The sequence below is a fragment of the Carcharhinus amblyrhynchos genome, chromosome 2, assembly GCF_965287045.1.
Source record: "Carcharhinus amblyrhynchos chromosome 2, sCarAmb.v2.hapA, whole genome shotgun sequence".
Lineage (NCBI taxonomy): Eukaryota > Metazoa > Chordata > Chondrichthyes > Carcharhiniformes > Carcharhinidae > Carcharhinus > Carcharhinus amblyrhynchos.
The window spans coordinates 69,480,301-69,768,658 of NC_137325.1; the positions used below are offsets into that span (position 1 = coordinate 69,480,301).

A 288,358-nucleotide genomic window follows, 5' to 3' on the forward strand; every position below is an offset into this window, starting at 1 on the left:
GCAACCAACCCATCCACCCCAATTACTCCCCTTCCAACCAGATCAGATTACCCCCTAACCACCCATCTAACCACCTCCTAACCACCCAATCAGACCTGCGTACTCATCAACTACTTTATTATCCCCAACCACACCCAAATAGCAGAGAAAATGCTGACTCTATAGTTTACCATAGGGAATGCATGGGGGAGCTTAAGACCAGATTGAAACCTAGTTTGTGAGGAATTTAAATAAGGTTTGCCTAGCTGAAGTTGAGGGGAAGTCCCTGGGGATCACTCACTGTGGAAGCTTGCATTGGGAAAGGAGAAAAAAAAGAAGTAAAATCCTTGGAAGCTATTAAAGATATTGGATTGGTTCCAGTGAACCAAATGAATGTTTATTAAGAGACCACGACTGGTTTTAAATAAAAATTGAAAAAGACAAATTCTGTTCACTTGTTTGAATAATAAGTTGTCTACATGAAGAAACTTTTAATTAATCAATAGTGTTAAGAACCCTGCTGTGTTAGCTGCGAGAGTGTCTTAAAACCCTGAAGGATACATAGTGGTGTATATTTGTTTGGAATAATGTGGGTAAATAATAATGAGCTTTTCGTAAAGCAAAAGAAAAACATGACAAGAAAGACTAATATACAGTATGGCACTTAAATATATTTATTACTACTAAACACACTTCTTTCCAAACTTACCTCTTGTTCCCAAGATATACCGACATTCCATGAACTGATCTAGAAACCCCTTTTCCTAAACAACATCCACTTTGTTAACACTATAAGTCAAATCCAGCTCGTATTTACCACACAATTCAGCTTAGATGACCAAATCTTTGGAAATTTCTTTTGCAGGTTCAGTTAAGGTACGAAGCTGTGTCTTTTAGAGAAGAATATCTGGGATCTCTCGTTGTTTTAAACATTAGCTGGAAACAAGCTTCCACGGCTCTGATAATAAATGGACCTTGTCTCTCTGAAGATTTTGGCCTGTCTTGCTGTTGGATGGAAAACTAGTCTCTTTCTCCAGTGAAGGCGCCAGCTGTTGTACTGTTCAGTTCCTTTGATATGCCACCCTGTAGATTCAGCTATATTTCTCTCAAATTCCTTGCCTTTAGAAGTTATCTATCTTGTATAGCCTTACTGATCTCTGGTAAACAACGTTTCTGAGTTGGCAATTTGCATCTCAATTTCTCTCAGTGCCTGTTAATCTTGTTCTGGTCAAATCACTTCTCTGCATTCCTCAATATGCCTGTTAATCTTGTCACTTGTTTTAATCTCAAATTCACTGTTAACCTCGCTAACTTCCAAATTCCTAACAATAGGAATGGTGTGTAATAACTGGGATGGGGGTTTATCGAGCTCCACTACTTTTCAGACTGCACCATTAGCTTAAAAGTTCAATTCTTTTTTTTATTTTATTTATTAATGTCATGAATAAGCTTACATAACACTGCAATGAAGTTACTGTGAAAATCCCCTAATTCACCCACCAAAATGGCCACTTATTTACTTCATAGCTGTTAAACTTAGAATAACAAAGAATTTAACCAGGCTTCTTTCAAGAAACTTGGAATTATTGATGTATTATAAACCAAAAACTAGTACATAAACAATTGTACACTAAAAGTATCTCACCGTTGACCTGTTCTTTTACCCAAATTATTTGTATGGCTAGTCCAATTCAGCTTCTGGTCAATGGAATCTCCCAGGATGTTGATAATGAGGAATTCAGCAAAGGTAATGTCAAGAGGAGAAAGTCGGATTTTCTGTCAGTTGAAGATGGTCTTTACCTGCCACTTGTGTGGTAAGAAATTTGTTTGTCAAATATCAGCCCAAGCTTTAAAGTTGCCAAGCTGTATAAGGGCACGGACTACTTCAGACCGTTTAGTCAGTTTTAAGTGGAGCTTTTTTTTCCCCAACTGATTGATACAAATATGTATGTTTATAAATTCAACTTAAAATACATTGTTCATAATAACTCTCATATTTAAGATGTTGCTACATATTGTGTGATACAGCACAGAGTCAGGATGAGGTTGAGTTGTGGTACTCAGCAGTGCACTGTTACTTTGGAAGTTGTCTTCCAATGGCTTATATGCTTCTTTTATTATTATAGGCTATTCATATTACTCTCAGCCAATATCCATCGAGAAAAACAAGGAGCAAAAGTCATAATAAATAAGATTTCACAGCCCAAATGAGTAATTGCCCAGCAAATCTGTCTAAGAATTGGAAATTCAGTTCCTTGTATTGGTTCCTGAAAATTACACTTTTGTGAAATGCTGTACTTTCTTAATAATATAACTAGAGTTGGACTCTATAGCTGTTTATGCTGGTATTTATTATAATAATGTTTATTTAAAGATTTTGACTCTTCTACGATGCTGGAATGGCAGAATTATATTACATGGGAAAATACAGCCTTTCATCCCCAGGCCATGTTTTGGCAGCCATGATAGGCCCAACTGCTAACTGTAAAATATTGCCATTGGCCTTACTAGGCTCATTAAGAGCCTTAATTGGCTACCCACAACTTGTGGACAGTTAGCCATCACCACTAATCCCTGCAAACCTCCCCCTGCCACCCCCCACCAACTATCCACTTTTAAAATCATTCAGAAGTGGGAAGATACCTACAAACTGGTTAGCTACTCTCCACAGCCAATTTCCCACCCTTCCCTCTCTGCTCCCTCCTTCAATGCAAATCAAAAATTCTTGTTCAGTCCAGAAGTAACAAAGGCATGGATGAGGGATTCAGCAGTGCAGGAGCTGAGGCAGAGATGAAGCCAAGCAACGTTACAGCAGTGGAAATAGGCAGTATTTGTGACAGTGCAAATATGTGATCGAAAGTTCATTTCGGCCTCAAATATGACCCCAATTTTGTGGACAAACTGCCTTAGTTTCAGACTGCTTCCATAATGAAGGATGGATTCAGAAGCTAGGGATCAAAGTTTGAAGCAGGGAGCAAAAACAATGGCATCAGTCTTCCCAACATTTAATTATGTTCTAAAATACTGCCCAGTTGTACTGGAACATGGAAGACTATATGTTTGTGATTATGCAAATAATTTAAGCAGAAACATGAACCATAACTTCACTTCAGAAAACCAGTGCAATTTGCATCCAGATTAACAATTGCACCTAAAGTGAAAGCTCTACACCCATTTGTTTAAACATTAATTACAATCACTTTTACTTTTGTCAGCATTGTTGTATCAACTTGCTCATCTGTATTTCTTTTTAATTAATACAAATGGCAGTATTTTGTATTTAGGGAAACTTCAGACGGAGAAGGAGTTTGAAAGCAGTTCCTGATTTTTTAGGATAAATGTAATTATTCTAACTTAGGTAGTTGGTGAAATGAAATAATATGAATATATTGGAACACTGAGTAAAAAGAACTCAGTTGCTTTTTCACAAATTTGAGCAGACTGATTATACGATCAATAATGAAGAAACAGTGACACAGTGGTTAGCACTGCTGCCTCACAGTGCCAGGGACTCAGGTTCTGTCTGCTTGACTGTCTGTGTGGAGTTTGCTTGTTCTCCCTGTGTCTGCGTGGGTTTCCTCTGAGTGCTCCAGTTTCCTCCCACAGTCCAAAGATGTGTACATTAGGTGGATTAGCCACGCTAAAAGCAGTGGGTTACAGGGATGGAACGAGGTGGGGCTGAAGGGTTGGAGGGTGGAGGGTGTTCAGTTAGATAAGATGGTCTTTCGAAGAGTCGGTGCAGACTTGATGGGCTGAATGGCCTCCTTCTGCACTGTAGGAATTTCTATGAAATTAAACAATGATGGTCATTTAGGAGACTTGGATCTGTAATATATATTGTCAGTGGCATTACACTACTCTGTAGTATGCAAAAGTATAAAGACAAGGGGTGATTAGATTAGATATTGCAACGCCAATAGACGTCAGAGTTGTACACAAAAATATATGCAAAAACCTTGATTGTTCTTTATTTAGTCAGGTCTCTCCTAGTACGTGTGCTAGTCACTCAGGGATGAATATAGAATTATATTAAATGTACTTATTGTATACGTTTGTAGTTATTTTGAACTGTGGTTATGATCAGTCCTTGAACACACCTGTATCTAGTTATCCATCATTTTACTGGAAGAACCCAAGAATTTACCAGCCCTAACGTGAAGCCAAGAAAAATATTGCACAGTAAGATGATATTTAACTATTTATAATCCATTTGGAAGAGATAAATCAATTTCAAGACTGACTGACTGAAATAGTATTGCGTTTGTTACAGAGTTTAAAAATGTCAGCTAACATTAACAAAATCTGATCCAGAAAATTTGGGTTGCACGGTGGAACAGTGACTAGCACTGTTGCCTCACAGCGCCAGGGCCCTGGGTTCAATTTCAGCCTCGGGTGACTGTGTGGAGTTTGCATGTTCTCCCTGTGTCTGCATGGGTTCTACTATTTCCTTGCACAATTCAAAGATATGCAGGTTAGGTTGATTGGCCATGCTAAATTGACCCTTCGTGTCAGAGGGACTAGCAGGGTAAATACACGGGGTTACAGGGATAAGGCCAGGGTGGGATTGTGTCAATGCAGGCTCGATGGGCCAAATGGCCTGTTCTGCATTGTAGTGATTCTGTGGTTAGCATGAGATTTACTAGATTTCAATCTCTTAGTGAGTTCAGCATGCAATCATTCCCCCTCCTGGAATGTTCTCACCCTCCAGCGGGAAGTCACAAGGGTGCAAATTACTACTGGTCTCCACAAGCAGAGACCAGGCGCAATGGCCACACCAGGATGCTTGGAGGCCGTTGAAGTCCACAGGTGGTCAAGGGCATGGCTGGGTGTTGTCCATCAGATAGTGCCTGGCAGTGCCCTCCAGGCACACTAGCAGTGCCCACTGGACACACAGTGGGGGTGGGGCCTGAGTGGGAATCGGGCCTGAATAGGAGCTACAGAAGAGGTGGTAAGTAATGGAGGCTATGAGGGGGGAGCTATGTCTTGGGACTATTTGGGGCTATGCAAGGGAGCTACATTGTGGGAGCTATGTGGGGGGAGGGATCATGCAGGAAGTTCATGCGAGGGTAGGGGTATTGCAAGGGTGGAGCAAGAAGGGGATGCAATAGGGGGCATGTTGGTTGTCCTGACAGAGGAAACACGTTGGGGGTTGGACAGGGGTCCCACTGGGAGGTGGGGGAACATGCTTCTGGTAAGGGAGGGGGATCCCAAACTCCTTGGGGGGATAGAGGGCTCTCCCAATGCATTGTGAGATTAGGGCACCCTTACTAAAGGGTATCTGAGCATTCTTCAGCAGACTTCAGCAAGTGATCAAGAAGGCGAATGGGATGCTGGCCTTTATAGCGAGGGGGATAGAATATAAAAGGAGGGAGGTCTTGCTGCAACTGTACAGGGCACTGGTGAGGCCGCAACTGGAGTACTGTGTACAGTTTTGGTTGCCGCACTTGCGCAAGGATATTTTGGCCTTGGAGGGAGTGCAGAGGAGGTTCACTAGGCTGATACCGGAGATGAGGGGGTTGGACTATGAAGAGAGACTAAATAGATGAGGTCTGTACTCGTTAGAGTTTAGAAGGATGAGGGGGGATCTTATAGAGATGTATAAGATAATGAAGGGGATGGATAGGGTAGAGGTAGAGAGATTCTTCCTGCTTAGAAAGGATAGCAGGACTAGAGGGCACAGCCTCAAGATAAGGGGGGGGGGGCCAGTTTAGATCAGAGTTGAGGAGGAACTTCCTCACTCAAAGGGTGGTGAATCTCTGGAATTCCCTGCCCGTTGACGTGGTGGAGGCTACCTCGCTAAATATATTTAAGTCAGGGGTAGATAGGTTTCTGATATACAGGGGAATTAAGGGTTATGGGGAGAAAGTGGGAAAGTGGAACTGTACCACTTCAGATCAGCCATGATCTTACTGAATGGCGGGGCAGGCTCGAAGGGCTAGATGGCCTACTACCGCTCCTATTTCTTATGTTCTTATGTTCTTGTGACTCACTGGCATATTTAGGACTGCCTCCTCTGTACCAATGCACAACTAACGACTCCCCCAAAAAGTGACTTGAGTGTGGGATGATTGCAGTTTTCTCACCAACCCAGCACTTAAATTTTGCCCTTGAATTTTCTTAATCCCTCCCAAAAAATAATAGAAACAAGGTAGAGATTTCCTCTATGCACAGTGTGTAATAAGTTCTTAGCTAAATCTTCTTTCAATGTTTCTGATACCTTAAGTACAGATAAGTTCCAATCATTTTAAATGGCAGGTATTTTAATTTTAACATTCATAAATGATTGCTTCCAGCCAACCCAATCTTATTTGATAAACTGCACAGTTTGCAAACTAAATTTTAATTTATTGTAAAATAAAATAATTATATAATTTAATTATATGCGAAGAAGGCTTCTTTGCCATGCAACTTCTCAACATGGCCTCTGAAGAAAAACAGAAGAGTGAATAGTTAGTGGTCTAGAGATTTCCAGATAGAAGTCTATGTTTATGTTTACATTATATAGGAGGCTACTTACCTTGCAACATTTTCCACATTCTTTGAATAAGTTTCCTTTAAATACCATATTAATCAGTCAATCTACAAGGACAATGTGAGATTTTTATCTCACTCCATGTGATTTCCCTTTCAGTCAATCCCACACATCCTGCCTCCACTGAGTTAGGCCACAGATAGTTAATAGAAAGTCAAGTAGAGAGCCCAAGAACAAAGATCCAACTGTTTCCTCAGCTAGATGCAATTTGTAAAACAACAGATTAGCAAAGTTTAAAATGTTAACAAACACATTTGGTGCTTTTAAACAAGTAAGTACTGCAAGTATGGAAGTTCCAATTATAAAATTATAATTGTAGAAGTTATATTATCAAAATTCCAATTTAGGCATGCAACTAACCATTTTCAAGAGAGGAAGGATATTGAGAAAGTTTATTGGGTGTAATTTGATTTATAGATAAGATCAAATATATGTGACTTTAAGCTCTTAATGTTCCATATTCAATTCTGCTGAAATAGCAAGTTTTAGAAAAAGGGGGAACTGGGGCCTATCTATCTGAGATTTTCAGCAAAGTCAAACATTTCAGCATCATTATTTTACAGGTAAAACCAAATACTGGTTTTTATGTTAAGATCATTTATGTGTGTGTCTCTTAATATCTCAGACACATTCACGTGCTGTGATTTATTTTCATATCTACATAATGACCATTGACCATATTCCGTTTGAGGGGAAAAGGTAAACAAAATAATCTCTTGAGCCATATGGAATTTATATATTAGTTTAGATCACATTTTGAGATCTTCAAAACCAGGTAAACCACCTAGCAATTAAGATATTACAGTTCACACAGCTTTCTTGCTGAAACTAAAGAGTTCAAAATGTCACTTATCTTGTGCCAGGAAGTTCATATTACATGACATCATAAGAAAATAACAGCATAGGAATATGAAAAGACCATTAATCCTATTTAAATGTTCCAGGTTCTGAAGACTCTATTGGACCATTTTTCAGAAAAAGCAGTGAGTTATCTACACCAATATTCCTCCCTCAATGAATATTACTGAAACAATGATTGTGAACTGATGATTTAGTCATTTGATATTTGTGTAATCTAGCTTTGCGCTAGGAGAAGTAGTGCTGGTATTGACTGTATGGGTGGGATTTGGGGAGAAGGAGACCAATGATCGGGGGAAATGGGAGGTGTGCCAACATTGACTGTGGGGGTGAGGTTTGAGGGGAGAAGCAATCCAATGTTTGGGAAAAGGGGGGGAATACTGGCAATGGCTGTTAGGACGGGGGAGTGGGGGTCCGATATTCAGGGGAAGTAGAGAGCGGTAATGACACTAACTGTGTGGCGGGGTGGGTGGGGGTTGTTTAGGAGGAAGCAATCCGACGTTCAGAGTTGTGGGGGAGGCAATGGCTGTTTGGAAAGGGGGCTGGGGGAAGGAATCTGATGATTGGGAGGAAGCGGGACTGTCAACACTGATTGTTGGGGAGGGTGGTGCATGGATGGTGAATGCCAGCTCTGATCAGCGTGGTGGAGGGGGGGAGGGGGCGGGGGCAGGTGTGTGTAGATTGGAGTCTCTGAGAACTTCATAGTAGAGTGAGAGGAAGGTTACTATTTGGTCTGATTGTTAAACATGGTGCCACAATCTCAGTGCAATCTTTGCTGCCCTGTTTAGGCCTTATCCCTCTGCATGATGGCATGAAACACGCCCATCTAGGTTTTTGTGAGAGCGTGGTAAGATCTGGAGAAAAATATGCCATTTTTCGCACCATGACATATTTTGGTAAGGTTTCGTACTCTGTTTCTCTCTCTACAGAAGCTGTTAGACCTGCTGAGTTTATTCCACATTTTCCATTTTTATTAAAGAGAATACACTTCTATGCTGTGCCAGAATGGAAAGATCTGAGAAACCACAGAATTTGGGCCTCAGACCTTGTTAATGTGAAGCCAGCGTGGCGGGAGAAGCCTTCCAGTGAAGACTTTGGGAAAATAAGGCCACTGTTAATGCTGCAGTGGGAGTGGCCTTCTCATAAATGGAAGATTGAAGGGGGACGAAATGGAGGCTCCAGAGAAATTTGTGACAAAGGACCAAGAATGGTATTGTTAGCAGTGGCTTCATTGGTCTTGGGGTAAGGGTACTGGGGGCTTTGAATGGGACAGTTGAACAGAACCTGGGGTTGGTGTTTAGGCTTTGCCCGAGTGATTACAGGATTTGGCTGGGAGATTGGGTTGTGGTATTGGAGGTGGGGCTAGATGATTACAAGCCAGGCAGGAGGTTAATTCTCTCACACTCATTTGTCTCTTTGCCAATTCTGCATTGGAATATAGAAAGGATTAATTGCCAAATTAGCTTTTAAAAATTCTCCCTAAATTTGAGGTGTGTACTTGACTGAAAGCTGATATGACAGTCAGGCTGAGAGGGAGGGATAAAAGGAGATGGCTGGGGAAGAAGGTTATTCCCAAAGCAATAGCCAGAATACAGAAAAGTGAAAGATCTGATATTTGCATTAAAAATAATGGTCAGGGTAATGGCACTCCCCGTTATAAAATAATAAATTGGACAGCAGCCATTAGTGTAATTTTAACTATAAAAATCTGGAAGCTGCTGTCATTAACGGCATATTCCTCTGCAGGGTCTGATTTAATAATCCTCACCGATAGATGATTTCACCAATGAAATCAAAGCCATGGCATGAAATTACTGTATTTACTCAATAATTCTCCATTAAACATGCCAGGAAAAGTTAAAGCATTCAGGAGTAAGCATTCAGGGTGGCATGGTAGCACTGCTGCTTCACAACTCCAGGGACCTGGGTTCAATTCCCAGCTCGGGTCACTGTCTGAGTGGAGTTTGCACATTCTCCTCATGTCTGCATTGGTTTCTTCCGGGTGCTCTGGTTTCCTCCCACAGTCTGAAGATGTGTGGGTTAGGTTGATTGGCTATGCTAAAATTTCCCTTAGTGTCCTGAGATGCATAGGTTAGAGGAATTAGTGGGTAAATATGTAGGGATATGGGGGGTAGTGCCTGGGTGGGATTGTGGTTGGCGCAGACTCGATGGGCTGAAAGGCCTCTTTCTGTACTGTAGAGATTCTAAGTCTAAGTCAAGAAATTTCTCGTCAATGTGATAACTGATAATTACTGCCAAATAACCCATTTGGAAATAAATATTTAATTTCATAAGAATGAAGTCCCATTTCTTCAGAAGTTAATCAGTGTTGGAGATTTAAAAAAATGTTTTCATTTTTCTGTCCATCTCTTTCATCTCTCTTTATCCTATCTTTCTTTCCCAATTCACTTTCTGCCCATGATTTATTTCAAAATACTTCTGGTTTTAAACTTCCTGGATATTGCTTTTCAGGTGGATCCAGGTGAGAGTGCTCTTGCCACCAACTGAATGAAGTCCTGTGTTGTGTTCTTGGGAACGGATCCCCATATTGAGGTCAATCAGGCACTTACGTGACCAACAGTGGACCTTCACTGGGATGAAGCAGCCCAAGACAGAAATCTTGTTCCCTCAGAGCAGCCGGACAATCGTAGGTTGACATCCCCACTGGAGTCAGCAACATCAGGGGAGTGATGATAGCTGCCAGCAATGAGCCCACTAGAGGCCCAGGATCAGCAGAAGACCCAAATCACAGATGAGTGCAGGCAGTATGGGGTTGTGAGCAAGTTGCCATTGACTACAGGGCGGGCATGAGGAAATAGTGAGGGGACTTGCTCTCAATGGGCACTGCTATTTCCATGTTGGGTCCCTTGATCGGACACTAAATCCCTGACAATGAGTGATGCCCTTGGGAGCTGGATTTGCTTTTCAGGCTTTCCTTCTGGTGACTCTTCCACTTGTTGCTGGTTAAATATCTGCTGACTCATAGAAGCTTATTGCACTGAAGGAGGTCTTTCCAACCTGTGATGGATTTTTGAAACAGCTGTCTAATTTAGTCACATAGCCCGCCACTTTTTCTCCCTGCAGGTTAGACCTTTTCAAGTTCATTGGAAGCTGAAGACTCACCAATTGGGGCAGCACGGTGGCAAGCACTGCTGCCTTAAGCCAAGGACCCGGGTTTGATTCCCTGCTTGGGGGTCACTGTCTGTGTGGGTTTCCTCTCACAGTCCAAAGATGTGCACGTTAGGTTGATTGGCCATAATAAATTGCCCCTTAGTATCAAGGAGACTAGCTAGGGTAAATGTATTGGGTTATGGGGATAGGGATAGGGTCCAGGTGGAATTGTGTTCAGTGCAGACTTGATGGACTGAATGACATCCTTTTGCACTGTAGGATTCTATGAATTTCAAGTGGTGCTTTCCAGGTCTCTAACGATATTTATGTGAAGGAATTTCTCTTCACTTTTTCAATTTTTTTTGCAAATTATTTTAAATGTATGACCTCTGATCACAGTAGAACAGTAGTTAGCACTGCTGCTTCACAGCACCAGGGACCCATGTTCAATTCCTGGCTTGGGTCACTGTCTGTGTGCAGTTTGCCCATTCTCCCCATGTCTGCATGGGTTTTCGCCCACATTCTGAAAGATGTGCTGATTAGATGCATTGACCCGAACAGAGGCTGGAGTGTGGTGACTAGGGGAATTTCACAGTAACTTCATTGCAGTGTTAATGTAACCTTACTTGTGACTAATAAATAAACTTTTACTTTACCAATCCATTTGCCTTAGGAAACTGTTTCTCTCTTCATACTTGTTCTGTCAAAATCTGTTATAATTTTGTATAACTTTATTATGTCACCTCTGAACCTTCTCTACCCTAAGGAGGACAATCCCAGCTTCTCAGATTTTTCCGCATAACTGAATTCCCTCTCCAAGGCCTTATATGGTGCCCAGAATTATAAATAAATTAGCTGCAATTTAATTTTGTCCCATCACTTTCCAGACTCCATTCAATTAAATCAAGAGTAAGGAAGGTCAAGAATGGCCTTTCCATCCACAGTCAACTTGAGGCTCTTTACTGGCCAGTTAACAGTTTCACCTTTCCACATCACTGCTGGTAAATATTGTATGGGAGGGGAGATTGGGGTGCTACACACCACTTGGGGAGGCTGACCACTAAAAACTGGAGGCCTCCCTGTGGTGTGGTCAGAGCCCTTCTGAAAAGGAGCTTTTGACCCTCAGGCAGAAAGGCCTCCCTGCCAAAAGATCCTCTCTTACTCTCACTAATGCCCTTGTAGGGTCTGTCCAAGTGACTCCAGTGAGTCCAACCCACTTATCCAAATGACTTCTCTTAATTTTGGGGCTTCCTCTAGTATTAATAATGGCCACCATTCCTGATGGCATTGCTAGGACTGAAGGTCTGCTGGCTTTCTGGTTGACCAGCAACTTCTGCAAGTGGGTTCTTTGCCTTTAAACACACGGAAGCACTGACCTAGGCAGTTAACTGCCTAATTGACATGCAATCCTGTCAAGGCTTCCAAAAATGGCAGTATTGAATTTTTCAGCAGGTGGGTGAAGCCACCTCTTTCTAAATTTCATGTTCCTATTTACCAAGTATCTCTATGCTTTCTTAACTGTCTCTGAATATAGCAGGATAAATTGTTACAATTTATGAATTTGTACCCCAGGTCTCTGTTTTTAAACCACCCTCTCTCAAAGTATGTCATTTCCAGAATTATTTTTCTTCTTCTTCCTGGGAAGATTCCACCTCTGAAAATCACCCTCAGCTTTGTTTACCTCTTATGTAGCAAGAAACATAAGGCTGACTTTCCGATTCAGGAGTTCCTGCATTGTGACCATCTAAGGGACCAGTATTTGGTCAGTGGAGGTGTATTTGGAATTGTGACTTCAAGTCCCAAAGATTTTTTTAAAATAATGACATTTTAAACTTGATTTGGCAGGATAGGGTAGGGATGTGGTTTGCTTTGACCCTCTGCCCAGAGTAGCATATCACCACTAGATCCTCCCACCTTGTTACTACAGCACTCTGCTCTTAGATCCTCATGGACATTCCACCCACTAGTACCCTCATTTTGCCAGATCATCTGCCATATCTACATCATCCCAACATCAAGCACATTTTCACTTCCCTCCTTCTCTGCAGCATCTGTCCCCTCTCTTCATTTTTTCAGTCCCATATCAACCAGCTCTTCCCTCAATTCTAAGAAACCACAGCAAATGCAAAACCTCTCCATTCATCTTTTCCCACAATGTTGTTTTGGGCCCCAGACATATTGGGCGGGATTTTCCAGCCACACACACCCCAAAACCGAACATTGCCACCCAAGGTCAATGGACATTTCCATTGTCTGGCCTTCACCTGCTCAGACTCTAGTGGAGTGGTAGAATACAGGCGTGTATGTTAAAGGTGATTTCAGTTAGGTCCTGAAAATATGTTAACATCCATTAGTTTTCTAATAATCGGATCAAAGGCCATTCAATTGCACTTCAATCAAAGAAATAATAACATTTTTTCAACCCCTTTAAACAAGTCGAACCCCATTAAAGGATCTCGCCTACCTTATGATTAGAGGTCCACTAGCTTGAACTATTCATTGCCTTTCCTTAAACATGTTGTTTAGTTTCTGTTTTGCATAAAGTAATACTCAATCCAATTCACATTCAGTGAACTTTTATTACAATATTGAAGTTTTGCAAACTTCACTGAAGGTCAGTGAGTTTGTTATAAACCATATTTTAAGAGAAACATGTACAGTGTGTGTGGACATAGCAATGTGTGAGCAAAACAATTGGAAAGTCAAAAAATGTACAAGAAACATTTACAGTAATACTGTTTAAAGTCTTAACATAAAAGACGGCAAAGAGCAGAATGTGTACTTCCAAATATTTGTGATGCTAGTGCAGTCACCACTACCCTTGCATATACCATCTTATTGTATATTACTAAGGCTCAGCTGCTGAGAAACTATAGGCCAAAATACTAATGAGTAGTTATGTTAATATGTACAACAAAAGCAAATTCTGATAAGTCAGTACACTGGTAGTACTGAATATTTGGCACTTAGTAATATGGTAGTTTGTATTTGGCTTAGTAGTTTATGATACAGCTGTAGTTCACAAACAATACTTCTGTACAATAATGCTGTCCCTTTAAACCTTTAATACAGTGTTTGTAGACCTAGCTACTGTTCATCACATTCACATACCTTATAAAAGAGTTATTCAGGATTTACAATGAAAACCAATTCTGCACTTAAACTCCAAAATGCACTTAATGCTTCTGGGGGGACCAAGTTTTCAGATTTACAAAGCAAGAAAGAAGGTACTCAATTTTCTTTTCTTTACAATCAAAGTTATGAGTCACAGTTGATAGTGTTGAAGGATATTTGTTCCTTTTACATGTGGTCAGATAGATTTACATAAGGCAATGCAAGTGACACTTAAAGTTAATCTTCAGCTCTCTGCTATCAGGTTAAACTAAATCGATCTCTTCAAAGTGTTCATGGAGTCCAGCTCTTCTAAATGGAGAATGTCTTGAGCATCTTGTAAACTGATTTTTTTTAAAATCTGGGTTTTGATCCTTTCTCCCCCCCCACAGCCACATCACTTGTAAGTGTTGTGACAACGTTAAGGTGCCAGAAAGATTATGAAGAGGTGTGATCGTAATTAATTCCAAGGAAGTAACTGCAAAAACAGTCTTATTTATGACTAAGGCACTCGGAAGGCTGATTAAGCTGCTTGATGTGATGAAATGTAATCTAGAACTGTGAAGAAAATCTGCTCTAATTTCAATGGAGTCACCTGGTCATCATTTTTTTTATTAAGAAATTTGACATTAGCTATAAGGAATATAATGGAAAGCAAGAGAGGTCTGTGATTTATGGTCATCTGGAGAATTTAAGAAAATGAAACCCCTGTCTCTCTAACCTGATTGCGTTACCTTGAGGAAAGGACTTAATTAGGGGATGACAGTGATGGAGAATAATGCTTTAAGAAATGTCTCAATTTCCAGAAAGCTTTCGATGAAATGCTATTTTGATCACTATTGGAGTTGGCTTCTGTGTGGCAGTTGTCTTTCCGAGTGTTCCCCAACTGGCTAGCAGAGATGTCCTGCCGTTGGGGAACCCACTTTAGAGGGGGAGGACGGTTGCATACAACAGGAAATCAGATTGACAGTGATGGGACCAGAAGATCCTGCCTCTGTCACAAAATGTGCTACAGGATTGCATGGAAAACCATGGCTATTAAGGGAGTCTTGGAAACTCCTGTGCTAGCCAAACAATTCCACAGCAATCCCATTCAGTACACCAACCATAAGTCAACTGAGATGGAGGATCTCATATCTAACTTTAATTTCACCAAAAAAATGCTACAGATTCCAGATAATACCCATTGTTCCCTTTGGACTTCCAAATATCCCCATTAGAATCACACGATGCCTCCACAGATGCAGTTTGTTTCCTTTAGCTATGTAACGCCACTGCCTTCATGATGTGGGACAGAAACAAAGCCAACTGCTGCAGTGTGTACTTCCAAAGGTGGAGTAGGGACTGTGAAATTTCAGAAACAATAGGGAATGATTTTTACATTGAATCAAGGCTGGGGAAACAAAGGTACTAAAAGCAGCACCACTGGCCTGCATTCTCTATCCTATCCAGGACCATTTTTGTAGAAGTGACATGTGACAAGTAGCTAATCTAAGTCATTAAGAGCCTATTAAGATCCGTTAACAGAGGCCGAGTATGATTCTGCAGAAAGGAGGGGCCAGTTTAACTGCTCAGAGACAGCCTCCTGGCAGCAGACATGGGGAGTCATATATGTGCGCGCATCCAACGGGGTGGGATGGTGCAGCCCCCTCTGCCTGCCTGGGTACAACAGCAGCCACAGGCCACTCACCACCCCACCCCACTCCACAAAGGAGCTCCCTTCCGCTATAATGGCAAAAGCCATTTATCATATTAAAAAGTCGGAACGAGGGAGCCTGTATTTTGAAGTGCCCTCTTTCTCATTGACCTTTCACTGCTTCTTGCTAGTTTTGAAACTGCAAGTTCTCCGACTGGCCCTCCAGCTTCAAATGCTGCCATCCTTTATCGGACAATCTGCCTGCCCTCTGGTCATTGATTAGTTGCCAGATGGTAATCACAACGACTGACTGTTTCCCACATCATGTGGGCTTCTGATCCCACATTTCAGCTTGATGGTGGGGTTCAGAGCCCTCAGGTAAAACCCAGCCCATGAACTTCCCAGTTAGCATTTAGTTGATACTTTACTGAAACAGTCTGGAAACCAAAGTATAAGACGTTTCCTGGACTATCATTATATATGCCTCAAAAGCCATCTTTACACTAAGGATTAATGGTCAGCTATTATATATCATTTGTCACTGCAATCTTTCATCTAGAGTTTTGTGATCTCTGCAGCACTCTTAGGATGATTTGTAGTCATCAACTTCATTAGTGATTTTAAACTATTCACAACTTTTCAGATGATACAAAACTGTGCACAAACATGCAGAGGTGTTGGAATATAGATCAAATCAGAGTTTGATCATTTAGTGTGTGGCAGATCTCTTCCAATGTGATAATCACATTGCAGCTTTGTGCATTTGAATTTGGAAACTCATTAAGCATATCTACGCCACTCAGGGGTACTCAGTAATGTTACAGAGCATAATTGTAAAGCATTAAAGATGCACAAGTACTGTAATGGGCTCATACAATAGACTGTTGAGGACAACACAACATAATATTAAGGAAGATAGGCGATATGTTGGTAAGTCACTATTCCACAGCTTCTGGAATAGGTTACTAAAATAGAGGGCAATGAGCATGTATTCCGTGCAGTTTTTTTAAAAAGGGAACTGGAAGACTTGTGTCCGATTCTCCATTTTAAAGCATGCTTTTGCAAACCTGACTCTAATTTGGTGTACAATATGAAGTGCTCTTTTTTGCTTGAGGAATTACAAATGCTTCTAGCTTGAAGTGCACACATGTTGGGTCTCCTGTTAAGTGACAAGCAAACTAAATTTATATAACAACACCCAGCTCAAATTCTCCATTTAAAAACAGGTAGTGATAGCTGAACTGGGTGAATATTTCAAAATTCCACAATATTAGCCTGGCATATTGTGTTTTGGTTTTTGTATATACAACCAGCAAAGTTTAAAAATGTAATAAATTCATTTTAAAATAAAATTATTTTCACAAGGACAATTAAGTGTAAATTTGAACACGTACAAAATCAGTAACAATTATTGATATTAAAAGGTACATTTTGCACCAGTATTGATGTTTTATAAGTCTACAAAACCTGTCTGATAAAGTAAATGTATTGAAAGTACTTTTACTTTGATAAACTATAGGCATTAGCTTTTAATAATTAAAGCAACCTTTTATTGTAGTCATTTATTTTCTCTGCTCACTGAATCAATAAGAGGTTTAAGTATCTTTTTTCTCCTAAAGAGTGCAATATACAATGGGTAGGTACACTAACTGAGGCTATGTACTTATAGCATACATATGCTATGTTGAAGAAAGTACTGCAAATAAAATATAAATTTTCTTATTGAGACAAAATAATTCTCAATACTGTCTTCTTGCTACATGCTGCAAACGTGCCAACATGTGTAAGAACGGTCACCGTCTGTAAAACAGCCAGTTACACAAACAAGGTAGCTGCGTAGAACATTCCTTTTTCTAAAAAAAATACTCTTGATATATCATGGTTCATGGGAACAGGCACAGGTTTTCAGAGAACAAAAATTAAAAATGATTGAAAACGAGACATCCCTGCATAACACAGCCGCTGGGAGATCATTTCTGTTTTAAATTCTCTATCAGAATATTTTGTGGAAACAATGATAGCAATGGTTTACTTGACAATTGTTAAGACATGCCATCCGAGAAAAACAGGTACCTATTACTGAAGTCAGTGCAACTTAAAGCAGGAGGAGAGGGGTTGCTGCACAGATGCTTCTAAAGATACCCACTATAATCAGTGGTTGTTCCCTGATATTAAACATTTCCTGAAGGCATGAACAATTTATCATACGCTTGTAACCTTTTTAGTGGTACAATATTTTATTCTTAACTAAAATGCACATTCAATAGAAAAGTTACATATATTTACTATAAAAGGAGGATATAAAATGGGGTCTAACAGACACCTGCTTTAGTGAGTAAAGGACCTTCACAATTAATAATTCTAATTGATTGACATTGTTAACAACAGTCTTTCTGGCAACTGGAATTAACTGCTTATTCCAATGTTTCCTATTGTGTAATCTACTTATCCAGCATCCATGGGATACCTTTTTGTTACTAAAAATAACATCTGTTGAAGACCGGGAAGAGAAGTCACTACAGTACACAGGGTGCTTCAACATTCCAATATCAGATGTGAGCTGGTGGGACACCATTTCGAGAAAGTCCATAAATGGTGTTAAACGTTAAGCTCAAAGTATTCTGAGTCTGAATTACTACCACCAAGGCAGGGAGCTTGAACAAATATTTAGATTTGTATCAGTTTGTGATAAAAATGCTTAAATATAACCAAATGTCTCCGTATTTACCGCCAGCTGCTCCACAGAAGGAAAATTTTCTTCTTGTTTCTGTACTATACAGCAGCCTGTAACTGTATTACTACTGCTTTAAAGTGCCATAATATTTATATTTATGATAAGAACATGAAAAGGGAAAATGAGTGTCAAGGTCATTTCCATTTGGTAAAATCATATCTGGTCAAAAATACGAACAAAATCTTTTTGCTTTTAATATACTAATATTAATTAATGGGATAACTGTTTACAGATATTGTAAAAAAAGATTTATTTTAAATTAATACTTTGTGCTGAGTTCTATTGCCCCCAAATCTAAGAAACATTTTTGAAAGAGCTCATTTGCTGTGAAGGAAGAACTTCATATTTCACACAAAAATTCTAACAAAACACATATGCACTCTTAATGCAAGAAGTCAGACTCTAACCCCATTCATAAAACAGCATTGTCATCTAAAGACTGCAGAGCCCCATAATAGAGTCCAACAGTGTAATCAGCTTCCTGCTGCTCCTTAGCATTTTTCAGTTTAGAAGCACTGTGTCCCTTCACATTGTACATACAAATGTCTTTCCTTTCAGCAAGCAACACAAAAACACTTTCACACTTTTCACAGGACAGCAATCTCTGCGCCCGTCTATATAAAGCCACTGGATGGCTGATCCGAGTAGGATCCAGGCTCTCTTGGATGATCGTGCAGAACCTGTGGGCCCAAATGGGTGTAATTCACGTTATTGAACATGTTTGGATAGACTTCATTACTGTTTCCATCATTAAACCCACTTTGGATCTGCTGAGGCAAAGAGAAACATGTTTTCAGTTAAAAAACAAATACGTTGCCAACGTTAAACTGATATTTACTGGATATTGGTAAACAAGCCAATGTTCAATAATTGCACACTTGTTTCAAATGTTTAAGTTGTATTTAAAGCTGAAATTAATTACGCGCTACTTTTTTCTGGAAACAGAATTAATAAAGTATATTAAGCGTGTTGTATAGAACAAACAGCAGCCGACAATGAAGTTGAAGCCAATTTAATCCCAGTTCTTGATTTATAAACGACTTCCATTTGCCTTTGATAGATGGCTTATACCTTTCCAAATCCGGATGTGATATCAACTCTCAAAATAAAACGGTTACATTTAAAATTGCATCTATTTCCCAGTATGACTTTAATAGAAATAACTGTGATAGTAATGTTAGTTATTTCCAATCATTTATTAGTAATTTCTAACATACAAAACATTTAATGGCATTCTGGATTTTGTAATTGTCCACTATTCTGTAAAAACCATAAATGAATGGTCATTATTTTATTTACATTCTTTTACGTAACTATTTAATTTTATAGCTGACCATTTTTAAAAAAAATTAGGGATAACAAAATATTGACATGAAAATGTGCCCCAGTTGCAAATAGTATGCACGCCTTAGTTAGGGAGGAAGCCTGGGATTTAGCTGCACTGAAGGGCAGTCCTGTGTTTGGCAGTACTGGGGTCAGAGTTCTGTGGTCTGGCACCACAGTGAAGAGGGAATCTGTGGTTTGGCAGATCTAAGGAAGGAATTCTAGGTTTGGCTCCCTGGTGGATTCCTGGGGTTTGCCAGTAGTGTAGGCAAGGTAAGACACTGGTCCGACAGTATGGGGAATGGGTAGTTAATGACAGTCCAAGGTCTTACAGTACTAATTTGTGAATTTCTTAAGGATCACTGCAAACAATGAATTCAATATGTTAAGGTTGTTCTTTGGATGTGTGCCATTATCTCATAGCTGTCAGTAATTAACACATTTAATGATACTAAAGTACTGCCTGCGTCAGAAATTTTAAGAAGTAAATTAATGATGAACTCTATATAGGATGAGAAGAACTATTGGAAATCGAAATGGATAGTGTGATGAGACGATTAACTCACACCTGTCAAAGTGATGCAGGCAGCTTGCAAACTTCATACTCCTGCCTATGATAGTGATCGTGGCAGGCAGATCAGCGGTAAACACACTGCTGAGTAGCATCTTTCCTCAGTAGAAACCCATCTTTGCATAAGGCTAGCACTATGTAAAGCTAACCTGTACTACTAAAAGACAAGGCTACAGCAGGGCTGGAAGTGGTGACAGAGGAGTGGAAGACCTGGAAAAACCTACGTACAAAAATGGCCCAACATGCCAAAGAGCAAGCCCCAAGGTTCTCTAAAGTTGCGCTGAGTGTCTTAGAGCAGGGTGAGAGAAACCTTCTCTTTCCTCAAGGGGCTGAGAAATCTTAAAAAAAACTGTCAGCAATCAAGCCCAGAGGATCTGGATGCAGTCCAACAAAAGTTTAATGGCTTAGAGAAGAATGCCTCTTCTGGTCAGATTTGGCACCACTGCTGGGTAGCCCAGAGGTGGCATCCGCACATAGTGAGTCACTGAGCCCAAGTGGGCTGCAACCAGACTGGGGAAAGTATACTTTGGGTGCCGGTTTCCAAGTAGATGAGGTTGCACATGAGTTTTGCTTAGCGGGATTCAACAGCTTGGGTGTGGGAAAACGCTGATGGTCAGGTACACAGAAATGCTTAATGCACTGGGGGACCTGTCAGCTTGATGACACCATCAAGGAAACTGGAGGAATCCAATTTCAATTTGCACATGACTTTACACAGAGTTTGAGACTATCCTTTCCAGTGTGCAACTGATAACCAACACTATGAATGCAGATGTGGGCTCAACCATCAGGCAGCATTAAATGACCAATGTCTCAGCTTCCATTGGAGCCCAAGCGAAAGATAGCCAACAACATAGTAGATGCTACAACAGAAGCACAGACTGAGGTTGCAAAATCTCCACTCGTCATCCATCACCATTATCATGGCTGGAGATCCCAATCTCAGGGACTTGAAGGTAATAGTCCTCTTAATTTATTTTGTTGTGTGTAACCTGTACAGTCCCTTTAAAATGGTTGTGTAGCTGGACATGCATACATTTTAAAATGAATATGGGCGGTGTGTAGCCTGTTTTGTTCCCTCTGCTGCTGAGGGGAGACATCGTGGCCCCCACACAGCCCAGCAATCTGTCCTGCGGAAGATTACAAGGGCTACTGATGCGCTGCCTCAGGAGTGCGCACTGGCTCCATGCAGCCCAAATCTGCTGTCCTTTCTTATGATGAGGGATTTTGCACTCCCACTATTGCCACTCTGCCAGTGTTCTTGCTGCTGCCCAGACTTCAGTCATGCATGGCAAGGTGGTTTGCCCATATAAAAACTGTTCAATCTGTGCCCGAACCTTTAAGGCCCAGAGCTGGATGCGTTGCAAAAGCACGTGCAGTCTCCTCCACTCAACAGCCTTTGATCACCTTCTGCATAAATCACCTTCCCCACATGTAGCACCACTCCTGGCAGACTTTATCAGTTGTAACCAAATTCTCAAAACATCCAGCTCTTCCTCAAATTCAAATGCAGAAAGTATGTAGCAACTAAACTGCAAGTTGTAGATCATCCACGTAAATAGTGCTAATAGTAGAGGGGTAGAGCAGAAAGGGTCCTTAGTGTTGCTGAATGGATGTTCAGCTGTGAGATTCTAAGATGGGTATTAACTTGAGTAGTGAGATTCAAAGTGACAACACTGGCATCAAATGAGCATTAGACACTGACTGATTTCACAACCTGCCTGCTCCGAATACTTCTGCATGTAACGTAGCACTAACATTCCCATGCTTGGCATCAGTTGCTGTGAAAGGAATCTGTGTGGTACTCATGCCAAAACTACCAGCACAAAACAGCAGTCTTTTGTAATGACTTTTCCTTCACTATTTGTTTCCCTCTTCCTCAGATTAACATGTTTTAGGTGTCATCTATGATTCAATGGTTGCACTCTCACCTCTTGAGGCAGAAGGCCACGGGTCTTGTTCCATTCCACAGATTGGAGTACAAAATATAGGTTAGCACAGAGGGAGTGCTGCACTGTCAGTAGTGATGTCTTTCAAATGAACTAAGGCCCTATCTGACTTCTTTAGTAAATATAAAAAGATTCCATGGCAGTATTCAAAGAGGAGTTGGAGCAGCCTCCTGAATATAAATGCAACTTCTTTTTTCTTTGAATTTTTAGGTGATAGTAGAAGCATGACTAGCAGGAAGTATATGTGCTGAGCTTTTAATGTACATGCACTATCAAAGATTTTCTTTGATTACATCGGAGGTTACATCTGCAAATTATTTCAATGGTAATAAAGCACTTAAGGACATCAGGAGTTTATGAAAAATGTCATATAAGCACAACTCTTTCCTTTTCATGGTATGAAACACAAAAAGGCTCAAAAATCTAAATATTGACTATCATTAAACCTTTGTCACAATGTGCAGTAATTAGCACTAAAGTTAATAGATGTTAGATCTTCAAGAATTTAACAGTAGTATGATCTTCCTTGACACATAAGCCAAATGCCTAGACTAAAAATCCAAAGAATGAAGAGTTCAAAAATCATTTAATAATTTGAACTCATTTGAAAGAAAATCTAGAAACAGAAAGGCTGGTATATTGATGGAGGAAAAGTGACCATGTAAACTACAGGATTGCTGCAAAAACCCACCAGGTTATGAATTTTTTTTAGGGAATGTCCTTAGCCAGATTGGCCTCTGACTCCAGTTTCATGCCAAAATAGTTGACCATTAACTGCCCTTTTAAGTAATCTGGCACTTACTACAGTCCATTAGGGATGGAAAATTAACATTAACCTTGCCAAAGACATCCACATTCCGAGAATAAATTAAAAGAGTGTATTTACCTTGGATAAAAATGGCTGTTGACCTGACCTTGCAGGATTGAGTTGCACAGTATCCATACTGGATAAATCATTTTCTGCTAAACATGGGATCATTGACATGGCACCAGTATAACATGTCTGTGGTACAATTGGGTCAATTAATGGGTTTACTGCATTATAATCCTGAATTTCTGAATGTTGTTCCACACAATCCAGATAGTCTTCCAAGCCACTAACTGGGGTATAGTTTGGTGTATGAAAGCTGCCTGCCAACATATTTGTTTGAATGAAGTTAGAATGCTCAGTTGGGATAGTAGCTGCCTGCTGGTACAATACAAAGTCTTGCTGACAAGCAGAAGGGGTAGCATTAAGTTCAGATTTACACTGGAGCCCTGATGCCGTGCTGTCTAAACTAGAGAAACCAAACTGCTGCTCCTGACCATTGGTTAATGGTTTATTGCCAGAGTTCCAGTTTGCGAGCATTCCATTGACTTTCATGTGCTTCATTTTATGGCATAGCTGCAACTGATGTTCTTGCTGCTGCTGTTGTGGCAGAGGTTGTTGCTGTTGTTGTTGGAACTGTTGTGTCAAAAGTTGTTGCTGTTGTGTTGGAGTTTGTTGCTGTTGCATCAGAGGTTGTTGCTGCTGATGGTACTGTTGCGTCAGGGATTGCTGCTGCTGTTGGAACTGTTGTGTCAAAAGTTGTTGCTGTTGTTGGTACTGTTGTGTCGGAATTTGTAGCTGTTGTTGATACTGTTGCGTCAAAAGTTGTTGCTGTTGTTGGTACTGTTGTGTCAGAGGTTGTTGCTGTTGTGTCAGAGGTTGCTGTTGGAACTGTTGCGTTAAAGGTTGTTGCTGTTGTTGGTACTGTTGTCTCGGAGGCTGTTGCTGTTGTTGGTACTGTTGTCTCGGAGGCTGTTGCTGTTGTTGGTACTGTTGTCTCGGAGGTTGTTGCTGTTGTGTGGGAGCCTGTTGCTGCTGTTGGTACTGTAGCACTTGAGATTGTTGCTGCTGATAAGGTTGTGCTGGAGGTTGCTGCTGCTGTTGGAAGTGTTGCATTGTAGGTTGCTGCATCACGCAACTTGAGCTAGAATTGAGTGGTTTTTGTTGCATACAATTTGAATACATGCAGTCTGGCCTCTTCCTCAGTGATTCCTGAACATAGGTTAGAATTTCCTCATTCAGTGAAATATTGCTTAGATCTCCAGTCTCATCCCAATGTACCTTAAGGAATGTCTCATCCTGGCATATGAGATCAAAGTCGTCCAGCCCAATATCAAGGCTTTTCATAGTGTTATAAAGCTCAATACCAATGTTATTTGCCAAGGCGTCTACATTTTCTTCAGATGCAGGGAAAGGCTTTTGCTGCTGAGTACAGTTGGCATGGTCCATCTTCCCTATATTGCCATCTTCGCTGAACAGAATGTCTTCCCAATTACTGGGAAACAGGTCATTTAATTCCGTTTCTTCACTCTTGTTAAAAATGGCCCTTTCAAAGCTGAAATTCTGAGGTTGTGAAGGTGCAGAGACATAAACTGATTTATCCTGTCTTAACATTGCACCAAGGAGGGAATTTGGATCGAATGATTCTTGCTCCCTTGATGATTCTGCTACAACCTTTGAAACATTTCCTTTGATTTTATGAACTGTGGGATCCATTAATCCAAGCAATGCACAAGTTCCTTCATAAAGCAGTGCCTCCCCAGTTGCAAAATTAAAAGGCAATTGCAAGGTTCGTTTTTGCAAATTCTCTTCCCCTTCCTCTTCCCTGAATAAGAAGAAAAATCCACCTTTGTTATAAACATCAATGGTGCATCCATAAACACAAAACATCTTTGGTTTGATATAATGAGGCTTACAAAATGTGATAAGTTATCTAAATATCAAAAATATTAGATTGCCAACTAGGTTATAGGATTCCTCAATTAAGAAATGTACTTGAAATTATAAATGTAAATAAAAACTTTCATCATCTAAATAGAGCTGAAGAGGGAAATGACAGAAAAGCAATTATGGAAAAGACAATGACAGGATGCTTGTCATGAGTTTCTTACATTTGGTAATTTGATTAAATGTATATTTTACCCAAATGGTCTGATAAAATACTGTCCTTATCTAAAGCATTAAAGCTTATTGTTTTTATTTTTGTGAATTCAGTTGTTTGAGTACTTAAAAGAAGCACTGGAATATTAGGAAAACTGGGAATTGAGTACAAGCATGTAGACCAAAAACTGTCTATTTGGTATCAAAGGAATGGAGCAGCATGAAAAGTAGTTTCCAAAAGACAATAATAGAATCATACAGCGCAGAAGAGGCCCTCCGGCCCATTGAGTCTGCAGAGAAACACCTGAACTCTCACCTTACTTCAGCAAGGCGTTTGATAAGGTCCCCCATGCAAGACTTCTTGAGAAGGTGAGAGGGCATGGGATCCAGGGGGCTTTGACCTTGTGGATCCAGAACTGGCTTGCCTGCAGAAGACAGAGAGTGGTTGTGGATGGGTCTTTTTCTGCATGGAGGTCGGTCACCAGTGGGGTGCCCCAGGGATCTGTTCTAGGACCCTTGCTGTTTGTCATTTTCATAAATGGCCTGGATGACGAAGTGGAGGGATGGGTTAGCAAGTTTGCAGATGATACGAAAGTTGGTGGTGTTGTGGATGGTCTGGGGGGATGTCAGAAGTTGCAGCGGGACATAGATAGGATGCAAGACTGGGCGGAGAAGTGGCAGATGGACTTCAACGCAGATAAATGTGTAGTGGTCCATTTTGGCAGGACCAATGGGATGAAGGAATACAATATCAAGGGTAGGAATCTTAGCTGTGTTGAAGAGCAGAGGGATCTTGGGGTCCGGGTCCATAGGACTCTTAAATCGGCCTTGCTGGTGGAGGATGTGGTCATGAAGGTGTATGGTGTACTGGCCTTCATTAATTGAGGGATTGAGTTTAGGAGTCGGGAGGTAATGCTGCAACTTTATAGGACCCTTGTCAGACCCCACGGAGTACTGTGTGCAGTTCTGGTCACCTCACTATAGGAAGGATGTGCAAGCTATTGAAAGGGTGCAGAGGAGATTTACAAGGATATTGCCTGGATTGGGAGGCATGCCTTATGAAGATAGGTTGAGGAAGCTGGGACTCTTCTCCCTGGAGAGACAAGGTTGAGAGGCGACCTGATAGAGGTTTATAAGATGTTGAGAGGAATAGATAGGGTGGATTCTCAGAGGCTATTTCCCCGGACACAGATTTAAGATGCAGGGAAGCAAGTACAGAGGAGATGTTAGGGGTAAGTTTTTCACTCAAAGGGTGGTGAGTGAATGGAATCGGCTGCCATCGGTGGTGGTGGAGGCGAACTCGCTGGGGTCTTTTAATAGACTTCTGGATGAGTATATGGGATCTAATGGGATTGGGGGTTATAGATAGGTCTATGGCTTAGTAGGTATAGAAGTGATCGGTGCAACTAGTGGGCCGAAGGGCCTGTTTGTGCTGTAGTGTTCTATGTTCTAATCCCATCTATCAGCACTTGGCCCATAGCCTTGAATGTCATGATGTGCCAAATGCTCATCCAGGTACTTTTTAAAGGACGTGGAAGTACCCGCCTTTATTGCTCTCCCAAGCAGCATATTCCAGATCATCATCACCCTCTAGTAAAAAGGCTTTTCCTCACATCCCCCCCTAAAACTCCTGTCTCTTGCCCTGAACTTATGTCCCCTCGTGACTGACGCTTCAACTAAGGGAAATAGCTGATCCCTACAACTCTGCCACTCAATCTTGTACACCTCAACAAATCAAGCCTACCCAATCTCTCTTCATAACTTAAATGTCCAATCTCAGGCAGCATCCTGGTGAATCACATCTGCACCCCCTCTAGTATGATCACATCCTTCCAATAATGTGCTGACCAGAAGTGCACACAGTACTCCAGCTGTGGCCTCACCAAAGCTCTGTACAAATCCAACATGACCTCCCTGCTTTTGTAATCTATGCCTTGATTGATAAAGGCAAGCGTCCCATACGCCTTTTTCACAACCCTACTAACATGGTCCATAGATCTCGGAAGACAGAAGGACAACACACCAAGGTCCCTTTGTTCCACAGTACTTCCTAGTGTCATGTCGTTCATTGAATACAATGGTTTTCAGGAACAGCCTGATCAGCAGAGACATGAACCAGCTCAAAAACAGAAATCTTCCTGGTAGAATACTGCAGTACTCAAAACTCAGGAGATAGTTATGTGCATTGCCATAATTAAATGAAGTATGCAACAAAGTTTCAGCATAAGAATTATGGGGAAAACCACCAGTATATCAGGAAATCTTCAGTAGCAAACTTCACTCTCTTTTCCTTTCAAAGAATTAAAGTAATCCAATCAGAGCTCAGGCATTAACTGCTGAGCTCAGATGACGCAGCTTCAGGTGATAAAGAAGCTGTTCAGCAGTTGCCTACAGGGCTTACAGGAATATCAATAGTTTAAGTGGCATCTGGGCTGAAGCTGTAACTGACGGATTTGTTCTGGTGGGTGCTGTAACAAAGTCAGTAATGTTCACAAGCTCTCACTGGCTGACAACAGGTTTCTCAGAAGGGCTATTTGCTCTGGCACGGAGAGCAAAATATTTAATGGGAGAAATTGGTCAATCTGTAGCAAAGATGAATCAGACAGGCAGGTGCTTCATTGTACATAGTATAAGGCTGCACCATGGCACAGTGGTTAGCACCGCTGCCTCACAGCGCCAGGGACCTGGGTTCAATTCTGGCCTCAGGTCACTGTCTGTGTGGAGTGTGCACACTCTCCCCATATCTGCGTGGGATTCCTCCAGTTTATTTTCACAGTCCAAAAGATGTGTGGGTTGGTAAATGCTAAATTGACCCTTAGTGTCAGGGAGATTAGCACAGTAAATACATGGGTTTCAGGGATAGGGCCTGGGTGGGATTGTTGTCAGTACAGGCTCGATGGGCCAAATGGCCGCCTTCTGCACTGTAGGGATTCTACTCCATTCTAAAGAGAAAGGCCAATGTTTACTGCTTTTGTGATTACCAGCCAAATAGTTATCCATCCATGAACATTAATTAACCAAAATCCTGGTGGTGAAGACAAGCAGAAATGCTTGGTGAAAGATCTTTTGATTTTTCAGCCAGAGCCCAATTTTGAAACAGATTTACATCCGATGTGTGAGGATACAAAAGCTCCGAACGTCTCCTGATGCCTTCTTCCTGGTCATGGACACGGGTGCAGAACAATCAGGAATTCCTTCTCTATTATATGCCATCTGTCAAGACGAATCTCCGCAGCTGATGTTTTTAAAAGTGCTCCAGCAGTTAACCAGGTATCAACTATATCTGTAAAAGTGCAACCAACCTGGGAGGAATTCAGGAGGGTCTGGGCCTGAATCTACTCTGTACTGATGAGATGAAAGTCGTGTTTCTTTTTTAGACTGCAAATGTCATACATGAACCAAGTCTGGATAGCTTTACTCAATTTCTCATGGGCATCGCCAGAAAATAAAACTGTCCTAAAGAGGTAATCTTACTCAGCTTTAAAAAAAGAGAAAATCAAATGTTTGGGATACATGGTACTGTTATTAAAGATATAGATTTTAGATGATTTTCTTATTGGATGACAGAAGTTTCTATTGCACATGGAAGGTAAATGATAATGATCAACATCAGATCAGACTAAAATTAAACACAGGTTGTAAGTGCATTTGGATGTGTTTCCCACCACTGGAAGAAGATCAGAAAGCTACAGTGGCAGTTTATTAATTTGCTTAAGTCATCAAAAGCTGAACATTCTGTGAGTGTCAATGTGAATATCTGTCATTACTTACGTGAGGGGCCTTTGGGTGGCTATAATGTAATCTGGCTTCCCATTCTTGTATCCCAATCGTGCATTTGCTTGCACCCAGGTCCATCCATTTTCTTTGGTCAAAAGCCTGAAAACAGTCATTCCACTTTCTCCTGTCTTCATCACTAGAATGTAGAAAACAGGGGTGGGGGGAGGAGGGGGTGGTGGAAACATGTTATTGAATGATTAGCCTTACCCACCTCTCTGCAGAAATTTGAGGTGGTGAGTCAACCACAAAGAAAATTGTAACAGGCCTGGCCCTATTTTACCAACAGGTTGTGCTTGTTTTTGGGCGTGAAAACTTGGTAAAGTCGGGCGTGAGGCGAGTGGCACAATCCATCACTGCCTTCGCACCCGTTCCCCCCAAAATGGCATTGACTGGCAGCATGCCTGAAACAGACGTGATGTGAAATTAAATGAATTTGCATGCATTTAAATTGACTCAAAAGGCTGCATGCCCAACCTTACCGGCACTTCCCCCTTTACCAATGTGTTTGCGTGTCCTGAGGAAGTAAGTTCAGAGCTTCCAGCAGCTCTTGAACTCAGTTGTGTGTGCGTGCGTGCGTGCTGGGGGGGGATGGTGGCAGGGGTGGTGTGTGGACAGATGGAGGGAGGCATACCAGATCATTCTCTGGTGGGGGTGTGGATGGGAAGGTAGGAAGGCAGGAGTGGGGAGGCAGGCCAGGTGGATCTCTGGTGGGGGGAGGGATGGAGGAAGAGGAGAGCCAGATCATTCTCTGGGGGGACTGGGGGAGGGGGGTGGCGGCAGCAGGAGGGAAGTGGGCCAGATGGATCTCTGGTGGGGGAGCGGGTAGAGGAGGAGGAAGGCCAGATCATTTTCTAGTGCTGGTGGTGGTGGTGGGGGTGGGGAGGGGTGGTGAGGAGGGTCAGATGGATCTCTGGAAGAGGGGGGGGGCCTGCTGCCACACTGCATGCAATCAGTGGGGGTGAAGTGGGGCACAGGGTCTGGGTAGTAGGGCAGTGGGTGGATAAGGGGGACATTATTTTTTTTGGGGTTGGGGGGCAATGTCTGGTGCAGCAGGGGGGTGTTTTTCAATTTTCTTGTTTACTGTGCACGCACAGTTGAAAGCTCCGATCGGAGCTGCAGTGTTTCGGACACGATAAACCCTGCCCATAGGCTTCTGCATTGTGATTCAGAATCACTGCTTTTTTTCAGGCAGAGTGCACATGGGAGCGCCTGACAAAATGTTACAAGTCAGATCTGGATCGCTCAAAGATTTAGCACTTAGAATCAAAATGGTAATATTGGGCCTACCATTCAATACAAAGTGAAAAAGCAGAACAAATTTTTCCATCCAGTAAGTTAACAATATGACTTCCTATAATAACAGACAATAAAGGATCACAGAGTGACTCTGTGTTCCTTTATTGTCCGTCACATTGAGTTACTTAAAAACTACTGCATATTTAAATATGATAGCTAAAGCTATAGTTCACCTCAAATAAGAGGAATATGTTTACTTCCACAGTCAATTTAAATTAATTGAAACTTGTAAAGAAAATCATTCACTTCATCTGCAGCCATTTTAGAAAAGTATTTCACATTTTAGATGGCAATGACCTCGGCTGGTGCTACTTAAATGGTACTAAATAGGCTCCCATCCATTGGCTCTGTCTACACTTCCCGCTGCCTCTGAAAAGCGGCCAGCATAATTAAGGACCCCATGCACCCCGGACATTCTCTCTGCCATCTTCTTCCGCCGAGAAAAAGATATAAAAGTCTAATTTCACATACCAACCGACTCAAGAACAGCTTCTTCTCTGCTGCCATCGGACTTTTGAATGGAACTACCTCGCACTAAATTGATCATTCTCTACACCCTAGCCATGAGTGTAACGCTACATTCTGCACTCTCTCCTTTCCTTTTCTACAAATGGTATGCTTTTTTAGTACAACATGCAAGAAACAATACTTTTCACTGTATACTAATACACGTGACAATAATAAATCAAATAAAACAAGTATAGGGCATTCTAAATTATTACTAGCCACTGGCAAATCTGTTTCTCAGATGGTGAATATCTGGCACAAACAGGATGTACAAAAGACAGCTGAAAAGTAGTGAAATTATCACATTATCATTAAGATGGTTAATTTGCATAATCTAATATTAATTTCAACATTGGCCAAATAAAGCATTTTCTACACATTGATTATTGCTCTCTTAATATGCCTTGCTCAGGTTTGACTCTTTTCAAGTACCTAATGTGATTTTGTACTTGGTGGAATCTATTAACCCCTAAATTGAAAAATGTTCATAAAAGAACGAATTTCTGAACTTCTGGAGCCTGAGTGCTTTTAAAATTCTGCAGTGTTGGATATTGTGACAAAGCCTCATCTTACAATAGTGATTGAGAAAATAATCTCCATAGTTCAATATTTCTTACAGGGGAACATAATATGGAGGCAAGGGGAAATAGTTGCAGCATTGTCACAGGTAGCAGTAACCAACCACAATTCCATATTGAGTGTATAACTGATATTTTGGCAGAGTTGACAGGAATAAAATTTACCAAATGTCACCTATGAGCAGTAAAAGCTTACTATGTAAAGATTATCAAACTCCAGTTTGTGTTGAATGGACAAAGTGATGCTCCTCTCCAGATGAAATTCCAACAGGACCAGGCAAAATTCTAACAGGACTAAACAAGCTAGATGCAAGAAAGATGTTCCTAATTGTATTGGGAGGAGGTCTGGAACAAGGAGTCAGAACCTAAGGACAATGGGGAAAAAAATTTTAAGACTGAGATGAGAAATTTCTTCACTGAGAGAATGGTGGGCCCGTGAAATTTGTTACCACAGAAAGCAGTTAAAGCCAAAAACATTGTAGGCTTTCAAGGGGAAGTTAGATACAGCTTTGGGAGCGAATATAGGTGGAAAGTAGGATCAGGTTGTTGAGTTGGATGATCATAATCAACAGTGGAGCAGGCTCAGAGGGCCTATTTTCTGTTTCTATGAAAACAAAAAAGTGCATTGGCGTGAAATTGAAAGCTGTACTTACTTCGGACATGATTTTCTGCACAATACATCATGTCAGCTGCATGAATAAATTGATAGCCACTTCCTCGCATACATAATTCAGCCTCAGTGTAACCTAGGACTATCTTCCCTCTGCAGGAAAACAAAGCAGTGATTTTTCTATGCACATGTATTAGCCAGGTTTGCAAGTACATAATCCTATAAACATTTTAATTGAAGTAATATTAAATATAAAAGAATTTTTCCTTCAGAATCAGAAACAGATAAGCTTGTCATTCAAATAGATCATAACTTTGTAAAATGCCAACAGGTGTTATATAATATGATACTTAGATTACAGATATTCCACCATATATTTTTTTAAATGAGTTTCTCTTCTAAAACCTGTGTCCACTTGCAAATCTTCAGATTAATGAACTGTAATTTATTATGTCCCTAATGCAATTGTAAGCTGTTATAAATAGTCTGCAAATTAACTATTTGTTGTTTATTTTAGCAAGAAGGCAGTTGCTAGCTCTAAGTACAGGAAAATGGCAACAAAAGCAATTTTTATTGCTCTTTTAATATAGAAAAGTTCCCCAAGGCACCTTAGAGGGAAACATAATAGATGCTGAGTACAGTAGAAAATTAGAATTAGTTAAATAAAACTTATTGAACAAGCTTTTCAGAGAAGTGAAAAGATTTAAATGGGATAGATGTTTCAATAGCATAAGCTCAAAATGACTGTAGCTTGCAGCACTAATAATGTGAAGGAGTAAAGAATGCCACAAGGGTGGGGGCGGGGGAAGAGAGAGAGCAAGAAGAAGATGATGATATAAGGGGCATATAAGGCTGCTTCAGGAAATGCCAAGAGGAGATTTGAAATTGAGAATGAAGAGTTTAACTTCAACATGCTGGGAGAAAAGTAACCAATACAGGTAAACAAGAATGCATTGCAAGATAGGACAACAGTGGCTATAGTGGATAGGGAGGGGATAGAGGGTCAACACCAAAGGCAAAGGTTTATTGCAGGTTCCACAAAAATGAAGGTTTTAATTTTTCTGATGCTTAGTTATGAAATTTAATGTAATTTGAGATCTAATGCCAGGCAGCCAACTTGAAAGCACAGGGATGATACAGCAGTCAAAGCAGTGAGTACTGTAAGGTTGTCAACATACATTAGGAAGTTGACTCCATGCCCATGGAGGTTATCATAAGGATAAGCATTTCACAGGAACACATAGAAAAGGATGGAACAGGTAGACATGAAACCAGTAACAGAGCCATGGGAGCTTAAAGAAGGGCCAACGAGTTAACTGAATCAAAGGCAGTGCAGCAGTTTGGGAGAGACATACAAACATGGCTAGAGACACACAGCACTAGTAACTTTGACCAGCATATTCTCAGCGCTGAGGGGAGGCTGGAAGTTTGATTGGAAAGTCCTGAACAGATGGAAATTAGTGCTGACACCTCCAAAGGCTACAAAGAGCAAGAAGGAAGGTGAGTTTAAAAAACAGGACACAGATTTGATGAAATGGCCAATTTGGATTTTAAAAGTCTGAAGGGAGTGAGAGGAAGGGCAGAGAATTAAAAGTTCCATAGTTCTGAGATCCTGAAGTGAGAATAACTGTGAAATGCAAGATAATTCCATGGATTCAGAAAACAGAATAAAGGAAGGAATAACATATCCAGGAGAACAAGAGTGTGAGAAAGAAGAAAAATTAAACAGAAAAAGTGAGTGGCAAAAAGAGGGATGAAGGATATAGGATAAAAAGAAAGAATTTAAATCATATCAGTTTATTATTCCTCAAAAATGGTTCAAAAACATTTCACGTAATTAAATGTTTTAAAGTACAGTGATGTGGGGATAGGAAATACAACAGCTCTTTGGTGCACAGCAGGACTCTGTAAACAATGAAATGAATGATCGGTTATTCTGTCTTTGATGGCACTCCAGGAGTTTGAACATGCACATTAGTGGGTGAATTTAACTAACATGCACAATGTAACATCAGGAATTTAGCAAATCCTTTGCAAGTGTACTCATTTGTGCTACATTCAGTAGTTGCCTGCTCCAAAAGGCTCTCTGAGCAATCAAATACTGGCTGCTTTTAACTTGATATTTATCTATATATTCTCCTTTGGCCACTATTATTTATTTTGAAAAGTTATTTTAAACTACCACCTCCAATCCTTTTATTATTATGAAAGTAGATTCTATCTACTAAGCCCAGGCTATTCCTAAATGAATAACTGTCTCTAAACCTTTCTTCTTAACAAATAAATCAATATTAAAATGGCATCCATCTTTCTTTCTGAAACCTTTTTGGAACATTAAAATCAATTGTTATTTAAGGACCAAAACTGGACAAACAGGGTTGAATCTGTATTCTTATGAACAGAGGTGAATGTCTAGAATTATAGGTATGCAGTCAGTGACCTTACAGCTGTTACAGGCAGCAAATCACTTGTGATTTCTCAGCATTATTACCTGGCTGCATATTAGGAAATTGTGACTGCGCAGCCATGATTTTTTTTTGTTTCACATCTGGTCTATACTATTTTTGGTCCTTGTTGTGCCAACTGTGGCACAGTTGGTAGCACTGCTGTTGATTTTAATCATCAAAAGCTTGTGGGTTCAAATCCAACTTCATGGATTGAGCACAGAAATCTAGGCTGATATTCTACAGCGGTGCTGAGAACATTACTGTAAATGAGAATGAAGCAGGGATTTGCAGAACCCAAGAAATGTGCATTTAGTTTTGCACTTTCTCATAAAAGCCTGACTGTAAAGCAGCAAGGTGAATTACTTAATGATTCAATTTGTGTTACTTCTAGATGGACTAATAACTAATGGTAAGCTGGACCTCTATTGCAAACTAGCAATTTTTGGCTTTCCCTTTAACTACCTCACATTAAACAACCATTAAAGGTGCACAATGACTACACAAGGCATTTGTCGCTGTTAGTTACAGTGAACAAGTGTGAACTCGCCTAGTTCTGTAAGCACTTTACACATTGAATAATATCTGCCATTTATTTAATTTGCCCAAGAAGGTTTCTAAATTTCAATAATCACTAATAGCGTTTTCTAATATAGTTTTATATCAAATAAAACTTTCCTAATTTTTAAGTAAATAATATCACTCACTTAGCATCGCAGCCCATTGGTGTGAAGTCTAGTTTGTGCTTCGTTCTGAAAATGAAATTTTTGGTTCGGATCTCCAAGATGGACGGAGGTTGCAGTGGCGTTGCGATTGCAAACAAAGCCAACTGTGGAGGGATACATGAGCCATCTTTTCCCTTCATGTTCTGCTCATAAAGAAACTTGAGTCTGCCTTGGAAATTCATGGCCTTGAAAGAACACATGTAGAAATTGGTTATTACAATTTTAATATGTTTCAGGTAATTATGGCTATAACTGATGAAAGTGTATGAGAAACTGAAGAGCCCAAAGTACAGGACCAGAACATGTGTTAGTATTCAAGATGTAAAATGTTAGTGCGTAGGGCAAAACACTATAAATTATGAATTAGTAAAATTGTTTTAATATGTAATTTTAACTGGAAAATTAATTTCTTTAAATTATGCCATTACTTATGGTGGTGGGATCAGAGAACCCTCCAAAATTGGCAAGCACCTAAATGAATCTCAATTAGTGAAATATTTTATAGATTTCAAAGTATTCATATTTTTTAATCCTACAACAGCTGCAAACACTTTTAAACAGAAACATTTCAACACTGCACATGAGAAGATAGAACTACACAAAGATCTGCACATCTTGTTCCAATAAAATGCTAATCACAAGTTAATAGAATAAAATTATTTTTTTTAAAGTATGACACCAATGTTAATGCATCTATGAAAAGAGCTCCACCTGTGTACTTAAAGTACATGCAGTGATTCCCACACAGATAGTGCATTACAATAGTTGAATTATTATTCAAGTCATAATGTGGGTGAGATGCAGGAATTATATTTTTAAAGTTTATTGAAGGTGAATAATTTAAATATGTAGGGGTCTGTTTGGAGCCAGATCCTCCTGGCTCCTGCAATTAACTGACACTCGGGTGCAGCAGGAACCTGGCGTGAATCACTGCTGGTCTTCACAAATGGAGGCCAATTGTGATAGCCACACCAGGAGCTCAAAAGCCATTGAAGCCTCTGGTGGATAAGAGCATGACTGGGCAGTGCCCTATTACTGTCTCGATGCTGGACAAAATGGATTGTGGGTGGGGTGTGGTCAACCTCAGGCTGTGTGGTATGGGGGAGGAGCGGGGGGACTCGAACATTTAGAGATTGTGGGGTAAGATTGCCCCTTTGGGATCACGTGTTTGAGGTGTTCCCAATGTCTGCGAGAGGAGTCTTGCTGGCATCTTTAGGTCCCTAAAATAAAAGTGTGGTTGAATTGTGAACAATTGCTCCAAACCACACAGCAGGAATCTCACCAGTCTTTTCACTGGGGATAACCCTTTTTTGGAAGAATTGCGATCTTTGTTTTTTCTTCTTGCCTCAGTGCATTTCCTTTGGCCCTGGAAAATTTTTCTCTCTTCTATCTTCCACTCAATCACAGAGTTTCCTTTTAACCTTGTCCCATCCAGCCCTTGTTCAAAATCTATTACATTTTTAGCTTTTTCCCAGTTATTATTTCCCATCTGATCAAAGGTCATGACCTTTATGAATCTGAAATGATAGCTCTGTTTCTCTCCACAAATGTTGCCTGACCTGCTGAGTATTTCAGGTTACCAGCATCTGCATTATTCTGCTTTTCAAGTTATAAAACCCCACAATTTTATTCTGAGAACTGTTATTTTACTAACTAGCAATTTCTACAGAATTAGCCAATCTGCTCAAAACATTATCAGCTCTTATTTTCCTTCATACAGGTCACAAGGTACATAGATTTTTAAAAAAATGTTTATAACACGAACAATGCTTCTTTAAAAAAACACTAATCATAGAATCCCTACTGTGCAGAAGGAGGTTATTTGATCCATTGAGCCTGCACTGACAACAATTCCAACCAGGCCCTATCCACTTAACGCCACCTATTTACCCCACTAGTCCCCTTGACACTAAGGGGCAATTTACCATGGCCAATCCACCTGCACATCTTTGGAGTGTGGGAGGAAACCAGAGCATCCAGAGGAAACCCACGCAGACATGGGGATAACACAGACATGTGCACATGGACAATGACCCAAGGCCAGAATTGAACCCAGGTCCATGGCGCTGTGAGGCAGCAATGCTAACCACTGTGCCACCTTTCATTTGATGCTGGTAGTATCTGCTACAAGCTTTTCTCCACAGAGGATGTACTTCTGTCTGAGGTAGGAGTCAGGAATTTGACCTGTGCCATCACAGCTACACTGACAGAACAGATGTGCACCATTCTTTTCACCTGCTCGTGTAATTAGAATAATTATAGTATCCGAAGATAACGGTTATCTAAATTCTCCCCCAGTGTACCTGAACAGGCACCAGAGTGTGGTGACTAGGGGATTTTCACAGTAACTTCATTGCAGTGTTAATGTAAGCCTAATTGTGACACTAATAAATAAAGTTTAAACTTTGGATTTTAAGAAGGGACTTAAAATGAGGAGAAAGATAGCAAGGATACGGTATATACACATCAGTCTTCATAAAACAAGATTTCTGACAAATTGTGGTTATAATAGAAAATAGAACTCTATTAATACATACGGATGTTAATAACAAATGTTATACAGAAATCTAAATTTAAATATGCAGGTTTGAAGACAAGCATTCAATATCCTTCATGTCATACTTCAGCTTTGACTCACTGGTAGCACACTTTAGGTCACAGGTTCAAATCCCAGTCTGGAGATTTGAGCTCATTATCTAGGCTAACACTTAAGTGTGAAGTAGTGGTCACACTGTAATGTTGGAGCCATCATGTGTCAGATTTAAACTGAGGCCCACTCTGCAGGACATGAAAGATTCAAAGTAGAAAAAGAACGTTTTCTCGACGTCTCCCTCAACCAATATTTAAAACAGATTTTCTGCTCATTTTTTTTTGCTGTTCTGGGAGCTTTGAGTGCTGTGGAATGTCCTAAGGTGCGGAGGTGCTGGCATTGGACTGGGGTAAACACAATAAGAAGTCTCACAACACCAGGTTAAAAGTCCAACCAGTTTATTTGAAAGTAAACCCACAAGCTTTCGGGGTTTGCCCCTTCGTCAGGTGAGTGGAGAGTAGTGGATCCAGAACTCTCTACTCACCTGACAAAGGGGAAAACCCTGAAAGCTTGTGGGTTTACTATCAAATAAACTGGTTGGACTTTAACCTGGTGTTGTGAGACTTCTTAGAATGTCCTACAGTCAGAGAAGGTGGTATACCAATGTACATTATTATTCCTCTGATACATGAGAAGAAGTTAGGATCTCAGAGAACTAGATGGCTATATGGATCGACAATTGGCCAAAAAGTGGGTGGTAGTAAATAAAAACATGCTGCCTTGGGGAAAAAGTACTTCACAATGATTCCTGCCGTTCATTAAATTGTAACTGGGTCGTAAACGGGTAACAGATATAAAAGATTACCTTCAGAAGATTTGTACTAATTCGATATATAGTTTGATGTAGCAGTAGGATAATGCATGGATACAGATAGAATCAAATCTATTTCATTCAATAGTGTGCTTTTTAACAATAGACTGTGTGTTTTGGCAAAGCCCAACAGCACAGAGTTATTAGGTACTACCCTACGGGGGCATTGGCTAGGCCACTCAAATAACTAATTAAAACAAAATAATTAAAATTAAATGAGATGCATTTTGGAAAAGAAAAAGCTATGTCATGCCCATTGGTCAAAGTAGCCTCCCAATGGGCTGTAAATACATCAAGTCATTTGGTCCTAAAGCCCCAGAAGATGGCAGTCCCCAAATTACGTGATGCCTCACTGGAGCACCTGCATCAAAATGCAGTCAAGGCTCACTGTGATGTCCTCTATGCCCACTCAGTTTGCAGGAGATTCAGCAAGGTGACCAATTTGATTTGGAATGCAGCGGCAGTGGTGGTCAATGCCAGTACGGTACAGAAGAGGTCTAGTGCAAGAAGAAGATGAATGATCTTATCCATACCACTAGGATAAGTCAATCATCTCTTCACTCTCAACTCAGATACTCAAGTTGATCACACATTCACATCTATCTCACACATTGCCATCTCAAAGGACATCACCATTCCCTCTCCTGCACATTTCCAATCTCCACCTGTACTCATCTCCTCTGGAGCTTGCGCCCTCATCTTGTCCATGGCTCCCCTCACCACCTACACATGCCAGCCATCCTTACCATAATATCTTGCTCACACTCTCTCCATGTGTCCGTGATCTTACCTGCTGTTCACGCCACGCTCCCACTGCAGCGAGGTCGGAGAATTTGGCAGCCAGCCAAGTCTCCGCTCACTGCGGCGGGATCGGAAAATCCCGCCAGTGTGAACGGTGATAAGATTCCAGCCACAATGTCTATTATCACTTTGTCAGAAAACTATGGGCCATTATACCTTTCAAAAGATTTGATATTCTTTTAAAATCTTCATTCAGAAATTAATAAACAAAAGGTTGAAGTCATCTTTTCTCATTAATTTGGCAAGGGAGTCCTCTGTAATGCAATATTCAATCACTGGAATTCAAAATGCTTTACATTGTGAACTTGCATTAATCCTTTCATATGATCAACTGACAAGAGCCATGCTTACTTGGAACATGGCTGTCCAGGAATTATCTGAGTACTTAATAACATCGTAGCACAACATAACCTAAAGCAAGTGATTTGTAACTTAGAGGATTGGGATTATATCAGACACAGGATTAAGTGTCAATGGTTTAAACATGTTTCATTATTAAACAGTTTCATGTGAACATTGAACAGTGAGGAGTGAGGAAAATGTAAAAGGTCAAAAATAACTTTACCAGAAATCCAGAGGAATTATCGAGGAGACATCTTAACCTGCATACAAAGTTCCTTTCCAAAAATGGTGAATTTTCTGGAGGAAGCTGCTCAGGACTGTAATGGGTGATTGGTAATGTAAGGCCAGCTTCAGCTAAATGGAAAAAAACATCAAAGAGATTTAGAATATGAAGGCTAAAGAAAAACAATTCTGGGCAGAATTTTACACTCCCTCCGAAGTGGGTTCTGAGGTGGAAGTAAAACGGAATGGACGGATTTCCCCCTGGGAATTCACCCATCCAAACACGGATGCAATTTCACACTTGAGTAGGCAGGCAGGACCTAGGGCAGGAAATCTGCCCATTCAGACCCTTAAATGGCCATTTAATGGATGTGGGACTTCCGGAATCCATTCAGCCACTGGCCTACCCCCGACGCCACAATGTTTCCTGCCCACCATCCCAGGCATCTCCTACCATCTCGCCCCAGGGCTTAGCTTTTCAAAGCTCCCAGGATTTAGACCCAGATGGAACACTGCAGTATCGGTACTGCTTCTGGCCACTGCAGTGCTGTGACTAGCCTGGCTGAAGAGCTGTTGGCCCATCTGATTAGCTGATAGCTCTCATGATAGGGACTACACTCCAGAGAAAGGAGGAAATCCTGCCAATTGCCAGGCAAATCTTAAATGAGTGCTAAATGGCTGTGGGAGTGAGAGCGCTGGCGGCTACACGTTAGGCACTGACTCCTGGGTGGCGACCACTGATCGGCATGCTTGGCATCAGGGATCCAGATTCAATTCCGGCTTCAGGTCACTGTCTGTGGGGAGTTTGCACATTCTCCCCATGTCTGCATGGGTTTCCTCCAGGTACTCAGGTTTCCTCCCACAGTCCAAAGATGTGGGGATTAGGTGGATTAGCCGTGCTGAATTGCCCCTTAGTGTTAGGAGGATTATAAAGGTAAACATATGGGGTTTCAGGAATAGGGTCTGGGTGGGATTGTTGTCGGTGCAGACTCAATGGCCGAATGACTTCCTTCTGTAGTGTAGGGATTCAATGATCACTTGTCATCCTTATAATCTTACCCATTGTGTATTTCACATGGGTTAGAAGTATTCTAAGGAATGTTTTTCACATGTAAATAATATCAGTGCATAATATTGCCCCGTGTTATATTATCATATCCAAATTCCCAGAGATAATATGGCAATCCAACAAGTGCAGACATCATCCATCAGCACTAAAGGACAAAGAAGTAACACCATAAAAAACTTTCTCTCTCCACAGCATGAAAAAACAGGACATGCGGGAATGGCAAGTGGGATGCAGATAATGAGAGCAATAATTATATTCCTAACTTGATCATCTCCAAGTAATTGTAATTCTTATTATTCTACTATCTTAGTTCCGCCCTTCACAGAGTAGCTAATGAATTGATTGAAGATTATGGGCATTACTTTCAAGAAAGCAGAGATTAATGGTTAAAAATAGAATTTCTCTGCAAATAAGTTAAGAGCATGGAACAGAATTAATGCCAGATGTTGAGCTTAATGACAACAGAGCAAAAAAATGCACCAATAGTACTCTGACATAACATGAAGTTATTGCACAGAAAGTTTTCAGAAAACTGGAAATTAAATTTATTACTTGCCACTGTTTGAAGAACCAAATACAAACTGAGTCAAAATAAAGCATGCTAAACAGTGCCATGTCATTTTTGGTGTTTACTTGAACAGCTAGGTAGTGCTTAAGTTTAAAATCCCATCTGAAAATCAGCTCCTCTGACAATTCAGTACTGAACTGAAGTGTTAGGTTAAATTATGTCCCTAAGTCTTTAGGAGCAAAAGTACTAACAACTGAGCCATGACAGTTGGGGAATTAAACACGATACGACTATGTGCAATTTAATAAAAGCACAATGACAAAATACCACAAAAAGTATTTAATTGTAATGTTGTAACGATGATGTGACTTATGAATTATATCAATCAGTAATTTCACTGGCAGGCCAAATATATCCTGAACTGTTTAAAAAGGATTTTTTAAAATCAAGAAAAGATGCTGGCTTAAGATGGCTATGACAAGTCACCTGACCTCTGGTATTGCAAGTTGACCAGCTTTTGGAAAGTTCATTGTGAATCACAATTTGGACATGCTCAGACACCCTCATGGAATTTCACACCTGAGGGTATCAAGAACCTCTTCAAAAGCATTTACTGAAAACGTCCCAGACCTAACATTTACATTTCTATAAAAAGTCTGCCGGAACAATAGTTACATGAAACATATTTTCCTTTCTCATCAAGATGGGTGATGATTCATTCAGGGGTTAATGGCTGGGACACTATAGAACCTAATCATCACTGTACATGAAAGAAAAGCAATTGTCTGTTCAGACATTAGATAAACAAATCCCTTCTGAAATCATTATGGATGGGGGGGGGGGGGGAGGGGGGGGGAGGGAGAGAGAGAGAGGGAGAGAGGGTGAGAGAGATAGGTCATGTGACTCAAGAAATCATTTTGAAATCTCTTTACCACAGCATACAAGCTGCGGAAGACAGAAGTGGTTAAGAGTTTGGAAAAACTGCCAAAGACACAGTAACTAGTTTACTTCTTTGAGTCAAAGCCCTCTCTCTTTTTGAATAAGCAAGTTGCCCAGTTCAAGAAGTCTACCCAACCAGAAATCTGCCACCAAACTGAGATCTCATAAGTGTAACATCTTCTACATTTGATTGCACCCAAGAAACCAGATAACCTAAATCAACCGTAACATTCAAACTCTACGCCTCAAGGACAATCAAAGGACACTTAACTGTACATTCTTATACCTTTAAGATGGATTCTAACTCCCCTTATTTCTGGTGTGTGCGTGTGTGCTTGATGTGACATTTTATCATTTTTATTAGACTTAGTGGTTAATAAATTTGCTCTTTGACTCAAAACCTTGTTTGATTGGCATCTTATTGCCAACAGCTTAAATAGTTAAATACATTCTGATTTAGAAAATGTACATCTTCTTAAAAAACTTAAGCCTGACTAACTGACAAGGTTAAATAGAGGGGAGCCAGTTCATCCTTCCTCACCCAGTCATAACAACATTATATTTCTTCATGAAAATTGATAAACAGCAAAGCCTTAAGAGTGTATAAAATCATACTGCGTAGAAATAGGAATTACAGATTTATACACCAAACCTAAAGTTCTCTCAATATATGATAAACCCATATATTCTAAGCATGGTTGCAAAGCAATTACATAATGTATGGTAGTTACTCTGATGTTTCTTTCTATGACATTGTACAAAGGGCCTAATGTTGAGGGAACATTGATGTTAAAAAAAAGACAGATAATTAACATAATGGAGAAAGAGGAAACCTTAATTTCTTGGCCTCATGAACATAATAAAGAATGCCCTGAAAAAAAAATCAGGATATCCTTGGTAAACATTTGTGAACTGACCCAAGCCTTGAATTCAAATGAGGCTGTGTAGAAGAGAATGCAGCATTGAGGTTACAGAGCAGAGGATTTCTCTTCCCTCTAATTTCATAAAAAATAAAAAATATATTCAGTTTTACAAATTATTTTGAAGTGCCCAACTTTGCTCATCAAAACAGATGCAAGCAAAAGCTAAAATTTTGAAGATGCTGGAAATTAAAAAAAAACAGAAATTGTTGAAAGGACACAGTAAGTGAATCAGCCTTTGTGGAAAGAACAGACATCATATTGTTTTGGGTACAAATTCTACTTTGCATTAGAGGAGGCAAACAGAGGCTACATTTAATACAGTTTGAAAAGAGATGGGAGAATATATCAAATGCTTAAAAAAGAAATCATGAGTAGAATGATGCAACAGATCCTGCTCTATTTGTCTATGGATATATTACATATACAGACTAAAAGGAATCAGATAGCTCTACATATTCTATACATGTCTACTGTTTTGTGTCTCTCATCCTCCCCATCCCTTTTGAGCTGTATCATTAAAAAGGGCTGGGGAGAGGGTCAATCTTTCATTTCTCATACTGCCAAACTTAATAAATGCTTCCAATGTTTTCAGTTTTCTTGTTGCTAAGTAAAAACTGCTGTACTGACTGCATATTTGACTGTCACTGGCATTTCTGCTGCTCAAGGCATGTACAGCTATACTAAAGTGCTTGCACTTTTTCCACATGGTAAATTGATCTATCTTTAGGTACAGGACAGTACTTAATTTTTTGTTTCAAATGCCATCCCCAGTGTAAAATGACATTCTGACAAAAAGGCTGGGTCCACAGCTATTAGAGAAACAGAAGGTGAGCTCTTCAGATTAACGTACTTTCTTGAAACAGTTTACTTTTGTAAAAATGGGGCTCATCATTAATACACTAACATCTGAATCTTATTTGTGCCAGCACACATAACTGGCTGTGTTCAGCGTACTGTGAAGTGGTTGTGCTCAAGTAATCTACTTGGCTCAACTACTGGATCAGCTTACAGTTTCTAAAGTAGTGATGCATGATTTGAAGCTTACGATCTGTGCTTAATTTAGCCAGCAGCTGTTATGAAAAGACACATTTATACAAGCAAGTTTACTCTGGAGTGTGGACAAAATTCAAAGGGATTCCAAAATAAAAGTCTACAAACTTGAGCCCAAAATAATATTAAGTGACCTCTCTGAAAATAAATTAAACTGTCATTGAAAATCAGAAGACGGTGCATTAAATATTTTATTTTAAAGCTAATATTTCAGTTTATGTAGCTCAGCTTACCTTGAATGACTCTAAAGCCATTTAGACTTTTCATCCTTTTGTAGGTGCCAAACAGAAGGCATCATAGCAGTGTACCACAATTACCTTTATACAAGTTATCAACTTATAAATATTAACTGTTCGCGATTCTCCTTTATGGAGCCCTTACTGACTGCTAATTACTGACAGCAACAATGATTGGGTGTGAATTCCAACACTGGCAAGGTGAAAAATGGTCAAAAGAAAGGAAACTTGGTGGAATGTATAAGCAGTACCCACTTTAACACTATCCATTTGTGCTCTGAAAAAGAAATTCTTTTGGTCAAAACAGTTCCTCCTTCCAACAGTAACCTGCAACTTTTCAGACTTAAAATTTTGATGAGGATTGGGAAGAGGATTACAAGATATATTTATCATTATGTAGGCAGAATGGTTTCATAACTTAGGAAGCATGGCCCTAATTAAGGCCAGCTGATCTTCATTTTGTAGCCAACGCTATCCTTAGTGCCAAAGAATGTCAAAGTATTGACAGTCTACCCGCTTACAAAACTGCTGCAAGACTCGGGGAAAGGTTGTTTTGTAGCCAGGGCAGGGCAGGACAGGACAGCAGCTCTTAAAGGCTATTGATAAGTAGAATATTGCTAACAGTGTAGGGTCACTTGCTGGTATTTTTGTAACAGAATATTAGAGCATCAGCATAGGATGTTTGGCCACTGCGCCTGCATCAATATTTTTCGCCAAGAGTGACCTCCGTGAATGGTACGGTCCTGCTTGCTCCTCCCCATACACTTTAAATGTTTTCTTCTTCAAGAAACTTATTATTTTGAACAAAATCATAGGGGCATAAAAATGCTACCCTAATAGTTACCTGTGTTTTAAAGCAAGTTTTAAATTATAAAGCTTATTTCTTAGTGTCACGAGTAGGCTTCCATTAACACTGCAATGAAGTTACTGTGAAAATCTCTTAGCCGCCACACTCTAGTGCCTGCTCGGGTACACCAAGGGAAAATTCAGCACAGCCAATGCACCTAACCAGCACGTCTTTCAGACTTGTGGAAGGAAATCAGAACACCCAGAGGAAAGCCATGCAGACAAGGGGAGAATGTGCAGACTCCACACAGATAGTGACCCAAGCTGGGAATCAAATCCAGGTCCCTGGCGCTGAGAGGCAGCAGTGCTAACCACCATGCTGTCTGCATTTGAGTATTTGAGGGTAGAGTGATGAAGTTAACAGTCACTTTCAGACAGCACCTGTAATATGTGATATCTTGGAAACTCCCATGAAATCTCTTCTGACTTATTTTATTTCACATTCTGACTCTTCGCCTTGTGTTCAGTTTACATGCGATGTGCCTGCTGGCTATATTCAAGGACACTGACCACAAATGCAGTTAGCAAGTGAAAACTGACAAAGAATTTGCTTCAGAAGTTAGCTTCAAAGTATCACTACATTAAAGGTCTTATTTCTTAGAATGCATATAGGAAAAGGGTCACGAATAATGTCAAGCAAAAGTGGGCTTTACCACGAAATCTGGAGTAAGAAAAATTCTGATGGAAAGCAAACTGAATTTAACTGGGTATTTGTAGGTACATTGGAGGCTGAAGCAATTACTAACAACAAAGCATTAGCAATGCAAATGTCAACTGTAACTAACAGCTTATGTTGTTGTTATACAATGTCAATTTGGATAAATAGTCATTTTAGAAAATGAGCAGTTGGTTGAAGTGTACACCATGCAGGGATATTGGTTGAAGTTAATGGATTAAGGGAGGAACCTGGTTGGTAATTGATAATTCCTTTAAGGTACAAAGGCATTGTGAAATGGCCATGAGCAAAGCAGAAATAGAAAAACTAAATAAGCTTTCAAGGAGCAAAGACCATCAAAAATAGGACTGAGGTTTTAAGAATGAAGTGATTGGATAGATACTGGTTGGATATGTTACTTGAGCAGGATAGGAATTGTAGAACTCGAGATATGAATATAAACACTGAGGCAAAGAAAAAGATTAGCTTTGTTGGAGTATTTATTTTCACAGTCACAATCCTCTGGGAAAAAAAATGACCAAAACATGTAGTGATTCTGGAGTGCGTTTGGGTTGGCTAGTTTTTGTTTAAGTGAATCTGAAGAGGGCATCTCCAAGTACAGTAGGTAGATTACTAGTTAGTTGTGATTACAAGCATTTATAGGCCATTGCTATCTCTTGAAGCCTTGGCTAATATTTCTGAGTATTTATGCCGATCTACTACAGGTTTGTCATGTCTATCTTGGGAAAATGCATCATGAGGGGATTGGCCAGCACTGTATCTTGCACTATGTTAAGTTGGGATGCAATTGATCAGCCTGCTTTACCACCACCTCTCTTTCTTCTAGGTCCCCACTTCAAACTCTGTTCCTTTCTCTGGTAATGGTTTACTACTAAACCTTGGTGCCAACTTTGAGCTTCCAACCACATATCCAAGCCATTGCCAACACTGCCTATTTTTACTTCTGTAACTTTGCTCTTGCCTCAGTCATCTGCACCCAAAATCCTCATCCATGCCTTTCTTACCGCTAGACTTGACTATTTCAATATACTTTTGGCTAGCCTCCAACATTCTAATAATTTAAACTCAATTTCATGCAAAACTTTGCAGCCCCTACCTTTATTTGCACCATGTCCACTTCACTTATTACCAATGTACACTGACCTGCATTGGCTCCCAGTCAAGCAACATCTCAATGTTAAAACTCGCATCCTTCATTTCAAATCTTTCCATTGCCTCACCTCTTCCCAATCTCTTTAATGTCTTTAGCTTCACAAACCTCTAAATTCTCTGTTATCATCTAACTCTGCTCTCTTGTGCGTCTCTGATTTTTAATTGCTCCAATACTGGCGGCCATTTTTTAACTGCTTGGGCCCTCGGCTCTGGAATTCCCTTCCTAAATCTCTGTGCCTCCCTAATTTATCCCTCTTCCTTTAAGATGCTTCTTAAAACTTATCTCTTTGACCAAGCTTTTAGCCAATTTGCCCTAATTTTGCCTTTTAGTTTGTTTCATCATGTTTCTGCAAAGTGCCTATTGTTGTACTTGTGTATAAACAATAACTATATACAAGAGATTATTAAAAAAATGACAACAAAATAAATTAGCTCACTAGTTACAGGAATATAAATGAAGGAATTTTGTTTTATTAATCTGGAATATGCAATCAGCAGCTAAGCATCCATAGAATCATATAATCTTCAGTACAGGAGGCCATTGGCCCATCGAGCACGAACTGACAACAGTCTCACCCAGGATCCATCCCCGTAACTCTATATATTTACCGTCCCAATCCCCCTGACACTAAGGGGCAATCAACCTAACCGACAAATTTTTTGCCCCGTGGGAGGAAACCCATGCAGACACGGGGGGAAATGTGCAAACTCCACATAGACAGTCACCTGAGGCTGGAACTGAACCAAGCTCCTTGACGCTGTGAGGCAGCAGTGCTAGCCACTCTGCCACCGTGCCACCCCCATGTTCACTACAGACCTAGAAAAAAGTGGTATTGAAAGATCTAGCAGATCTGTGGCAGGAAATTTACATCTCACTACATCAGCTTGAATCTGACACAATTCAAAGGGATCTCCACAGATGACACCAAATCGCAAGCATCCAGTCACGCTCAAGCATTCTCACAAGACAGCAAACAAGGAAGTAAACTGCACCTATTATATATTTTAATATCATTTTTACAGAGAATAGGATTAAGACAGTAGCTGAACAAGCATAAAGAAACTTGAAAGAAAATGGATTTAGTTTAAAAATATGGATGTTTATCACAATGTCACAAAGGTGACATGCCACAAATTATTAGGCTTGTACGGCCAGAGAGATTTTACAGCAGTAAAGATGAACTTAGAATGCTGTTAAAAATATAGTTGGACTTCATTCATCAAAATGCAACTGTTGCAACGGTTTTTACCATGAGGCTAATATGATTCAGATTGGCGGTTGGTGACTAGTGGAGTGCTTCAAGGGTTGGTGCTGGGGCCTCAGCTATTTACCATTTATATAGATGATCTGGAGGAGGGAACCGAGTGTATGGTGTCGAAATTTGCTGATGACACCAAGATTGGTGGAACGGCAAATTCCGCGGAGGGTGTGGAGAGTCTGCAGAAGGATCTAGATAGGCTGGGCGAATGGGCCAGGAACTGGCAAATGGCATTTAATGTTGGCAAGTGCGAGATGGTCCACTTTGGTAGGAATAATGGTAGGAAGGACTATTACTTACGTGGTGAAAAACTGCAGCAGGCGACGGTGCAGAGGGACCTCGGGGTCCTTGTGCATGAGTCGCAAAAACCCAGCCTGCAGGTGCAGCAGGTGGTCAGGAAGGCAAATGGGATGCTGGCCTTCATAGTGAGGGGGATTGAATATAAAAGTAGGGAGGTCTTGCTGCAGCTGTATAGGGCATTGGTGAGGCCGCAGCTGGAGTACTGTGTGCAGTTTTGGTCGCCACACTTATGCAAGGATATTTTGGCCTTGGAGGGAGTGCAGAGGAGGTTTACTAGGCTGATACCAGAGTTGAGGGGGTTGAGCTATGAGGAGAGGCTGAATAAACTAGGCTTGTACTCGTTAGAGTTTAGAAGAATGAGGGGAGATCTCATTGAGACGTATAAGATGATGAATGGGATGGATAGGATAGAGGTGGAGAGACTCTTCCTGCTCAGAAAGGACAGTAGGACTAGGGGGCACAGCCTCAAGATAAAGGGGGGGGGGGGTGCGGTTTAGAACGGAGTTGAGGAGGAACTTCTTCACTCAAAATTCTCTGCCCGTTGAAGTGGTGGAGGCTGCCTCGCTAAATATTTTTAAGACGCGGGTTGATGGGTTTTTGATAAGCGAGGGGATTAAGGGTTATGGGGAGAGGGCGGGAATGTGGAACTGAGCCACGACAGATCAGCCATGATCTTATTGAATGGCGGGGCAGGCTCGAAGGGCTACTCCTGCTCCTATTTCTTATGTTCTTATGATTAAAGGACAAGTTCCCATCAGTTCAGTTCTTCAGACTGATAGACTGCAATCAATCAAAACCTCAGCAGCATACCCCATGGAAAAGTACTGACAGCAACTTTTGGATTTCTATAATTAACTGTGTGTGCTCTAGATGTTGAAAATTAAATAAGAGGCAAATTGAGTTTCACGATTGTGTTGGCGGCACAGTAACACAGTGGTTAGCACTGCTGCTTCACAGCTCCAGGGACCTGGGTTCGATTCTCGGCTTGGGTCTCTGTCTGTGTGGAGTTTGCACATTCTCCTCATGCCTGTGTGGGTTTCCTCTGAGTGCTCGGGTGTCCCCCCACAGTCCAAAGATGCATGGGTTAGGTTGATCGGCCACACTAAAATTGACCCTTAGGTGTCCTGAGATGCATAGGTTAGAGGGATTAGTGGGTAAAATATGTAGGGATATGAGGGTAGGATTACAGTCGGTGCAGACTCAATGGGCTAAATGGCCTCTTACTGCACTGTAGGGTTTCTATGATTACTACAGCAAAATCTGTACCATTATCTTGATTAATCATGAAGAATTTTACAGAACCTTCAGTCAGGAGCATAGTTTGGATACCACCCACAATAGAGCAAATTAAATACCATCACTGGAGAGAAATCACTTGTTGGACAAAAAGGTCAAATCCAACTTTAAATCATGAAAACACCCTGCAGTAGAACAATTAACCCTGCCAACAACTGTGACTTTTAGTTACCTTAGCTTTCCATCCTTTTCAACAGTAGCTTAACAATAAACTGGGATCTTTTTGTGAGATGTTTCAAGTGTTAAGTTGCAAGAGTTAAATTTCAATTAAGTGGAAGTGAAAAACTGGCAGCATCGTGTAAGCTGCCAACAGTAGAAGATAAGCTGCTAGTTAGCTGGATTAGAAGGATTGATGCACAATTACTGCCCCTTGAGTACAACTGCACATTGACATCAATCAAAAAGAAAACCTTGCATGCTGTGTAATGGGTGGCAGTCCAATATTGCCAGATTCCTCGGCTCCCAGCCCAAGTAGAAACACGAGGGACTGAGAAAATTGGGTAGGAGTACCTGCATCTGATTCTCTGTGGTGGAATAACTGTCATGAATTTAATGGGGTGACGGGAAGGGCCTGGCACAAGAATCTCGTCTACTGACAGCAGGATATCAAGTAGGCTCATTAATGAGCCATTTAAAGCCGATTATTACTGAATCCACCAGCATTTACTAGTTGCTCAGGATTCTAACAGGATTTGCAGGGTCTCCTGTGCCTCCCAAGGCCACCCAGAAAATCCTGTTGGGTTTGCTAGTGGCCCATGAGTGTCCCTCATAGACAGATACTTAATGTCAGATCGCACAATCGAGCGTGGTGTGTGTGTTGTATGGGAGATATGCGTCTGTGTGTGTGTGTGTTGTATGGGAGATATGCGTCTGTGTGTGTGTGTGTGTTGTATGGGAGATATGCGTCTGTGTGTGTGTGTGTTGTATGGGAGATATGCGTCTGTGTGTGTGTGTGTTGTATGGGAGATATGCGTCTGTGTGTGTGTGTTGTATGGGAGATATGCGTCTGTGTGTGTGTGTTGTATGGGAGATATGCGTCTGTGTGTGTGTGTTGTATGGGAGATATGCGTCTGTGTGTGTGTGTGTGTGTGTGGGACATGCGTCTGTGTGTGTGTGTGTGTGTGGGACATGCGTCTGTGTGTGTGTGTGTGTGGGACATGCGTCTGTGTGTGTGTGTGTGTGTGGGACATGCGTCTGTGTGTGTGTGTGTGTGTGGGACATGCGTCTGTGTGTGTGTGTGTGTGTGGGACATGCGTCTGTGTGTGTGTGTGTGTGTGGGACATGCGTCTGTGTGTGTGTGTGTGTGTGTCATGCGTCTGTGTGTGTGTGTGTGTGGGATATGCGTCTGTGTGTGTGTGTGGGATATGCGTCTGTGTGTGTGTGTGGGATATGCGTCTGTGTGTGTGTGTGGGATATGCGTCTGTGTGTGTGTGTGGGATATGCGTCTGTGTGTGTGTGGGATATGCGTCTGTGTGTGTGTGTGGGATATGCGTCTGTGTGTGTGTGTGGGATATGCGTCTGTGTGTGTGTGTGTGTGTGTGGGACATGCGTCTGTGTGTGTGTGTGTGTGTGGGACATGCGTCTGTGTGTGTGTGTGTGTGTGTCATGCGTCTGTGTGTGTGTGTGTGTGGGATATGCGTCTGTGTGTGTGTGTGGGATATGCGTCTGTGTGTGTGTGTGGGATATGCGTCTGTGTGTGTGTGTGGGATATGCGTCTGTGTGTGTGTGTGGGATATGCGTCTGTGTGTGTGTGGGATATGCGTCTGTGTGTGTGTGTGGGATATGCGTCTGTGTGTGTGTGTGGGATATGCGTCTGTGTGTGTGTGTGTGGGATATGCGTCTGTGTGTGTGTGTGGGATATGCGTCTGTGTGTGTGTGTGTGGGATATGCTTCTGTGTGTGTGTGGGATATGCGTCTGTGTGTGTGTGTGTGTGTGTGTGGGATATGCGTCTGTGTGTGTGTGTGAGTGTGTGGGATATGCGTCTGTGTGTGTGTGTGTGTGTGTGTGTGTGTGTGTGAGTGTGTGGGATATGCGTCTGTGTGTGTGTGTGTGGGATATGCGTCTGTGTGTGTGTGTGTGTGTGTGTGTGGGATATGCGTCTGTGTGTGTGTGTGTGTGTGTGTGTGTGTGTGGTGGGGGATGTCTCTTGTGGGGTGTGTGTGCACATGCGCAGCAGGGTGTGTGTGCGTGCGTGCGTGGTGAAGCGTGTTTGGTGTGTTCATCATTGCAGTGTGTCCCATGCCTTGTATTTGAGCCCACGTTCCTCCCCCACACTGCTCCATTCACCTATGATCAGTGATGATCCCTTGTGGATACCTTAACAGTATTATTGACAACAGCTACCACACCTCATGATGCTGCCAGCAATGGAGAGCTGCCAGTCTCAAGGATTTCTGCTCTATCGAGAGATTGATTGCATTACAAGCCCAAAGCTAGCCAGGTAAGTGGCTGATACCATTTAAATAGTGTCGGGCCTCACAGACTGAAGGGTCATTGGGGTTTCACTGGCTCTCCAACTGGTGGCATACCTTGTTGCACAAACTAAATTCTGTCCTTAGCAACAGAAAATTTACCTGGTGGATGTGATAGAAGCCAAGAATTCCACACCGTCATTACGGTATTCTAAATTATAGGCTATAAGGCTAGAGCAGATTTCTTTTTAAACTAATGGTTCGTGGGTCATAAGCATTGTTGGCAAGGCCAGCATTTGTTGTTCATCTCTAATTGTCTCTTAAAAGATGGTGGGAGCTGTCTGGCAGAGAGTGGGGGTCAATGGGTGCTATTCGGATTGGCGGATGGTGACTAGTGGGGTGCCCCAGGGGTCGGTGCTGGGGCCTCAGCTATTTACCATTTATATAGATGATCTGGAGGAGGGAACCGAGTGCAGGGTGTCGAAATTTGCTGATGACACCAAGATTGGGGGAACGGCAAATTGTGCGGAGGGTGTGGAGAGTCTGCAGAAGGATCTAGATAGGCTGGGCGAATGGGCCAGGAAATGGCAAATGGAATTTAATGTTGGCAAGTGTGAGGTGGTCCACTTTGGTAGGAAGAATGGTAGGAAGGACTATTACTTACGTGGCGAAAAACTGCAGCAGGCGACGGTGCAGAGGGACCTCGGGGTCCTTGTGCATGAATCGCAAAAACCCAGCTTGCAGGTGCAGCAGGTGGTCAGGAAGGCGAATGGGATGCTGGCCTTCATAGCGAGGGGGATTGAATATAAAAGTAGGGAGGTCTTGCTGCAGCTGTATAGGGCATTGGTGAGGCCGCAGCTGGAGTACTGTGTGCAGTTTTGGGCGCCGCACCTGCGCAAGGATATTTTGGCCCTGGAGGGAGTGCAGAGGAGGTTTACTAGGCTGATACCGGAGTTGAGGGGATTGAGCTATGAGGAGAGGCTGAATAAACTAGGCTTGTACTCGTTAGAGTTTAGAAGAATGAGGGGAGATCTCATTGAGACGTATAAGATGATGAATGGGATGGATAGGATAGAGGTGGAGAGACTCTTCCCGCTCAAAAAAGACAGTAGGACTAGGGGGCACAGCCTCAAGATAAAGGGGAGGCGGTTTAGAACAGAGTTGAGGAGGAACTTCTTCACTCAAAGGGTGGTGAATCTCTGGAATTCTCTGCCCGTTGAAGTGGTGGAGGCTGCCTCGCTAAATATTTTTAAGAAGCGGGTTGATGGGTTTTTGATAAGAGAAGGGATTAAGGGTTATGGGGAGAGGGCGGGAAAGTGGAACTGAGCCACGACAGATCAGCCATGATCTTATTGAATGGCGGGGCAGGCTCGAAGGGCTAGATGGCCTACTCCTGCTCCTATTTCTTATGTTCTTATGTTCTTGAATTGCTGCAGTCCATCTGGTATAGGGATGTCCACAATGTTGTGAAATGGGAGTTTCAAGATTTTGATCCAGCAACAATGAAGGAACTGCAGTTCACAGTTCCAAGTCAAGATGGTGTATAGCTTAGAGGGAAACTCACAGGTGGTGCTGTTCCCATCCATCTCTTGCTCTTGTCCTTCTAGGTAGTAGAAGCCAGCAGTTTTAAGTGTGGTGTCAAAGGAGTTTTGGTGAGCTCTTATGCATTTGGTCATATTTTAATATTTGAAATGGTGGATAGATCGACAATCAAGCAGGTTGCTTTGAACTGGATGATGTCCAACTTCCTGAATATTGTTGGAGTTGCAGTTATCCAGGCAAGTGGAGAATATTCCATCATACTCCTGACTTGTGTCTGGTAAATGGATGACAGGCTTTAGGGGTGTTAAGTGGCCATGGAGTCATAACACAACATTTATTTAGCTGGTCTAGTTAATGCTTCTGGTCAATGATAATCACCACAAATTGGTAGTGGAAAATTCAACGATGGTGGTGTTTTTCAATGGCAAAGCAAGATGGTTAAATGCTCTCTTCTCAGAGAAAGTCATTGCTTGGCACTTGTATGGCGCAAATGTTACTTGCCACTTATCAGCCCAAGTAAATGCGTCTTGCAGTGTGACAACTGACTTCCAACAATCACAACCAACTTCCTTTGTGAAAGGTAGGACTCCAAACAATAAAATGTTTCCGCCCCACCCCCAACCAATTCCCAGTGACTTCAATAGTGCTAGGGTTCCTTGATGTCACACTTGGTCAAATGCTGCCTTGATGTCAAGGGCAGTCACTCTCATTTCAAGGTTTGGGTTATGAAACCACCCCTCCCAAAATCATACATGTTATTTCCTTGCTGGTAACAGAGATATTAATTCCGTACTGGTAACAATACAAGATAAATATTCCTAGAACAAATGGAACAATCCAGTGAAGAGACATCAAATGTAATTAAAAGTTGTCAACTGACTTGGAAACTGTGGGTCACACTCATCTCACATTTTTCATCTTATTCGCAAATTACTTGCCAGTGTTATTGTTTTATATCGTTGATTTATCAAAGTGTAACCAAATGAGAAGAGTTCCTCCATTGCCTAGAATGGCAGCTTGTTCATTCAATTCATATAATCTTTAAATAAATTTGCAGAACTACCTGATTCAGGATCTGATGTTGGATTCAAAGCCCAATGAAGTTGTCGGCGAAATTCAGCTCTATCTTCGGTGTGGATCAGTTCAAAAACACTCTGATGAATGATATCAGACTAAGGACAGAAAATAAATATATTAAGTTTTAAACACAGCTTTATAATGTATATCATGCATGTTAAGCTAAACTATGCTGTTCCAACTTCACATTTTTGTTCAAAGTTATTTCAATCAAGTGAACAAAAGCATTCAATTTGGGCAAAATGAAAGTTAGTCCATGGTGGCACAGTGGTTGGCACTGCTGCCTCACAGCGCCAGGGACCCAGGTTCAATTCTGGACTCAAGTGACTGTCTGTGTGGAGTTTGCAAACTCTCCCCGTGTCTGCGTGGGTTTCCTCCTGGTGTTCCGGTTTCTCCCCACACTCCAAAGATGTGTGGGTTAGGTTGGTTGGCCGTGCAAAATTGACCCTTAGTGTCAGGGGGATTAGTAGGGTAAATATTTGGGGTTACGAGATAGGCCTGGATGGGACTGTCGTCGCCAGATCTGATGGGTCAAACGACCTTCTGCACTGTAGGGATTCTATAATTCTTTTAGTAGCAGCAAAATAGAACGATGTTCACATAAAAAGATAAATAGATATACTGTCATACTTCTTCAAAAGAAAAACAACTAAAATACGGAACGAGAGAACAATTTTTCTGTGTGATGCACATTTAGATAATGTACATATCCCTTAACAAGCTAATTACACACATGGACAAAATATCAGTTTTACAGTTAGTGAATAATTTCTGAAAAATGACTATCAGAATACGTTACACACATACGCAAAGCAGAAGCATTTTTAAATGTCCTCCATTATAACCATCTATCAGCTGCAGCAATTTAGTTGCTAAACCTTTCATTCACTATTTATGGTCAAGGAAAGGAAAGGAAAAATATTGTTTATTTGCTGTGAAGTACACATCAGGAACCCTATCTCCATTTTAACTCACCTGCTGCCATGTAACTAACACAGCACATTAACCCTGCATCATAGTATGTAAAGAAATAATAATTAATTTTAGGAGAATGACACAGCTTAAGTTACTATGTTGTCTCAATAGTAAAAGATTAATGATTTCAACTATTATACTTCGCAAGCAGCAGGTATAGATACTGGGAAGCAATTTTGAGAAAAATAAACAATTATGTGGTTGTCATTCAACGTTTTTTTTGGTAAACCACTAAGTTTCTGCACATCCGGTATACCAACCAATTCAACCAGAACTGGTTATAAACTATAAACCATTGACCAATTTTGCAACTTCAAATTACGTTAAGCTTGGATCAAGGCCCACTCATGCAAGTGAAAAGACTGAGCATTATACCAATGCTTAAATTACAGTAAACACAAGCAGATTTCTTTTGGCACTGCTCATGCTAGTTCAAAGAATATGCTATTATATAATGACAAGAATCTTCTACACACAAAGGGTGGGATTTTCCAGCCACGCTCGCCCCAAAGCCAGAAAATTCCATCCGAGGCCAAAGGGCTTTGGCATGGTCCGTGTTCCACCTGCTACGATTCTGGTGGTGAACAGGATGGGAAAATTCCACACAACGTGTATCAATCATATCCAAATTAAGTATTATCCACACAGCTTATTCCATTTAATGTTTTATGACTCCTGATGACAAAAGGGGAGGGCTTTTCAATTAATGAGGTGTCTTAGTTTGCCACTGAAAAAATCTCCATAAAACCCAACCACACTCCAATGGGTTGTCCGACAGTTACTTAACACTCGGAGGGATGTTAATGGGCTTGAGATGGTCTTCCATCCCCGTGTAGAGAGGAAGATCTGCCTCTTAGAGCTGACTAGCTAGCCATCTCAATCCCAGTAATGCTACTGGAACAGTGACCACTGCAGGACCTTCATCCAAACTCTAAAGAACATTACCCAAGAGCCAGGTGACAGGTGGTTGGATATAGGGACTGGGATGGGCAGGGGGTGGGGGGGGCTGTTTCAAGCTGGGCTGCGCACACTGTGGGATGGAAAGCCTGTGGAAGGAGAGGGTCCTATTGGAAAATGGGGCAAGCGAAGGAGGGACCCCTGCACTTCCACGCTAGAGGCCCAAACAGGCATACCTGCTGGACTTCAGACCTATCGCCAACCTCCCCCCCCCTCCACTGGCAGGGAAAAATTGCAGCTGTGCAGGAAGTGGCCATGAATTGCCTGGTTAATAGCCTCAACTGGTAACTATGCTGGCAGGTTGTCTGAGAACTCATCCGCCGTCCACTCAATCGCAGTCAGGTCAGAGACGGTCAGGTGAGTGCCTTTCATGGCATTTAACAGACCTGTCCGCAGCAGATCACAAAATTTTGCCCCAAGTTTTTCATTGTGATGTTCATGTCTTTATTTGTGCCTATTATTTTAGTTCTTACCCTTTTAATCAGAAAATGGAAGACTGACGAAGCCACACACATTTTTGTTATAATAAATAAAGCCAGGATAATTTCTGTAAAGAACACTAAAGGACTCAGCTGAAAGCAACTGGATCTATAGGGCATAAAGACTTTTGTTTTATCTTAAACATTCTTAAAAAACCCCCAGGATTTTATAGCTTCGCTTGAGTGAGACGGGAAATTCCCACCCAAGGTCAAAGTACATTTCTGTTGTCTGGCCCTCACCTGCTCCAATTCCATGGTGGACAGACGTAGAATTCTGGCGGAATTATCTGAGTAAGTTGGAAGTAAAAAAGCTAGAAACCAGCAACACTAGAAACAGAAAAAACATTTGAAAACTACAAAAACAAAATGGAAAGTAATTGAACAATGTTGAAAGAGTGAAGTGGAGGGATTTGGGGGGGGAATAGGGAAGGTGGTTGAGTCAAAGGAATCAAGCCTTGAATAAAGTCTAATCTCATTCTGCTCATTAAAGTGTAGATAATTTGAATTTCACATCATTCCGATAATCATAGTCTGTACTGTCAAACAATTGTATTCGTTGATGAGCAGCACGGATGTTTACTTAGTAAGATTAGAATTGACAGTATTTGAGAAGTAGTCTTTTCGATTAGGTAAAACAGTAAAATAGTGGCTGTGACAAATGCTCAAAGTGCTAAGTCAAATCAGTGTGCAGTTTGGATAGTATAAATGTAACCATTAGCAAGGGGAAACATTTAATCAACCTCATTGTTTTTCTTGAGTGCAGCTCTCTGATTAAATTAATTAACCTTATTCTCATGCAAAATATGCTGGCACATTTTGTAATTATACACTGCAAATTGGATTCTTTTGTTTGTTCAGAAAAAGGTTTAAAGCATTAGCTTACTGACTGAATTATTATAAGCAAATAGACTGTTCATGCTTCACTGGTTACATACAGCAGGGCTGCAGTGGCTTGTTTAACATCATTCTTTTTATGAACTTTTGTTGGCTGGAATTTCATATTTAATTATGACTAGCCGACAGGAAAGGATATTTTGCCTGTTACTTATTTCACAACCAAATTAGTTCCACTTCTGTTTTTTTTTGAATAGTTACCATTTTTGCTAGTTTTGAAATGAGAAAATATCTTTATCCTTGTACAAAGAAAATCCTTAAAACTGTTCTGAAACATTTGAACTATTGAAGCCCGATGATGCTGCATTTCTAGACTGCCAGATTCTATCCCGCTATAGATCTGATAATTAAAATCAGCAATACTGAGCTTCATAGTGAGCAATACTTCATCTCAAATCGCTTTAGCAACTATTTCTTGTTTTATGGCATATTTAACATAGAAAGTCCAGGGGAGGCGATGGCGTGGTGGTATTATCGCTAGACTCTTGATCTAGAAACTCAGTTAATGCTCTGGGGACCTGGGTTTGAATCCCGCCACAGGTGATGGTGGAATTTGAATTCTTTTAGGAATCTACTGATGACCATCAAACCATTGTTGATGGTCAGATAAATCCATCTGGTGCACTAATGTACTGTAGGGAAAGAAATCTTCTGCCCTTGCCGGGTCTGACTTGCATGTGACTCCAGAGCTGCAGCAATGTGGTTGACTCTCAACTGTCCCCTGAACAAGGGCAACTAGGGATGGGCAATAAAGGCTGGCCAGCCAGCAACACTCATGTCACACGAATGAATAAAAAGCCCAAAGCACTTCCTAAAAATAGTAATCAAAAGAGAAAATGCTGGAAAATCTTAGCAGGTCTGGCAACATCTGTGAGGAGAGAAAAGAGCTCATATTTTGAGTCCAGATGACCCTTTGTCAAAGTTAAGAGGCATAAAAAGTGGGAGATATTTATACTGCAGGATGAGGGATAAATGTCTCCCACTTTCTATGCCTTTTAGCTTTGTCAAAGGGTCATCTGGACTCGAAACGTCGACTCTTCTCTCCTTACAGATGTTGCCAGACCTGCTGAGATTTCTCAGCATTTTGTCTTTTGGTTTCAGATTCTAGCATCCACAGTAATTTGCTTTTATCATAAAAACAGCAATCATTTTCCATGAGTAGTTAATGTTTTAGTCACTATATCTAATAAGATATAGCTTGTTTTCACAGGGTTAATGTGAAAGGTTCCTTGCTTTCTCCCTCATCATATCAGCCATAATCTATGCTGCTCCCCCCTAGCTACTGATGGTCCAATTAGTAGAATCACGTTTCCACTATTTACTCTGTGTCTTTGGTTGAAATGCTGCATCAATTGTGTTAGCATAATGGGTGGTGCACACTGGCAGTCTGCTTGTCATCTCTTGTCATGTCAGCTCTCACCACTGGCTAGCAGTACAACTATCGCTAAAAGACAGCAGGGTGCCTAAGCCTCTCCCTCCAGTACATTGCCTGTTTATCAACAAACCCAATGTAGTGCCTTTTCATGGCGACATACATTAACTAGATACCTCACAGATCCAGGCTAAATTACAGGGAACTTGGAAGAGGCCTGGACCCCAGATGCTGGCCAACCAGAACCTGTTTATGCCCTGGTGCTCACAAACCAGACCCCCAGCCAAGGGCAAATAGCTCCACTGTTGCGTGGCTGTCTCAGGAAAAAAGGTAAAGAGAGTAAATCCTGATAAAAAAATTCTAACAAGCAGCTTTCTGGAAACTCTAGCACCAGAGCTGGTTGCAAACAGTAATGGTTTGATCCTTCCTTAAGTAATACCAACAATGCATTAGAGAGTGGGGTGTAGGTTCTGATTTATGTGCAAATTGGGTTCTCCATTCTATTTGCCCAGGCCTGCGCCTTAGGGAAGAGACTCTCAGCTTCGTAGTTTATGTACTTTCCAAAAACCTGAAATAATTTTGAAATGCTCTATTAGTTCCCCTTTTGCCATTTCTGTTCCAAAGAAAGTGAATCTTAATTATAACTTATCATAATGTCAATCCAGTGAATCTAGTCTGTACTCTTTCCATAAATGCAATATGTTGCATACACTGAAGTTCCCAGAACTGGGCACGCTGTTCCACCTGTGGCCTAATAAATATCTTATATAAACCTCACTTTGTTTGGTAGCACAGAACTTGAATACTGCTGAAAAGAGAGACATGTTGCCAAATTCTTTCACTCTGCTCTCATTAGAACAAATTCAAGAATGGCAAATTTCAAAGAATCACAACAATTTATATTACAGAAGAAAAGGGTGCCGACAGGTTGGCAATACAACTTTGATTGGATTTGGCAGTGCCATGAAGAAGATAAAATGACCTATGGTCACCTCAAGCATATTCTATCAGTTATTTGTAATAGGCAGAGTACAGCTCTTAATCAAACAGCCCATGTTCACAAAACCCAGTGTCTACTGTTTGGTGTGATTGCTGAACAATCCTGAGTGTGCTAATAGCTACAATGAATTTAAGATAATCAGCTGCAGTCATGGCTAATTTGAGCTTGCTAAAAGTGACATACATTCATTCAAAGACACATTTTCAGCAAACTAAACGAATAATGTTTAAGCCTTGTGTCCTTTTTCAAATTACACAGGCACTTGGGGAGCCTATAATTCCCCATTGCTTTCTCCATGACAATGCCTCAGCCAATCAGTCAACTTACCACCAATCAGCACCCTTTCCCCTGTAATATAAATTGTGATTGTTTGAAATGTGGCATTCTTGTGTTTGAGCTGATAAGTGCACATTATAAAACCATGGCATCGTGTCTCTCCTTTCAGCAATAAGCATCTCTTCCTTGTATTTATATCAAAGGTCACAATGTACAAAATCCAGAATTCCATTGGGTTTTTGTTTGTTATTCTATTCTATATTTATACCAACTTTAAAGATCTATATATTGAACTATTTCACTTTTAAGAATCTTACCATTTAGGTTATACTGCCTTTCAGAGGTGGAAGACAGTTTCAAGCTGAACGAAAAGCCTGACACAAATGTGAGGGAAGTAGAAATTCAAAACAAGAGAGATTCATGAAGAACTGAGAAGATGCTAGGAAACTAATAAGATGCAAAAAAAAGTAAAATGAAAAAATCTAGGAAAGAAAAGGAAGTTGGCAAAGAGAATAGTAAAGTGGAATACAAGCCTATTAGAGAATTGCAGATAAAACAATAAAGGAGAATAAAAATAATTGAGTACTTTGTATCCACTCTTACAACGAAGGAAGAATATAATGATTCAAGAGAAGCTATAATATGTTAATGGGTGGATTTAGTAAACAATAAAACGGTAATGGAGAAAATAATGCAACTTAACAAGACACATTTCCAGGACTTACCAATATATCTACAAGGATGGAGAATGTCAAGCATAGTTGAAGAAATAGTATATATTTTAGCCAGGGTTTTACAAAGCTCCCTGGATTTCACACTTTAGATTGAAAAATTCTAAATGACAATCCATTAATTCAGAAGACAGAGAGAAACCAAGTAACTCTCAACCTGAGTTTAACATCAATTTTATGGAACAACCAGAAACAGTGTGCAGGAATTTTCTTGCAGGTCTCTGGACCTTGCTGCCAATCTGAAATGTGGGCCAGAAGCCTGCAGCCTAGTGGGTAAACAGCCACTCACTGTAATTTTCACCAAGGCCAACATATTGCCAAAACTCAGCCAGCCTTAGTTAACAGGTCTTAATAGGGCGTAACTTACTTCAATGGACTACTTGCCATGTAGAGGTGGATCCATACTGGAAAATTTGACTTGGGGCACCATGGATCTGTGCCACCAGCATATAGACTGGCCATGCAATTTTTGAACACTTGCTCACCTCCATTCCCTTTTCCACTATGGGTAAAAAAAAAATCAGGACCGATGATACTGATTAATTAATATCTGTCCAACTTCTCAAGGAGAGTCAAAAGGGACTTGTGAAGAGCATGTCACAGCTGATAAATCTAGTTATTTTGTGGGCGCCCACTAGCAGCACGAGTAGGGAATGTCTCTGGATATTACATATTTGAATTTCCTGGAGACATCTGGTGACATTCCAAACACGAGGTTAGCAGTAATGACAGCACATGGAATTGGAGACTAGGAACTGTGGTGTAGCAAAGAGATTTAGCTGTCCATACAACTAGAAAAAAGAATCAAAAAAGCTCAGGGAATATTGGCTTTTATTTAAAAAGGATTGTAATTCAAAATTGAGGAAGTGATGCTTCAGTTGTACAGAGCTTTTCCAATCCAATATAAGTACGACATTCAGTTTTGGGCACTGAACTCCAGAAATGATAGACAAATTTACTGGAGTTCTATGAGGATGTGTCTAGGGCGGTGGATAGAGGAGAGCCGGTGGATGTGGTCTTTCTGGATTTTCAGAAGGCGTTTGATAAGGTACCTCACAAGAGGTTACTGCAGAAGGTCAGAGGACATGGAGTTGGGGGTAGGGTGTTAGCGTGGATAGAGGATTGGTTGTCAAATAGGAGGCAGAGAGTGGGGGTCAATGGGTGCTATTCGGATTGGCGGTTGGTGACTAGTGGGGTGCCCCAGGGGTCGGTGCTGGGGCCTCAGCTATTTACCATTTATATAGATGATCTGGAGGAGGGAACCGAGTGTAGGGTGTCGAAATTTGCTGATGACACCAAGATTGGGGGAAAGGCAAATTGTGCGGAGGGTGTGGAGAGTCTGCAGAAGGATCTAGATAGGCTGGGCGAATGGGCCAGGAAATGGCAAATGGAATTTAATGTTGGCAAGTGTGAGGTGGTCCACTTTGGTAGGAAGAATGGTAGGAAGGACTATTACTTACGTGGCGAAAAACTGCAGCAGGCGACGGTGCAGAGGGACCTCGGGGTCCTTGTGCATGAGTCGCAAAAACCCAGCCTGCAGGTGCAGCAGGTGGTCAGGAAGGCGAATGGGATGCTGGCCTTCATAGCGAGGGGGATTGAATATAAAAGTAGGGAGGTCTTGCTGCAGCTGTATAGGGCATTGGTGAGGCCGCAGCTGGAGTACTGTGTGCAGTTTTGGGCGCCGCACCTGCGCAAGGATATTTTGGCCTTGGAGGGAGTGCAGAGGAGGTTTACTAGGCTGATACCGGAGTTGAGGGGGTTGAGCTATGAGGAGAGGCTGAATAAACTAGGCTTGTACTCGTTAGAGTTTAGAAGAATGAGGGGAGATCTCATTGAGACGTATAAGATGATGAATGGGATGGATAGGATAGAGGTGGAAAGACTCTTCCCGCTCAAAAAAGACAGTAGGACTAGGGGGCACAGCCTCAAGATAAAGGGGGGGCAGTTCAGAACGGAGTTGAGGAGGAACTTCTTCACTCAAAGGGTGGTGAATCTCTGGAATTCTCTGCCCGTTGAAGTGGTGGAGGCTGCCTCGCTAAATATTTTTAAGAAGCGGGTTGATGGGTTTTTGATAAGAGAGGGGATTAAGGGTTATGGGGAGAGGGCGGGAAAGTGGAACTGAGCCACGACAGATCAGCCATGATCTTATTGAATGGCGGGGCAGGCTCGAAGGGCCAGATGGCCTACTCCTGCTCCTATTTCTTATGTTCTTATGTTCTTATGTTCTAAAAGATGTATAATCTAGAGTCACCAGAGCTTAATGGGTTAAATTACAAGGACTTGCCGCATAAACTTGGCAAATATTTCTTTGAATTTAAAAGGTCGAGGTATGATCCAATTGAGACATTTAGAATGATAACAGGATTTGATACGGCAGTTACAGAGAAAAAACTTCCTCCAGTGGGGGAATGGAGCCATGAATTAAGATTTGAAGTAGCCCATTTAAGAGTGAAATCAGGAAACACTTTATCCAAATAAAGGCAATGGAAATCTAGAACGTGCGACACAAAATCTGAGGTTGCCTGGTCAATGGTTGAGGGGTTAATAGATTTTCGTTAGATAAAGTATGATGGCAAATAGATCAAAAGGCAAGGAAATGGAACTTAATGAAAATGCATTAACTCATGGGTATATTGAGCTGAAATAAAAAAATGCTTTATATAGTGCTTTTTAAAACACTTTACAGCCAATGAAATACTTTTATGTAGTAACTGTTGTAATGTAGGAAACGCAGTAGCTAACTTACACCCAACAAACTGTACCAGCAGCAGAGATAATGACCGGATAGTCTGATTCTTATGATTTTGATTCAGGGATACGTACTGGCCAGGTCATCCACTGGAGTAACTCCCCTGCTCTTCTTTGAAATAGTGCCATGGGATCTTTTACAATCACCCAAGCAAGCAGAGCATCCGATTCCAATTCTCACCTGCACCAAGTAGTTGTGGTCTCAGTTTAACGTCTCACTTGAAAGACAGTGCATTTGTCAGTGCAATGCTCCCTCAGTACTTGCACTGGAGTGTCGGCTTTGATTTTTGTGCTCAGACCTTGGAGAGGGTATTTAAACCCCGAACCTTGTTATTTAGAGGCAGCTAACTGAGCAATGACTGCAGCTGAGGTATGGATCACCCATAACATAATTGGGTGTTAACAAAAACCAAAAGGCCTAATTCTGTGCTTCACATACCACATTCCTTTTACTACCACAACTTCATTTTCAAATATCTCTAATGTGACACATCACCAAACCGCTTCTGAAATCCATACATGTGTTTATAAAACATCCATTACACACCCTTGCATGGTTGGGTTTCTTCAAAAAGTTAAAGCCTGACCTTCACTTCACTAATGTGAACTTCCCCTAATAAACCAATGGTCTTAAAAGAAGTGGCTGCTGAAAAAGTAAAAGAATTGGTTTTAATTTTCCAAAGTTCACTAGATTCTGGAAAGGTTCTATCAGATTGGAAAATAGCAAATGTAACTCCTCTTATTCAAGAGAGGAGACAGAAAACAGGACACCAAAGACCAGTTAGCTTAACATTTGTCATTGGAAAAATGCTGGAATCTATTATTGAGGAGATTATAGTAGGGCACAGAGAAAATCTCAACGTAATCAGGCAGAGTCAATATAGTTTCGTGTAAGCGAAATAGTATTTGATTAATTTAGAGTTTTTTTGACAAAGTAACTAGCAACATGAATAAAGAGGAATCTGTAGATGTACTTAGATTTCCAAAAGGAATCTGTCAAGGTGCCACATCAAAGATTACTGCACAAATAAGAGCTGATAGTGTAGGGAACAACATATTAATAAGGACAGAAGATTGCTAACAGGAAAGAACTGCAGAACAGTCAGAGGCACAATCTAGCTCTGAGAGTCTGGATACAGTGTCCCAAGAAGTATGATGAGCTTACACAATTGATCAAGGCCAGTGAGTGCACCTTCACATGCTCTATCCATCCAAATGAATCACAAGCCTCACATATTGTTCTAATCATTCCATTTCCTCATTGAGGTACTAACACTCTCTAAGTACACATTGTGCACATAGCATCACCTCATTCATTTAGCACTGCTTCAAACTTCATACTCATTTCACAGTGATAAACACAATACATTGCACCACAATTACTGAAATACTTCCCTCTCTCTTGCAGGATGACAGATAACCAGAGGCAGCAGCTCCTAACAGATGGGGGACAGGGAGGGATGCATGCCTGTACACTCATGGAGGAATCATTGCTGATTATTTGAGCAGCCACAGCCAGTGGTGCAACTCAAACCAGACAATGGTGGTTAGTTCCTACATAATCCCATTCCCCATTCCACATTTCATAGAAACTAGAAGGAGTAGGCCATCTGGCCCTTTGAACCTGCTCCGCCATTCATTTTGATAATCAATTCAATATCCTGATCCCCCTTCCTCCCATATCCCTTGATCCCTTTAGCCCCTAGAGCCTTATCTAATTTCTTCTTGAAATCAGAATGTGTTTTGGCCTCAACTGCTTTCTGTGGTAGTGAAGTCCACACATTCACCACCTTCTGGGTGAAGAAATTTCATCTGATTTAAGTTCTAAAAGGTTTACCCCTTATCCTCAAACTGTGACTTCTAGTTCTGGACTCCATCATTGGGAACATTCTTTCTGACTCAACCCTGTCTAACCCTATTAGAATTTTCCCCTCGTATCGCTCTCTTTTCTAATATAAAATTTGCAGCTAGCATAAGCACACATTGCTTGTTTTCCATCCTTCCTTCACCCCAACACTACCCAAGAACTACCACCTGGCTAGGCATTGCTGCAGGAGCCTGAAACCCAAGAGAAACATGACAGAGTCCAAGAAGACGCATTGTCCTTTGCTCTCGCCCTCCCAGTCACCGGTTCATACTGGAACAGTGCTTACTTTAGAAGGTAGCATATTGGAGGGATCTGCTTGTGGTGAATTACCAAATATGAGTGGCCTTCAGCTAGGGCAGGAGGCAAGGGGTAGCATAGGTGCAGCTCCTCAGAGGGTGAGACTGTATGTAAGTTCTGTTGTGGAGGACTCCAATGAGAAATTCAATGGAGAAGCTTAGAGAAAAGAAAATGATAGGCTTACATACAAAAATTCTTGGCATACTGAATGGCCTGCCAGGAAATTGAACATCATGCATCATAGAAGACTTTGCACAAAGCTTGAAGCTCATTCTTTCCAGCCAAGAAGTCTTGATGGATTCCATAAGGACATTTGGAGACAAAACCATGATGCAGCATCACATGGCTGCAGCTTTAACTTCCATTGCAGCACAAGCAGAAGTCACTCAACGTTTGACACTTTCAGTAGAAGCTCAGACTGACGTTCTGAGATTTCTGCTTGTTGCCATGCAAGCCCAGTTTGGGCTGTGCAGCCTCTGATAATTTCCATCATGGATGCCAATACCAGTTCTCAAAAGGATCTGCTGGCACTCTCAACACTCTTGCAATCTGACTTCCAGTGGATCACTAAGACCGATGAGATGCTTCCCTGACGGAGCAGCAGAGATTCCATGGATGACAACATTTCTGCTCCCAACATTACCACTCCACCAGTGTTCCTGCCATTACCTCCCAGTAGGCCAGCCCAGACTACTGGTAAAGTGATGCAGTACCACAGATCAACTTTTTAGGCTACAACTCGCTAAAGGTTTTCCTGCATGCCCATCTGACGTCACACCTACTTTTAGCAGCCATGTTATAGCCACTGGGGTAGCATGACATTGGAAAATAGGACAGGCAAAGGCATCTGCAAAACAGGCACTAATGAACATGCAGAAGGGTGAATTAAGTGACCTTTATTAAGGAATATTGGCTGCTTTGTAAAATACAGAAAGCCCGGTTAGAAAGGGGATATGCCAGTTGCACCTCCTTTCCTCCAATTTCTCTTCCTGCTCCTGAACTGTTTGCTGAACCCGCATAATGGCTAGGCTGTACAAGATGCAGCAGATCATCACGAATTCAGACATTACACTGACAAGACCTGCAGGGCTTCTTCAGAACAATTGCTTCAGCATCTTAACAGTCTGTTCTATAATGTTTTGTGTGGCTGCATAGCTCTCAATGGATGCTGCTGCACATCTTTGATTGCGAAATAGAGCTATGTTAAATGAATAGCCATTAATGCCCAGTAGCCACCTTTTGGTTTGAAGTAGGTTTTCAAATACTGAGGGAACAGCAGAATGGCACAGAATGCAAACATTATGACTGCTGCCAGGGTAATGGGCATCCACCAGCACAATATGCCATTCATGGTGGCATAGCAACTGCAGATTCAGTGTATGTTAACCTCTTCAGTTGCATTATAGATTGGCGTTTAGATGTGGCATCTGCACAGTCAGCTGTGTGCAGTCACCCTGTACACATGGAGAAGCCCATCGTCCTGGCAAAGCCACGTGCAAGCTCTGCCTATTATGGTGATTAGAGAGAACACAAAGACATGAAGAACACCTGTCAACTCTGATGCAGCAACTGATGGCAAATTGGGAGTTGTGACAAGGGTAGTTTGCTCTTAGAGGAAGTGGGGGGATGGAAAACGGAGAATGGCTTTCAGCATGAAGCTTTATCCATCTAGAATATTGCTCAAGCCTGTAAAGATCCCAATGCAAAGAAACTTATGGCCACGGCCACTTACACAGTCGCAGGCAGTGCTGTCCTTGTTGTGCCCTCAGGTTGCAGCTCTGCTTATAAGAGACGAGAGCACCTTTTTTGCAAAGTGTAGATTGTGAACACACTGTTTGGGGCTCAGGTGGACAGAAGGCAAATAATCCAGCAATATTCCAGGTGGATGAGACTCTCCCCTTCCTCTGTGAGCAGCTTGCCCACTTCTTTGCTCCCCTCTGCTCCATCTCCCTCTCGCGCTGCAGCTCAAGATGGATGGAACTTCAGCATCCATGGCAAGAATCAAATGGCCTAACTAGAACACCAAGTTAGAACCAAAAGTCTTTCCTACAAACAGCGCTACTTCCTGTCAACTTCACCAACATTTACAAAGTCTGAAAAAAAAACCAAGTATTCCTACAAACTTCAATGGAACCAGTAGAAATCATGCTGCAATTAAACTTCAAGCTGTTGACAAAATCTTCATGTACCATTGGTAAGTTTGTTCAGCATTGCCTATTTAAGAGAGGGTTTTTACTTGGGGGTGAGGTTTGAAAATGTCAAAGCCAGGATCAAATTGCTATTATGTGGTGACTGACATCATGAATTGCTACGCTTCATACTTAAAGCACATGCTCCTTGTGCCCACGCCAACTGCTTTATCAAGATGGTGCTCAATGTGTCCCACATTATATGGATGCCATCTTCGTACCAACATGGTACCCATAAGGCCAAAAATACAGAAGCTACAAAGCCCAATTTTGAAGTCATCTTTTAAAATGAAATGTCTTTTTAATTTCTATTTACGGAATGAACGGACAGCAGCCTTTTTTTTAGGACCCAGTGGTTTGCTGATATAAATGTTACCTTAGTTTCAAGAAATAAGCATCATTACTAGTTTATTTACAGTGTCCAAAAACCATATTTTTAAATTAAATTACTAGCCAATCTATGCTTTACATCAGTAATTGCTTATTGCATTTGGAAGTAATTTATACATTGGCCTGGGTTTAGCAGTAGTAATGACAGCAAAACTGTCAGGATTGAAACTAACAGTAAAATCTGGAATCCTCACATGCACAGTAAGACATGGTATTCCAATAGCTGTTGTCAGTAGTTTTATGTTTCTCCAAAAGTGCTCTGTTGAGGTACCCCTAAATTAGTAATCATTGAACAGATAAGAACTTGCCCTTCTACACTCTTATACTTTTAGTATCTGTAAAACCCCTTTAGTTCTTCCTTGGTGAATAAAGTGGTAGAACTGAGATTTTTAATTACATACAAAGCTCACAATTACTGCTAGCCATTCTTACAGGCACTGAAAAGGAAATTTACATTTGTTAAATGTCAAGCTTCTCCTTCATAAGAAATTCCACAATGTATATTTTAGCTTCCACCTTAATCCTATGTGCATGTCTCAATCACCTTTCTTGCTTTCTGTAAAATTTAAAAGTCTAGGGATGTAATCGTTTTTAAAAAGAATTTCTGGTTTGCTGCCTTTGAGAATACCTTAACGCAATTGATCGTTTACCTTACATCATGGTTGTAGGACACTTGGAAATCCATTTGACTTGACAGCAGTTACAAATTGGCATCAGAAAAGGGACAATCAATTCCAAACAGATTGCAAGACCTTTGTGGGCAGCTTTGTTTGCATCAGAAGTGAGTGCTATCACATCACAATTGATCAGCATACCTGGGCCTAGGCCTACCCAGGCAATTTATATAAATGTGAAACAATCTTGGGTATTTCTAGATTAATCAAGATTTTTCCTTGAGAATTTTAATTGTGTTTTGAATTAAAGTTTCTCTCCAAAGATGACAAATATGGAAAAAGAATATTTCGGTTTAAGCACTATGAGGTGAAGTACCACTTTTCTTCTATGACACTACCTGGGCTTTCAAAAATGAATAAGTGATTACAGGCGCACACTTCATTTATGGTCCCCTAAATATTACCTAGTTGCTATTTAAAAAGCTAAGAGCAGCCATGGGTTAGATTTTCCTAATGCGTTGAAATGCTTTATTCTTACTCTATTTCAAGGTATACATTACAGTATGGCTTAGGAATGCTGGCAGGCCTCCTTTTTGAATCCCTTTTTAGGTCCAGGTGGCAATTTTGTGCAGCTGTGGGCACAGTAGATTTTGAACCATTTACAAGTTTTCAGAGGGCACCCCAACTTGATGAGCTCTAGACATCCCTCAGGTGCAACAGCTGGGCCCACCTTACCCAATGGACTACCCGCTGCCCATACACTCATGCACTCTTATTGGCTCACAAATCCACTGCTTCTAATTGGACAGAGCTCCAAGTGGGGGCCTCTTAACTGGTTGCTGTGAAGAACATTGGCCTGGAAACAGGACAGTAAGGAAAATGTGTAATTCATTTTAAAAAATCTGTGCAATTTATGATTTTTTAAAGAACCCTTGAAAAGGTCTTTGAAAAGTTTGCATCAATCATTAAGGGATCTACTGTAATTTTCTTGGGTAATAAGAAATAGTGGTTCATGTGACCTGGTGACCCTTGAACTGAAAGTAGTATCCATGAGTCATAGAGGCATACAGCATGGAAACAGGCCCTTTGGCCAAACTTGTCCATGACACCCTTTTTTAAAAAAAAACCCTAAGCTAGTCCCAATTGCCCACATTTGGCCCATATCCCCCTATACCCATCTTTCCCATGTAACTCTCTAAACACTTTTTAAAAAACAAATTGTATCCACCTCCACAACTACCTCTGGCAGCTTGTTCCAAATACTCAATACCTTCTGAGAAAAGACTGCTCCTTTTGTATCTCTCCCCTTCAACCTATGTCCTCTAGTTTTACAGTCCCCTGTCTTGGGAAAAATGTTGACTTTCTAGCTGATCTATGCATCTCTTTATTTATCTATAAGATCACCTCTCAGCTCCTATGCTCCAGAGATAAAAGTCCCAGTCTATTCAGTCTTTCCTTATAACTCAAACTATCAATTCCCAGTAACATCCTAGTAAATTTCTTCTGCACTCTTTCTAGTTTAATAATATCCTTCATAATAGGGTAACCAGAACTGTACACAGTTTCCACAGGAAGAAAGTTACGACTGGAGCTGTGTGGCCAGATACAAAGAAGAGCTACAAGCAGGAGATGAAAGCGATCAGCATACAAATGCAGACACAAAGAGAAAGCAGACAGAGACAAGAACACAGAAGTAGCGTGAGAAGAAATCAACAAAGCTTTACAAAAAGATTGGTTTCTATTTAGCAGCAAGATGAAAAAATAGAGTCCAGGAGCTCTTGGGCATAACTATGTACAGCAGGGCTAGAAGGTACCGAATTTTAAAAAGTGGTGCGAATAACTCAGGCATGTGAACGAGTGGAGAGTTTGTTTAAAGGTTCAGATTGTCAACTGGGTTTTGTGAATTGAAAATTCTGGAAAACAATCACATCAAAACAAACATGACCCAAGTGAAAGAGAGTTGGCAGACGTGTGCCTTGTTGGTGCTAACCAGATTAAGAGGCCATGGATGGAATACATCAGCTGATGAGTGTGAGGCGTGGGCCAAAGCAATTGATTTGGAAAGACTGAGATTTCACACAGTGCCATAATTTTGCAGGAAGTGATGCTGTCCTTGTGGTTACGTAGGACACATCTTTGTTGTAGAACATATATAAAGTTAAATTAATCTTTTACTTGAAGTATCATGTTTAATTTGTGTTGGTTCCAATTTCACTTGAAAGTAAAAGTTACAAAAAGTGAAATTGTGTTGATAGTTTCTTCATTTGGGGATTGTTTGGGTAACTTTAATTCTTTTGGTTTACAGTTCCCACACAGGAATCATAACTGTCACCTTCTTGAAAATCTTCTCCAGTGACCTCACATGGCTAATTCCACGTTCTCCACATCAGGATCAGGACCCCAAAACTAAAATTCAACTCCAAGGGCCCGATTTTATCACTGCGTCACACCTGAAAACATGTTAAAATCAGGTGTGAGGCTATTAATGTGATCCGCGCTTACGTCCGCACAGATGGCCCCTTTACTGAGACCCGGGAATGGCCACGATCTGATTTGTGACCGAAACTGGCTCAACGGCGATTTAAATGCATTTGCATGCATTTAAATTGAATTAATGAACTGCCCTCCCAACTTTATCAGCATTTTCCCCCTTCACCACCATGTTCGCCAACCCAGAATCGTGCTGAAATGGATATGCTGAATAATTCTGAATCAGGCACTCCGGCTTCTGAAAAGGCGAGTTCAGAGCTTCCAACGGCTCTGTGATTCAGATTGGTGGGGGGAGGCGGGTCAGATTATTTTCTGGTTGGGGTGGTGGGGTAGGGGAGGAGGAAGGCCCAATCGTTGTGTGGTTGTGGAGGTGGGGAGGAAAAGGGGGGGGTGGAAGGGGAGGTGGGGGGCGGGGAGTGAGGCCAGATCAGGTCATTCTCTGGGTGGTGGGGGGAGGGAGGCGGGAAGAGTGAGGCCATGTGCAGTTCAGAGCTCCAATTGTTTCACAGCCCCACCCACTCTGCGATTCAGATTCACGATATGTTTTTCAGGCTAAGTGCGTACGGGGGCACCTGAGACTAGATTTCCAAGTCGGACCTGAATTGCTGGAGCTGTTATGCCCCCTGGTAACAGCTACATCCACCCGAGGAATGTAATAGGCATGCGCGTACCAAAAGATACATAACAGTATCTTAGGCTGAACTGGTGTTTAATTGAAAGATAAAATACATAGCATACTGTGATAGAGAGATACCATAGTAAAAATTAGCAGCAAAATTATGTGTAAGTAAGAATTATCTACAGGCCAGTAGATATTACTAGCTAACTAATAATAATGTTTTTTGATGTATTTTGTAAGTTAAATCAAGAAAGATGACCACTTGATTCTTTTGTGTACTTGTAGATTGAGATTCAATTGTAGGCCTGTTGTTCTACATACAGAAAATGGTCTAAGGAAGCACTTGAAGAGCAAAGTACATTGTCTTTGTGTATGCTAATAATGACTAAAAACATAATACACATTTTGGGTTAATTATTGTATGCGCTCAGCTAACTTTAGCCAAGGACTCAGGTCACCTAAACATCCACCCACTGGGACGGCTGGCATCTGTCTCACTTTGGGATGCCATACTGGAGGTAGGCAACTTTCAAATAACTTTGAATGTACAGATGAATGTACAAATTCAGCTCATTGTGAAATTACTAAGTGGCTGCTTTCGATCAACATCCAGAAACAAGTAGTTTTTTTTTGCATGAGTCCAGTTGATCCACAATGTAAAGCCCTCAACATGAAATGTCAATTGACTGTATTAGAAATGCAATGAAATAAATTTACAATAGAAATGTAAAAATGATGGATATATGACATTAAAATGGGAACTGAACTTTTTTTTAAACAAACCCTGCTAGAATTATCTCCCAAAATTTAACTACACATCATCTAAATAACTGTACACGGTCTTAACTCCCACCATACAATACCATGAGGAAGTGACCAGTAAAACTGAAAAACAAAAATAAAAGAGAGCCAAAATGCCCAAAACCCAAACAGGGTTTAAGAGTTGGTTTGTTATTAAACCTACATTCCATTTCTGCCAACCACTAAAAACAAACTCAAAAATATGTTTTCATACAGTGAGCTGTGTGAACTGTTTCTCCAGGCATTTTGCAATAAAATATAGTTTAGCAACACCAGAGATGATTTGCAGGGCTCTTTCAGTGTTTGAGTGAAAGAGTAAATAAATAGTAGTTTTGAGTCTTTGCCTAGTATAACTGCTGAAAAATAAACTTAATTATTTTGCCAGGCAGCAAATTACATCTCTGCGTCAGTTAATGGTGAAGGAAATACCAAAGCAATCAGATTCTTCAGGTCCAACTTGAATTTCACACGCAAGCCGTCACATGCAAACATGGAATATTAACATGGAAGTCCAAAACTCTGAGGAATAAGCTGCTCATTTTTCAGATGCGTACACATATAGAGCAACAAAGAGAGAAATCAAACTTACCTGGTGAAACCCTAGATAATCCTGGATGGTGGAAGACGCATAAAAAACTAAACCCTCAGCTGTAACCACCAGCACAAATCCACTGAGAGCCTGGAGAGTAAAAAAAATACAAAATGGATCAGTGATGGGACAAAAACTTTTGTATAAAATGGCATATTGTATTCATTCAAAACTGAAATATGCACCTTATGAAGTAGTAGAAGAAAGAAGCTTATAACAAGAAATTTCAAACTATTTTTAATGTCTTATAATGCATATAATATGGCTGGATGCCATGTAGAGTGTGGTCAAAAACAATTTTATAAAGGGGGTTCAGAACAGCTAGTAGCCAAATATACCACTTTACATGGCACTATTTCAAACTAATCTGGAAGATTTTGAAAATTTCTTGGAGTGCAGGCATTGCTGCCAAGGTCAGCATTGTCCTGGAGCAAGTAATGGTGAGATGCTTTCCTGAAGCGTTGGAGTTCATGTGGTGTAGGCACACCCCCTGTGCTGCTGAAGAAGGACTTCCAAGATTTTGATCCAGCCGTTTATATACTGCGGCTACAAGAGCAGGTCAAAGGCCGGGAACTCCGCAATAACTCAACTGCCGACTCCCAAAGCCTGTGCACCATTTAGAAAGCACAAGTCAGGAGTGTGATGGAATATTTTTCTGGATGCATGCAACTTCTTTCATGGGGATGTGGATGTTGCTGGCAAAGCCCAACCCTAATTGTCCTTGAGTGGCTTGTTAGGCCATTTCAAAGCACAGTTAACAGCTGTGGGTCTGGAATTGCATGCAGATTGGGTAAGGACGGCAGATTTCCCTCCATAAGGCACATTCATGAATTAGATGGGTTTTTACAACAATCAATTTCATGGTGACTATGACTGAAACAAGCCTTTCATTCCAGGTTTTATTAATTAAATGTATGTGGTATGTAAATACTAAAAAAAATTCAAATGAATAACAAACTCACTTATGTAGATTTTGCAAAAAAAAAGTACGAGAAAAACAGTGAATATTAATAATTTGAAATGAAGTGAAAATATTGGAAATGTATAGTACTTGAGACCCCATAGAGAAGTGACTGCACTGTGAACAGTGAAAATTGTATAGGTCATCCAAATCTATATATTTGTATAGGATTACCAAGTAATCTCTTAATGAGATACACATGCACTTACTTTAAGTTACTATACTACATTTGTTATTCAATGCAGTCATCTCTACATTTGGCAGACCAAAAATAGATTCTGTCACCACTTTGTCAACTACCTTCAAACTATCCATAAACATGACTGTGAACCTCCTATAGTTTGCTACTTCATGTTCCTCTTACACGTCCATTATGATCATTGTCTTTGGCCTACTTACAAATTCCAAAACAAGCAGAATGCAAACGCTGGGAACTAGTGAGATAAGCCTGTTACTTTATAAATCATAATGCGACTGCATTTAGAAACATATGCAGAGTTCTGGGCTGTTACAGAAAAAAAACCATATTGCAGCTATTGAAGAAATACACAGGAGGACAATTGGAATTATTGAAGTGAAGGAGGGATTGGATTATGAATTATGTAAATTGGGCTTGTTCTTGCTAGAGGAAACTAGTTGAAAATTCACATGATTGCTTTTTTCAGGATTTGAAAATGAGCCATAGAGTATGACCAGCTGTTTCACCTAGTCCAGAAGAGGAGAATCAGAAGAAACCGCCTGCATTGAAGGGGAGCAAATTCAAGTTAAGCCACACAAAACAAAACTCAATGAGAAAGTGATCGGTGGAATAGGCTCCATAGGGAGATGGTAGAAGAAAATTATACCATTCACTCAAATGCAAATTAAATAGATTTCTGTCAGCAAATAATATTTTGGAATGCAGTATAGGAGTAATTTGAGATACGGCATATGGTAATGTAGCATGCTTGTGAAGAAAGGAAATTCATAGTTTATAAAGTTTGCCACCACTTGGTTTTTCCTTGCCTATAACTTAGAATTGCTGTGGAAGAATTGATCGCGACTAATTGCAACTCCATCACTGTTGCAGCATGCAATAACAATAATGATAGAAGGCAAAACAAATTAGCTTGGAGTATTAACTTCGCATTGAATGAAATTTCAGGGAAAAGGACAAATTCCAGGCAGAGCTACTTATTCCTAGCATTCAATTTAAACAGCATCACAACAACACTGAGGATTTCACGCCATATAAAGGGCCAGATTAGTAGTCCAGTACACTATATTTTGTTAAGAATGGAAAGATAAAATGAAGAGGAAAGGAAGAGGGAAGAAAGCCAGAGAATGTAGGAAATGAAGATAAAAAGGAAAGGGCTGGGTGAAGACAAGAGGTAGGGAGTGCACAGTAAGAGGAAATGGTGTTGAAGGGAAAGGGAAGAAAGGGCAAGATCCTGGCAGCCTTTGTAAACAGTTAATTTACTCAATGCAGTAAAAGGTTGCACATAGTCAGACAGTTATTCCTTTTGTGGGTTGCCAAGGCTTGATAATAACCATTCTAAATATAAAATGTAAACTATTAGAAACAGAGCTCATAATTAGTAAGTAAAGTGATGTAATTATCATTTAATGAAATACAGGATATCAGAGATAGCTGGAACTAATTTGTACAGAGCTGCAATTTAATCCTGTCATTCTGACGCCACTGTAAATCACAATAGCAAAGGTCGAAATTGCTTATCAATATCAGCACTGTGCAAAGAGAGACATGCACTACATTGCCACTGATTTGTTTCTGTATGCTACAGGGTTGAACTTCTTAACAAGTTCTTTTTTTAAAAAACTGTTACAATTCCGCAGGATGTGTTGAGCCTGTTGATCCTGTAGATGTGCAATAAGGTTAATTGGTTCAATTTAAAAAGCATTGTGGATTTCTCACTATATAAAGCGCAGATAAGCAGTTCAGTACGCAGAATGCTTTACTAAGAAGTGGGGGGGGGGAGATGAAATTGAAAATGAAGGAAATAAAGTAAAAGGATAGGAATGGGGAAGGAGAGAGATAGGAGAGAGTGGGAGCAAATGATGGAGTAAAGAGAGAGAAAGGCCTAAGAGGGCAAGATCCCCTGAGGGCTTGCAGCCCATGTGAAATTACACACAACAAATTAGTGCCAATCTTTTTGCAAGGAGAGAGAATTGGTGAGAAAAACAGACCATTTGATTTCATTCCCAAACACAACTTCCTGCTGTTTAACTAGACTCTTCCTGCTGTTTAACCAGACCTGGCAAAAACTATAACAAGGTCAGGAAATTCCACCAGCAGCTTGGGACAGGGAGTTTCCAGAGCTGAGCAAAAAAAAATCAGGTAGAAGCCAGAGCTTGGGCCAGCTGCAAAAATGCCTGAGGCAACGAAGTAGCATCAACCTGTAGATGCCAGATCGAGAACTGCTGAGCTATGTCACCCTGTTCAATTCATTAAGTTTTTAAATGCTACATGCCTATACCTACACTTCAATCTGAAATAGGTTAATTAACGGTCAATTCTGAATGGCCAGCAGATAATGGACACCAAAGATTTCAGAATTTAGTCTGCTCCAGGTAATATAAATCATTTATTACCTCTATACAGATTCTATAATCAATCTTGAAAATATAGGAAATAACAGTAAAATACATTTAAACAGATGGTAAAATATATTTAAACAGCATCCAGTAGCATAGCTGAAACTTGCTTACTCTCAGAACGTGATGTGGAGATGCTGGCGTTGGACTGGGGTAAGTACATTAAGGAGTCTCACAACACCAGGTTAAAGTCCAACAGGGTTATTTGGTAGCACAAACCACAAGCTTTCAGAGTGCTGCTCTTTCATCAGGTGAGTGGGAGTTCTGTTCACATGTGCCCTGTTTGCGAACAGAACTCCCATTCACCTGATGAAGGAGCAGTGCTCCGAAAGCTTGTGGCTTGTGCTACCAAATAAACTTGTTGGACTTTAACCTGGTGTTGAGACTTCTTACAGTACTCTCAGAGTTGTATACCAACAGTCTTTTCACCAAAATGGTTTACCATGAAAGCTACTTCTATGGTGACACATTTGATGAAAAAACAAATTAGTTGGCTGCAGTTGAAAAATCCCTTGTAGCAAGTTGGTCTCCATCTTTGAAGATAGCTAATGCCACATTCTGCATCTTTACAATCACCTGTGGAGAATTTTCTGACCCAACGCACTCAGATGCAGATCATGTTGGGGCTGTGCAGAGTCAGAGAATTGCAGGGAAAGGGACTAGCATGTTTGCCACAGGTGAGAATGCTTTTTGGAATTCTCCCAGGCCTCGCGCCCAGACATAATCTGATTCCCGCTCTCAGTAGTATATTGCTATGCATGGTATTTTCTCACCGCGCTCGCCCCAAAACCAGAAAATCCCACCCGAGGTCACTGTATCTTTGCATGGTCTGCCCCCCAGCTCGCTACAATTCCTGTGGTGGGATGGGAAAATTCCCCCTTTGTCTGTTTCAAGCCAGATTTTCCTTGCTCCCAGAATTTTCCAACTCTCAGGTGCAGCAGGAACCAGGCACGAGGTGGCATGATAACCACAGCAAAGGGCTCAGAGGCCATTCAAGCCCCCAGGTGGTTGGGGACATGTTGGGCACTGCGCACATGGCACAGCCCCCTGGCACACTGACCAGGAAGCACTTCCAAGGAGTTAGGGCACTAAGGGGGGGGGGGGGGGGTGTGTCCATGAAGGGGGACCCATTGTGAAGGCCCCAATGCCCTGATGCCAATGATCTGTGTTGTGTGGGGAAGAGGTATGGGGGGTCCTGATGTCCATGCTGGGAGTCTTCAATTTCACTTTGAGATCTGGGCACCCATTAAAAATGGCACCCAATCCCTGTAAAGCTGGTTTTGCTGGCACGTTTAGGATCCACTACTGTCCCAAACCAGTGCAAAGCTCACTCCCCTCCCAAAAAGTGAAAAGGTGTGGGAAGATTATGATTCAATTTTGTTACAGGAACACCAGCGCAAATCATATTGATTTTGTCACCCAAAATGACAGTAACTTTTTTAGATAAATTCTGTCCCTTAACTAAGCAGTATGATCAAATCCAGTTAATTTGTACTGCAAATTATTTTGAAGGTAAGAAAGAGCATTTGAGGTTAAAAGAGCAGGATTATTAGTAAATATAGATAACAGTTACATGATCCAAAATAGTTTGCCATTTAAGCATCTAAATGTCAGAATTAATTCTTGAAAAGTTGCAAATCTTCTTAAATATTTTACATAAAAAGATCTTCCAAAATAAAGTGACAGCCAAATATACAATCAGTGTCAAAATTATTAATGCACAGTAATATATCCCGCAGTATATTTTGGCCGAAGAGGAGAAAAATGCAAATAAATAAATTTGATCCTGTCACTGCTTCAAGTAGGATAAAGAACCATTTTTGAAGCCAACTTGAAAAAAAAGATCCAGAGTGAAGTTTAACACTGTATAGCATCAGAAGTGAATTTTGACAATATTGAATATAATTCATCCGCTGTAAATCATCAATTGTTCAAACTAAATCCATTAGTTCAGTTTGCTCAATAATTCTTCCAAGTCTGCTCTCATGACATCAATCTCTCATGTACAGATGGCCATCTTCTATTTGTTTATTTTTCAGTGAGGTATGTTTAGTGTTGATTTCTGCAAACTGCATTTTGCTTGCTGTCCATAGTGGGGATACAGAATTCCCTGCTTTTTGACACTATTAAAACAAGTAGATTAGTTTAAAATAGAGACCACAGTGTGCCTTATATATACTAAAAGTATCACAAAGTGCCTCACTTATATTATACAAAGATATTATCTGAATGGGCACATATATAGTCATTTCGAACAAGTCTTACAGATTTAAACTGTATTTTTGTATTTTCTTGAGAGCTTTGACCAACAAGCAATTAACCTAGTAGCAAAACAGGAAATAAGTTTAATTAGACAGGCCACATTCTTTTGGAACAATGAAGCATTGAGCTTATACCCTATTATCCGGGGCAGGCCAGGCAGCTACAAGCAACCAAGGTTATTGAAATGAATAAAAGGATTCAGCTTCTGGCTGTAGTGAATAGCTGCAATTCAGCCTTCACTGATAAAGAGACGGAAAGCAGGCCAGAGATGATGATTCATGAGTCCCTTCTCAAATTCCTAATTCTGCTAGAAGGTAGGATGCTTTTGGCTAAAGTAATAAAGTATATGAATGTAATTGGGCCATTCAGCTTGGATGACAGGTGGAGCGGGAGGATTAAATCTTGAGAAACGTATATCTGTTGCATTCATGTGATGTAACGTCAGAAAGAAGTTGGAATCCTCTCTCTCTCCCAAAGGGTTGGTCAAATAAAGAACGTTTCTTTACAACATACTGTCTTTTGTAAGCCTTTTGTATTCACTCAGATCAGCTGAATACAAGACACCTCAGTGGGATGCCCTGAGAAAATTCCCTTACACCGTCCAACTGACCTTTGTAATTTTTGTTGATGACTCTTACTGGCCCCATCAATTAACCTGTGTAAACTTTTTGGAAGCTAATGGCGGACAAATATTTTCAGATTTTTTGAATAGGTCATTATAAGATATGCAAGTGTTATGCAGCTTGGACTATCCCGGCTGATTATACATACCATATGTTGTCTTGTATTTTGACATTTACAACAACTGGTGTCCGGCACATATAATACATACATTTGAAATACTCCACCACCAGTCAAGATATAATTAAATCAGACACAATGACTATTTTGGTCATAGAAAGCATTATGTTTAGTTGTGGGCCAAAACTGTCATGTCCTAGGACTTGTATGGACTGTTCAGTTGTCAGTCTTAAATTAAGTCCACTCATTACAACATACAATAAGTTAATATACATACAAACCTATACAATAATGTTAAACTTTTGAATCAGCAATGACAACACAATCGTCTCATTTATTGAGAGCACTATTTAACGAACATGAGTTAAGTTACTATTTGCAACCCAGGTCCTGGACTGTGTTTAAATATCTGAAGTCATGAAATCTTGCAACAAATATTTTCAATTTTATCAACATTATTAACTTCTTACTCAAATGCTCTGAAATCTTAACTGAGTTGTTGCCCAATGTTTGTCAACTCGATGCCAGTGAGCAAATTGGGAACAGTGTTACTAGTACCTTCACACTGAGGAGTAACTGTTTAGATGGGAAAGACATAAGATTTTGGAGATTGAGCACAGGTTATGAACTTTCATCAGTGTGTGTGGTTAAAATAATGTATTTGTGGCAACAGATGATGAGTTGCCCCTCAGATCAAACTGACAGAAGAGGTGGCAAAAAGAAAGTAAAATGCACCCTGTGGATGCTCAAATACAGGTGTTCTATTTACATAAATATGTTAAATGTGCAAACAAGATGCATTTACAAGACAGATTTTTAAGCTGGTTGTCCACAGTAGTAATCAGAAATACAAGTATATATGAATAGCTAGTTAAGTGATTACATGACTAAACCACAGTTAGGAATTCTGATGTTTGAATAGATCAAGGTGCCTTGGTTATCATCAAGTTTCCTTCTCACCACTCTCTGGTACTGCTCAATGGTCAAACATTGTATAAATCAAGTATTTATGCATTACGGGTGTCAATTTAGTACCTTTTCCAAAGTTAGATATGTGTGAGAAAACAAGGAATCGCTAATAACACATGAGCTTTAAAGAATGTCTCAGCAAAACACACTGCATACAGTTTCTGTTCTCAACGTGGGAATTCAGCAATTCATATACAGTCAGGAAGTAATTTTCATAGTAGTTAGGTGAAAGTGGATGATTGTTTCAGTATTAACCAGTGGCGCATTAACCTTCAGAATCAAATAACCTTCTGGGTTCTCATACTTTCATGTTTCATGAGAAGTATCAGCAAAGGTAATCAGAACCAATGCCCTGGCACCAGTTCACCTGGTTGGGGTAGTGGGGGAGGGGAGTAGGGGGGTGATGATTGGAGTGTGAAGAAAAATACACCAAAATCACAAAAGATGCATGTTATTTGTATCTACACACATATGCAAACTCAAGGGAACTCTATGGAAGAACACCCCATTTCTAGGTTACAAAGATCTTTTGGAAGGGGTAAAAGAAACATTTTTGGTGGTCAAAATAATGCTACCTCATATAGTCATTATATAATTAAATGCAAATAAATATTTCTATTGAAATTGACCTCATTGAAATTTTGGGACATCCACACAGGAAATGCAAAGAACTGTTAAGAAATTACAATTAACGGAAAATGCTTGAACACATCAATAAAACACACTGACTCAATTCCAGGTAAACATGATGGTGGCAGAGCACAATATTAACAAAGTCTAGGATTTGACTCAATTCATCACAAAGGACGAGACACACAGGTGGAAGCAACTCAGTACCTGAATGATTCAAGCCATTTTGATTATGGGCTGGCTTGTGTACCCTGAAAATGAAACATGGAAAGGTTGGGGAAAGTAAAAGATAAATGCCTACATAATAACATTTTTGTGCAGGAAGTTAAAATAGTTCTTCTAAAGCTATTTTCCCTTAATTATTTTCTCAAATTAGAACTTTTGATGCTGTTAATTCCACTGGACTGAATTTGTAATTAAAAACCTAAATTTGTATCAATTGACAAACACAATGAAGCAGATCGCAGTATCACTCAGGATTTATATTTAGATTCCACTAATACTAATTTGTTCCAAGATTTGAGCAGAGAAAGTTGGAAATTTTAATGCTTTTTGAACTCTCACGCACTTTAGATGTAAAATGCAACTTAGCATAATGTGGATTGAAAACACAAAACAAAAACAGCAGTAGTAATGTAGCTTCAAAGCCTCAACACTTATAAATAAGTCACAATCAAACAATGTTTGGACAAGATTTCCCCTGCACGGCAACTCGTTCTCGATAAGTCACGCAAGGGCCATTTATCTGCACTTTGAATCAATAGAGTTCATGGTGATTGCTGTGATAGCAAACAGAACATTAAAAACTTGGCAGACAAGTGAATGGGCTTGGATTAAATTCCATGGCTCCCAGACTATGAGCTTCTGCTCATGGTTATTCATAAAAAGCAATAAAGGAATATAAACTATTCTTACTAACAAAATTTAATTTGATAGAAGTAATCAACATTAATTGCTTTCCATTGTCCAAGATCATAATAAATCCATGCAGACACAGGGAGAATATGCAAAGTCCACACAGGCAGTGACCCAAGCCAGGAATTGAACCTGGGTCCCTGGCGCTGAGAGACAGCAGTGTTAACCACTGTGTCCACTGTTTAGTCAAAGATGTGAGTTTTAAGAAGTTTCTTAAACTGCTCTTTTAAGAAACTTCTTAAAACTCACATCTTTGACTAAACAGTGGACACAGTGGTTAACACTGCTGTCTCACAGCGCCAGGGACCCAGGTTCAATTCCCGGCTTGGATCATTGTCTGCGTGGATTTCCTCCGGGTGCTGCAGTTTCATCCCACAGTCCAAACCAGTGTGGACTGACCATGCTAAATTGCCCCTTAGTGTCTCGGGGGCACTAGCTAGAATAAACACATAGGATTATGGGAATAGGACCTAGATGGATTGTGGTTGGTGCAGACTTGATGGGCCAAATGGCCGCCCTCTGCACTGTGGGATTCTAATGATTTTACTCCTAACCCTCTCCTCCTTTGCCTTGATAATTGCCCCTACTTAGGAATTTAGGAAAGGAACTCCAGGGAACAGATCCATGGTGACTGAAGACAGGTCTCTAACTCTGTACAAATTTTCCAATGGAACCGGTGGATAGTTCTTACAGCACTGTTGTTGAAGAATAGAGGATAAATAGGTAACTACAGATCAATTGGTCCAACATCAGTTGTAGGTTTTTTAAAAACGTTATGGGTGGAATTTTAAATGCCAAGAGGGCAGTTTTGGATGGAGGTTGGGGGCAGGGGGTGAAGGGGTGCCCTGAAAAGTAGTGTTGGGTTAGAAACCAAACATAAACCCACCTTCTTATTGGTTTAACCCAGGTGGGTTTGCAGATGAGCAGGAAATGCCTGTAGAACTGTCAGGTAAGTTATTTAAATCTTCAAATAACTTGCAATCTAATTTGGAATTCAATAGTCAGGGTCAACCAGGCAACAGCATAGTACAGTAAAACTGGCAGGCTGAGAAGCCTTCAAAATATGGAAAAGAGCTGCAGTCCTGCCTAGATGGGACACTTGAGTTCACAGCACTTCTGAAAAGTTAGCATTCATTGCTGATCAACTTTATGAAGTCATTCAATATTTGCACTTCACTCACTTTGATTTGCATTTCCCTGATGTCCATCATCATTGCGGCATAGGAGAAGCTTATACAACTTTACCTTGGAGCTCTGATGAACATAAGAACATAAGAAATAGGAGCAGGAGTAGGCCATCTGGCCCTTTGAGCCTGCCCCGCCATTCAATAAGATCATGGCTGATCTGTCGTGGCTCAGTTCCACATTCCCACCCTCTCCCCATAACCCTTAATCCCCTCTCTTATCAAAAACCCATCAACCCGCTTCTTAAAAATATTTAGCGAGGCAGCCTCCACCACTTCAACGGGCAGAGAATTCCAGAGATTCACCACCCTTTGAGTGAAGAAGTTCTTCCTCAACTCCGTTCTAAACCGCCCCCCCCTTTATCTTGAGGCTGTGCCCCCTAGTCCTACTGTCCTTTCTGAGCAGGAAGAGTCTCTCCACCTCTATCCTATCCATCCCATTCATCATCTTATACGTCTCAATGAGATCTCCCCTCATTCTTCTAAACTCTAACGAGTACAAGCCTAGTTTATTCAGCCTCTCCTCATAGCTCAACCCCCTCAACTCCGGCATCAGCCTAGTAAACCTCCTCTGAACTCCCTCCAAGGCCAAAATATCCTTGCGTAAGTACGGCGCCCAAAACAGCACACAGTACTCCAGCTGCGGCCTCACCAATGCCCTATATAGCCGCAGCAAGACCTCCCTACTTTTATATTCAATCCCCCTCGCTATGAAGGCCAGCATCCCATTAGTCTTCCTGACCACCTGCTGCACCTGCAAGCTGGGTTTTTGCGACTCATGCACAAGGACCCCGAGGTCCCTCTGCACCGTCGCCTGCTGCAGTTTTTCTCCAAGTAATAATCCTTCCTACCATTATTCCTACCAAAGTGGACCACCTCGCACTTGCCAACATTAAATTCCATTTGCCAGTTCCTGGCCCATTTGCCCAGCCTATCTAGATCCTTCTGCAGACTCTCCACACCCTCCGCACAATTTGCCGTTCCACCAATCTTGGTGTCATCAGCAAATTTCAACACCATACACTCGGTTCCCTCCTCCAGATCATCTATATAAATGGTAAATAGCTGAGGCCCCAGCACCGACCCAAGAGGCACTCCACTAGTCACCAACTGCCAATCCGAATAGCACCCATTGACCCCCACTCTCTGCCTCCTATTTGACAACCAATCCTCTATCCACGCTAACACCCTACCCCCAACTCCATGTCCCCTGACCTTCTGCAATAACCTCTTGTGAGGTACCTTGTCAAACGCCTTCTGAAAATCTAGTAAGACCACATCCACCGGCTCTCCTCTATCCACCACCCTAGACACATCCTCATAGAACTCCAGTAAATTTGTCAGACACGACTTCCCCTTAACGAAACCGTGCTGCGTCTGCTCTATCAAGCAATTCCCCTCAAGATGCCTCGCTATTTCCTCCTTGATGACGGATTCTAACATATTACCTACAACAGACGTTAAACTAACCGGCCTATAATTCCCCGCCTTTTGCCTGGCACCCTTCTTAAACAACGGCGTAACATTAGCCGCTTTCCAATCTTCTGGCACTTCCCCGGAATCCAGCGACGTCTGGAAAATAACTACCAAGGCATCCACTATCACCTCCGCCATTTCTTTCAGAACCCTCGGATGCATTCCATCCGGTCCTGGGGACTTGTCCACAATCAGCCCCTCCAGTCTGTCGAGCACCACCTCTCTAGTAACAGTAATGTCATCGAGACCCTCCAGTCCTACCACCTTTCCATCTCTAACACCTGGCAAATTATTCACGTCCTCCTCCGTGAATACCGAAACAAAAAAGTTATTCAAGACCTCAGCCATTTCCCCATCCCCTACCACTAAGTCCCCCTTCTCATCCTCTAAGGGTCCAACGTTCACCCTAGCCAGCCTCTTCCTTTTTATATACTTATAAAAACTCTTGCTATCCTTTCTTATATTAAGCGCTAGCCCAGCTTCATAGTTTATCCTACCCTTCTTTATCAACTTCTTTGTCAATCTTTGTTGACATTTAAACCTCTCCCAATCCTCTTCTCGCCCACTACTCTTAGCTACTCTAAACGCCTCCGCTTTTAATTTAACACTTTCCTTCACCTCCTTCGTTATCCACGGCTTATTACCTCTCCTCCTACGGTCCTTTTTGACCATCGGAATAAATTTCTGCTGAGCACCAAGAAAGACCGCCTTAAAAATCCTCCACTGCTCCTCAGCAGACCTACCTTCCAACGCGCTCCCCCAGTCCACATTCGCCAATTCCTCTCTCATCCTACCGTACTCCCCTCTGTTCAAACAAAGGACACGTGGCCGGGAACCCACTTTGTCGTCCTCCATCTGCACCAGAAACTCCACCATACAATGATCACTCTCCCCAAGAGGATCCTTCACCGCAACGTCCCTGATTCTACCCGCCTCATTACATAACACCAGATCCAAGATAGCTCGCTCCCTCGTCGGCTCCAACACACTGTTCAGGAAACTATCCCGACAGCATTCCAAGAACTCCTCCTCGAGCCCACCGCGTCCAACATGGGTCGACCAATCAATGTGCAGATTGAAATCCCCCATAACTATGGCCGTCCCATTCCTGCACGCCGCACTTATTTGCACGTTAACAGCCTGCCCCACCTCCAGATCATTATTCGGGGGCCTATAGACGACACCCACCAGTGTCTTCCTCCCTTTGCTGTTCCTAATCTCCACCCACAACGATTCCACTTTCTGCTCTTTGGCTCCAATATCATCCCTTGCTACCACCCTGATGCTATCCTTAATCAGCAGAGCTACGCCCCCCTCTTTTCCCTCCCACCTATCCTTCCTAAACACTTGATACCCCTGGACATTCAGCTCCCAGTCCCTGTCACCTTGCAGCCACGTCTCTGTAATGGCCACCAGATCATATCCATTTGTGCCGATCTGCGCCACCGGCTCATCCACTTTATTCCGAATGCTTCGTGCATTCAGATAAAGTGCCTTCATCCCAGCCTTCACCTGGACCCTATTCATACTCATGCCCCCTACTCCCTTTATTATTGGGACATCCTCGGCCTCCACCCTTACCTGTACCCTCTCCTTAACTTTAGGCCTCGTAATGTCACCTACCATCGCACCCTCCCCCCCCTAATTAGTTTAAAGCCCTATCTACAGTCCTCTTTACACGATTTGCCAGGACTCTGGTCCCAGTACGGTTCAGACCCACCCCATCTCGAACGAACAGGTCCCACCTACCCCAATACTGATGCCAATGCCCCATAAATTCAAACCCATTCCTCCCACACCAATCCCTGAGCCACCCATTCACTTCCTTAATCCTGTCAACCCTACGCCCGTCTGCACTCGGTTCAGGCAGTAGCCCAGAGATAACCACCTTGTCGGTTCTACTTTTTAATTCCATTCCCAGCTTCTCATACTCCCTCCCCAGATCCTCAGTTCGCATTTTGCCTACGTCGCTGGCACCCACATGTACCACAATGACCGGATTCTCACCCTCCCACTCCAGGTTCCTCTGCAGCCCAGCTGTGACATCCCGGACCCGAGCACCAGGCAGACAACACACCCTTCTGTGGACTTTGTCAAGAGGAACAGTACTAGCAGCAACAGTGACTGTCATCTCCTCATACACATATCACAACACAGTACAGAGAGAATGGACACAGAAATCCAGCACAAAGGAGGCAAGACTCCCAACACAAAATCTCAGGGCAGAGGATCAGCGAGCATGAGCACCAGTGACTCACAAGGCTTAGACTTTTGTGGCAGATCGCTGCCAACACCTGCAACCTATTCAAACAGGACATCCTTCCCAATAGAGCAGGTGAGCATGCATTTGTCAGTTGCCTATCACTATCACTGAAGGGCAAACCCGATCCATCTCCCTCAGATCTCTGGTTCTCAACCTCTCCCTGGGGATCTGGTTTCTCTTCTGCAAGGAGTGAAAGCAACGAGTGAGGAGTGAGAGAGAGGTGGCTATTCAAAGGTGGAAATAAGGTATCTGGAGAGGACTGCTGCCTCACAGCATCAGGGACCCAAGTTTGATTCCTCACTTGGGTCACTGTGTGGAGTCTGCACGTTCTCCCTGTGTTTGCATGGGTTTTCCTCCAGTTTTCTCCCACAGTCCAAAAGATGTGCTGGTTAGGTGCATTGACCATGCTAAATTCTCCCTCAGATATGATTTGATTTGATACATTATTTGTCACATGTATTAGTATAGACTGAAAAGTATTGTTTCTTGCACACTATACAGACAAAGCATACCATTCATAAAGAAGGAAACAAGGCTGTGTAGAGTGTAGTGTTACAATCACAGCTAGGGTGTAGAGAAAGATCAACTTAATGCAAGGTAAGTCCATCCAAAAGTCTGACAGCAGCAGGGAAGGAGCTGTTCTTGAGTCGGTTGGTACGTGACTTCAGACTCTTGTATCTAAAAAGGTGGAAGAGAGTATGTCTGGAAAGCGTGAGGTCCTTTATTATGCTGGCTGCTTTGCCAAGGCAGCAGGAAATGTAGACAGGGTCAATGTATGGGAGGCTGGTTTGTGTGATGGATCGGGCTATATTCACAACCTTTTGTAGTTTCTTGCGGTCTTGGGCAGAGCAGGAGCCATACCAAGCTGTGATACAGCCAGAAAGAATGCTTTCTATGGTGCATCTGTAAAAGTTTGGCGAGGGTCGTAGCTCACATGTCATATTTCCTTCGTCTTCTGAGAAAGTGGAGGCGTTGGTGGGCTTTCTTAACTGTAGTGTTGGCATGAGGGACCAGTACAGGTTGTTGGTGATTTGGACAACTAAAATCTTGAAGTTTTCGACCATTTCTACTTCATCCCCAGGGGCATGTTCTCCTTTACGGTCCTGAAGTCAATGATAATTTTGTTTACATTATTGAGGAGAGATTATTGTCATTGCACCAGTTCACCAGATTCTCCATCTCATTCTTGTACTCTGCTCCTCGTTTTTTGAGATCCGACCCACTACGGTGGTATTGTCAGCAAACTTGAAAATCGAGGTGGAGGGGAATTTGGCCACACAGTCATAGGTGTACAAGGAGTATACTGGAGGGCTGAGAACACAGCCTTCTGGGGCACCGGTGTTGAGGATGATTGTGGAGGAGGTGTTGTTGCTTATCTTCACTGATTATGGTCTGTGGGTTGGGAAGTTCAGGATCTAGTTACATAAGGAGGAGCCAAGGCCTAGGCCACAGAGTTTGGAGATGTGTGTACCCAAACAACCAGACTGTGGCATCTAGGGGAGTTTCACAGTAACTTCATTGCAGTTTTAATGCAAGCCTACTTGTGACATTAATTACTAAACTTAATGTACGTACTCTACTTAGTTAAGTTTATCATGAAAGTACAATGCATGTAGAATGTGTCTCCAGCTACTGAGCTCAAGATTTCTGAGCTTGAGGAGCTGCTGGAGACACTGTGGAGCATGAGGAGTTTGAGAATTTCCTAGATCATGCATTTCAGGAAGCGGCCACCCCATTGGATAGTTGGGTGGCCATCAGGAAGTGTAGGAACTGGTAGGAAGTCCAGGAGTCTTCAGCGTGTGAACCTCTCTCAAAAGGGATACTCAGTGTTGGAAAGCTGCTGGATATGGCAATAATCTGGACTGCAGTGTTTCAGAGTACGGCACTAGTGGCCAATGGCCAAGGAAGTGTACAGTTGGGAACAGCAAGATTTAGAAATGTTGTAGCAGATTCCATCAGGTGACAAATAGGCATTTCTGTAACCATCATCATGAGCCCTGCATGTGGATTGCTCATGGAGAAGGTGCAGAATATTCTGCAGGAGGAGTGAGCCAGAAGCACATTGGTAAGGACTACAGAGGAGGTCAGGCATTGAGGTCCTGATGGTTAAATTTTCAGGAGCTCAAGAGGAAGTTCAAAAATAGGACTTCGAAAGGTAGCAATCTCTGGATTGCTCCAAGTGCCACATGCTAGCTCACAATTTATTTATTTTGTGTCACAAGTAGGCTTACATTAACACTGCAATGAAGTCACTGTGAAAATCCCCTAGTCAGCATACTCCAGCACCTGTTTGGGTACACTGAGGGAGAATTTAGCATGGCTAATGCACCTCACCAGCACGTCTTCTGGATTATGGGAAGAAACTGGAGTACCCAGAGGAAACCCATGCAGACTCTGCATAGACAGTAACTCAAGCCAGGAATCGAACCCAGATCCCTGCCGCTGTGAGGCAGCAGTTTCAAACACTGTTCTAGCATGCTATGCTGGTCAATGCATAGCTTCAAGCATGGTACAGGAGACAGGGCTTCAGGTTCTTGAAGAATGAGGACTAGTTCTGGGATAGAAAAAAAATCTACTCAAAAAGGGTGGGTTGCACCTGAAAGGACTGGGACCAATGTCACAGGTTCATTAGTTGGGTTGGGAAGCATTTTTTTTAAAGCCTAGATGGACACCAGCATATAGGAGAAATAAAGCTTGAATACTTGGCAGTGCTACAGAGTGGAAGAGTTATATATTAGATGTAAGTGAGAAATGCTAAGTTTTTAGGTGGGTTCAGAATACAGGAGGAAGAAATTCTAAATGTGGGCTACCGTGCACTTATGTGAATGCACTGAGTGTGACAAATAAGATTGGCGAGTTGCAGCCCAGGTTGCCAATATGATGCTGTGGCAATAACAGAGGTCTGGCTCAAAGACGGGCAAGACTGGATATTAAATATTCTTGGATAACAGGTGTTCAGAAAAGATAAGAAAGTAAGGAAAGAAGGTGGGGTGGCAAAATTGCTTAAGAAGAATAATGCAGCACTGGAGAAAAAAGATGCTCCAGAAGACAGAATTTATTTGAGTAGACTAAAGAAGCAAAAGAAGTGCAATCACATTACCCAGTGTTGCCTATCAACTTGTGGGAAGGATAGAGAGGAATAAATTTGCAAAGAAATTACAGAGAGGTGTAAAAATTATACAATAATTACGATGGGATACTTTCATTATCCAATGATAGATTGAGATAGCAGTAGCGTGAAGGGCAAAGCGGACAAGAGTTCCTAGTGCGTGTTCAGGAAAAATTTCGAAGCAGTAAATTTCCAGTCCAATGAAAAAAGTTGGTATTGCTAGAACTAGTTCTTGGGAATGAGGTGGGCCAAGTAGATCCAGTGTCAGTCGGGAAATATTTAAAGGAGACAATGTTCAATGTATAATAAGGTTGCTTATGAAAAAGGACAAAGAACAACCCAGAGTACAAATAATTAACTGAGAGAAAGTCAGTTTCAATTGGATAGATCCGGCCCGATTTACGTCGACACGAAGGTAAGTGAGCGTGGAAATTCCATAGGCATTGGCAATAATTTTCCAGTATTCCTTAGACTCAGGGCTGGTGCCAAAGAACTGGAGAATTGCAAATGTTGCAGCCTTGTTCAAAAATGGTGTTCAGTGAAGTCCAGGAGCTACAGGCCTCAGAATTTAACTTCAGTGATGGAGAAGCTTCCAGAAACAATAATTCAGGACTAAATGAATAATCAATTAGGCAAATGTGGGTTAATTAAGGGAAACCAGCATGGATTTATGAAGAGCAAACGATATTTAACCAACTAGTTGAAGCTTTTTGATTAGGTAACAGAGAGAGTTGATGAGGGTAATGCTCCTGATGTGGTATACATGGACTTCCAAAACACATTTGATAAAATGCTACACAACAGACTTGTGGGTAAAGTTATAACACATGGAATAAACAGGACAGAAACAACATGGATACAGAATTGGGTGAGTGACAGGAAAAGTTTTTCAGGCTGCAAGAATGTTTCTTGTTTCATTCTTAGGGGATGGTGTTGGGGCTCTTATTCTTCCTGATAAGCTTGATTAAGCAGACCTTGGTGTACAGGACACATTTTTCAGTAATATGATACTTGGAAGCATTGTGAATTGTGTTGAGGATAAAGGACAGAGGCAAGTTGATGGAATGAGTAGACAAGTGGCAGATGAAATTTACTGCAGAGAAGTGTGAAAAGGTTCAGTTTGGTGTGAAAAACAATAAAAGCAATATAAAATAAAGGGTACAACTCTGTTGTTCGTCCATCGTCATCGATGAGGACCTCAATACCATTAGTCATTTTGAGGCTGGTTGCAGTGCGTCCGATGACGACTGATCAGGCCAATTTGGGCACGGAATGTCCTGGCACATATTGGACAGACTCGTGTAGACACTGTAGTTGTTGTGCTGGTGGCTCTGGACTTGTGCAGCTCGCGCTCAAGTTGTGTTTCAGCAATACACCTTGTTTCGTGAGCTTAGCAGCCTTTGTGGATGAGGCAGCACCAGGTAGGGCAGTTCTGTGTCAGCGTTTCCCAGCTGGTCGTGTCAATGTCAAGCGACTTCAGGGAGGCTTTGAGTGTGTCTTTGAAGCGTTTCTTCAGCCCTCCATGCGAACGTCTTCCAGCAGAGAGTTCCTCAAAAGGAAGCTGCTTGGGTACGCTCTCGTCTGACATACGGATGACGTGACCTGCCCACTGGGTCTGCGCTCTCATCAGCAGTGTGTGGACTAATGGTAGACTTGCTCTAGAGAGAACTTCAGCGTCTGGTACTTTGTCTTGCCATCAGGTGCATAATATTCTGCAAAGACAAGTCATGCGGAAATGATTGAGCTGTTTTGTATGCCTTCAATACACAGTCCACGTTTCACAGGCATACAGGAGGGTAGTGAGTACCGCTGCGCTGTAGACCTTCAGTTTTGTTGCTGGGCTGATTCCTCGAAGTTCCCATACAGTGGAGCGCAGTCTACCAAAAGCAGAACTTGCCTTTGCTATTCTGCAGTTAACTTCTGCATCAATAGTCGCTGCTTGGGAGAGGGTGCTGCTAAGATAAGTGAACTGGTCCACTGCCTGTAGTTTCTGCCCTTTGATTGTGATTATGGGTTCTGTGTACGGTGCATGAGGAGCAGGCTGATGCGTGACTTCAGTCTTTTTAATGTTGGTGAGTCCAAAGTTGTCACAAGCCGTGGAAAATTTGTCCATACTGACGTGCATCTCTGGCTCTGAGCCAGCATCCAGGTCGCAGTCTTTGACAAAGAGGGACTTCTCAGAACAGTCTTTCACTTTGGTAATAGCTTGAAGTGTCCTCAGGTTGAAGAGCTTCCCATCCACTCTGTACTGGAGGCTGATTCCAGCAACACTGTCCTGGAAGGCATCACTCAGCATGGCAGTATACATCATGCTGAACAGTGTGGGTACGAGCACACAGCCCTGTTTGGCGCCATTGGTGACTGGGAATGCCTCAGAGGATTCTCCGCCATCCAGTACTCTAGCCATCACGGAACTGGCATGCCATCTGAATGAATTTGGGAAGGCAGCCGAACTTTGACATGATCCTCCACAGGCCTTGTCGGCTTACAGTGTCGAAGGCTTCGTGAGGTCAACAAAGGTTGTGTAGAGCTCACGATTCTGTTCCTGACTTCTCCTGAAGTAGGTGCGCAGCAAAAATTATGTCAGTTGTCCCACGACCTTTGCGGAAGCCACACTGTGACTCTGGAAGCAGGCCCAGCTCCAGGTGAGTGACCAGACGATTTAGCAGGACTCTTGCAAGGGTTTTTCCTGTGATGGAGAGCAGCGAGATTCCTTGGTGGTTGTCACATACTTGCCGATTTCCCTTCCTTTTGTTGAGGTGTACGATGGAAGCATCTTTAAGTTCCTGAGGAATGGATCCTTGCTTGCAAAAGGATTGGAACAACTCGGTGAGCTTCTCGATAAGTGCAGGACCAACAAGTGCAGAAAAGCAATAGAAGCAATATAAAATAAAGGGTACAACTCTAATAAGAGATTGACAAACAGAAAGATCTAGGTGCATTCACGTATAAATCATTGATGGTGGGATGACACGTGAGCAGTTAATAAAGCATACAGTATCCTAAACTTTATCAACAGGCGTTTAAAACATCAGAGCAAGGAAGTTATATTAAACTTGTACAGGACACTAGTTTAGCCTCAAGTTCTGTCCAGTTTACTTTGGGAATATGCGAAGGCATTAGCATACAGAAAAGATTGACAAGATGGTCCCAGGAATAACAAACTTCAGTAACAGATAGAAAATAGAACCAAATTCTCCAATCTTCGAAGAGAAGGTTAAGAGGAGATTTGATAGAGGCATTTAAAAATCACAAAGTGTCTGTATAGAGTATGTAGGGAAATAATGTTGCCCTTGGTGGAAGAATCAAGAACCAGCCGACATAGATTTAAAATAATCAAAGTAATTGAGGCAAAACATTTCCACGCAACAAAATGATTCAGACCTGGAATGGACATCTTGAGTGTGTGGTGGAGGCAGGGTCAAAGTATTCAAAAGGAATTGGAATGTTATCTGAAAAGGAAGATGTGCAGAGCTACATAGTAGTCTACATAAATGACTTGGAAGAGGGTGTAGGTGGTGTGATCAGCAAGTTTGCTGATGACACCAAGATGGCAGGGTTGGCGGGTACGGAACTGGATTGTCAGGTGATACAACAGGATATAGATAGGTTGGTGCAGTGGGCAGATAGGTGGCAGATGGCATTTAATCCTGACAAATGCGAGGTGATGCATTTTGGAAGGAATAATGCAGAGAGGTAGGCCGATTAGGAGTATAGACATACAGAGGGACCTGGGAGTGCAGGTTCACAAATCCATGAAGGTTGCGTCACAAGTGGAGAAGGTTGTTAGGAAGGCTTATGGGATGTTAGCCTTTATAGGAAGGGGCATAGAGTATAAAAGCTGCCGTCTAATGCTTCAGTTGTACAGAACGTTGGTTAGACCGCATTTGGAGTACTGCGTCCAGTTCTGGTCACCTTACTACCGGAAGGACGTGGAGTCTCTGGAAAGGGTGCAGAGGAGGTTTACCAGGATGTTGCCTGGCATGGGGGGACTGGGTTACGAGGAGAGGTTGAAGAAACTGGGACTTTTCTCCTTGGAAAGACGGAGATTGAGAGGGGACATGATAGAAGTATATAAGATACTGAAGGGAATAGATAGAGTTAATAGTGAGAGACTGCTCCCTAGACTGGGTACGAACACGAGAGGTCATCATTTAAGGGTGAGGGGGGAGAGGTATAATTTGGAGGTGAGAAGAAGGTTCTTTACGCAGAGAGTTGTGGGGGTCTGGAACGCGCTACCGAGTAGGGTGGTGGAGGCAGGAACGTTGGACTCGTTTAAGATGCAGTTAGATAGGCACATGAGTGAAACGAGAATGGAGGGATATGGTAGGGGCTATTAAATAGGGTTAAACCTCGGGAGACACCGGAAAGGCAGGCTGTAAGATTAATATTTTTGTCTTTATTCCACAGGTGGAGGTCCACCTCGTGTCAAACGAGGGGCATGCACACGGTGGGTCGTGCGTGGGCTGCTCTTGGAGGTTCCAGGAGTGGCCTAGTACTTCATGTCGGTGTGTGTGCTTGATCCTGGACCGGTAGACGGGCGCCGCAACAGCTCGGTGACTAGCACTGCTGGCTGTGCAGATACATGGATTTGGGCCTGTGTCTGTGGGAGTTTGCGCATTCTCCCTGTGGTTGCGTGGGTTTCCTCCGGGCGCTCCGGTTTCCTCCCACACCCCAAAGATGTGCTCTTAGGCTAATCGGTTTTTACCAAATTGACACTATTTCTTCCCTGAATCTGACTGAGTAGGGTTCCATTCGTAGACATGCAGGGTAGAATAGGTGTAGGGTGATGTGGCGGCACGGGCTCGTTGGGCCGAAGGGCCTGTTTCCCGTGCTGGGTTGTTCTTTGTTTTATAGTGAGGCACCAGGGGAGCTGCACTAGGTAAATCACGCCTGGGTACAGGGGATGCAATGCTGTGCTGTAACAATTCGGTGATTCTAATATGGATGATCAAAGAGATGACAAAGAGTTCAAATATTTAATTCATTGAAAAAAGTGAAAATATTCTGCCACCCCCTAATTCAGGATTTGACATGAACACCAATTTAACTATGCCAAGAACATAGCAATGAATTTAGAAAACTTAAAACGATCCAGTGCTTTCCAAGCCATGCTCATCCTGATAACCCAGGTGCAGAAAACACGCACTCTTTGTCAAATGTATCCAACATTCATCCTCTTATCAAACTGTACAACATTATATACATTTTTGATTAAATTGGCAAACCTTTCACACAGCAAGCCAATAGAATTTTGCAAGATACTTGCTCAACTGATTCATATCCAACTCCACTCTTCCTGTGCAAGGTTTTTTTCTTTCTTTCATGAATGCTAATCATTATGACTGGGTTAAGGGAGGTCAATTGACTCCCCACTTTGTTCCATTTCTGGGCTGGTTGTAACAGATTTTGAATTTAAAAAGGTGACATTGCCAACATTATACAGGCACCAAACTGTGTGTGGCTTGGTAGAAGAAATGGGCCAGCCAGGTTCCTCGAGTCAATAAGTAGAGATGTTAAAACTCACTTTGGTAAAAGAAAATGCATAAATTAACAAAAAGGTTTTAAAATGTACAAATCTGTCTAACTGCCAACAAATGCAAAAACACACATGCAATTCATGACTCCCCCCCACCCCACCAACCACCACCACTGCCACTATCCCCTGCCTTCAAAGCATGCAAAAAAAAAATACGGCAAGAGTATTAGATCTTAAAACTCGGCCAAGTAACAAGTAAAGTCAGGAAAAAAAAATCATGGGTTGTCCAGATGCTTGGTGATAACAAGTATCACCTCCCACAGTAACTGTTGGTACTTTGATTTCTCACTGGAGCAATCAGTTTGTGGTCATGGCTAATTGATTCCCTTTTCTTTTGGAAATGGTGGTATTGATTCAAAATCTTCCTTTAAGCACTCTCAGTTTGCTGCAATGAGGTCTTTTAGTGGGTTTTCAGATCACAGAACAACTTAGCTTTGATGAGAGGTTTTCGAGAAAGAGAGATGGAGTAAATCTGCTTCTCCTGATGCAGCCTCTGATTGAGGAATCTCTCTTTTACACCCAAGAGTTAAGTCTCATGACCCCTCTATGGTTGCAATCTGGAATTTTAGCATTGTTTCTCCAAAGACTCCGGATGGAATCTTCCAGTCTCTAGACCAAGTCCACTGCCCAGCAGGATTGTTGGAGTGATTCCTGCTGGCAGTGGTATGGCTCAACACATGCAATCTTCCACTTGTGAGAGCATTAATTATGCGTTCACGAGGAGCTTGCCGAATCTCTTGGCAGGAAATAGCACACCCCACTGATACCTATTGGATTGGTATGTGCTGGTACCACATTTCAAGGGCTCCTGGACAGCCATTCGTTCACTGAAAGCCAAATGCACTGGATAACCCATCCAGATGAATCCTCCCTGGAAAACTTGTTTTTGACAAGTGTAGTATAAGCCCTCCAAGCTCATTGGCTTCCACGCCTCACTGCACAAAGATGTTTGTGTCCATATTTGGAGCCGATTGTCCTTCCCTTTGTGATTTCCCATTTTCTGCATGCATGACGCTGAACTAGCTCAGTAAGCAACTTGGACTTGACTGCAAGGGGGGGTTAGAGTGTATGATTAATAGGTGTGTGTTCATCTTGACTGAGTTCTCACGATCTTTATTTTGACCTTAGCAAGGCTTTAAGCAGTTCTTGGATAAAGGCACTTGGATACAGGACTCAACTTGATGTGGAACTCATGATATATGGCAGTCTCATGGGCTATGATGCTCTCAATGTGATAAAATATAAAACTCTCTAAGACATTAACAGGGTCCATGCAGGAAATAATTGTCCACTGGTTGTTGTCCAAATGGGACAGCTCACGGTTTCACCCTAATGCAAAGGTCATCTAGGACAGAGACTCAACAGTTTTCTCATGCCTGCAGAGCCCTGAGAGGTTGCACTTCAGCCCATCATTGCCCTGGTGAATCAGTCAACTAGTGAGTGAGGAATACTAAAACAAATCTCAAAACCTTACTAAATGACCTAGGTGTTAATGTTACTGCTTCCTGTGTGAATGGCAATGGGGGATAGTAGCATGAGGATGTTCTGAATTACAAGCCAGCGATGGGATATGTGGTGCTCTCATGAAATTGCTCACTTTTGAGCCATCCATCTGGTTAAACCTGAAAGAGCAATGTGTGTGATTTGGGCTGCCTTTTTGAGCAATTGTCAGAATGACATGATTGCATTCCAATGTAATTTGGATTTCTAGCTACTGATAAGCTGCCATGCACACTGATTTGGGTGAGCGGATATGGAGTGAAAGTATCATATCATGTGCAGTTGCTGATAAATGAGAGAGTAGGCAGTGCTGTTTAGGTTCCACAGTGGCCATATGTTGCCACGGCTACTAGGTTAACTGTGGATTAAGCTCTTCCAAAGATAATCTCATCATTAGGGCAGGCATTGAGTATTGATATTTTTATAATCATTATAAGAACATGCACTTTTGAGAGAATTTCTCACTGAGATAGAAGATAATGGAATGATCCAAGCAACAAAAGCAGAAGAAACTAACTATTGTTAAAATGTGTTTGCGCTTTACCCCTCTTGGAATCTTCTGGTTATCAAGTTGTCACAGGCATGATTGCCACACTGTTCCCATGCAATGGCTTCCTCATGTGGCTCAGCTATATCCTGGCGCTTGTCAGATGCGTCTCCTTCAACATTCTCCTTATCCAAGGAGACTTTACATTGTTCCACTTCTCTCTCTGGCAACACATTCCCCCCTTTGCAGTGCTATGTTGTGCAGGGCACAGAAAACAACACTGACTCTGGACATACTCTGTGGCAAGTACTGGGGAGCCTCGCCTGGCCAATCCAAACATCAGAATAGCATCTTAAGGAGCCCAATGATCTGCTCCTTCAAGGACTGGTAATGGAATGTGCAGAATTGTGTCTCTCTTCACAACACCACATGGACAGCATACAGGTATCAACATCCAGCCCTGTAAGCATCAAGGTCCTTCAAAAGACCTGTGGCATCTGTGAGCGTGTCAAGGAGCAAGAGCCATGAGAGCTCCCTGGATACCCATAACTATCATGCAGGATCTGCTTTCTGTGATCACAAATTAGCTTTACGATTGATTAATCTCACAGGCTGCTGCCAGAGAGCTCTCAAGGCCGTGTGTGCGCAGCTGATAGTGCCATGTACTTACGGAACACCACCTATCACTGCAAATCCAATAGCTCCGGCTGACTGATTTCCGGCATCCATGTGGAACTGGAAACATTGATGAACTTTATTGAAGAGGGCAATTGTCACCTTGCTTAAGCACTTGTCTGCTGCCTGCCTATTGGGAGATTTTGTGATGATCCCCTCTGGGGCCATGGAAGGACTCAATAACAAAACAATTCAGTTCGGTGGTTACCTTCAAGGCTATGAGCATGGAATGTGCTCCAAGTCCTTGAGGCATCGGTTGATCATGGAAAACATGGCAAACGTGAACTATCACAACACTGGACAAGCACAGCCACCTTCGGCATAATTTTTCATCTCCATGTACATGAGCAGCATCTTCTATAGGTCACCCGTCTTCATAGAATTTGCCCCTCTTTGGGGAGTATCTCAGATTGCTTTGAGTCCTAGCCCCTCTTTCTGCTCAGGACAATACTTCTGGACCTGTGCCAATCGGGGATGAACCCTTCCTCTCCTTATTAAATTAGATCTATAAGCTTGGCTGTTGAGTGCAGCCTGCATTTTCCACTCTTCTTTGTATCCATTAACAAATAGATTTGAGAATTCAGTTGGGCTTTTCCATGACTGGTTTCTCTCCTTCTCCAAACCAGGAAGCCAATGTAAATCCCTTGACCATTGCATGCCCAGGCTAGCCTATAGGTGAAGCACATCCTGGATACTCTGTTTCACACATGACTACGTGTTCATAAAGATCTTGATTGGGGTGAATACAACCATGTGAGAGAACCCTGCATGAGCAACTGTCAGCCCTCCTCCATGAGCTTCGACACGCCATATGGATAGCATAACCTTGCAATAATGTCTTGACTTTAGACATTGTGCTTTGCAAGCAATGACCATTAAACTGAGAACACTGAGGCCCTGACATGCACATAATGCTTTTGTTCAGTACCTGTGGACTTTGAACAACTTATCCTCTATATTTCTTTTCACATGCCTCTGTCAGGAACAGGTGGCCAACAACTCAAACATAGCACCAAAACTTAATAGGTTCTCACGTGAATGTGCATCATTAGTCAATGAACAACAAATACTCTTTGATACCTATCCAATACTGCTTTTTGCAAGCTTCTCTTTTCAACTGTGTCATTCTTTATCTTTATTGAGTAATGAAAATGGTGCTGCTAATATTTGTGAGCACGACCAATGCGTTCCAACTTCCATTCACAGTCACTAGCTTCTAATTCTACTCACTCTGTAACAATCCCACCTTCCCATTACCCTTGGCCCCATTATTGTCATGTGGATCTTCCTATTCTCCCCTCATTTCCTTCAATGTGGGTGACCTCATGCCCTTTATTGACCTGGCTCTTGGGGCCACCTGTGTACTTATTTTCAGAGATTCCTCCTCAACAACACGAGACCATCCAATATCCTCACTCCTAATTTTATAATTATCGACTTGCCAAATCCAAATGCCTCCCTTGAACACGATTGTGCCCTCTGCATCCTAGTACCATGTCCCAAACCCCAGTATCAAATGCTTTAGTTGACTGCCCATGTCCTTCGCACAATTCTGTGCATGAGCGTCACTGTCAAAAGAGGCCTCCCACCTGTCCAAGACCAGATCAACACAGATGTGCCCATGCAGAGCTCTCCAACGTGCCCTAGATCATGTGGCCTTCTTCCCTAGACAGTTTGTTAAACTTACTCCCTGGATAATCTTTCACCCTTCCCGTGGTCCTCCCACATTTCACCCCCCACCTTCACCACAACCCACCCTTCCCCTCTGGTCCTTGCCCAGCACCCATCCTTCCCTAGTCCTGCCTCCATCTCACCTTTCCCCACTGGTCATGCCTCCCATGCCCAGCCTTAGCATAGCTTGTGTTGCAGGCATCCGATATATGTTTGTGATGCTGTAAAAGAAAGGCAAAAGCACTGCTTACTGAGCTCAAAAGTTGTGGTTAAGTGAAGCTCGCCAGGTGCATATCACTTGTATAAAGTCGTGAAATGGACCATTCTACTTAGCTACTGGCTGAGAATTTAATTTGGAGGGGGAATGTAATTCCGATGAATTGGCAGTTTAATAAGCATTCATGGCGTGTCAATGAATTCAAATGGGGTCCCCAACATTGCTCAGCAGGAAGCCCTTAAAAATTGGGAAAACAAAATTCCAAACTAATTTCCCTCGGTCAGGAAACTGAGTGTTTCAATTCATATTAAACTCCCCTTACCACTGCTGGCAGGAGCAGAAAATTCCTCAATCCTTTACATCTCCATAGAGGAGCCGGTCCTTACTTTGGAAACATAGTAGCTGTTGCTGGCCAGTGTCCTTATCTTAAAGCCATTATTCTCTGAAAGTTCAATACATATATTTGTCCAGCCGAAGACATTATTAGTGATATAAAACACATCTTCATACCAATATGCTAATTTCATATTTCAGTCACTTCATTCTGATGGCTTACGAGAACACTCAGGTCCACGTATAATATTTTTGCTCCCCCACCAGCTGATAAACATAATTTAAGGCTAACCATTTATGGAAAAATGCAAGTCATTTCTACAAAAGCAGGAAAATTCGCAACTAAATTCAAGACAGGAAAATCAGTTTAATTGTGTCATTTTAAAGTAAAATTGAAAATTTGCTGCCAATTTTTTTCCTGTTTTAAATGATCACTACCATTGTTTTTCAATGAGTTGTTCTACAATATTTCCTACTCTTCTACACTGCAAACATAGCAAACCTCATTCATCAGCTCTAAGCCTGAAAAACATGTAGTGTGGAGAACATAAAGGTTTTTGGCTTTAAAGTTCAATTGCTACAGTGTTGGTAAGTTGTACAGGCATTTCTTGCAATCACAAACTCCACCACAAAATGACAGTGCCAGACAAGATTCAGGTCTCCCTCACATTTATAGTCTACTAACTCTCTCAACACTATAATTTCTTCACATCTGTCTATGCTCCCACAAGGATTAAGTTCCCAAGATCCTGGCTTGTTTACTTCCAATTAAGAGCTTTCAAGTCACTTACTGTGAAAAATAAAACTACTTTGCATCTTGTTTCAGAACCCTGGTGCGAATCTGTAATTTGCATAAAGTTGAGTTGCAAGTCTGATAAACTGGGATAAATATATGGGTGAATAAAATAAATTCGCAGATGTGTGCAGGTGTCAATGATACAATTTTCGAGGTACCCTCATGCCTATTCAAAGTATTTTTTTTAAATAAAAAATAATAAATAAATCATCTATCCTGTTGTCACTTTACAACAATATGAATTTGGATGGATATGTATGTTTTTATTAAATTCTAGGTGTTTGAATTGTTTGATCCTGTTCACCCTATATTTTAACAAAAAAAAAGTTAATGTTTGATCAGAGCTGAAATCTTTGGAAATCTTATGATAAAACTATAGTATAAACCTGAATTTAACATCACCAAATGTGACTACAAACATTAACTTTGGGAAGAAGTAATAAGAGAGTAGCAATAACAGCTTGGTACTTCAGCAACTCTTATAAAAAGGATGATCACAGATGGAAGCCGTTAAACACAACAATTTAATGCCCTCAACGCCACAGTGTACTTGCATGCATGGTATAGTTTTATTCTCTGAATGTAACTGCAATATTCAATCCATTCCTTTATATGTTAAGTTATAACTCCATTAATAAAAAATACTATCAAAAAAGATTTAAAATGTACGTATAAATAGCATATAGCCCTCACAAGTGGTCCATATATGCGCTCCTGAGCACTGACCAACCTGCAGTGAAATATTGCCTTCAATGGTTTCATTTACTTATAGAAGGAGCTTTGAAAAGCTTTGTCTGGGTTAAACATTTTCTCAACTAACAAGGATGAGATCCCACTTAGTGATAAGTGAAGATTTTGTTTAAATTAAGGAACCTGGCTGAAACACCAAACGTCATAATAGAGGATACCACCAAGGTTGAAAAGGCCCGCACGCAAGCTAGGTAAATCGAGAAGTAGTAATGAAATGGTGCCAAGTTCACTTTTAACAGCCTACAGATGGTAAGGGAAAAGAAAAACTGATGGAAACTCCAGAGTCAGAGACAAAATGTGGATTCCTTAATTTGAATTAAAGGAAGTGGTGAAGGAAGAGTACATAAAATACAGTAACGGATAGAAACCTAAGAAGATTTACAGCAGCACAGAAGGAGACCACTGTCTTTGTGATAATCTAAAGAGTGTTATTCAGTCTAATCCCACCCTTCAACTTTTGGTCCATAGACCTGCAGGTTGAGACATCTAAACCGCACATCCAAGTTTTTATTTTTGAATGCGATGTGGACTACTGCTCAACGACCTTTTCAGGCAGTGAGTTCCTGAGACCCACTACACGTAGCAAAAATATGAAAGGGCTTTAATGGAGGTCATCGAAGGCTTCTTAATTACAACTGGGCCCCAAAATAATTGCACAAGTGCTCTGGCTGTCAACGTTAAGCTGGGACTGTATTAAAAATAAAGACTGAATACTACACAAAGTACCATGCATCGATTACGACATTGAAAATACAGTGCTGCCACGGTCTCAACAATCTGACGCAGTTGTGGGCTGGCAGGTAGCATATGTGGCTTTCAGGAAACCTCCATTATTAAGTCTGACTTTTCCTCGCATTGGTAGTCTGCAGAATTTTACTCAACTTTCTAACTTGGTTCAACTATTTCTTTTTCTGAACAACTTTGACGTTGAAAGTTCCGAGGTGTAATTTTTAAGGACATTTGAACTCCTTTGACATCTTAGTGATAAATACCTTCACAATGTAGAAACAGTACAGAACAAGCTTATAGATGCATTAGAACTAAAATGGGCTTTGTCCAAAAACATCTAAGACATTGTGGAAGTATTTCCCCAAACAATAGGTGCTAATGTACTGCTTGAAAACCATGCTCAGCTTCTTGAGGAATTTGTTGCTACCCACCACATTGTTCATTTCTTTACTGCTGTAATGCACCCATACCATAATGCAGTAAGTGAACAATGAAAACAGCAATGATATAATTAAGACATTGTGCTCATTGCTTCCAACTCTAACAAACCAGCCATTACTGCAGAACAATCAGTGTTGATTTCATGTTCTTTTCAAATGCATACTTTTGTCTCAGGCAGTAAATGCGCATACATGAGTATAAGTTCTAATTTTTGTCATCTGTGTACACTAAGTGAGCAAATGTTACACAACAAGACATGCCTATGAGCTTCAATAGAATGTTTTCTCCCTATTACATCCCCCGATCCTGCAACCACTGCCTCACTCCGCCCCTGACAAAGCAAGCTTTACTTATGCCTATCAATTTGTCCAGCACTTTTAATTGTTGGACAAATTGCAAAGTATAACAGAACTTGTTTAACTATTTTAAGCTCATCTGCCAATAGCAGCTGTGTCTTCAACTGACAAAACCCTCTCTGGAATTCCCCTTCTGAATCTGTCTCTTTCTTGCACTCCCCTCCTTCAAAATAGCCTTTTAAAACCTCCCTCTTTCATTTGTCTGAATATATCCTCATGTGGCTCAGTGTCAAATTGCTTGATGATGCTCCTGTGAAGCATCTTGGGGTGTTTTACAACATTTAAGGCACTATATGAATGCAGGTTTTTGTTATAATTTATTTATTGTTCAGGGCATCAAATTTCCTTTATCACCTTTCATTTATCATTAAAAATGATACCAGAAATGAATGAAATTATCAAGGAAATTTTAGTTGAAAGTGAACACATGGGATCATGAAGGTCATATTATCTTAATTTTGTGGGGGTAAACATTTTCAGGAGTGCAAAAATTAACAGAATTATTGACCGGAACTTTCTGGCTGTTTACACTGGCGGGATCTTCTGATCCTGCCGATGGCACAACCCTGCCATGGGTTTCCAAGCAGCTTGGGGTTGAGTTAATGGAAAATCCCATCGATAGCAGTGGGACCAGAAGATCCTGCTCTCAGCAAACGGCACACTGTCTCCCGCCGCCAGAAAGGCACCGGGGGGGGGCAGAGAATCTCATCCATTGTTTTGCTTCCAAATCAGTACACAGCAAATAGAAAATAAATTCTCCCAAATATGATTTGCTCTCTTTCTTATTTTTTTCAGAACTAGTCTTACTTGTAATAGAAGTTCTCCCTCTTGAAGATTATCTCCTTGATCAGGTGCTATAATGTTTCCATGGATGCCATTCCCATTTGATTTCAAAGTAACTGCAGAAACAAAATGAAAACCATATTTATTGGTATGAACTCAAATGTTGCATGATACGTACAAAGGAAGTATGTTTTGAACATTACAGATGGTGAGTGGCATGGCCTCTTTATTATTTCAATATAAGCAATTATAATTATCGATTGCTATTCGACACATTTGATTTTTTTTGTTCAATTAGAGTAATTGAAAGCAAAACTTATTTGATTTTACACTCACACACAGTTCCCTGAATGAGGTGGGTGGGTGGGATAGCATGTGCATTTGTCAAAGGGAATATTTCTAATTAAAGAAACCCTGGTATAGGTTTATCCTGTGAACACGGCCACCCTCCCAACCTCACCCACCCACAGGTCTCAGATTTTGGGAGTCCTGTTGCACGATTTGAGGGACTGAAGTGAGGTGATGCTTCCCAAACACGAGAGGGAGGAGCCTGCCTTTACAAGCAAGCAGGCGTGCATGTAGACCAACCAATGATCACTGCCACTGGATGTGGCAGTATAGAAAAGATAATCTCTGATTACTTACTTAAACATTCTCCACTCACATCCCCCTGCCCCAACCTAATCATACTTCTTCCTGTGTCCACTCCATGAAGAAATCTCTTCCAATTCATGTTGAACTCCACTTTCAAAATTCCTACATTTTTGCAGCTACCAGTCTGCTCAACCAGACTTCATTTAGTTACCATTATTCTCTCTCATCCTGGCACCCCCCTTGTAAGACCTTCACCTCTGCTCCCTTAGGTCCAAAGGACTGACAAACATTTAAGTTTACTTTTGACCATCAGATCTGGCCAGACCATTATCAGATTCGGCTCATCTGCCAAAACTGATCACTGATCCAGGATTATTCTGGAATACAAAGATATGTATTCCCCCCCCATGTACCCACTCCACCACCACCAACCACACTTCTTTCCTGTCTGCTTCAACCTCACCTGCAACAAAAAAAAATACAGGTTTATGACACTAGGATTGAAACCATCCATTCAGCTGACTCTGCTTCCTTCCCCCTCATCTATCAAGCCAAGCTTCCTCTTAGGGTTTCCCTTGCCAAACACCTGAACTTGCATCTTTCTCTAGTTTCTCTCCTGTTTCCTCTCATGCTGTCTGATCTCATTTTGGCCACAAAACCCACTTCCTGCTCCCTCAACCTTATTACCACCTAACTTCCCACCCTGACTTCCATGTTAGTCAACAGTATTAACTTCCCTCTCATAAGGTACCACCTGTGACATTAGTGTGCTTTTAAGAAAGTTTTTTTAAATCCTGTTCTCTACAGTTGTAAGCAGGCCTCTTTCAGTTTGGTTTCATTGCTGCTGAATCATCTACGAGGGATCCTTTTATTGCCACTTCAATAGCTTAAATAGGGTCTGTTTATTTTAGCTCTGGGTTGTTTTATGATCTTGTATTGTTAGGAGGATGGTCATGTGTTTTTGGACAGTTTTTTGTTCCAGTGAGTTTACAGTTTCATTTTCTGTTTGGCTGCAGTTAGTTTATTTTTAGAAGGACATTAAGCTGGAAAATAAGTGTCTGTCTGTCTCTCTCCCTCTGTTTTTTTGGAAATTCGGCTGAAAGTAAGGTATCTTGCCTCCCTGGAATAGAAAATCTGATGTTGGTGGCTTGATCAGAGTGTCTCCCTGGTGTTCTGAGAAGCTGATCTAACTCTAAGCCTGTGTATATATGTGTGCTTCAAGAATACTGCAGTATTCATCCAGAGGACTCAGTTCCAGTATCACTTTAACACTTCGCTGAGTTAAATCTGTTTGAAGGGTTGTTTATGAAATGTGTTTGATTAGGACACTTCCTATATTCATTAAGGGTTATACATTATTGTGGTTGTTTTGTTTTTATCTGTAATTGATAAAAGTTATTGCTAATTTTCTTTTCATACATGTTAACTATATTCTTAAATAAACTTTGATTGATAAAAGCTCCCTAAGTGGGTCATCGGAATCATACAAGTGAAACATATCATGCTTATCCTGGCCAAGGGTGCAAAACTTATGATTCAGACAGGCTCCATAAAACATTTTGGAGTTTCTGACCTGAACCATAACATATCTACCACTTTCCTCTCAAAAATCCAACTCCTTATTACACCATCCTTGCAAATGACTGTCCCATCTCCAACATTCCTTCCCTCTCAAGCCTCCCGCCTCCCATCTTTCCTGGAATTCCATGAATAAATCCCTCGGCTCTCACTTAATTCCATTCTTACTCTAGTCACGAATAGATGAACATTACTTTCAATAGCTTCCCTCCCCATTCCTGTATTGTTAGCTTTGGTGTTCCCCAAGCTCAAACTTTGGCTCCTTCTTATACCTATATGCTGCCCTGGATAATATTATTTATAAAAAAAAAGTGTCATTTTCTACACATATGTGGACTATTGCCAACTCTATCTCACCATCATTCTCTTTGTTGTCTCTAAGCTGTTAGGCTACTTATCCAACATCAAGTAATGGATAATTAGATATTTCCTTCAACTAAATTTTGGGGAGACTGAAGCCTTTGTCTTCAATCCCTGGCTAAAGTCTCCCAGATACTTGCACTGCTCCAGCTCTGTCCCTGAGCAGCCTGATTTTATCACTTTGCAATTGGCAGCTATATCTTCAGCTATGTGGAATTCCCTTCCTAAACCTCCCTTTAAGACATTCCTTAAAACCTCTCTCTTTGGCCAAACTTTTCGGTTATCTGTCCTAATATCTGCTTATACGGCACGGTGTCAATTTTTCTGGATAACCCTCCTGTAAAGACACTATATAAATTATTGGTTGTAATCATTTGGCTGCTTGATCGTCAATGCTGGAATTGAGACAGGGTTATTAAAATGTGGCAGTAACACAAATGTGAGTTTGCAAGGATGCACTGATCAAATATAGAGGATCTGGATAAATTAGAAAATTTGGCAAGTTAAATTCAATGCCAACAACGTAATGACACCAGGGAAGAATAAGCATTGGAATTAAAACCAAATGATGTTAGCCTATAGGATCTATCTTAGAATTAGTGGGCAAAATGTTAAAACTTTATCCTCAGTATTTAGCAGTTATAGGTGGTACAATGGCACAGAGGTTATCACTGGTGCTCACAGCACCAGAGACCCGGCTTCAATTCTGGCTGTGTGGAGATTGCATGTTTTCCTTGTGTCTGTGTGAATTTTAAGTTCTCTGATTTTCTCCCACCTCCACAATCCAAAAACATGCCGGTTAGATGGATTGGCCATGCTATATTTCCCATTTAGTGTGTGTGCAAGCTTTTAGCTCCTGGCGACAGACCGGCGACCTGTTCTAGAATAATGAGCAACAGAAACAGACAAAAGCCTGACCTATGCACCTCCTGGCTGTGGAAAGGTTGAAAAAGAAAGATATGGCAGTGAAAAATAAGGTGAACAGGATCATTGGATGAATAATGCATGGTATTGAACAATTCATACGATGGGATATTAAGCCTTTGAGACATTAGTTTGCCCCCATCTGGGGTAGTGTGCTGTTCACATTGACAAATTAGAAGGATGTAACAGTCCTGGAAAATGAGTAAATGGCATACGGTGTTATAACTGTTGACAAACACCAGAGCTGCAAGGAGAAATTAACAAACTGCTAAAACTAAAATTAAAATGAAAAATGTTGACAATACGCAGCAAGTCTGACAGCATCTGCGGAGAGAGGAACAGAGTCTTTCAAGCTGATGACCTTGTGCCAGCACTAAAAAAGTAAAGGTTAAACAAGTCAAGGCAGGGAAAGTGGGGAGTGCATTGAGGAAACAATTCCAAAGGGAAGGTCTACAATAGGATGGAGGGTAGGAGAGATTAAAATGACAAAATTAATGACTAAAGGGAAAATGAGATGGCAATGGGAGAAGCAAAGGATCAAATAAATGAGCAGAAAGGAGATGCAAATGGGAAAATTGGAATCATTATTTACATTAATCCTTTTCCATCTTCTTTTGCTTTGCACTCTCACCCATTTGTTTATTTAAGTTCTGAGCCCTCCATACCATCACTGATCTTCTCTTCAATACCCAACCTTCCCACAACAGTCCTCACCTCTTACTTGCTTGAAACTTGTTATATAGAACATAGAATATTACAGCTCAGTAAAGGCCCTTCGGCCCTCGATGTGCACTGACCTGTGAAACCAATCTAAAGCCCGTCTAACCTTCACTATTCTAATATCATCCATGTGTTTATCCAATGACCATTTAAATGCCCTTAACGTTGGCAAGTCCACATCTCTCATCTTTTTCCAGTCCTGTCGAAAGGTCACCAAAGTGAAACCTTTGACTCTTTCTCTCTCCCTACAGATGCTGTCTGTCTGAGTGCTCATTCCAGCAGTTTTCTGATTTTTATTTCAGATTACGAGCATCCACAGTATTTTTTTCACTCACATTGCTGAATGTGTGATATTGTTCTTGACATATTCTTTACTGCTAAAGCTTAAACAGACTGAAAGCATCCAATACAAAAAATGTGGCAGGTAGCCTCACATTTATTTGCAGGGTGAAAATAAAAAGGTATTCCATCACGACAGAAAAAAGTTAAAAACAAAACTGTTTGGAGCCTTGAACAAGATTCAGTGCAGTTTGGAATTTAGGTAAGCAATACTATAAGCAGTTTATAATAAATGCTTAGCCACTTTACTGTCAGCATGGTACCTCCACATTCCAACAAATATTAACAAACAGCACAAAGCAATATTTCAATTCAGTCAGTTAGACTTAATGGGCCAAAATTCCTCTGCACAAGATTCTGAACATATTTTACTACTAACCATTAGTGCTTTTTCTGTTAGGTAACTGTTGGCAGCTGAACAGACCACGTTAAAAGAGATTATTGTAGGAGCTCAGAACAGAGATAACAATCAGGTAAGGAAATTAATTTTCAGAGCTTTGAGAGACGCAATCAGCCCATTCATTCAGTCATGGAGCTTTATGTCACTTCATTCAACCTCAGAGCTATAGAATACAGTGTAATTCACTTTCACCTAAAAGAGCAAAATTGGTTTCAAGTTCTCATTATGGATATGTTTAGTGTAGAAAGCGTAATTTGGATGGTTTTGAAATAAATCAGCACATTTTTGAGGTCATGGGAAGGAAGGGAGGTCACAGATGGGGCAGTAGTTTGCAAGGACAGTGGGTGATGACAGCAGATTTAAAGGATAGAAGAATAACACCTGGACAGAATCATTAACTAATCTGCTAACATGCAGGCCAATAGGGGAGGTTAAGCATTTAGCAGCTTAGTAGGAACAGGGTCAAGGGAGCAGGAAGTGGGTCACAAAGACAAGGTGAGCCCAATGAGGGCACGAGGCGAAACAGAAGAGAAACTAGAGAAAGGTGCAAATTCCAGGCTAGAGTTGTGGGGAAACTTTAGAGGAGGTTAGATTCAATGGGCTTAGAGGAAGAGAGTGGAAGAGATGATTGGATGATCTTAGTAACAAAGAAGTCCATTAGCTCCTTGCACTTAACATTGCTGGTGAGGTTGGAAAAGGAGAGTGGTTTGAAACATTTTGCATTTCTGGAATAGTGAGCAGTTTTAGCAGACAAAACCAGCACCTGATTGCGCTTTGAACAGATCAAAAATTGACTTAAATACACTATCTGACGAAATGAATGTTCTTGCACTTTTTTCTCCTCATGTGAAAATGAATTTCAGCGAAGTCCACCCTTTTCCCAATACATAAGAGTCTTTTTCACTTTGGCAATCTCACACTGAGGTGATGACTTTTCTGATATGGGCTGTTTAATAACTATACCTGGAAGGTAATCTGCTTTGCACCTGGATTTACTATATCCCACCTGGGATTTCTTAATGTCAACTCAGAGTACTGAAAATAGAAAGGTGTCCCATTCTTCAACCCATATTAACAAAAGGTTTGTGCATGAAATATTGACCTATAATTAGGGATATTATTTCAAAACAACTATTCTACAAACTGCAGTGCAAAAAGAGAGAGCTCACAGATAACATTAGTGGCACTGTGAAACTAGAACTGAGCAGCTGTAAATATCAGCGAAAGTCTGGATAATTTATGTGAAAGAAAATTTAATTTAGCTGCATTACTTAGCTTCCTACTGCAAATTCTACAGGTGCTGATAGTATTCCAGCAATCATACTGAACACTTGTGCTCCAGAACTTGCTGCTCAGGGACAGCTACAACATTGGCATCTGTCTGGCAATGTGGCAAATTTCCCAGCTATGTCCTGTACATAAAAAACAGGACAAATCCAACTCATCCAATTACCACCTATCGGTCAACTCTTGATCATCAGTAAGGTGATGGAAGACGTCATCAACTTGCTTAGCAATAACCTGCTCAGTGACGTTCAGCTTGGGTTCTTTCAGGGTCACTCAGCTCCTAATCTCATCACAGCCTAGGCTCAAACATGGACAAAGATGGGCTGAACGCCAGAGGGGAGGTGACAGTGACTACCTTTAACATCAAAGCAGCATTTGAATGAGCATGGCATCAATGAGCCTTGGCAAAACTAGAGGCAATCGGAACTAGGGAAAACTCTTCACTCATTGGAGTCATACCTAGAAAAAAGGAAGATATGGTGGTTGGAGATCAACCAGCTCAGCTGCAGGACATCACTGCAGAAGTCCCTCAGTACAGTATCCTAGACCCAACCATCCACAGCTACTTCACTAATTACCTCCCTTCCGTTATAATGTCAGAACTGGGGATATTCACTAATGATTGCACGATGCTCAGCACCATTCACAGCTCTTCAGATATTGAAGCAGCAAATGCCAAAATTCAACAAGACTTGGACAATATCCAGGCCTGGGCTGACACGTGGGAAGAAACACTGACACACACAACTGCCAAGCAATGACCATCTGCAACAAGAGCGAATGTAACCATCATCCCTTGACAGTCAATGGCATTACCATCACTGAATTCCCCCACTATCAACATCCTGTGAGTTACCATTGACTAGAAACTGAACTGGACCCATATAAATACTGTGGCTATAAGAGCAGATCAGAGACTAGGAATCCTGTGGACAATCATTCGCCTCCTGACTCCCTGAAACCTGCCCACCATTGACAAGGCAAAAGTTAGGTGTGTGTTGGAACATTCTCCATTTGCCCAGATGATTGCGGTTTCAAAACATTGAAAAAACTTTTGACACCATCCAAGACAAAGCAGCTCGTTTAATTGGCACCCCATCTACAAACTTTATTTCCCCCATCAACACACAGCGGCAACAACATATGTACTATCTACAGGATGCAGGACTCGCCGAGTCTCCTTAGACAGCACCTTCCAAGCCCATCTAGAAGGACAAAGGTAGCAGACATACGGGAACACAACCACCTGTAAATTTCTCTCCAAGCCAGACATCATCCCGACTTGAAATGTATCACCATTCCATCATTGTTGAGTCAATATTCTTCCTCCCCTCCCAATAATACTTTGGATATACCTACGCAACATGGACTGTAGCTGTTCAAGGCACCAACCTTCAGAAGGGCAATCAGAGATTGGCAGTAAATGCTGGCCTAGCCAGCAATGCCCATATCCTATGAATGCTTTTTTTTAAAAAAAAAGGCATTTTAATCTCTAGCTTTAAAACATTACTTGCTATAAATCTATAGCTGGTTTTGTTACATTTTTGCAAACGATAACTATTAGAATGTTGCTTATTAATTTGATTCTCCACCCTCCCAAACCCAAGTAGCTAACTGAACTGACCATGGACAACCAGTGGATGTAGAACATAGAACATAACAGCGCAGCACAGGCCCTTCAGCCCTCGATGTTGCGCCGAACAGTGGAACCAATCTAATGACCTTCTAACCTAAACTATTCCAATGTTATCCATATGCCTATCCATTGACCATTTGAACACCCTTAAAGTTGGCAAGTCCACAACTGCTGCAGGCAGAGCATTCCACACCCTTACTACCCTCTGAGTAAAGAACCTACCTCTGACATCCGTCCTATAACTACCACCCCTTAATTTAAAGCTATGTCCCCTCGTGTTAGCCATCACCATCCAAGGAAAAAGGCTCTCACTATCCACCCTATCTAACCCTCTGATCATCCTGTATGCCTCAATTAGACCACCTCATAACTTTCTTCTCTCTAATGAAAATAACCTCAAGTCCCTCAGCCTTTCCTCATAAGACCTTCCCACCATACCAGGCAACATCCTGGTAAACCTCTTCTGCACCCTTTCCAAGGCTTCCATATCTTTCTTATAATGCGGTGACCAGAACTGTACGCAATACTCCAAGTGCGGCCGCACCAGAGTTTTGTACAGTTGCAACGTGACCTCACGGATCCGAAATTCAATCCCTCTACCAATAAAAACTAATACACCGTACGCCTTCTTAACAACCTTATCAACCTGGGTGCCAACTTTCAGGGATCTATGCACATGTACACCGAGATCTCTCTGCTCGTCGACACTACCAAGAGTCCTTCCATTAGTCCTATATTCTGTACTCCTGTTACTCTTACCAAAGTGAATCACCTCACACTTTTCCGCATTAAACGCCACTTGCCACCTCTTGGCCCAGCTCTGCAGCTTATCTATGTCCCTCTGCAAACTGTAACATCCATCCTTACTGTCCACAACTCCTCCGACTTTGGTGTTGTCAGCAAATTTACTAACCCATCCTTCTACATCCTCATCTAGGTCATTTATAAAAATGACAAACAGCAGTGGTCCCAAAACAGATCCTTGAGGTACACCACTTGTAACTGAACTCCAGGTTGAATATTTCCCATCAACCACCACCCTGTCTTCTATCAGCTAGCCAATTCCTGATCCAAACTGCTAAATCACCCTCAATCCCATGCATCTGCATTTTCTGCAGTAGCCTACCATGGGGAACCTTATCAAATGCTTTACTAAAATCCATATACACCACATCAACTGCCTTACCTTTATCCACCTCTTTGGTCACCTTTTCAAAAAACTCGATAAGGTTTGTGAGGCACAACCTACCCTTCACAAAACCGTGTTGACTATCCCTAATCAATTTATTTCTCTATTCATGTAGTTTATTTAGGCTTTCAGAAAGCTTTCGACAGTCTCACACAACAGACTACTATGTAAAGTTAAAGATCATGGGATTGTAGGTAATGTCTCAAGATAGATGGAAAGCTGGTTAGCAGATAAGAAGCAGAGAGTTGGTATAAATGGGTCTTTTTCTGATTGGCAGTCAGTGATTAGCGGGGTTCCACAGGGATTTTGCTAGGATCCCCAACTGTTCACATTATATATTAATGGTTTGGAAGAGGGAACTGAATGTATTATCTCCAAATTTGGGAGAGATTGTGAGCTATGAGGAGGATGCAGAGATGCTTCAGCGTGATTTGGACAGGCTGAGTGTGTGGGCATATGGTTGGCAGATGCAATATAATGTGGATAAATGTGAGGCTATCCACTTTGGTAGCAATAATGGGAAAACAGATTATTACTTGAATGGGTGTAAATTGAAAGAGATGGATACTCAGCAAGGCCTTGGTGTCCTTGTGCATCAGACGCTGAGAGTAAGCAAACAGATATAGCAAGCAGTAAAGCGGGCAAATGGTACATTGGCCTTCATAGCGAGAGGATTTGAGTAGTGGGATAGAGATGTTTTGCTGAGTTGTATAGGGCATTGATAAAGCCATACCTGGGAGTATTGTGTGAAGTTTTGCTGTCTTTACCTGAGGAAGGATGTCCTTGCTAAAGTGGAAGGTTTATCAGGCTGAGTCCAGGGATGGCAAGTCTCTCATATGAGTAGGGATTAAGTTGGTTAGGATTATATTCACTGGAATTTAGAAGAGTGAGATGGTGTCTCTCAGTGGTTGGTGAGTCCAGAACTAGGGGTCATAGTTTGAGGATAAGGGGGTAAACCTTTTAGAACTGAGATGAGGAGAAATTTCTTCACCCAGAGGGTGGTGAATGTATGGAATTCATTACCACAGAAAGTATTTGAGACCAAAACATTTTCTGATTTCAAGAAGAAATTAGATATAGCTCTAGGGCCTAATGAACATGGGGTGGAGGGGGAGAATCAGAGTATGAAATTCAGTGATCAGCCATGATCAAAATGAATTGTGGAGTAGACTCAAAAGGTCTGAATGACCTACTACAGCATCTAGTTTCTATGTTTAAAACCAGCCTTGGATTGTGGATCACAACAGGTCTAAAACGAACAAAAACCTGTGTTCAGTACAATATAAAATTATAACCTGGGTAAACTGGGTCCAACAAGATCCAGCTTGAAAAGTGGTTTACAGCCGGTATGCTCGAAAACATCCCTGTGTAACTGTAAACTTCCTAAATCTTACACAGTCAAAGCAGAAACAAGTCTAAAACCAAAAGCATTAATTGACAACAAAAATGTTTCCTCTTCATGAAATTATAAAACGCATAAATTATATCATTTTCATCTTGCTAAAGTAAATAATGCTTTTTTATATGATGTCTGAAACAAGCACTAATCAGTCATGTGTTCAAATGAAGAATATGAATGCTGCAAGAAGACGACATTTAGCTTAAATCCAAGGTTAGATGCTGTTGAAGCGTAATTTATGATTTGGCGTCAATCAGCAGTCCTTTATGCTAACAGTTCCGCCCATTGTTCCTTGCAGAATCAAAGCAGGAAGTAGGAAACCCATTAGTCCTCCTTCTCTATCTGCACATTTAGGCACTGTTTAACAGAAGTGCAAACTGATATGAAAAGTTCTGTGCATCACAGCTGCTGGAGAATATTCACTGTAGGATATTATTCTTGCTATTTTGTTGGAACAAGCTCGAGTCTCTGGAATGCAAAGATACCTACTTTCTCTGAGAAAGTTGTGTTTCTCCGCAATCAAATGTTGTGTGAAATGAGAGCTTGTAATTTTAAAAAAGTTACTATATTTGATTATGCAAGTATGACAGGATCTGGGATTACACAACAATAGACTGAGGACAAGAAAGAGGGCAAGGTGTCGTGCTAAGAAATTGCACATTCAAGACAGAAAAGCATGAATGTGAATTTTAGCATGCTGATTAGATAAGGAAGTAGACAGGCGACATCCCAGGAGTAAAATGCAGTTTTATCAAAGAAACAAATGGTCATTTTACCACTCAATATTGAACAAAATTTAGGTGTTGTGCATTATGTTCAGCCTGTACATGCACCAAGGTAAAAAGTAAAGTTTATTTATTAGTCACAAGTAAGGCTTACATTAATACTGCAATGAAGTTACCGTGAAATTCTTCTATTCACCACACTCTGGTGCCTGTAGACACTGGCAAAGTTGAATTGGGAAATTTTAACATTTCTAGGAGATGAAGTTAGATAGACAATACAATGTATTCAGGTATATCTAGAGTCAATTTTATAAGAGCCAAGTTGGGGAATGTGAATATATGTGAAATATGGCTTGCTTTAAAAACATTTAAACTTTTAAGATGTCATTATGTTGTTATAATTAAATTAAGTGGATTGGCCATGCTAAATTGCCCCTTATTGTCAGGGGTACCAGCAGGGTAAATATGGTGGAGTTATAGGGACAGGGTCAGGATGAGATTGTTGTTGGTGCAGGCCTGATAGGCCAAATGGCCTCCTTCTGCACTGTAGGGATTCTATAGTATCAAAAGCATCTAGTAGTCACTAGCAGAAACAAATCATTCATGAATTATTTTTTTAAAACCTTTCACAAAAACTTATGTCAACTTCCTTGTTCCTTTTTGAAGTGATTAAACATTTAGAAAGTATTTGTTCAAAACTGTGTACAACTTCTCATTTCTGATATTTTCAGTATATCCTTCCCACTGCTTCATCCTTTCCATAATGGGGTACTTAGAATCACACTTGACATTTTAAATGTGGCTCAACCAATTAGCCATGGAAATGCAATATGGTTTCCTTGCTTATGTTTTTTGTGCTTCTAAATATAAAACAAAATTGTGTTTATGCCCACCCTCCTTTTTAAACAAGGTCTATGGGTACAAATATCAAGAATTTGGGACACATTGCCATGCATATGTATGATCTTTTGTCTGCAAAATACACTTCATATTTCTCTGAACTTGCCTCTTATCTCTGCACTCCACTGATCTGTTTGTCTCCTTCATTTATCCTTACAGATCGTCATTCCTCAGTTTGTAGAAATCAGTAAAATATGGTGTGTTAGTCCTATTGTCCCCATGTCCAAATCACTTCTAGAAAAGGGACCCCAGTGCAGACTGGTGCATATCAATATATTTGAGTATTTTACCCTTTCATTGTTTCTGTCCTTCAGCTATCTCTCTATTTAAATTAGAAACATTGGGTATAATGTTATCAAAACGGAGGGCAGCGTCGGGGTTGGGGGGAAGCTAGTGCTGGGTGACAGTTTTAATCTTTGTGGTTGGAGATAATGCAAGGTTGCCTTCAGTTAAAAACTAAAAAGCCTGTAAATTAAGGCGGGAATTAATCGTCATGCTAAGATAGGAAAATGGAGACAAATCCTTACTAATCTATATGTAAAGAATTGTACTTTCATTTACAGGTCACAATGTACACAAGCTAATGACATACAAATGTAGGAAATAGTTAATGCAATATTTGCTCCAGTTTCTTATCTATAGTGTAAATAAGAGGGCTAAGTTGTAGCAGTAAAAGTCTGGTTTACCTCATGGTATCAAAAATAAATCTTAGTGATGTTAGTCTGTATACCTCCCAAGGCCAAATGTTTGATTAGGTTATTCCACCTCTTATACCAAGGATACGTTAATTTATCCTAATCTTTTCCACTTGGGTTTGGTACATTTTAAGTTACATCTCTGTGAATCACCTTAAAATGGCTTTTATATTAAAGGCACTACATAAATTCAGGTTCTTGATATTGATATTAACGTTGGCATATTGACTTTGATGATGTTGTTCACTATCTGTTTTGAGTACACCAATCAATTCATACAGGCACCCTTTTTCTAGTTTCCGATAGACTTTGACATGAACTTTACACACCTGCCTGGTGGGTTTTGAGGTAAGTGGTGGAGAGGGAGGTAAGTGGAAGGTGTAATTGCATTGATGGTATGGTATTCCCTCCAAATCACTGATGCAGTTCTATGACAGGGGAAGGACCTTGGGCAGGAGTCCTCTCTTGCCCTTAATAAAGGCCCTCTAGTGGTCACTTAAGTGCCTTTTCACACCAGACCTGGATATCTTAGGGTAGGAAAAAGGAAAAGTTAAATTAAAGTGCAATTTTTACATACGGATTAGTAAGGATTTGCCTCCACCTTCCTATTTCAGAATGACGATTCAATTCCCTCTTATTTTACAAGGTGTCTTAGTTTTTGACTGAAGGCAACATTGATGGTGCATTATCTCCAGCCGCAAAGATAAACAACTGCCGCTTTCTTTGAGCCCTCTATTTTAATCATGATTATAATTTGGCTGAGTTCTCATCCTGTCTCTAATCCAACAGTACACTTGTTATATTGCTAACATTGCTCTACAGTCTTCCTCTGTCATGAGGGAAGGTTCTGGCTACATTTGCAAAGTTGTGAAGATAATTTACTAACTCCAAGCACATAAGATTTGTGCCCATCTAGTTTGCTAACCAGGGTCCTACTCGTCCTGAACCAACTTCCTTGCTGCCCATTATCACTGCGTCTTTTACTTAGAAGGACAAAATATGTGCGAAGGATGAACCAGATATCCAAGGTAGCTTGAAGAAAACATGATTGATGTCAATGAAGATACGACCAATCCTTTAATAAAACAATCAATTTTAGTTCAGATGTTGTTGAGCATTTTTAAAATCAACAGTGCTAAAGCTGGGACAAGATTTCAGCTCAGAATACAGCCCAAGTAACACTGGTTTCCATTGTTCACATATCTTGTTGTCTAGCAACTGTAGTCATATCCAAAATCAACACCATTAAAAGTAAACACTGCTTTAAGAACTGGTTAATCCTACGTGCAAAGGCACCATGTGCACCCGCAAAGAATGACAATTTGAATTATTTAAATAAAGGTGTGCCTGCCCACCACCCGTCCATCCAGGCTGGTTATAGTTATTACATAAGAACATAAGAAATAGGAGCAGGAGTAGGCCATCCAGCCCTTCGAGCCTGCCCCGCCATTCAACAAGATCATGGCTGATCTGTCGTGGCTCAGTTCCACATTCCCGCCCTCTCCCCATAACCCTTAATCCCCTCTCTTATCAAAAACCCATCAACCCACGTCTTAAAAATATTTAGCGAGGTAGTCTCCACCACTTCAACGGGCAGAGAATTCCAGAGATTCACCACCCTTTGAGTGAAGAAATTCTTCCTCAACTCCGTTCTAAACCGCCCCCCCCTTTATCTTGAGGCTGTGCCCCCTAGTCCTACTGTCCTTTCTGAGCAGGAAGAGTCTCTCCACCTCTATCCTATCCATCCCATTCATCATCTTATACGTCTCAATGAGATCTCCCCTCATTCTTCTAAACTCTAACGAGTACAAGCCTAGTTTATTCAGCCTCTCCTCATAGCTCAACCCCCTCAACTCCGGCATCAGCCTAGTAAACCTCCTCTGCACTCCCTCCAAGGCCAAAATATCCTTGCATAAGTACAGCGCCCAAAACTGCACACAGTACTCCAGCTGCGGCCTCACCAATGCCCTATACAGCTGCAGCAAGACCTCCCTACTTTTATATTCAATCTCCCTCGCTATGAAGGCCAGCATCCCATTCGCCTTCCTGACCACCTGCTGCACCTGCAAGCTGGGTTTTTGCGACTCATGCACAAGGACCCCGAGGTCCCTCTGCACCGTCGCCTGCTGCAGTTTTTTGCCACGTAAGTAATAATCCTTCCTACCATTATTCCTACCAAAGTGGACCATCTCGCACTTGCCAACATTAAATTCCATTTGCTATTTCCTGGCCCATTCACCCAGCCCATCTAGATCCTTCTGTAGACTCTCCACACCCTCCGCACAATTTGCCGTTCCACCAATCTTGGTGTCTTCAGCAAATTTCAACACCCTACACTCGGTTCCCTCCTCCAGATCATCTATATAAATGGTAAATAGCTGAGGCCCCAGCACCGACCCCTGGGGCACTCCACTAGTCACCAACCGCCAATCCGAACAGCGCCCATTGACCCCCACTCTCTGTCTCCTATTTGACAACCAATCCTCTATCCACGCTAACACCCTACCCCCAACTCCATGTCCCCTGACCTTCTGCAATAACCTCTTGTGAGGTACCTTGTCAAACGCCTTCTGAAAATCAAGAAAGACCACATCCACCGGCTCTCCTCTATCCACCTCCCTAGACACATCCTCATAGAACTCCAGTAAATTCGTCAGACGCGACTTCCCTTTAACGAAACCGTGCTGCGTCTGCTCTATCAAGCAGTTCCCCTATTAATAGTGATGTACATCCTGACAGACATCTGTGGGAAGGAGGTTGACTGGCATCAAGAATTTATAACATAATACAGTAAAGGATTGGGAACAATAAAGATTGATTTCATTAGTAACAAGTATATGACAGAAATAAAAACAAAGTGCTGAAAAAATTCAGCAGGACTTGTAATATCTGGGGAGGGAGGAACAGATTTAATGTTTTGAGTCCTGTGCAACTCTTCTTCAGAACTCCAGTGTTCCAAAGGAGAGTCATATTGGACTCAAAACATTACGCTGTTCTCCTCTCTCTCCAGATATTGCCAGAGTCTGTTGAGTTTTTCCAGCATTTTCTCTTTCAATTTCAGATTTCCAGCATCCGCAGCATTTTACTTCTATTGTAATAATTTAGTAGTCTTTTGCATTTGATCATTTCAGTATTTAGTTCAGAAAAAGATTTGCCTCAATACCAATTTCTGTCATTTAATAATGCACATCACTTGGGAAACTATACAATCACAAATTTGTAATTTCATGATTAAAAAAAAACTTATTTCCTTCTGTAGAAAATCTGTGAAAAAAAGCATTATGGAGTAGCCAGGATATGGTCGGAGAATTCCAGCCTTCGCCAGCAGCTGGGATGTTCCGTTGCTGTAAATGGAGTTTTGGATGAGCAACCAATTGTCCATTCTCACTGGAGGTGGTGGCAGGGCCTGAATGACATTGGAAAATCCCGCCCATAAGAAAACAGAATTTACTATAGCTGGGAACAAGTGGCACCCTAGACATGCCTTTGCCCATTTCCTTTCAAAGGGCTGCTCAATATTGAAGCCTAATGTTTCCCAGTGCAAGGAAATTTATTAAGCTCCCTCAGATGATAAATCAGTACTACATTGAATATGCAGCACAGAGACAGATCAATCATGCAACTAGTCTGTGGTGTTTATATTCCACAGGAATTTCCTCCCATTCTATTTCCTTCATCTGAGCCTTTCCACCAAAATCTAGTGCATTATTATAGCCCTTTTTTCCTGAAAGCTGGCAAAAAGGAATTGCGTTCAAGACCGGACCTGTGAAATTATGCTATTGAACATTATAGAGTTGTCTCCAGGCTTAAAGCATTTTTGAGATTAGCCACAAGTAAGGCTTACATTAACACTGCAATGAAGTTATTGTCAAATTCCCCTAGTCACCATATTCCGGTGCCTGTTCGGGTTAACACACCTAACCAGGACATTTTTCAGGCTGTGGAAGAAAAATGGAGCACTTGGAGGAAACCCATGCAGACACAGGAGACCCTGCAAACTCCACACAGACAGTGACCTGAGCTAGGAATTGAACCCAGGTCACTGGTGCTGTGAGGCAGCAGTGCTAACTACTGTGCCATCGTGCTGCCCATTAGATTAAATCACTGCTGCAAAGTGAACACTGGAGCTCATTAGCATCTCTAATGCAAGGAATTCTACATTTACTAACATTTCATAATAGTCAAAAACACAAGTTTTGATGTTATGAGCAATCAAATCATCAGGTCTCTTTCTTTCGTTCCCCAGCACCCCAATTAGGCTCACAAGTGACATATCAAGATGAGCAAAAGCAAACATTTTAAACTGTACTCAGGATGTAACCTCATTTAACATAACAGCAGTGACCTTAGACAACTTCTACAAATAGCTGCTCCCGCAGACATTTGTCCTATGGGTGGAAGAGCAAATACTTACACTGAAACTGAATTTAAACAAATAGACACATGACTGTATTATGCAAAGAAAATAACACACTGGTTGGTAACCACTGGCAACTTTTGCCTCTGAGGCATTGCCTCAAGGATGCATCCAAATCTCTTACAATTAGAAGAGCTTACATAAGCTTTTTAAAAAATGTAAACTTGAATGATATTAAATGAACCAACTTTATAAGATGCTATTCAGAATAAAGGAAATTTTAATAAAGTGTTATTTTAAATATTAAGTTTTAAATGCATAATGAAAAAGGTTATCCATAATACAGAAATTAAAGGCATTTTTCTTTATTTAACGTACAATATGATGCCAAAAGAGGGCAACTGTTTTTGCAGAACTTAAATTTGTATTTTTTCTCCTTTTGTTCAGTGAAACTTTTCTGTTTACCTGCACATAAAAGTTTTTCAGTTTCCCAGGTCAGCGCTAATGGTTAAATATTTTCACTGAAGAGATTATAAGATGCATCCTTGTCTTGTTATACATATTAATGTTAGAATAAACATTTCATTGGATTGCCTTTCTATCCAATAACTCAACATTGTTTAATTAGTTTGTAAGTTAACTATATCTTACAGCCTTGTATCTGCATAAGAACAGGAAAAGCCATTTAGCCCTTCTAGTCTCTATTACCATTCAAGGCGATCTTGAGACCATTATTGCTCTTACTACCTACTGCCATAGTTTTATCAAACCATATCACACCTCTTAATTTATTTAACAGTTTAAGAAATATAATGTATTAACCATTATCCTTTCCATTCAGCCTTCCCAATGCTATTACTACTACAAATTCAATCTCCCAGGTTTTCACATTGGTTCTTCGGATAATGTTATTAATTTACAATTGAATTGTTAAATTTCTTCACATCAAGAATTTTTATAATCCATTCTTTCCCCGATTTGTTAATTTTTTAAAAGTTATTTTCTCCATTGCCTCAGTTGCCCTACTCAGCATTCACTGTTGGTGTGCAATCCACTCCCAAAGGTTTCCAACTTGCTTCTCATTTCAATCCTCAACCAGGATCTTCAAGGATTCTACTTTTGTTTCTTCTCATCTGGTTTGTAAATCTGATGTGGGCTGAAACTGACTTCTTGACATTTCTTATTCTCTCTTTGCTAAACCCACATCCCGCCCCAATACCTGCTTCAATTTTCATAGAAAAGCAGCAATGATTGGCTTTCCCTTTCTTTAAATATGAGAAGAGTTTAGACTAGATGTTGGGCATGCCCTGTTGCGTCAACAAATTAAATTATTTATCCCCCAAAAAAAATTCTCCCTCAGGAAACTACCTCTCATCCTGCTATCTTTGCTGGCTCTTAAATCTTTTTTCTCCTTCTTACTCTGTTGCTCTGTAGTATTCACACAGGGACTTGTCAGATTGCTTCATGACTTTTGATCATGGCTCCTCCAGACTGCTCGAGTTCTCCTCTGTGACTCATTGCCCTTCTGCTGTTCTGTGTCAGTATGAGTCTGGCCCCTCTCCTCCATGTTTGGCAGGGACAACTTCAGCACTGCTTTCTCTTTCTTGCTCCATATTTCTCCATAACTGCTTATTTCTGTATATTCTGATCCCTTTTTACCATCCCTGTGGGACTGCTTCTTTCAGCTACAGCCCCCCATCTTTTTGCCTTCTGTATAGCTCTGGGTCCCTATGTCTACTCATAGCTGAGGAAGAGAACTGCAAGTTACAAGGGCCAGTAAAGGCAACAATGACTGAACAATTCTGTAGAACGGTCATTTGGGTTCAAAACATTAACTGTGCTTTTCCTCATGGATACTGCCAGACCTGCTGTGTTTATCCAGCATTTCCTGCCTTCATTTCTGATTTTCAGCATCCTCAGTATTTTTCTATGACTCAATAGTCTATGGACCCTAAGGGCTTTTGAGCTGGTGGGACCACAATGTCTTGCCATGGCAAGACACAGGTCAAAATACAAACAACATGGCCAGTGTGAATGGGTGGAAAATTGTAATCCAGCAAGTGCAGCAGCAGAACTATCCAACATGTTGACTGGAATGTGTGATCTGTCGCACAATGCGTCTGGAAGACAGGGAAAATAATCTTCCCTCATGAGATTAAGCAAATCAACTAGTGCACATGATTGGACTACTTGCATCTTATCTGTGAAATTTTCAAATGGAATCATAGAATCTCTACAGTGCAGAATGAGGTCATTCAGCCCATCAAGTCCACACTGACTTTCCAACAGAACATCTTATCCAGGCTCACCCCGCTCTATACCTGTAATCAGACCATTGCCCGAATGTATGAAACAATAGCAGCTATAAAACAAAATTTTGCACTTGTTGCCCTTTTATTCATACAAATCACTATAGAATAGTAGTGAGCAGACTGGTAAGGCACTGAGGTATCAGCACATCTTATAACAGAAAGGAATGAGACACTGGCCCAGGTTTAGCGCATGCTGTGACGTGCCCAATAGTTCAACCTATTCACATTTTAAAAAGTTTGCTTCACAATGTTGCTAGGAGTGAGATCTGATAATGGCATAGCAAGGACAACAGAACATCTGGGATCATGGTGAACCATGGGGTAAGCAGTGATCCTGCATAACCAAGTTTTTAAGGTATTGAGAAAAACACAGAGAAAGGAGTGAAGGAGGGCAGCTGAGTGGGTGAATGGAATGACAACTCAGGCATAGAGAAAGATGGAGAGAGGCAAAGATTGGGTTGAGAAAATAATCACACTGTTAAATTTGTAATTACGGTTTTAACTACTAGACATGATTATTTGTGAAGTGTTTGATGAGCGATTAACGTGCAAACACAGCAACCTAACAAAAATTCAATGATTTTGCGAAGTTAATGGGGTGGAGCGTGATGAGCAGCACATATTGTCCAGCAATGATTTGTAATTGAAGGGGTACTTCTACTGCTGGCTGACACGTGCTTAAATAACAAGGTGTATCATTCACATCCCGTTCCTTTTTCAGCAAAATCTGGGCCCTAATCTTATCTTCAGCCATAAGTAAGCAGTGGAAACATCCCTTAGATATGAGAAAGCAGAAAATAAACATATGCAGCACTTGTATTACCAACATATTGTAAAATGTTGCAATTACATGTTAATAAAATGCTCACACTTCTCCAGGATAAACAATTAATTATTAACTGGTGCTGCATATCTACGTCCTTGAGCTTATTTGGTAGGTTGCACAAGACCAGCCATGTCATTGGAGTTGATAAATTTCATGAAAGTGAAACTGGTCTTCACCTGCAATGTGAAATGGGCTCAGTGATTCAACAGCCCATTTTGCAATGGGCCCCATTTTCTTGTCCACAATGGAAAGGAAAAGCTGGTGCATATGACACAGGACTACTAATTCTCTATGATCCCATGCTACATCAATGGCAAAGATCAATTTCATCCTGGGCTTTGGACAATCTGACAACACATATGTGCTGTATCATTTGTAACATGCAATTAATGTGCAAAAATAGCAACATTGCAAAAATGGCTTAAAACAAAAAGCACCATAATCTAAAGCTTCATTTCCAAACTTGACCATCTAGCAGTCACTGTTTAACCACCACCTCAGAGCTGGTTTAAAGATAAATGCCTCAGAGAATGCAACACTTATACACTAAAAGTACATGACACTAGCTGTATGTACCTAAACATAACTTCCTGAAAAACCTCTCAGGTCACTATTTATAATAGTAAAGCATGTCAAAGGCAAAATGATACAAAAACAGATGTTTGCTGCAGTTTGCTAATGAATCAATACATTTATTAAAAGCTATTTTTAGAAAAAAAATCTCAAATAACTTAATTTTGTATGCCCAATAGACTATTTTAATCAAAAATTGTAAATCTTTCATAACATATCCTTTATGTCCAAGAATACCTTCAATATATTTACAATTCAAACTCCCAAAAGCTTACTCTTTAACTGGATATTTTTTTCTTAGTGGCTGGATAGGGTTCAGTGACATTTTCAGCAGAGTTGTCCAGCATACAACCTTGCAGAATAATAAAAGCTGAAATCCTAGGAGGATTTGAGCTTATCCTTTTTTTAAAAAAAGTTCGGAAGGAAGCTGGAGATTGAATTCTCCAAGCTTTGGGCAGTGATTCCCATGGAACCCTGCTCAGTAAGAAATTGACACGACTGGATTCATCACCCAATTAAGAACACACCCCATTTTACTCTCCACACTGTTACAAAAAAATCAGCCAAAAAAAATGTAAAATGAATTGCTGATCTGATCCCATCTATTTTCCACCTGATTGGTTTGTTTAAAAAAACCCTTTTTATCTCAGGGAACATAGCATGAGCGGCAGTTAGCAAATATTTTCTATGAGCAGCAGTTGCTGCAATCAGTGACTTGTGGTTCCATTGATTGGTTAGGAAAATTATTTAATACAGTAAAGCCTCTGTTCACACACACCTCCATGTGCTCAATTTAGAAAATTCCTCTCTCCTGAGCAATTTTGTTATCATAATAAAAGTTAAAGTCACCACAGACCCAGATGACCATTGGCTGCTCTCCCCTTTGAGGGGGAGAGGTGGCTGGTGGTGATTTAGCCTGAAGATCACCACACCTCAGGCAAGGGGCTAGATTGAGACTGTGAGCCTTCTAGTGAGGGTCCTGGATCTATCACAAATAAAATAGTTAGGAAAACGTTATGCTGAAAGCAGATTTTTCTGATAGTATGGGAAGGAGGAGGTTGGAATTAAGGAAGAGAAAGAAAGGATGTGTGGATGCAACTAGAAAGAAAGAACACATTGGGGAAATCTTACAAAAGACACGGCAGTATTATTCCTGGCGAGAAAACCAACATGTTTTTTTCCAGAGAAATCAGTTGGTTTTCTCTCCAGGTTCTACCATATTTTGCCAAAATAAATCAAGGGCATGATTCACTCCAACGTAGAGGTGGCGGGGCCCAAACTCACTGGCAAAACCCAGCTGTTCAGAGGTCGGGGCACTATCCTTAGAGGTCCCTCCAAATCAGATCTGCAATAAACTGGCCCCGACTACACCAATGAGAGCCCAGGAGTTCCCCTCCCCCCAGTCGAAGCTGGCATTGCCAACCATGAAGCATGAGGCAGTGCCAGGGGCATTGCCAGAGCACTGCTTATGTCCCTCTCTCCCAAGGGCTATACCTACATTTACATCCTTAGGGATACCCGCACGACAGGTTCACATCTGTGTGAACCTGTGGTAAACTGTCCTGATGTGACTGAATATATGGAAAGGAGTCATGCGTTTTAATAGTACCTAAATACATGCTAATGCATGCAAATCAGATTCACAACCTGATGACATCGCCGGTGAGGGATAGGGAAAATTTGAAGTGACATTCTCGCTAAAGTTTAAAGCTTTTAAAATCTGGCCTCTTGAGTTTATTTATTATTGTCACAAGTACGCTTACCTTAACACTGCAGTGAAATTACTGTGAAAATTACTGTTCGGGTACACTGAGTATTTAGAATAGAGAATTTAGCATGGCCTATGCATCTACCAGCATGTCTTTTGGACTGTGGGAGGAAATCAGAGTGCCCAGAAGAAACTCATTTAGACATGGGGAGGATGTGCAGACTCAGCACCGACAGTGACCCAAACTGGGAAGTGAACCCAAGTCCCTGGCACTGTAAGGCAACTGTGCTAACCACTGTGTCACCCCACTTATTTTAAATGTAATAAGCTTATATTAATTCACATTTAATTTAAATATGCATTACCTATCACACACACACACACACATAGCACTAAACAAAGAACTCCACCATTTTAATCAGATTATTTTTGTGTGTTTATGAGAATAGCTGTGGTAGATGAAACTAGAGCTCTCCAGTAGTGCCAAACCAGCTCATAGCAAATATTTGGCTTGTTTTACACCACACCAATTCACTTTCCCATATGAACCCACTTTGTACTAATGGCTAAAAATGTACTAATAGTGCTCAAGAGGCCAGATTTTCTGCTTCTGCATTCCTGGCCAACACCCATATCAAGTGTTGCTTGATTATCAAATAGATGCAAAAGGTGAAAGTTGAATGTTGAAATTAGGGCAATGATTGGGCCAAAAGACCCAATCACTATAAATGTTGAAATAGTCGGATAAATTTGACTAGTGAGGGTCCTGGATCTATCACAAATAAAATAGTTAGGAAAACGTTATGCTGAAAAGCAGATTTTTCTGATAGTATGGGAAGGAGGAGGTTGGAATTAAGGAAGAGAAAGAAAGGATGTGTGGATGCAACTAGAAAGAAAGAACACATTGGGGAAATCTTACAAAAGACACGGCAGTATTATTCCTGGCGAGAAAACCAACATGTTTCTTTCCAGAGAAATCAGTCGGTTTTCTCTCCAGGTTTTACCATATTTTGCCAAAATAAATCAAGGGCGTGATTCACTCCAATGTAGAGGTGGCGGGGCCCAAACTCACTGGCAAAACCCAGCTGTTCAGAGGTCGGGGCACTATCCTTAGAGGTCCCTCCAATCAGATCTGCAATAAACTGGCCCCCACTACACCAATGAGAGCCCAGGGGTTCCCCTCCCCCCCCAGCGCCCCACAGTCAAAGCTGGCATTGCCAACCATGAAGCATGAGGCAGTGCCAGGGGCATTGCCGGAGCACTGCTATGTCCCTCTCTCCCAAGGGCTATATCTACATTTACATCCTTAGGGATACCCCCATGACAGGTTCACATTTGTGTGAACCTGTGGTAAACTGTCCTGATGTGACTGAATATATGGAAAGAATTCATGCATTTTAATAGTATCTAAATACATGTTAATGCATGCAAATCAGATTCACAACCTGATGACATTGCCAGTGAGGGATGGGGAAAATCCGAAGTGACATTCTCACTGATGAGAACTCTGGCTTCTGGATCTTGAGCCTGTTGGCAACCTTGCAACTGGTGAACGCACACTCAAGCTTTCGCCCTTAGACAGCACACTAGAGCATATGCACTGAGTCATTGAATGGACACTCCAGATAAAACAGCAAGCAACCAAGAGCATTAAGGAGAGGGTGGTGATGGGAAAAGGAACATATGCAATAGAGAAAGGACGCCAAATTCACAAAGCAGGGTGGGAGGTAAGTGCTCAAGTGCAAAACAAGGAGGTAAAGAGCGATAGAGAACACGTTTACAAATGGAAATACAAATGGAAAGGAAAAGTCCATTCTCTTGCAGAAACTTTCTCAACTTCTCTTAAAAACAGAGATAGAATTACAATGAGCATTGAAAAAGAACTGGCACATTAACCTTTCTCCTAATAATTGAAACTCTATAAAGTTGATTTCACAAAATTGACAGGTAAGGAAGGATCTGAAGAACTCAGGTGAATTCCTTACTTGAGTCAACCTTCAGAATAAGCAAAAAGCAAAATACTACAACCTGAAATAAGGGGCAAAAAAATACTGGAAATAATCAGCAGATCAAGCTGCAAGTAGAGACAGGGAAGAAAGATTTAATGAAGCAATTCTCCCAAAAGTGCTGAATCGGCCGGAAAACTGTTCTAAATCCCGACTGTTTTGTCAGTTCAAGCTTCTCACCTGAATCTCCACATTCTGTGCACTGAAGAAGTTCCAGTCGTGAACATCATTAAAAACCAGAGGGAGGCGGGGCCTATTCTCATTGGAATTTGACAGCTCTGGAGTTCCATGCATGCCCCAAACTATCAAACTCCCGTATGAACGAAGAACAACCCGGCATGGGAAACAGGCCCTTCGACCCAACGAGCCCGCGCCGCCATTTCAACAAAGCATTTTCCTACACCTACCCTGCCCCGTGTGTATGTGAATGGTACCCCTAATGTAGCCAGATCCAGGGGAGAATAGCGTAGGGTCAATTTGGTACACCAATCAGCCCAAGAGCACCAATCAGCCCAAGAGCACCAATCAGCCCCTGCCATGTTTGCTGACCAGCTCGATCACTGGCTAACCCAGGGCCCCCGCAGTGCTGCCCCCCCCCCCCGCACCCGCCAATGGCCCAGAGCGCCCTAATGCCCAGGCCCCACTCCCCAGCAGTGGCGATCCCCCATCCGACAGACCACCACCAACTACTCCCTCCCCAAAATCGCTGCCCTCCCTCTATCCCAGACTGATCCCAATGCAGACTAGCAGCTGGACCCCCTACCCTCACCAATCACACCTAGGTCCTGACCACAACAGACCCCATCCCTTTGGCACTGCACTGCTCCCCAAATGCAGGGAACTAGTGTAAACCTCACCGGAATAAAGTACTCCTGGTGGGGTAGGAGATTCGATCAGGACCTGAAAGGTCTTGATAATTAACAAATCTACATATTTAAAACAGATTAAAAATAGATTTAGATTACTTATCTGCCTTTCCGCCAGTTTCCAGTGTGATCTGGCCAGTGACTGTTTGCCGGCTCTGGGAGATGCGCATGTGTTCCTGACGAGTGCGCAAATCCCTGTTCAAGGCTGCAGATGCTCGTCTCCCAGCTGGACCTGCCAGAAAAGTTCTAGGCCGCAAATGACAGAATTGTGGCCAATGTTTCAATTCCAATAATCAGGCATTAAAACTGATGAAATGTCTTGAAATGTTAAACCGGTTTCTCTCTCCACAGCTGCAATTTGATATGCTGAATATTTTTTGCCATCTTCCATCATCCTATTTGTAAACTATGGGCGAGGTTCTCTAACCTCCCTTCAGTGGCAGCATACCATCCACTGGCTGAATCATAGAAACCCTACAGTGCAGAGGGAAGCCATTCAAGCCCATCGACTCTGCATGACAGCAATCCCACCTAGGCCTTATCCCACGAATTTGCTCTGCTAATCTACATACCCCGGGACACTAAGGGTCCATTTAGCATAGTCAATGCACCTAACAGGCGTGTCTTTCGGACTGTGGGAGGGAACCAGAGCACCCAGTAGGAAACCCATGTAGACACAGAGAGAATGAGCAAACTCCATTCAGACAGTGACCCAAGCTGGGAATTGAACCCAGGTCCCTGGCGCTGTGAGGCAGCAGTGCTAACCACTGTGTCACCATGCTGGCTGCAGGTTATTTTGGTCCTGCCCTCAGTGGGATTTCCAATCGAAGCCAGCCCATAATGTCAGAAAACTCATGACAAGGGGTGCACCGCCAACAGGCCAAAGAATCCCACCAGTGTGAACAGTCGGAGAATTCCAACCATTATATCACTAGCAATTGGCTGGATTTCAGATGGGGCATCAATCCTTTTACCATCCGAGGTGAGACTGTGGTACAGAAACATGATGCACATATTGTTAATTGCACGTTACTGAAAAGTATGTGGAGGCAGTCCAATACCAAGCTCAAATTCAATCTAATTAATGCAGTAAGGTCCTCGCTAGGTTAATATCACCAAGTCTAACTATTCATTAAATTGAAGAGGAAAAACTACAATAGATCTGTTTTGCCATGACGAAGTTTATCTCAAACTTATATAAACACTTCATATAACCTTAACATTGTGTGCTAGCAGAGCATTAAGATACTATCTCAACTGAGCTGAACTACAGTTTGCATGCAAACCCAAAAACATGGCCCTTACACTGGTTTATATCAACTTTTGGCAACGATTCAGCCAAACAGGTCAAAGTTTGTAGTTTGAGCCAACAACTATCAAACTGTTTCATAACCCCTCTATAGAGTCAAGAGTTCAACTTGTCTCCTCTAGATTACTCACGCAACCAAGTTTCCCCCTCCTCTTGGGAGTTTTGTAATTGATGCCAACCCCGAAAGCACGTTACAGTTTGTAACCACTTTGTGGATTTTAATCTCCAGAAGGATTTTACATTCTTAGTATATTAGCAACGTAACTGCAAGTTGGATGCAAGTTCATTTCCATTATTTTGAGCAATTATTTGCAATTACATAGCACTAAAAAAAAACACACCGGTTTGGTTTTGAGACGCAAGTCTGCTGAACAAATCGGAGCTTCTCAGAGTTTACCACAACTACACGGATAGTTAGAAGCAGGCAGAATTAGATCACCCGAGGTTCTCTGAGCCTGAAAAAAATAAAAATCTTAGATCTTTCTTACATCATTAGCGAAGCAGAGACCAAATTCTCTCAGCCCTCCCCATGGGAACACCGCAGTAACAAATAGCTTTACAATGACAAACCCTACAAACACTCCTCTGGATCATAATGTTTTTCAAATTGGAGCCTTTGAATCCCAAAGGTCAATAAGTGAATGCTGGAAATGATTTGCTTTCTAACATCTTGCCAAAACTTCTCTACTTCACTCATTTTGACTTACTGGCATGTTATTTTTATTACTATATATGAATAAACACTTTCTCCAGTGATAGCATTATTTTCTTAGGGGTGGCTGGTACTGTCTTTTTAGAGAGTAAAACAGGAAAGATCAGCATTTGAACTGGTCCTCCACACTATACAAATGGAAACAGCCATTCTAAATTGCTTTGAAAATATGTGATAGATAATTTAAAATGCACAGTTGGTCAGCCTCATAAGGAAATCAGACCACAATATACCTTTACATATAAATGTGAACGTGTAATGTTTGATGGACATCAAACCTTGTAACAGATGTAAAACAATTAAAAAACATGTCAACTCTTGATAGATTGTTCTGACCAACAGTCAACTGTAATTATTTTGATTCACCAGGCTAAACCATTTCCTCACAGGAAGTACCTACAAACACAGGGCAGGTGGCATCACTATGCTCTGGACCTGAAGGCTACCTGTTCACATCACCACAGTAAATACTAAAGTGCATTGTATGCTTGTATCTGAACATCCAAAATGAGGGACACAGAAGAAAAAAAAATGGTAAGTAACTTTGCCATGCCACTGCATACAGAGTGAGAAAAGGAAACTTATGGTCCCAGTTACAGAATCCCAGAAATCTATACAAATCATCACCCTATAGATAAGATTTAATTCCTGTGTCAACTTTCACTAAAGGACATTCACATTATCAAAACAAGAATAAATCTGCTCATTTCATAATGGGTCGACTTTTTCATGAAGAGCTGAAAAAAATACAAAAACCTCTTAGCTGAGCCTTGTTACTGAAACCCATGTGCAATTATATCACTCGCATAAAAGCTCTCCAGCTCAAAATATTACAAACTTGAACACCTTCCTCCAGATGTGCACAATAAATGGACTTCATGCAAAATTGTCAAGAGCACTGAAACTTACAAAATCCTTCCACTTAAGATTTAATATGCTTAGTTGCCCTTGTTACTGCAACTTATAATTTTTAAACTGTGTCTCATTTTTGTGAGCACATCAAAGCTGTAGGAAGACAATTATTTGCCAAAACTATTTTCAATCTGGTTTATCAAGAAAACCTTAACAATTGTTGAAGGATTTATCAAGTTATTTTCTGCACAATGATTTTAAAAGTTTATGCATTTTGAAATGAACAAAAAATTATTACCTTGCAGATTTAATTTAGTTTTACATGGAAAATAAGTCATATCAAAACTGCTCTTATTTAAAATTATTCTGTTATGCACAGCCAAAATTTCCAAATGGCTCGTCTGATTAAGCCTCATCTTGCAATGAGATGCAAATTAGTAATAAGTTGTCAATGTTTTCTCTATGGTAAAGAAACACTTATACAATGAAAAATTAATTCTAGGATCTTCTTTCCTTGTCAGTGTTTCATGCAAATTTTATACAGACATGCACAATTAGTCTATTGACTCTTTGACATTACATAATTTACAGAAACACACAATGCAATTATTGATCTAATCATTGATTAGATGAGAATAGTTTTAGTTTAATCCCCATACCAAAGTAAAGAGAAATTACTGGATGAACTAGAACTTCATATAGATATGTAAAACTTGTGACAAGTTATATTTAGTGACTACATTTATGAATGAAATACTCCAACCAATCCTCAGAGGACAATATTTATCTTGAAAAAATACAGTCCACTCTTCCATTAACTATTATTAAAATGAGCACAGCTCTGAAACAAGACTCAATTCAGACACTGCCCTGCTGCTGGCATTGCGATAGACACTGGGAAATTTAACACTCCAGCTCTTCTCGCGGGAAATGAAAAGAATGAAAAGGAAAGATAGATTCTGACGCTGAAACAGTGTGTGGATGCTCTTCGGTTACGTACTCAAGAAAATGCTAGCTGCAATTAACAGCAGCCAAAATTAAATGAACTATTTTTGTCAGAAGGAAATCTGCTGCATGCCCTTCCAAATCAACGTCCGCAAGAGACCAAAACAAATGCATCCTGGCCTCCAAGTCCTCTGCTGAGGGAGGCTTCAAAAGTGTCTCGAGATTAATCACAGGGCAGAGGAAGAATTTGGCAATTGAAACAGAGTGCAGACTCCATTTGAATCACACAGTAATAGTCTCAGACAGTCTAGCATTTACCATAATTTCTGATCGTTACAAGCAAATCCCAAAATTGTACAAATTGCAGTATTACAGATTCACGCCTCTTCCTTGCTTGAATTCCGAATTACTTAAATTACGAAGGAACATGAAAGGTTACGAGAAAAATACATCAGCAACCCCACAGGTAAGATTTAATTCCTGTGTCAGCTTTCATTAGAAGACATCCACATCATCAAAACAAGAATAAATCTGTTCATTTCTTAATGGCTCAACTTTTTCATGAAGAGCTGAAAAACACAATACAAAAGGCTCTTATCCGTGCCTTGTTAGCTGACCTCAATTGAAAGAGTGTCAACTAGATTTGGCCTCAGCATCCATGTGTGTGGATGAGAGGGAGGAAGAGGTAAAGGGAAGGAAAAGAAAGTCAGGAATCTTGGTTCTAAAAGAAGTTCACCAAACTCTGCTAGTGTGTTTAAGGATGGCACTTATTAAGCTCAGCTGCATAGCTGTCTGCAAACAAATAGCCTATGACTACTTCTATATCAAGAATGGATACTTGGGCTCAGCTTGAGGGGCAACTGGTGCCTTTTGAACCAAATACTGAGTATGTTAAATGGATAAAAGTAGCGGGGGGGGGGGGGGGGGGGGGGGGCGCGCGCGCGCGGTGGTGGTATATCAGAGCAAGAATATTAGAGAAAGGATCGGTGGAATTCTCCCATTTTCCCATGGGGTGGGAACTTGGTACATCTCACTTCCGAGGCTGGCAGGAAAACAGAAGTATAAAGAGAGATTACTGGATGAACTAGAACTTCACGTAGATGTGTAATACTTGCGGCAAGTTATATTTAGTGACAACGTTTATGAATGAAACACTCTAACCAGTCCTCAGATGACAACACTCATCATGAAAATGTACAATTCACTCTTCCGTTAACTATTATTAAAAAGAGCACAGTTCTGAAACAAGACTCAATTCAGACTCTGCCCTGCTGCTGGCATCGTGGTAGACACTGGAAAATTTAACACTACAGCTCTTTTCACGGGAAATGAAAAGAATGAAAAGGAAAGATAGATTCTGACACTGAAACAGTGTGTGGACACTCTTGGGTTACATACTCAAGAAAATGCTCGTTGCAATTAATGCCAAATTCTCCAGCCCGACCTCATTAACTATGCACCCAGATGCTTTGTTCCACACTGTGGCAGAGCAGGCCTGGATGTCGCGTGGCATACTGAAAGTTGCCCAACGTCACTGATCCATTATTGAAGAAAGAAGGTGAATCACCTGAAATGAAGATGGACCTCTAAGAATATTCTAAGATTGGAAGATGGGCCCCTCCAGGACCCCTCCAAAGGTCCACCAGCAGATGCTCCCTCCAACCTGTTACTCTGGCGTGGATTGCAGGCAGCCTCTATCCCAAACTCCAGAGGCACCTCCTGGCATTGTTCAAGTGAGTTCCAACATCTGCATACCATGTTGTTCCAAACACGTTTCACTCTGGCATCACAGAGACTTTGGTGGTGGTGGCGACGGTGGGGGAGGGCCTTCACCTGCATGCCATTAATGGGATGCAAAGAAGTTCAAGCTGGCCTCTGGCAGGTTTTCTGATACACCATGGTGGACACCAGTGTAAGATCCTACTGTAAATTCATGCCAGCATAAGGCGTCCCACCATATTTCCCCCCACACATATCATTAAACCTGCCAGTGGGGCTTGGGAGAATTCTGCCCCATAGATAAATCAGCAGAAAGAAAATAGAGATAATCTTCAGATGTTCGTTCTGCAAAGTATTACTTTGTAAACACAAAACACATGCCTGAAGAATTGCAACCGTCAAAGTAATTCATTGTAGAGACATGTCGAGGCATTGGAGAGACATGTTGGGGCATTTATAAGTACAAATCTCTATGTTTATGGAGTTTATAGTATGAGAAGATAAGTATAACAGTGATAACTAATTCTTAATAACCAATTCAAATACTCAAGACAATAAAAAATAGCCCCTGCAAAATTGACTTTTTCCCCCTAAATGTAGATGTTAAAAAGATGGGAATATGAACTATAATAAGTAATTGAGATTGAGATAAATTCTGCACCGTTTACACCTTTTCAAACACCCACTCCTGATGACATTTGCTCCCTCATCACTATATACTATACTGGCCGTAGAGTTAATCAATAAGGAACAAAATGCCTAATAAAGTTTTTTTTTAAATAACAAAGGCCTGACCTACAGAAGTCAGGCAGTAAAACTTCTGGTTCAGACAGTTAAAAACCACTCGGATTTGTTTTTGGTAGGTTCTGAAGTCACCTGAACCCCTGGGTGTTAAACATCCTCAGTTCCCCAGAATTATCCACAGAACTAGCAGTCAAATCACACTTTGGCCCCTGATGAAATTTTATTTGTCGGCACAGCCATCCCAGAAAAAGAAATGCTATTGCAAAGCCAAATAAATCAGCAAGATAGATGGCGTCACATGGCAGCTTACTTCTGACCACCAATCCACAAGTAGTGACTGGTATGTTGCAAGTATTCTGGGTTTTTTTCTCCATTTGAGTCACAGCTGAAAGCTGCATAAACAAGCATTCCACAAACAATCCAGAGCCACACCCGCCATTGTCATTGTTGGGCACTGTTACAATGGGACAGTTAGGTTAATTGTTGTGTAACGTAACATAATATAGCAAAACACAAAATCCTATAACTCAGGAGGGGGTGGCGGCAGGGGGGAGAACTCCACCTAAGTGAGGTGCAGAAGTCCACCTCCATCCAATTTGAAATGCTGAATGGCTGTGGGGCAGCTGTGTTGGCAGCAGCACATTCTCCACCAACTCTTCTGGTGCTGGGGTGAGACCCTAAAAATCCTGGCCTCAGTGGGATAGAGGAAGAAAGGAATTACTTAAATACAAATACAACAATCACTGAAAGTTGTACAGAGTAGCAAGGTCATTGAAAAAAAACAACCAGACCAAGAATTTGGCTTTAGTTTTAGAGGGATAGAATTGCAATGTTGGGAAGATATGCTAAACGTGTATTGAACCTTGGTTAGACTACACAGTATTACTTGAGTTTCTGGTTTGTCTATTTTAAAAAGGATATAGATGCACTGTAGAGTTTGCAGAAATGAATTAGAAGGATGATACCAACAACGTGTGGACCAAGGAAGTTCTTACAGGCTGAACCTCATTTCTCGGAAGAAGGAAAAGTTGAGACCTAATGGAGGACTTCAAAATTATGCAAGATTTGATAAAGTTGGGACGGGGAGTGCTGTTGTGGAAAAGAGTATACTAGAGATGGCATGGTGACACAGTGGTTAGCACTGCTGTCTCACAGTGTCAGGGACTTGGGTTCGATTCCAGCCTTGGGTTGAGTGTGTATGTTCCCCCTGTGACTGTGTGGGTTTCCTCCGAGTGTTCTGGTTTGCTCCCACTGTCCAAAGATGTGGCAAGGCAATGGCCTGGTGGTCTTATTGGTAGACAATTAGTCCAGAAACTCAGCTAATGTCCTGGGGACCCAGGTTCCATGTTCAAATCCTGCTATGGCAGATGATGGGAGTTTGAATTCAGTAAAAAAAATTTGGAATTAAGTATCTACTGATAACTGTGAAACCATTGCCAACTGTTGGAAAAACTCATCTGGTTCACTAATGTCCTTTAGGGAAAGAAATCTGGCCATCATTGACTCCAAAGCTACAACAACGCGCTTGACTCTCAACTAGCAACTAGGGATGGGCAATAAATGCTGGCCAGCCTGCGATGTTGATGTCCCACAAATGAATAAAAAAAGGTTAGGTGGCTTGACCATGCTAAATTAACCCATTAAGACGTGTCAGTTTGGGGAATTAGTCATGGGAAATGCCTCCCAACCATTGACTCTGTCTACATTTTCCACTGCCTCGGCAAAGCAGCCACCATAACTAAGGACCCCACACATCCTGGACATTTTCTCTTCCATCTTCTTCCGTTGGGAAAAAGATACAAAAGTCTGAGGTCACATACCAACCAACTCAAGAACAGCTTCTTCCCTGTTGCCATCAGACTTTTGAATGGACCTACCTTGCATTTATTTGATCTTTCTCTACACTCTAGCTATGACTATAACACTATATTCTGCACTCTGTTTCCTTCTCTAAGAACAATATGCTTTGTCTGTATAGTGTGCAAGAAGCAATACTTTTCATTGTATGCTAATTATGTGACAATAATAAATCAAATCAGAGTTGCAGGGATAGAGTCAGGAAATGGGCTGGATAAGATGGCCTTTTGGAGTGTTGGTGCAGACTCCAGGGGATAAAATGGCCTCCTTCTGCACTATAGGGATATTATGGTAGAGGCAACCATTATAGAGATGGTCACCAAGAAACCCAATAAGGAATTCATAAAGAACTTCTTTACCCAAAGTGTGCTGAGAATATGGAACTCGTCACCTCAGGGAGTAGTTAAAATGAATGGTACAGATTCTTTTCAGGGGAAGTGAGCCAAACACATGAAGGAGAATAAAATTGAGGATTGCAGTAACAGATTTAGAGGAGGAAAGATCGGAGGAGGCTCGAGTGGAATATGAATGCCAGCATGGACTGGCTGGGCCAAATGGCCTGTTTCTGTGCTGTATGTCATATGTAATCCTATGAATTAAGGCATGCTGTTCCAGAGAAACTTATTTCAAGTGGTGCTAGATCAATTGTGAACCAAGATAATGAATTTCAGCAACTTCCTCAACTATAGGACATCACAGTATAGTCTGACAACGCCCACTTAGGATACCACATTGAGAAAATATACACTATGGATATTACGAGATAGCAATCAGTAATCATAGTCCCTTCAATGAGGAACTTAACTAAGAGCAGAATTCATTATGTACATATTAAAAAGCATTTATTAAAGTAGCAGAATCATTGTGACTTGATGTTGTACCTCTACCACTGAAAAACAAACAACTTGTCTTTGTACAGCACCTTTAACATAATAAACGCCCCAAGGTGATTCACATGAGCATTATAAAACAAACAGAACACCGAGCCACATTAGGACCAACATCAGATGACAAAAGCTTCAAAGACGTATGTTTTAAGGTGCATCTTAAATAAAGAAAGCAGGGTTGAGAGACAGAGAGTATAGGGAGGGTATTACAGCACTTGGTGCCAAGGCAACTGAAAGGTGGCCACATTAAAACCGAAGATGTTGATACTTAAAGACAAGAATCAGGGAAACACATATCTCTGGAGGGTCACTGGGGCCAGAGGAGATTAGAGAGATTAGATGAGGGAGGAAATTTCATGGAGGGATTTGAAAACAAGGATGAACCTTTTCAAATCAAGACTTGACTGGTAGTCAATTAATTTCGGGGGCACAGAGTAATAGATAAGCAGGGTTTGCCTAAAGTCAAGACACGGACAGCAGAGTTTTGGATAACCTCTGGCTTATGGAGAAAAGAACGTGGGAGTTCAGCTGTACTGGATTGCCCAAATCCAGATATAATGAAGCCACGAACGAGTATTACAGCGGATGAACGGAGACAGAGGAAAAGTTATGTGGGTGAAATAATGACAGCACAATTGTGGTTGTTTACTGATCTGTGGTCAAATGTGGCACAAAAGGTTGTGAACAACTGGCTTACTCTCAGAACCTTGCTAGGAAGGGGGATGGAGTCAATAGGTTGGGAGCGGAGTTTGGAATGAGTACTGAAAACAATGGCTTCAGTCTTCCCAATATTTAATTCAAGTACATTTCTGCTCATCCAGGACTGGATATCAGATAAGCAGTAGGATGATTTGGCAAAAATAAAGAATTGGAAGGGTGGGGGTGATGAGGTAGAGCTGGGTGTTGTCAGCACACATATGAAAATGAACACCATGCTTTTGGATAATATTTCTGAGGAGCAGCACGTAAAATGAGGAGTAGGAGGTAGATCTTTGAGGAACAACATGCAGAAGTAAGAGAAGCTAAGTTTGCAAGTGATACTCTGGCGACAAATGAGATAGATCCAAATTGAAACCAATCGCGTACAGTCCTGCCCAGTAGATGACCATGGAAAGGCACTGGAGGAGGATGGCGTGGTCAAACATGTCATAAACTGCGAGCTGATCAAGAAGCACACTGAAGGAAAGTTCACCTTTCCCATAGACACAGAATTTTTTTTGTGTCTCTGACAGTAGCAATTTTAATACTCTGCAGACAGAAACCTGATTGGAGGGAATCAAATATGGGTTTCCAGGTAAAATTGAGCATGGGTTTATGACACAACATATTCCAGAATTTTGGATAGGAAGGGGAAGTTGTAGTTAATTTGCAAGGTTGGTGCAGTCAAAGATAGATTTTACGAAGAGGGACAATAACGGCAGATTTGAAAGGAGATGGAGGCATCATCTGAGGACAGAGAATAAATTCTGCCAAAATGGGGACCAGGAGGTCTCAACAGTTTGGAGGGAATAAGGTTGAAGGAACAGGAGGTGAACAAGATACAGGCTTTTGAAGCACATATGGGGAGATTGAAGAGAAACTAGATAAACTTGCAGATTCAGGAGTAGGACAAGGGTGTGCTTTACGGTAAGGTTGGCCCAGAGGCTGGTGGAAGGCAGAAACATGACAGAACCAGCTGATCAGATGGTCTCCATCTTAGTGACCATGAACTCCTCACAATTATCATTTGAGGTGAGCGCGGAGGAGGTAGAAGAGATTGAAGAAGAAAAATTGCAATGGAAAAAAAAAGCTTCAGGTTATCTTTATATCTGGATGATTTTGGCATCAGCTACAAACAGAAAAAAATTGAATGAAATATAGAATTTTCTTGGTCCATATGTGCTAATTCCACAATGGGCACTGTACATCTAGCTTAACCTATCTGGGAACACTTCATGTGAGTGGTTAATGTTCAGGCCTAGGTGAATGTATCAAATCACTTTTCCAATCAATACAGAAACTTTGAAGGTGCAGCAGATTCTATAATTACTTCAATACAATGCTGTCATGCTAAACACAAGGGCAGCAAGTGATAAGCATTGCTGCCTCACAGGGACTCGATTCGCAATTTGGGTTGTAGTCTATGCACATTCTCCTCGTGTCTGTGAGAGTTTCCTGAGTGCTCCAGTTTCCTTCCACAGTCCGAAAGACATGTTGGGGTTGTGCAGGTGCCTGAGTGTGGTCACTAGGAGGTTTTAACAGTAACTTCATTGCAATGTTAATGTAAGCCTACCTGTGATACAATAAATAACCTTTAAAAAAAAACTTAAACATGCAGCAAATCAGTTGATTTTTACTTTTAAAATAAACCACTGAGGACTCTCCCCGCACCTCTTCCAGTCATTTATAAAACCTGCAGCAAATCATCCCAAAGCATTTTTTAGTTGTGTGTCCTTTGCTAACCATTTTTTCGTTCATAGGATCAAACCACAATTAAAAATTGAAATTTGGCATGATTATCAACATGTTCCATGATTAATCATTATCATGTAACATCTTTTTATTCATATTTTGTGAAGTTATATCATTGGCAACAATTCTGGGAATGGAAAATACGCTTTCAAGAAGAAAAAGCAAAGTAAAAAACAAAAGTTGATGAAAGCATAAAGGTTGAATCATTCAAAGTTACTTTGGATCTCGGGAACTGGACAAAAGAAAAATTGATTCTGATCAACAGTTAAATAGGAGGCAAGGCCAAGGTAACAATACAATGGTTTAAGAACACAATACTACTGGTGCAAAAGCAGGAAATGCTAGAAGCACTCAGCAGGTCAAGCCAGCATCTGTTCTCTCTACAGGTGCTGACAAGTTGATGCTTCAGATATACATTCTTGGCCAGAACTACTGTGGTACTAAGCTGCTTTCAAGATTGAGGACTCATTAATCTCACTCAATCCAGTTTTCCTTCTAATCCTTTACATAAAAATAAAACGGGATCCTTCAGTATGGTATGCTTATGCTCCATTGTCCACTTTTACAAGGGGAAAAGATCTCACTAATTTGTAACAACCATAGAGGAATTTCATTCCTCTCCATCACTCGGTAAATCTTTGTCTGAATCCTTCTGAATTGCCTTGTGCAAAATCCCGACCAGGATCTGCCGTCATTCAGAATAGGTCAAGGAAGCTCTGATAATGATGTTTGTGGTTAGACTGCTTCAACGGAACTATCAAGAACAAACGTGGACCTCCGTACCATATTTACTAACTTGAACAAGCCTTTGACATAAGTCAATCATGAGATCTTTTGGTTGGTAATGGAGAAATTTGGCTACCCTGACCATTCCAGGAAGGCAGGTCCACATGTGTTTTGGATGTTGATGAATCTTCTGACCCATTCCTAGTCACCAATGGAGTTAAAACAACGCTGCTTGCCAGTGGAACCCCTGTTCAGCATGTTTTTCTCTGTCATACTCCTCAATGCCTTCCATGACAATAATGCTGGCATTGAAATCAGACGCGAAATGGATGGGAATCTGTTCAATCTGTGATGAACTCAAAGACTACAATCTGCAAGGGCATATTTCACAATTTCTAGTTTGCTTTACACTGGCTGCCAGCTCAGAGCTGTACATGCAATGTAGCATGGACTTGCATGCAACTTCACCTTTCTTTGAGCTGATCATATGGCCAAAGTTATGTACAAAACCTGTTCCAGGAAAGTTCTAACTTGAGTCCAACGTTTCAGGCCATGACTAGAACCTATAAGCAGTGGAGAAGTTTGCTTATCTTGGCAGTGCTCGCTTGAGCTGTCTACATTGACAATGAAACACATGCAAGAATTGCCAAAGTGAATTGAGCCTTCAGTAGACATCGATCATCAGTCTGGGAATGAAGATGAGTAAGTGTGCCAACCAAATTGAAAGTCTGTAGAGCAACAGTCCTATCCATTCTGTTCTACGCATGCAGGACTTGGACTCTATACTAGGGTCATGCCAAGAAGCTTGCACTACCTTCAGAAGTTTCTGAAGATCAGATGGCAGGAAAAAAATTACAGAGGTGCCCCCTGGCACTCCAGGCACAAAAGCATCCGCATCATATCGTGGCAGTCACATTGGGGATGAGCTGGTCACATATCTAGACTGACATTTGCCTTCAAAATGAATCTACTATGGTGAGTTCAAGTCTAGGATGTGTTCTCATGGCAGTCAAAGGAACTACTACAAGGACACTAACGGCTTCACTTAGGAGTTCTGATAGTGATTTCTGAAAGAACTGTTAAGTTCAAAAGGTGCAAAGCACAACTCTAATTACAACATAAATATGTGATCTAAAACCATTCAACTTATTCCTGCCATTTTTAAATTAACATGCTTCCAGGCACAAAAAAAAGACTTGATTTGGCCCTCGAGTCAAAATACGTTGTTCATCAATCGTCATGGATGAAGGCCTCGACACTTAGTCATTTTGAGGCTGGTTGCGGTGAGTCTGAAGATGACTGATCAGGCCAAATCAGGCACAGAATCATAGAATTCATAGAACCCTGCAGTGCAGAAAGAGGCCCTTCGAGTCTGCACCAAACACAATCCCACCCAGGCCCTACCTCCATATCCTTACATATTATACCCACTAATCCCTCTAACCTATGCATCCTTAGACACTAAAGGGGCTATTTCTTAGCATGGCCAATCAACCTAACCTGCACATCTTTGGACTGTGGGAGGAAACCGGAGTACCCAGAGGAAACCCATGCAGACACAAGGAGAAAGTGCAAACTCCACACAGACAGTGACCCAAGCCGGGAATTGACCCAGGACCCTGGAGCTGTGAAGCAGCAGTGCTAACTACTGTGCTACCGTGCCACCCAAATGTCCTGGCACATATTGGACAGACTCGTGTAGACACTGTAGTTGTTGCGCTGGTGGCTCTGAATTTGCACAGCTCACGCTTAAGTTGTGCTTCAGCAATACACCTTGTTTCGTGAGCTTGACAGCCTTTGTGGATGAGGCAGCGTCAGGTAGGGCGGTTTTGTGCCAATGTTTCCAGGTGGTTGAGTCAATGTCAAGCAACTTCAGGGAGGCTTTGAGTGTGTGTCTTTGAAACATTTTTTTCTGGCCTCCATGCAAGCGTTTTCCAGCAGAGAGTTCTCCAAAAAGGAGCTGCTTGGTTAGGCGCTTGTCTGACGTGACCTGCCCACTGGGTTTGCACTCTCACCAGCAGTGTATGGACTGATGGTAGACTTGCTCTAGAAAGAACTTCAGTGTCTGGTACTTTGTCTTGCCATCAGATGCATAATATTCTGCGACGACAAGTCATGTGGAAATGATTGAGCTGTCTTGCATGCCTTCGATGCACAGTCCACGTTTCACAGGCATACAGGAGGGTAGTGAGTACCACGGTGTTGTAGGCCTTCAGTTTTGTTGCTGAGCTGATTCCTCGACGTTCCCATACAGTGGAGCGCAGTCTACCAAAAGCAGAACTTGCCTTTGCTATTCTGTAGTTAACTTCTGCATCAATAGTCACTGCTTGGGAGAGGGTGCTGCCAAGCTAAGTGAACTGGTCCACTGTCTGTAGTTTCTGCCCTTTGATTGTGATTATGGGTTCTGTGTACGGTGCATTAGGAGCAGGCTGATGCACGACTTCAGTCTTTTTAATGTTGGTGAGTCCAAAGTTGTCACAAGCCGTGGAAAATTTGTCCATACTGACGTGCATCTCTGGCTCTGAGCCAGCATACAGGGTGCAGTCATCGGCAAAGAGCAAATCTCTCAGAACAGTCTCTTTCACTTTGGTAATAGCTTGAAGTCTCCTCAGGTTGAAAAAGTTTCCCATCCACTCTGTACTTGAGGCTGATTCCAGCAACACTGTCCTGGAAGGCATCATTCAGCATGGCAGTAAACATCATGCTGAATAGCGTAGGTGCGAGCACACAGCCCTGTTTGATGTCATTGGTGACTGGAAATGCCTCAGAGGATTCTCCGCCATCCAGTACTCTGGCCATCATGGGACTAGTGTACCATCTGAATGAATTTGGGGGAGCAGCCGAACTTTGACATGATCCTCCACGGGCCTTGTCAGCTTACAGTGTCAAAGGCTTTCACGAGGTCAACAAAGGTTGTGTAGAGCTCACGATTCTGCTTCTGACTTCTCCTGAAGTAGGTGCGCAGCAAAAATCATGTCAGTAGTCCCACAGCCTATGCGGAAGCTATGCTATGACTCTGGAAGCAGGCCCATCTCCAGATGAATGACCAGATGATTTAGCAGGACTCTTGCGAGGGTTTTTCCTGTGATGGAGAGCAGCGAGATTCCTTGGTGGTTGTCGCATACTTGCCAATTGCCCTTCCTCTTGTTAGAGGCGTATGATGGAAGCATCTTTATGTTCCTGAGGAATGGATCCTTGCTTCCAAAAGGACTGGAACAACATGGTAAGCTTCTTGATAAGTGCAGGACCAGCAGCTTTATAGATCTCTGTGGGTATGGCATCTGCCCCTGGGGCTTGCCACTGGATAGCTGGCTGACAGCTTTTGTGACTTTGGCTACTACCGGTGGATCATCCATGGTGCTGCTGAAATCAACCTGGGGAATCCTGTCTATTGCCTCATCGTTAATAGATGACAGTTGGTTGAGTACGGCTTCAAAGTGTTCAGCCCATTTCTGCAGGATCTGAGCCTTCTCTGTAATGAGAGCTCTATCGTCTGTACTCAGGAGGGGGGAGCTCCCGAGAGATTGAGGTCCATAGAGAGTGTTGAGGGCTTCATAGAACTGTTTCAAGTCATTTCTGTCAGCGTATCCCTGTATTTCATCTGCCTTGGTGCTCAGCCAGGCATCCTGCATTTTACTCAGTTTATTCTGGACTGTCCTGCGAGGACTGGTAAAAGCATTTTTCTTGGCAGCTGAAGACGGGTCGTTCTGACAGGCCCAATGAAGATGGTGCTTTTCGACAAGTAAAGCCTGTATTTCCTCATCATTCTCATCAATCCAATCATGCAGCTTGCGGGTAGAGGGCCTGAACATCTTCAGCACAGATTTATGGATAGCATCCCTGAAGCATTCCCAGTCATCCTCAGCGCTGCCTGCGAGGTGTAGGTCAGCAAGCTTGATTTCTAAGTCTTCAGCCAGCGCTGAAGCTATGCTGGGGTTCTTTAGCTTGGCTGCACTGATTTTTTTCATAACCTTGCTTCCTTGTGGTCGCCTCTTGGGTCTGATGCGAAGCCTCATTTTGGAGACAATGAGCCTGTGATCTGTTCAGCAGTCAGCACTACACATGGCCTTGATTACTCTGATATCCTGCCTGTCTTTTCTCTGACAATGACACAGTCGATAAAGATGCCAATGCTTACAGTAGGGTGCATCCAGGAGGTTTTGTTACAGGTAGGTTGATGGAAGATTGTGTTGGTGATGAGGAGGTCGTATGCTGCACAGGTCTTCATTAAGGTGTTCATTACTGTTACACTTATCCACTCCATGCCTCCCAATGACTCCCTGCCAAATTGCAGATTCACACCCTACTCTTGCATTGAAATCGCCAAGCAAAATCAGCTTGCCGGTACTGCTCACTGCTGATAGTAGGGCGCCTAGTTCTTCGTAGAACTTGTCTTTCATCTCGTCTGGGTTGTTCATTGTGGGGGCATTGGCACTGATCAGGATGGCCTAACTTCTGTTCTGTAGCGGAAGCTGTAATGTCATAAGCCGGTCATTCATACCCTTGGGTAGACTATCAAGTTTCTGAACAAGGTGACTCCTGACGGTGAATCCAACTCCAGCCTTACGACACTCATCACTGCCGTGACCACTCCAGAAAAAAGTATATCCACCTCCACTTTCAGGTCAACTGACCTACATTGGCAAGATGAGTTTCGCTCAGGGCTGCAGTGTCAATGTTGTAACTTGCAAGCTCTCAGGCAACTAAGGCTATTCGTCTCTCTGGTCGGCCTGGTGTCCAAAAGCGTGTGCATGTTGCAAGTGCCAATGGTGAGCAGTGTCACCTTGTGTTTTATTTTGTTTGTTCGACCGCAAGGTGGGACCTCCGCCAGCCGCGACCAGCGTGTAGTGAAGCAGGCAATGTTTAGGGCACCTTTTCTAGCCCCTTCCTCATTTTAAGGAGGTGAGCAGTGTGTTCCTGAAGAGGACTGCTCAGTCACCCAGGTAGATGCTGAGTTCCACTGCTGCTTCGGTCAGCAGAAAACGACCATTAGACCTGAGCTGCCTACATGTAGGTCCGCGGCTACAGCTCCCAGTGTATCCACACCTGCTGCTTCGTCATTCGCCCATCGCCACAGGACTTCAAGGGTCGATGTCAATGTCGAAACTAGCGTTTGATTTGGATTAAAGTGAGGGAGAGTTGCACAGTGTCAGCCTCACTCTCTCTTCCCAATTCCCATCCAGATCCAGTGGCAAGACAAGAGTCAAGACGGCTGGAGGTGGGACTAGGTGCAGTGGATGACCAGGACATCTTCTGTGTCTTGTCCTGCTCTTCACGTTCCACAACGCTTGCACAGACCGCCTTCTTGACCGTTGGACCTTCCATTGGTCCCTACCGCTCAATCCGCCAGACTCTGTCTTCACGTGCTGGGATAGGCATCTCCCTGAGGGTTGAGACCCGTCCGCTACCCTCACCTGGTTTAGCCAGCGTGTCGAGGCCGTTGCCCGGGGTGTGGCCGCTGTCACATGCAAACAGCTACGGGGAGCCACAGATGAGAGCTGAGTACCACATCCCGGGCAATACGAGGAGGGAATATGATCAGAGAATCCCAGCCACAGATCACAATTTCCAAAATGCTCACTTCCATTCTATGAAGACTTTAATATTTAATTTTCACTCTAACGCACCGAGGGACATTTTACCATATTAGAAAGTGCAACATAAATGCAGCTTGCTGTTGTTCTATGCTAATTCAGTGACTTTATTTGAAGACTGTTAACAAACTGAAGGGCTCAGCTATACATTCTCCTTTTGAACTGTGGCTATTATGGGAGTTGTTATCAACACTAAATGCAATTCCAAATAAGGAACCAGAATGATTTCAGTCTAAGTCCTGACCATTTGCCAGCTTCTAGAATTGGAAATTCGAAACAATTTTTTAGTTTCTTACAACTACAGTAAAATCCATCATACAATTAATGCATGGCACCGCTAACATTTTTAATTTCTTCTACTGAAGGAGAATATCAGCTACATAATACATAAAAATCTATGTGTAAGACCCGCTGTAACTAATACAATCAAATTTGTTTAATATGTTTGAAGTGTACTGGCCTTTTACAAAAACAACAAACTCAAAATATTAATTTTCAATTGTCTCCCCAGAACAATTATTTTATTTCAATATCCATCTGTCAAGATGTGACAGCCACCAAGTATATGGCAATTGTGCAAGCTGGTATTTTAGCAAGTATCACAATTACATAAATAAGACAGACTACATTACTTTCTCCTATGTAGAGAACCCAGCTAAAAACAGATGAAGATTTATCACCATCCTTCAGCATCTGTTATATTTTTCACAAAGTGTTAGGACCTAATAGTTACATGAACACATGTCCCCTCGGGTGTCACATTCACTGCTGCATTGTCATGTGCTGAGTAACAATACATCAGTCCTATCAGTCCACCAGCCACATGGGAATATTGAAAGAAATACACCATTATTTTAGAATCATAGAATCCCTACAGTGCAGGTGGCCATTGAGTCTGCGCCAACCACAATCCCACCTAAGCTGTCTCCCCATAACCCCACCACTTACTCTGCTAACCCCCCGACACTAAGGGTCAATTCAACATGGCCAATCAACCTAAGCCGCATATCTTTGGACTGTGGAAGAAAACCAGAGCACCCGAAGGAAACTCATGCAGACAGTGACCCAGAAGTGAGCCCAGGTCCCTGGCACTGTGAGGCAACAGTGCTAACCACTGTGCCACCATGCGTTTAACGTATTAACACGGTGGCAGCTGCTGCCAGTAAAACTCCAAACATTTTAAACAGATTAAATGCTGAAAATTGATTGACAAATTAACAGGAATCATTGTCAGAGTGAAAGAAACAAAAAATTTTGCAGAAACAAAATGGTCATCACAACAATAAATACGCAACTGCAGCCCACGGAGAATTGGATGCCTGATGTTGTTGTAGAGGATTTTGAGAAGTTTGAACAAAAGTACAGACTGACTTTCTCTAGCTTTCTAAAAAGGCACCATCGAAAAAGAAAGAAAGAGTCAGCTACATCCTTTGGTAGGCAGAAAAGAAAGGGTTAAATTGTTTAATAGTTGGGAACTGATTGAAGGTAACAGCAGAAACTCAGGACATTTTTGAAAACCTCAGCACATATCTCCAGTCAAAGTTAAATCATTGGATCTACCAATATGAATTTCAAGGCCTAAGGCAGAAATCAGGTGAGCCCGTTGACAATTTCTCAACGAAACTGAAACAAAATGCAGCCAGAAAATGTAAATGCAAGGACACATGTTAAAGGCAGCTCGATCAGCTCACTTGGGGCTCTACAAACTCTGAAATACAAAAAGATTTAATTGGAAATATCGCAAACTGCAGCCACTGCCAGAGCACATGAAGCCACCAGTAGATAAATGAAAACGCTGACAACCCAACCAGCTAGTTTTCAGTTAAGTCAAGAGAAAGACAGCAAGGTTGATGCAGCGACAGCAATGAAAGCTTGCACACCAAGACAGAGAGAGATGTATGCAAGGGCTGTGAATGATCACAAGTTCTCAGGCAGAAAGAAATGTCCCGCATGTTGATCAAACTGCAGAACTTACAGAAAGCCAAATCACTGGGAAATGGTGTGCAAAACAAGGAAATAAGATGGTAGATGAGTTATCCGAGTACTCGGGTGAATGAAAATTAAAAGAAACCAAGGCATCCCTATTCTGGAAGATGAAGATAAGTTTGAAGACAAGAGTTCCATGCAACTGTACAAAATTAATGGATGTATCAGTGCCTAGGGAAAAGAAATTCATAACCATTTAGATCAAAAAAGGACAACTGTAAATCTGAAGCTCAATACCAGAGCACATTGTAACAGCATTCCACTCAGACCATACCAGGAGATCTTCCCTGAAAATTTGAAAGAAAATGGTTATCCACGGAAAGGCACTCTGAAACTGAGGACGTCATGCTAATAGCACAGAGAGGAACTGAGAATCAACAGCTAGGAACAACCCAAATCAGAGGGACACACAAAGGAAAATATGTTAACTGTACGTTGGACATCACTGAAATGGATGGTCCTGCTCTCCTGGAGTTGAGCAGTGATGAAGTTTATCATATTTAAATCAGGAGATCAAGAAGGTGACACTGAGAGCTGAAGGTAGCACATTGATTAGTAGCCGGCCTCCTATCAGAAGCCAGGAAGATCTGGTACAAATGTACCCAGCATGATTTGATGAGATGGTTGGATGCTTCGAAGATTTTAAATATTCCATCACTGTTGATTCAAAGATGAAACCAATGATTCATCCCTAAAGTGAAGTGCTAATAAAACTAAAGAGAAAGCTGAAAGAGAGCTCCAAGAGAAAAGAAGTTGATTCCCAGAGCCTACAGATTGGGTAAATTGTATCGTAGTGAGAGAGAAGCCAAATGATAGCTACAAATTTTCTTGAATTCTAAAGATCTCAATCAAGCTAAGCGGAATCACTCACTACCCTATTTCAACACTGGATGAAACCATGCCAGCAAAACATTTGCAGAAAGTCTGACACCAGAAATGGCTACTGGAATGTGAGGCTCGACTAGGGATCTTTGCTGTTGACAACATTTGACAGTAAAGAACTAGGGACTAACTATTATAGGAATATATATCCCCAGGTACCACATTCACCGCTGCACTGCAATTATGTGGCGAATAACGATATATCAGTCCACCAGCCACATGGCAAGTTGAAAGAAATACACTTGAAGCAGCTCTGGCATTTTGATTCAAAGCTGTGGTTATTTTGAACTTACGGGAACCATGCGACATAACAGCAAATTAAAATATTAACCTTGGTTACAACTTGAATTCAGCAGCTACAGTATAGGATTACTAATTTTTGATACCCCGTTTTCATTCCATGTTACTGTCAACAACGCATATATTCCAGATTGATATAAATATTTTGTACTATCCAATAGCTGCTTCGGAATGTTAGTGCTAGTTAATCAAGTATTTATGTCTGCAACCTGCAAGTCTTAAAACATTATACCGAAAATCTTCCCCGGTGGTCTACAGTCAATAAAATGCAATGCCTAAAATAGTGGAACTTCCTGTGCTGGATAACATTCAGCACACAACTTTAAACAAGCTATTTAGCATTATCCATATGATCCAGCAATCAAGGAAGAATCCAGATTTTTTAAAAAATATCTAATTTCATGCATACAATTTAAGGTAAGCAATACGTTGCTCCATTGTAACAGTGGGTGGAATTCTTCAAAAATTCTAAGGGTGCCACTGCAGCAAGGATGGAGACTTGGCGCACAGCCAAAATTTCCATTCACTGCAGTAACACCAGAAAATCCCACCGGCGTGAACAACCATAAGATTCTGCCATAAGCGTTGTCTCCAGTGGTGAAACCAGTGAGGTTCCTGCTGGGAGTGTCAGTGCAATTCAATTCACAATTTAGCCACATTTAAAACAAAATTTAGAACCTGGGGAGACTGCCATTGATTTGATTTTTGTCACATGTACTGATACACAGTAGGAAGAACTGTTTCTTGCTCGCTATACAGATAAAGCATACCGTAATAGAGAAGGAAAGAAGAGTGCAAAATGTAGTGTTACAGTCATAGCTAGGATGTAGAGAAAGGTCAACCTAATGCAAGGTAGGCCCATTCAGAAGTCTGACAGCAGAGGGAAGAAACTGTTCTTGAGTCAGTTGGTATGTTTCCTCAGGTATAAAGAAGTTTATATCTTTTTCCTGACGGAAGAAGGTGGAAGAAAGTATGTCTGGGGTGCGTAGGATCCTTGATTATGCTGGCTGCTTTTCAGAGGCAGTGGGAAGCGTAGGCAGTGTCAATGGATGAGAGGCTGATTTGTGCCAGACTGGGTTCATTCACAATCTTTTGTAGTTTCTTGAGGTCTTGCACAGAGCAGGAGCTATACCAAGCTGTGAAACAACAAGAATGCTTTCTATGGTGCATCCATAAAAGTTGATGAGTTGTAGCTGAGATGCCAAATTTCCTCAGTTTTCTGAGAAAGTACAGGTGTTGGTGGGCTTTCTCATCTATAGTGTCGGCATGAGTCGGTGGGTGGGTGGCTGGTTGAAGAGGGGGGGGGGGGGGTAACCAAGACAGGTTGTTGGTGATCTGGACACCTAAAAACTTGAAGCTCTCGACCACTTCTACTTTGCCCTTATTGATATAGACAGGGGCATGCCCTCCACTACACTTCCTGAAGTTGATGCCTATCTCCTTTGTTTTGTTGATAAAATATTTTTTGAGTGGGACCTAAAGATACCGTAAGGCCAGGTCCTAGGATGCCCTGGTTCTATTAAAACCTATGCACATCACACACCCTATTTGCCAGCTAAGATCTAAACGCACCTACCCAACCTCTCCTCCACTGGCCCAGCATGCCCTCCCCTTAAGAGAGCGAAACCCCAATATAGCAGCACCCAAGATGCCTCCAATCCCCCTACTCCCCATCCCCCTGAATTTGCACTGGAGCCACATGGGGCTGGAGAATCCAGCCCAATGGTTGAAATCTGATTGCTATAAATTTAATTAGTAGAGTAAACCAAATTAAAAATAGACTGCGCAAAGTTTTGTCATTTTTACCCAGTAAGTCCAACATAGTTCCAGATTCTATTGTTGTTTTAATAAGTTACTGAATTACATCTGAGCAAAATCAGCAAGGGGAGTAGTGGGTAACGGTGAAACTTCACTTTCTCACTTCAGACCATAATCTAGCAACCCAGTAAAGTTCACAAGCGGGGGCAGTGTCGGGCTCCTCATGTTATGATGTGGAGATGCTGGTGCTGGACTGGCAGAAGCACAGTAAGAAATCTCAACACCAGGTTAAAGTCCAACAGGTTTATTTGGTAGCACGAGCTTGGAGTGTTGCTCCTTTCTCAAGTGAGTGAAGAGTTGTGTTCACAAACAGGGCATAGACTCAATTTACAAGATCATGATTGAAATGTGAGTCTTTACGGGTAATCAAGTCTTTACAGGTATGGACAATGTGAGTGGAGAAGGTTAAGCACAGGTTGAAGAGATGTGTATTGAATCCAGCCAGGATAGCTAGTGAGATTTTGCAAGCCCAGCCAAGTCATGGGGTGTTACAGATAGTGTGACATGAACCCAAAATCCCAAATTGAGGCTGTCCTCATGTGTGCAGAACATGGTTATCAGCTTTCGCTCGGCAATTCTGCATTGTCGTGTGTCGTGAAGGCAGCCTCAGAGAACACTTACCCAAAGATCAGAGGCTGAATGCTGAAATATTCCTCAACAGGAAGAGAACACTCCTGCCTGATGATTGTTCATTTGTCAGTTGTCATAGCGTCTGCATGGTTGCCCCAATGTACCATGCCTCGGGATGTCCTTTCTTGCAGCATATCAGGTAGACAACATTGGCTGAGTCGCAAGAGATGTACCATCTACCTGGTGGATGGTGTTCTCATGTGAGATGATGTCATGTGTCGATGATCCGGCATGTCTTGTAGAGGTTGTTGTGGCATCGTGGTCACTGTTCTCCTGAAGGCTGGGTAGTTTGCTGTGAACAATGGTCTGTTTGAGGTTGTGCAGTTGTTTGAAGGCAAGAAGTGGTGGTGTGGGGATGGCCTTGGTGAGATGTTCATCTTCATCGGTGATATGTAGAAGGCTGCGAGGAAAATGTCATGGTTTCTCCGCTCCGGGGAAGTACTGGACGACGAAAGGTACTCTGATCGCCATGTCCCATGTTTGTCTTCTGAGGAGGTCGGTGCGGTTTTTCACTGTGGCACATTGGAACTGTCGATCCATGAGTCGAACGCCATATCCTGTTCTTATAAGGGCATCTTTCAGCATCTGTAGGTGTCTGTTGTGATCCTCCTCATCTGAGCAGATCCTGTGTATATGGAGGGCTTGTCCATAGGGGATGGCTTCTTTAACTTGCTTAGGGTCAAAGCTGGAGAAGTGGAGCATCATGAGGTTATCCATCCACGGTGAGTCTGATGCTAGGTTGGAACTTGTTGATGTCATCATATAGTTGTGAGCGTCTGTTTGCGTGGAGTTTCCACGTCTCTGTGTGTCTGCGTGGGTTTCCTCCGAGCGCTTTCGTTTCCTCCCACAGACCAAAGATGTGGGGGTTAAGTGGATTGGCCATGCTAAATTGCCCCTAGGAGTCCCAAGATGTGGGTTAGGTGGATTGGCCATGCTAAATTGCTCCTTTGGTGTCCCAAGATGTGTAGGTAGATGATTCATTGTGGTAAATGCATAGGGTAACAGGGGTAGGGTGGGGGCAGATTGGGCCTGGGTAACATGTTGTTTTTAAGAATTGGTGTAGACTTAATGGGTCAAATGGCCTCTTTCTGCATTGTAAGGATTCTATGGTTCTGTCTGCAATACTGTGGCCTGCTGTTTTTTCTCCTCAGAACTATGAAATTGCATTGAATAAGCATTAATAGAGAATAGGGACAATAATGAGAGAGATTGGAGGGTGGGATTGAAAAAAAAATTAAGATGTATTTTAAACAGTTTAAAACTCCATTACTTTTACATTACATTACAGCAGTAAAGCTACCACCAGCAGTTCAGCAGCACCATTTATATTTAACAGGTGATCCATCCACAAGCTAAAGGCAGTCATCACAGAAGGTGCCAAATTCCCTGAAGCTTCTGTTACTTAAATGTTAGGTACCAACTTAAGATATTTCTGTGCAGTCCTGCTAAACTATGTCTTAAAACATTTCTACAGACACCAGCAGAATATTAGTAAGAGGATAAAAGCAGGAGTCTGTCATCAGATTTCAAATTCTGGCAGTCAAAATATTTCAGATTTATTACTCAAACATGTATCTGTTCCTCCAAACATATTATAAAAACTCAAAACGCATTTCTTATCTAGAGTGTGCATAACAGGCCTTTATGGGATGACAGCAATAACTCGCGTTTTGCTTTCACTGTTGTACTTTTTTGGAAAGGAAAACAACACTTGACTTAATGAGAGCAGTTAGGTGGTCTTGGATTCAAATCTCACCCAAGAGATTGCCACACGTAGGCCAGAATTCTCTGGCCTTGCATGCCCCTCTGCCGCTGCCAACAGGAATGGAAAATTTGGCACTCTGCCAAACGTCCGTTCACAGCAGCGGGACTGGAGACTCCCAGCTGCAGGCGAGGTCGGAGAATTCTGGCTATAATCTAGGCTGAAGTTTCAATACAGCACTGAGGAGCAGTCGGGATACTGTTCTTTTTTGGACGAGAGGTTAAATCAAGTTGACTTGTACCGTCTTCTGTCACCACGCAAGATCCCACAGTACTATTCAAAGAAGAGCAGCAAAGTTTCTCTCAGTGTCCTGACCAACATATCCTTCAACCAGCATCACTCAAACAAATAACCATTAATTCTTCACCAAATTTCACCGTGGAATTTTTCTTGCATGAGAAGCTTTCAGCCAGCAAATAGTCTGGAACAACAACACATTCAGTGTTCCAACAAGTTTCATAAGATTCAAAAATCCTCAAGGTTTAGAATTATCTGGCGAGTTTAACCATACTAAATCAATGTCACTTTTTCCATTTCATGCAAACTGTTACTAAATGGCTGACAATGGATCAAAGGAGCATTATAAGTAAATTTGGAAGTAGTTTTTGGATGCACACATTGTGTAGCTGTGATGCTGCATGCATTTTTTCCAAACAAGATCATTCTTTTATGTGCTACTTTAAACGTAGCCATGTAAAGGCCATTGAACCTCCAATATACTGCTTCCCAGCGAGAGAGAGTCCGGAAACTGGCCAGTATACATATTATAATAAATAAGTGACATGGAAACTTTTTTTTAATGAAAGTCAATGATTTTGTAAAACGACACTTCATATAACAAATCTGATGGGAGAGCAGGCAAAATAGTTCCTGGAACAGCTGTGTTTTGAACTAACAACATAAGCATGCTGAACTTGTATTCACTTTCAGGATTCGTTCCCTGGAGATTTTAAGAACCTTAAAGTTCTACAAATTTCATTTTGATTCAAATTTGGATGAACTGAAACAAAGCAATTCTTACTAAGTATTTTTCTTCTGAAAACTGTGAGAGAAGCACACACTTGAGTGATTTATTTTCAATGTTCGCTAAAGTGGCTTATCTCGCAATATGGCTAGGGAAGGACAATTGATAAAAATCTTCTTGGCAAATAATAGGAGAATTCACAGCAGGGAGTACTCCAACAAGTGTCTTCGATTGCCAGAAGAGTGACAAGCGATTATTTCTTTTAGCACTGCAGTTCTTCAGAGCCATCCTTTAGAAAGATCACCTCATTTGTGAAGCACTGGTTTGGAGATGAGAAGATTTCACAGAGAAAGCATATGTAATTTCCACAGGTAACAGTTGTCTTGCTGTGTCCAATCCAGGGGAGGCCCCACACAAGAAGGTTCAATCAGAACTTTCCAGACCCTTGGCAACCATCTTCACCACCGTGTGAGTGTCGATCTTAAAATATAAAGGCAGTTCCAGAAATTTCAAAAGGAACATAGTCCATGTTATTTATACACAATCAAACAGTAGTGATAGTATGGGACTTGGTACTAATCAAGAGAATAGAGAAGGAGAGTAACATGGCTAATATAGAAATCATTGGTGACTTCAATCTTGTCACATTGGGCAAATCACATGAGCACTTGCGCTGTGGCAGGCAAGTTTTAGGAGCGTGTCAGGGATGGTTTTTTTGGAGCAGGAACTGACTAGAAAAAGGCCAGCCTATTATTAAGTAACAAAAAAAGGGCTAATTAATAATCTTGTAAAAGAATCTTTGGGGTGAACGAGATACCACACTATGGTCAAACTTGAGCATTTGAAAATGAGATAAGCCAAGGTGTTGAATTTGAACAAAGGAAATTATAATGGTATGAGGAACAAATTGGCTGAGGTGTGTTGGGAAATTACATTAAAATGTATAATGATATACAAGCAATGGGTAGTTGTTAAAGACTTATTTCACAGTTTACAGCAACTATTCATTCATTCAAAGTACAAAATCCCAGAAAGAAAAGTCAGTCAACCATGGCTAACAAACAATGTTTAAGTTTATATAAGATTGTAGAAAAGGCTTATAAAGCTGCCAGAAATTGTAGCAAACCTGAAGATTGGTAGCATTTTAAAATACAAAGGAGGACCAAAAATTGATAAAGAAAGAGAGAATAGGATATGGTCATAAGAGAAAAACACATAAAAGCTTATATAGATACACAGAAAGAAATGTTTGGCTGAGACAAATGTGGACCCATTACAGGCAGCACCAGAAGGATTTATATGGGGAACAGAGAAATACTGGTCCTCACTGAAGAAGGTACAAGAGATCTCCCAGAATTAGAGATACAAGGGATTAAGGAAAATAAGAAATTGAAGGAAATTAACATTAGTAAAAAGGTTGTACTGGAGAAATTATTGGGACTGAAGGGTGATGAATCCCCAGGACCTGACATTCCACATCCCAGAGTATTGAAAGAGCTAGTATGGATTGGTAATCAACTTCCAATATTATATAGATTCTGGAATGGTTCCTGTAGATTGGAAGGTAGCAAATGCCAACCCATTACTTAAGAAAGGAGGAAGAGAGAAAACGGAACTACAGATCTGTTAGCATGGCATCAGTAAAAAGGAAAAAAATGCTCAAATCTATTATCAAGGATGCGATAAATGGACACTTAGATAATAATGATCTGATTGGGTAGTTAACATGGATTTATAAATGGGAAATCATGTTTAACATTAAGTTGAGGATATTACTGACATAATTGATAAAAAGTGATTCAGTGGATCTAGTATACTTGGATTTTCAGAAGGCTTTTAATAAAGTCCCCCACAGGAGGTTGGTTAGCAAAAGTAAAGCACGTGGGATAAGAGGTAATATACTGATATGGATTAAGGATTGATTAACAGGCAGAAAAAACAGAAAGTAGGAATAAATAGCTCAATCTCACATTAGCAGGCTTTAACTAGTGGGTATCCCAAGAGGCTCCAGCTGTTCACAATATATAATGATTTGGAGATCACTGGGAACCAAATGTAACACTTTCAAGTTCACGAATGACACAAATCTACGTAGGAATGTGTGTCATGAAGAAAATGCATAGTGGCTTCAAGAGGATTTGGACAGATTTAGTGAGTGGGCAAGAACATGGCAGATGGAATGTAATGTGATGTTATCTATTTTGGTAGAAGGAACAGGTATGCAGAGTGCTTCTTTGAAACACAGTATCAAAGGTTTGATTTAAAAGGTCTGTATGGCAACCAAGATAATCTTTTGCCTCCAAGATTTCTAACGTAGTTTGAAAATGTATCTTTTGCAAGAATCCACTGCAGCCTGCAATAATTAAAACAATTATACATGCTTTTAATACTTGTGTAGAAAATGAAAACCAACTAAGTTTAATTCCATTCAAGACAATATAGCTATAATTTGTAAGATCATGGTGAAGCCATATCTTCTAAAATGGCCAAAGAACATAACCCCAAACCACAAACATATTTCAAAATGTTCAGTGAATGGGAATGATTTAAGAGAAACATTATTGTGCTCACTTGTTTTCAATGATAAAACTAATTAGTCTGTGGCACAAATGCAATTCGGCGCTACTGTAGAAGAATGGATTCCATGTTGCAATGTAGCTCAAGTATTTTAGAAAGGATGGAAGCCAATATAATCGAGCATGCCAACATTTTTAGTCATTCCGTATTTTCCTGCAGACACCAGGCAAATATTTTACATAAATTAATCCTTTCCGAGGATCAAGCAGAATAGAAAAAAACCTCAGGGCCACTCAACGAGGTAAGCTTTCAGAAATGATGGGTTGATTTGAATGTGTAGTCTCTGGATACTATCCCTATAAATTTTCCCTAATAGCTCATTGAGCACTCAATCGATAAAGACAAGGGGGATCCCGGTCCAATCCCATTTCTTTGCTGAGTTATCTGGTCTCTACTCGGGTGGTGGTAGCTGACCTTAGTTCAGCTGGAGAAAATGGGTAAGGAACCCAGATTGTGAACCAGCTTGAAATGCACAACAAATGGATGCTGGTGATGACAATGCTATCCCACGGTAAGTAGTTCATGAGCATTCAGCGTCAAGATTAAATCCAAGAATAAGAGTTGGAAATATAATCATTACCTATGGAAGCACAACCCAGAACCAAGAGAGAACGAAATGTAACTAAGGTGTCTATAAATCTGGTGAATGGAAGCAGGTCCAAAGTGTGACAAATAGTACAAAAATGTGTGCAGGTTAAAAGGAGAAAAATAGATTACATACAATTTTGGATGTAATAAAGGAAAATAGGCCCTTATCTGAGGAGATGTCATTTAGTAATTTCCATGCAAGTAGGGACATAGACCTTTCAAAAATTCATTCACTATGATCAATGCTGGAAAACTATTGAAAGTTCCTAGAAGATTAGGACACGTAAATATTGATTTGTAGTGAAACAACAGCGCCTTGGTTAGGCCTCATCTGGAATACAATCCAGGGTTTTCAATCTGTTGGGCTAACTGGGATCCCTTCAAAAATGATAAGTGGGTTCTGATTCCAGATTTCTAATCCCATTCCTGGTGTGTATTAATTTCAAAGTGCCTTTAAAGGGTGCAGGCTGGTTCCTGTTAGAAGCCTGTATCTGGTACACCCAACCTGGCCTCTACTGGGGAGTTGGCATACTTCAACGTAATTGTCATGGAGTCAGGCCAGGTCTTTAAAGATTTGCGGTTCACAGCTCCTCAGAGGAGTCATGCACACTAGTCTGGTCGAGGGGACTTTTAAAAAGGCAAGTTTAAAAGCTCCTACTTCATGTCCCCTTTTCCAAGCTCTGTTCTTCCCCACTCCCCATGATCCCTCATGCTTCCAATGCCAAGTTCTGCCCTACCACCTACCCACCATGGCCCCTCATGCCAAACAATGGCATTTCCATGCCCACTGACCCACTATCCACTATACAAAACTAACAAAGCATGTAATGACAATAGGATGTGCAAAAAAACTTTTGAAAAAATTTATTTTCAACATAGCAGAAAATTATGAATCATAGGCATTTCATGACAAGTTAATAAAGGCTGAGCATCCAAACATGTATCAAATTTGTTAAAACCCCTGCACCATAGAAAAAAAAAATGTTTGATTGACACCTCAGGCTTAAGTGATTTCAAGGTTTGTATTTGGGCTCAATGATTGAAATTTTTCTTAGCTTATCATGAAATGAGGCAAGAGAGCTGAAGGGCCTTTTGTGTTTTTGTTTTAAATAGGACAAAGTACCACAGCACCGAGGTGAGCCTTTTAAACAGCCTGACTCAGACCAGGCAGCCCATGGTCATCTCCAAATTTCTCCCTGGGTCAGCCTGCACCAACCCTGCCCAGCAACAAAGAGCCTGCATTTGAGGAAACTTTCTTCCAAGGCAAGTGAACAGAGCTAGGAATCTTCCTGACTTCCGCTATCTATCCTGAGGATGACAATCAGGGCTAGAGTTTCCAGTTTTGGTCCTCTCACAATATGGGAATAGAAGCCCTGGAAAGACTAAGGAAGATCAATAGAGTGATACTTAGCTACAGGCCCACTGTTATAAAGTAGGCTAAAGATGTTTAGAAAAGCAACATGCTTGCTGCAGACACACACGAGGAGAACGTGCAAACTTCACACAGACACTCAGGCCACAATCGAACCCAGGTCCCTAGTGCTGTGAGGCAGGATTAACTATACAAACTATATAAGATGGGGATCACTTGTCTCTGAAACAATTTGTTGTTTTGTGCAATAATTCCCCTCCCCACTGCCACTGAACCAATCAGTGGGGGCATGGGAGAATTCCACCCATGCATACTCTTTAAATCAAAAAAACATAATGCCTGACATTTCCTTACATTTTAAAGGACATTTTTAATACTTCAATTTATAAAGCTGCAGATATTTAACTGTGCATTATATAGAGCTTGCATTTTCCTTACAGAACATTAAGTTCAATAACCTCAGTTTTCAGTTCAATATCCCATTCCCAAAAATCCTGTTACATAAACAGCAGCATAAAAGTCACAAGGACAATGGTTCACTGGTTTCTGGCACACAAGAAGTGACTTCCTGTCTCATGTGACTTCTGCTCTCCATACAACTCAATTGTTGATTAAAAAAAAACGCTACTTCCGGAAGCAACCACCCTGCTAAATGATATGAGCAGTTTTAAACTCAAGTTCGCAACTTAATTGGACACAAATTTTAAATGTTTGCTCACATCAATCAGGCTATTGCAGAATAGCAGAAGGAAAACTTTGTGTTAATGCGATTTGAATGAGAAGTATACTTTAAAAAAAAAATGATTTTTGGACTATCGCAAATATTTATTTGAATACTGAGGGAAAATCTGAAAAAAAATTAATACAGCCATTAACCCACATGCATCCATGGTCGACACTTCAATAACTTACGCATTAATCGTAAGTGAATACTGGAAATTCTTTTTGAATCTGTACACAAGAACTTTAAATCACAGTAAACTTGATTTCTCAACAGAAAATATAAAACAATCACCACCTGACCATTTCACAGTTACAGTGGCATAAAGTTTTTAAAATTATGAAGGAGAAGTATATATTTCACAAAGTCCTTGTCCCTAATTGCATTCGCAGGAATAATTAAGAATGGGCAACAGATGCTGGTGTTGCCAGCAATACCCACATCCTATAGAAAAGTTTTAACACAGAAGGTGGCCATTCAGTCCATCTTGTCCATGCCAGCGTGAGGACACCGAGGTGCCCTTTCTAACCCCACTTTCCTGTATCGACCCATAGCCTGAAGCTTACAGTACTTAAGGTGCAGATCCAGATAGTTTTTAAAAAGAATTTGGGAATCTCTGCCTCCACCGCCAACTTGGGCAACAAATTCCAGACACCCGTCACCTTTTGTGTAAAAAAGTTTTTCCTCAAGTCTCTTCTGCACCTACTGCCACTCATCTTATTTAGAACTCTCCACCAAGGGAAACAAATGAATGAATTTTAAATATTTAGCAAATTAATTAAATCAACTAATGATCAGTTAAAGCAGCTTCTTTTTAAATCCCATTAATTTCTTAAAATTTATTTCCTCAGAAATAATCGTTGCTGGCAAGGCCAGTATTAGTTGCCCATTCCTCGGGGCTCTTGAAAAGGTGATGTTGAGCTGCCTTCCTCAACACCTACAGTCCTTCTGATGCTGGCACATCCACAGTGCTTTTAAGGAGCTTCAACAACAGGAAAGGAATATAGTTCCAAGTGAGGACGGTGTGCTACCTGGATGGAACTTACAGGGAGTGCTGTTCCCATAAGTCTGTTGCTCTTGTCCTACCAGATCATAGAGGTCATGGGTTTGGAAGGAACAGAGGACAATAGTGTTGTTTTTAAAACCTTCAGGTGTTTCTCCCCTTTAAATATTTATGCTATTTTTAACAATCCAATAATTTTTAAAAATGTGACCACTGAACTAGATTTTTAAAAAGAGATATATATTGTTTTCACCTTAACCGTTTTTGTCCAATTTGTCCCTCCATCACTTCCAAACTTGTTCCTAAAAAAAGGGCAATTGTTATTTATTAAAAGTCTACAAGTGAACCGAACTCTCCAGACATCTGGCTCAAGTAGCCATTTCTCTGGCGTGAGCCTAGATCAGAAATGTCATAAATCCTATTAACAATGAATAGCATTAAAGTCCAGTCCAAGCCTAGCTTCAGATAAAGTTTATTTATTAGTCGCAAGTTGGCTTATATTAACACTGAAATGACGATACTGTGAAAATCTCCTAGTCGCCACACTCCAGCGCTGTTCGGGTACATCGAGAGAGAATTTAGCATGGCCAATGCACCGAACCAGCACGTAGGCATTGTTATTGGACGCCACACCAGCAGCAAGAACCACAGAATCATAAAACCCCTAGAAACCTTACAGTGCAGAAAGAAGCCATTTGGCCCATCGAGTCTGCGCTGATCACAATCCCACCCAGGCCCTACCCGCATATCCTTACATATTTACCCGCTAATCCCTCTAACCTAAGCATCTCAGGACCCGAAGGGGCAATTTTTAGCATGGTCAATCAACCCAACCTGCACATCTTTAGACATGGTTTAGGTATCCTCTTTATTGGTCATTTGTAGCATCCGAATTGCTGCTCCAGTTCAGATCAATTAACTCAACACAGATCAAGAACAAAACCAGGGTTTTCTGGTCTGAATCGTTTATAATTTGCCAAATGGCTTTTTTTTTTGCCAATTCACCGACTTCAAGATAAGGAATATTTGGGAAAAAGTGCTACTATTTGAACCTTATCAGCCATATGGTAAAATATTCCTGCCAAATATGGCTTAATAATAAAAATCATCTTAATTCAAAATCCATTACATTCTTAATGTAACCCTGAAAACTAACATTAACATTACAGTGATAGATTTTGAGAGTTTTTCCTGCTCCATGACTTTGGAAACCATGTTTACAGGTGCCACAGCAACTGTGGAAAAGTCCCTGAGGATTTCATCATGGTAGCATGGGAGTACAGTGTTATCACTGCTGCTTCACAGTGCCAATGATCCAGGTTTGATTCCAGCCTTGGGTCACTGTGGAGTTTGCACATTCTCTTCATGTCTGTGTGGGTTTCCTCCAGGTGTTCCAGTCTCCTCACAAGTCCAAATGTTTAGATTAGGTGGCTTGGCCATGCTAAATGGGCCCTTAATGTCCCAAGATGTGTAAATTAGGGGAAGTTGCAGGGTAAATATGTAGGGTTACAAGGATCGGTCTGGGTAACATGCTCTGTCAGAGTCGTTGGGCTGAATGGCCTCCTTCTGTACTGTTGGGATTCTATAATTTATAGTCAGATTCTCCTGATCACAGTCACCAATGAAAAAGATGACATCTCAAATTTTGGTTTAAAATTTGCCAACTTAAAATGGTAAATTTGGATCCCTATTGTTTGAAGTGATTTTCCTGTACAATATGAGTAGGGTTAAGTTAATTTTGATATGAAAGAATGAATTGATGGCTTATGATGAATGACAGTCTATGGACTGGGGAGAGATAAGAATGGACCATACTACACTTGAGACCTCAGACACAATGGTCTTCAAAGCATTCAAGTATAGGGAAGGATAGGGGGAGTGAATGATATTCAGGAAAAAAAAACACATAACTATAAATAGATAGATACCATTTTTGGTAAGTGTTCCACAAATCTGGCATTTTACAATTCATCTCTCAGCTTTTCACAGTGTCAGCAAATCTAAGTAATAGGGAAAAGACTTTAAGATTTAGTCTGTTCTCACTGATACCATCTGAGTCTTTCCCTTAAAAGAAAAACAAATCTCAGCCTCCAACACCTAGCAAAAAATGTCCAACTCTTCTCATCTGAAGTGATTTGATTTGCTTGTTTAAATGAATGGCCTTCAAAAGATCTTACAACCAAATCTAAAAGTCACCACCAAAAACAGCCAGCAGGAAGCCTTGTGTCTGAAAAGGAAACCACCTAGTCTGGCACTCAACCCTCAAATTCAGACAATTAGCCACAAAGCTACTAATAGATTAAATCATAAGCCCTGCTTCTAAAAACCAGACATACAGCCACAAAATGAGGCCATTTCACAATAGAAACTTTCATTTTTGGAAAGCACAGTTTAGATGATGTCTATATGGAACATGACCAACTATACCAACATACAACAACATTAAATTCCTTTGCCAAGGGCGTAGGTTTAAAACGTTTAGGAGTTGACCAAATTGCAAAACAAATTATTTTTAAAGCGATCATTCCAAAGACAAAAAAAATCAAGAATGCTTCCCATCAAAATGATTTGCATGCAACACGTGGACCAGGGACAACCCCTAGTGAAGGTTTACCCCATATGAATGTTTGTCCCACATGAACCTTGCATGCAGCTAGGTTTTCCCAAGCCTTCCTCAAACACAATGGTCACATCATTCTCCAGCAAACACAAATTGACCAAGTGACAAATACAACTGTGCATGAGACAACACCTTCAGCACTTTGCCCTGAGAAAAGGATTCAACTTTTCTGGATTCAACCACAGTTTTCAGCAGTTGGCAAGACTCTGCTGACTGCAAGGCATTGCACATGGCATCCATGTGAGCATCAGTTCTCTTTATGCTAACCCAATGACCTTTGTGAGAGGAAACTGGCTTTTTGCACTCAATGACTGTTCAGATGATACCTGACCACAGTAACATGAGCTGGCACATCTGTAGCAGTTATCCAGAAAATAACCATGATACCTCCATTCAGTAGCATTGCTCAATGCGTGCACTATTCGTAAATGGAGAAACATTGGATGGATTTACGAAGCATTTACCAGAAATAGTATCTTCCTATTTACAGTGTATATTTTTTCCCAGACATCATTCACTCCCCTTGTTCTTTCTGGACTTGAAGATCTTAAACAAGATAGTCTTCAAAGCATTCAAGTGCAGCATAGTCCTTCCATATCTCTCCCCAGTCCATACGCTGCTGGCTGGCATCTTCCAACCTCGTCCACAGCTGGGATTCTCCATCCCGGCTGCTATGAATGGAGATTTGGCTGAGCACCAAATTCACTATTCTGGCTGGCAGTGGTGACGAAGCATACAACATCATGAGCTGTCAATCCATTCTTTCAAATCCAAATTAATGGAACATAATTGAATTGGTCACCTACAACCATGACTGTTGGTTCCATTGGGTAATTCTTCAACAATAGAAGAGATCCTTATCCTGGACATTTCAGCTGCCACCTTCACCCAAAACAAAAATGCCAAGCAGCTTGGACACAAGGAAAAGGCATGTATAAAAGGGACAGTAATTATGCACAATACTTCAAAATGTTAACTCCCACAGAATAGGGAACTTCCAAGTTAGGTTTTCCCCATGCTCCATGAGGTCCACAACAAACACTTGCAAATTTGAGTTTGCTCCCAATGCCAGTAATTTAAAATGTGAACAAAGGTTATGAATACATATTCATGAATGTATTTACATATTTACAATGTAAATTATGTAAATAATTATGTAAATAATTTACATTGGGGTTAAAAGGGTAAGAATGAGCAGAAGTTGATCATAGAATTCTAACAGTGCAAAAGGAGGCCATTCGGCCCATTGAGTCTGCACCAACAACAATCCCACCCAGGCCCTATTCCCATAACCCCATGTATTTACACTGCTAATCCACTGACACTAAGGGCAATTTATCATGGCCAATTAACCTAACCCGCACATCTTTGGGCTGTGGGATGAACCCTACCAGATGTGGGGAGAATGTGCAAACTCCACACAAGAAGTCACCCAAGGCCAGAATTGAACCCAAGTTCCTGGCGCTGCGAGGCAGCAGTGCTAACCACTGTGCCAGAGCTTTGGGCAGTTTGGAGTTTATTTAGGATAGAGTTCAGAAGGTCAGGGAAAAAAAATGGAAAAATTTAAGTCTTGAAGCAATGAAGGTATGATGTAGAATTTCAGCAATGGTGCATGCGACTTGGTGATGGATAGGTTTGAAATTTGAGTTTCAAGATCAAGCAGCAAACCTGGATTTCACAGTGCCACGTTAAACTGGAATAAGTAACCATCAGAAAATCGGGAGACAAAACCGCAGTGAAAAATCAAACAGGTTGATTTTAGTCTTAGCAATGTTCAACTCAAAAAATTCTGGCCTCTCGGTCACTAATCAACCCAACAATTATCCAACACTTGCTTACACTTTCAGTTCAACACACAACTCCCTCTCTAACAGACTACTGTTTGGTTACATCCAGTCTAGAAAAATTACATTGTTCAAACGTCAGTTATAGTATGGAAACAGGCCCTTCGGGCCCAACTTGTCCATGCCACCCAGTTTTGACCATTAAGTTAGTCCCAATTTCTCACATTTGGCCCATACCTTCTATACCAATCTTACCCATGTAATTTTCTAAATGCTTTTTAAAAGACAAAATTACACAATTGCCTCTGGCAGCTCATTCTAGATACACACCAACTTCTGTATGAAAAAAATTGCCCCTCTGGACTCTCTTGTATCTCTCCCCCTCACCTTAAACCTATGCCCTCTAGGTTTAGATTCCCCTATCTTCGGGAAAAGATATTGACTATCCAGCTGATCTATGCACTTCATCTTTATAGGCTTCTATAAATCACCCTGTGCCTCCTACGATCCAAGGAAAGAAGTCCCAGTCTATTCAGCCTCTCCATATAACTCAATCTATCAAGTCCTGGTAGCATCCTAGTAAATCTTTTCTGCACTCTTTCTAGTTTAATAATATCCTTTCTATAATAGGGTGACCAGAACCGTACACAGTATTCCAAGGGTGACCTTACCAAGACGTCAACAAGACATCCCAACTCCTGTATTCAATGTTTTGACCAATGAAACTAAGCATGCCAAATGCCTTCGTCACCACCCTGTCCATCTATGACTGCACTTTCAAGGGGCAATGAACTTGTGCCCATGGATCTCTTTGTACTATGACTCTCCCAAACCCCCTTCCATTAACTGAGTAAGTCCTGCTCTGGTTTGATCTACCAAAATGCATCATCTTGCATTTTCTATCTAAATTAAACTCCATCTGCCATTCATTGGTCCACTGGTCCAATTGATCAAGATCCCATTGCAATTTTATACTTCACTGTGCAACGAACCTTGGTGTCACCTGCAAACTTAGGAGGCATGGTTAGTAAGTTTCCATTCAAATTATTTAAATAATGACAAATATCAGTGGACCCAGCATCGATCCCTGAGGCACATCCAGTCGCACACTGCCAGTCACCCACCTCCAATTTGAAAAACAACCTTCTATCATTAAGCCAATTTTGTATCCAATTGGCTACCTCACCCTGGGTCCTGTGAGACTCAACTTTATGCAACAACCTATCAAGAATACCTTCTAACAGCAGGGCACATGGTAGTACAGTGGTTAGCACTGCTGCTTCATAGTGCCAGGGACCCGGATTCAACTCCCAGCTTGGATCACTGTCTGTATAGAATTTACATGTTCTCCCCATGTCAGCGTGGGTTTCCTCTGAATGCTCTGGTTTCCTCTCTCAGTCTGAAAGACATGCTGATTAGGGGCTTGAATCTGAACATGCACCAGACTATGGCGACTAGGGGAATTTCACAGTAACTTCATTGCAATGTTAATGTAAACCTTACTTGTGATTAACAATTAAACTTTAAACTTTAACAACTTACTCACTACAGACGATAGGCTCGCTGGCCTATAGTTCAAGCTTTTCCCTGCAGCCCTTCTGAAAGTGCACAACATTTACCATCCTCCAATCTTCTGTTGATGGGTATTATATCACCAGTTAAGGACATGAGACAGATTTGACAATAACTTAGTGGCACTTTACCCATTATCTTACAGCATTTTATTATTTTGAATACAGAAGTAAATTTGGGGGCAAATGTTTTTGTTAAAATATTTTCATATTGCACTGAAGAGATCTTAGAAACTCAATTGTAACAAGTTCCATTGTTTTGGAAATTTTAAACAATTTAACATCCTTGTATATTAATTTGTTTTAAAATAACATCTGTTGACTTGAGATTCATATTATACCTCAATCTGTGCAGACAATTAAAGAAGGAATGAGTTTAATGCTAATTTCCTGCCTTTAAGTTTGTTTTTACATAAATATTTAGAATAAATACAAGCTGTTGTTGAAGCATCAAATCCTTCTGAATTCAGTGCTGTGTAAGCTCGTGCCATGTACGCATTAAGGAAAAGTGTAAAAGGTGAGAATTTAGGATAATGGTGCAAAAACTGCTTTGTTCAGCCTTGTCCTGCTTTGTGTGGTCCTTGCAGGAGTATTTGAGGATAAGCATGTTTGAAGACACTGATTTGGCACTACCAGCTGATATGATATGAGTGCTCAACCAGCTGATATGATATGACTGCAGTATCCCAATTTTGGGCAACACACATGATAACAGACTCTTCATTATTCACTCAAGAACAAAAAAGCGTGAGACTTCAAGATGGGCCCTATGCTAGCATTAATTTAAAAAACCATGCATCCTACTTACAGGTAATTTCCTGGAATTTTTTTCTACTGCAATGTTTCTTGGAATACTTTGGGATATTTTCAGGGGTGGTGTAGCAATAGAGAGAGAAAGGGTGGAGGTAGTTTGATAGTAGGAGGTGTTCACCAGGATTTTCCTATATGCTGGTCCCATCAAGGTGCTCACTCCACTCTTCTGCAGCAGTACCCGTATGCCACCATAGCCTCAGGTGATCTTATGCACGAACCATCCTTTATCCCTGGCAAGAGTGCAGGCAACTGGTCCTCCGATGACTCATCATGTGTTGATCCCAACTCTATAAACGTAGGTCCAGGGTGACTCAAGTGCCTCTTCATTACTGCTGTGCTGTTGTCCTTTTTCCTTCCCCTCAGTGACTGTGATTGGCACCATGACAATTTTTGGGTGTTGGAAAGCAAGAACTCAGAAGGGGAACGTGGCACGGGGTGTGATGCAAGGGATTGAGGTCACATCATGTGCAGCTTGCTCATCATGCCAGATAGAGGATAAGGGCCAATGGAATTGAGAATGAGCATAAGACAGGAACATGCTGTCATTCTCAATATTCTCAGTGACGTTGGATGTCAGAGACCCTATTGAGCTAGCATGGCACCATGATGCTGACAATCATCTCCATAAGGAGATAAGGTGTAGGGGTTTTTGCACCCCACCAGTTCTGCCCTTCCCCTTCTATTATGTGCCCCTTTGTCCTGAAAGAGAGAAGGCAGACATCAATGGGCTGCACAACAGTGTGTCTGGGTAATGTGCCCTGCACAGCTCAATAGTTTATGGTATATGAAGCCAGTGAGAGATGAGTGAGAGGTTGGCAACACTGTACGTGTGTGTAGGTGAGGTGGAGTATATGGATTCTAGATACAAGCCCTGAGTGCTGCTGGATGTGATGGGGTGTGGTGCATTGAGAAACGCAAGGACCCGGTGTTTTAGTAGGGTAATATTAAGATGTATACAGACTTTCACCTCATTACTGAGATTATTAGGCTTCTTGTGGCATTTTTGCCAGGTTCTCAGTTGCAGACTCAAAGTTGACCTCCCTGGCCACTTGCTTACAGTCCCAACTGAGGAAGATTTTTGATGACTTCCTTTATCCCAACAGTACCAAAGCACCTCACCTTCTGCCTACCTGCAGCTCCAGTACCATACACGCAAGTATGGAAACCTCTGTCTACCCTGATATATGCTAGCAATAGTTTACACTGTGACAATATTTTTGGGCAGCTTCCCTTTAAGATGCAGCACACCATGCACAGAGGCAACAGGCAACTTGGAGAACAGGGAAGGAACACTGGAGACATTTAGTCTAGTGTTACAGCCATGCAGATGAGGTAGGGATATGAAAATTGTGCAATCGAACTTTGATCTGCACGGTTGCAAACGTGATACTTCTCCTACCAGCCACACCCAAACACCAGGGCAAACCATTTTTCTACCAAGTGGATAACAAAAATATACAGCTTTAAAGTGCTGCATCCATGTAAAGTTACAGAGATGAAAAAGACTATAGCTGGTGTTAAAAATAACCAGTTTATAGATCATACTTTTTTTCCTTAGGAGTAATTGACTCAAAATAAAAATTGCCAAAACCCAAGCACTCCCAGAATAATGATGCAGACTTGCAAGTCACAAACAACGCTACGACAGCCTCCTTTTTCCTCCCATGTATGGATTATAATCGGTGCTAAAATCAGGGTCTACAAGGTCAATTTCTGAGATAAGCTACAGAAAAGAGATTCAGCAATAAGAATGAAAACAAGATGGATTCTTCAGGTGCCACCTGTGTACCAATTCTCCAACATGTAATTTGTTTAGGGCTTTAAGGCATTTAAAGTTTTAAATGCTAGCCTGTAAAAGAAACACCATCTGCAATAATTTAAAATCTGACACAATTTAGAGTTAAAACACATGGTGAATAGCTACTAGGAAACAGCAATTTGGAGAGAAAGAAAAGTTCTCTTAAGCCCTAAAGCAGTGTTTAGCAGATTGCTCACTGCTCTTTACGTTCATACATTTCCTTCAGAAATTCCAAAACAGATAGCATGCCAAGTTTTGTTAATGTGACTACAAACGCATAAAAGCAATGTACAAAACAAACATCTCTGTTAAATCGGTAATCATACAATTACGGTTCATTTTTCTTCCCAAATAAAGGCAATTGGAACTCTTAATAGAATAAACATAAAAGAATGTTCACCAAGCTGTTTCAAAAGCAAGGGGGCGGGTGGAGTTGGCCAGTTGTCAGTGGTTTCTGGTTGCTTCAAAAATCAGCAACAATAAAGAGATATATTGTTCATATTATGAAACATCTTTCAAGTAATTGTTCTAAGATAACCAGCTAACTCACATTGCCAATCATATGCAAGGAAATCCCACATGTCCCACTGTAGTCATTTAAATATTCAGCTCAGACTTCAAAGCTAAATTATATAACAAATTGGTTTTACTGGGGTAATGCTAATAGAATTCAAGTTGGTTGATGAAGTCAAAACTAAAACACAGCTTTTCTCTGTTGACTTTGTTCAGTTTCGTAGTTCATCCCTCATGCCCAGTGTCCCAGCTGCCCCCCTATTTATACCCTTTTAGCTAAGGAAAAAAACAATAAATTAAACAACAATCAAAATTGAGAGGGGGTAGCAGCCCTTGGTGGGACACTGTAACAAAAATTAAAATGGCAAAAAGGAAATTTAACACATCAAATTTCTGTGGTGATGGTGCACCCGTGCCCCTGTGGTGCCCACTGTTCACAGGCGGCCTAAAGCATGCAAGGGGACATTACGTGCTCCCTCTCCAAGGCCACACAGAGCCGTGAATATTGCCACAGTAAAGGGGTAGACAGTCTGATTGGATGAAGCACTCCACCACCCACTGTCTGGACCCGTTAATGGTGACCTTGGTTAGGACCAGGAGTCAGAGAAGGCCTACGAGGTTGTCCTCCTCCCTCCCCACCCGCTACCCTCCACACCAGGTAGCCCCCTATTTAGTTGTGTTCAAAGTATTTAATTAAACAATGCCCTTCACCTGGGTATCCTAACAACATTAACTGACATACCAGTGACAACTAACTGCATTACAACTAAAGAATTATTCTAAATCTAAAAAGTAACTTGAGTAATAAAAACTAAACAGCTCTATATCTGTCCATTTTGATATGTATTTTAGAGAATGCAACAGAAAATAATGCATCAGCTAAATCACATGATTAAAGCTCTCAAATATTTAAACCAATAGATTAGCTGGATAATTCAATATACAGCAGTGACTTTTACTTGTATTTCTACAATTTATTATAAAACTTAATTAACATCCCTATTAAATTACCATGATGATTCAAAAACTTGCTGTTACTAAGATTCAGCTAGAACAATTGCCCTGTAGCAGTGAAAATAAGATTACGGCAACACAGTCATCTTCAGGGGCCTGAAGGGATCCAATCATTAACAGTTTTTCTAAAAAAAATCACTTAAGCCAGAAAAGGCCATTCAAATTTGCTATAAAGTTCAATATCATTTCTACCGATTTTTATATCCTTCATTTTGAGATTTCTCTTTTGCATGATAAAATATTTATACGCTCAAGAAACATCTGCAGGAAAAAGTGCAAAATCCCTGTTTTGAACAAAAAAAACATTCAGGGCAGGATTTTCTAGCTGCGTTTGCCCCACAGCTGGAAAGTGCCGCCTGAGGTCAAAGGACCTCTGCATGGTCCATGTCCTGCCTGCTATGATTCCCATGGAAGCGGTATAGGAAAATTCCACCCATAGTTTATGTGCACGTTTATCCCATTCCAATCCTCTTTGGCTTTTTCTGACTCACCACCCTCTTTATCTAGGTCTTCTACAAGTCAATGACACTGCTTGGCAGTCAGAAGATTTGTTGAGGGAATTTTAGTTTCAATTCCAATTTTGCCTCTTCCCCTTTCATCTCACTTGCCTCTTCCAACAGATCATCAATCTACCACATGGCACTCTCATTTAGTGGCCACCCATGAATTAGCAAACTGACTCAGCGTGGTTAGAGGATTTACAAACTAAATAGTTCATTGGAAGTTGGAATTTGTCATATAGATCCTTGGAATGGCAGACCAATGCTTTCCCAGTGGAGTTGCAAGAATGCCTAATTTTGCACGTTTCCTCCACTATATCCCCCAACACAATGGCCCTGTCAACCATATCCAGCAGCTAACTACTATGAAAACAAACTTGTATAGCAGTGTGCTTTGTATCAATCTCAGAAATCAATACATCTTTCCTAGAAAAAAATTGTAAAATTATCTTTTGTTATATAATTATTAACTCCATATCTATTATTGGGAATGGACTAAACTGTGTTCCAATGATAAATAAGTTTTGAAATTCGCCAGAATGACAAGTTCAAGTTGGGATGTTTATTATTTAGTCTTCAGAAACCAAATATCTGCAAGTGATTAACTACTAAAAAAAAGTTACAATAATATCCAGCTCGAACTCTAATGCACTAAGAAGCTTTATGATTTTTGTAGGAAGTTGATGTGGACTAAAGTACCTGCATTCATAAAAGAAAAATCTATTTTCACAGCAAAAAGAAAACTTCCCTTCCACTGTCCAAAGTTCAAGATCATATGATAACATTTAAATTTTACTTTCCGCAGGAATTACACACCCCCTTTTGCATCCTGTTATTCACAAGAGTACTTTCCTTTTGGCTAATAACATGAATATGAAACATATTTCAGAGGGCGGCCTTACCATTAAAGAAACTTTTAGCTCGGAGATAACTGACACTGAGGCGGAGAACAGACAGCTTGTCCAATTTGGCTACAACATCCTGTGGGAAGGGCAGGAGGCTGGCTAGGCGCTCGAGCTCTGCATTCAATCTGTCCCGATGCCTTTTGGATGGATTTGACTTTGCTCCTTCAGAGGCTGGGGCTTTCACGCTAGAGATAAAAAGAGAAAAATCTTGCATTCATAATACAATTTTTTAAACTTTCAAGTCATGAAATTCCAAACGTTAAACACACTTTCAACCTGTGCCAAATAGCAAACTTGTTACCATGCATCTCTCAGAGTGACAACACAAGTAATTCCTAAGTAGTTATAATCTACTCAAAAAGGATACGTCAATAAATAGAAGATCATACGCAATTCTCTCTTCATAAACACAGGATTTCAACTGCAAAAAATGCAATTTTCTGGCAAAGTGAGTGGCAAGCGTCATCAACTGTGGCTATCCAATTTCTATTTTGTCACCAGCTATTACATGAATCTTAGTCAAATTTTATAAAAGTATAAAGGAAATGAAAAGAGAAGGAAATGAAAAGAGGAGAAATAAATGGGTGATATTTTCACTGTAAAGTTCATTATGGTCATTTTGAGTGAACATTTTCTGGTACCCTGGTTTACAGTGACAAATGGGTCAGATTGAATCAGAAATCCAAACTCAATTTGCCGATATGAAATTGCCAAACATTTTAAAACAACTGGCACCAGTGTCACCTATGCACCTAGCAACTTGGATATAATTCTCAAAAGTAAGCATGAGCTAAATCATACTCCCACCCACCCCTGCCAAACTTATTCCATCTGAAAAAGCACATCAATTATTCTGTCCTCACCTATTATTAAATTAAGCTGTCCCAGTCTAACTCACTGATTGTTTGTTCTCGACCACTAGAATGATCACTCTCCACTCCAAGACTGGTCTCACTCCTTCATGTTCCCTTCACTGTCCTGCTGATTATTGTTTTTAGTGTTGTTCCTTTGGCTGTAATATCCCCAGTCCATCCATGCATGGGTTAGAGCTTTTAACACTCACAATGATGCAGTAAACTAACTGCACTGAATTTGTTGTTGGAAATTCTAAAAGTACTTTCATTATGTAGGGCAGTTTAAAAAGTTAGGGGCAAAAAGATACAATTGTATTATAATCAGGCACGGCCAATTTATTTATTCATTTTTAGTCTACGTTTCAAGCTGTATCTTACTGCAAAGTATTATAGATTACAAGTCTTCCATTTAGCATGCACTTCCCTTTTGTCACATTTACTTCCTGAGTCACATTTTTCCTCATACCTGATTATGTTTAACTGGACAGCCACATCTTATTTACATTTTTGTCTTCCGAGAGATGCTGCTGCTCATAAACTGCCATTTTCCAAGTCAATTTCCACAGGTGCTTTTATTCTTTGTATTATACAATGATATCAGGCAAAGTTTATTCAAATTTGGCTTCATTATTTTATGTATATATTAATCTAACCTGCTCACCTTGCTCTCAGTCTTTATGTCCCCTTGCTCTAGGCATTGCTTTTTCCCCTAGGTTTTACACTGCTCATCTACTCGCTCTTCAGGCTGTTATATGTGTCCCTGTGTTCTTTCTTGTGGCTGTGGTTACCTACCAGCCCACTGGCAGTGCTTGTTTACCCACTCAGAATCTGATCAGAGTTCATATTACGCTCCCTTGTCTATTTCCCAGTACTAAACTGGCTAAAGTTCTTTTTTCCCTCCACTTCATAGACGATAATACTATTGAAAAAAAAACTAATGCTGGTAATCCTAATTTAGTGATGGGAAGCTTTCATGTTCGTGTTGATGGGTAAAAATCAGGGAGATATAGGTGAGTATGACTGAAGGAGGTAGAAGGAGACAAGAACGTAATGGAAGGGGAAGCGCAAAGGGTAAATGACAGGTGGGGGCAGAGGAGAATAGATGTTGGTGAGAATAATGATGTAGACTGTGTGGATGTAGTGCCTGAAGGGCGAATGCAAAAGGGAAGTGTTATATATTAGATGTTTTGATTGGTAGCACTAACAAAAGATGCCACACTGTAGGTTTTGAACCAACTCCATACAGGTTTATTGAACAGCTGTTGCCGGATTAAAGTCCGACGTAGAAGAGAGATAAAAACCCGCCAATGACTCAGGTGACTTCACTGTAGGTCATATGACGAATCACAAGAGATGCATTGCTTTACAATCCAGAACAGGAAAGAGCTGTGAATTCAATGGGAGTAAAGGAATGGTGACAAGAGAAAAAACACAAAATTGAGGCAATGAGAAGGGAGTTTCCACGGCCTGAAAAGTGGATTTTCAAGAGGGTGGTGCAATTTGCATATTCTCAGGTCCCTTCCTATCATTGCACTCGTTACCTTTCCATCCAAGAGAAAAGACAGTAAACAATGTAGAAATGGCAGGGAGAAGACACACAAACTTGCTTTACAACAAGACATGGAAAAAGTGAGAAAGAATGCATATTTCCTTACTTAAGTAAAAGCTTCCCCATTGAAAATATAATGTGGTGAAAGTTTAAAGAACTAAAAATTCGTAAAACAATTATAAGAAAGGACTGATTCATGAAGATATGATGTACCATAATCATGAGGAACGGAAACATAAAAGCAACATCGAATGGTTTGGTGAAACATGCACATTTCTAACCACAACTAACCATAATTTGTTTGCATTTTGAATGTGGGAAAATGTCTACAAGCACATATTTTTTTAAAGTTGAGTTTCAGCCCAGATTTGAATTATTATTCAACAAAGGAAATGCAGTTTGAAAAGTGCTTGTAAATTTGAGGCTTCAACATTGAGGCTACATTTTCTGATCTCAACACTTTTTTCTTCTAGTGCAGCAGATGGGCGAGGTGAAAGGCTCTTACACATATTCATTCATGCAATACCATTGAGTTCAACTTTGGTTGCAGGACAGAAGGAAGCCATTTAACCCTCGAGTGAGCTGGGTTTCTGCAAATTAGCTAGTCCCAATTCATACCATTTCCCCTTAACCCTTCAGGTGCTTATCCAAATCCCCTTTGAAGCCACAATTGAATCTGCCTCCACCACTTTTTAAGACACTATGGTTGCAATTGTCCCAAAAGTGCTGAATTGGCAGGAAAACTGTTCTAAATCCGGGTCGTTTTGTCAGTTCAGCTTCTCACTTGAATCTGTGCACCGCAGAGGTCCCAATCGGGAATGTCATTAAAACCTGGGGGTGGGAGAGGCTATTCGCATCAGAGTCTGACAGTTCCGGAAATCTGTGCATGTGCAGTGGCCTCGATCTGTCAGTCTCCCTGTTTGCCGGCCAGCCAAGGATCCCTGTAGTGCTGACCCTCCAGCCCCTCCCCCACCCTGGCCCGATCGCAGCTCCAACAACAATTCCTAGGCCAGCCCTGACGCCCCCCGACCCCCCACTCCCCCGCCCCGGAGTGCCCCAATGTCCATCCCCCTCACCGCAGCAGACCCCCTCTCCACAATCCCCCCCTTGGGGGTCTAACCCCTCCCAGTGCACCACACCCCCAGTCTGCCCCAATCACTGCCCTCCCTCCATCCCAGACCAATCCTGTCTGCAGAGTGGCAGCAGGATCCCCCCTACACTAATCGCCTCTAGGCCCCACCCACAATAGGTCCTGCCCCATTGGCACTGCCCATCGGGTATTGGGCAGTGTGAAGGTGCCCTCTGGGCATGGGCACTTTGCCCCTTGGGCAATGTCAGGGCACAGGCTGGCAGTGCCATGGTGCCCATGCCCAGGGGACATCACCCCTGGCATCCAACCCCCCTCGGGGCCCCGATTTCCCCCCCCTTCATTTAGGCAGGGTCTCCCGTTAGTTACCCAAACGTGGGGAGCTAGTGTAAACCCTGCTGGAATGAAGCATTCCTGGCGGGGTAGGAGATTCAATCGGGACCTGAAAATTCTTGATAATTAGATTAAAAATACATTTAAAACATGTTAAAAACAGATTCAAATGACTTGTCTGCCTTCCCACTAGTTTCCAGCATTGTCTGACCAGCAATTGCTCACCAACTTTAGGAGATGCACGTGCGTAAATCCTGGTACAATACCAGCGACACACATCTCCCACCTCAACCTGCTAGAAAAGTTATGGGTTGCGTCAGGAGAACTGCAGCCTGTATTTCAAATGATAACCACTCACTGTGTAGAGGTTTTTTTCCTCACGTTGCTTTGGCTAAAGAACCCAATCTGTGTTTCGGATTCTTGATGCTTCCACCAGTGGGAACAATTTATTTTGATTTAACTGTCTAAATTGCTCATGATTTTGAACACCTCTCTCTCAAGGAGTACAACCCTAGCTTCTCAAATCTATGCATGTAACTCAAGTCCCTTATTCCTGGAGATAAATCACTGAGGTCAAAACACAAAGAAAATTCAAAGAACAATCAGATGACACTCAGCTCATAGAATGACAGGACACTTCTGGACATTAATACAAGACCAGAGTGTAGACCAGCCTTCATAACCAGAATGCTAGGCAGGTCAATATAACTGCTTCCAGGAAGCAAAGTGTCTCATCTTGAGGAAACAAGCTACATATTCTACTGCATTGGCAACTCAAAGGACCAATCGGTCAAATAGGCTTTTGCCATTTAACCTGAATTGGCATGCAAGCTGACTCCCTTCCTAAGGGTATTCATGGTACTTTAAATAAGTCTTTGTAGAAACCATTAATGACACAAAGAAAAAAAGTGATCAAAGCAGCATTCAACAATGATTTCATCTGGATCAATGGAGTACCACACCAGGACAAACTCATCATTCTTGATGATTTCAAGCGCTATTTTGGCATAAACTGACATACGGAACACCCGACGATGTTACAGTAAACTCTAATGTCCAACTTCTTCTACCCAAGTGCAGCAAGTTTGGCCTTATCATCACAAACATAATCTTCCAATAAGCTGACAAACTGAAAACAATGTGGATGCACCATAGATCTAAACAATGGCACATGTGGACTACATGGTGTATGACAGATCTCAAGGATGTGCACTCTACTTAGGAGGTAATGAACGCTGATCATAGCACCTTGCTTCTGACAAGCCCAAGGTCTGACCAGCTTTCACATGATAACATCCAAAGTGCTACATGTAACTATCCTAACTGATTCAGTCAAGAGACAGGAATTGGAACAAAATTAATAGTAGAGCCTACTAATAACTTAGAAATTAAACATTTCAGATTCTTGAAAGAAGGTAAAAGATGTCATTCATATTGCAGTATCAGAGATTCTTAGGTTTGGCAAATGGAAACACCAAGATTTATTTGGCAAGATACCTGCTGACATTCACAATGCTCACAGATTTGACATACCTGACAAAAAAATGCCAGCAAGAAAAGCCAGCTACCATGAAGCAAAACACAATGTTGGTCAAACAGAGAGATGAAGAACTGATGGTGGTGGAAGAACAAGGCTGTTGAGCTTCAGGAAGCTACAAAAAACACAAACTGATAAAAGGTTTCAGACTTGCCTATGAGGCCAAGATTAATGGTACAACATCTGTCCTCCCTGTCAATGGCAATCAGCTCCTAACAAACAATCATGAGATTCTCCCTCACTGGGCAATGCACTTTACCAATCTCCTGAACAAAGGATGCACAGAATACAATGATGCCACCAAATCACTTCTACAGCATTGCATTCTGGATAAGCTTGCTCTCCAGCCATCACAAAGTCACTAAATCCATAAAGCAACTCTTTGTGGTTAAGTCCCCAGGTGCTGATGGCATTCCGCCTGACGTATTCAAATATATATATAATTACAAATTAGGAATGGGAGAGGATCATATGGAGGGTAGTGCCTGCTTCGCCATTCAATATTATCATGGCTGATCTTGGGCTTCACCTCTACTTTCCAGCCTGCTTCCCTCAAACTTCGATTCCACGAAACACCAAAAATCTGTCCACTGCAGCCTTATTCAACAATGGCACATCAACCAACTCTGGGAGTAGAACAATTCTAAAGATTAACAACGCTAAGTGAAGAAATATCTCCTCATCTCAGTCCTAAATGATCAACCCCTTCTCCAGATAAACTGTGTCCCCTTGTTCTTGATTCTCCAGCCAGAGCAAGTAACCTCTCTGTCGCTACCCTGTCAAGCCCCGTTATAACCTGAACATTTCAGTGAAATCAATTATCATTTTTCTAGACTATAGGCCCAATTTCCTCAGTCTCTCTTCTCAGGAACTAATCCACTGAACCTTCACTGTAATGCATCCAATGCAAGTACAGGGGTGGTTAGGAGGTTCACTAGGCTCCACTGTTGTATCTGGAAACTGAACAGTCTGCCCCAAGATTACAAGAATGTTTCAATAACTCACCTAAACAAGTGAAAAGGGAGGCAATTCTGTCTCTGACAATTATCATGGTATTTTACTTTCTCCCAACAATGGGAAAAATGGTTGCAAGGGTCATTCTCAACAGAATTGGCACTCATCTTAAAATTTTGGTAGTCAGAATCATAATTTTTGTGCTGGGTGAGGAACAGTCAGCATGGTCTTTAAGGCAGGTCAAATTCAAGCAAAGCCCTGCGAGCAAAAAAAACAGACCTCCACATGGTATTTGCTTGCTTGACCCAAGGCCTTCGACACATGAACTCCTGTGGAAGGTGCTGTACTAATATGGCTAACTTGAGATGATGATTAGGATGACCCACTCACTTCATGATAGCCAGTGTGATGCAGAATGGTAACTGTTTAGTTACTTTTCCTATCACCAGTGACACCAAGCAAGGCCTCCTGATGGCTCCAGTTTGTCATTTGCTTTTCGCCCACACTCTTTTGTGCTTTCAAAGATCACGATATAGGGGTATATTTTCAGTTTCAGGACAAACTGCAAACTCTTCAATCCATAGAAGCTCAAGACTAATGCAGAAGTGACAGAACAGCTATTAAGGGAATTCTTGTTTGCCAGTGATTGTGCTCCAATAGACTCCAGAGGACCTCCAACAGCTTGCTGTCCAATTTGCCCAAACCTCAGACCACTTTGGCCAGATAATAAAAGCAAAATACTGAAGAAGAGCCATGTGGATTTGAAATGTTAACTGTTACTCTCTCCACAAATGCTGAGTTTTTCTAGTACTTTATTTTATTTGGCCTTACCATTAGGCTGAAAATGACAGATATTTTGTACCAACCTGCTCCTGGTCACAAACTCCAAAACCCCATAGCCACAATCAATCATACATCCCTCAACCGGATTCAGAAATTCTGCTACCTTGGATGTATCCTCTCCAACAGCATCACTTTGGATGAAGAAGTCATCAGTCGCCTGGCAAAAGCAAGTTCAGCATTTGGCAGGTTCACCCACAGGCTTTGGCATTTGCTTCTAAACAAAGAAGAAAGTCTGCCAGGTAGCGGTTCTCACATCACTTCTCTAAGGCTGTGGGACATGAACAATCTATTGGCGGTGTCATATGAAGCGATTAGGTGCACTCTACCTCCACTACTTGCCACGTATATGCAACATCAAGTGGGCATAACACTAAAGTTTTTGCAAGGCACCATATACCTGGTAGAGAGTATGCTCATCATAGCTCAACTTCACCAGGTCAGCCATATGGATCACATGAAGGATTCATTTTTACCTCACTTTTCTTGAGGTACCCTACTACCAGCTGAGCATGCAAACCCACACCACAGGGCACACAACTGAGACACAAAGACATTCTGAAAGCTAATCTCAAAGCCTGCAAGTTGAATCCAACTACATGGGGGGAACTAAACAACTACAAAATCTACTTTCTCAGAAGACTAAGGAAATTTGGCATGTCAGCTATGCACCAACTTTTACAGATGCACCATAGAAAGCATTCTCTCTGGTTGTATCACAGCTTGGTACGGCTCCTGCTCTGCCCAAGATTGCAAGGAACTACAAAAGGTTGTGAATGTAGCCCAATCCATCAAGGAAACCAGCCTCCCATCCATTGACTCTGTCTACACTTCCCGATACCCTGGCAAAGCAGCCAGTATAATTAAGGGCACATGCACCCCGGACATACTTTCTTTGTCCTTCTTCCTGCGGGGAAAGGATACAAAAGTCGGAGGTCACATACCAACCGACTCAAGAACAGTTTCTTCCCTGCTGCTGTCAGACTTTTGAATAGACTTACCTTGCATTAAGTTGTTCTTTCTCTACACCCTAGCAATGACTGTAACACTTACATTCTGCACTCCTTCTCTATGAACGGTATGTTTTGTCTGTATAGCACGCAAAAAAACAATACTTTCACTGTATGTTAATACATGTGACAACAATAAATCAAACCATAAAAAAAACTGCACAGATCCAAAGGGAGGAATCTCTGTCATCAAACAATCTCAACATTTGAGGAGAACAGAATCAGGCCCCTACAGGACAAGCAAGCATTCTGCAAAACTAGTGTCTTCATCCACCCCTACAATAATTACTTCACATATTTGCAAACTGGTCTGAAAATGACAAGGTACCACATGGTAGGTTGTTGCACGAGGTTAAATCTCACAGGATCCAGGGTGAGTTATCCAAATGGACACAAAATTGGCGTCTGTGTGGTTGTAGAGAGTTGTTTTTCAAACTGGAGGCCTGTGACCAGCGGTGTGCCTCAGGGATCAGTGCTGGGTCCATGTTATTTGTCATCTATATTAATGATTTGGAGGAGAATATCGGAGGCATGGTTTGTAAGTTTGCAGATGACACTAAGCTTGGTGGCATAGTGGACAGTGAAGAAAATTATCTCCATTGCAACAGGATCTTGATCAATTGGGCCAGTGGGCTGACGAATGGCTCTTGGAGTTTAATTTAGACAATTGCGAGGTGATGCATTTTGATAAATTGAACCAAGGCAGAGCTTACTCAGTTAATGGTAAGGTGCTGGGGAGAGTTACAGAACAAAGGATCTAGGGGTACATGATCATAGCTCCTTGAAATGGAGTCACAGGTGGACAGGCTGGGGAAAAAGGCATTCAGCATGCTTGGCTCCATTGGTCAGAACATTGAATACAGGAGTTGGAATGTCTTGTTGAAGTTATAAAGACGTTGGTAAGGCCACACTTGGAACACTGTGTACAATTCTGGTCACCCTATTGTAGGAATGATATTATTAAACTAGAAAAAAAGTGCAGAAAAGATTTACTAGGATGCTTCTGGGATTTGATGGATTGAGTTATAAGGAGAGGCTGCACAGACTGGGACTTCTTTCTCTAGAGTCTTCTTTCTCAAAGAGTCTGCAGAAGGATCTAGATAGGCTGGGCGAATGGGCCAGGAAATGGCAAATGGAATTTAATGTTGGCAAGTGTGAGGTGGTCCACTTTGGTAGGAAGAATGGTAGGAAGGACTATTACTTACGGGGCGAAAAACTGCAGCAGGCGACGGTGCAGAGGGACCTCGGGGTCCTTGTGCATGAGTCGCAAAAACCCAGCTTGCAGGTGCAGCAGGTGGTCAGGAAGGTGAATGGGATAATGGCCTTCATAGCGAGGGGGATTGAATATAAGAGTAGGGAGGTCTTGCTGCAGCTGTATAGGGCATTGGTGAGGCCGCAGCTGGAGTACTGTGTGCAGTTTTGGGCGCCGCACCTGCGCAAAGATATTTTGGCCTTGGAGGGAGTGCAGAGGAGGTTTACTAGGCTGATACCGGAGTTGAGGGGGTTGAGCTATGAGGAGAGGCTGAATAAACTGGGCTTGTACTCGTTAGAGTTTAGAAGAATGAGGGGAGATCTCATTGAGACGTATAAGATAATGAATGGGATGGATAGGATAGAGGTGGAGAGACTCTTCCCGCTCAAAAAAGACAGTAGGACTAGGGGGCACAGCCTCAAGATAAAAGGGGGGCGGTTTAGAACAGAGTTGAGGAGGAACTTCTTCACTCAAAGGGTGGTGAATCTCTGGAATTCTCTGCCCGTTGAAGTGGTGGAGGCTGCCTCGCTAAATATTTTTAAGACGCGGGTTGATGGGTTTTTGATAAGAGAGGGGATTAAGGGTTATGCGGAGAGGGCGGGAATGTGGAACTGAGCAGCGACAGATCAGCCATGATCTTATTGAATGGCGGGGCAGGCTCGAAGGGCTAGATGGCCTACTCCTGCTCCTATTTCTTATGTTCTTATGTAGAGCATACGAGGATGAGGGGTGATCTTATAGATGGGCAGCATGGTAGCACAGTGGTTAACACTGCTGCTTCGCTGCTCCAGGGCCCTGGGTTTGATTCCTGGCTTGGGTCACTGTGTGTGGAGTGTGCACATTTTCCACGTGTCTGCGTGGGTTTCCTCCCACAGTCCAAAGATGTGCGGGTTAGGTTGATTAGCCATACTAAAATTGTCCCTTAGTGCCCTGAGATGTGTAGGTTAGAGGGATTAGTGGGTAAATATGTAGGGATATGGGGGTAGGACACAGGTGGGATTGTGGTCGGTGCAGACTCAATGGGCCGGACAGCCTCTTTCTGCACTGTAGGATTCTATGATTTCTGCGATCTATAAGCTAGACAGTCTATATTTTTTCCCAAACGTAGGGAATCTAAAACTAAAGGGCATAGGTTTAAGGTGAGAAGGGGGAAATACAAAAGTGTCCAGAGGGACAATTTTTTTTCCACACAGAGGGTGGTGAGTATCTGCAACAATGTGCCAGAGGTAATAGTAGAGGCGGGTACAATTTTGTCTTTTAGAAAAAGCATTTAAATAGTTACATGGGTACAATGGATATAGAGGGATATGGGCCAAATGCAGGCAATTGGGATTAGCTTAGGGGTTTTAAACAAAAAAAAAGGGTGGCTTGGACAAGTTGGGCCAAAGAGCCTGTTTCCATGCTGTAAACCTCTATGATTCTGACTATCAATCAATCAAGAATTCGTCTAACATCACATATGAGACAACACCAACCAGATGGTGAATGATTGGTGTCCCTGCTAAGCAACTCCTTCTTTGAAGCAACAGGAGAAGCGACCAGTCTGGACATCACAATATATTCGAAGTATCACGGCAATACAGTAACATTTTACATTTCAAGGAGGAACAGAAAATGGAGATTTATTTTTAAAAATGCACAGTCATAATGTACCAACTACTATAAATGGGACTGTTTAGTTAGTTTTCCACACATCGCTTAACTACTTGCGGAAAGTGAAATTAATTGGGCTGAAGGGTCTCAACGTTAACAAATACAGGAAATTTACCAAGCCTCGCTGTTAACCATTTATTCCTCTTATGGTGTTGAAGCCAATGAACTTTGCTTCTTCCCATTCAGATTTAAATATTTCTCATATTTGACCATAAATATGAACTTAGGCTATACTTGTGCATAACAGAACTATAATTGAACCTCTATGACCTGCAATTAAATTCTACCCAAACTAATAGCATTACAAGTACCTTTGGATGGATTTCACCATAATAAATAGCATGAAACTTCAGAAAGTATGTTATTAGCTGCAAAGTGCTTTAGACCACCTGGTGGACGTGAACGGTGCTATATAAATGCAAGTTTTTTTCATTTCAAAATAATTTGAACAGTCTCAATCACCATGTCAGTGGTCATAATCTTGTACTAACTGAGCTGTCACTTCTGAAGCAGAAGCAGAATACTCATTTCAGAGAGGATGGTAAAATAAGACTATTTCAGGGAAATGCTCTATCACATCTGCAAGGTTATAATGCTGACAGGTGTAAATATTTTCAGTGCACCGGCACTGCCATAACTCTAAGATAAAGAGCATCAAGTCACAGAGAAAATCCCGCTCATAAAATTTCCCAGAATAAAGTCATTTGGGTAAAAAACACAAAAACAAACCATTGAGTGGTTAATTGTATAGAGACCTCAAAAACCATCCATTTTCCAGAAACGCCTGGTGACATATTTGTATGGGTGATTAGCACACATGAAGGCTGCTTGGAAGGAATGATTTAGAAACAGCACTGAAAAGTGGAAAATAGCAATCTGAACAAATTGCAATAAACTCTATGCTAGTTAGGCTTAAGGATATTCATCTGATTGATCAGACAGCCTCTTAGTCTTAGAAGATAGAAACTGGAGTAGGCCATTCAGCCCCTTAAACTTGTGCCACTATTCTATTTGATCATGGCTGATCTGTACCTCAATTCCATTTATCTAACTTTATTCCATGTCCCTTGATGCCTGTGCCAAACAAAAAGTTATTAACTTTGGCTTCAGTCTAGCTAGAATTTTAAGACTTTCTCCCCTTTTTCTGGATTTCCTGCAGAGTAAGTAGTTTCTCCATAATTACAGTACTAAATATCATTTTAAGAACCTTGGTTAGATTATCCTTCAATTTTCTAAATGCAGGAAAATAGAAAGCAACTTCATGCAATCCGTCCTCAATTTGGCACTTGAAACCTTGGTGCCATTCTGATGAGTATGTACTGTACTCCCTCCGAGGCCAATATCAGTTTCATGGATTTTGATGCTGAAAACTGGAAAAAGCAATCCAGATAAAATCACACCAGTGCTGTGTGCAACTGATGCATAACTTCTTTACTTTGTAATCCAACATCATTGAGGTAAAGACAAAAATTCTATTAGCCTTTCAGATTTAATTTTGAACTTGCGCATTTTTTTTTAGGCAGTCACAAACTCTTTTCAGTGCGACACAGAATTATCGCATACTCTTGTACATGCCATCACAAGAAGCAGTGAAATCAAAAAGTCAACTTTGTCACTCAAGTGAAATGATCAGTTTCTCATTGGAAATCCAGATTTGGGATCAGATAATTGGGAACTGATTGCAACTCACTTGGATCTTTTTTGCAGAAGAGACAAAATGGTTGATATAGCAGCATCAAATTTAAGAAATAAAATTTAAAACAAGAATCACAGAGCAGAATTTACCAAGTAGTTAAAGTTTTTTTTGTACTATTTTAGTGTATTAAAGAAAGTACAAATTTGCATACGTGGCTCCAGGCAAAGCTTAAACTGTTGCTATAAAAACTATCCAACAGAGGGAATATAAAATGTCTTGGAACCTAGAGCCTTCCAAAGAGTTCCGTCATTTCCCAGAGATTACTGGGAGTTATCAATAGCACATCAGTGAAGATGGATTTCATAACATGCAAAACAGGGTTCTACACAAATCCCTGCTCTCAAAAAAATGCATAACTGGCCAATTTTAAAGCACACTACATGGTTCTGAAGTATCCATCTAAGAACACAGCAATTTAATTAAAATGATAACTAGTGCCTATGCAAAGAATCTCCCTTGCCATACTTAGCTCACTGCTTCTGACTGCAGGGATCAATGGGATCTACCCGTTTGTTTGCATATTGACTAGCCTGCTTGAACCAGAGTTTCCACCTGTTTTGCTCTCACCTCACTTCAGTTTCTCCAGCCATAAGTTATCTCATTTCAATCCTGTCTCACACTATACTTCCAAACAGAACCCTTTCCCCATTTGATACTATTCTTGACCTACCTTCTCTTCAATCTTCCAAACCTGCAAGAATCACTCCTGAACATTGTCTCATTATGCTCCTCTCTTGGTATTGCCTTGCATGCCTATTGTAACAACTCCAATTGTTTTACATGTCAGTTTCCAACAACTATTTACTCTTCTCACTCAAAGCTTAACCTCACTAGCTTTTCAGCACTGATGGGGCTGTAACAATCACTGCTCAGTTCTGCATCATATTCTAGAAAGCTTTGATAGAGCAAATATTCATGATCCATGACCTCCTTGTCCAGTCCTCAACCCTGTATTCACTGATCTACCGGCTCAGCAGGTATTCAAATTCATCCAGAACTCTGTAATCCTCTGCACCATCTTTACAACTCTCCATGATCCCTGCATTACTCCAACTGCAGCCAGTATGAAGCCCCAACTTCATTTGTCTAACAAGATGCAGCAATGCGTTGGCTGCCTAGGCCTTAAACTCTGGAATTACTTCCCTAACCCTCTTCTGTGACAATTCCTACCTCTCTGACTATATTTGGTCATGATGTGGAGATGCCAGCATTGGACTGGGGTAAACACAGTAAGTAGTTTCACAACACTAGGTTAAAGTCCAACAGGTTTATTTGGAGTAAACTACCAAGTGTTGCCAGACTTCTTACTATATTTGGTCACCCATACTACTATCTCAGTGCATGTTTTGAAATCAGATTTTTCCCTGCAGTTTTTCTAAAAACCATCATGGGTTGTTTCAGCATGTTAACAGCTTAATTAAAATGCACACTATTGATGATACTGCTAATGGCTCCCTTTGTTGAGTGACATCGCTTCTATTTTCAAACCAGCTGTCATCACCTTCTCATTGTAACCCTACATTTGACTTGTCCATCTTCTTCCTGTCCTTCTTTTCCTCTCCACAGTGTCCTGAATCATCTCCACCTTCAGGATCCAAATCTCTCTCTCTCTCAAAACTCTTTTGTTTAATTGCTTTCGGAAGAAAAGAATATATGCATTTATATAGTACCATTTATTTCTGAATGTGCCCAACTATTTGGCAACCAACAAAATATTTTTGAAGCACGATCACTGTTTCTTTAGGAAAAGCAGAAGCCAACTTGGGTTTACATACAATACTATGAGAATGACCAGATAATCCATCATTAGGTACTGTTTAAAAAATAAAATTGGCCAAGACAATGCAGAAAATTTCCTTGGTCTTCTACAAAATAGTACCACCTTTTAATCCACTGTCCACAGATATTAAATTAATTTCTAGTTTCTATCAGAGCAAATTGGCCGAAGGTAAAAAAACATTTTTTTTGTTCTCCTCGACCTTCCTGTGGTGTATAAACATCCCATGACCTCTTTCCCATTGTCCAGCTCCAAGTGACTATGCTTGGTCGTTCCACCTGCACGTCCCAACACAACCATTATATGTTTTCATTCCCTCTTTCCTATCATCAATTTCAGGCTCCCCGAGAGTATGCCCATGACTTATCTTCTTCCTCATCAAATGCCACTGATCAAATGACATCATCTACCAGGTCAGCTTACATATATATGCTGGCAACACTCAATTCCACTTTTCCATCACTTCCCTCAACCCCAAAGGGCTGGGCTGTCAGACTTCCCTTTTTGTATTATGTCACAATATCCTTCAACTGATCAAAGTCATAATTTTTTGGCTTCTGTTTTGAAAACACTTCCATTCTGACCCTCAATCACCTCCTAGCAAATTGCTTTGGTTGAATATGGCAATGGAAAACATGTATGAACCTTTCAAACCATGGCTGATCATTAAACTTCACTTCCTATTCTGCATGGAAATCATTTACTCCTGCCTCTAAACTCCTTCACCTTTGCTGAAAGCCTTATCCTGCTACCTATCACTTCTGGACTCAATTTTACCATATTCACCCTGCCAATTGACCTCCCGTCATTCAATCTCAATAAACTCCCACTTGACAGAATGCACCAGTGGAAGCCAGTCCTATTTTGTACACCACTGAACTACATTGATTCTTAAACCGTTGCACGTAAACTTTGCAATAATTTAACATCCTACTGGCCTACCATTTGTTTCCCCTACCTCTTTCACTTTCCCTTCCAAAAATCAGTCCTCTGGCCTTGGAATGTTTGCATGCCTCAGCCCTCTTCATTCCACTATTGGTAACTGTCTCAGCCCTATTTTCTGAAATTCTCTCCCTAAATCTCACTGTCTCTTCATTTCTCCCTTTCCAACTTTAAAACACTTCAGCATCCTCTCCTGCCATTTTAGCATTCATTCCTTTTGTTTTCCATTTAGGATGGTTCTCCACATTCGAGGCATAACAGTTTGTTTTTCTACAAAATGTTTTGCCTCAGCTCAATAACAAGATCGGACTGAATAAGGCAGATGTTTGAGTTCTTGTTCTTGTTCTTTAAAACAGCACCTAACCAACATTTAACAAAAGCAGATGTACTCCCCTACTAAGCAGAATTCATAAGTGTGCATCTGTCAGATGCCACAATCTGCAAAACGTTATGCTTGAAAGCAGAAAATATATTTTTTCTTTGTTTTTTTGCAATGGGACTTTATCATCATCCCTATCTCCAGTCCAATGATGAGGAGGAAAAATGGCAGGAGGTACAAGTACAAGAAGAATTGGAATACAAGAGGAAGTGGTCTGTTTCTGTGCAATATACCCTATATAATCTCCACTGGCAATCTATATTACCATGTCTCCTTCTACAATGAGGAGACCAAAACGCCCTAAAGAAAGAGATCCTGACATTTTGAGTCAGATTCCATGTGATCTAATATCTGGCTGTCTAGTTCTTATTGCCCAAAGTGAGACCAAATTACCAGTATTTACTCTCCTTCAATCAAAACCACATCATTGCAGCAGGGTACTCATGTTTCCTCCTATGTAGTGTTTCATAAATCAACTTACAGGTCACATTCAAACGTGGGCAAAATAGTCCAGTTGCAAATCGTGAATAGAAAATAAATAATATTAAAACGTTGTCATTAGCTGGTTTTAGTTTTCTGGCTCCACTTAAGCTAATAAAGTAAACAACATTTTTGGCTCGAAATAAATCACAGCATCAGAATCTAGAATATCTTAGATTTTACAGAACAAAGGAAAACCCTTCAAAACTGGGGAAGAAGTAATCTCTGCATTATCATCTCCAGCCATCCTTCTCTGCCAATCTAGTTAAAATACCACATGAAAGATACATCTATGGGTTTAATTTTATGCACATCCATACTCAACGGATGAAAAATGTATGCATATGTGCTAGAACTTTTGATAGAAAAAACACTTTTTAAAAAAAACTTGCATTGTTGCACCTTGGATTGTTTCCAACCATAGTAGATTCATATGTTAAACTGCGAGCCTTATAATAGTGTCTCAGTATAGCTGCCAACTTCTGCCCTTTACCATAGATGGCACTTTTCCAATAAATCAAACTTGACTGGCTTAATAAATCCCATAGAATCCCCACAGTGCAGAAGGAGGCCATTCAGCCCATTAAGTCTTCACTGATCCTCCAAAAGAGCACTGCTACAAGGCCCACTCCCCCACCCCAACACCATAACCCCACACATTGATGCAAATCCACCTAATCTGAACATCTTTGGATACTAATGGACAACTTAACATGACCAATCCACCGAGACCAAACCACTTTGGAAGAGTGGAGGAGGAAATCAGGGCACCCGGAGAAAATCCACACAGACACAGGTAGAACATGCAAACTTGATACAGTCAAAGGCCAGAATCAAACCTGGGTCCGTGACACTGAGGTAGCAGGGCTAACCACTGTGCCACCATGCCACCCATAAGCTTATGGACATTATCTTGCACTTGTAATATCCCAATTGAGGAACTTACACCAGGAATCAGAGTTACAAAATACCTAAAAACAATAACTTAAATTTAGATTGAGCCTTTAATGTAGATAATTATCCCAGATGTGTTTTTACCACAGGCTGAATCAGTTAATTAAGTATTTGGAAAGGTCAAAAAATGGATTTAAAAAAAAACTTTACACAATTATTTAAAGGAAAAATAAACATGCACAAAGCCCTGTTCATCTGCTTCCCATTGTATTTTTTTTTAAATTGCACTTATGTCAATCTTTAAAAATAAAAGTCCCCTATAATTTTCCTTAAGGTGTAAATGTATATTCCTTCCCTTTCCCCTTTTTGTCAAGTAGGAGTTGGAAGCCAATTTCAAAATGGGTAACAGGCTACTGTACATTGTGGCCCAGATTCTGTTTTAAAAGACACACAACAAAGGTTATGCAACGTCAGGTTAATCCAGCAGCTAATAGAAGACGGTTGCACGATGGAAAGTATAACGTTTCAGGCTGAATTAACAAAGTGATGCCATTTCCGTAAATGTTATCAGAGAGACAGTCTGTGTCACATAAACTACCTTTATCCCTTGTTTACAATGTCTCACTTCCAACCAGGCTTGGCAACACAGATGCATCGACACAAATAGGAGAAACATATTCACGGGCTCAGGTTAGAAATTTCTACCCAAAACATATACATGGGAGGTAACATTATGAAAACTGAACCACTCCTGTATCATCACCATCAGTGAACTAGCTCTACTCAAATATATCATATAACTGGAAAATACTGTGTACGCTACAAGTGGAATATTTTAATGACAAGTGTAGCAGGAACTTGGGTGGAAATCTGTCTCTGTACACAGCATTTTAGGTAAGTAATTAAATGATGGATGTAAATTTAAATCTTAAACTAGGGCTACGTTGTGTTGCACATGTAGCAAAGCGGTTCCAGTGATGTCACTATGAAACTTCCCCTCCTCCACACAGTGCAGAGAAGGCAATATTGGTGACATCATCTCCAAATATTACAATCTTCTCTTCTGCAGGAAGATGACATAGCAACATCAACCTCCTTCAATTCTCACACTTCCACAACCACCCCCATCACTCCCACGTCCTTTACCTTACCAGCCCCCACACCTCCTCCAATATAAAAAATGGGTTTGTAATAGGTCACATGGAGTTATAAGTTTCCACATTTCTTTTATTCTACAGTACTTTCACAATCTAATTGTACTTGGAGGGATGAGCAAACACAACACAAATGTTCCGGCTAGTTAAATACGATATAAATTTAGTATTTTTTTAAACTGTAATTTCTTGTTTTGAAGTGTACTGCACAGTGCTCAAGTTACATATAACATTTCACTCTGATAAAAGTTATTGCTGAATGTCACGCATTAACATTAAACAAGCAAACAAGAATTTATTTTTTCCCAGAGAGCACACTAAAGTTAGCTTGCAGTGCAGCAGCTGTACTGCAGCCACTGTAGGTTATTATTTTGAGCATGGTTGCGGATTAGGTTTCAAAAAAAAATACAGGGCAAGAGTGTTCTGTTCACCTGTTATGCGTGTGGGTTTTTACAGAATTTTCGCGTTTAGTGTGAACGATGGATTGTTTGTTGGATTAAAGTTATTAATCCTAAGGGCTCTTTTTTCAAGATATCACCAATGTTGACAAACAGTTCTAGCCAACGGCACAGTAACAAGATCAACAACAAATCCAAGCTACCCAGTAACTGTTCAGTCGATATTAACAAATGGCCACATTGTATACAATCGCGGTGTACGAAGATTAAAAAAGATGTTACTTCGCACCGACACCACTGAGACTTAAAAAGGGGGAGAGGGCAGGATTTTGAGAAATCAGAAATACGACACGTTTATAGCTCGACAAAATGAAGCAGCTCACGGTACTGAGAACAAAATAAAAAAAAATCTGGAGCTGACAGACGGATCAACATATAGATAATTTTCTCCATATGGCGAAACCAATGCAACTTTTAACCCGCTGAGTCTCCCGACAGCAACAAACTAGCTGCGGCACTCGGGAAGGACAATGTAGCAGAGTCACAGTCCACATTAACCTCCAACAACCTTACCTTTTCTGAACTGGCTTTCGCCTCTTACGGCTTGCGTAAATACTGCCGCTGTTCATCCTCAGCAAAGGCGAAACAAGCTTCTCTACTCGGTCTGTCTCTTTCAGTCTGTTCCAGGGGAGAATTCAGCGGCTGAAAGTGTCCCGGTTTACGGCGAGTACACAAGTTAATCCAATAAGGAACAACATGTAAAGCGTGCGGACCTCTTGCGCTGAGCTGCTCTCTTTCCGACACAAACTTCTTCTTCTTCCTTATTAGACTGGGGGCGGGGGCTCGGTGATTGCACAAGAAGCTGCGGCCACTCGATGGAGCAGCAGAGCCAGGCGGCCGATTGGCCGGGGCTCACACACAGCAAGCTTTCGGATCAGACTTTGCAGCAACACTGCCCACCCCCAGCTCCCAAAAAAATGTGTTCACAGCTTTCAATCAGCATTCAACCCTGCCTCAAACTGGAGTGCCCACCTTAGGTGCAGATAACCCTCACCCTGGTGCCCTGCCCAGGATGTGTCTCTGCTCCCCCCCCCCCCCCCCAAACTCCTGGCACCCTGTCTGGGTGCGGCTCTGCCCCCTCCCACCCCCACCTCACCCGCGGTGTTTCCCAGCGCTGCTGCCGGCGAGCGCCGCTCTGTGTGCGGGGAGCGAGTGCCGGTGCACTGCCGGGGCTGGGCTGGATCAGGCCCGGCCCACTGTCACCGCAGCCTCTCCGGCTCGCTCCTCCTGGCCGGCCCCGCCGCTTCTCTTGGCCCAGAGCCGGCTGTGTGCGTGCGGCCAGCAATCCGGGGAAGGCAGCCGGCCTCTCGCCGCCTCCTCCTCCTCCTCCAGCCGGCCCGCCGGCTCCTGTGCCCCTTGTGTCTGTGAGCACCCAGAGGCCGGCCAAGATCCAGGGCAGTCTGTTTATAAATATTAAATACTGATTTAACACATCACAAAAATCACATCAAGCTGACAAAGTTTCAGAAGCTGCAACACAGAGAGAGGGAACCAATGATTTATAGCCCCAGTAAACAAAGATTTGCATTTATATGGCGCCTTTTCACCATCTCAACATTATCACAGATACAGTGCAGAAGGAGGCCGCTTAGCCCATCGAGTCTGTACTGACCACAATCCCATCTCGGCCTCATTCCCATAATCCCACACATTTACCCTGCTAATCCCCTGACACTAGGGTCAATTTATCATGGCCAATCAACCTAACTCACACATCTTTGGACTGTGGGAGGAAACTGGAGCACCCAGAGGAAACTCACACTGACCATACCCTTCTCAGTAGTCATGGCCTAAGCACCTAGTGACACACTGACAGGAGGGAAAATCCAGATTTTTGGGTGAATGCTTCAGAGTACTGGTGGAGGTCAGTGCCAGGTGGGACTAAACATCCTGCTGTCACAGGATGGCAGGAAGAAGACACTGCACCTCAGCAAGAAGGCCTGGGTAGAGGTGGCAGCCCAGGTCAGGTGCCACGAGGTGGTCTAATGCACATGGTTCCAATGTCACTGTCAGCAGCGCCAAGATGCAGCACTCACAATCATAAACTGTGAGCCCAACAGGGATTTTTCATGGGTGATCTTCCGTTCTGCCATTATTTGTTAAGTTGTTTACTGGTGTGACTGTTAATACCGCATAATTTTAAGTTCATTTTATGTATGTGCGAAAAGTGTAGAAATGTTGCTTTTGTGTTTATGGCCTGATTATGCTTCACTTGTTTTATAGGTGCAGGGCATGCCAGTGTCTTATGCTGAATGTGGGGGGTTGTAAATATAATTGCACAGATACCGAGTGGACTTTGGATTCAATGGAAGGAGTCAATGCAAATGTCTGGCAAGGAGGCACCTCCCCTGACATGAGGTGGAAGCAGTGCCTTGACAGTGTAGATGAATGTGTGTTGAATCAAGGCCTCCCTGGTGTTCCTGCTGAATGTGAACTCACACGAGCACTGTAAAATTTCACCTCTTGAAGTTTTAATTACTCATTTAATTGTCAGCAGATGCACTGCCAACTCTCATGCACGCCCATCACCATTACATTGCTCCAGTGTAGGATGATGTCTTCTTGTGTGATTTCACGTGAGTTCAGGTTGGGTGCGTGTTTGCATTTACAACGTAAAATAATGGTCTATATTCCATCTGGCATTTTCTTCCCCATTCACTTAGCCTCTCTAAGTCCCCTTGAAGCCTCTTTGCTCTCATCCTCGCAACTCACATTCCCACCAAGTTTTGTGCCATCAGAAAATTTGGAAATGTTGCATTTGGTTCCCACATTCAAATTATTTATATAGATTGTGAACAGCAGTGGCCCAAGCACTAATCCTTGCAGTACTCTAATCTTAAGAATGACCTGTTTATTCCTACTCTCTATTTTCTGTCTGTTAGTCATTCCATTACAGGTATATTACCCCCAGTCCCATTTGTTCTTGTTTATTAAGCTTTCTGAAAATCCAAATTGCACCACAGCCACTGGTTCTCTTTTATCTACGCTCCAAGTAACATCCCCAAAAAAACTCTTAACAGGTTTATAAAACATAATTTCCCTTTTATAAATCCATGTTAACTGTACTTAATCATGTTATTATTTTTCAAGTTTCTTTGAATAGATTTTGACATTTTTGCTACTACTTATGCTAAAGTAACAAATCTGTAGTTCTCAGTTTTCTTCCTCGCTCACGTCTTAAATCATGGGGTTACATTGCTACTTTGCAGTTTGCAGGAACTTTTCCAGAATCTATAGAATTTTGAAAAATTAGCACCAATACATACATTATCTCTATAGCCACCTCCTTCAACACTCTGGGGTGAAGCCTACCTGGTCCAAGCAATTTATTAACCTTTAGTCCAATCAATAGTTCAACTACTTCCTCTTTGTTCATTCTAATTTCTTTTAGTTCCTCATTTTCACTTGCCCCACAATCTTGTGAACCTTTGTTGCACTTCCTTTAATGGCAAGTTCTTAGGTACAGAGATTTAAATTGTGCATAGTACTCCTGGTATGGTCTCACCAAAACCTTCAACATTTGCAGTAATAGTCCTTTACTTTTCAACTCCAATCCCTTTCTAATAAAGAGTAATCTATAACTTTCTTTCCTAATTGCATGCTTCCTATGATTCATACAGAAGGTCTTCCAGGTACATCTGAATGTTAATATCTCCCAGTCTCCCACTATTTTAAATGTTCTCTTTCTCTCATTTCCCTACCAATGTTAGTAATTTTACATTTCCCCAAATTATTTTTCATCTGCCATGATCTTGTCCACTCACTTGTTGGTCTAAATCTTCTTCAGACCAATTTTCCCACCTAACTTTGTATCATCGGCAAATTCGGATGCATTACAATCGATCCTTCTCATCAAAGTCATTGATGTGCAGTAAAATAAGCAAAATACTGCAGGTGTTGGAAACTGAAACAAAATAGAGACAAAGAATGCTGAGGGAAGGAGGGTTTTGCTTTGACAAAGAAATGTGTGGGCTATTTAAAACAAAAGGGTTAAGATGGAGGAGGAAAGTCACAGTCTAAAGTTGTTGAACTCAATGTTGGGTCCTGAGGACTGTTACATGCCGATTCGGAAGATGAGATTCTATTCCTCCAGCTTGGGTTGGGCCTTACTGAAACATTGCAGCAGGCTAATGACAGACATGTGGGCATAAGAGCAAGGTGCTGAGTTAAAATGGCAAGCAACAGGAAGGTTGGGGTGATTCTTGCAGACAGAGTGAAGGTGTTCCACAAAGGGTCATCCAGTCTGCCTTTAGTCTCCCCAGTGTACAGAAGAGCTGCAAATATAGAGACCAGCTTAAAGCAAGCTGCTTAACCTGAAAGGAGTGGTCCACTCCTCCATTATGCTCAACTCCTCATCCCTTTCCCATGGCGCTATCCATTGCAATCACAGAAGGTGCAACACCCGTCTGTTTACCTCTTCCCTCCTCAAAATTCAAGACACCAAACACTCCTTTCAAGTTAAACAGTGTTTCACTTGCTTCAAGTTTGTCCACTATATTCATTGCTTCCAATATAAAATCAAAAGGACTTGTAACATTAATTCTGTGTTCTATCCCTATAGATGCTGCCAGAGCTGCTGAGTTTCCCAGCATTCTCTGTTTTTGTGTCATTGATACACAAAGAGTTAGATTTTCCAGCTGTGTGCGCCGCAGGACTGGAAAATCCAGCCCAAGGTCAATGGATCTCTGGACGGTGTGTCCCCCCCCCCCGCCAACCCCCACCGCCCACTAGTTTCATGTGGTGTATGAGACAGGAAAATTACGCCCAAGGTGTTTATAAAGCCCTTGATAGATGGAAACTATAAATAGCACATGAACATTTGCAAAGTTTATGTTTGTGTTAATAATTCTTAATGATGCCAAAACTGATTGAAAATGGTGGCAGTAAAAGAAAAGATAGAGTTATAAAGGTTTATATCATGCAAACAGGCACTTCAGCCCAACTTGTCCATGCCACGCAGTTTTTACCTTTAAGCTAGTCCCAGTTGCCCACATTTGGCCCACATCCCTCCAAATCCATCTTACTCATATAACTGTCTAAATGCTTTTTAAAAGACAAAATTATACCTGCCTCTGCTACTGCTACTGGCAGCTTGTTCCAGACACCCACCACCCTCTGAATGAAACAATTGCCCCTCTAGACCCTTCTGCATCTCTTCCCTCTCACTTTAAAATTGTGTCTTCTAGTTTTAGATGCTTTTACCTTTGGTGAAAAAAATGTTGATTATCTACCTGATCTATGCTCCTCATTACCTTGTAGACCTCTATAAGATCACCCCTAAGCCTCCTATGCTCCAAGGAAAAAAGTCCCAGACCATTCAGCCTCTCCTTATAATTCAAACCATCAAGTCCTGGTAGCATCCTAGTAAATCTTTTCTGCATTCTTTCTAGTTTAATAATATCCTTTCCGTAATAGGGTGACCTGAACTGTACATAGTATTCCAAGTGTGGCCTTACTAATGTCTTGTACAACAACTTCAACAAGATATCCAAACTCCTGGATTCAATGTTCTGGCCAATGAAGCCAAGCATGTTAAATGCCTTTTTCACCACCCTGTCCACCCATGACTCTACTTTCAAGGAGCAATGAACCTGTACTCCTAGACCTCTTTGTTCTATAACTCTTCCCAGTGCCCTACTGTTAACTGAGTAGGCTCTGCCCCAATTCAGTCTACCAAAATGCATCACCTCACATTTATCCAAATTAAACTCCAACTGCCATTCATTAGCCCACTGGCCCAATTGATCAAGATCCCGTTGCATTCCCCAATAATCTTCTTCTCTGTCCACTATGCTACCAATCTTGGTGTCTTCTGAAAACTTATTAACCATGTCTCCTAAATTCTCATCCAAATCATTAATATAAGTAACAAATAACCATTGACCCAGTACCGATCCCTGAGGCACACCGTTGGTCACAAGCCTCCGGTTTGAAAAACAACTCTCTACAACCACCCTCTGTCTTCTGTCATCAAGCCAATTTTGTATCCATTTAGATACATCACCTGAATGCTGTGAAATTTAACCTTATGCAACAACCTACCATGCGGTACCTTGTCAAAGATCTTGCTAAAGTCCATGTCGACAATGTTGACTGCACAGTCCTCATCTACCTTCTTGATTACCCCTTCAAAAAATTTAATCCATTTGTGAGACATGATTTTACACTCCCAAAGCCATACTGACTGTCCCTAATCAGTCCTTACCTCTCTAAATGCCTGAAGGTCCTCTCAGAATACCCTCTAACAACCTAACCAGTACAGATGTTTGGCGCTCATCGGCCTGTAGTCCCTAGGCTGTTCCCTGCTGCCCTTCTTAAACAAAGGCACAACACTTGCTACCCTCCAATCATCAGGCACTTCACCAATGGCTGTCGACGATTCAAACATCTCTGCTAGGGGACCCGCAATTTTCTCCCCAGCCTTCCACAATACCCTGGGATACATTTCATCAGGAATTATCTACCTTGATGCACTTTAAGACTTCCAGCACCTTCTTCTCAGTAATATGTATACTCTTCAAGACATCACTATTTATTTTCCCAGTTCCCTAACATCCATGCTTTCCTCAACAATAAATACCGGTGAGAAATATTTATTTAGGATCTCACCCAGCTTTTGTGGATCTGCACATAGATGACCTTGTTGATCCTTGAGAGGCCCCACTCTCTCTCTCTAGTTACTCTTTTGCACTTCATGTATTTGTAGAAGCTCTTTGGATTCTCTTTTGCCTTATCTGTCAAACCAATCTCATGTCCTCTTCTCACTCTCGTGATTTCTCTCTTAACTCTACTCTGACAACCTTTGTATACTTCAAGGGATCCACTTGACCTCAGCTGCCTATGTATGTCATATGCCTCCTTCTTCTTTTTGACCAAGGTCTCAATATCCCGAGTCATCCAGGGTTCCCTACATCTACCAGCCTTGCCCTTCACCCTAAAAGGAATGTGCTTACCCTGAACCCTGGTTAACATATTTTTGAAAGTCTCCCCTTCACCAGAAGTCCATTTGCCTGTCAACAGACTCCTCTAATCAAATTTTGAAAGTTCATGTCTAATACCTGGCCTTACTCCAATTTAGAATTTTAACTTTTGGGCCAGACCTATTATTCTCCATAGCTATCTTAAAACTAATGAAATTATGGTCACTGGTCTCAAAATGATCTCTCAGAAGCTGAAGTTGGACACACCTCTTGCACGTGAAGGAGCCAGGGACACCAGAAGAATCCTTGAATTCCCACATCGCACAAGAGGAATATGACATGGGCCTGGGATCTCCTGGCACGATGTAACCCAACTTACAGCAACAACTACAATGCCAAGACAAAAAAAATGAGAAAAAAGAAAGAAAAAATTACTTACAAGTCATCAGCCAATCACTTGTTTGCTGGCTATGATGGCACAGTTGATTTCTTTCTACTGCTCAGTTCCCCTCAAGTCTCCCTCACAGGTCTGCCTCTCTGCTCCTCCCAAAGATGAGTAGTCTTTCCCCTTAGCACCGAATTCCCACTCAGCTCCAAATTCCCAATACCCTCACTCTGGCTGAACCTCACTCATAGAACATAGAACATTACAGCGCAGAACAGGCCCTTCGGCCCACGGTGTTGCACCGACCAATTAAAAAGCAATGACCCTCTAACCTAAACCAATCCCTTTCCATCCATAAACCTATCCACGGATCTCTTAAACGCCCCCAAACTAGGCGCATTTACAACCGCAGCAGGCAGGGCATTCCAATCCCTCACCACCCTCTGGGTAAAGAACCTACCTCTGACATCTGTCCTATAACTACCACCCCTTAATTTAAAGGTATGCCCCCTCGTGCTAGCTTTCTCCATCCGAGGAAAAAGGCTATCACTGTCCATCCTATCTAAACCTCTAATCATCTTATATGTTTCAATAAGGTCCCCTCTTAGCCGCCTTCTTTCGAACGAAAACAACCTCGAATCCCTCAGTCTCTCCTCATGGGACCCCCCCTCCATACCAGGCAACATCCTGGTAAACCTCCTCTGCACCCTCTCCAATGCCTCCACATCCTTCCTATAATGTGGGGACCAGAACTGCACACAATACTCCAAGTGCGGCCGCACCAGAGTTTTGTACAGTTGCAACATGACGCTGCGGCTCCTAAATTCAATCCCTCTACCAATAAACGCCAAGACACCGTATGCCTTCCTAACAACCTTATCTACTTGATTCCCAACTTTCAGGGATCTATGTACACATACACCTAGATCCCTCTGTTCATCAACACTATTCAGAGTCCTACTGTTAGCCCTATACTCTACACATCTGTTATTCCTACCAAAGTGAATTACCTCACACTTTTCCGCATTAAACTCCATCCGCCACCTCTCGGCCCAGCTCTGCAACTTGTCCAAGTCTCTCTGTAAACTATGACACCCCTCCTCACTATCTACCACATCTCCGACTTTGGTGTCATCAGCAAATTTACTAATCCACCCAACTATACCCTCATCCAGATCATTTATAAAAATTACAAACACTCAGGCTGCAGTCTCTCTCCCACTGGCTTGTGCAAACTCATTGGTCCAATGAATCTGAAAAATCAGGTTGAATGATGTATCATTAAAAATGGCAGTCATGTTGATGCATAGAAATTTAAACCAACTGTGCTAAAACTTTATGAGTTATGCATCCATATGCTATTTACAGTTTGTTATCATGTGTACATTCAAAGTTATTTAGGTTTAAAGTTGCACAAGGACTTTATAAACACAATGAAGAATATGAATACCTGGATCCTAAGTACTGATTTTTGCAGTATTCCTTGCCAGCCAACACAAAAGTCAACTCTTTATTCTATTCTTCATTTTCTGTACATTAACCAATTCTCAATTCATGCTAATGCATTATGTAGAATCCCACAACATCTAATTCTATGTAATAAAAATGTGTGACACTATTCCCCTGAGTTATAGTCCTCCAGACATAAAGAGCTTTACAATGTTGATAGCCTGCAGTGACACAGTAGTATGCTTACTTCATATTACAGCAAGAAGATTGTTTCCAGCACCATTGCTGGAAGTTACATCAAAAGAGCAGTGCTAGCCATAACACAATAACCAAAATGATTTATCACCTAGAAGAACAAGGGCAACAAATGCAAGGGAATACCATGTTCAAATTTCCCTCCAAGCGACATGCCATCCTGACTTGGAAATATATCACTGTTCCTTCAATTTGCTGAATCAAAATCCCTTCCTAACAGCACTGTGGGTATCCCTACAACACATGGACTGCAGTGGTTCAAGAAGGCAGCACATCATCATCTTCGCAAGGGCAGTCAGGGATGGGTGACAAATGCTGGTTTAACCAGTGACACCTGCATCCCATGAATGAATAAATTAATAAACTTCCATAGTTCAACTCTAATTTTTGGGAAAGCAACTTGCGGAGCACACTGAGAGCCCTCTCTTTCTGGGAACAAAGAGACCAGCGCTATTTTCAAACCTTGGTCCCATTTAGATAGAATTGGTAAGCTGCAAATGCACTTCATTGGATTCAAGCTTTCTGACTGGCAGAGTGGGAGGGGAGTTGGGGAGGCCATGAGGAGGGTTTGCAATCACATTGGACAGGAAGGGGAGAACCAGGGCAGCGGTGAACCTGATTATTTTTGTAAAGCTAGTTAGAGAAAATATAGCTTTATCCTGGCTTATTCAGCTTCATCAACATTAAAATTGATCAAAGAGTGCACAGCACATGACCCAATCTAGTTCTGTCTTAAAATTGTAACCTTGTTTCTGTGTATACTATAGGCCCCAAATTTACAAACTGAAAGAGCTCTACTACCTGAAACAGGCCTGCGCTTTGACCACGCAGTAGTTTCCATAAAAGTCACCTTAATGAATTGGTAAGACTACCAACCTTATTTTAAGATTCATAATGCCTCATTAATGCCGATTTTTGCAAATTAAAATTAACACCTGACAAACAACACGTGTGTATTGCCACATTTGCGTGTATGTTCTCTGTTACACACACACACACAGATATATATATGCCTAAAGAACAGCAATGTCTACAGTAATGGGAAAAGTTGCTAATATGAGAAAAAGGAGAATTATAATTGAATGTTATTGTTGTTCTTTAATTATTTTGCACAGGCCTTCAATATATTTCATCTAGGTTGTAGGCTACTTTTATAGGATGAACACGTGCAGAAAAGATTTACTAGGATGCTACCGGGACTTGATGGTTTGAGTTATAAGGAGAGGTTGGATAGACTGGGACTTTTTCTCTGGAGGTTGAAGGGTGACCTTATAGAGGTCTATAAAATAATGAGAGGCACAGATCAGCTAGATAGTCAATATCTTTTCCTAAAGGTAGGGGAGTCTAAAACTAAAGGGCATAGGTTTAAGATGAGGGAGGAGATATACAAAAGTGTCCACAAGGGCAACCTTTTCACACAGAGAATGATGAGTTCTGGAACAAGCTGCCTGAGGTAGTGGTAGAGGTGGGTACAATTTTGTCTTTTCAAAAGCATTTAGATAGTTACATGGGTAAGATGGGTATAGAGGGATATGGGCCAAATGCGGGCAATTGGGATTAGCGTAGAGGTTTTAAAAAAGAAGGGCGGCATGGACAAGTTGGGTTGAAGGGCTTGTTTACATGCTGTAAACCTCTATGACTCTTTGTGATATTTCTAATGTGGAACAGCAAAGTGCCTTAAATGAAACAAATGGAAATGGGATTTGATTAGTTCTCCTAGTACTTCTTTTCATCTGAAAGAAGAATGATACCTGTTATGTGACAAATTTTGATGATGTTGCTGCTGCAAAGACTGTGTTCCCCTACCTCAGGTCAACAGGGGAAAGAACATGGCCTGCTTATCATACATTCTTGGTCGTTAGTCGCCAAATGCCTTGGGATCTAGGGAAGTTGGAAAGATTCCCCCAAATGGGTCTGTTTTTGGGTCTGGCCAAAGTGGCCTTCAATAGATTCGGATCAGACCCAGGCCAGGGAGGTGTAAGTCCTGGCAGCCTGCCTTTCTCCTATGGCATTTCCATGCGTGGGAGATACTGAAGAAGGAGCATGCTTTGTCTGTACTTTCAATGACTTCTGTAACCAATAGCCTCTGCAGTGACTAAGTGCATAGTTAGCATAGACAACAATGATATTTAAATTTGTAGGTTTCCATTGTTTTATAATTTAGGCTTGTTCTTTGTGGTTCATCTGTATTGTAGGCTTCTCTGAGCCACAAGGTGCCAAAGACTGCAGCCACATTGCCTTGTGTGGTTTCATCACCAGCTGGCTTCTTTCTCAGTAGATAGGAATATCACTCCCAGGATGTGCACCTTGTTGACAAGTGCGCAGTAAATCTCCAAGCTTGGTTTCCTGCAGTGATTATAATTCATTCATCCTGTGCCACCTTTATTCCAACCAGGCTGTCAGGTCACACGCTGCCTACTGAGTGCCAAGAACTGTCTCCTACAGATGTAGCTCATAACTCTAGTCAGCTGTCAAGCTTGGCTACAATGACAGGCATATTGCCACCAGAAGTGTTATTCAGTTGACTATTAGCATGTTTAAATAACACTTCCTCTGCCCCAGTTGTGCAGGAGGAGCTTTGAAGTACTGTTCTGCTCATGTAAGCCTGTGGTCATAGACTCACGCTGCATTACCTTGTCATCATAAGGAACTAGCCTTTCTAACACCTGAGAGACTGAGTAAGTAGTATAGAGATATGGGCTGATAAATACCATTGAGTTTGCAGAGCTCTGCAACCCCTCTCCACACTCTCAATGCCCAGAATTTAGATGGCCCTCCCTTCATAAGGAATCAGGAACATTTGTTGGGGGACACCTTTGATGCAATATACAGCCCATTGAGTCACCAAATAAAGGCAAAAATACTGCAGATGCTGGATTCTGAAACAAAAACAGTCAGCAGGTCTGACAGCGTCTGTGGAGAGAGGATAGCACCAACATTTTAAGTCTGGATGACCCTTCGTCAGAGAGTCACTGGAGCTCCCTATGTGCACCATGTGCCTGGGATAACACCTTGAAATGTTGATTAATTGATCTTGATTTATTCAAAGTTCAACTGTTTACACTGCCAATGCCCACAGTACTTGGGGAGCTGTGGTTTCTGGGTCATTACACAGGAGTCACATTTTTACCACCAGGTTAAAGGACTTAATCAATTAAAAAATACAGAGCATCTTTTTCGCAAAGTGAGAATATGTGCTTTGCTTATTAACTCGTTTAAATCACTGTCAATATTGATGCTGATTGCTAATTATTGTATTTTGAACTTGCCTGGAGGTGTCAGACATCTACCTGCAGGATTAGCACTCAAGTGCTGATTAGATGGAACTTTTGGGGAGCAATTTAAGAGAGTTCCTCACACCATTAAGTGTGTTGACTGCCGCATAGTTGCATGTTCCAAATTAGAGATTGACGGACAGACAGACCATTGTCAAACACTGCACTGGAGGCCCTGACGTAAAAGATGCAGAGGAAACCAACTCGACCTTCTCACTCTCCTTTCTCTCACTCCCCTGCCTCTCACTCCCCTGCTGCAGTTGCTGCTGCTCTGCCTATGTTATGTCTTCCTCCCATTCCTCATCCAAAACATGGGAACCCTGAGTAAGGTGCCCATAACTGAACACTTTCTCTCTCCAATAGAGTCGCTCAGCGCTTACACTTTTTTGGTGAAATCCTCCAAGAATTACCAGGATAAATGTTGGAGTCTTGGCAAAGTAAGTCGCTGATGTGTTTCAGAGATCCCCTTCACAGCAGCAACAATGGACATGAAATTGTGAGGATCTATGAGTATCCTTTTCAATCTTGTTGGAAATCAACATCAACATTGTGTCCACTCCCAAACAACTGGTCATTGTTAGGACAGAGTATTGTTTGACATGCTACTTGCCAAAAGGTCTGGTAGCCTCTTTAATAATCGCTATCAGGGATTTTAAGAAATAGGCCTCTGGGCAAATGTTCTTTGTGCAAACTTCAAATCCTTTGCCCAAGATGTTATCTTCCACTAAAGGCAAATTAATGCTTCACTGTTCTCTCTAAAGTATTCAGCAAAAATTGCCTCACATATTGTGAAACAAAATAAACTATTCGTAAGTCAACTGAAAATGAATTCTGAAAGGAATAGACTTCACTACCTTGGAAGCTATTTCAACGAAGTTCACGCACATAGCAAAAACAGAAAATGCTGGAAAATCTCAGCAGGTCTGACAGTATTTGTGGAGAGAGAATAGAAGCAGTGTTTCAAGTGAGGATGATCCTTCATCAGAGCTCAACAAGTTTAATGAAGTTCAGGTTTCTTAATTAATAGGTATCATTAGGCTTGTACAAGTTAAAAAAGGGAGGATAATATACTGAATGTTGAAAAAAAATTCTGATACTGGAAGTCTGAAATTGAAACTGAAAATGCTGGAAGCTCCCTGGGTCAGGCAGTGCCTTTAGAGAAAGGAATGTAGGTATTTCAGGTCAATTATTTTTTACCCACCCTCCTCTCCTGACAAATGCTGTCTAACTTGCTTAGTGTGTCTCCTATTTTCTGTTGAATACTGAATTACTCCGTATTCTTGACAACTGTATCAAGATATTTATAGTTGATTCTCAAATGTCCTTTGTAAACATGTTTTATATTTTAAATCAGTGGTTAGAGACAGTCAGGAAATTAACACCTGAGGGTCAGTTTCATTGTTGCAATGCAATGAACATATAAACATGAGTTTTCCAATGAAACTGAGGAACAAGAAACTTTGAATGTTCTTTTATATTGGGAAAATACATTATACAGCATATATTTAAAATTAATTACACAATTAGTTATCAGCAAAAAATGTTGAACAGAAAACTCAAAGCAATGAATGCAAATAATGTTACCTATGACACGCCTGTTGTGCTTAAGGTGCCTTAAAGTTATGACTGTGGGTCTTGTGTCTTGGTGCCTCTCTCTTGCTGACATTGGGGGCAACCTGCTGACTTTGCTGTTGTGATGGCTGTGATGACCTGGGTGGGCTTCCTCTGACCACCAGTGACTAGGTTGGTTCCATCTGGGAAGGAACACCTAGCCAATGGCTGGGCGCCCCTTGGATATTACAGCATTGTCAAATGCAGCTACCACTGGCAGAGGCATGGAGGAGTTGGTGCTCTCCTCTGGTGCATCCTGAGAGAAGTCTACAGAGATGACAGACAGCTCGCCACTAGGGTGAGGTATGTCTCCACCTCCCTGCTCTCTATTAATAGAAGAGCATCTAGCAGAGAGATAAGTTTCCTCAACCACCTCTCTCACTAGCAGTGACCTCCAGAGGTCACAGCTGACGTGCTAGCTTGCAAGTCCAAGGGCAACTCCTGGAATCCCTGAGGGTGTCCCTGAAGCAGCCTATCCACAAGTGTCACTACTCTCAGTGATAGAAGCCATGGCATGCAGATCCTCATGGATCTTTGACAGAACTCTCCACACATTCTACTGGGAATAAAGCTGTGCTGCCTGATGGACATCTCCAATGGCTCATCATCTGCCTTCAATTCAGTGTAGTCCTACCCTACAGCAGTGCTTCCACTGATGGTGCACTGGAAACTCTCTGCATCTGCCACCTCCTCACACGAGCATGAAGTGCTCTCACCACTGTGCATTACCCATAGAGGCAACCACCTAAAGCCCACTGATGTGTAAGTATTTGCACTAGTGTCTGGTACTGAAATCTGGTGTGAGGTGAGTACAGGAGAGATGTCCTCCTGGGGGCTGGACAGGGGGTCCTTGGGGTCACCTGCAGGCAATGAAGTTGGCTCATCTGCAGAAGGAAGATGTAACGTCAGTTAATTCAATCATCCTCATCGCTATAGATGCTAGATGGTCTTCTGAGACAATGGAGGGATGTTGCATGTTGACATCTGCATTGGAGCTTCAATGGGCACTCTGGCTGGGACCAGCTCATTTTCAAATAAGAGGGGCCCGTGAACTCTCCTGTATCTGTGGAATACTCATCTGGAACCTACACACTTATCTTCATCCCAGCCTTTCGTCTCACCAGGACCGGAGGAGCCAGCTGGCTGGTGGCAATCCAAATTCAGGGCATCACCTTCACTCCAAGTCAGGGCCAGCAGATTGAGGACTCTTCCATCAGTTCAGCTCTGCATTATTGTGACTTATCTTGTGCTGACAAAAAAGGGTCTTCAGTGTTCCATCTTCCTTGAGGCCCATTCCAGATGCCCCTCTCCCCAGATGGGGAATTAGCAGACCATTTCACTGTAACACACCTCCCCCATCCAATGCACAGCAGCCTATTGTGCTTTCTAGCTGCAGAAGTTCATTGCACCTTTTGTGCACTAGAGTCAGGTGTGGGGCATATGTCATGACCATTGACCTCAGCTGCTACTATGATCCAGGCCATCTTAGTCAGTCAGGGTAGCCTTTGCTTGCTGTATCTGGGCATCAGGATATTGTACCTGACACTGACCTGCTGCACTAGCACAGACAGGCATTCAGCTGAGAAATGGGAGGCATGTAGCCAACCTGACTTTCCCTCCCATTTTCCATGGACTCCTGGTACTGCTGATATTACTGGATGGCAGTAAAGTTATTTCTCCTCAGCTGCATCAACTGATTTTAAACACCCAAGTTGGATCCTCATTGGACTTGACACCTGATACATTCTCACAGCTGCCTGCACAGAGACGCAAGCAGCAGATGCATTGCATGCTGGGTGGGCCTTAATTGGCCACCCACTGTAATATCATGCTAACAGCTTTGGGATTGTCCTGAGGGTAGAATTCAAGCCTTGGGAAAAGAATCTCTTCTAGCAGTTTAGTAAGTATTTGTTGGCATAACCCTAAGTGCTATCATTGAACAATTACTACTTTGCTGCTTCTGCTATAAGCTTATAATTTTATTTGCAGTTCAAAGAGGCTATCAAAGGATTAACTAATTTGATGTTGATTATGAATACAAATATTTGTTTCCATAGGGATTAAGCATTTGAGAGGATATACTTTTATTAAATTGGCTTTCATGAATGGAATTTATTATTTCATATAGTTAAAGCTATAATAGATATTCAGCTCCTGATTTTATTTCATCTCAGTATGGTTCCTGAGATCTGCCTATGGTAATTACTAGATAAATTAGCATGGAGGGCCCAAGCTAAAAGGGTGATGGGTGAAGGCACACGGGTTGGCATGAGTTGGCACTAAGTTGAAATAGGGATTATAAGAACCCATATGGATTAGTGCGGGATCATGAGTTTGCATTAGGGATGGGTGAGGTACTCAAACCAAGCTGCAGTGTTTTCACCAAGGCTTCTATTTAAGTTCAATAGACCTTTGCTGCTTAGCAATTCTGTCTGTAGAAATGTACACCAGTTTTTAGGCTGCTTTATTTTTCAGGGTTTTATGAATGTCTGTCACTACTTTCAGTACTTAGTGTATTTCTACCACAGATCACTTTGTTCCTTCCCCCTTCACATGCTTGTTATCCAACCTGTATGTGGCCTTATTATTCTTCTTACCAGTCTGTATCATTTCACAGCACTGAACTCAATTTGTCAATTGCACACCTATTATGCAACTTCATTAATGTCTTGTATATTGTTTCATTCTTCTTTTTAGTAACTACGCCTGTCAGTTTGGTGCTCCCTGCAAATTTTGAAATTGTATTTCTGACTCCAAGTCCAAAGAATTCATGTAAATTGTGAATAGCAGTGGCCCCAACATCACTCTCAGTGGAACATCATTTTCTACCTAGTGCCAGTCTGTCGATCTACCATTAAGCCTCACTTCCTTTTTCATGTTTTCTAGCCAATGTGTGATCCATTCGTTCCCTAGTTCCACACTTTCTGACTTTTGTTGTGCATCCACAATGTGATATTCAAAGGTCTTCTAAATATACAAACATATCTAATATATTTCATTCCTTTATCTGCTCTTTTTGATACTAGATTAAGATTGGTCAAGTGTGACCTTCACTTTTGAAGCACTTTTTAAAAGTGACACGATGGCACAGTGGTTAGCACTGCTGCCTCACAATGCCAGAGACCTGAGTTCAATTATGGCCTTGGGTGATACTCTGTGTGGTGTTTGCATGGTCTCTCTGTGTCTGTGTGAGTTTCCTATGGGCGCTGCGGTTTCCTCCCATGGTCCAATGGTGTGCAGGTTAGTTGGATTGGCCATGCTAAATTGCCCCGTTGTGTAGGTTAGGGGGATTAATGGGGTAAATAATTGGGTTTATAGGGTTGGGGCCTGAGTAGGATGCTCTGCCAGAGAGTTGGTGCAGATTCAATGGGCCAAATGGCCTCCTTCTGCAGTGTAGGGATTCTATAATTTAAAATCCATGCTTTATTACATTGTCAGTTTTTTGATATTTTGCTATTACATCTTCAAACAAAATTTCCATTATCTTTCTTACCACAGTATTACTATGAGAATTAATAAATTATATGTTCTTTATATGAAAGAGGGAAGGTTTTTACCCAGAGAATTGAAATCTGTAATCAAGTGAAATTTAGTTTATTAACCTCAGGCTGCTGTTTAATTATTATTTTTAATTAAGATTCATGGTTCAGATCTTATGTCATATGATCTGACAGAGTGTCTATTTTTCTGCTGTCCAAACATTATGAAATTATAAATCATTTCTTGTTAATTCCAGAAGTCATTAAAGTATCAGATTCAGCCAAAGGCCAATGCAGCATTCCTGCATAATGTATACAGAAAGTCATGGCTCAAATAAAGTAAGTAAGAAAAGATCAAGGGAGTGATCTTTGATGCCCAACACAGGAGAAATATCAGAGTAAACCTATAAAAGTGTACCACACTTGTTTGGAGAATGGCATGAAAAGTCACATGAGCATTACCATGCAAACCTAATGATAAGATGTCAATCTGGTGAAGTTACAACACAGAACAATATGCATGCTGAACAACAGAAGCAGCATGCTATAGATAGAGGTAATCTCACAACAAACAAATCAACTCAATGCTGTGTAGTCCTGATGCATCCAGTCTTAAATTGTGGTGCATAATTAAATAACTAAGAAGAGTATCCATGTACATACCCATGCTCCGTGATGGCAGTGGCCATCATATAAGTGCAAAAAACAAGGGTGACATGTTTGCAACCACCTTCAACCTGATTGCCAAGTGGATGCAGACTTCTGCTGAGGTCCCCATAATCATAGTTCAATTCACATGCCATGATTTCAAGAAAAGGATACAACAAAGGCTGTGGGTGCCAATGATGTGCCAACTGTAATGCTGAAGATTTGTGCTCCGGAACTGTCAACATGTCCAGACAAGTTGTTTGAGCAGAGATACAACATGGGTATCTATCTGACAATATGGAAAAATGACCAGATATGTCCTGTTCACAGCAAACAGAAAAATCTGAGCTGACAAATTACCACATAATTTTCAAAGAGCAACGAAGTGTTGGAAAATTTCGTTGATAGTGTTAACTTACTAATAATCTGCCCTCTGTTGCTTAGTTTGATTTTTTCCAGATGTCATTACCTTCATCCTGATATGGGCAAAAGAGCTTAATTTCAAGGGTGAGGAGGAAGCACTATTCTTGACATCAAGAAAACATTTAACTGAGTGTGGTGTCAAAGAGCCGTATAATTGATGTCAATGGGAATCGGGGGAAAGCTCAGGTTAGAGTCATACCTAGTGCAAAAGAAAATGATTGTGGTTGTTGGATGCCAGGAATCTCAGCCTGATTCCTCAAGATAGTGTCCTAGGCCAAACCAAAGAATCCCTACAGTGCAGAAGAAGGACACTGAGCCTATCAACTCTGCACCGATCACAATCCCACCCAGGCTCTATTCCTGTAACCCCACATATTTACCCTGCTAATCCCTTGATACTAGGGTCAATTTAACACAGCCAATTGACCTAACCCGCACACCTTTGTACATCTTCACATCTTCACCTTCTCCATCAATTATCTTCCCTCCATTGTAAGGTCAGAAGTGGGGAGATGCATTGATTATTGCACATGTTCAGTTCCATTCACAACTCATTACATGCTGAAACAGTCCATTCTTGCATACCACAAAACCTGGACAATATTCAGGCTTGGACTGATAACTTGCAAATAACTTCACTCCGCTCAAGTGTCATGCAATAATTTTCTCCAATAAGAGATAATCTCCTTCCCTTGACATTCAACAGCATCACTATCGCTGAATTCCACACCATCAACATTCTGGGATCACTGTTGACCAGAAGCATCATGGGACATGCCACATAAATACAATGACAAGAGGAGTGGGTCAGAAATTGCATATTTTGTGGCAAGTAACTCACCTTCTGACTCCCCAAAGCCTATCTATCATCTGCAATACACAAGTCAGGGGTGTGATAGAATACTGTCCACTTGCCTGGATGAGTGCAGCTTCAACAGCACTCAAGAAGTTTGACACCAACCAGGACAAAATAGCCTGCTTGATCGATACCCCAACTAACACCTTGAACATTCACTTCTTTCACAATAGGTGCATGGTGATTGTAGTGTCTGCCATCTACCAGATGCATTGCAGCAACTTGCTAAGGCTCCCTTGACAGCATCTCCCATTTGAGAATTCATTTGCAAAGATAATGGTGCAGTGCTGCTTCCCAAAATGAAGGAACTAAACATATGTCTTCTGAACCCCAGATAGTGCATTGTTTAAAGAAATTGAAAAGTCAAAGAGGGATGATGAACGAAACATGTTGCTGAAGTTTAATAGCAAACATATTCTTGTGTTATCAAAAAGAAGTGCTGTGCACTTTAGACATATGTTTCCAATTAACAGCAAATTCCAACCTTGCAAAAATGTAAAAGGTTGTTGAAGTAATGTTTGAACACAGCCTTTTAATATAGAGCTATTCTAAGTGGTCAGTGAGGAAAAGTTAAAAAAAGTGTTCTTTCTGATTTAGATATTTATGCATTTTAAATTCAGCAAAATCTCTGAAGAAACACAAGATTAAATGGCGTGACTGGCCAACTCACAGAAAAGTACTTAAATGTGATGTCTTAGCAATATTGAGGCTGTCTTGATAACTTCTGTAATTTGAATATGGCTTTCAATATGCGACTGAGATAGTCAGGATGGCAGTCAAGCAGCAGACCAAAATGGAAGGAGAATGGCAAGGAGAACATAAGAACATAAGAAATAGGAGCAGGAGTAGGCCATCTAGCCCTTCGAGCCTGCCCCGCCATTCAATAAGATCATGGCTGACCTGTTGTGGCTCAGTTCCACATTCCCGCCCTCTCCCCATAACCCTTAATCCCCTCGCTTATCAAGAACCCATCAACCCGCTTCTTAAAAATATTTAGCGAGGCAGCCTCCACCACTTCAACGGGCAGAGAATTCCAGAGATTCACCACCCTTTGAGTGAAGAAGTTCCTCCTCAACTCCGTTCTAAACCGCCTCCCCTTTATCTTGAGGCTGTGCCCCCTAGTCCTACTGTCTTTTTTGAGCGGGAAGAGTCTCTCCACCTCTATCCTATCCATCCCATTCATCATCTTATACGTCTCAATGAGATCTCCCCTCATTCTTCTAAACTCTAACGAGTACAAGCCTAGTTTATTCAGCCTCTCCTCATAGCTCAATCCCCTCAACTCCGGTATCAGCCTAGTAAACCTCCTCTGCACTCCCTCCAGGGCCAAAATATCCTTGCGCAGGTGCGGCGCCCAAAACTGCACACAGTACTCCAGCTGCGGCCTCACCAATGCCCTATACAGCTGCAGCAAGACCTCCCTACTTTTATATTCAATCCCCCTCGCTATGAAGGCCAGCATCCCATTCGCCTTCCTGACCACCTGCTGGCCAAATGCAGATTTCTGTTGACGGAGCCACGTTAGAATCAGTTAATCATTTACTGTACAGAAGGAGGTAATTTGGAACTTCAAGTCCATGCCAGCTCCCTTTGGAGCAATCCAGTCAGCCCAACACCCCCCACACGATCCCCGTAGCCCTGCAAGTTCATTTCCTTCCAAGTGCCACCCTACCTCATTTCCTTTTGAAATTATTGAATGCTTCATATTATTTGTCATAAAAAAGTGCAGCCTTCCTAACAGCACTGAGTATACCTCCACCAGGTGGAGTGCAGCAATTCATGAAGGCAGCTCCCTCAAGGGCAATCAGGGATGGACATTACAGGTAACTGCAACTTCTGTTTACTGACCTTTCTGTCATTGGAAACAGATTCTTCTTATTATTTATTAAGAAAGCCAAGGATTCCATATACTGTTGGGGCAGCCTTCTCAACTCATCCTGCTACCTTCAAAGAGGCGTTGTGAACATATATCCCAAGGTCTCTTTGTTCTTGTTACCCTTTTTGTACTAGTTAATTCATATTCCTTCTCTTTATTCGTGGATTCCCTTCTTTGGAACAGTCTTTGAAATCCTTAACTCTGTCTCTGTCCCCACAGCTGCTGCTCGGCCTGCAGAGTTTTTTCAGCATTTTATGGTTTTATTTCAGGCTCCACCACTTGCAGTGTTTTGCTTTTATTTTAGTGTTTACAAATCTGTGCTGACTTTAATTTCTTACTAACTTATTAACCCCACCAACAATCTCAACCTGATTGGACTGTTGTTGCCCATGGACTGTTGTTGCCCAATTTGCCTCTCTAGCCCATTTTAGTAAGAAGTTTGTAGAAACTTGATGCGTGTGTTGATATGCGCGATCTTCTTGGAGATCTTCTCCACTTTGAGCTGGTGGTTTGTGGTGTCAGTGGTAGCCATGATGTGGAGCTGCTGGCATTAGACTGAAGTGTGCACAGTAAGAAGTCATCGATATGCATAATCTTCTCGGAGATCCTCTCCACTGTGCCCACTCCAGTCCAATGCCGGCATCTCCACATCATGGCTACCCTTTTTTAATTAGTGTGGTTAACATTTTAAATTATCCAGTCCTCTGGCACCGCACATATCCAAGGATTGGAAGATTGTGGCCAGAGGCTGTAGAATTCCAAAGCTTAGTCGCCTAGGATACATGCACCTGAAGCAGGCGACATTTCTATTTTGAGGACTGCCAACCTTTTAATTACTTTCTCTTCAAATTTTTTTACCTTATCCAATATCACTACCGCCTCTGCCTTTACTGCTTCATTGGCAATGCCCTCTTTTCTAGTGAAGATAGTTGCAAAATTAATTTAGTGTCTCTCTCATGCCCTCTGCCTCCACAGGAAGATTGGGTTTCTTTTCTGTCCAATATCTCAAGGAGAAAATAGCAAAGCTGATTGATTGAAACACAGAACCAGCTATTGCAACGTCTCATGTATGGTATGTGATTCTCTATCCTTCAAAAGGTACACTGAATGTATATTCTATCAACCCAAGACTCAGTCTTTGAACCATACAGATGGTTTATTTGTATAACACAGCTAAATAAACTGCACACAGTAGAAAGCAGCAAGTTGCACACTTCACTACCCTCCAAGACAAGATAAAATAATGAAAGCCCCAATCATTCTTTCTATAAAATATCTTAAACAGAAGCCCACTGCCTGTTCTATGAAGTTTGAAACTGACCTTGCTTTCCTGCTGTGCTGGCACTAACTTGAAACACAGACCTGCTGACTGAAAAGCTAAAAACCGACTATAGACTGTTGAATTAAGCACACGAAACCCGATATGATATCATCAGTGAAGACCCCAACCACTTAGCTGTTCATCATTTAGTGACCCTATTTCATTCTCAAAAGTCTCAGCAGCAAGTGTTAATCAAAACCAAAGCCCCCATGTTGAGCCTGATTCTTTGATGTGTGCCAACATGACTTGGACAAGCTCTGCAGGCATGTTCAAACAAAAGAGCTTTGTACAAAGAATGATGGTTCCCTTATCAAAATTACAAGGCTAGCCAATTTTTGACAATGACAATAATGTCTGTGATTGAATGTAATGGCTCTGGCCTTACACGATTAACAACTTAGATTTAGCATTGCATTTTTCTCCAAAAATATCACTTTGTGAAGCTCATGAAAACCTTGTATTTAATTCATGTGCATAAGGCGTCCAAATCCAGTGCCTTTGAGATGGAAAGAAAGTCTGTTTTCATCACAATATAGGAACTATTTCTTCACTCAAAGTGTTGTGAATCTTTGGAATTCTCTAATCCAAAGGGTTGTGAATGCGCCATCATTAAATCTATTCAAGGCTAAGATAGATAGACTTTGGTCTGCCAGGGAGTCAAGGGACTTGGAGAGCATGTGGGCAAGTGGAGTTGGATCAGCCATGGTCATATCAAATGATGGCACTGGTTTGATATGCCATATTGTCAATTCCTGCTTCTCTCTTTTTTGTTCTTGTGGCTGAAGGCAGGACATCCTCCTCCCCGGGTAGGAGGAGCAGACTGTATCACCTGACCAAACAGGTATGGATGGAGCAGCTGTGCAGAGACCGCTATACCTTGATTCAGTACCGCAAAGGCTCAATTATCTCATTTACTCTGTCTAGGTGAGAAGATGCAATTGGTGCAGAGGAATGACCAACCAAGTGGTGGCAATGGGATTATGCACAATCATCTGCTGTCAGAGACATGAGTGCATCTCAGTGGGAGACACCCATCTGTTATTTGTGACCCTCACAACGTCCCTCCAGTGTGGCCACATGCAAGGAGGCATTTGTGTGCCTCCTTCGTGGACCACTGGGTGTCTGTCTCTAGGAGAACTAACAACAGTGTTTATTTTTATGCTTTTAATAGCAGGTAGTCCATAAAGGGCAAGACAGGCAGGAGGCTGCCATATCTACACATCCTGACTGCATGGAGGAGGATGCCTTGGAACTAACAGGATAGCAGAATGACCAATTCATTGCTGATGATAAAACAGCATGAGAGTCAGTGAAGGAGCATGAGGGTGAATCTGCAGACACAAGCTACCACATGGAGTTCAACAGTCGGGATAGTTGGAAATACACTGTAGGAAGCCTATAACCTTGCTGTGTATCTGTTCTCTCTTGCAGCTCAGGGTCATGTCAAATGGCAAGCAGATAGCTGGAGAGATCAGAGAACAGTCGGCCACCTCCGAAGAGGTAACTGTTTAGTTTTTGCCCCTGGGAAACAACACATCTATTTGGGGCTTCGTGCTCTCCAGTATCATCACCACAGGATGCTCAGAGAAGAACTGCCAGCAGCCTTCACACCTCTCACCAGAATCTTTTTCTTCCTGCAGCTTTGAAATCCAATATACGATGCAATTATTCTGATCCTTGCCAATTTCCTTTAAATAAAAAAGCTTGCATTGACATCCCACCCACATTCTGTGATCCATTGGAAAACTTGGAGCTGGGGTGCTAAAGCCAAAGCTGAATTAAAAGTCACAGCTTAGTCCACTATTGCAATGGCTGGGTTCCCAACCTGCTACAAGCGACTGCCCTTGCCCTGTGCTCACTCCCACTCTTGGCTCCACTGTGAATGGGTTGGTTCCATTAAAATTCAGCCCAAAGATTTTCAAGTCAAGTATTACAGAAACATTAGGCGACTGTCTTTCAAGCCAGGGTCTGTCTAGTTTTACTCCTACCTTTTTCTGGAAGTTGAAGGAATGCCAGTTTAATAATAGTAAGATTATATCTAGAACTGTCCAAAGCTGCCTGACCTTTTATTAGACAAAGATCTAAACGTGGCAATCTTTGGAACTTTTCTTAACTTGTGAGAGAAGTCAGTAACGAGAAAATCAACTATACTGTTGCCTTGTGCACGTGAAAGTAGAAGGAGATGGTAGTACAGTGGTATTGTCACTGGAGTAATGATCAAGGGTAGTGATCTCGGTTCAAATCCCACTATGGCAATAATTAAAATTTGAATCTGGAATGGGAAAAAAAGCCTATTGATGACTGTGAAATAATTGCCATAAAAATTCATCTGCTTCACTTCCTTCGGAAAGGAAATCTGCTGTGCTTACCCGGTCTGGCCTCTGTGTGACTCTAGACCCACAGCAATGTGGTTGACTTTTTAAAATGCCTCAGTTTAAGGCCATTTAGGAACGGAAAATACATGCTGGTTCAGCCAGTGATGCCCAGATCCCATGAATTAATTTTTAAAAATGTGGCCCTGTGTGCGGACATTTTGTAGATGGTGTGTTAATTAAGTCAAATTAAAGGATCTTGAATTGCAAATGGATTTTCCTCATGCTGAATTTCAAGTACTTTCTGTAGGAATCTTATGCCTGAAATCTACCACCCTGCCTGCCACGGAATTGGAGCAGGTGACGAGCGGACAATGGAAATGTCCATTGACCTCAGGTGGGAATTTTTGGTCTCGCTCAAGCAAGGCCATAAAATCCCATCCTTAAAGTTTCAATTAGGAGTGTACATTTTTGTGATTCTTACCTGGCAGTCTGTGCCCCAGACACATCATTTGAATGACTTGTGGTGACATTACAATTGTCAAAGATCAATATTTTTGGCATTTGCAGCAATCCTGCTGAATTCGAAGTATTTGAAACAAGTGTACTTCCAGCCAGCACTGTGCAGACAGACAATCTTTATAAAGAAAGTTTTGCTATTGTGTAGCATTTTTCACAACCACTGGATGTTCCAAAGTGCTTTACTGTCAATCATATGCTTTTGAAGTGTAGTTACTGGAGCAACATAGTGTTATAAAGGTTGATTGGTAGAAGTCTTATGTGGTCAAACGTGAACTGTTTATAGAATCTACAATACAGAATGAGGCCATTTGGCTCATCGAACCTGCGCCAATAACAATTCCACCCAGGTCCTATCCCCATAACACCACATATTTACCCTCCTAGTTCCCCTGACACTTAGGGGCAGTTTATCATGCCAGTCAACCTAACACGTGCATCTTTGGAGTGTGGGAGGAAACCAGAGCACTGGGGGGAAACCTATGCCCTCACAGGGAGAGCATGCAAACTGCATACAGTGACCTGAAGCCAGAATTGAACTCGGGTCCCTGGTGCTATAAAACAGTGGTGCTAACCACTTTGCCACCATGCCGCCCTAAGTAACCCGTGACTATACATGTAACCAAGATTCTGCCATGTCCGGGTGCTGCTTTATGCTGGCTCCTTCCAGACTCAACTACACACATAAACAACTATCATATGACTCTCTTCATCATATTGTGGGTGGTACTGTTCTCCAGTCCCACGTTAACCCCGCTCTACTGAACACCCTTATCCTACATGTTGGAAATCTGTCAGCCAATTTGCACCCAGCCAGGTTCAGTAAACAGCACTGTGATAATGACCAGACAATCTGTTTTTGTGATGTTGATTGAAGGATAAATATTGGTCAGGATATTGGGGATAATTCCCCTGTTCTTCTTTGAAATAGTGGCCTGAAATCTTTTATGTCCATCTTGTTAGGGACCAGTTAAGAAACTCCAAGGTACACTGTGAAGTTAGCCTAGATCCCAACTATTTTTGATTTTATCATTAATGTGGGCATAAGGTGTTTCAGTCCAGGTGTGATTCTATTGACCCATTAAGAAGTCTCACAACACCAAGTTAAAGTTCAACTGGTTAATTTGGCATCGTGAGCTTTCAGAGCGCTGCTCCTTCCTCAGGTGAGTGAGAGTTGGATTCACAAACAGGGCAAATATAGACGCAGACTCAATTGCAAGATAATGGTTGGAATGTGAGTCTTTAGGTAATCAAATCTTTACAGGTACAGACAATGCAAGTGGAGAGAGGGATAATCGTAGGTTAAAGGGATGTGAATTGTCTCAAGCCAGGATAGTTAGTAGGATTTTGCAAGCCCTGGCCAAATGGCAGGATTACATTTAATGTGACATGAACCCAAGATTCTAGTTGAGGCCGTCCTCATGTGTGCGGAACCTGGCTATCAGTTTCTGCTCAGCGATTCTTGTCGTGTGTCTTGAAGGCCACCTTGCAGAATGCTTATCCAAAGATCAGAGGATGAATGCCCGTGACTGCTGAAGTGTTCCACAACAGGAAAGGAACACTCCTGCCTGGTGATTGTCGAGTGTTGGATCTAATGACCCATGAGGAAGCTTTTATCAAAATAAATTTTATTTAACAATACTGGTTAACTATAACAAAAGGATTTAGCATAACTTTTACCAGTTGAAATATTTAAACATGACAAGATATATGCTGGAATTCTACCGCCATGCCCACCACGGGAATCGGAGCATTGAGGGGCAGACAATGGGACAATTGACCTGGGTGGGATTTTTCTGTCTCGGGTTGAGCTGTAAAATTCTGCCCATAATTCTTAACTGCTGGGCTAACTCTATTAACTCCAATTTAAACAATATTCCTTACAGATGTAAACTCCTCTTCAAAATCAGTCAGCTAACAACAGGCTTATGAATTGGTAACAACTCTGGAGAGAGATACCTATTTTCTAGCAGGTTCCATCTGACGAGGGGAGACAGACACAAACGGAAATGATATGGAAATAGGGCCAGTAATGGAGACACTGCTTCCCACCCCGCCTCCCCACCCCATCCCTTGCCAGAAGCCTAAATAGGTATTCCTCCCATCCTCCATCCTCCCATCTCACTTGGGATGAAGACAGGTGTACTATTAATTTCTATCCCATCTAGTTGCCTCTGCTCATATCCCTTAATAACTTTAGCTACCAAAAATTCCCCTGTCACAATTTAAAAATGAACAATGGTCTTGGGGAGTTTCTGGTCTGGCCTGGTAGGAATTAGATATGCAAACAGCATATCACCTGTAGATCTTTGAAGAATGTTAGCATTTATGAATTGATTGTGTCCACAGTCCATGAAGGCTCCTTCAGAACTGTCCCTGCCACAAACTTCACAACCTCCTGAAATAAAGGTAGCCTCACTTTGGAGTAAATGGTTTGGACCCTGAATAAATGACTGTGGCACAAAGAGAAGTTGAACTAATAAGAATAGGTGTGAAGAAGTAAGATATAATGAAGATTTCTCCAGGTGCTTTGGTTTCCTCCCACAGACCAAAGATGTGTGGGTTCAGTGGATTTTGATAAATGTTCAGGGTTACGGGTGGGCGTGGGTAAGATGCTCTTTCAGAGAGTTGGTGCAGATACAATGGGCTAATGGCCTCCTTGGGCACTGTAAGGATTCTATTCTACGGATTTCTATACATTTCCCTCTTTTTATATAGTGATTAATAGTTTACCAAAGAGACCTCTTTAAAATTCATTTTCAGGACGTGGGCATCATTGAACCAGTTGGACTTTTACAACAATCTGCAATTAGAATTTTAATTCAGATTTTTATTGAATTCCAATTTCACTATCTGCCATGGTGGGATCTGAACCCAGGACCCCAGATGTTGCATTGGATCTCTAGTACAGTGACAAACACCACAATACTACCGCCTCTCCCTAGTGGAACTATTACAGGTTAAGTGACTTGTGTGAGAGCAATGAGAGATTCAATTCAGGATTTTAATTTGAAATACAGATAGATGCAACTCTTTTAATTGATAATGGCTTCCTGGCAGAGAACGTGTTCAGCTGGTCAACAGTGTCTGGTCATCTCTCTCTCTCTTTGGCTTGTTCTGCAATGATCCATTTTCTAAAAAAAAATCCAAATAAATGCAATTTGCATCAAGAAATGAACTGTAGATCATAAATTGAGGTGGAAACCTTACTGTAACATGAGAACAAGAATACACATTATTAATTTATGTTATGCTCAGGTGATACAGACTCGTTGATTTATTCGAAATGAACATTTTCCCTTAAAACAAAGTGGAGAATGGGCATCCTACTTTTAAAAGCAAATAGATTTGAGAGATCAATTCTATTAATATATATGGAACTATACAGGTCCTGGAAGCTGGCCTGCATTTCTGGACAAGACGTTAAAATCAAAATCACCTTTTGGGACATTTCAATAAAAGCAAAATACTGTGAATACTGGAAACTGAAACAAAAACAGAAAGTGTTGGAAAATCTCAGCAGGACTGAGAGCAATTGTGGAGAGAGAGTAGGGCCAAAGTTGACTTGAAATGTTGGCTCTATTCTCTCTCCACAGATGCTGTCAGATTTGCAGAGATTCTCTAGCATTTTCTGTTTTTGTTTTGGGATATTTCATTGAGAAGACATTAAACTTTGTGTCTTTGCCCTGTTTGTGAATAGCACTCCCACTCACCTGACGAAGGGGCAGCAAGTGCTCTGAAAGCTAGTGGCTTTTGCTACCAAATAAACCTGTTGGACTTTAACCTGGTGTTATGAGACTTCTTACTGTGTTTACCCCAGTCCAACGCTGGCATTTCCACATCATAATTGCCAAGGAATCAGAGATCAGTTGTGAGGACAATAGTTGTACGAACATACAAACATACGAAGTAGGAGCAGAAGAAAGTCATTCAGCCCTTGAACCTGATCCACCATTGATAAGATAATGGCTCAATGTGGCCTCAACTCCTCTTTCCTGCCTGCTCCCCACCCACTCCCACCCCGATAATACTTAACTCTCTTGTTAATCAAAAATCTGTCAAACTCAGCCTTTGGTAAATTCAATGACCCAGCCTCCACTGTCTATAAGGAAGTGATTTCCACAGGCCCACGGTCTTCTGAGAGCAGAAACATCTCATCTCCATTTTAAATGGGAGACCTCTTGTTTTTAAACTGTATCCCTAATTATAATCTTGTCTATCCTCCTAATATCCACTCTGTCAAGCCATTCGAGATCTTGTGGGGTGGGGGGTGCGGTTCAACAATGGTGAGAATTCCAATTGCCCACTGAATGGGGCGTTGGGTCTGAAACGGGATTCTCGCTGGGAGTGAATACATTTTGGATACACCTGGCCTGCCCAGCTGCCCAGATTGGGTTCTCACCCAGAGCGGGTGGAGATCCGATAATTATGTGAATATTGTAATCTTATTAGTGAACTGGATGGCCCAGTCTGAGGCCTCCCTCTATTCACCCAGCTCTCCAGTGCCCAGGCACTGCCCCATGGCACAGATTCTAGGAAACACAAAGTTTTAGTGAGGAGCCAGACAACGTGAAATCACACTGCAGACCACAACCTGGAGCATGTTTTGTGCCAATGTCCGGTCCTGTTGAGTACATGGGGATAATTCTCCCATTCTGACCTGCTAACATTTTGGCGGGTCGGGTTTGGAGATGCACGCATGTACTGATTCGTGGAATTCGCACGTGTGTTTCCAATGCTCGTGTGCCTCCCACCACCGGGTATCAATTTTTAATGGGATTTAAATGTGATTATCGGGCCCAGGACTGAATTCTCCAGGCCTGATAGCATCTCCCATCCTACCAGCACAAATTCACTCTGGCGAGGTTTAGAGTAGCTCCCCATTTTCAGGGACTAGTGGGAGACCTCACTGGAGTGAAGGGGGTCAGATGGTGCACAGTGGTGCCCCCTGGGCACTGGCACCTTGCCCATGCCAGCCTTGTTTTTAAACTGCATCCCCGAGTTATAATTTTGTCCATCTTCCTAACATCCACTATGTCAAGCTATTTGAGCTCTTATGGGGGGTTTCAATGATCCTGTTCACCATTGGTGCCCCAGCACTGCCCAAAGGACAAAGTGACCATGTCAGGAGGCACCTTGGCACTGCCCACTGGGCATCGGGCAGTGCCAAGGGGGCAGAACATAGGGAATGGGGCCTAGGGCTGGGGCAAAGTGTTGGGGCCAACTGGGGGCAGAACCGACGGGCGATCGATGGATCCCCTGCCACTCTGCATCGGAATCCAGTTGGAGCTGGAGGGAGGCCAGTGATTGGGTGGGCTGGAGGGGGAGTGGCCTGTGGGGGGGTCTACCTCCGGTGTGGGGGAGGGTCTGCCAGGGTGGGAGGGTGTGCTTCCAGGGAGGATCATCGCTGCTGGGTCGGTGGGGGGGGGGGGGGGGGGGGAGCGGTTGTGGTGTTGGAGATCAGGACACTTTGGGACAGGGGGTTGAGGGCTGACCCAGAAATAGTTTTGTGGGCCTTTAGGGGTAGGTGGAAGGGCAGCAATATGGGTATTCCAGGTTGGCCAGTGAACGAGCTGGCCAGCAAGGTATAGGCTGACAATTCTGGGCCATTGCGCATGTGCGGAGTCCCGGAACTGTCAGACTCCAGTGTAACTAGGCCCTGCCCTCCCTCCACCCCCAAGCTTTTATTGATATCCACAGTTGTGACCTCTGCAATGCACAGAGTGGGGAGATTCAAATCTGAACTCCCACTGAAAAAACAATCATGATTTACACTATTTTTCCCGCGAATTCATCATTTAGAATTTTTTTGGGACAGGCAAAAAATTCAGGCTCATATGTCTTTGATATAACGACTAATGTGAATAATTGATGTTCATGTCATCTGTTTTTATTAGTTTTTCAAATAGTTGCCAGCTCTGCTTAGTGCTGGCAGTTCTTCACCTCTTCATTTGGAAGCCTGTGGATTTGAGCTGTGGTCCAGCCTTGAGCATGTAATTTTGGGCAATGCATCTGAGCTGTAGTAAAAGAATGCTGTATTGTCAGAACTGCCCTGGGATATTATTTGAAAAAGAGCAACAAATTTCTTCTGGTGGCACCAGCCAACAATTATCCCTCACCCAACATTACGAAAAGTCCAATTATTTATCACAAAGGGGTTTATAGGTGTATGTTATGTGAACATTGGTTGCCACTTTTCCTACGTTACAACAGTGACTTCATTCTAAGAGAATTTCACAGAATCACAGAATTGTTATGGTGCAGAAGGAAGTCATTTAGCCCATTCTGTCTGCGTTGAACATGGAACAGTACAGCATAGCAACAGGCCCTTCAGCCCACAATGTTATGCCGAACATGACGCCAAATTAAACTAATCCCTTCTCCCTGTCCTTGGTCTATTTCCCTCCATCCCTTGCACATTCATGTGCTATTCTCCAAATAAATAATTTCCTCAGGACCATCCTCCTACCGTCTCTCTTTAATCTTGCATTTTCATCCTTTTCAGGCAACAGTCTATTTCCCTTCTGAGAGCTGCAATTGACTCTGCCTCCACCACACTTTCATACACTCGTTGAATGAAAATGTTTTGAACTGGTGTCTTACACAAATCAAAATTTATACTGCATCAGGTCCAGCCAACGACCAATTCTAATTGAGGATCTAACGATTGCTCCTTGACATTCAATGGCATTATATTGCTGCATCGCCCACTACCAATACTCTGGGAGTTACCATTGACCAGAAACTGAACAGGACCAGCCATATAAATACTGTGTCTACCAGACCAGTTCAGAGGCTAGGAATCCTGTGGCAAGTCACTCACCTCCTTACCTCCTCCCCTTGAATCTGGCCTTAACAGCAGGTCTCAATTCAGGAATGTAATGGAATACTCTCCACTTGCGTGGACGAATGCAGGTCCAACAACACTCAAAAAACTTGACATCATCCAAGACAAAGCGGTATGCTTGATTGCTACCCCTTCCACGAACACTCAATCTCCACCACCGAAGATAGATGCAGTCATGCGTCCCATCTACAATATGCACTGCAGGAACTCATCAAGGTTCCTTAGGCAGCACCTTCCAAACTCAAGAGTGCCTCGAACTAGAAGGACAAGGGCAGCAGATACATGGAAGTACCATGTCACCATCCTGACCTGAAAATATGTTGCCATTGCTTCATTGTCACTGAGTCAACATATTGGAATTCTCTCTTTAACAGCATGTACTTCAGGGACTGTAGCAGTTTAAGAAGGCAGCTCACCACCACCTTCTTAAGAGCAACCATGAACGGGCAATAAATGTTGGCCAAGTTAATGATGCCCATATCCCATAAATAACTGAAAGACTCCCTTTGTTCTTCCACTCTCTGCCCAAATTAATAAAGTCCAGGATACTGTATGCTTTATTAACCACACTTTCAACCTGTTCTGCCACCATCAATGACCTATGCACATACACTCCCAGGTCCCTCTGCTCCTGCACCCCTTTCAGAATTGTGCCCTTTTAAAATGTTATCTTCCCATATTCTTCTTACCAAAATGAATCACTTCACACTTTTCTGCATTGAACTTCATCTGTCATGTGTCCACCCATTCCACCAACTTGTCTATGGTGTTTTGAAATTCTGCACTATCTTTTTCACAGTTCACAATGTTGCCATGATTCAAATCCTCTTCAAACTGTGAAATTGTGCCCTGTATACCACAGTTTAAGTCATTAATATATATCACCAAAAGCAAGGGTCCCAGCTATTTCATGGACTGTGTATTTCCTATGGATGTCTTGAAATGCTGTATGAGTGCAAATTCATTTGTTTCAGCTGCTCATGAGATGAAAATGATAACTTACCTCCTAATCTCCAGATAGTGTGCTTTTCTTCTAACAGCTGCACATTATGGTTGTGTTCTTATGCTTTCATGCTGTTGATTTTTCAAAATACTAATAATTAAAAAGTGTAGAGCTATACATGCATACACAAGAGCTAGGCTATGTATTGCATCGCAAAAAGCTAAACAGCAATTATTTGAACAAAATTGTGAAGTTAATATCTGTCTGGCTAAGTGTTCAATATTAAAAATTGTTTTGATTGAGAAACATAAGAAGTGGGGAATCTGGAAAGAGAGAATATTTGTTAAAGTAATTGCAGCAAGTTGTAAGTTTTTATAAGACTTTAATAAAACTTACCTTGAGTCATCAACCACTTCATCAGAAAATGATAAAAATCAAAGGGAATTCAGTCCATAGTTATTATATTTTGACTTTTCTTAAAGTTTTCAAAATCCCAGAATGGGGTTAAATGTTTGATAATTAGTTTAAACTAGAGTCACAGGAAATTGTTTCAAACGAACAATTGTAAGGACTAGGAGGCAACTCATATGTACCAAATAATGAGAAATTTTCCCATGACTCATTCACAGCAACTTTGAAAGATAGAGGGAGAATTGAAAACATAAGTAATGGTTGTGAATTTCCCCTGTGCATAGAACTTTGAACTACAGTGAATAATAAAGCAGTGTTTCAGAACAGACCGCTAGTTTTTTGCAGTTTACAGCATGAAAAAGATTTTTGTTTTAATAGCAGGTCACCACCATGTTAAGTTTTGACCTGGAGAAACTCAAACTTTGAACGGCACTGTTTTAAAACCACGTCATTATTTATGTACTCCAAATAAGAGCAAGTAGCAATTTAACCCTTCCTTTTGACAGCACTGTAATTATTTCAACAACATGAAAGTTATGTAGAAAGTATTTTTTGCTCCAGTGATTTTGCTGGAATTGCTTATTAGGGGTTGAGACAGTAAGGTCAACACAACATTATACAATTTCATTCATTAAAATGGGGAAAAGGCACAGGATTATTCTTTAAAATCTTTTTCCCATTCTAATTGAGGTGAATAATACATGGCAGCTGTGTGTAGTTGCAAAACTTGCCTGCTTTTCCAGCGGGACTGGGAGAATGTTTGGATTTATTGTGGGCAAAGCTTCTCGTTGAAACAGGTGGAACTGTCATGCATGCACGCAAACTGAGGCTATGTAGCATGTTTGTGATGCCAGTGTGATTTTACAACCTTACCATGTGATTAGTGCCACTCTCTGATCCTCCCCAAGGTTGGTTTAAGTTCTGAAGCAACTTCTGAAATGTTACTAAAAGGGGTCCTCACATATTTTAAGGCAAAGCTGGACAGAGACTTCAAAGACAGCTTCCTTGCTGTAGCTTTGTGGATAGATAAAATTATTTTTTTCAAACTAGCCTTCAGCCTGGCCAAAAAAAGGAAAAAAACATTCTTGGCATTGTTTGTTTCTTTTAATGAGTACTTCTGAGTATCCTACTCTGGGAGGAGGAAGTCGAGGAAGGAGTAAGAGGGGCAGCCAACAAGAGAGTTAATGAATGGATGTATGCTTAGGGAATTCTTTAGCCGCGCAACAGAGTTTATTGATCCCTGAACAACACAGTGCACAGTTCTCTGCACAACAATGTAGAAGAAGGTTTTGATTTTCCAGGGAAACAATCATGGAATTTATCCTCTAAAAAGAACCCTCGTCAACTGCTACAGCCAACATGCCACTACCTGCTAAACCTCTTAACCCCCAGCTCCTTCCTGGCTGCTGCTGGAAAGGGCTCCAAAGATTGCAGAGGTTACAGGGGTTCTTGAAGTCTGGGGCATCATTGGATGTGCCCTTTGTTTCCCTGCAAAATCCTTCACAAAGGAATTACCTTCATGAGTCATGAATGCTGACAACATCGAGATATGAAAATTGAAATTTTGGTTTGTTAGACCCAGGGCTAAGACAATCACAGATATTAATGTCAATTAAAATGATATTAATTAATTCAGTTTATTTATCATCCTTGGACACTGTAAAGATTTAAAAGGTATGCTTATAACTTAATCAGAATATAAGATGTTGAGACATTTGTCCTGGGACAAACAGAGTGACTATGATGATGCATTTTAGCCCTCCTTTTCCTATAACTAATCAGTTGTTTAGAGGTTAAAAAATACTGAGTGAGCATAAGTTTTAGAAGTAGCACTTTATATTTAAATAATGTTCAAAATAATAGCTGGAAGCCCAATTTCTGCAAAGAGAAGAAACTTGCAAAATTACTCTCAAAATTTTTGGTATAAATATAAAATACTTATGCTGGGCCCAATGCAAAGTGCTAACTTGAAGGTTTCACCAAAGAAAGTATGGTTAATTTTCTACTTAAAACATCTATAAAAGTATCAGATAAAAATTAAATGAAATAATAATTAGAAACTGAAAAGTGCAGAATGTCTTTTACGTCTTTTTTGAATGATGTGAATTCTTACCATATAGGGGGATTGAAAACATTGAGATAGTCCCCTCCTTACTTGTTTTATTTTTAAAAGTATTTTATAATCACAGAGGGTACAGATGAGATTTATGAGGATTTTTGAGAATGGAGGAATGGAGAATTTTATCTATAATGAAAGATAGGCTGGGATTGTTTTCTTTGGAATAGAGGCTGAGGGGAAATTTCAACAAGGTATAAAATTATTGGGGGCCTGGACAGAGGAGGTGTTGGGAGCTAGTTAGCTCAGTTAGCTAGATGTCCAGCATGATTAATGCCAACAGCATGGGTTATATCTCTGTTCCAGTTGAGACAGAATTCTGCCTCCTCCCAACCCCTGACAGCGGAAGGCAATGGCAACCCCCCTCCACTGATAAAAACTGCCAAGTAAAAAGGCCTCAGGGTCAAGTATCAGCGGTTAATGAGCCAAGGACCTGCCTTCAGAAAGGGCACACATGACATAAGTGATGAAGTAGATAGGATGGACCTATCTTTCTTCGCAGAGAGGTCAATAATTAGTGGGTAGAGATTTAAAGTAATTGGTAGAAGTTGAGAGGACTGTTTTTCACTCAGAGATTGCCAGGTATCTGGAACTCACTGCCTGAAAGGGTGGTAAAGGCAGAGACCTTCATTGTGTTAAAAAAAAATTAAAATGTACTTCAAGCGTTGCAACCTACAAGGCCAAAGGCTAAGAATGGAAAACTGAAATTAGGCTGAATTGCTGTTTCTCAACCATCACAGGCATGAGGGGCTAAATATCCACTGTTTGCATTATAAACTTGTATGTTTCTATGATCTACTATTTCATTATGAGTAGCAGCAAGAGAAAACTCAATCCTTTTGTGTTAGCATGATTGCTAAAAGTTTATGACTACACTCTAAATCCATAAAGTTTATGTGCCAAAATGTTCAGTTGCTTTGGGAATTGAAGCATATTAACTCTGACCAGAAACAATTATAACAGGCTATTTAGCCTCGATAAGCCTGCATTTTGCAAAGATTTCAAGGAGACCTCAAGACAGGAAAGTGAAGGGACCCAGGGCAGGGAAACCCTAAATCTTTCTTGTGGAGTTGGGAAGAGCCATCCTGCTTCTTCTGCTCCCACAAGGAATGTAAAAAATACTTCCCTTGCTGGGCCTTTCTGACCCCAGACCTCTCTAACCACTATATGTTCCTCATATTGGCCACTGGAAGAAATAGTAATCTGGCACCATCAGTGTCAGCAGAATTTAATCTGCAAGTTTAAATCTGCATCCCATCGGTTTCAGATGGACATCCTTGTCACTTGCCCAAAAGATTGGTTAAAATTAGATTGTGGGAAGGACACACAACATTGGCAGTTAAGTTCCCAAATCATTTTTAACTGACCACCTATACCGTTTCAGCTGGGTGTGCAGGTAAGATTTAAACTGTTTCTGTTGTTCTGAATTTTTCAGGTGACAGTGAAACCCTACCGCTGGGGCCAAAATTAGGATCTGATTCTATTTCAGATGGTGGCCCTGGACCCTGGGCAAGAAGCACATTTATTTGATAAAGTGGCTGCTCATCTTGACTCTATTGATCTGCGCCTTTCAGCATCAGTCGAGAAATGGAGAGACGTGGTCAGATCTATACCTGGTGGACGCCTGGTTTAATCTCCATCCTGCTTCCAGTATCTTCACTTTTGTGAGGCCTGGAGGAGAAGTATCCAAAGTCAACTGTCTTTACATTTCATTATGTCTCCTTTACTCTGATAGCTTCCGTGCAGCCGGTGATGTACTTGGGCCACCACCTCGTGTGATCGGAGTTAGTTCCATTCTGCACACGGATAAGATCAGTGTACTGGCACTTTAACTACATGTTGCTGGAGGATAATGATTCCAGAAGCATTCTGTTGATTCTGGGACACCTGGAGAAAGAACAAGGAGGCTTCCCTACATTGAGGTTATGATGGGATAGCAGCAAGGCTCACATCTGTTTCTTCTGTCAAGTGTATTCAAAGGGCTTGATGAAGAGGAGCAAGTACAGGATTGAGAGGTTAGACCAGGAGGTGATCAGCCTGAAGCCCTGTCTCAGTCAGACCATTGAGGACCAGCCCTACAAAAGGCACACAAATTCGAAGAAAGACAGCCTGAGAGACCTACACCTTGTTGATTCTGAGGCACAGATTCGGTTTCGTCGGGACCTGGATGGTGGCTCCCCCATCTTTTGCTTACTGAAACAAAGGCAAAGGGTGAGATTTTCCAGCCCTGACTTCAACATGCATCATTGCAATGAAGCCACCTGGTTTTGGTAAGGCCAATAAGGGAATCCTTGTTTCAGATTCGGTAGATATCAGGTCCCATGTACTGGCATAAAATTTGAGAGCTAGTCTAGCACTGTCTACTTCCTTCTCAGGATAGTTTATGCCAGAAACACAAGCTTTAAGAATACTTCATTAAGAAGAGAGTGTGAAAGCTTTTCATCTGCAACAAAATCAGAACATTAGGAAGAGTGAGTATTAGTACAACCCCAATACCGCTGTTACTGATGGATCTGCAGGCAGTTGTTGTCATGGTATTTCTTTTACATTTCCCTGTACAGCAAGGGAATTTTATTTTTAAGCTTCAGGGAGAGTTTATAGGGGCTGAGGCATTGTTTGGATGACTGCCAAGTTTCCATCCATGGATTGAAAAGCAGCTGATCTTTTATCAGAATTCCAACTCTTCAGACAGCGAGTCGAGTTGTGTTTCCTCGAGTTAGCGGTTTCCGAGCCCGACAAACAAGCTGTTAAAATTTGCACTGAAGGCCTGTGTCAGCTTAATATTCCTGGTCTCACAGAAGGAGAACAGAAAGATCCCAGCAATATTTTGCCCATACTGGAAAATCAGTTGTGAGTCAAGCTGAATTTCCTTGAATTTCTGCCTTTCCATCAGCAACCACATGAACCCATTGACCACTTTGTCAGTAAATGTTCAGACACAGGACATGATTTCTCAGAGGGAGAACTCATGGAACATCTCATTGAGCTAGTCATCATTTCCACACTGATTGAGGCATTCCAAAAGGATTTCTTGGAGACGCCTAAAAGTTACACCTTAAATACCTTAGATGGAAGTCTGAAGCTTTGATTGTAGCACAAAGAATTTTACAATCCAGAATGGTGCATTCACCAAAGGTTCCAAATTCAGGAAAGCAGACTCTTGCATGTGCCAAAGAGTTGTCCGGCATTCAAGATATGCACAAAGCTTCCAGTGCTAGAAATCAAATCTGATGCCATGATTGAGTATTGTGACAAAAGTCAAGCCAATCACGGGGAGGCTCCACACCCTAATCAGCAAGTTGCCATGTTGCATATCCAAGTGGACATAACTATGATATTGAGCTAATGGAACAAACACTTCACCCAATAAGTGTCTATTGTTTCTGTCACTCCACTGGAAGCACTTGCCTTGATACCTTTTCAAGATGCCTTTTCAGAATAGAGATCTGTAACTGCTGGTATTCTGCAGGGATCAATGCTGGGACGTCCGTTGTTTGTAATGTATTTAAATGACCTCAAGGAAAATGTGAGTGGTCTGATTCATAAGTTTGTGGGTGACACAAAGATTCACAGATTTGCTGATAGTGCTGAAGGTTGTCAGAGGATACAATAGGATATAGATAGATTGGAGACTTGGACACAGAAATGCAGATGGAGTTTAATCTGGACAAATGTGAGCTGATACATTTCGGAGGATCAAATTTAAGTATGAATTATACTGTAAATATCAGAACCCTTAGGAACATTAACGTACTGAGGAATCTAGGCGTACAGTTCCCTAAACCAGTGGCTAAGGTGGTAAGAAGGCATATGGCATGTTTGTCTTCATCAACTGGGGCATTGAGTACAGGAGTTAGGAAATCACGCTGCAGCTGTATAAAACCTTGGTGAGGCCGCATTTGGAGTATTGTATACAGTTCTGGTCATCACATCATCAGAAGGACATGGAAGCTTTGGTGAGAGTGCAAAGAAGGTTCACCAGGATGTTGCCTGGTCTGAAGGGTGTTGACTATGAGGAGAGGAGAGGATTGTTTTCACTGGGAAGATGGAGGCTGAGGGGAGACCTGATAAGTGTCTACAAAATAAATGAGAGGCATAAACAGGGTGGATAGTCAGAGGCTTTTTTCAAAGGTGAAAGTGTCAATTACAAGGGGGCACAGATTCAAGGTGAGAGGGGGACAGTTTAAGGGAGATGTGCAGGGGAAGTTTTTCATGCAGAGTGTGGTGGGTGCCTGGAATGCGCTGCCAGACCATGTCATAGAATCATACAATCCCTACAGTGCAAAAGAAGGCCATTCAGCCCATTGACCCTGCACCAAACAGCAATCCCACCCAGGCCCCATCCCCATAAACCCATGTATTTACCCTGCTAATGCCCTTAAGGGTACTAAGGGTCAATTTAACATACCCAATGCACCTAACCTGCACATCTTTGGACTGTGGGAGGAAACCAGACCATCCGAAGGAAACCCATGCAAACATGTGGAGGATATGCATACTCCATAGGGACAGTTAGCCAAGGCTGGAATTGAACCCAGGTCCCTGAGGAAGCACTGTGCCACCGTGTGCTGGAAGCAGGGATATTAGCAACATTTAAGAGGCATTTGGATGGGTACATGAATAAGGAGGAAATCGAGGGATACGGACCGAGTAAGGAGGGAAGGTTTTTTGTTTCAGTTATGGCACCATGATTGGCACAGGCTCGGAGGGCCAAAGGCCCTGTTCCTGTGCTGTAGATTTCTTTGTTCTTCATATAAAGAAGATAGGCAAATGTCCTTTGGACAAAGTGGGTACAGGGGTGAATGTAAATGTTCTCTTTTTATCTATTTTTAAGAATTGTATCCTGGTAATCCATATTAGCTCCCACGAACACCCAATTTATGACTTACAGTGGTTCAGCAATTACATGTTTGTGTTCCATCATGATTGGCTGCAGATGTAATCAGTTAGAATGGACAGCCCAAGTCTTCTATAAATGCGAGACAGAGCAATTAGCTCTACTGATGATCTGACTTCATTATGCCTTGACTGTTTCGATCAGATTGGTAACTACAAAGGAAATACTACTTTGCATCAGTGCGATGATGCAAGATCATCAATCTGCCTCATAAATGCAATGTACATATTCAAATTGAGCTTGATAAGATGGAAACAGATAGAGTCATCATGAAGATGTGGGACCACATTGATCAGTATTGTTTAATGACCTGTGTCCTCAAAAAACATGGAACTAAACGTGTTTGTTTAGATCCTTTGGACTAAATGAAGCACTCAAAACATTGCCCACATAAGATTGCCACTTTGACTGTACTTAACTCCAAGTTTGCTGGAGCGCAGTACTTTCCCAAGCTTGATGCGAAATATGGTTACTGTCAGTGTTCGTGGCAAAACACTTGCAGGAATTAACCACATCTCTCACATTCTGTTTGGTTGATACTGCTTTCAGCTGCTTCCTTCTAATCTGTCCATAAGCCAAGATCTTTTTCAATAACATGTGAAATACATAAACAGCCAGGTTCTTGGAAGCATTTGCGCCATGGATGACATAACTGTTTTGGGCAAGACCAAACAAGAATGTGACCTAACTTACATTCTCTCATGCTAGTGGAAAGGAGAGAAGGCCTTGGATTCAGTGATTGGGAGATCAATATATAATGGATCAAGTTTTTTGGGTCAGTTTATTCCAGTTAAGGTATTCAACTGATCCCAGTAAAATGGAAAACTGTTGTACCTGTGCCTCAGGGTGAGGAAGGTCTCCAAAAATGTTTAGGTCTTTTTGTTTTAGTTTATCCCAAGTTTTGCTCAAAATGCTTAAATACATAGAGATTTGATTAAGAAAGATATTCCTTCCTTTTGGCAGGATGATCATCAATTCGTACTTGAGGCCATTGTCAGTGTTTCAGAGTTATGATCCAGTTGAAGTTACAACTCTACATGTTAATACTTCTCAGAAGAATCTCAGAACATGTCTGTTGCTGAAATGGCATACAGTAGAGTTCAGTTCCAAGACATGACCATCATCTGAAGCCAGTTATTCAGACATGAAAAGACAAACATTAGCTCTAGTCTTTGACATCATGTGTTTTCATACCTACCTTTTCAGTAAGAGTTTTGTGGTGAAAACAGATCACAAACAGTTTGAGATTATCTGGAAGAAGCCACTAATGAGTGCACCAACGTGACTACAATGATTACTTGTCAAGGTACAAGGATACAGCTGTGATGTGGGATACCCGACAAACTCTTCATTACATACGACACACTCGGCAGACTACCCAACTTGACAAAGACTGAGGATGTTTCGGTTAATCTATTAATTGTGCTGATTGGTGTTGAGCTGGAAGACATTCTACATGTTATTTTGGTACATTTGAGATAAATGGAAAGAAATGAATTGCAAGCTCCTACCTTTCAAGTGCTCTGAAAGAGCATTGTAGGAGCTTGGCCAGATTCTTTCCATGATGTGAATGAGAATGTGAAACCCTTCTGGATTTTAGGAGATGAGTTTAGGATTTTCCAGGGCACCATTTTTACGGGCAATCACTAAACTCTTAATCCAGAATCACTATGGCTTGACAGATTACAGCAATTACTTCTCCAACTCGATTTTCCAGTTTTCCACCAGTGTGGGTTGGATCTCAAACAGAGATGAGATGGAGTACAAGAAAGAGATAGAGAATTGGTGTGATGACAGTAATCTCTCCTTCATTGTTAGTAAAATAAAGGAGATGATCATTGACTTCAGGAAGCATAGTGGAGGGCCTGCTCCTTCCCACATCAACAGGGATGAAGTGGAAATGGTCCAGAACTTCAAGTTTCATTTTCAAGTTTTTAAGTGTCCAGATCACCAACAACCAGCCCTCGTCCCTCTATGCTGATGCTACAGTTAAGAAAGCCCAGCAATGCCTCTACTTTCTCAGGAGACAAAGGAAATTCAGCATGTATATTATGACTCCCACAACTTTTACAGATGTGTCACTGAAAGTATCTTTTCTGGATGTATCACAGCTTTGTATAGCTTTTGCTCGAACCAAGACTGCAAAAAACTACAAAGGGTCCCATCCATTGACCCTGTCTACACTTCCCACTGCCTTGGAGAAGCAGCCAGCATAATCAAGGACCCCACACACCCCAGACATACTCTCTTCCACCTTCTTCCTTGGTAGTGAGGATGAGGAGAGTCCTTTGTTTAGCTGAATGCATATTCAGCTAACAATGATTAGCACAGGTATTCAGTGGAGTTGCGAGGACTACATTTGGAAGACATGCCAAAAAATGAAAAGTCCGTCTATCTCAGCCTTAAATATATGAAATAATCCTTCTGGAATTTAATATTTCAAAGATTCATAATCCTTTGATGGAGACATTTCCCCTCAGTCCTGAATTGTCTGCCTTTATCCCTTGACTGTGCTCGCAATTCAAAATATAAATGTTTGCCTCCTCTTCATTTCCAGCAATTTGTCATGGTCCATTCTGGCAGAATGTAGAAAAAAAGAAGCATGTCAGAGCTCTGAGATGTAGAGGAGCTGACTATCTGAGGGCATGAACATACCAGTACAGCAAGTAATTCGGAAAATTAATAGAATGTCATTGTTTATTGAGAGGGAAATTGATGACAAAAGTTGAGAGGCTACGCTTCAGTTACACATAGCATTGGCGAGACCACATCTGGAGTGCCGTGTACAGTATTGGTCTCCTTATTTAAGGCAAGATGTAAATGTACTCAAAACAGTTCAGAAAAAGTTTACTCAACTAATACCTGGAATAGGAGGATTGTCTTGCAAGGAAAGGTTGTGCTGGTTAGCTTTTTAGCTGCTAGAGTTTAGAAGAGTAAGAGGTGATTTGATAGAAAGGATAAAATTCCTAAGATGTAAAAAGGTGGATGTAGAAATGTTGAGAGGAATTTTCCCATCCTGCCTGCCACGCGAATCATAGCGGGCAGAGTGGCAGATCATGCAACCTCAGGTGGGACATTCCACTTTTGGGGTGACACAGCTGGAAAATCCTGCCCAACGTTACCTTTTATGGAAGAATTATTGTGGTATCAAAATCATAGATTTAGCTAGATCTTAACAGTAGCTTTTCCCGGTTATTATTTTTATGTAAAGTTCTTTGTACAATTAATTCTTTTAATTAATTAAGACTGTTTCACCTTAATCATACAATAGGCCAAAGGATGCTGAGCACAAAAATCTTAGCACCTTTTTACTTTGGAGTGTTCAGTTGCTGCCATGGATTCAGGCCAGAACAAAGACCAGCATTCTGTCCTTGTTTGACAAATGCTTCAAAAAGACCACCATGGACAATGTCTGTGCAGCAGGATATAAAACAGATTCTACTTGTGATTTGATATGCAGAGGAAATAATTATTGTCTTGCTGTGATTTAATCAGAGTTCAGATGTTGTCAACAACCAAGAGAATAAATGTTGATCAGTTTAGAACCATTCTCTGAACTCAGAGATTACATTCTGAGTCTATAATTGGCTGATAGATATCTGTCATCATTCATATTATTTAATATTTGCCTTGATGGAATTTTACGTTTTATGTTTAGTCTGTGTGCTATCGATGTCTATTAGAGCAGTTGGCATTCTGAATATGGTGCACATTCTTAATGTATCATGACACTAATAAAACAGGATTTTTTTTAAATGGCAGGGAACAGAAGGAAGAAAGAAATGAACAGACAGAAGGGTGGGAAACAACATTAGAGGAATTATGTAAAATTGGAAGAGGCAAATACAGAAAGGGGCGCAACTGAGCTTCATGCATGTGTTTCCCAAATGAGGTGAGGCAATGGAATCAGGAGGGGCAGTTTAAAAATTATAGAGGCGGTTCTCCCAAAATAATTCTAAGCATCAAATTCACATAAAGACTGGAGTAAATCTTCTTTTTGCAGCGGGATTTTCAAAATGGATCTCCCAAATTCTGCACTGCAGAGGGCACTAGTGTGAATCAGACAACAAATCAGAGGGTGGGACCTATTCCCGCTGAAGAGGCTGAAATCAGCATGCTGAGCAGACCACTGCGCATGCACCAATCTCTGGGAGATCGTGAAATGAGTCTTCCCAGCATTGACATCGCTGGCTTCTCATTCCCCCCCTCCCTCCCCTGCCATGCACACATCCCCTGCCTGTGAGCATTCCCCCTTGTTGAGAGACAGCCTTGAGCATCCCCCCTTGGACACAGTACCTTGTAAGTGAGAGCCTTGAGCATTGTACCCACTCCCTTCCTGGACACAGTACCTTGTTGAGTTAATACAATCAGCACCTTTGGAGATGGCCCCCTCCTCTACTGAAACCAGGTTGTCTGTACATTATTCACAATGACATTTAACTAACGGGCCCATGACTGGCCCAAACTGGCTACATCTGTACTCACTTAACAAGCCAGAGCTGTATATAAGCTGCAATTATGGATACCCAGGCTGTCACGCCAAGAAGATGACACCCAGATTTTCTGAGTGAACAGGCCCACCTGCTGAAGGCAGTGGAGGAGAAGCGCCAGCTGCTGTATCCCACTTAGGGCCATCACCCAAGGAGTCACACAGCAATCACATTATGGGAGGCAGTGGCATCTGCTGTGAATGCCAGGACTCTGGCCCCTCAGTCTGATGAAAGTACTGGAAGAAGATGAATTGACAATCTTCAGGCAGCAAGGGTGAGTGTGCATCCTATTCTAAAATCTGTACATGTGCTGTGCTTACAATGTCAAACCGTCCCCAGACACCTCAAGAGCAACCACCAACCACGTTTCCCCCCCCGCCCCCAAGTACTGCCTCCAACCCTTGTGGTACTCTCCCAATCAGCGCCCCCTAGTGGTGATCCATTTCCCTGAAATGGCCAACACGAGCGCCCCAGTACCGACACATATATCCCATGCTCTTCCATGCATCATGTTTCCAATCCCCTTATGTCCCCATGGGAGAAAAACACCCATAACCACCATGAGAGGGAAAAAAACTGGTAGCAGCGTTCCTGAGCTGGAGCTATTGATGGTCTGTGAGCAGTGTGCCCTGGAGCTTGTAGGGGGTGGTGGGGAACGAGCCTAGAATAGTCATTGACAGCCCCAGGTCAGCGTTCGGCATGCAAGTGAGCATCAGCTGAACCCTATTACTAAGGTCTTCTTTGAAACAAGTGCCATGTTGCACAGACTGTTTTCCTTCCCTTCCCTAATCTTTCTTATAGTGCTGAATCCTGATGCACCAGGCCTTTCTGGTGTCGCAGACACCCCCAACCAATGCTCCTGAACCTGCTTCCCTGGGCACCTCAAATGACACCTCAGTGGTAGGCCCAGAAGAATCCTCTGAAGAAAGCACCCATTGCCCCACACGCTTGTATTCCTATTCCTTACTGCTATGTTGACCCAGGTGGCAGAGTGCATTCGGAGAACATGTAGAAGTCAGACTTGAGTGACACCAGAGGTAGTGTGCACAACAGCGAGTCGTCATCATCCTCCAGCCTTCACCAAAGACTCGCTAGCATGGCCAGCCCACTGCCCATTAACCTGTTGTGATGTTACTCGGTGTCAGGGGTGTGGGGTGAGAGAGGGTGGAAAAGGAGAAAAGTCACAAGGGATGAGGCAGCAGCTTTGCGTTTGGGGGGGCTGTTGTGGCTGCAGTGGCTCTTGGGGTGTGATGGAAGGGTGTTGGGAACAGCCTCACAATGCACAGCACCAACTATGTGAAACCGACTGCTATTAGGGCTTCCCTTGCAGCCCTGCCCTGCCATCGCCACCTGTTCTCCATCCTCTGGCTCCTCGTATGGCACCTCCTCCACATCTGGCTGGTGTCTATCCTTCTCCTCCACCTCCTCCAGCTGGTCTCCCCACTGTTATTCAATGTTGCGCAGGATGTAATACAGTATAATGATGCGTGAGGCTCACACAGGGTCATACTGCAGAGCACTCCCAGAATGGTCCAGGCAGTGGAACTGCACCTTGAGCAAGCCTATGCAATGCTTAACAACAGACCAGATGGCAGCATGGGCCTCATTATAACGGGTCTCCATCTCAGTCTCAGGCCTCCGTACTGGCGTCATCAGCCATGATCTCAACAGCCATGATCCCTTACCTCCCAAGAGCCATCCCAGCAGCCTAGGCTGGTCTTGAAAGAGCTCAGGGATGTCTGACCACCTCAGCATGTAGTTGTCATTGACACTCCTTGGGTGGCATGCATGGACCTGCATGATGTTCATCCAATGGTCACAAACAATTTGAACATTGAGTGAGTGGAACCCCTTCCCCTTAATAAAAGGTTACCTCTCGCTTCGTGGGGACCGCAGGGTCATGTGTGTCCCATCCACTGCCCCCTAAACATGGGCCATCCCAGCAATGGTGGCGAAGCCTGCAGCCCGGCTTTTATTGAACAGTTGTAAACCCCGCCACCGTGATGTCACGCTGGAAAGGGGGAAACAATAGTGGGAGGAAGAGGGAATTTAGTCGTAGACCTGCTAATAGTATGGTAAGCTGTGGTAACACATACAAATCACCGCCTTGCTGATTTTCAGTGCAAATCCGTTGACGCTGAAAAACTTAGGCTGGGAGATGCGAGGAGGCCTGGACGTCCAGTGGGTATTCTGCAAAATGGCCACCACTGATGTCTCCAACTCTGCAGCGCTACTCAGTCAGCGCAGCGGGATGGGAGAATCAACCCCATAGAAGTGTTTGAACAAAACATGTATTATGAGAAGAACAAAGACCGATGAAATTTTATACAGACAAGTGTGAAGTGCTACATGTTGTTGCTTCTCTTTCTGCATCTAGTAGTGCTCAAGGCAGATTTTCATCTGATTCCATAGTGAGTTTCTAAAATTTATTTGTGGGACATGAGCATAGCTGGCTGGCCAGCATTTATTGCTCAACCCTCATTGACCTTGAACTGAGTGGCTTGCTGTGTCCTTTCAGAGGGTAGCTGAGAGTCAACCACACTGCTGTGGTTCTGGAGTCACATGTAGGCCAGACCAGGTAAGGACAGCAGATTTATTTTAAGGGATGTCAGGACAAACACATGAATAGGACGGGAATAGAGGGGTATGGTACCTGGAAGGGGAGGGGGTTTTAGTTCAGACGGGCAGCATGGTTGGTGCAGGCTGGAGGGCTGAAGGGCCTGTTCCTGTGATTCAATTGTCTTTGTTCTATTTCCTTCCCTAAAGGTCATTAGTAAACCAGAGGAGTTTTTCCAACAATTGACAATGGTTTCAAGGCCATTAGTATATTCTTAATTCCAAATATATTTTATTGAATTTAAATTCTACCATCTGCCATGGCCAGATTCAAACCCAGGTCCCCAAAACATATACTGAGTTTCTGGATTAATAGTCTGACAATAATACCACAAGACCATCGCCTCCCTCTTTTTTTTTACCTGGAACAGGTCGCTAGTCTGTTACCTCGAAAGATAGAAAAACTACAGCACAAACAGAACCTTTGGCCCACAAGTTGCGCTGAACATGTCCTTACCTACTAGGCATACCTATAACCCTCTATCTTACTAAGTTCCATGTACTTATCCAAAAGTCTCTTAAAAGACCCTATCGAATCCTTTCCACCATTCGTGCTTGCCTTCCTAGCATTAGTGGTGGGATTGCTGACTTCTGGCTTTTCAAGCCCTATGTTTCTAGCAGGTAATGAGGCCAAAGGAAGAATACTATGATCCTTGAGAGCATAGGATAGTCGAGTTGCCAAGGTAATACTCCACTAGATTTTAGAAGGGTAAGAGGCAACTTGATCAAATCTTAAAGATCCTGAGGGGTATTAAGAGGGTGGACATGGAGAGGATGTTTCGTCTTGTCAGAGAATCTCAAACTAGAGCTCACTGTTTCATAATAAGGGCTCGTTCATTTAAGGCAGAGTTCATTTTTTTCTCAAAATGTTGTGAGTCTGTTCCTCAAAAGACTGTGGAAGTAGAATCTGAATAATATATTTTTAAGGCAGAGCTTGGTAGATTCTTGATTAACAAGGGAATGTAAGGTTATTGGGGATATGCAGGAATGTGGGTTGAAATTACAATCAGGTCAGTCATGACATCATTGAAGGCAGGAGCAGGCTCGAGGGGCTGAATGGCCAGCTTTTGCTCTTAATTCACATTTGCATGTTTGTCTCTGATCCCAAGAATAAAAATTGTAAGAAACGCTTAAACTGCTTGGAATTGTTCATGTTGGAGATTCTGATGTGACTTTGAGTTTCAGAATTCTAAAGCAGACCACTTGGACTGCATCTAAATTGCCAGACTGCAAAAACTAACAAATAGAATTTTGAATAATGAAACAATGGGTAGAAATAAAATAAGGAATTCCGACACTTTGGCCACAATTTTAGTGCCCGTCCATCACAGGAATCAGAGTATATGAGGAGCAGACAATGGGAAGGTCTGTTGACATCAGGTGGGATTTTACCATTTTGGGATGAGTGAGGCTGTAAAATCCCGCCCATTATAATAATCTACCAGATTTTTGTACACTCACACAACCTATATATATCCATCTGCAACCTCCTTATGTTATCTTCACAGTATACTTTCCTACCTATCCTTGTGTCTTCTGTAAATTTATCTACCATGTCCTCACTCTCTAATCTAAGTTAGTGATATATATAGTAAAAAAATTGAGGTCCCAGCAGAGACCCCCTGTGGGACTCCACTCATCACACTCTGCCAATCGGAAAAAGATCCATTTATGCATTCTCTTTGTTTTTTGCTAGCCAACCACTCTTCAATCCATGCTAATATGTTACCCCCTACATCATGAGATTTTATTTCTCATGATAACCATTGATGTTTCACTTTATCAAGTTTTATGGAAATTGAAATATGGTACATCTACACATTCCCCTTCATCCATAACACATGTTACCCCTTCATACAACTCCAATAAATTGGTTAAACCTGATTTCCCTTTCACAAAACCATACTGGCTCTTCCTAAGTTTTCCAAGTACTCAATCATAACCTCCTGAATGATCGATTCCAGAACCTACTGAACAACAGATATGAAGTGAAGTAACCTTTGCTTTCCTGTATGCAGCCCTCCTTCTTGAATAGAAGGGTTATATTTGGTACTTTCCAGTCTGATGGAATCTTTCTAGGATTCAGTGAATTTTGTGAAATTTACACCAATGCATCCCTATACCTCATTAGTCACCTCGTTAGGACCTTAGGATGAAATCCCTCAGGACCTGGAGATTTGTCAGTCAGCAGCTCCATTGGTTTGCTCTGCATCACTTCCCTAGTGTTTGTAATTTCACCAAGTTCCTCTTTCCCTTCCACCTTCTGATTACAGCTATTACTGATTGTTTTTCGTATCCGGCACAGTAATCTCTCATTACATCTCTCTCTCATTACTCTACTCCCCACAATAATCCTTCATTCTGCCTCTCATCAATCCATTCACTGTAATCCCCTCAGAAAATTGCCATGCGTTTGGGTTCCCCACACCTCTTTCCTTGGGGTTTCTGGAGCAGCATTTACTTTTCTAGATGAAGTGGAAACCAAATCAAATTATTAAACTGATGGATCCCCCCCAAACTAATCCAAAAACAGGGATGAATAATAGAAAATAAGTCAAAAATGCTTTAATTCTTTATACAATTTTCTACAATTATTATTTGTTTGTACTATTATTATAATCAAAGAATAGCCTGTAGACATTGCAAAGAATTACTTTCTTACCATCTATTAGGTTCCAACCTCAGATTATAATTTAGATAAATATAGTTATTTGTGTTTTCTTGTTTTACTGTGCTCTAATTAACAAGATGTAACAACATAAATGGTACAACTGTAATCTAGGACTCATCATCCATCTGGGACCATTAGTACTTTTAATAATCATCTATTTTTTATATGAGTAAAATGAGGAAATACAGCTCTGGTCTCTATATCTCTCCTGATAAAACAAGACTGCCATCCCAGAGATTAGTCTGAGAACCTCTGTTGCACTCACTCAATGACAAATGCATCCTCCTTTAGATAAGGAGACAAACTGCATGCAATACTCCAAGTAAGGTGTCATCAATGCTATATACAATTGCAGCAGGACATCTTTACTCCTGTACTCAAATCCTCCTGTGATGAAGGCCAACATAACAAGAAGGCAAGTGGTGTGTGATGTTTGTGTTATCAAATTATTGTTGCACTAACAGTATCCACTCAAACTCTGTCAGAGTCAATTGATAACATGCCATATATGATTTGTTTATACCTCACCCTCCTCTTCATGAAGAATAATCATTCTGACAGTGTACAAAAGAACCAAAGCAATTCGTATATCATAGTGAGGAAAGTTATTCAATTTTATGGAATGAACTATTGTAGATAATATGGTGTTATTGGTAAGTTGAAATTTAAAGTTTATTATCATTACAAGTAAGCTTACATTAACACTGCAATGAAGTTACTGTGAAAATCCTTTAGTTGCCACACTGCGGCACCTGTTCGGATACATTGAGGGAGAATTTAGCATGGCCAATGCACTTACCCAGCATGTCTTTCAGTCTGTGGAAGAAAACTGGAGCACCCAGGGGATACCCACACAGGCACGGAGAGCACATGCAAAAGACAGTGACGCAAGCTGGGAATTGAACCCAGGTCCCTGGTGCTGTGAGGCAGCAGTGCTAAACATTGTGCTACTGTTCCACCCACAAGTGATGAATTTGATAAAATTACAAGATTTTAGGCTTGCAATAAACACTGCTGTCTTATTTTAATGACCATAAACAAGAAAAATATTAAAATCAGCAAGAGTCTGAAACCCATAGTCTGTGCTGGAGAAGGAAAACCCTGCTTTGATATTTAATGTTCACAGCTGTATTAGAAGCTGGCGGATAGTTGCAACGATTGGAACAAATCCTGAACTGCGGTAAAGTGTTTAGCGATCCTTTTAATGAATGTGGAATTGAGATAAATATCATGGGTATGTGTCATTGCAATATGAATTCTTTATTGCATTCCTCTTGTGTGATGCTATTACAATAATAGTGGTTGAGGACTCTTGTGGGTAGCTTCCCAGCGTGACACAAAATATGCTCTTTTACAACATGCTGTTAATATAAGATATGATGGATTCTATGCAGGCCCTATAAACGTTAACAACACCTTGGTGAGCTACATATAGAAGACTTCAGAATGCGTGGGAATGAAATTCAACTTCAGAGGTAATGCAAAACAGGTGTTGGCAGATTTCAGGCCAGGTGTAAAACAGACAGCTTATTCACCAACCCTTGCACTGTTGCCGAGTCAAATTTCACCCCCATGTTATTTTAATGTTACAGAATGAAATATGTTCGTAAAATGTAAAACTCATCTAATTTAATCAGAACCAATAATCATTGTTCTTTTCTTCTTTTGTTTTATAGTGTAAAATGGTCTGTTTTTCAGAAAACATGATTGAAACTAATTCAGCCAGAAACTCTGAGCAAATTGTTAGTTCTGTTTCTTTTTATTAATTTCATGTCAAATAATGTGAAGACTTCGTTAACAGTCTATAAGATAGGGGCTTATATGTATTACCAAGGAGAATAATATGATGGGGGCGATTGTCCCAGGAGACATCAGTGCAGGTCATTTAGAGGGCTCCCCGCTGGCCTTCACATGTCTCCCACAGAGATTTTTGGAATAATTAGCTCTGTGCTGATTTCCTAATTTAAATATTTAAATTTGGATTTCAATCGCATTCGATTGAATAAACTCTGGGACTGAAGTCTCCAGGCTTGCTAGCATATCCCCTCCTGCCAGGAGCACTTCGTTCCAGCAAGGTTTACAACAGTTCCCCACGAAGGGGGAACTGGCAGGCACCTTGCTGGAGTGAAGAGAGACCATTGAGGCCCCACCAGGAGGTTGAGTATAAGGGTGGTGTGCCCCCTCGCACTGCCCAAGGGGCAAACTGGCAATGCTCAAAGGATGGCTTGGCACCACCAGGCAATGCCAAAGGGGTGGGGCCAGGGGGTCTATTGGGGATGGGGCCTATAGAGGGGGTGACTGGTGGTGATGGGGGATCCGGCTCCCACTCTGCATAGGAATCTGTGGGAGAGGGAGGAAAGGGAGTGATTGGGCAGGACATCTGGGTGGGGGTGGACGGGGCTACCAGTGGAGTCAGGAGTGCCAGGGAAGGGGCTGCAACTGCTGAGGAAGGTGTGTGGGGGGTGGTGGGGGGGGGAAGGGTTGGGAAGACCAGGACTGGTGAGGTTGTGGGGGGAGATATTGGGCTTTCCCAGAGAGGCCCAAGAGATCAGAGATCGGGGTTTGAGGGCTGGGGGTGGGGGGGGGGGGGGGGGCGGGGGGTGTTGTGGGTGGTGGTGGTGGTTGTGTCAGAAAGCCATTGACGGGGGATTGCCAGCGATCGAGCAGCATCTTTCACATGGGATTTACCCACCTAAAAGATGTTAATGAGCTCATTTCGAACAATTCTGGCCAGCACCACTGTTTCGAAACTGGATCGCCATTCATAAATGGTTCCCCAAACCCCGCAATCGAAGACAGGGCCCCTCCCATGCAAAAAATGAAATGGTGCCCCTTACTCTGACCAGAGGAGCACCGCCAACCCCTCACCAAAGAGAGGCATGCTCCGTCCCACCTTCAGGATTGACTGCACCTCAAATATCGCATTTTTCCTGACCGTAATGTTGGTAGAGTCCAAGCCTGATTGACAGAAACCACAGGCTGAAGGGAAATCAAAATAAACACTGGTGGCTGGAAGATAATAAAACTCCATTGTTCTGACAACAGAAACTTTTCCGAGGCACTTATTACAGATCAAAGACCAAGTGCAAGGAAGAGGGTTTCAATGATTTCAGTTTGCTGGGAACCTTCAGCAACTTCAAATCAAAACTGCATGTGTACATTAGGGCTAAATGGACAGCTGGACAGACTGGAACATTCCCCCTGCCTCACCCCAAATCCCCCCACAGGTCTGTCAAGGCTAGAAGGGGCAGTCCAGCCAGAACACACCCATCCCAATGGATAGTTTGCAAAGTCAACCCCTTGCTCCCAGCCCGAGCCCACCCAATCTTCAGGATCCTTGAAGGACCCTTCCTCTGCAGCCTGGAAGCAACAAAGGGGCAATTGGCCACTGGACCTATCTGCTCGAGCCCCCTCAGGACCCAAGGTACTAGGTCATGTTGTCAATGCCAGGCTGCCAGGGGACAGTGAACTGTTAGCACTGCCAAGGCGAGTGGCCTGAAGGGAGGCTGAGTGGGATGGTGGTTATCTGAGGAGGGAGGGGGGGGGGGCGTTATTGTGGGGGGTTCTGAGGTGGGAGGGGTTGGTGGGGGATCTGAAGGGGAGGTGGGGCTGAGTAAGTAGTCTGAAAGGGAAGAGGGCTTAGGTTGGGTCACCCTCGCGTCTGCGTATTGTCGGGGTAGAGGTGACTTGTGATTTGAGTGGTGGGAGGGAGTGAGAAGCCCCTCTTTTCTGAGCAATTGATGGTTCTCCTCTGGATCCCTGGGGTCCAGCACACCATGTCACTGCTTATAGGTAGTACACATAAAGTCCTCCCAGTGTCATTCCGGCTGGTGGGTCAGGTGAATGGCAAGAGGCTGGTGAATGGCCTGTCAAACCTGCTAACGACATTCAGATTAGTGAGTTTGCATAATTATCGGATTGCCACCCACTCTGTGCATGAACCCAATCAGGACTGGCAGGGTAGGTTGGGTGAATCCCAAGAACCCTCATGCCTAGTGGGAATCCTGATTTGTGGCCAACACCCCATTCACTGAGGCATCAGGAATCCCGCCAGCCACCTGAAGGGGTTGGAGAATCACACCCAATGTCTTTGGTTTAATGATTTCTGCAAAATATTGGCCCTGGAAACTTTGTACAAACTTATTGATGCATTCATTATAAATACTGCAGAGTGTGGTTTAAGCCCATGGGAGGTCATTTTCACTTTCTGTGATTTCAGTAGGAAGGAAGTGAAATGGAGCAGATTGTAAAGCTGGCGCCTGAACAGATCCGATCAGTTTCCCCCAGGCGGATTAAGTTAAAATGACCCCACATGTTAAAATCAAAATGCAATCATAAGCAATGCTCTTTCTAAATCTCAGTAATGTTTTATTCCTGATTTCTCATTGTTGATGGTCTTATTTGGTTCTTCTAATAACAAAAAGCCAAACTTAGATTTATATTTCAAGTGAAAGTTCTGTTGGAAGCTTATCCACCCTAAATGCCTTCTCCCTCCACGGATATTGCCAACCCTTCTGAGCATTTCCAGCATTTTCTATTTTTATTTCAAATTTCCAGCCCGTGAATATTTTGCTTTTAAATTGACATTCTTCAGTCGCCTGCAGAAGAGTCCAATCTGGCAGATAATGCAGTTTTCCTTTGCTCTTTTGGACCAACAGAAGTAAATATTCTTTGGAAACATTTCTCTCTTCCTCTCCTAAGGCACAAGTAAAGGCAGGTATGTGCACTCTGTGCAAATACTTACACCTGTTGTCTGCCTGGGGCAGTGAAACAGTTATCAGGAAAATATTGGTGTCATGAAAACATCAGAGAAATACAAGAAATTAGAGTATTTTCTGCTGGTAATGTTCTGGTTATATATTTTAAATTGTGGGAATATGCAAAATTTTAAGGCAGGGACATCGTGACAATGTAAATTGAACTAATGCATTTGCTAAACTGATCAGTTTAGCACTTCCAATTTAAAGTTAACATTGTCCTGTGCTCCCCACCCAGTGTCATGCCAAGTTTCTCAGTGAGATAGGTTTGGGATGAGACCCCAAGCTTTTAACTCTAACTTCACCTAAAGCGAATAACCTATCCTTGGTTAATTGTCGATAATCGCTCAGGGATAAATCTTCCCTCTCCAGAAATGTAACAGCAATTGACAAAGCCATTCTGCTTTTCAATCAGTATAGTAAAAGTCACCGCGGAAATCCTATCAACCGTAACCTCAGTAGGATTTGTATCTGACTGTAGATTTGAAATCCTGCGCGAGCCCTCAATTTATCCTCTAGATGGTAGAGGATGTAGGCTTATGGTTAACTCTACAAGAGAGTATGGCAGGGCTAAGTCTACACTTCCAGAAAGATGAGTTAGTCACGTAGGTGCTTTATTGTTGTGCGAACCATGTAGAGACCACAGTGAAGGCTAGAATCCTGGACCAGACCCCTGGGTTTTTGGCATGATCCAATTTTGGACCAGTAACTTTTTGTTTAAATTAGACAATGTTTGAGATTCAAAACACTTACCATGAGAATAAAGCCACACAATTCCATTTGCCTTGAACAAACAGAAGTAATCTTTATTATACAAGATCAGAAAGATAAAACAACTTACAATGTCTACTGTATGATGCAAAATTCAGAGTTAATAGCTGGTACATGTGAATTAAAGGCAAACTATGGTTAAGCATACCACACTGAACAATAAATTGCAGATGTGACTAAGACAGATTCCATGGATTTCTCAACAACCCACCCAGAATCAGTAAACACTGTGAGTCAAACAATCTTGTTGAAACTCTGCCTTTCTCACAGGGATTCCAGTCTTCACTGTGATGTCTACATAGTTTGCACAATAATAAGGCATCTACATGACTAATTCACCATTGTTTTGCAGCTTTCCAGAAGTGTAGACCTAGCCCTGTCATACTCTCTTGTAGGATTAATTATAAATCTACATCGTCTACCATCTAAAATAGGACAGAGAGCAGAGTTTTGCCTGGGATTTTATATTGTCTTTGCATGCAATGAAAGAATGAGTGTAATGACGTATTATTTAATGGATATCATTTCTAGGCTGAGAGTCATTAATAGGGAATGGAATCAACTTGCAAAAGAATCAGGGTGAGTGACACTAATAGATGGATAAATGAGGATGTAAAGAAGTACATAGAAAAAGTATAATTTTTACCATTTATATAGATGATCTGGAGGAGGGAACCGAGTGTAGGGTGTCGAAATTTGCTGATGACACCAAGATTGGGGGAACGGCAAATTGTGCGGAGGGTGTGGAGAGTCTGCAGAAGGATCTAGATAGGCTGGGCGAATGGGCCAGGAAATGGCAAATGGAATTTAATGTTGGCAAGTGTGAGGTGGTCCACTTTGGTAGGAAGAATGGTAGGAAGGACTATTACTTACGGGGCGAAAAACTGCAGCAGGCAACGGTGCAGAGGGACCTCGGGGTCCTTGTGCATGAGTCGCAAAAACCCAGCTTGCAGGTGCAGCAGGTGGTCAGGAAGGCGAATGGGATGCTGGCCTTCATAGCGAAGGGGATTGAATATAAAAGTAGGGAGGTCTTGCTGCAGCTGTATAGGGCATTGGTGAGGCCGCAACTGGAGTACTGTGTGCATTTTTGGGCGCCGCACCTGCGCAAAGATATTTTGGCCTTGGAGGGAGTGCAGAGGAGGTTTACTAGGCTGATACCGGAGTTGAGGGGGTTGAGCTATGAGGAGAGGCTGAATAAACTGGGCTTGTACTCGTTAGAGTTTAGAAGAATGAGAGGAGATCTCATTGAGATGTATAAGATGATGAATGGGATGGATAGGATAGAGGTGGAAAGACTCTTCCCGCTCAAAAAAGACAATAGGACTAGGGGGCACAGCCTCAAGATAAAAGTGGGGCGGTTTAGAACGGAGTTGAGGAGGAACTTCTTCAGTCAAAGGGTGGTGAATGTCTGGAATTCTCTGCCCATTGAAGTGGTGGAGGCTGCCTCGCTAAATATTTTTAAGACGTGGGTTGATGGGTTTTTGATAGGAGAGGGGATTAAGGGTTATGGGGAGAGGGCGGGAAAGTGGAACTGAGCAGCGACAGATCAGCCATGATCTTATTGAATGGCGGGGCAGGCTCGAAGGGCTGGATGGCCTACTCCTGCTCCTATTTCTTATGTTCTTATGTTCTTAAGTGGATGTAAGGTGTGATGTGCTGGAGTTCTACATTCTAGGACTCAGCCACAACCACCCTTCTGGAAATATCTTATATCCCTCTTGTAGAGCAGTCATCAATCCTGCCTATGCGTGGTTTTGGTTGAGAGCTATGTATTGTGTTGAATGGAGGTGGAAGACAGAGTCCTCTTTCATTGTTTCAATGAGGGGGTATTTTGTGCTCAATGTGTTCCACAAATCCATCTGTCTGGATAGTGGTTTGATACCAGCTGCATGAATAGCAGCTGCTGTTTCCCAAATTAACTGGAACATTTTAAAATCTTTTTTGCAGTATTTGTTCCAGATTTGTGAATGGGAAGGGGGGTTGTTGCTCATAACCTTTTCTATCTCGTGGAGCACAATGTCATTACAGTAAATGGAAAGCAGATGGAAAGCAACAGGAATCATGTTGTGTCTCTGATATTGTCTTCATGGAGATGTTTGGTGCACAACTATGATTGTTGTATGGTTTATCTAGCATGCAGTATAATTAACTAGGACCACAGTTATAGTGTGAAGTATTGTGCCTGTGTTCCTCCCCTTACCACCTCTCACCCCCGACATGTGGCTGAAGAAGCCATTTTGTATTTTGTATTAACTAATCGAAGTATTATAGGAAGAAGTTGATCAATGATGAAACAGATGATTGTAAAAGTAATGAACATTGATTGAGTTATAATTAATGAATCAATATAATCAACATTAGAGACTAGGTTTTCAGTTAAGTATTAATGTATAATAATCAAGGCTTAAGTCCCTCTCACTAAGGGAAAAATGCCATTTCAGCTAAAGCTGCATAAGTAAGCAAATCATTGCAGATCCCTGATGAGCTCCATGGGATAGTACACCATAGCCTCATAGGAACCTAGTCTAACAAATGAAGCATTGCTCAAAGTCAGATTAAGAAACAGTGAGAAATAACCACGTTGTATTTTTATTTGAGATAGTGATGCCAAATTATCTCAAGAGGGAAGATACAAATGAAAGACAACCAACAGCGAGAGCCAATCAGTATAATAACAATAGCCTGATTCTGACATGGTGTGATAGTCATACAGCATTAAAAAATGTGTGAGGGGGGCAGGGATTCCATATGATTTTGTTGCTAGCTAGATGTTCGAGACTATGACTATGAACTATGTTAATCTCCACAAGTGGGTTCAGGACCAGGACAGAGACCTGGGGGGGAGTCTTGAAATACGCTTCAACAGAATGCACAAATGGCTAAAGCTGCAAATGTTATTGTTCTTGGTTTAAGTATATCTTTCATAAACTTCCTAAAATTTACTTTCCATCGAATCCCATTTTGCCTTAATTGGTTAAGTCTCGCCTAAACAAATAAAAGATTTATTATTTCACTTATGATTGTTGGCAATTGGAATAGCTGAAAGCAAAGTAATACTCAAAGTAAATTGTGAAATCATTTGCAATTGGACTCGTTATCTAAAATATCAACAGCCAGCGGGGCTAAGCAAATAGAATTGATGAATTTACATGATGTGATGCAGGGCCCATCTGCTGCATAAATGTTATGAAAAGCTAGTGAGAGTTTGTTGTGATTGTGATCATTGTACCTTTAAGGACAACACAGCAGAAGAGGGTCATCTGGCTTAATGGACCAATTGGGACTGAGAGTGGGTTATCACTCAATGGGGTGGAGTCCCTCATTGGCAGAAGACACTCTGAAGGCATGGAATAAACATATAGGGACTGGATAGAAGACAGTGGGTAGTTTCAGGGCAGTGTGAGGCTGCTGGTGTCTATACAGTTTTTTCCTGTTAATAAATACTCTTTGTGTTGTAGTGTGCATCATCACAGAGCCCAACCCCCTGACGAATACTGGCGCTTGGCTAGTCCAGTTGCCAAAGGGTGGTCACAGATGGATCTCCAGAATACTCCCGTCAACCCCCACGCTGTCTCTCTGACAGACAAGACTGACTCTTCGCTCTGCCCCATGACATCAGTAGGAATGAGGCCCAGCCAGGGCAGAGATTTTCCAGTATTTTCTGTTTCTATCAACCCAAAAATGAACGGCCAGTTTGAAAAGCAACTTATGGTAAATAGCCTCGTGTTTCTGGATCCGTCCCCTTTTGACTTTACATGGCAGGAAAGCCACAGCAGCTTTCACAAAGATTTAATATTATAGTCAGAGTTTGATTACATCATCAGACCCTAATCTCTACATTTAAAGCGGGACTCCACCAGATGCAGCCACATCACAAGAGTCAATTAAGATGGAAGACCTCAGCATACACCTGGCTGATTTGGATTAAAATTGTCAGCGTTTACTTTTGAGTAAATAGTCTTCAATTTCAACCTAACAGTAGGAAAAGTAATTCTGAGAAAACTGCTTATTTTTGAACTTTTGAAAAATCAGGAGCAGGCAGATTCTGAAGATGACACATTTATGAAAATGTGACATGCTAACCGCAAGTCCGATACCCATGATTCAAAGCTTCCAACCACCATATGCTCGCTGACTACTACTTAGTTATAAATTCATGCCAGCACTGCAGTGCCATCCTTCCATTGTATGTTTGTCTTTCCAGTTACTGCTGAGGTAAACATAATGCCACTTTGATTTTTGGAAGTTAGACTATGCCCAGATTTGAAAGGAAATAAACATATCCTTTTGGGAGCCAACCCGTCAGATGTGGTTATGTTTTATTCTTGAGTCATTTCTTCATCACCTTTTTGAAAATTAAATTTGCTGATGCAACAAGAAAATAAATGTGGAAAAATATCCCACAGTGCTTCTCAAAGGCATAAAGAAAAATAAATGCCAAACCAAGGGAAGAGGAAATAAAAAAGACTTGTGCAGTATTTAGACAGTGCCATACATCACTACCAGGTACCTCAAAGAGCTTTGCAGGCAATAGGTACTGTTAAACATATTCACTATTGTAGTGCAGGACAGAAGATGGTATATTTTGGGTTCTATCAAAGAGGTGGGTTTTGGTGGGATCTTAAAGGAGGACAGGGAAGAAGAGGCAGGGCATTCCAGAGTGCCTGGGAATTGTAGATTCATAATGGTGCTGATGAATGTTATGGAAGTGGGAGAAATCAAGATTATTCAAGGCTTTGAACAGAAGAATGAGAATTTGAAGTTGGGTGAGCAGGATTTGTGGTGAGATTGTGGTGAATACAGGCGGCAGTTATTTAGATCTTTAAAGTTTATCAACAGTGGTGAGTGCAAAGGTCACCAGGAGGTGTTAAAATTGTTGAGCCAAACGGTGACAAAAGCATGGAAAAGGGTTAAAGCAGAACCCTAGAATTCCTACAGTACAGAAGGAAGCCATTCAGCCCGATGAGTTTGCACTGACAACAATCCCACCCGGACCCTATACCTGTAATCCCCATGTATTTACCCTTCCAATCCCCCTGACACTAAGAGGCAATTTAGCAGGGCCAATCAATCTAACCTGCAGACCTTTGCTCTGTGGAAGGAAACCGGAGCGCCCAGAGGAAACGCATGCAGACACGGGGAGAACTTCCCAAAAACATGCACACTCCATAAATGAATAAAAGTTTTTAAAGGTTGAGGCTTTGTTTGACTAGGCACCATGATAATGGGGAACCAGGGCTAGGTATGAGTTAGGGCACAGGCAGCAGAGGTTTTGATGAGTCCACATTTATGGACAGTAGAAGATGGGAGTCTTGCCAACATAATACAGGAATAGTCAAGTCTACAGGTAATTGAAGCTTGAATGTGGCTTTCAGCAGCAAATGGGCTGGCAATATTATAGAGATTGATGTAGCTGGTCTTGATATAGGATAGTGTGTTTGAAACATAGCCTGTGGTCAGGTAGATGCCAAGGCTCTGAACAGTCTGGTTAAGCCTCAGTTGGTGATCAAAGAGAAGAATGGACTCAATGTCTAGGCAAAGGCATTTGTTGTTGGAACTGAAAATAGTAACTTCTGTTTTCCCAACATTTAATTAAAACAAGTGAAAGGAACTTGACAGAGGAGATGGAGGAGGTTAAGAAAGGTGATGTGAGGTGGATCTGTGTGTTATCATATAAATGTGGAATTTGACTCCATTTTTGGGTGATGTTACCAAGAAACATCATGTAGACAAATAACAGGAGGAGACGAAGCACAGATTCTTAAGGAAGGACAGAAAAAATAATGGCAGCGAGGAAGAGAAAGCATTTCAGAAATTCTATAGCAATGATGGAAATCTTAACTCAACAGAACAAGCTAAAAATGGAACCTGGAGATTATGACAGTTGGATAATTCAAAAGAAGCATTAAAGGGTGATATGGTTAGTGTGGATAGTTTGCCATCAGAGCAGTCACATAAGGTTTAGTTTGTGACTTTCGTAAGGTCTATTTTGGTGCTGTAAAATGTTGTGGAAGCCTCATTGAAGTTATGGGAAAGATAGACATGGATGTTGGGGAGATCGAAAAAGAAATAAAATGAACTCAGAGAAATGCAAACTGAGTTATAACGGAAATTGAAAGCATGGAAAATGAGAATTTGCTTGGTGCAAAGACCGAATGAGGAAAACGGTGACAATATCTTTGTGTGAAACCTGGGCCCAGATTTTTATTCCTAATTAAAGTAGTGGGAGTTGTAAAATCTCTTGGCTTGCCACATTGCCTTTAGAGAAATTCACCCAAATGGCAAAGTACTTGCCCCAGGAGCAGCATGCCACTCATGATACCAACTACCCCCTTGCCAACTCAGCCAACCCCATTCCCCTTATAGTCACCAGGCCAATTTAGTGCCAACTCATGCCTACCTACCTTTTCTCCTTCCACTCTCCATGCCAACTTACCTAGTGTCCACTGTGGACCTTATAAGCCATGTTAAGTTGAAATAAAATAAAATCTAAATACCTATTGCAGGCTTTACTATATTAGAGAAAGTCTCCCATTTATAAAAATCCATGCAATGCATTTAAATCCCCCAAATACTTTAACCTTTATAAAACAAGCTGACTTGTACTCATATCCCCACATCAAAGACAGCTAATATTTTATCAACTTCTTTGAGCTGCCAATCAAACGGTGAACTTAAGATCCCTACTGAGATAATGATAGGTTGTGGAAATCAGCCAGTAGTTGACAATGACATATAGATAGATCAATGGGTAATGTCAACAAACGGCTACTGTAGCAGCTAAAATTGGTCATTTCAACTCTCATTGAGGTGGATAGCCTATTTCTTTAATTTCTAAAGGGCTGCTACTTTAAATAATGTCACAACTTGTATATTTTTTAAATCACAAACTGATACAGGCATCTTCTTTAAAATCTTTTTTTAAGGGGTAGAGCCATAAATAATTTCAAAATTTGAGTTATTTTTTACCTCTAACTGGTGCAGGAAGACTTTTGTTATTTTTAAAGGGCTTGAGCTTGAAATAACTTCACAGTTTGACAGTTCTGTAATCATTATCTGTCATTTAAGATAAAAATTTGTAACTCCCATTCTGTGGTTTAAGGCCCTTGCTACAAAGCAAATGGGGGTCTGTATGAACTTGGCACTGAGTTCAAATGGTCCTGTTGAGTTCTGGCTTCTGGCTTCCCTCATGAGTGAATCGTGATCCACCACCTTTTACCACACCGGCAATATCCAAAATCTGTCAGATATGGAGGCAGGCCATCCAGATCCAGGTTAATTCTGCCATTTTAAAGGTTCTTGGAGTCTTCATAACATATGACTTTGATTTGTGGTTTGGGTGGATGGCAGATGATGAGAAATTTAAGAGAATGAGGAGAGGTGGAATGAGGTGAGGATCTCAAAGGAGGAGAAGGTCGCAGAGAAGTAGCAGGATATATCAGAGTGAAATATTCTGGCAATGGCCATATCACCACTATGATAGCTGGGTTGGGCAAATAGTGGAAGGTATAGGGAGCTTCAGTAAGGGAAAAAGGTGTCATCCCCGTTGTCATGGATGAACATACCTAGTTCACAAGTGAATGTACATTCTAGAGGGAGATGAAGTGAGGCAATGATTATTGATCTTCATAGAATCAATGATGGGAGAAATAAATAAGGTAGGATGAAGGTTGATAAAATTAACCACCAGGATTGGCAGGCAATGGAACAGGATGGGGCATTGGGGAAATTGATGTTACTGCATCTAAGAAGGCAGCGACAAGTGCCCTGATTGGGTATGCAGGAACTGCTGATGAAGAGAGGCACAGAGGAAAGATTTTGGCTGATCCAATATATATTATGTACAGTGAGTGTGTGTGTGAGCGACAGAGAGAGAGAAGCCTGGGACTAAGCAAAGAGTTTTGAAGAGTTTGTTTAGTGCTTTGGGGAAGACAAAGTACCCAAGAACGAAAAAAGGAAAAGAGACATCAATGAATAACTGGATGGCGATGAGACAAAAGAGAAAGGTTCAAATTAATTATGTACATATATGTAATTAAATATCACCTACAGTAAATTATAAGAGAATGTGTGTTCTATGGAATGAATAAGTTTGCCAGAAAAGTAATTGTTTTCTTTTACTCAGATTATTAAAAAAATCTTTTCAAATGAATGTGTAAATATAACAATCTGAGTGATCTTTATAATATTTGAAATACTACTCACGCAAGATTCTAGACTACAATGACATATTCCGTGCAAAATTACAAGAAAGGAAATTGAAGAACAATTAAATGGGAGGGTACAACTCAAATCTTGGAGTGTGTAAATACTCTTAAAATAGCTGCTGAAAAGTTGTATTTTTCAAAAGCTGTTACATTTCTTAAAAAGGTATTGTTGCAGGTTGGAGCCAAATTGTTCTGAGAAAATGAACAAATAACTGCAAACGAGGAAATATGTCTCATGGAGAGCTAAATGATCTTTTCCCATATCTGGCTGTACACTTTCCCACATTAAAGTTATTTTGTACGTGTATGTCTGGTTGAAAAATGAAGAACTGCACTTATCTTTGAGGTGTTCACAAAATTCAAACTCCCATTCCTTCGTGATAGGAAATCTGTGTTTGAGTCATACTTCTACTGAATTCTGAATGGTGCAATTTATATTTATCTGAGAGGAAAACAGTTTTGCATTGTTGAAAATCTTCCAACTGAGACAACTATTGGGATGGATATTTTTCTCATTAGAAGCTAGCTCTGTAGACTAATTTCAGAGAGTTCTGGAAATACTCAGCTGACCTGGAGAGAAAAACAGAGTTGACATTTCAATTGATGATCTTTCATTAGAACTGGAAAAAGTTAAAGATGTAATAAATTCAAAACAAGTCCAGAGAAAGAGGGGAGGGGAGGAAGGTGTGTGAAGATTTGTGAAAAATTGGGGAGTTCTGGCAGTGTATCCAAGATCCTATTCCTGATGACAAAATCAATTCCATGGAAATGTCTCTCTTTTCCAGTAGAAAGTGTATCCCAATGTTATTTCTTCAGCTTGATCTCCCCGGGAAGGCAGATCTCACTAAGTGTGGCATTGTCAGTTTGGAGTCCTGATAGCGGACCTACTATGATTGCAGTTCTTGCTTCTAAATAGTTGCTCTTGGGATTATCCATAAGTATTCTATCATTCCAAGTTGCAAAACTCAGAGGGGGGATTCTTCGGTCGCACTCGCCCCAAAACTGGAAAACCCTGTCCGAGGTGAATGGACCTTTGAATGGTCCGGCCCCCCCCTCCCCCACCTGCTAGGATTCCCATGGCGGGCGGGACAGGGAAAGTCCGCCCAGAGTATTTTTTCCTTTGATCACAAAGATTGTGATCATGCGTGATGGAGTTCGCCATTCAAGGGAAACTGGGACAGCCTATAATTAGGGGATTTCTATTTAACTCCCTCCCCATTTGGGGGGAGCAAGGGGTATCCTGAAGAGGACTGCTTAGTCACAAATATTACTGCTAAAAGACATCATGTCTCAACACAGGTGTCCAGTGACCTTCATGCACCTGTTGCCTGCGTGCAGATTCTTGACTTGGGGCTTACAGGTTCATAGCCCCTGTCACCATCACAGATGAACATCTGAATTAGGAGCAGAAGTGGGCCATTTGGCTCCTCGAGCCTGCTCCACTATTCAATAAGATCATTACTGATTTGTTTGTGTTTCTAATTTCATATGCCTGTCTACCTGTGATACCCTTTGATTCCCTTGCCTAACAGAATCTACCTATCTCCGCCTTCAATGACCTTGCATCCACCACCTTCTGAAGTAGGGAGCTCCAAAGTTGCACGAAGTTCTGAGAGAAAAATTATCCTCATCTCTGTTCTAAGAGGGTGACCCCTAATTTTGAAACAGTGCTTCCTGGTTCTGGACTCATCCATAAGAAGAAGCACTCTTTCCATATCAAGGAAGACAATTATTTTCCACCTTGTCAAGATCATTCGGGATCTTATATACTTCAATCAAGACACCCCTCACTGTCCTAAACTCCAGTTGAAACAAACCCCATCTGTCTATAACCTTTTCTCATAAGACAACTCACTCATTCTAGATGTCTGATAAACCTCCTCTGAACTGACTCCAACACATTTATCTCCTTCCTTAAATAAGGAGACACAACATTTGAGATGTGGTCTTACTACTACCCTGTAGAGTGAAGCATAACATCCTTACTTTTCTGTTTGAATGCTCCATAAGAAAGGGTTGCATTAAATTAGCCTTCTTGATTACACACTGCACCTACAGTTTTGTGACTCATGCATGACAAAACTTAGATCTTTCTGCACCTCAGAATTCTGCAACCGTTCTCCATTTAAGCAATATTCTACTTTTTTATTCTTCCTGCCAAAATGAACAACTATACATTTCCCCACATTTTATTCCATCTGCCAAATTTTTGCACACTCGCTCACCTAGCCATATCCATCTACAAAATCCTTATCTCCTCTTCATAACATACTTTGCTATCTTGCCCTCCCTCCACTCATCTAAGCTATTGATATACATTGTAAAATGTTGAGGCCCCAGCACAAATCCCTATTGAGCTCCAGTTTTACATCCTGCCAATCAGAACACAACCCATTTATATATACTCTTTGCTTTCTGCCAGCCGGCCAATCTTCTATTCATGATAATATGTTACCCCCAGCACCACAAGCTTTTATTTTCTCAATAATCTCTTATGCACCTTATCAAGTGCCTTCTGGAAATTCAACTGCAGTATGTGTACACGCTCCCTTTTATCTATAGTGCAATTTACTCCTTCAAAGAACTCCAATAAAATGATAAAACACTATTTCTTTTTCACAACTCATGCATATTCTTCTGATTATCTTGAATTTTTCTAAGTGCCCAGCCATAATCTCCTTAATTATCAATTATAGCACTATCCCCACGACAAACATCAGGATAACTGATCTGTAGTTTCCTGTTTTTTGCCTTCTTTCTTGAATAGGGTGTTGCTTTCCAGACTGATGGAACCTTTCCAGGATCTAGTGAATTTTGGAAAATTAACACCAAAACATCTACTAGCACAATACCCATCTCTTAAGATCTTAGGATGATGTCAATTTAGACGTGAAGATTTGTCACCCTACAGTTCCATCAGTTTGCTCAATAATGCTTCCTTAGTGATTATAATTTCACCAAGTTTTCCTTTCCCTTCCCACTCTTGAGCTCTGGATACTGCTGGACTATTTTTTGTATCCTCAAGATCAAGACAGAAAAAAAATGTTTATTTCATCTGCCATTTCCTTATTATCTAATATTAGCTCCACATTGTCACTCTCCAGAGGACCAACACTCACTTTACTTACACTTGTCTTTCTTAAAAACCTGTAGAAATTCTTACAGGCTTTCTACTTGCTATCATTTTACATTTCCAACTAACTTCCTCTCAAAATCTAATTTCTTTCACCTGGTTAACCTTCAGGCATTCTCTGCCATTCTTTAGATTCTGTCCAATCATCTGATCTGCTACTCATCTTTGCGCAAATATATGCCGTTTCCTTAAGTTTGATACTTTTCTTAGTTTAACCACAGACGGTGGGCCCTCCCTTAGAATATTTCTTTACAGTAGGAATTTACTTATTCTGAGTATTCCGATATAACCTCTTAAATATGTGCTATTGCTCATTTAAGTTTAAAATATTAGGCTTAGACCCACACTTTTCCCTTTCAAATTGTATATACCATTTAATCATATTGTGGTCACTGCTGCCTAGGGCTTTATTCTGAGATCATTAATTAATCCTATCACATTCCACAATACCAAGTCTAATATGACCTGCTCTCTGGTTGGTTCCAGAATGGGCTTGTTCTCAGAATATCGAAAACATTCAATGAACTCCTTATCCAGGCTACTGCTGCCAATTTGATTTTTCAAGTTTATATGCAGATTAAAATCACCCATGATTATTGTCATCCTTTTGTCACAAGCACTCAATATTTCTTCTTGTATATTTTCCTCCGTATTGTGGTTACTGTTAGGAGACTGTAGACCACTCCCACTAGTGAGTTTTTTACTCTAAGAACATAAGAACATAAGAAATAGGAGCAGGAGTAGGCCATCTAGCCCTTCGAGCCTGCCCCGCCATTCAATAAGATCATGGCTGATCTGTTGTGGCTCAGTTCCACTTTCCCGCCCTCTCCCCATAACCCTTAATCCCCTCTCTTATCAAGAACCCATCAACCCGCTTCTTAAAAATATTTAGCGAGGCAGCCTCCACCACTTTTCCTCATTTCTACCAAAACCTATTCCAGATCCTGATTTCTTGAACCAATGCCATCTTTAATTAACAGTATTACCCCTCCACCTTTACCTAGCTTCCTTTTTTTCTTGAATGTTGAATGCCCCTCAATATCCAGGATCCAATCTTTGTCATCCTGCAGTCACAACTCCATAATAGCTATTGGATCATATTAACTTATTTCAATATACAACACCAATTCATTTACTTTGCTATGAATGCTACATACATTCAGACAGAGCTTTTAGTTTTGCTTTTTTGGTATCTTGGTAACATCTAGTCTTGACTGTTGACGTATTCGTAGTTTTTTTCTCTCTCTCTTTCCCTTCCTGCTATTCTTTGAATCTCATTTCCCAGATTATTATTTTGCTATCCTGCTTTGATTCTATCTCATGATTTGCAACATATAACTAAGCGTGATCCCTCACCTCTCATTGTTTAATTTAAAACATTCTCCACTTCATTAGATATTTGGCTTGCTTGAGCACTGGTCCAGTATGGTTCAGGTATACACCGTCCCTGTGGGACATCCTCCACTTTCCCCTATACAGATGCTACTGTCCCATGAACTGGAACCCACTTCCCCTAAACCAGTCTTTGAGTCATATATTCAACTTTTTAACCTTATTTGCCCTCTGCCAATTTGTGTGTGGTTTAGGTAATAATCAAGAAATTATTACCCTTGAGGTTCTGCTTCGAGTTTGGTGCCTAGCTCCTTATACTAACTGTGCAAAACCTCTTCCCTTGTTCTACCTATATCATAGGTGCTACATGGATAATAATAAAAAGGATTCTCCCCTCCCAATCCAAGTGGTTCTTCATCCTAGATCAGATATCCAATACCCAGGTATTGAGCAGGCAACACAGCTGTCTGGACTCCTGCTCTTTGCTGCAGAGAACAGTGTTAATCCCTCTCATTATACTGTCCCCTACAACCACTAATCATATTTGTTCCTCCTGCTCGAATGGCTTCCTGTACCATGGTGCATTGTCACCATCGCCAATTCTCCATTGCCATAAGACTTGGTGGATGGACCCTGGTAGAAGTCTGCACGTGACTTTGTTTAACACTGGGGTCTCAGGGTTCATTGTTGTTCACATGGCCTTGATGGTTAGATCATCATATTTCGCTGACATGTTGATACCAGGTATGATTGGTAATATCTGATTTTCTCTGTTGGCATTGAAGTAATGTGTAACAAATATACATTTAAATATTTATATTGATCTGCTAGTTTCCTGTGTGAGGAGTCAAAAAAATAATTATTGCAAGTACATAATTGTTAGCGAATTTTCCACTATGATTAACAGAAGTCCAGTTTAGGAACTGCACGCTCAAAAAGCTGCATTCCTCTGATTTTCAATAGTGACTTTTTAATCTCAGAATAAAAACATACAATTTACCCAATTTTAGGACATTGGAGTCAGCTCCTTTGTCATTAACTCAAAATTTACTTTGTGTAGCTTTGGGCATTCTTAGAATTGTAGATTTACTTTTCTAAATGTTCAAGCTGCCGCATATAAACATTTATTTGCAAGAATGGCAAAATCAGACCTGCGGTTACCTGTGGTGCAGGCACACTTGCTGACAATAGGAAAGGCTGCTCCCTGAATTTTGCATGACAAGTTGTCTCTTCATCTCAACATGCTCCCTGCACATAGCATGCACAGCAAGACAGCTTGCATTTTGTCTAGCCAAGAGTCACAAGATTAGGTCAGCCAACAACCCTAAAGGTTGCTGTAAACAATAAAGGAGAGTACACTATTTGTCTGCCTTACATAGAAATAAAGAAACAGAAAAAAGAAGCAGGAGTAGGCTATTCAGCTCTTCGAGCCTGCTCTGCCATTCATTTTGATCATGGCTGATAGTCAAATTCAATATCCTGATCCAGCCTTCCCCCTATATCTCTTGATCCATGTAGTTACAAGAGCTATGTCTAATTTCTTCTTGAAATCACAACTTTTTAGCCTCAACTACTTTTTGTGGTAGTGAATTCCACAGATTCACCGAACTCCCCCGCAAATCTACCCTGTCTAATCCTGTTAGAATTTTATACATTTCTAGCAGGCCCCCTCTCATTCTTCTGAACTCCAATGAATATTATCCTGACGGACTTAATCTCTCCTCCTATGGCTTCCAGGAATTAGCCTGGAAAACCTGAAGGAAAATGAAAAAGCATGTTCTTGGGGAAGTGTGTGCAATATGTTCTATGCTCAACACTCTCAAATGGAAGTTTTCTTTTCATAAGTGCAGCAAAAAAAAATGTCCATCCTTGGTCCTGAAGGCAACACGCCTTCAGGTGCAAGCTGTGCCAGTGGGGATAGCTAATACTTTGAGACTCAGGCCCATTTTAACTGGTAGGAATGAGTTTGATATAATGGGCTTTATAGAGACGTATAGCAGGATAATACAGCCTCTCTCATCCCAAAACTGTAAAATCCCACCCAAGGTTAACAAGCCTTTTCGTAGTACATTCCTCGCCCACTCCAATTCTCGTGGAGGGTGGACTGGGCAAATTCTGACCATAGTTGCAGAGTGGCCAAGGATGAAAACTAGATTTTTCAGAAAATTTAATGTCTAGATGAGATAAGCAAAACGGAAAAATATGGGGTGCTAGAAAAATCAAGATGTAAGGCCAGCTCAGGTGGAGTTATTGAACAGCATGGAGCACAAAAAAAAATGGAAATAGTTGGCAAAGTATAAATGTAGAAATTAGAGGTGTGTATAACAAAGAGTAATTGAATTTCCACATAGACTGGATAAATCAAATTTTCAGTAATAATGAGGAGGATGCATGCTGGCCTCAGGCACTTAAAATATCCTCGCATTCCCTCATAGAGCAGGAGCACACCACAGCTTTGAGCGCTCCTGCCATGACTTACCTCTTTAAAGTAAAGCTTTTGAAAGATAGTTAAAATCAAATAAAATCAATTACACGAGAGCACTTCTTCCCTGGTCCTCATTACTACAGAATATAGTTGTCAAAACAAAGACCTTACAAACTAGAACAGTAGTAAATATTTATCCAATCATACTTACCCAATCAGCTACTTCCAATTTGTCCTGGCCACGTGCAGCAGAATGTCAATGTCACTGATGCTGCTTGATAACTATTAAAAGAATTGCCAGCTCAACTGGCTCCATGATTCCCCCGAATCAAAAACTGAAAGGAAGAGAACATCAAAGTGACTGATGAGGAGTGCTAACAATGCACTGGCCCACAGACCTCTCAGAATCTGGGACGTCTACTTGTGCGCCTCCCCCATGTGAGTGCCTTTCCAATGAGCCTCATTCCCTCCCCTGTCACACAATAGCCACTTCTCCACATTTGTCCTTCTTAACTAAGTGCTTTGTCCCTTGAGAGTCGCAGTAACCTGCATACGTCACCAGTAAGCATCCCGCAGTAGGACTGCTTGGTTTTCCCTGCCAACCGGTGAGGTCTAAGAGTTGTGTCGGTTCCCATGTCACACTGTTTCTGGTCTCCTGAGCTCAGATACAGGATGATGGTGTGCAGGTTGGAGTGCATAGTGACGAATCTGTTTCCAATGCATTAGATTTGCCTCTCAAGAACAGTCACCAGTCTGTCCATGGAGGAAGCTTGGCACTCTGAAGAGAGGGTGAGATAGTGGAGGTTGTCTGGACGGACATCTCCACAGTTTGGGTCAGAATAAGCAATTCCTGTATTTTATCTGTCAAAACTTTATAGACTTTGCGCTGTTCATCCAGCATCGACCACCTTATGAACAACTCCAGAAGCTCATCATCTGACTTGGAACCAGTCTCCGGAACACACTGGAAACTCCTCTGACTGTTCGAGACCTGCTCCAGCACATTCTCAGGCAGCTGCACGTGCGACAGTGAAGTACCATCGACAGTTTGTGCACATCCCTGGTCCGACATGCAAATGCCTGTCGAGGGATCAATATCTGTGATGATGCTTGGTACAGAGAGGGGACATGATCCTGGATTTTCCAGGGCTGCTTCTTCCTCCTTGTAACAGCACAGCATCTGGGGGAGGATCAGTAGAAGAGGCTTCACCTGTAACAGAGAGATATGCCAGAGGGTTAATGCTCATTCAGAGCTTGCCATATCAGTTCAAAGTCACTATACTCTGCAACATTACTCCTGTCCAACATGAGAGATGGGACTCTGCAGACTCAATGCACACTTGAACGATCATCTGAAGCTTCTGATAATGAAGCTTGACAGGGTTTCAACGTCTGAACAATATTAATCACGTTCATTGAATCAACCCTCCACCCATCTCCCGCTTGCCCCATCCCTTTTTGTATCTGTTTGAGCCTTTTGCCAGCTCATCAAACCCAGAGCTTCCTCCAATCTCACCTGTGATAATGGTCCTGGAGGACTCTGTGTCCACCAGTGTCAGCACTTCCTTTTCAAAAGGACTTAGGATGATCAGTTTTGAAACACTGTCACCTGTCAGGCCTTGCTCGCAGGCATTGTGGGTTCGCTTCTTCTGAAAAGTGGTGCAAGATTGCATTTATAAACTACTACAGCTTATTTAACAGCATGTCCGCTAACGCTTTATTCACAAAGTGCATGGCAGCCTGGATGCTGTGCTCTCTCCCTAGATACTGGTTTGGTCCTTTTCCCCTGCCACTCCTCTTGTTCCAATCACACAGACATCACTGGATGGAAGCGGGCAACATCTAGACAACTCCTCTGTGAAAGATATTCAGGTTAAAAAACAATGCAACCTCTGCTCAGTGGAGGCAGCAGAACTCACCTTAGAAACATGGAAATGGCTGACTTCCAAATGATCCTGCAAACTGTGAATGAACTTGCATTTGCTGGGTCCTGTGACATTGTTCCTTGTTAAGGGACCCTTTAAATTACTGACCATGACCTCATTCCAGGTCACGGCTAATGATCTTGGAGGCCAGACATCCTACCCACCTTCAGTCATTGGGCATGATGTAGTTCTCAAGGACATTCTGGAGATTAAAGTGCTCCAATTAATGCATTATTGGACATATTTCAAAACTGGACTCATAAATCAGAAGGCTCCCGACTTCAAGATATGGAACCCACTCTTAATGCCCCAGTGTATTATTCAGTCCATTGTTAAAAGCAATAAGCCAGTAAGTCATATATTGGAATATGCTGTACTCATAGTTTTGACATAGGTTTCTACATTTGCTACAATGTAATTGTAGCTGGTACTTTTGTAATTAATTAGCACTTAAAAAGCAGTCCAACATGATAAAAGTCCTGCTAACAGCCACAAATGTAAAACTCCTCTTCAAGAGTGGTTACAATTTCCATCAGACTCCTGCTCCCTTATTTGAAGATAAAAATGATAGTAAATACATTTTGGAAATATCTGCATATCACAATTGATGTGGAGATGCCAGCGTTGGACTGGGGTAAACACAGTAAGAAGTCTTACAACACCAGGTTAAAGTCCAACAGGTTTATTTGGTAGTAAACTAAGCCACTAAAACTAGGGGTGTTTACTACCAAATAAACCTGTTGGACTTTAACCTGGTGTGAGACTTCTTACTGTATCACAATTGACACCAGCTGTAAAAGAGGGCACAATTTTGGGCTGCATACGTATACCTTATTTATGACATTCATTTTCAAAATATTTTTCTCGTATGCTCCAGGCAGAATCACGTCTGCGAATGTTGACGATCAGTAGGTGTCCTCTATCTGGACAGGTAAAACTAAAGTACCATTTCTACAATGCAATGTTTGTGTCAATGCCAAGGGCAAACACAGATTTGGGAAGGATTCTCCCAAGTCAATACGTAAAGAGGAAGGAACTTGGTTAGGTTATTAGCTTCTTAAGAGACACTCATTCTTGCATTACATCAGAAGAGTTTATAATTATATAGCTAAGTTTATACAAGGTGATATTAATCACTTAGGCACCACAAAAAAAGGATATTAAAAATCTCCCACAATTATCCAGTTAACTTTGATCAAATTCTTTATTTTGACTGTATCAAACAAAACAATTCTAACAATTCCAATGGTGGAAGATTGCTAATCATTTATTATATCACAAAAGAATTATATAACCTGTAGTAATCCACGTCATGTTGAAGCAAACATGCGGAGGTAGCACAGTTGTATTTTAAAATGCTTCCTAAGTGGTTCAACACATTTGTGACATTATTGCTATTACTTGTTCATTATTGCTGAAGGAGAAAGACTGTGCCGATAACCTTTCATGTCCTGACATATTTCAGACTAAAGGCAATTACTGTGCCTCAGCACGTTGCTTTCAAATTACTGACAGCTCGGAAAAGCTGTAGGAAAAGACGATTAACAATTTCATTGGAAAATGAAACATGGATACCCTAAGGACAAATGTAACTGATAATAATTTGATATTTATTGCACAGTGCTTAAGATAGTACATGGATTGAAAGAATAATATTCACTTTGGGAAGTGTAAGAAGGATGATTCCTTTGTATCCTTTGCATCTCATAAAATCTTGAGAAGCATTTCTCCTGATCCTCTGAACAGGAAGGAGACCAAATATTTATTTGCTATGGTTCCAATTTTCTTTGCAGGATAATGGACTAGTCTTTTTAACATATAAGAGGGTGGTGTAGATTCAAGGTAACATTTAAAGGAACCGGCTTCTCCTTAAAATCTTTGAGAGGTTTGCACCACATGGGTAGAGCATAGTGACCTGTCACTGCTCTTTCCACTTCAGCACAGCAGTAGTATCGAGACAGGACGTAGGAAGGAGAGGCACTCATCACTGACTGCAATTTCATCTGCCCAGTTACCATTTGTGGGTGCTGACTTCAGCAGGGAATTCACTGATGAATAGATTTGGGAGGCCAGGCGGTGCATATTATTTCTGTCGAGCTGTGCCCCTTTTTCTGGTCATGAACTGAAGGTGCAACCCCTAAAATGTCATAGCGGTAGGGAAAAACATGAAATTATGTTGTGTCATCCTTTCAGCTAGCAACTGGAAGTTTGAATGTCTTTTTAAGGGTTGTCTGTCTCTACAGAGATTGTAACAACAGACATCATTGGTCCTGCAGCAAGCGTGACAAGCTTAGATTTGCAAAATCTATACTAAACATACATGTAGGAATTTATAATGTGAAAAAAGTGACACACTAAAAACTACAGTAGTAAAGAGAATATCATTAGCACTGGAGCACATAGTTGTTACAGAGGTAATTTTATACAATTGTACTCCTGGCAGAGCCACTTAACCACAAGGAATGCAAAATGAAATTTAGAATTCATTCCCACACTTTGCAACTGAACAGATGGGTGTACATGTTGCTCCTGAGATGCAGTCCTTGAAGATTAGCCTTCATTTCCTAAAATTAGCCCTTAAATATTTTATAGAAAAGGGAACAGGCTGAAAAAATCCTCAACCTTAGATTTCTTTGCAAATTTATGTACAACTAATCTAATTTATTTTTAAAATCCTTTTTCATACTTTATTGCAAATTAGTTGGAAAAATAGGAATTTAGTACAAAGAATAGTTCTTCCAGCAAACAGTGAGCAGACAAAAGTAAATCCATGACTTTGTAAACACTACCATTTTGTACAGTACATTATGCTGGGGGTTACCATTGATCAGAAACTGAACTAGACCAGCCGTATAAATACCTTGGCAACAAAAGCAAGTCCGAGGCGAGGAATCCTGTGGTGACTGGCTCCCCACCTGACTACCCAAATCTTGTCAACCATCTACAAGACAAATCAATAGGGTATTGGAATAATCCCACTTTACCTGGATGAAGGGTAATTACATTAAACCAATAATTACCCAGAAAAAATGAGAAATTAAAATTTCCATTAACCTCTGAGTAACTATTATAAGTACCCAGACTGGCACCCCCTGCCGCTTACTGGACTACCCCATGGTCCCGAAATCCCATGGGACACACAGCACAATCACAGTAACCCAGACACTCCTCAAACTCCTGACTAAGAACACCTCCATGGTTTTCCCCAACCCTCCATGGGAATTCCCCCTCACCTGTACAGGACTCCTTCACTGACCACAGGCCAAGTCTCACTACATCATCTACCTGAGGCCCAACACTCCACCACCCCTGCTACCAACTCCAGTCCTGACCTGTCTGGTCTTCCAGATTGCCTGGATCTATCCACTATCGCTGCAATAGGCCTACTGCACACACCATCTTCCTCGCCCTACACTGAACCCTGGGACATCTGAATAACAAAGACACCTATGTCAGGCTCCTATTTATTGACTACACCTCAGCCTTCAACACCATTATACCAACAAAACTCATCTCCAAACTCTGTGTCCTAGGGCTTGGCTTCTCCGTCTGCAACTGAATCCTACACTTCGTAAACTTAATCTGGGATAGTCAGCACAGTTTCATGAGGGGTAAGTCCTGCCTCACAAATTTGATTGAATTCTTTGAGGAGGTAACTATGTGTGTAGATGAAGGTAGAGCAGTTGATGTCATATACATGGATTTTAGTAAGGCGTTTGATAAGGTTCCCTATAGTAGGCTCATGAAGAAAGTAAGGAAGTGTGGGATAGAAGGAAATTTGGCTGAATGGATAAGTAACTGGCTGTCTCATAGAAGACATAGGGTGGTGGTGGAGAGAAAATTTTCATACTGGAGGCCAGTTAGCAGCAGTGTACCACAGGGATCAGTGCTGGGTCCTCTGCTATTTGCGATTTTTAACAATGACTTGGAAGAGGGGGCTGAAGCGTGGGTTAGTAAATTTGCTGATGACTCCAAGATTGGTGGAGTAGTAGATGAGGTGAAGGGCTCTTGTAGGCTGCAAAGAGACATTGATACAATGCAAAGCTGGGCCGAAAAATGGCAGATGGAGATGATAAGTGTGAGGTGATTCATTTCGGTAGGACAAACTTGAATGCGGATTACAGGGTCAACGGCAGGGTTCTGAAGGATGTGGAGGAACAGAGAGATCTTGGGGTTCATGTCCACAGATCTCTGAAGGTTGCCACTCAAGTGGATAGAGCGTGAAGAAGGCTTATAGTGTGTTAGCATTTATTAGCAAGGGTTTGCGTTTAAGAGTCGTGGGGTTATGCTGCAACTATACAGGATCTTGGTGAGACCACATTTGGAATATTGTGTTCAGTTCTGGTCACCTGACTATAAGGATTTGGAAGCATTGGACAGAGTGCAGAGGAGACTTACATTGTACAGATGCTGCCTGATTTGGAGGGTAGGTCTTATGAGGAAAGGTTGAGGGAGCTGGGGCTTTTCTCTTTGGAGCGGAGGAGGATGAGAGACAACTTAATAGAGGTTTATAAGATGATGAAGGGGATAGATAGAGTGGACATGCAGAGACTATTTCCTCGGGTGGATGTAGCTGTTACGAGGGGGCATAAATTTAAGGTTCATGGTGGGAGATACAGGAGGGATGTCCGAGGTAGATTCTTCACTCAGAGAGTGGTTGGGGTGTGGAATGACTGCCTGCTGTGATAGTGGAGTCGGACACTTTAGGAACTTTCAAGAGGTTATTGGATAGGCACATGGAGCACACCAGAATGATAGGGAGTGGGATAGCTTGATCTTGGGTTTGGACATAGCTCAGCACAACATTGAGGGCTGAAGGGCCTGGACAGTGATGTACTGTTCTACTTCTATTCTATTTCTATTAAACCACCAACTGTAATCAGTGAAGATAAGTAAAAACCTCCTTCGCAATTATCCTCAACACTGCTGCCCCACATGGCTGTGTCCTGAGCTCCTTACAATACTCCTTATATGCTTATGACTGTGTGGCTAAATTTCCCTCCAATTTCATTTTCAAATTTGTTGATGATACCACCATAGTGGTCAGATCTCAAACAATGACAAGTCAGAGTACAGGAAAAAGATAAAGAATCTGGTGAAATGACACAATGACAATAATCACTCCCTCAATGTCAGTAAAATGAAGGAAATTATCATCAACTTCAGGAAACGTGGTTGAGAACATGCCCCTGTCTATATCAACGACGATGACATGGAGAGCTTCAGGTACCTCAATGTTCAGATCACCAACAATCAGTCCTGGTCCCTCCACACCTATAGCTAAGAACGACCACCAATGTCTCTATTTTCTCAGAAGGCTAAGGAAATTTGACATGTCTGCTACGAATCTCACCAACCTTTACAGATGTAGCGTAGAAAGCATCTTTTCTGGATGTATCACAGCTTGGTGTGGCTCCTGCTCTGCCCAAGACCACAAGAAAGTACAGAGGGTTGTGAACATAGCCCAGTCTAACACGCAAACCAGCCTCCTATCCACTGACTCTATCTACACTTCCTGCTGCCTCAGAAAAGCAGCCAGCAATATCACGGACCCCACATACCCTGATCATAGGGCATGATTTTCCCCAAAAAATGCTGTGCTTTGAATTTGTGGGAAAACTGAGTAATTCATGTGTTTTTATTAGTGGGAGTTTACACTAGAATCTCCCACACTCTGTGCACTGCAGAGGTCACCAGTGCAAAATCATTAAATTTCAGGTGTCGGGGCCTATTCAGCATGCCTCTGCACATGCGCAGAGGCACCCAACTGTCAGCCTCCCGTTTGTGGCCAGCTCAATTGCTGGCCAGCCCGAAACCTCCACAATGCTGCCTCCCCCAACCCCCATAATTTATTGTGGTCCCCCCAACAATAGCCCGACCCCATCCCTTCCTGGACTGCCCCGATCCTCCAGCACCCCTCCACCTGCAATGCCAATACTGACCCCTTGGCAGACCACACCCCCCCCCAACCCCACCCCGGCAGGCACCCCCAGATGGCTCAATCCTCCCCCACAAAAACAGATTCACTCCTACCCCAGCAATTCTGACCCACCCCCCCAGGCAGACGCTCCCAGCCCAGTCCGATCTCCAGCCCTTCTCCCCAGCCTGCCCCAATCGCTGACCACCCTCATGCCCCCATCAATCCTCATGCAGAGTGGCAGCAGCAACCCCCCCCCCCCCACCCCCCACTGATTGCCCCTAAGCCATTCCCCCACCAGGCCCTCCCTCCTATAGGCCCCCTCTCTTGGCACTGCCCCTTGCCCAATGGGCAATGCTAAGGTGATCTCTAAGCATGGGCACTTTTCCCTTTGGGCAGTGCCAGGGAGCACAAGCTGGCACTGCCAGGATGCCCATGCCCAGGGGACACCACCCCCCCCTCCACCTGACCCCCTGGAGGACTCTGATTCCCCCCATTCACTCCAGCGGAGTCATCCCGATAGTTCCCAAAAGTGGAGAGGTACTGTAAGCCCCGCGAGAGTGAAATTCTCTGGTGGGGTGGGAGATGTTAGCGAACCTGGAGAATTCAGTCCCGGGCCCGATAATAACATTAAAAATAGATGCAAATAACTTTCCTTGTTCTTCTTGCCGGTTTCCAGCATAGATCTGATGGTGTCAGAAATCCAGGGCTGGGAACACATGCACAAATCCCACACTTGCACAGACACAAGATTCTCCCAGTATGCTGCGCTAGAGAACTAGAGTGGCGGGGTGGGAGAATAGACCCCATACTCTTCTCCATCTTCTTCCATCGGGAAAAAGAACAGAAGTCTGAAAACATGGACCAAACAACTCACGAACAGCTTCTTCTCTGCTGCCATCAGATTTTTGGGTGATTCTATCTTTTATTAAGCTAATTTTTCTCTTCATCCAATTTGTAACTGCAACATTATATTCTGCACCCTATTGTTTCCTTCTCCACTATGTACCCTACAAACGGTATGTTTTATCTGTATAGTGCACTGGTAACAATACTTTTCACTGTATCCTAATACATGTGACAATAATACATCAAATCAAAGTCCCACCCCTCCTGTCCGACTAGAACCTACTCCCACCCGACTTGACACCCCTGTACCTGACATGACCCTGCCTCTGATAGCCAGACCCAATGCCCAGCCCCCAAACCTGACCCCCACCCCACCAAAAGAGGTTTAAACTCCACCTCATACCCAAGGTCCAACATCCCCATACTGAACCTGAACTCACCCCCTGCAGGTCTGACCCGTTTCTCTGCCCCCCCCCACCAATCTGATTCCCCTCCTGAAGAGTGACCCCACTCCACCCTAGGTCCCCCCTTCTTATCTCAAACCTCTCACAGATCTCGAACCCTCCTACCACAGACCTCCATACCCACCCCCAAATCCTATCCACTTACTATCTCCTGGAGGACCTTTCAATTTCAATGGGGCCTTTAACTTACCTGGTTTACAACGGTCAGAGCTATAAAAAAAGGGACATGACCTCCTGCGCTTCACTGAAGCTGGACTTCCACTCTGGGCCTCCAGGATCAGCTGTGCAGCCTGGATCTTGCCTGGCCTGAATTGAAAGGTCTGATGAGACAGGCCCAGAAGATAATCGATTTGGGTAACTGCTGGCTGGGCCATAACTTCCTCAAAGTGGCAATGTGATATGGGCTAACAATGTAACATTTGCTACTAATTTCAGAAATTCACAAAACGCTTGTTCAAAACAAGCCATCAAAGAATATCACTTGACTCTGTGCATCTTGAAATTGAGTGACTTACTTAAAAGCAGATGCATCATGATTATTCAGCAAAAGAAGAAAGATTCTGAATGGCAGAGCCCTTCTCAGCTCCTGGATTCACTACTGCCATCACCGCATTACATTCAAGTCATTTTTTGGAATAGCTTCGTCTCTCTCTTATTGTAATCTTTCTTTCATAGCATGGTGGCACAGTGGTAAGCAGTGCTGTGTCACACCGCAAGGGATCTAGGTACAACTCTGGTCTTGGGTGACTGTGTGGGATTTGTGCATTCTCCCAATGTCTGTGTGGGTTTCCTCTGGGTATTCTGGTTTCCTCCCACACTCCAAAGATGTGGGGGTTAGGTTGATTGGCCATGCTAAATTACCCTTTAATGTCCAAGATCTGTAGGTTAGGTGGATTGGCCGTAATCAACTTCTGGGGTTACAGAAGGAGATTGGGCCTGGTAGAGTTCTCTTTCAGAGAGTTGGTACAGACATGATGGGCCAAATGGCCTCTTCTGCATTGTAGGAATTCTATGATTTTCTGCCTTTATTCTATTTTCTGAATCTGATTTGACACTGAAGTCACTATTCTAATTGACACCTCCTGGTTTAGATCTGAGCCACTTATTAATAACTCTTCAAGCTGATTGGTTAAGGAGAGATGCAGCTGCTTGCCTGTTCACACAGGACGCAATGTCCCCTAGAGGAGGCTGTACTTTATGAGCTCCTTTTAATGGTAAATTACCATCAAAAATTCCATGAAATGTCTATGGGCAAATGTGAATCTAATGAATGCTGTTCACACCAAAACATGGCTTGAAAAGTGATACGTTGTGCAAAACAGTTGTCTCAAGCATGACACAAATATAGAAATGATAGCTTATTTTGTCGTGAACAGAAGGTGCGATATTTTTATAGCTGTGGGAGTGACAGCTACCAATTAATGACATCCAAGAATGCTTCACAGCTTTAAGAAACTCAATATGGCAAGCAGCAATAGTAATCTGGCAGTATGGATAGGAAGGAAATAAATGCCAAGCAAACGTAATATTTTTCTAATTTAAACCATGTTCTCAGGTCATTTATCTTTTCTGCAGCAGTTAATGAGTGTTTTCTCAATAAAGATCATTTACAAACTCTTACAGACTTCAACAAACATAAGACAGTTCTGAGCATCAATGGAAAAAGTGGCAATGAAACCTTTATGAAAGAAAATAGAACATATTAGAAACATCCGTGCTGGCAAATTGCCAGATCTGGCTGCAATAGGGCATCTGAGGACATACACTGTTAAACTATCTCCTTCACCTAGTAGCTTATTTTTTCCCTATTATGCTTATAAACTTTTAACAACATAACCAGCCATCTAGGGACTTAGTGAAAGGTGAAACTAATGGCCTATCTCCTTAAACAATAAACGTGAAGGATCAAAAGGTAGCAGTGGAACAATGGAGAAGAAGGGTAAATTAGAGACAAAAGAGTTACAAGAGAGAGAGCTACAGAGAAGGAAAGAAAGATTGGATTAAAAGGGAGAATAAAAAAGAGACAAAACAAAAGAAAATAATACACTTAACATTTTTTGTTCTTAAAATCTCTAATAACAATCTATTGCATATTGGAATGAGATTAAACAGTCTCCATTGTTCCCATCCTAGCCAAAGTGGTTGATTGGCATTGCTTTATTTATTGTCCCATTGTTAAAAAGACACTTAGTTTGTTAAGTCCCAGTCCTACGTTTCTGTGGTGTAATTTAATAGGTATTTCTCCCCTGTGGCATTTCCTGTCTGCTGAATGTTCTCAGTTTTTTTCTAATCGTGTCTCCAGTTTTGGGAACCTGCAGTTTTTTGCTGTTTATTTAGTTATCCATTGCTTTTCCCTCAGGCCAGATTTTTTTACTGAGGTATGTAGTTCAAAATCTCATGACTCACCAGACCAGCCTCAGTGAAACGTACTCCAAATTGCATGATTCTTGCTCTGATATGGAATAGAGTTGGCTCCACTGACTGTAGAAACAGCCTAGGTGGCCACGGTACAGGGGGATGCCAAGGTGGAACAGTTAGAAGGCCCTGTTGGTTCTCTGGGACAATGTCCCAGTTGTTTCAGAAGTTTTTGGCTCATCTAGCCCTTATCCCTCACACCTCCACCCTCCCCATGACTTCTCATACCCTCCATGCCAACTCAGTACTAACTCATGCCTCTACTCACCCCATGAACCTCATACTTTCCAATACCAAATCATACTCCCCACCCACCCACTGACACCTTTGAACCCTCCATTCTTCCCCCACAACCATTCACCCCAGTATTAAAGTCCCAATGTCTAAAGCCCTAAACACTCCTTTTAGGAGAAGCAGCATTTGACTTTCACCTCCCTAATTTGGTTTACTGTATTTATTGCTCCCATTGCAGCCTCCACTCCATTGCAAAAACTAAATGCAAACTGGTTTACCACTTTGCAAAACATCTTTGCTCAGTCCACACGCATAACCCTAAACATCCTATCGATAGCCATTTCAAATCACCACAATGCTTTCATATGCACATGCACGTCCTAGGCCTGCTGCAGTGCTCCAGTGAAGTCCAACACAAAGTGGATGAATGACAAACATCTCATCTTCTCATTAGATACATTACAGCCTTCTGGACTCAATGCTGTGTGCATCAATTTCTCCTTTTTGTTTTGTGTTCTTTTTGTTTGCCCTATTGGCCCCCCTTCCCCACCACTTCCTCCCCATTACACAGAGCCATCTGTCATTGTTGTTCAGTTTTGCTTTTACTGAGCAATGACCTTAACAACTATTAACAACTGGAGGAAACTCATGTAAACGTGAGGACAATATGCACACGGACTTCAAATGTTAAGACTGTTTCTCTCTCCACAGGTGCAGACGAGCAAAACCTTCAGAGTTTATCTGCCATCTTCTAGTTTTATTCCAGTTCTCAGTGGGAACACCGCCTGAAAATTCCCCTCCAAGCCACTCACCATCCTGACTTGGAAGTATACTGCCGTTTCTTCACTGTCACTGGATCAAAACCCTGGATCACCCTCACCGACAGCACTGTGGGTGTACTTACACCACATGGACTGCATTGGTTCAAGAAGGTAGCTCACCACCACCTTCTCTGGAGTTTGCATATTCTCCCTATGTCTGCTTGGGTTTTCTCCAGGTGCTCTGGTTTCCTCCCATAGTCCTTAGATGCAGGTTGGTTGGGTTGACTATCCTAAATTGCCTCTTAGTGTCCCAAGAATTGTAGGTTAGGGTGATTAGTAGGGTAAATGTGTGAGATTACCAGGGTAGGACAAGGAAAGAGGGCCTGGTAAGATACTCTGTCAGAGAGTCAGTGCAGGCTTGATGGGCCAAATGGTCTTCTTCTGCACTTGCATGGATTCTATGATTCTCAAGAACAATTAGCGATGGTCAATAAACATTGGCCTAGCCAGCAATGCCACATCCCCTGAATGAATAAAAAATTCCCAATAGGCGGACTTCAGGAGCCATATGAAAATGAAAAGCAAACTCTCATAATCTAATAAAGTTCTCACTCATGAGAGTAAACATACTCCAATTTGTAGAAACAACTAAAATCTTTTAAATCTACTCAAGAGCTTAATCCCTCATTAAAACAAGGACATTTCTTTCAAACTCCCATGTCAAAGGCATCTCATTTTTCAACAGGGTCTTTAAACTATCAATCGAACTATGAACTCAGAACCTCTTACAGGAATAATTGTAGCTTTTGAAATTCCGCCAATCATTCCTAATGACATAATAATAACCGTGGAAAAAATGTTACAAAGATCTTAATTGAAACTGTATGTTCAGATGCCACAATTTTTTTTTCTAACCTGTAGCAGATGGCCTGTCAATCAAAGCAGTCCAGCTTTTTTTTCACTCTTAGGGACAGCTGCAGGGACAGTTATACAGAATTTATCAACCTTTCAACAGCGTTTATATCTACTCCATCAATTTATGCCTCCTGCACTATGCATTAAGGTCCATGCAAGTCTGTTTTGAACTCAATATTGTTCCCTTCCCACCTGGTAAAAATCAGGTCAATCTGAATTGAGGACAGGACAAAAAACAATGAAAAATGAACAAAGAAAATTACAGCACAGGAACAGGCCCTTCAGCCCTTGAAGCCTGCACCGACCATGCTGCCCGATTGATGGTCTGCATCTGGGTTCTATGCACCATTTCCAAAGGTCTGTGGAGACTCTATAAAAATCTGTTTTTTTGTTAATAAGTTTGATGATAAGTTTCAGGGAGATCAAATCTATTCTAATAAACTTTGCCTCAGCAGTAGCAAAATATAAAAAGATTCCTCAAGTGTCAGATCCTATCAATTCCTATAACAGTGCAGCGAGAGAAATGAAAAAGGCTTTACTTCTTTAATTTGCTCTTAAATAATCATAATGTACGAGCACATGGAAACATTATAGTAAGTATTCAATATGGTTTGCTCGCCATCAAAAATGCAAGTTTGAAATGTGGCCACACTTTGGTGAATATTGTTCATTATTTGCAGTGCACAGAGCTTCCCCCAGCACTCAAAACATTTTGGTTCTCAGTTACAGGCTGTCAGTGGCAGTCAGATTTAGTATGAGGCACATAAAGCACAGCAGCCAGTTATACAAACTTGTGTTTCCAAACAGGAAATCATGAGGGGTCAGTTGAGCTTTGCTCTTGGATTGCTGATGTGCACACAGCATGTGATTTTGATTTTGATTGACAGTGTAAAATGAGTGGTATTAACTCAGCTAGCTATTATACTGCTCTTCCCATTTTTCAGATTAAGGAAATGAAATTCTTGAGATTGTAACTGTTGCTCCCATTTTCAGACTGCAAGTGCTGCTAATGACTCATTTCAATTATTGCCTCATTTTGTCTTGCACCATCAATTAATCTCTCCAATCACATCAATTAATTTTCCTTTGTTCTTTCTTCCCATTCCCTGCCTCTGTGCTTGCTTAAAACCTGTTATAATTCTACTCCTTTCCGATTTCTCTCTTCACAGATACTGCTTGACTTGGTGAGTGCTTCTACCATTAACAGTACACATTTCAGTTTTCTGGAATCCAGAGTATTTTGCCTTCATTTGTTTTCATTATATTGGATTTATGAATATTTTACTGATTTGGAATCATATTCCACAGTTTAATTATTTTTTCTGTGATGACTGAAACCTAATGGCCTCATGTCTGATACTTGATGGTTAACGTTCCTGGGTTAGCTTCCAGGTGACTTGGATTTTTTGAACACAATGCACAGCGGGAAATCAGGCTGGTCTAAAAGGGAGCCCACCCAATTTTCTGACATTTGATTTGGAGTAAAATCCAGTCACAAATTTCACTACAATCTTAAAGTGTGATTTACCAAGAACAATACAATCCCTACAGTGCAGAAGGAGGCCAATCAGTCCATTGAGTCTGCACCGACTCTTCAAAAGAGCATCCTACCCAGATCCTCCCCTCCACCCTACCCCTGTAACATTTACCATGGCTAATCCACCTAACTCACACACATCTTTGAACTATGGTAGGAAATCAGAACACCCGGAAGAAACGCAAGCAGACAAGGGTAGTGCAGACTCCATAGGGACAGAATCAAGCCCGGGTCCCTGGCATTGTGAGGCAGCAGTGCTAACAACTGTGTTACCGTGCCACCCTAACCATTGTTATGTTTGTCTTGGGCCTATGTACTAATAGAATGAACATGAACCAATGCAGACCAGCAATGAAAAGAGATCCTTGGCAATTATTAACTTTGAATAGATATTTCAATATTGTGGCAATTACAAGAGGCAAGATTAACACATTTCCAACTACCTGACATACTAGCAGCTTTTTCAATAGAATATAATTCTCTTAGCCATGTACTAGTATTTTTTATTAATTCACGGGACAAGGGTGATGCAGGCTGGCCAGTATTTATTGCCCACCCTTTGTCGCCCCTGAACTGAGTGGCTTGCTAGTCCATTTCAGGAGGCATTTGAGATTCAACCACACGCTATAGATTTAGAGTCACATAGGATCATAGAAACCCTACAGTGCAGAAAAAGGCCATTTGGCCCATCGAGTCTGCACTGACCACAATCCCACCCAGGCCCTACACCTATATCCCCACATACTTACTCACTAATCTCTTTAACCTATGCACCTAAGGATTCTAAGGGGCAAATTTTAGCATGGCCAATCAACCTAACCCACAAATTTTCGGACTGTGGGAGGAAACCAGAGCACTGGGAGGAAACCCACGCAGACATGAGGAGAACGTGCAAACTCCACACAGACAATGACCCAAGCCAGGAATCAAACCCAGGTCTGTGGAGCTGTGAAGCAGCAGTGCTAACCACAATGCTACCGTGCCATCCTACCACTGTGCTACTGTGCCACCCTTTAGGCCAGATCAGGTAAGGGTGGCATATTTCCTTCCCTAAAGGACATTAATATATCAGACAGGTTTTATTTCCAACAATCGAAAATCATTTCGTAATCATCAGTAGATTCTTAATTTTTTTTTATTGAATTCAAACTCCATTACCTGCCATGGCAGGATTTGAACTCAGGCCCACAGAACATTAGCCAAGTTTCTGGATTAATAGTCTGGCGGTAATGCTGCTGGACCATCACCTCCCCTATTGAATAGAACTTGACTGAAGCTCACCTATTTTATCAAGTGAAGTCTGCGTAGTTCCAGAGCCAAATCTTGATCATTCAAAAACTGCTAAAATCAGTCTTACTTCAGTCACTGATTACAAGACATTTGTTTATTTTCTCAATGAGGGATCTGTTAAGTGAATTTAAAATTACTTTAACCAAAATTAATTCACAGAACTGATCTCCTTGCTATCAGTAACAGTCATCTTTCAAATAATTTTATTGAAAAATAGACTTACATCCTTCAACCAACAATCACTTTGATCTTCAAATTCAGTTCTGTTTAACTAGTCAGTATTTTGTTCTTTTTGTGACTCAGTTAATGGCTGTAACATGCCTATTACAGTGACTAAGTTTCCTAGAATTTCAAAGCGTACAGCAGTATCATAAGAACCAGAGAAATTGTGGTCACATATATGTGGAAAAATGGAATGGGCGTAACATCATCTTGACGTCACTGGGTTTTCTAGGGCTGGTAATTGTAGTGGGAGGGTTAACAGAATGGATAGCCTAATACATGAAGTAGGTGATGCTGTATCATTGAAATCTTCCACTATATAATTCTGCTATAAGTTGGAGAGAAGAATGGCGGAAGGCCTGCAAGTTATTCTAAGACTTTGCTAAACCAAATAATGGCTTATGTTGAAAAGTTCCTAAGTCAGTCATGTGCCAGGCTCTCTTCAAAGAGAGGTTGGAACTCATGATGCTCACGAGCAACATGCCAACTCTGTAACCTGTTTAGAAGCAGTATTAACAAACCTGTTTGAAGCAAGTGCCAGAGTACAGCTGCAGTTTGTCTAAGGGAAGATAGGTCGTGGACACCAGTAACCAAGAACCACAACAAGAATCCACCAGATCAGAGGGAACATTTAAAACACAGAGCAGTACAGTGAACTAAGGCAAGAAATATAGAACATCTGTGGAAAAGAAGATGGGTGGCATCTATATGGTCAGTCCTGGGATAGTCTGACTGTGGCTGGACAGCAGAAACCCAGTCATATACTTTTCTGTCTTCTTTGTCTTGCTTCGTTCTCCCTTCTGAAGGGTTCAGGCACAAGGTTTAATACTGGAATCTCTGAGGAAAATAGGTAGGAAATCTGGGATATATGGGAATATTTGCTAGCTCCAAACACATCCCTGAGAAAACTTTCAACATAGGCCAGAATTTAGCTTAGGAAGGTCCTGAACTAACTTGCAGATCTTCTGCCACACTCCTGCCCAAATTATAGTAAAATTACAGTTCAGGGCCTTAATCTTCATATGTACAGGAACGAAGGAAAAAAGGGCTTGCTTTAAAAAATACTGAGCGTCATCAGAAAAGCTTGTTTATTCTGTATTGAGTTGAGAAGTTCTATTCTACAATGAATAGTGCATTATACATTCTATTAGCATTAGTCTTCTTTAATGTGTGATAAATCAACTTTGAATTCTAAAATAATCTGTCTTTTGATATGGAGTATTTTGTTGCTGATTCATAAGCAATATATTTTAAGAAACTTGCTAGGCTCTGAAAAACAATTCTTTTAATAAAATCAAGTTTGATTAAGTATCTGTAAGAATGACAAATCTATCCTTTTTGTTTCAGAAGGAAAGAGAAGGCAGCACCAGAATGATTCATTACTTGGCCAGGTATGAACTGCTTAATAGAGAGTGATTATGAATTCATGAAAGACAGTCATGTCCAACTAATCTTAAGGAATTCTTCTGAGGATACTAAAATGATGGATGGGTATATTTAGTGAATATTATTAATACGGACTCGAAAAGGATTTAACAAAGTTCCAAGCATGAGGCTATCAGCAAAACTAAAAGCATTTATACATGTAGGTAGGCTTTCAGTAGCAATCGTTAATTATTTGGGAAATAAAAGACAGGAGAGTATGGATAAAAGGAACAGTCACAGATGCCCTCTTTCTAAGGGTGGCTGACTACATCATCTTCTCCAAAAATGAGGTGTCACAAGCATAGAAGACAATGAGTTTCACATCTATAGCCAGCTTCCTCCAGGTGCAGGGCCTCACTGACTGTACCATCAAGACACTGATGGACAGACCTAACTACAAGAGGTATCATTCAATAAATGTACAGCTGCATACAGCAGAAAAAACCTTTTGGTCATCAGTCCATGTTTTCCAGGGGACTGCCATGATGCATTTGTACTCCATGAGTCAAGGCTGCTTTAACTCCATCATCAACACCTTGCCCACTTCCCACCTCACATCCACATGTGCAAATGGATGCTAGGTGACAAGGGCTCCCCTCTGAGAAGATGGCTTCTCACCCCCATTGAGAATCCTCAGACAGAGGCCCAACACAGGTGCATGTAGGTATAATAAACATATAGCAGATCTACTGGCTGCAGACAGGCTTCAGTAAGAACTTGATGAACTTTGTACACAGAGTGATAATTTAATGTAAATGCAAACCACTGTACAAAGCAGTTAATTTACTCTAAAATTGTGTCAGATAGGTGTTGCAGGGTGGGTGGGGGGAGGGTGTTTGGGATTCAGCCTATAGGTGGAAGTGTCATTTGTCTAGCCACAACATGGCAAGTCATTGGACTGCTTGTATCCTTGCACACATGCCTGTCAGTGCTCCCCTAAGGTGCTGACCATCTATGCCATCATGATGAGGGACACTTGTAGCCTGATTGGAATTGTATGTCCCTATGATTGCAGACTGCCTGGACCAGGATGTTTGATGAACAATGGGGCTGGCTGTCATGGCTGCTTTCATTTTTAGCCATCTGGCACTGGATAAATGAGGATAGGCAGAGGGGGTAGGTGGAGGGGTTAGGTGGGTGTGGTTTGCATTGGAACAAAAACATTTTTTTGGATATAAAAAAAAGTATCAAGATGGAGGAGAAAGATCACATAAGACCATAAGAAATAGGAGCAGGAGTGGGCCGTCTAGCCCCTCGAGCCTGCCCCGCCATTCAATAAGATCATGGCTGATCTGAAGTGGATCAGTTCCACTTTCCCGCTTTTTCCCCATAACCCTTAATTCCCTTGTCTGTCAGAAACCTATCTACCCGTGACTTAACTTTATTCAACGAGGTAGCCTCTACCACTTCAATGGGCTGAGAATTCCAGAGATTCACCACCCTTTCAACTCTGTTCTAAACTGCCCCCCCTTATTTTGAGGCTGTGCCCTCTAGTTCTGTTTTCCTTTCTAAGCGGAAAGAATCTCTCTACCTCTACCCTATCTATCCCCTTCATTATCTTGTAAGTCTCTATAAGATCCCCCCTCAGCCTTCTAAACTCTAACGAGTACAGACCCAGTCTATTCAATCTCTCTTCATAGGCTAACCCCCTCATCTCCAGTATCAGCCTACTGAACCTTCTCTGTACTCCCTCCAAGACCAATATATCCTTTCACAAATAAGGGGTCCAAAACTGCACACAGTACTCCAGCTGCGGCCTCACCAGTGCTCTGCACAGTTGCAGCAAGACCTCCCTGCTTTTATATTCTATCCCCCTCGCTATAAAGGCCAGCATTCCATTCGCCTTCTTGATCACCTGCTGCACCTACAGACTGGGTTTTTGCGATTCGTGCACAAGGACCCCTAGGTCCCTCTGCACCACAGCATGCTGCAGCTTTTCACCCTTTAAATAATAATCCCTCCTACTATTATTTCTACCAAAGTGGATAACCTCACATTTGCTAATGTTATACTCCATCTGCCAGATCCTCACCCACTCACTCAGCCTATCCAGATCTCTCTGCAGACTTTCTGTGCCCTCCACGCAATTCGCTTTTCCATTCATCTTTGTGTCATCAGCAAATTTTGTTACCCAAAACGCAGCCCCCTTCCTCCAGATCGTCTATGTAAATGGTAAACGGTTGAGGCCCCAGCATCGATCCCTGCAGCACACCACTAGTCACCAACTGCCAACCAGAAAAGCATCCATTGATTCCAACTCTCTGCTTCCTGTTAGACAACCAATCCTCAATCCACGCTAACACTTTACCCCCAACTCCGTGCACCCTAACCTTCTGCAGCAACCTTTTGTGAGGCACCTTATCAAACGCCTTCTGGAAATCTAAAAACACCACATCCACCTCTGTCTACCGCACGAGTCACATCCTCATAGAAATCCAATAAATTCGTTAAACACGACTTCCCTTCACAAATCCACGCTGCGTCTGCTTGATCAAACTGTTCTTTTCTAGGTGTCTTGCTATTTCTTTTTGATGACGGATTCTAGCATTTTTCCAACTACGGACGTTAAGCTAACCGGCCTATAATTCCCTGCCTTTTGTCTGCTACCTCTTTTAAACAGTGGCGTAACATTAGCTATTTTCTAATCCTCCAACACTTCCCCAGAGTCCAGCGAATTTTCATAAATAATTACTGAGGCATCTGCTATTACTTCTGCCATTTCTTTCAGAACCCTGGTGCATTCCATAATTCCATCACAGTCTAAAGTTGTTGAACTCAATGTTGAGTCCTAAGGGTGGTAACATGTCTAATCAGGAGATGAAGTGTCCCTCCAGTTTGAAGTTTCACTGGAGATTGCATGACATGGAGACCCTCCCCCAGGATCTTTCCCCTCCATCCCCCTGTGCTGATGGACATATTGCCAACACCATGGACACAGGGAACTCCCAGAACCATGTCTCCCCCCTCCCCACGAACATCCCCTCCTCACCCAGAGACATGGAGAACCTTTACCCATGGATACGGGGAACTCCCACACCCTCCACCCCATCTGCCACGGACCTCCCCAACAGAAACTCCCCTCTGGGGATTATGCAATGGGGTAGTGAAATGGCAGTGCCCATACACAGAGGGTGCTGCTCATGTGTGACCCTTTCCCTACCAGCGGCTGTACTTACCTGTACATATCTGGTGGGTTCTCTTTGCCAGGTCTCCATTTGTTAGGACCTGTTGTAAGGCCCCCGCTCCCCCTCTCCACAACCACCACCAACTTGGCATCATTTTGGCAGGGATGGGCAGGTGAGAGGAGGAATTATCTAATGTTGGGGGGAATAATAGAGGAGGAGGAGGGGGGGGGTTAGCCCACTAATTAGATGCAAATATATGGTAATGGGGTTCCTGATCTTTCAGGAATACACTTGCATCACTGGTGGGGGTGGGGGTGGGGGGGGTTACAATTGGAATGGGAAATTCCACTGGCGTAAAAATTATTTGGAGTCTCCAATTTGAAAGCCCCACTGGCTTTGTATCTGCCAAGAGAATAATCGGCCAATATTCTGACCACGTGATTCTGCTTCAGAATTAAAGAGAGAGTGAAATGTGATGGTTTAAAAACTGTGCAAGATGGGTGGAGCAGAATGTCAGTGATTGGTGGGAGCTAGGAATGATTGCAACAAAAATGAGCAGGTCACAAGCCAGAAGAACTGCTAATGGCAAGTAAAGGTGCAAGTAGGTACGTAAAGATAAATATCACAATGTGTTAATGGGAAAATAAAAGTCAGTGCTCACTGATAGCAAAATTTAAGAACAAGAGGCAGATGGGGGTAGGGAAGGGAGAGACATTTTCATGGGGACAGTGTGTAGTTCATTATTAGCTTGTCAGAATTACATTATAAAAAAGGGATTACATTTCAGGGTCTGACAAATCAGCAATGGGTTTACCATTTAGAGCCTTGGTGGCCTCACTGTTGCTATACAAGCGCAGGGTGACATGTGCTGACACTGTGCAGAAACCTGCAACTACAGGTTCTTGAGGGGCACATGTGCCACGGTATGAAGTAAGGCTGGGAGTAGACGGGGGATTGCTCAGTGCCTGGCCTCCATGTTGCAGGAAGAGGGGAGAAATGAAGGACTGTAGAATTCAGCTCTGAATGTGGGTAGCAGCACCTGAGCTGGGTTGTGTGCCCACTTGTAGAGTTATGCCATCATCTGCTGCAAGTTCAATGGGAGAGAGTAGCCACTTGCAGGGGAGAGCAGGGAAAGGCTGAGCTAGCAAACGTCTTAAAGCTAGCCTCCGATACAGCAGATCAGAACAGCAATGGATCATGTAATGACTCAGGAGCACACTGAGGGTCTTTTCATACTGGGCTAACTTTCACAATCCAACTCTGTATTAGCCAGCAATGACAGTATGTACTCACGGGTCAAAGTTCAGACAACTGCCTCTGACTACCTCCACTGATGACTCCACTTCTTGCGGCACTAAGATGACAACAGACGTGAGCTCCTTATTGGTCTCACAATGGAATCGACCTGCCTCCTCATCTGTCACTATTTCTGCCCTCCAATTGCATCTCTGTGGCACAGTGGTTAGTGCTGTTGCCTCGCAGCACCAGGAACCTGGGTTCTATTCCTGGCTTGGGTCACTGTCCGTGTGGGGTCTGCACATTCTTATGTTTACATGGGTTTCCTCCGGGTGTTCCAGTTTTCTCCCACAGAAAGACATGCCTGTTAGGTGCATTGGCCATGCTAAATTCTTCCTCAGTGTACCTGATCAGGTGCTGGAGTGTGGCGACTAGGAGATTTTCACAGTAATTTCATTGCAGTGTTAATGTAACACTAATAAATAAACTCACACTTGGGGGGAGGCGGCCCAACTCCAGCCAGCCATTGATTCTACAGCATGATCGGTGGACAAGGCCACTCAGAAGTAGAATCACAACATCAGGAAATGGTCTGACCCCTGATTCCTGCTTCAAAGGTGAAAATCCAGCCTATGATATTCCCTAGGGATATATACTGGGGCAAGTGTTCATATTGGAGCCTTCTTTCTTTTATAACCAGAAGTTCTCGATCAATCCAAATTTCAAACATTTGTTTTTACTATTACACAGGGCATTATCACACATCATTTAAGTCAACTGGCCTTTCACTTAAATCTCACTTTCCCATAACCTTCCCATTCGTGCTCACTTGACGGAGGTCAACCTCTTCCCACTCCAGGTGCAGTTATTTTTAAAGGGGAGGCTCTTACAGGAACTATATCCTTACTCACGGTAAAGTGCTCATTAGACTGTTGTTGATGTTACGGCTCTCAATCACCATCCTACAATATATATAAATGATCTCGACGAATAAATAGAGATTTGTACATCCTAGTTTACAGATGACACCAAGCCAGGAAGCAGAGTAAGGTATGTATGTGGAAGTCGGAAGTTGCGAGGGAACATGGATGAACTGGGAATGAAATTGGTTTTGAGCAGTACTGCAAAAATAGAATTTCATCATCTCGTTTTACACCATGTCTAATTTCCTTTCTAACATAAAACAGACTGCAGTTTACTATTATCTAGTTTGCACTGCTACCTAAAACACATTTCACCCCTATTAAGTGATTGCAGGGAACTTTGGATTTAAATATGAGAAATCAGAATATTTCTTAAATAGTCAGAGAATAAGTGCTATGGAGGAACAGAAGGTATACAATTGCATATAAATCAGTAAAAGTTAGTGCACAGGTATAAAAATAATCAAAAAGCTAATAATGTTCTATAGAGTCATGGTGATGTTTAGCTTGTTCAGGACTTGATATAGCATATGCAGGAAAAACCTTTTCCTCTAGTCGGAGATTCCAGAAGACAGCACAATCTCAATTTTATTTTGTTCTATCATTAGAGATGGGCATTGCTGGCAAGATCAGTATTTGTTGTCC

The 288,358-nt window shown here is 41.7% G+C and overlaps 1 protein-coding gene across 2 annotated transcripts; it reads right to left on the reverse strand.

Moving 5' to 3' along the window:
* Positions 1 to 13,055: 13,055 nt before the first annotated feature.
* Positions 13,056 to 194,400, reverse strand: LOC145355308 (aryl hydrocarbon receptor-like). 2 transcript variants are annotated; one of them, XM_080207266.1, is made up of 11 exons: positions 194,044 to 194,400; positions 174,679 to 174,866; positions 105,395 to 105,486; positions 73,989 to 74,078; positions 54,687 to 54,795; positions 39,417 to 39,547; positions 34,632 to 34,834; positions 31,524 to 31,633; positions 28,484 to 28,625; positions 22,691 to 24,437; positions 13,056 to 18,728 (listed from the first exon to the last, which is right to left on the reverse strand). In XM_080207266.1, the coding sequence occupies exons 1-11, from the start codon at positions 194,097 to 194,099 to the stop codon at positions 18,576 to 18,578; spliced, it is 3,021 nt and encodes a 1,006-aa protein (XP_080063392.1). In that variant the 5' UTR covers positions 194,100 to 194,400; the 3' UTR covers positions 13,056 to 18,575. The 2 variants fall into 2 exon arrangements, with proteins under 2 accessions (XP_080063392.1, XP_080063383.1); XM_080207257.1 differs by having other exon boundaries at positions 13,056 to 18,731.
* Positions 194,401 to 288,358: the final 93,958 nt, after the last annotated feature.

Coding starts and splice junctions, on each gene's coding strand:
- LOC145355308 (XM_080207257.1), bottom strand. CDS start 194,099: ATGAACAGCGGCAGTATTTACGCAAGCCGTAAGAGGCGAAAGCCAGTT. Junction 174,867..194,043: donor CGAAAGCCAGTTCAGAAAAG/GTAAGGTTGTTG, acceptor TTTTATCTCTAG/CGTGAAAGCCCCAGCCTCTG. Junction 39,548..54,686: donor AACATCAGATCCTGAATCAG/GTAGTTCTGCAA, acceptor TTTTCCATTTAG/CTGAAGCTGGCCTTACATTA.